Source organism: Grus americana, chromosome 1 (genome assembly GCF_028858705.1).
Source record: "Grus americana isolate bGruAme1 chromosome 1, bGruAme1.mat, whole genome shotgun sequence".
NCBI lineage: Eukaryota > Metazoa > Chordata > Aves > Gruiformes > Gruidae > Grus > Grus americana.
This window is the reverse complement of record NC_072852.1, coordinates 102,743,418-103,019,459: the sequence shown is the minus strand read 5'-3', so window position 1 is coordinate 103,019,459 and position 276,042 is coordinate 102,743,418. Positions and strand designations below refer to the sequence as shown.

At 48.7% G+C, this 276,042-nt stretch overlaps 5 protein-coding genes across 7 annotated transcripts; 3 read left to right on the top strand and 2 right to left on the bottom strand.

Moving 5' to 3' along the window:
* The first annotated feature begins 31,441 nt into the window (after positions 1-31,441).
* Positions 31,442-46,715, top strand: POGLUT1 (protein O-glucosyltransferase 1). Its single transcript, XM_054807111.1, has 11 exons — positions 31,442-31,556; positions 32,094-32,184; positions 34,910-35,053; positions 35,498-35,633; positions 37,722-37,843; positions 39,397-39,456; positions 40,471-40,570; positions 41,361-41,419; positions 43,461-43,628; positions 44,132-44,188; positions 44,820-46,715. The coding sequence occupies exons 1-11, from the start codon at positions 31,472-31,474 to the stop codon at positions 44,974-44,976; spliced, it is 1,179 nt and encodes a 392-aa protein (XP_054663086.1). The 5' UTR covers positions 31,442-31,471; the 3' UTR covers positions 44,977-46,715.
* Positions 46,716-47,089: 374 nt separating this feature from the next.
* TIMMDC1 (translocase of inner mitochondrial membrane domain containing 1) lies at positions 47,090-54,944 on the top strand. Its single transcript, XM_054842076.1, has 7 exons — positions 47,090-47,226; positions 47,378-47,543; positions 48,986-49,074; positions 50,986-51,053; positions 52,023-52,101; positions 53,301-53,411; positions 53,984-54,944. The coding sequence occupies exons 1-7, from the start codon at positions 47,132-47,134 to the stop codon at positions 54,081-54,083; spliced, it is 708 nt and encodes a 235-aa protein (XP_054698051.1). The 5' UTR covers positions 47,090-47,131; the 3' UTR covers positions 54,084-54,944.
* Positions 54,945-55,095: 151 nt separating this feature from the next.
* LOC129212883 (T-lymphocyte activation antigen CD80-like) lies at positions 55,096-82,803 on the bottom strand. The gene is made up of 7 exons (XM_054842063.1): positions 82,582-82,803; positions 82,340-82,440; positions 69,169-69,504; positions 66,184-66,465; positions 64,039-64,164; positions 60,947-61,070; positions 55,096-59,375 (listed from the first exon to the last, which is right to left on the bottom strand). The coding sequence occupies exons 2-6, from the start codon at positions 82,425-82,427 to the stop codon at positions 60,964-60,966; spliced, it is 939 nt and encodes a 312-aa protein (XP_054698038.1). The 5' UTR covers positions 82,428-82,440; positions 82,582-82,803; the 3' UTR covers positions 55,096-59,375; positions 60,947-60,963.
* Positions 82,804-100,187: 17,384 nt separating this feature from the next.
* Positions 100,188-110,562, top strand: ADPRH (ADP-ribosylarginine hydrolase). 2 transcript variants are annotated; one of them, XM_054819721.1, is made up of 4 exons: positions 100,188-100,479; positions 101,145-101,491; positions 107,913-108,273; positions 109,041-110,562. In XM_054819721.1, exons 1-4 carry the CDS (start codon positions 100,406-100,408, stop codon positions 109,426-109,428), a joined length of 1,170 nt encoding a protein of 389 aa, XP_054675696.1. In that variant the 5' UTR covers positions 100,188-100,405; the 3' UTR covers positions 109,429-110,562. The 2 variants fall into 2 exon arrangements, with proteins under 2 accessions (XP_054675696.1, XP_054675705.1); XM_054819730.1 differs by lacking the exon at positions 100,188-100,479 and adding an exon at positions 100,876-101,055.
* Positions 110,563-110,836: 274 nt separating this feature from the next.
* IGSF3 (immunoglobulin superfamily member 3) lies at positions 110,837-211,728 on the bottom strand. 2 transcript variants are annotated; one of them, XM_054819675.1, is made up of 10 exons: positions 211,233-211,728; positions 182,542-182,919; positions 146,862-147,272; positions 145,629-146,018; positions 143,549-143,950; positions 139,670-140,074; positions 121,169-121,579; positions 119,184-119,591; positions 114,636-115,067; positions 110,837-113,854 (listed from the first exon to the last, which is right to left on the bottom strand). In XM_054819675.1, the coding sequence occupies exons 1-10, from the start codon at positions 211,273-211,275 to the stop codon at positions 113,604-113,606; spliced, it is 3,531 nt and encodes a 1,176-aa protein (XP_054675650.1). In that variant the 5' UTR covers positions 211,276-211,728; the 3' UTR covers positions 110,837-113,603. The 2 variants fall into 2 exon arrangements, with proteins under 2 accessions (XP_054675650.1, XP_054675659.1); XM_054819684.1 differs by lacking the exon at positions 143,549-143,950.
* Positions 211,729-276,042: the final 64,314 nt, after the last annotated feature.

Here is a 276,042-nt window from a genome sequence, read left to right as displayed (position 1 = left end):
GTTTCAGAAGGGAGAATGCACATTTTTCAACTCAAGAGCTCAACAGAAAAACCACTTCCCAAAAATAGAGCTCCTACAATCCCCTCAAACTCAAAAGTTTCATAGGAGTCAGGGTGTCACTGTGGGAAATGTTAACCAGGTCTAATTTGTAGCTTGGATACTAGGACAGATGCAAATGAGGTGCTTCCCAGGAAAGAGAAATAGAGGTCAAGTGAGGAAGGAAGACTGCAACCAAGAATCACTGGGGAGAGAGGAGAAGAGCAAGGTCAGGAGAGAAGGCTGGAAAATCAGAGACAATCTTACAAATTTCCTAGCTTGAAGAACAGGGTAGCGCCAAGAGATATGGATGAAAGGACTGAAGGCAACGTGGAGAATATAAAAAGGTGGAAGAACGTACAGTCTAGAGTTGGACAGGCAGGAAAACCAAATCATACCATTTGCAGTCAGGTGCTTGGGAGCTGGTAGAGCACGCTTTCACCAAAGCTTTGGGCAAAGCTGTCGGTGAACCCCCCTGAGCAGGCTGTGGGGAGCAGTGGGGGCAGGCACAGAGTCCTCAAGAGGACTCTCAGCTTGGCAAGCACTGGGAGCACGGCACTGTGAGTCCCCAGAAGACGATGGCTGCCACAGTCATCCGGTTGAAAGCAAAGGCAGATTGTACGCAGAGTGGTCATCACGTCCAGCTTCATCTCCCGCAGTCTCCGCAATGGGATGCAGGGCAGCAGGGTCTGCAGCAGTACATGCTCTCAGCAGCAGGGCTCTGACAACTCTGCTGAGCCTAACATCCAGCTCAAGATTTCCGAGTCTTTTAAGGGAGAACAAAAGCCTCTCTGTATTGTCACAGGTTGAAGCCTGATTATTTCAAGTACCCACATTGTGCTAATGGTGAAAAACAACCCAGGGCTAAACTTACCTTCTTTGGAAACGGCTGTACCCAATAGATAGCCTTTCTCTGCTGCTCCAAGTTTCACTCTTTCAGGTCGTTTTTGAACCTTGATGAAGATGACTTGGTTGTCCTGTACTTCCTAATGCCTAATCAGCTCTGGGTGAGGCCATATCTTCTTGCAACTGATGAGAGCTGCTGCTCTTGGCAGGGTGGATTTTCCCTCTTCCGTCATTTCCATAACGTTTCTCTTCTGTTTACTTTCCCATTGCTCTCCTCATGGCCCCAATTCAGGACAGCATGTAAGCACATGTTTAATCTCATTGATCTCATGGCACTCCATGTACGAAGGAAAATATGGGTCCCTTTGCCCAGTGCCTGCTTATGAATTTTACATTAAAGAGACATGAGGTAGAAGTCAGAAGTGGTCACTCGAGTGGACTGGAGCATGGGCTTCCCCCTCCTCTCCGCTGAAACCCTGAACAGCCAGGCTGGTGATTCCTGCAGATGCTTCCTCTCTGGGGTGTGTGTGTGTGCACCCAGGGAAGCCACAACTCTTTTAAGAAAATCATAACGCCTTTGGCAGAAGAGGTGAGCATGCCCTCTCTCTCCAAAAGAGCCAGCAGCTTGGGAGCTGGATCCCGTCCATGGGAGATGCAGACAGGAAAGCCCTGGGGCAGAGGAGGCAGCGCAGGCTGGGTCTTCCATATCCTCCATGGGTGCTTTAACCCCTTTGGACACTGCACCTTAAAAAGAAGCATCAGCCTCTCTGGGGGCTTGCACAGAGTCCATCCAGCGTTTTGTGGCCGGCTCCTCCTGCTGCTGTGCTTAGCCTCGTCAAGTGGGAGGCTTTCCCACATAGGTGCAAAGCAGAGCTGCTGAAGCCATGGGGCTTCACTGTCAAATCTGGTGGGCCTGAGGAGTCTGGGCGTCCCCAGCACCAGGCATCAGCTGAACAAGGGTTTGCAGGATCATAATTTGCACTCAGATGTCTAAAATTCACCCGTGTCCTGCTTTAGGAGACCAAGAGCTTCCTTTTATTTGGCTCATCGTTTGTCAGGTAGGAATTACAATGCCCCTTTCTTGCACTTCTATTAATTTAGATTATATGGTGCAGTATTTTTGAGGGGAGTGAGGAAATAACACCTTTTCACTATGTGCATGTACAATGTCTTGTATAATAGGGCCCCGACCCCAGTTGTATTGTTTAGGTGGCTGCTGTAGAACAAGTAGCATGTAATAGGATAGTCTAGCCTCCATACATAGGAATATACCTAAGTTTTCTTGTCTACTGCACTGAAGAATTCAGCTGTTCCCTCCTCTACAAATACATCAAGAGTGCATAAAAAAAGACTCCTATGTTTGTCCTATTTCCCAAGCAGGAATACATACACCTGCACCATATAGACGTTCTGCGCATGCAGGGTAGGCCAGATACCTTTAGAGCGCGCTGGGCATACTGTACATATGCAGATCATCTGCACAGCATATGCACAGCATGTCTGACAATTCTGGGATTCGTTAGACATGCTATACAGTTCACCTCCCCAGTGTGCAGTCGACCTATCCTGAATTTCCGGATGCTCAGCAGCCCAGCTATCTGAAAGGCTTGATGGGCATGTGGAAACTCTGGATAAACGTATGTAGCATTGAGATTTTATCCCAAGAAAATTCCCAGGTGGAGAAAGACAAGATGTCCAGTGAAATATGCACATGTGGAAGCTCACAATGCTGAAAAAGGAGGGGTGGTTCATCTGTAACTGTGCAGCAACCATCCATACCTCTTCTGATCTATGCTGCTCTGCCTTGCCGAGTAGTCATTCTTCTTAGTCGAGTGCCCAGGCTGTTCTGAAGGATGGGAGTTTTGTGTCTAACTCTGCTACTCTGAACTTGCATGGATCTTTGTGGTTGCCTGTACATATGCATCCCATCTCATAATGTGTAGGGTGGTTGTAATTGCTGCCTGTCCCTCTGTCCCTTGGAGCAGATGTTTTGAAATGCTGTGCTTGGTCACATTTTGCAGCACTTTGGAGAGTCTTTTGCTCAGCCCCATTAGTTTTTCCCATTGTCAATACAGCCCATCTAATGAATTTGCCATAGATGCTTCATTCCCAGTCAGACCTCGGACAAAATATTCTTAAGAAAATCTTGGGAATCCCATTATTGCCAATTTTCAAGCCATCTGTTACTTTTCTTAAAGTCCCTGATCTTGGATTCATGGGCTTATGCAAGAATCTCAGCCTTCACTAAAAAAGGAAAAGTAACTTTTCCAGCTCATGAAAGGCTCCAACACTGGAATAGCAGAAAAGGACTCTGAAGTGATTGTGTGTTTATTTTCAAGACAGATTTCTGAGCTCATGCCCTGATTTGCAGGTCCTGCCTCTCAGCGTTGCTTTCTGGGGGTGACAGTGCACTGTTCGGCTGGTTTTAGTCCTTTCCGCTGGAGGCAAAGGATGCATGGTGGATTGGGCAAGAGAAGGAGAGCTCTGGAGAGGTATCCTGAAGTCTTCTCAGCCGGAGGGGGGACTGTTCCTCTTGCAGTTGCATTGTTTTATGGTGGTGTCATGCAATGAGATGGTGCCGGTTGTGGTTGTAACCAGCAGGCGGAGCTGAGCTGAATAAACAAGAGTGAGCTATTCATAGCTGTGAAGAGGGCAGAGCACTCCTCTCCTAGCAACACAACCAGAAGAAGAGCAGAAGAGCTTTGCCCAACTGGGGAAGAAATGTGTGCGCAAAATGTTGATGTTCCTCCCTTCCCAAGCAGTTCCCGCTCCATTGCCCTGCGATGCCTGGAGACCTCTCACCTGCCCTGCTCCCTCGCTCCAAAACCACAGTTTGATCTCAGTGCTGTGCTCGTGCAGGTGGTGGCAAGGTCTGTTTTCTAGGGTTTGACAACTGAAAACATCTTTTTCTGTTTTAAAAAGACAAACAGATGAGAGGTGAAAGGCAGGGGGCAAACCTGCGCTGTGGGCTGCGGCAGCCGGGAGCTCCTTGCAAGGGCAGGAGGAGCAGGGACGCACACTGCCCTGCTGCCTGTCTCATCCTCGGTTCGGAGTGCCCACAACCAGCTGGAGGGCTGCTCCGTCATGCCATTTCTCTGCTCACTTCTCCTTATCGGAAGGCCAGTTACATCAACACCTGCACGTAGGGCCTGGGGTGGTTTTTGGGGGGATAGGAAATCCTAGGGCATAGCTCTGGAAGCTTTGGATTGTGGGTATGTGATGAAGCACACAGCAGGGGAATAATACTGGGTAAATGTGCAGGGACGTTTTGCAAAGGAAGCTAGCACACCCAGCCGTTTGAAAAATTAGGCATGTAGTAGCAAGGTACTGACAAGTGTTCCACACACCTGTAACACCGCCAGTAAATCAAGCGAAAGCATTTGTCAGCTCATCGTTAGGAGAGTAATGAGGTAAGTACAACAGAATTTAGGGCAAGCAAAGAAGCCAGCATCCATCGCAGGAGATATCGCCAGAGAAAAAGAGGAGTCAAACTTTAAGAGAAAACTTATAGACCCAGTCCCTAATGAAGAGCATCCCTTGCTCTGACCTCTGCATGGCAAAGACATACAGCCTCTGGGAAGAACCAAGTCTGCCTTCGTCCTGCTACTGCCATATAATGATAGACGCAGAGTCCTCAGCCCTTAGGACCACACGCTTCTGATTTTACCAGTCCACACGCATAACAAATGCCCCCAAATCAGCATCCAGGTATTTTGATCTCTGGCACACCACGACAAGCAGATTGTTGACAGACATCTTAATTTTCCAGCAAGTTTTCAATCTGCGAACTTAATAAATCATTGGGAACAAAAAAGGAGGGGGGGAGTCATAGGCACAATTACAACGTCTATCCGAAAGCTGCATACTAGGCTTCCAGATCTCTCGCAAAACATGCCACCACTTGAACTCCAGGAGTAATTATCTTTTATGGAGTTTGGCGAGGAGAGAGGGCCTCGACTCATAGTTTGCCATTTGGTTACAAACTATTTGCTAAATAGTAGGAGAATGATCAAACCCAGGAATCCTGAGTTCTGCTCCTAGCTATAGGACCTAGAGGTTAAAAGAGCGGAGGGGCCACCTGAGTCACATAGATATAGCCCATCCAGAATAAAGGCAGAGTAGCTGAAGGGGTAAGAGAACTGTATTCTAGTCTTTGTTTAATTTGGCATTGTGGGAGGGTTAGGCATGCAGGGGGTCATGGATCGAAGCCTTGGTCAGCAAATAAGGTTAGGAAGTGCCCTGAAATATAAGTGAAATAGCAGTAGGGTAAGCAAGCAATGTAACGTTTGCTTGCTCCCTCAGTGCAGCCTCCCCCAGTCTGCAGGAAATTCAGCCTGGGACTCTCACTCAGTGTACCTGATTCAGCTGAAAAAGCAAAAGCCTGGTACAGCTAAGAGTATGTGATAGAAACAATGATAAGACAAGAGAGAGCAAAGAAAAAGGAACAATTGATTTAATGCCTTCTTCATTTGTATTTAAATAAATAAAGATGCCAATAGAAGGCTCTAGGCACCTTACCACACAATTAACACAGCCAAAGAGAAACCAAACTACACACCACTCCCAAGCAGCTTGAAACGATTATCCAGAATGTGCTCTGTCACCTCCCAGAGGAAAAAAAGACTTGCTCCAGCCCTCCCAGCCTTTCTCCTCAAAGGGCACCATTTGCAGTAGGCTTGCCCTGTGGACTTTGGCTGGGAAAGAGGGACAGCACACCCCTGAGAGCCGCTGCTGGCCTGCCAGGGACCCCCCTCACGCTCTGCCTGCCCGCGGGCCGAGGAGCCAGGCGACGCTCCTAGTGACTAGTGCCTGGGAAGGGGATGTAATGTGCTGCTCTTCTTTCTCTGGTAGCGCTTAGCAGGAAAAATGTTGGCTCACCCAAGATCCTGTTGACACTGAAGAATATTGTTGGCCCCGGCATAACAAGCTGAAAAACTTCTGTGTCCTAATGAAAAAAAGAAAAAAAAAAAGTTATTTCACCGGCAGTTTATTCACTCACAGGACTGTTACACGCTCCAGGCTCATAACGTTGTTAGTGTGTCCCCCACCACCATGCAGTTTGAATTGTTTCTGTTTTCCATTAGCATCTCTTGCCCAACACCGCAGCTGCACACACACCCCTCTCTCTGCCGGCAGGGACGGGGCTGGAGCTGACAGTCCTCCTGCTCCCAGCCCTCTGCTCAGCGGGAACCGTCAGCCGCCTTCCCCTGCCTGCACCCAGCACTTGCAGCAGGCAACCAGCACCGACACCGCTGCCTGTGCCGGGCTCCATGAGGCAGGGACATGCCAGGCGCCAGGGATTCGGGCAGGGCCGCGCATTTTGGGTGCAGTGCCTGGGCGCTCGCAGTGTGCCGGGCGCTTATCCCACCAGCAGCAGTTACGCGACGGGCAGAGGTCAGCGCTTGGGTCCAGGTGGATGAGCCTAGACTACAGCTCTTAACCACAGACGGGTTTTCCAGTAATCAAATTCCAGCGCTAAAACAGTTGCTGAGTTGCTCTCAGAGATGGGGCAGAGTGCTCCAAAGTCACCTGCGAGTGAACGGTTTGTGCTGTCGGAGGGTCCCTCGTGTCCCCTCTCGCGAGCCCCAGTGATCCCCAGCCCAACCTTTCACCCAGGAGCCCCTGAGATGGTACAGTGCTGCAGGGCAAGCTCAGGGGCACGCATCAGGCCAGTACAACAGATCAGGGACTGGGATGAGGCAGAGGAATGGCATGTATCTGTGTGTGTGATGGGTCAAAGAAACCTAGCAAAGCTGGGGCATACAGCTAGGACCCAGAGTAAGAGGGCACAGAGGCTGGTGCCATGAGTGGGGACAGTAGGGGAATTAAAACTCCAAGCTGCTAACTTGCTGATTTTTTCCCGCCCAAATATCTGTTGCTATTATCAGGCAAATTAACAAACGCAGTTGCTGGAAAAAACTCTGCTGCAGTAATGGCTCTCTGCTGTCATTAGCCTGAGCTACCTGCTCCAGATTCAGCATGAGCTGATATCTAGACCATCTAGGTGACTGCAGAGGTGCTGAGGTGCAAGCCCAGACTGGCATAACCCACGGTGCTGAGCACCACCAGGTCAAAAGAAAGAGCCTACCTGTGTAGGCATGGTAAGGACCAGCGCAGTAGCTGGTTCTCCAGACCTCTGGCAGATCTGGTGTGAAAAGGAGCGCAGCCTCTAAGTCATGTGCAAGCCAGGTACAGGAGACTGACACAACCTTCCGCCTTGGTAGCCTGGCAGAACTTGAAAGCCCAAGTGGTCTTGAACTGCAGATAGTGGTTTTGCTAGGTTAAACTTTACATCTCAGCTCTGGCTCTGCCCTCGTAGTTGACCTCTGACCATCTGCTCTGACAAACACCTAAAGTCCTGCAGGATGAAATGACAAAGAGGAGGCTTTCAATGCTCCAGTTACTTCCATTTGTCTTTGGGTTCTCTACAGGTTCACAGTCACCAACCATAACAATAACCAGAGTGATCCTTATGAAGCAAGGCAGGGTTGTCAAACCAGGGGCAGGTCCGAAAGTACTTGGGAATCACAGATGGATACATCTCTATAGTGATGGGGATGACACGTGGTGACAAGGCAATCCTTAATCAAAGCTACCCTTCACACACCTGGTAGGTCAGCCAATGCCCTGAAGAGCCAATCCGCATGGTCCTGCAGCGTTTGCCACATTGGTGACACTGACACCTATGCAGTACAGAGAGTTAGCTCTGCTGCTGCTAACTCTGTACCAAAGCATACAGGCATAGCAGAGCTGGTGGGACATGAGTCGGCTTGGGTCCAGAACTAGTCCTGCTTCCTCAGTTCAGCCGTGTGCCTTCTGTAACAAGCCTTACCCTTATTACTTTGTGTGCGGCTTCAAAGAGCTACCACGGCTCCATGGGATCAAAGCCAGAGCTTTGAAGTCTACAGAGCTTCATGGTACTGCACAGGCATAGTGACTTGGGTCTTCACTGGCACGGACATCCTTGCACCACCTTTTGCATCACAGTCTCAAGATGTTTGCAATATCTGGGAGGAGCAAAAGGAGGAATGAGTGATGTCAGGAGATTTGTTTCTGATGGGGGAATCCAGAGGGCTCATCCCAAAGTGATCTCAGGTAGGTTTTGTCACCTGCCCCAGTGCCAGGTATGCCTCAGCACACACACTCACATACTCCCAGCCTGGCAGTCATCATCATGTGCTCCCTCAGTGAGCACTGCCGGGCTCTGAGCCTTCTCCTTGAGTTTCCATCAACCGCCAGGAAAGCTCCTGCTCTGTTGTCTCTGGTGGCCAGAGCTCACTTTCGGCAAGCACAGCCTGGTGATCCTGTGGGAAGGCAAGCTTAAGTAGAGGAGCTGAATATATCTCCTCCCTTATCCAGCAATTATTTTCCTTCCTCTCCTCATTCTAGGTCCCCAGCCTGAGTGCCTCTGCCTCCTCGCACACTGGATGCGGTCCCAGCAGTGCTCAGCCCTGCATGTCAGCTGGGAGCACACACAGCCGCAACATCAGGCATGATCCCTGATCCCAAACAGCACCAGCTGTCACCGCCTCGACCCACTGGGACTCAGTGGAACGAGGTTTTTCTAGTTCATGCATTCTGGCCACCCTGAGCCTCAGAAACCCATCCGAGCTGTGCATTACTCAGCAAGCCCCAGTCCTAACCACCATCCCAGCAAGGACAAGCCTCAGTTACTGTGCTGCCTGCTCGGGGGGGCAGGCGGTGGGCGGAAGGAAGGGGTGACCCTCCCGTGGGTCAGGGAAGATCCTGGCAGTCTCTCAGCAGGCTCCTGGGCAGCAGGCTCACCCTGTGCATGTACTGCCAAGTGCCCAGCGGAGCTTCCTGGGGAGCTCCAGAGGCATGCCTGGAGGGGAGAGTGAGCCAGGGCAGGTAGTGTGGACATACCAAACCTCCGCCGGACTGTGCATGGAGGCAAACCTTTCCTATCAAACATCTAGCCTTGAAATAGTATGGGCAACCTTGTCTGGCTCCCAGTGTACTCTGAACACTGGCAGGTTTGATGTCAAAACTATGCTGCTTAGAGTGGAAGAGCCTCGTCCACTTCCAGTGTATTTCTGCAGGAATCTCTTCACTGGCTCCAGGGAATTTGGGCTGGATTGGGGGCTGGGCGAAGAAGACGGGGGATGCGGTGCCACCATGGAGGAATCAACCTGCCCTTGTCAAAGCTGTACGGCTGTTCTCCTGGAGGCAGAGATAGCAAAGGAGGAAAATCCAGGAAAGGACAAACTGACATCTGGAGCTATCTGGCTCCATAATTCTTTGTCTCTCCGGTATTTATTGTTTGCACAACAGCAGCGATTAGTGCCCCTGCCAATGTCAAGGCCTCCCTGCACAAGGCACTGAATAGGCGTAATGAGAAACAGCTCCTGCCCTGAGCAGCTCAACTGAAGAAGAGACCGAGGGCACAGGGAAGGGGGACAAGGATGGAAACCGACTTGCTTACAGTGGCAGGGGCCAGGGGAAGAGCTGGGATCACAGACATGGGTCTCCCTGCCTCCCTTCTTCCCTTCTCCCCTTCTCCCCCAGCCCAGCGCCCTCGGCAATGAAACCACACTGACACTCCTCCACAGCTCCGTGCGGTTGCAGAGTTAATTAGTTAAGTCTGTGAATTAGTTAATTTCCAGGAGCGGTTCTTTCATTACAAACACCACGCAGCAGGCATTTTACATCTACAGCTACAAGAGCAGCCTCTAAGCCCACAACCCTTTGTCAAGAGTAAAAATAGAAAACAGTCGCAGTAGATGGGAAGAGAGTCAGGAATAAGGCGAGGGCAAGGAAAGATGGGAGCACTGCAAGTTCTGCAGAAGAACGGAGGCTTCGAAAATCTCTGATTATTTCCAGATCCTGAGTGTGCCACACGCTTGTTTCGGCACAGCAAGATGGTAAAGAAGATGGCTCAGGGCTACACAAAGCCATCTCTAACAGTTATTTGGATTCAAGCACCTTAGAGTCACTCCTAAGTAATTCAGGAGCACATCCTAGCCCAGAAGTCACATCTTTCCCCATTGACTTATGCTGAACAAGGCCCTTGCCATTTCCATCCCACCAGGGTCCAGAGGTCCAGCAGCGTCGGGGCTCAAGCAAGGCTCAGGGCCCCAGCAGCAAGGGCAGGCAAGGCAGAGAAAGGCAGCTGCAGGCAGGGGTGGTGGAGAGGGGCAACAACTGCAGCCCCCAAGAGTCCCTACAGAGGAGCGATGGGGAACGCCGAGGCAAATACATCCTTGGGGAAGGACTCCTCTGGGAGATGAGAGGCTGCAGGACAGCCATTCAAAGCGGCAGCTCCACCCGTAAGCAGACCTGTGCTGTGGCCAGGTTACAGCTGAGAGCAGCCCAGTAGCCTGCCTCCGACTGCTGTGAGCAGGAGATGCCGGAGGACAAGCAAGTTGGGCGAGCAGCCTTCCTGCTGCCCATCCTCCCAGCCTGAGCCATGGCCGTTTGCCTGCAACAGGGGTGGCAGCGGGTGCGCAGCCTGTTCAGGCAGGGCACCGAGTGAATGTGGGCGGGGATGAAGTGCCGTGAAAGGGAGCATTGCCACACGGTCATGGCATATGACAGGCATGGAGAGACTGTGAGGTTGGGGGTCTGTGGTGGGGAGCTGAGCAGGGATGGCTGAGGCATGGGCAAGTGTTGGGTGGCTGGAAAGAGGGAGACAAAGGTATTTTAGAAAATAATGGAAAGGAGAGATTAGGAATGGAGAAAAGGGAGATAGTTAGGTCTCTCGAAGATAACACAGTAGAGAAGGAAGAGGCTATGGTGAAAGGTGGTGGTGGAAGAACAAAGCAGAATAAAAGAGAGGCGGCGTGAGAAAGAGAGCGTGAACGGAGTCAGGCTGAAATAATGGTGGGGAGAGCACCCCTCAGACAGCCTTCAGAAAGTAAGTAACAAAGAGAAAAAAAGGAAAAAAACCCATAAAATGTAAGGGAAAGAAGTGGATATAATTTTATCATCGACTGTAAGGTGACACTGGTGTGCAGGAACCCAGTGACTGAAAACCACAGGCAGAACAGTGAAATTCCCCAACACGTGCTTGCACACCACAGACACAAATAACCAGGAGATGCAACGGCTGTGTGGGTGATCCCCAGAAACATGGCCCACCATCTTTTCTACATGTTTTTGTGCTGGGCCTGGAGCTCAGGCATGGATCCACCCCAGGCAAGAAACTGTGTGTTGGTGCCCCCCTGGCTCTGCAGCCTGCTGGGGATGGATGCTGCTGCCCTGCGACTGTGGATTCCAGCCTTGGAAGTATCCTGCCTGTGGGGAGCCAGGATGCTGAAAACATTGGACTGCTTTGAACAGCAAAGAGCTTCGTCTTCTCGCCTTGGGTGCTCTGCCGTTTGCCTATGCTGAAGGCTTAAAACAGCCACAGGGAGATGACATGAACACCACTCAAGGTCTGCCTGGGCTCCTCAGGATAAGCACCAGGCTGGCCTCAACACATAAAGAGAGGAATCCAACCATCACATGTCCATGGGCCCTGCTCCAATGCTCCTGAGAGGGTACTAAAATCAATTTCCCCCCATAACTTCCTTTTTAATATTACTAGCAGTTTGGGCTGGAAAACATGACTCAGGAAGAGTCTGTGGACATCTGGCTGAGCAAAGAGAAGAGCAGTGAACATCAGAGAACAGAAATCACATCCCTTGTCATACAGACACCACCCAGGAAGACCAGCCTGCTGCTGCTCTGGAGGAGGGCTTGGACAGAGGAGGGTTTGTATGCTCAGCCACATGCAGCGGGTTTCTTCACTGAGGGGATCAAATGCATCATTTACAGCTGTGATTATCAAAGCCAATCTTTTGGTTTCATTGGTCAAACTGAGGAAATCTCCCAAGTGCTTGTACTGCTAAAATAAGATCTTGTTCACTGGAGATTATGCAGAGCCATCTCTTTCCAGGCATATTTTGTTAGCAAGGGATTAACTAGGAATGTTGACATTTAGGTTGTTGTCACTGCGTATTTGAGGCTGAGTGCACATTAATTACAGGGCAGTACAGCTCCCAGTCTCAAAGCTCCTTTTTACCAGGAGGAGGGGGACAGGGCTGTGCATTCCCCTTGCGTGAGAGGGGTCGGACCTGCAGAGCGCTCCAGCAGGGATTTCAAGGGGGCAGATCAGGGACAAGAGGATAGAGTCCTGTGCTTCAGAGGCAGCCTCAGCTAACATCATATTCAGGTGAATGGGGCAGTGTGCTCTAAGCATGGCTACTGTTGGTTTAGGAACCCTGCAGACATAGGTAGGCATCATTTTTTCATATACAAGGAACTGGCAATTACTAGAGGTTCTTTGATCACAGAACCATAACTATCACCAAAAGAAAAGGGGAAAGAAAAAAAAAAAAGACAATGCCACTTCAGTGACTTGGAATATCCTCTTGGTGCTTGGATGGCAGGTAATGTTCGGGGGTGCTCTCCTTTCCTCCTGAAAGGTCCTCCCACCAGTATCCGGCCTGGGCATCTCGGATAACTCTGAACTAAACCAGCTCAAAATAGCAGTACAACCATCCATCAAACCTCATTCACGCTGGATTTCAAATCTCATTACGATCCAAAAAGGCACCAGCAGAAATTCACAGTTTTGTTATTGTCCTAGTATTTCCAGCACAAATGCATTCAAAATACCGCAAGAGAAATGGTGCCTCGGCACACGGACATATGGCAGTAACAGAAAAAGCTGCTCCGGTGCAATTGTTCAGCTCCATTTCATGGAGAGAGCTGCACAGAGGGAGGGCTGCGTGGCAGGGAGAGAAACAGAGAAACACGCCAGGCTACACAGAGCTGACAGAGGGAGCGGGGGGGGGGAATGGAGAGGCAGGCGGAGAGGACAGCGAAAGACAAATGCAACTCAAGGGGAGAGAGAGGCAGAAACGACGACACCCCCTTCCCCGCCAAAGAAAAAAAGAAATAAAGAAAAAGGGGGAAAAATTGGAAGGAAAAAAAAAAAGGAAAAAGGAAAAGAAAAAAAGGGGGGGGAGGAAAGACGAGGGGGAAAAGGAAAGGCCAGGTGCGTGCACGCAGCCTCGGCGGGCTGCCCGGGGGAGCCCCCAGCCCGTACGAGCACGGCCTCCCCGGCCCCCGCCGCGGCGCTGGAGGCGGGACCGCGCCTGCCCCCTGCCGGCCCCGGCCCCCTGCCGGCCCCCTGCCGGCCCCGGCGCGGCGGGACGGGGCGCCCCCTGCAGGGCTGCGAGGCGCGGCCAGGCGGCACCGCCGAGCCCCCCCTCCCCATCCCGGGGAGCCCCTCCGGGCCGGGCCCGCCCCGCCGCCGGCACCCACCGACCTCGGCCGAGCGTGGGTGGGGGGCCCCGCTGCTTTCTGCCTTCTCGCCCCATAGCTCGTTCTGCCCATCTGCCTCAGCTGCGTCTCATGGCTTCTCCAGGCCAAGGGCTTCTCTTCTCCTGCAGCACCCGCCACAGGGGGACCTCCCGCCGCTTTTTCGGAACACCGTACCTGCAAATTGCTGCCCAAATCTGGGAAGTATCAGGAGCCCTGGCTTCCCAGTAAGGGGAACTGGATGGATACAGGAGCCCAGGTTACCCAGTAAGGGGAACTTCTGGATAGGTAAGACCCTCCTCAAGGGCAGTGACACGGAAAAACAGCTTTTTCTGGAGAGATCTGGAGAGAGCTAATGTATCCCTTTCACTAAGCAGGCAATGTAGCACCACCGCCAGAGAGAGAGGAAGAGCTTGCCTGAGAAAGGTGGACACAAGCCTGCAGCCCACATCAGTGGCAGACCTCAGCCTGCCCTGTACCTGTGCTCTCAGCACGAGTGGCACAAGGACCATCCATGGGATCATCCTGTGGGATAAGGGCCATGAAGCCCCAGCAAGGGACTTGGGCACTGTGTTGAGAAAGGCCATCAGAACTGAACAGGTCTTACTCCTACCACAGTGGAGAGGGGCATCCTCACTTACAGGGATAACAAGAGGTGGCCAAGGTGTCTTCAATCATTAACCAAGTAGTACAAGCTTTGTGCCTTTTATTGTATTTATTTTTTTCCCCTCTCTGTGCAAGGGACTTCCTCACTACTCCAGCTCCTCCAAGCAACGTGAGTGATTTGAGAAGCCGGTTCATCCCCACAGGACGAGAATCGCCCTCCGCCCGGTGCTGGGTGCCCTTGTGCTGAGCGTCGGGCACCACAGCAGCAGCAGCAGCAGCGTGGTTAACTGCCCCCCCGAAGGCCCTCCCGCCTGGGTGCAAAGTGAAGAAGGCAACCGCCTGTTTACAGTGGGAGGGTGCAAATTAGCCTTCTGGGAGAGCCATGCTGCTAATTTCCCTGCAGCTCCGGGTTGGGCAGGGAGAGGGGGGAGACCTCCGGCTGAGGAAAACAACCAGGAAGGCGACTATCTGCCGTTTCCTGGGGGGAAAGGATTCAGAGGAGAACTGTCTCAGTCTATTAACTGATGCTGGTTCCTGTGGAGAGATGGTGGCACACCGGTTTACTTCAAATAGTCTGTTTCCATCTCTGATACCACCTTCAAGCATTCAAACCCAGCCACATAAAACTCCCTTCCTGCTACCTTCTACAGCATGTGTCTTGCCGACAATTTTATTTTCATAACTGGAGACCCGAAGCAGGGTTTGCAGTAAAATGAAAAGAACCGTGTCCATTTGCATGGTTGCATAATCACGTTATACAGGGATCTTTCAGACGCTGGAGAGCAGAGCGAGAGAGAGAGAAAAGTGGGACGTCACGAGCGGGAGCTAAAAGCCAGATCTCTTGATGAGATCAAGGAATAGATGTGAAGTCAGTCAGATGGAGAAATGTCTGGATAGCTCTTCCAAACAGCGAGAGTCGCAGGCTTAGCTCGGAACATAAACAAAGCAAGATGTTTCTGGGGGTTGGGCTAGGTTTTGTATAAACTCTGTTTCCTCTTCCATCATTGAAACCGGATGAGAAGAGCAGCCTGTAGCCAGGATCCTTTGCTTCTCTGCTGAGGGTTTACACAGGGCTCAATTCCCAGGGCGGTCAGGCCAGGACCTTTCACCAACATCATATTCACTGCAGAGTGAAAGAAAAATCCCTCACGTCCGTGCTGCTGAATGAGAAGCTGAAGCCGAGCATTGCTGCGGAGCACTATTATGTATTCCAGAATACGCGTTTTCCTCTTACTAAATGGTAATTTACCAGCACTGGCAATTTTCCCTTTCAGATTCCCTGGTGACCATCGGTTAGCTCAAGCCTCAGCCTGGGGTCACCAGAACCACAGTCCTCTGAGACAGAAAGCATCACTCGAAACATCAACACTATTAAACCAAAATGGCAAATTTTCACAGAAATTAAATATTCTCTGAAACAAGGGAAACCAAAAGCAGGCAAGTGTAGCGTGTCCTTTCTAAGGATGAGAAATTAGTTTTGAAACCTAGCATCACCCATTTCCTTTCCCATTGCCCCAAAATTCCCACCTCCCCTCCCTGACCCTGTTATTTGCTCTGATGTCAGTAGCAGGAGGGTAAGAACATCCCCACAAACATCTTTTGGTCCACTTTGTAACTCAAGTACTGCTGTGAAATTTTAAAAATCTAGGACATTTACTCATCCAAACGGTTTGAAATGTTTAACCATCTGAAGGATTTCTCAGCTGCTTCCTGGAGTGTGAAGTCAAACATCGCCTATCCTGCGGAAAAGGGAGAGTGGGAGGACATGTTTTTTACATGTTGTACCTCCTCGCCTCCTTTGCATAGTCTGATTTCTTGCTCATAGAGTAGGTAACAAATACAGTATTTAAAGGAGATCTATCCTCAGCCAGAGAGGACAAGGGAGCAACAGGTGCCCGATCTAAAGTAACTGTCTTACCCCTAGGTGCAAAGCTGTCATCACCAGCCCTAAACCTGTTACACAGAATAAAAGGCTAACATGAGAGGCACAAGAGAGCCTTCCCTCTCCAAGCAACCTGCAGCATATGGCAGTGGGAGCCTGCAGGATTTCCAGTGGCACGAAGCACGACTGCCAGGGACTGCCTCCCCTTTGACGCTTGGGCCTTTTTGCAGCGTTCAGGAAGTGTGAAGAGGCAACAGGCAAAATGCGAACCTGGCCCGCTGTGCTCGCATTAAATTCCTCGACATGTGGTGTTTCATGCGAGTGGGATAGCTGTCAGACATTGCCTCCTGAGGACACGTTCCTCAGTGGGCTCAGGCTGCTCAGAAAATCCTGGATTCCTCCCCCAAGCCAGGCAGCTCCTGGTTACCCATCTCTGCACCGCTGTGCCAGGTTCTGCCTGCTGCAACTGCACTGTGGAAACTTGGGCATTTATCTGTATCTCTGCTCAGTGCAGAGACAGCTTAGCTAGCTTTCACACCCTGACCACAGCTGCAGACTCCCAAGAGAAGCACCTAAACCTTCCAGAGACTGTGAACACCCCCAAGAGTGGGACTGAAAAGTAAGCTGAGAGGGGGATGTCCACAGTGCACACTGCTGTGGAGGGGAGCGATACCTGAGTATCAAGACAAACTTGTTCAGGCTCTGGAGGCAGTTTAGGAGTTCTGGAAGCAGACTAGGAGGTACATACAGATGCTGCTTGCAGCTGCAAGCCACTTGACATAAGACATGGTGCATTTGGCACTAGAAAGGATGGGTAACTGTCTTACAGATTTTGCGGGAAGGAATATATTGCAAACCCATTGCTTGAGATGTGAGGGGCCAAGTTATCTGCAACACAAAGATGAACAGGGCCTTTGCATTGAATTTCCTACTAGTTTTCTGGCTGGGATGTCAAGAGCAGGAATGAGAAAGTATTTTGTTCATTATGAGGATCTTCCTTTTTGGCGTGGACTCTGCCGCATACACCTTATACACTGAAACAGAGATCAGGTACTAAGGAGGGGAGAGCTCTGAGCAGGACTCAGTGAGAGACCTTTTGAAGCTGCTACAAAAAGCTGACATCCCAGCAAGCTCATACCATGCCCCAGGCAAAGCGGGTAGCCTGAAGTTGCAAAGGGGCAGAAATGGGGAGTGAAGGTGACTTACTTTGCCTCTGCATTGCTCAGAGGATTCTGCTCTACTTGTGGCTGAGCATGTCTTCTGGATGGCACCCGTGAAACCGCTTCAGAAGAGCACAAGGAACAGGCTCACTCCAATCGAAGCAGGATCCATGTGGAGAGCGGCTTTTGCTGCAGTAGCAGGAGAGCTTCGGTAGCAGCGGGGCACCCCAGAAGTTAGGTGGGCTGTTAGGAATGGCTGGTGGCTAAGGCTGACATTAGGAGAGCACGTACAAAGGAGCTCACCAAGCCACACAGGCATAGAAATACTTCCCACTGCACACTAGGCATGCTCTTCATGATATACAAGTAGTGTCAACATCAGCAGACAGCTACAAAATCGCCGTAAGCCACGACAGCCAGCAGGACAGACTCCATGCCAGGATAAGCCACAGTGAATCAGAGCTGCGTGATGCGGCCAGCATAGGAAATGGTTTTCCTGTTTTGAAAATGTTCACCAGTGTAGCTGGAACAGAGGTAGGCAAATAGCAAATGACTATGAGACAAACTGCCAAGGGAATAACACTTGGGTGTACTGGATCAGCTCTAAAATGGAGCACTTTCCTCATTAGTATCACTGCAAAGATGACCAAAACCACCAGGAAGAGTAACACCTGAAGGGACAGGTGATGTGGAAAGCCTAGGAGAATGGATACCGTTGTCAAGGTTTGATTTCCCATTTATGCAAAGGTTTGGGGGTTTTTTCAATCTACTGGCAAAAAGGATGCAAAAAATAATCAGTGTGTAGACAGTGGGAATATCCTGTGGAAAAAACCTTAGCTTTTCTAAAGAAATTTCCAAACAATGGGCCAGATCTCCTTCAAAGTGACGTTTAATCAGAAGAAAGAAATGGAGCTACTCAGAGTTAGTAAGGAAGTGTTCCTATTGTTCTAATGTTATTTTGTTTTACTGATGTTATGAGAAATAGGCTCCCTCTGGTTTGGATTTTTCCAGACTGGCACAGGACAGATACAACAACAAATGAATAATGCCAGTAGGACTATAAATGTAATAGAACTGTAGTTTCTACACTTAGGTATGCCTCTATTTTACATACCAGAACCAAAAAAAAAAAAAAGGGGGCAAGCGGGGGAGCTATGTTGACATGGAGTTAGGACTGAGAGTATGTGTTAGTAAATTTAGGGTAAGATACATCCCAGATCACTGTAAACCCTCAGAGCTTAGCACTAACTTGGAAAAAAACAAAACACAAACAAACCAGGAAATACCATAGCTCTGGAAATGCAGAGCTAAGGGCACCCAGAAGAATGTGATTTTGTTGTACAGTGCCACCGTTGACCAAGAGCATGATTATAGTTACGTCATTTTGACGTTTGAGGACAAAGACCCTACCCTCTCTTCCCAGCCACCACAGTAATTGCCCATGGCTGTGGAAATCTGTCTCTGCATTTTCAGATATCTCCATCTTTGCTTTAACCTTGAGCTTGAATTGCAAAATTTCTATTCATAGCACATTAATTAGTTACTTCTATCTACCCACAACAGTTTTCTATGAAGTTTACATTTCCATCTTCATCAATATATTTTCCAAATCTCTTCTATAATTTAAATGTTTGAATATTCCCAAAGATGTGCGTTTCATATGAGATGAGCTCTGCCACGTCAAAGATCTCATGCTCACTGATTCCAACCTGTCTCAATAAATACTGACATGGGTATGTATTTTACTTTAAAGCAAAGCAGCTCAGCTTTGCTGTGTAGATGGTCCTTATATTTTCTTGTTTTTGTGAATTTGTATACAGATAAACAACATTCAGGATCTGACATTTTACTTTGATTGCAAGTTGCTGTAATTAAGAACCAAAGCTTTATGAATTTTAATCATCAGCTGTAAGTGGTACATTATCTCTAGTTCACAATGAAAGCAATCAAGTGGACAAGATATTTTTAGAGACATTACTGTGGTAATATTACATTAAGTAGCGGTTAGTACACTATTTTCACACCCAGTGATTTCACACATTAATGCGGCTATAGATCAGTGTTAATGACAAGAGAAAGTTGTTTTTCAAGTAGTACGAGAAGGGTGGTTAAAAGAGCTACTGGGGATTTACACTTTAGCAGCAGGAGGGGCACCTCAGTGGGGCTGCAGCTGAAGATGCTCCAGCAGTAGGGGCTGCTTCCACTTCTCCTGCAGGCAGAGGCAGAAGCCCCCGTTGTCCCAAGTGGATGTGGATTAATGACAGGGGCAGCATTTTCTCCCTGCTTCTTGGGAGGGAAGGAAGGACAGGAGGGGAGGGCAAGGCAAAGTACCCCAATGCTGGCACTTAACCCCAGAGCTGGTGAGAGAATTCACATACCACATCTTGCCCAAGGCTGCCACTTCAGCAACACAACACTCCCCCCCTTGCGAGGAGAGCACAGTACAGAACAAATCAGAAACAACCTACGTCTTAGAGGGAAAAAAAAGGCAGGGAGTCTGGCACATTTTAAAGTTTCAGTGTATGCTACTCCACACAGATACGACAATGTGTCTAGATAAACCTGTAAAAACAGACATCTCTTCTTTCAAGGCAAGAGGGACTAATGCACAAAGCACACAGAGCGCATTTAAGGTGCTGCTGTCCCACCGAGGGATACCAGTTTGTCCAAAAATTGTTTGCCTGAAACTAGGGCTAATGAGAAACACTGTTCTGGGAAGGAGAAATTCTTCCTTCTTCCTGGAGCCTCAGATCTGGGATAATAGAAGCTCCAGCAGCCTCACCCTAGACCTGCAGGCCATTTTATTTTACTGCAGAAGTCCTACAAGGAGGGTAGGGCTTGGATTCAGAGAGCTTAGCAGCTAGTTGTACCAGAGAGAGAGTATGCTACGTTGTCTGGGCGTCACAGTAGCAGACAGCTGTTGTCAGAGCATCTTGAATTCTGTTGAAAAAGCCCTCACAGAAAGCCAGTTCAGCTGCACAGAAGGTGGCACTCAAGAGGCTGACTTGCTGATACCAGCATCATGGCAGCACTTTGCAATTCCAGTTCTAACCACCTGGTTATGCAGGCCAGCTGCTGATGGCAGGTCATTCAGAATATGTATCCAGATGCAGTGATACAATGGCCTCTTCTGATACTCCCCCTCACACAGCACCAGTTACATCCCAGTAATGGGCAAGACCTCAAATTGAGTCCAGAATTAGTGGATGTTAGTATAGAAAGATTGGACCACTACTGCTTGAAGCAGTATGGAAATACCAATCAGACTTTATGTACCCATCAAAATGTCTCTTACAATGTTTGCCTTACTTTTGTTATAGGGTAACCCAAGCAGCTCTGTCACAGAACAACCTGAAGTCGGAGCACAAGCAGAGCTCCAGGTTCTGCACTCCAAAGAAAGAGGGGAGTGCTACATTTCAGCAATAGGTAATGCTCTCTGACATACTCATAAACTAAAGAATTATTTTTTTCTCAGGATTCTATAGATGCCTTCAGAAAGCAGCATTTAAGTACATATCAGGGGCCTATTGGACAGACTGTATTCACAGAAGCGTCTCTGCAGTGCACACACAGACTTTAAAACTTGGACAAAAAGGATGTTGAAATAAGAGATAGAAAAGGAAAATATCTACCTGAAAAGCTGAGAAAAATACACACTGTTAATATACCTACACAGAAAAATCCAGTATGCTGTTTGCTCATTGCCTAGCTTTTGAAACTCTGCTGGGTTGTTTCCGCGTGGAGAAGAAATCAGAAGCATCAGCAAAGCGTTTCTTGATACACAGCCTCTGTCTTTCGTTTAAGTCCCATTTCCCTACATGCTGTGGAAACACACACAGACAGGCGGTTTCCATGAACAGAAGTTGGAGTCTGCCTGTGGAGCCAGCACTGCCTCTTGTCCCTCGCCAAGCCATGCTCCCAGGTCTTCCCATGGACCTTCCTGGCGGCTGCTCCCCAGCTCCCTGACCTCTGTTTTTCAAACAGGTCATTTGAAACTAATGGCTTACCTTGTGCTCAGGGCTCTGGCTTGGGGCACTGGCTTCATCTGTGTCCTCTCCCACTACAGGAAAGAAAATGCAATTGCTTCATCATTAGGTCAGAGTAGGGATGATTTACATAGCCATCTTTGCCTGTAATTAAAACCAGATAATGATAGGAAAACATTAACGATAATAACAATGGATAAAGTGTATAACTGAGTGAAAGCATTCTTAATTATGTACATGTAGAAAGGTCTGCACTTACATCACACAGGGCTTTCTCCACCACTTCCTTTTGCCTTTCCAGAGTTAGTTAACTGTGTAAAATGCTAATTTGGCATCAGTTGGCACACGTAGAGGTGTCTCTGCTAAGTGTGAGAGACACAGGGAACAGACACCTTTCACTCATTCCCTTACATCAAAATGCAAATTCCTCCTTTGGACTGCTGTACAAACTGGGACTCAATTCAGTGCCCTGTTTATGGTGGTACCACACATGGATGCCCCAGAGGAACATGTAAGAGTGTCCCCCAAAATCACAAAATCATTTATGTGGGAAGGGACCTCTGAAAACTGTCTAGTCCTACCCTGATCAAAGCAGGTTCAACTAAGGCAGGTTGCTTAGGGCTGTGTCCAGTCAGATTTTTAATATCTTCATGGATGGAGACTCTACAACATCTCTGGACAACCTGTTCTAGTGTAAAAAATAAAAAATAAAAAAAAATAAATAGTTTTCTTATGTTCAGACAGAACTTCTTGTGTTTCAGCTTGTGCCTTTTGCCTCTTGTCCTTTCACTATATACCACGGAAAAGAGTCTGGCTCTGTCTCCTTTACTGCCCCCCCTCCCCCATATTGGTCATTTATACATATTGATAAGATTCCCCTGAGCTTTCTCTTCTCCAGGCTGGACAGTCCCAGCCCTCTCAGCCTTTCCTTATATAAGAAATGCTTCAAGCCCTTAATCATCTTCCTGGCCCTTCGCTGGACTTGTTCCAGTAGCCCATGTCTGTCTTGTACTGGGTAGCCCAGGACTGGACACCACTCCAGATGTGCCTCACCTGTGCTGAGCAGAGGGGAAGCATCACCTCCCTCAACCTGCTGGTGATGCTCTTCCTAATGCAGCTCAGGAGCTGTTGGCCTTTGCCACAAGGGCACATTGCTACCTCACGTTCAACTTGGTGTCCACCAGGACCTGCAGATTCTTCTCTGCAAATCTGCTTTCTAGCCTCCCAGATGCTGGCCTATACTGGTGGCAGGGGGTTATTCCTGCCCAGGAACAGAGCTTGGCATTTCCCTTTGTTGAACTGTATGAGATTTCCATTGGTCCACTTTTTCCAGCCTGTTGAGGTCCCTTTGAATGGCAGCACAACCATTTGGAATAATCTGCCTTCTGCAGAGAGCTCTTCCTGATGACAAAAAGTTGTTGGCTTAAATCTTGAAGGTACAAGGCATCATTACTTTGAAAAATTCAAGTACTCCTCTTGGTCATTTGAATGTCTAAGCACCTTAAGAAGTACATCTGAGAAGTACTTAGCTACAGGCAGATCAATGTACCATCAGTATGAGATCACTGTATGACTCAAGAGTCAAAGCAGCGTATCATGAGAGCTTTTTTCAAAGAAATAAACCTTTAAAGAATTGCCAAGCTTTCTACAGAGGTCATACCTGTTCCAAAAGACTTAAATCCACAGGATTTTTTTCAACAATCTGCTGAGACTATTTCTGTAACACTCCAGCTTTAAGGCCAGGAGGTGTCTTGGCCTGGTAGCTGTCTGGCAGGGTGCCATAAATACTTAAAGAATTTCCTTAAGCAGATCATCTCTCTTTAAATGTTTATGGATTTTACAGCTAGAGCATGGGTCTTCTACAATCTATGAGTAAATTCTGCTGTTAGGTGTATTCCACGCTTCCCCAGCCTTTGGAGACTTCTTCATAACAGATTTTCAACTTGGAAGATTTCACAGTCTGTGAAAGCAAATTGTTCTTGATTGTCACTTGGAGGAGGGTGAAATTACATACCCAGTGAAGTTACTGCTACTTCTCCATCAAACTGGAGAGATGCATCAAGCTAGATTTTTGTAGACAACTCTCGCAGAACTCGTATTATTCAATATTTTCATTAATGACAAGAATGAAGGAACAGAGGCTGAGCTTATTAAACTTTTAGACAGCAACTTGCTGGGAGGGGCAGTAAATGTGCTGGAAAACAGACTTAGTATTCAAAACAGCTTTGATTATCTGAGAAAATCTGGAAAAAAAAAAGATGTTATTCAAAAAAGACATGCAAAATTCTACAGTTACTTAGGAAAAATCAGCTATTCAAATGTAGTAGACAGGGGTAGGACTAGCTACACAGGAGCTACAATGCCAGCATTGGACGGCAGGATTTGGACTTACCATGGAAGCAAGCCTAAAATGAGCCAAAAATTCCTACTAGTCTGAGCAGGCTCCATCACTGCATGTCTTTAAGGGAAGGGCAAATGTTGGTCAAAAATGACAGATACAGCTAGCCACGCTGTTGTATAGAGGATAGGACTAGAAGGCATCCCAATGCATCTTTCGGTCTTATTTTCTGAGTTTTCAGTGATACTGTATTTGACAAGATGCAAAGTTTCACTGCTTGTTTCAGGCTGGTGGGCGTTTCTGAGCCATGCCCTGTCATCACTGACAGACCATCTCAGTATCCCTTTTAGGACAGATCTAGCCCTATGGCAATAGGAGGTAACAAGGTAACCAATAATAACTACTTCTTTTGGAAGTCTCTTCCAGAAGCTCTGCTTTCTGACCATTAAAAAAATCAGTGTCTACCTTTTCTCTTTTATGTCTTTACTTTAATTAGCACTTTCCCCCACACTCCTGACTTCTCTTCTAGTCTTCTCAATATATTTCAGTAACCAACAACATGATCAGGCCCAGGATTTATCTTGCTTTGAGGACTGAGTAAGCTGAGTGTTTTTAGACTTGTGGGCACTCTACACAACACAGCTGCTTGCAGTACATGGTCCAAGGGCCCGTCTTCCTAGCCCAAGGATATTCTTTCCAGTCCTGTTACAAGAACATGTCCCAGGTTGCTGTAGAGGAGGACAAGCTGTCTGTTGAACTCTGTGCCAACTGTTTCAAATCTCTTCTGGATGCACACATCTCTTCTCCTCAGATCTTTAATAGCTGGCAATTATTCACCCTTTATAAACTGTAGGGTTTATCTGACAGGTAAAATACAACTATTATTTTTGTAGCACAGGCAGTGCAGGGGGTACCCTGAGGTCATGTGTTCAAGTTGCTACCTTAGTGCCCGCTACAGATTGGTGATTAGTCTACAGCAAAACACAGAAAATAAGGAATGTAGCTTATGATCTGCAATGGCCTTGAAAGCTTTTGAAATTTCTGGTATCTCTGATGACCCTTCTATAATTTCCTTATCCTTTCCCAATCTCCCTCCACATGTCTCACCTTTTATTTTTCCAAATGTGGATAGAAACTGATCAATCTTTTCTACAACCATCCCCTTTGCTGTTGATGATAGTTCATTCAAGGTGGACAAGTCCCTGGACTGCTCTCTAACCATCTGCTCTATAAGAACATCAGAGTAAGATGTGATGCTCTGATGTTACAGACAATGTGCTAGTCATTTAAATAATGTAGTGGGATGCAAAGTTGCAGTGGAAGACTCAATCTCTAAAAGAGAAGTCCAGTTCTGATACCTGTTCAAGTCAATGGAACTGTAATAGGCATTAAGATAGCCTAAAGACTTTCCTCATTGGAAATTGTTCTCAGAAAGCAGGTTGCTCTCTCCCCTCAACTCACAGAGACACGAATACTGAAGAATTCAGCTGGTTCATAGACCAAAAGGTGTGCCAGACCTGAAAGAAACCTACCACAAGCAAGAGGCTTAGTGAGAAGAAGGAAGGATTTTTTAAATCCCAGAGAAGTTCTGATTTGAATTTGTTTCTCCTTGATTTTAATACAAGCTTTAGCTGAACCAGAAAGAACATTCTAGATATTCAACTAAGAGGGGTATCACTGTGAAGGGAAGATCCTACTCCTGGGAAGACACAAACTACTAATGCTTTGGAGACCTTCCTATCCTTATTCCTAGGTATGGAATAAGAAGTTGTCCATCTTACTGCCACTTGAGACCCAGCTTTTAGAAAGTTTGAGGAAACTAAACTAATCATCATTAGAAAACAAGGATCAGTAAGTGATAATTAAGTAGCTTGGGGATCTATTAAAAAAACTTCAGAAATCAATGTTTAGACTATGTAGTTACAAATTAGCTGCAATGGGCATTGTTAAGAAACCATTTTTATGACACAAACACTGAACGTGTGCACATTAGAAGAGTTCTCCCATGATTAGAAATCACAGCACAACTCATTTTATCCCATCCCTAAATTAGAAACTTAATGCCTCAGTTTATTAGCAGAAGGAAATTCTATTACATTCAAGCAACGTTAAGATACAGAAAAGCACAATTTTTGTGCAGCTCCGCAAAAAAAAGTAGTTGGAATAAAGCTGTTCACAATTACAGTTCAATGCTTCAATGATTTAACAACTTGAATGACTTAAGGTCTATGGAGTCACAAACCTCTGGGAAATCTCCAGTGAAGATGGTCTTCAGGAAACAAAGTAGTTGAAGCAATGACACTGGTGGTGGCAAGTGCTGGGACCTTAGGAGGAACTAGAGTCCTCTGAACACTCAGCACTTTGTACACGAACACGCCATTTCTTGGCAGTTGAATTAGCACGTAAGAGCTCCTATATTCCACATTGCTTAGGAATTAGTCCTAACCAGGAACCCCAAAGAGCTTTGCATTAATCCCTGAGCTCTTGCTGATCGGTGCTGTTCAGTGTGAGCCTCTGTACAACAGCACCTCCTCTGAGAGCTTCTGAAAGGTTACAGGTCCCCAAAGCTTCCCTGGGGAGCCAGCTACACCCAGCTGATGGACAACAGCAGGTACATACAAGCTGTCTGCTCCCCCTAATAAACGTCCTGTTGTCCCACATGTCCTGTGTTGTCACCTTTGTCCGCTGGAAAACCTGTACTGTGGTTAATTAGCAAAAAGCCCACTACTTCTAGCTGCTTGCCTTTCTGAACTACAGCCACTCTAACTTGACACCACCACTGTGAAAGGCAGCAATTTACACTCTCCTACTGCCCTCTGGAATTTGGGAAATCTGAATCTATTTCTCCACAGCACACACTGCCTACAACAACCACTTCACATGATCATGAAGTCTCCACAGAGCGCGCCCCATCTGTAATTGTTGTTTCTTGATGTTACTATGCATCTATATCACTTGTGAAACACTGCCAATTCCAGACTACAAAATCATACCACGTTTTTGTTCCACTTTTTCTATTTACTTATCTCAACCAACCCACCCGTACTATGATATCAGTCTCTGCTAGCACAGATGTGACAATCCACTGCAACTGAGTAGTGCCAGAAGTGCAGCAGATTGACACCGCCCCCTTTCTAGCAGTATTTCGGCATCTCTTTCCTCCGGTGTGGTAGGTTTAGGCACTGGGGATTAGCTGTGATGCACATAAGCTTGTACTAAACTGTAGTCCATTGGCAGACATTATTGTTATATATATGAAATCCACTGATAGCAGATACAAGCAACCTACTCCCTTATAATGCTGTAGTGCCTTCCAGTACAGACTACTCGGCGATACGAAAATGGCTGGTCAGGACTCCCACATCAAGCTGATGCAAGCCTACTTCGCTAAATTCCTTCTAGAGGGTGAGTGTTTTCCACCACCAAGTGCTCCTCCATTTAACATCGCTTGTATTTCTGACTATTGAGGGAAGCAGAGATGTCTCGCGCTGCCTTCAGGCTCTCAATGGCTTTCTGTATCTCTATTTTCCTGCAACACTTCAAGGATCAGTTTTCTTCATGCCTCAGAGAAGTGGTATCTAAATCGTTTTAAACTGAAACAGGGACAGAATAAACTGTGCAAATCATTTTCTAGTAGAACCTTAATTACATCCTGCAGTGTCTCGTCCTCAGCAAACCACTAGCAATAAAAGCCTGCATTTCATTTGAGAAGCGACAGGGCTGGGTTTTTCTGTTTTGTTTTCCCCAATTGACATATACATAATCTAGCCTGGGACTTTGTTCCACAGCATTTTTGTCAAAGGCACTAGAGAGTGCCTGTAACTACTAAATCTTTCTCAGGTTCACATTCAATTTGCAAGTTATACAACTGTAGCTAGAGACGTTCTGTTTGCAGGAAGGTGTTTGCCAGATCCCCACTGGCAATGGCAAAAAGTGATTTATGATCAGTTTTAGTTAACATGGCCTCTCAAACAGATTTTAAAAAGTCTTTACAGCCATGGCCTAATGCCAAAGCCTTTTCTATAGGAATATACTCAATTTTAGCTTGTGTTGGTGCCCTGTGACGCAACTGCAAAGGTAAATGGGTACAAATATTAAATACATCCTCTTGATGAGGCAAAGGGCTTGATACCTTCCGAATCTACCAGATCTCCCCATGCTCCACCATTACAAATCTGTGTCTTTTCCAGTTTGTTGTTTGTGCAGGGGTGTTGATGACTTTTAATCCCTCGGTTCATTCTTCTCTACAAAACAAGAATCCTACATTTTCTGAACTCCTCTGAGAAAGCTGGATTCACCTGTTCCCTTTTTTAGGGTTACAAATAAAAAAACTTAAATATAGTCCTGGCGCCACGTTTATCTGTGCACTTACACATACAGGTCACACTAAACAGGTATCCTTCTTCCCTTTTGGAGCTGCTACACTCTGTTGCCATTATGAAAAATTCTTTATAATACTGTCATCACTGCCATGAACACAGGCATCGCCTGGTACATACAAATTCCTCAAGGGGTGAAACCACTGCAGTTCTTGCATCTTCTCTTAGGCACCAGATGTAGTTGGTTTGTGTTGCTCCCACAGCATGCATAAGTACTTAAACTTTGACCTCAGGCTTGAGCTACAGGTGCCCACTTTTTCTTGGATTCTCCATTGTTTCCATTGCCTTCACAAACCCTCAGGCTGGGCTGAGGGCTGAGTTACTGACTTTCTTCACTGGCAGACTCGGATGGGATTTCATCAGAACAAAACTCTGGGATCTCCTGCACATCTTTTGCCCGGTCTGACTCAGCTGTTCTGCAGGCCCTGCAGAGTCTTAGTCTGAGCCTTAGTTCATGACCCAGCCCTTACTGGGTGTCATATTCTGGTGCTACACTTCTCATGCAGTGCTCCAGTCACTGTAACAGTTTCATAATTAGCCTCCTTTGCATAAAATAATTGAATATTCAATACCAAACATCCCCAAGCCACGTACTGCAGATGCAGCCAGCGTTCCTGAATGCTGCCAGCCGCAGTCCAACACATCCACAGGGCTGAGTGTTACTGGACACAGCTCGGAGCCAAAGGGAAAAATAAGCTCCATGAGGAGCTCGCCAACAGGAAACGGTCTTGACTCTCTAGAAGCCATGTGGCTTCTTATGGGAAAGACTGGGCTCAGCCCCAGAAGCCCTGGTAATGTCAATCATGGGTTGTGAACCTCAGCAGCCTGTATAGCTTTCTTCCTTCCTCTGCTGAGCTTTGAGACTACCTAAGCCTTTCACAGCAGCCTAGCCCCACTGATGTTCAAGCGTGAAAGCTATATGAAGAGCCATACATTGGCTACCTCACAACTACTGGAAGCTTCATTTATAATGTCTGGATATTTCCCCTTTTTACTAGCACCACCTTTCCTAGCTGCACATAAACCTTCTCTGGTTGTCCATACTTCTGGAGAATGTCAGTGCACGTAGGATGGCCATTCTTCATATGAAAACTTCACCATTATTATTTGAGGAGTTTAGAAAACCTAGGATTTCCATTTAGCACAAAAGGATGAATTAAAGGAGAAAAGCCCTCATTGGCACCACTGCACAAGCAGACAATAGCCATAAGAAAAGCCAGACCACAGCTCTGAGAGAAACGCAAGATAGAGAAAGCTTGTTTTCTTTAGCTCAGTCTTATAACCAGCTTAGAGAACCAAACTCTTTCCCAAGCACCCTTCTTCTAACCTACGTTGAATATGTAAAGCAAGGACAGCAGACTTACAGCCAAGTGATTTTCCACTCCAGGCACATGGAACATGATGAAAGTAAATTTGTGGGTGTTTGTGCTTGATTTGGCAGAGAAAAAAAATGAGGGAGGGACTGTGTTTGAGGGAGGGTATCAAAGATCAGAGCCAGATGCTCCTGCACAGAGCTCTGGATCTGCAGGAAATTAAGAAGGTAGAGAAGGTGAGGCAAAGGCTGTGTTTGAAGTGAGAGTCAAGGGCTTACAACCATCCAAGGTGCTCAGGGGGAACTACAGTGCATGCCAAAACCACACCACAGTGGCCCGGGGTGCTTTCATTATACAAAGCCTGGGATAGCAGAGGCTGTAAATGTAGCTTCAAAAGGAGCTTCATCTTAAAGTCTTAGCTCTCAGGGCCTATTAAACATTTATGCTGACTACCACTCCTACTCTTTGCCTCAGAGAAAGCACCCGAAATAACCTTTGCTACAGGGTGAACTACTACAGCTCTACTGGCTGTGTAGGAGACTAGTGGGGAGCTGTGAGAAACAACCAGAAACAGTGTTGGAACAGCACACTGATGTCTCTATTCAGTCAGCCAGGAAAGAAGCAGGAAAATCTGGTCTGGAAGTTGAGAGGGAAGACAGAAAACTGTGCTAGAAATAATGGCTGGATTAGCCATGTAGAGGCAAATATAGATATACAAGAGTATGGGCAATTTTTGCTTTTACATTACTTAAGTTTCACACTTTTGGGGGAGTCTTCGGACCAGCATCCAGTTTTGGATCTATGACTCCTGCAGCTGTGAAAGAGACTGTACAGGAAAAGCAAGAAAGCAGGCCCTATGCAGAAATCAAAAGGAAGACAGAGGGACTGTAGGAGAAGATGGAAAGAAAGGATTAATTCCCCTGATTTGCTTAAAAATTCTTTGGCTGTGCAACAGGAGTTTAGAATGAGACAGCCAGAAGTACTCAAGATTTTCACTCTAGGAAACTGTTACTACTAATAGCAGATAATACACACGAGATTCACTTAGTCCCTCATAGTTCACTCATACAGTCACCCAGTTACCCAGTTGGAAGACAACCCCAGCTGTATATATACTCAGTAGAGGGTTGTGCTGACACACTGGCAGCTTCCAAGTGGGTGTTCAGAAAGTCCCTCAAAGTCATTTATATCAACATAATCCTGCAGTCTTTGTCTGCATATAGGAGCCGCTGCCCTACAGTCACACGATCCATGGTTGATACCAGCATTGACTTGTGGCCTTGCACAGATTGAGCGGACACTTGGTGCCCGGAGTTTATCAGCTCTTGCAGGACTACCAGTCTCTAGAATTTATCAGTCCTCAGGAAACCTTCATGCTTCTTCTCAGCACATGCTTTTCCTCTTTGGTCTGTTTTCTAGTAACTATTTCTCCATCCAAACCTACGGGGATGCCTACAGGACCAATTCAGTTTCACACAAAAGAAACTTTTAAGACAAGTTGAGTTGGTGACTTTTGGGGCTAATTACTCAACCTTCACACTGTAGGTACAAACTTGACGTAAATGTGGCTCCTTCTTATTAACAAGCAGCCACAACACCTCCTCCTGGAATCCAAAACCACCAAGCTGGATCTGGGCTAGGAAAGATGAAGTTTTAGTGTTCGCATTTGAATACATAGACCTCACAAAGAGGGGACAGGCCTTCCTACACTCAACCTAGGGACAAAACATCAATTGACTGGTCTGGATTCACGTCAGGACAGTGTCTGCTTAGCCCCATTCTTTCTTACTTACGTTAATTCGGCTGCTTATCAGCATAGTTATTACATCCAGCACTGGGTTAATGAACCTGTCTCCTGAAGGCTGACTCAAACACCAAATGGAGGGTAGTTTTGAAGACTGTATTCTTAGAAACTGTTTTGCAAAGAGAAGGTCCTACGCGTTATGTTGATGGCACTCAACCTCCAATTCTCAATCCTGCTGTTTGCCTTCTTTCTTGCAGTCCACATCCCTGAAGCTGCAGAGAAGTTTATACAAATCAGTCAAAACCTTTATACCGTAATGATTTGATTCATGACTTAATCCTAAATGATCAGTGTGAATCAGGCCTTGGCAACAGCAAGAGGTTGAGCCAGGAGAAGGAGCCTCTTACAGGTTGGACAAACTGATGAATTCAGGTGTCCAGGGAAGTTCCCCCTCAAAAAAACCCCCAATCTCAAAGGGAGTGAGGGCCACACCTGCATAAGGTTCGTGGGACTCCTGAGCTGCAAACGAGTGTGGCTAGGAGATTATTTGAAGGCACTATCACAGATGGACACTCAGACCTTCTCTGGGCAGTGGATATTTTTGCAGCACAGTCCCCACCTACGGTAGCCCCCCCCCCAATGCCTTTATTCCATAAGCTACAAAAGCCGTCTGTGGTCACGACGTGGCTCCCGCGGGGGTCCCCCCACACGCACCCCTTGAGTGGGGAGGAACACTGCCACCACAGAGCAGGAACTACAGTTCCCATCAAGCACCGCGGCATAACGCCCGCTGCTAGCGCCACCATCTTTTTGCAGGGCTGGCAGCAACGGCCGCCATCTTTGGTTAGGGCATCACCCGCGCCCGCCACCGGCGGAGAGTCGCGCATGCGCAGGGCGGTGTTGGCAGCGGCGGTATGGGGCGGCCGGCGCTGGCCTTGTGGGTTCTGGCGGTGACCGTCGTGTGGCGGCTGGAGCCAGCCGTGGCGGGCGGACCGGCAGGTGAGCGGCGCTCTGGGCCTTCCGTGTCGTCGGGGTGTGCTGGTGTTGCCGGGGGAGGGGGAACGGGATGCGCTTTCGCGGTCGGCGGCGAGGGTTGGTGGCCCGGGCGGGAGCCTGCATGTCCTGTGAGGGCGCCGAGGGGGTCCCGCTTCCTCCTCCTCCTCCGCCCGGCCGGGTAGCATCCTGGGCACCCCGCCACGGTCCCCGGGCTGAAAGGGAAGCCGGGAGGAGCCTATCAGCTCCTCCCGGCTTCCCTTTCAGCCCGGGGACCGTGGCGGGGTGCCCGATCCACTGCCTCTCCCCCGGCCCCCCTCAGCTGGGTGGCCCCTCTCCTTGCCCGTGACGGCTTTTCTTTCCCCCGCTTGCTTTAGACACGCTCTCGTTGAACTGCATGGGCTGGAGCAGCACTGGAGGGTGTTGCGGGACCTTGGTGTATTGCTGTTGCCAGCTGGGCCAGAAATCATGTTCGGCTCCCGCTAGTTGCTCTGGTAGTTTAATGGGTTAATTCCTTTGAGTTTTCTTTCCTGTGTATTTTAGATGCCAAATGGAAAACTATAACTGACCAAATTAAGAAAGCTGTGGAAGTCTATAAGCCGTGTGTAAAGGAGAATTGCAGCTGCCACCAAAGGTGAGAGACCAGTTTCCTTTTGACTGCACAGGCCTCTAGCCATGGCAGGGAATACTTTTGCCAGCACTGATGGATGGGAATTAGTTATGGAATATTTGGGCTCATGGAATATTTGGGCTCTGAAGTGTCACGTCTGCAGCCATCAGAATTCACGGTGCTTGCAAATGGGAGGTAATCAATGGCACTGTGTGAAACAGATTGCCCTCCATAGTTCCAATAGAAGGTGTGTCCACCTGCAAACTGGTCATTCTTGTTGTCCTCTATGATAGAGCAGCATATGCTATGTCAGCATTTCATATATGATCACACAATAAACTCATACACAGTTGACGATATTTCTGTGTTAACAATCCACTTCCGCCTTCTCTCTCAGTGGAATGTTGCTAACAAGTCTTTCTCCGGGGCTTTTAAAAGTTGAAGAAATCAAGTATGTGCAAAATATTTAAAACCAGCTAGATTAAGAAAGGCTATTAAAGAACACAGATTCATTTGGCGTGATAGCGTGTTGTACTTTACTCACTCCCCGTGCTTGGAAAGGGCTTCCAGTGGAAGAGGGGAGGGGAGAATTGAAGAAGTGCTCTTTCTAGGGAATTTAGCTCGCTGCTTGTGAGAATTGGAGTGGCAGTGGATGTTTAAATACCTGATCTTCACATGACCAAAGTATGATCCAAGGGGAGCTCTTTGAGGAAGACACAAGTCCTGTTTATTTTTTTATATAACTATGGAGCATTATGCAAAATGCCAGCACTTTGCCTAATCTTCCTATGGTGATTTAGTGCAGAGAGCTAGAGACTTACACATGGATGCAAAACCACTGTAGGCGGTACAAGTGTTAGACATAGCCAGACCAGATTTCCCTTCTGTTCCCACTGGTAGAGCATGACTTCAGCATGGAGAATATTACAGGTGCGTAGGTCATCACTGTAATGTGGGTAGGGACTGTAGAACTGGGTTTTTCTGATATCTTTAAGTAATGTTTCTATTTAAAGGGGAAGAGGGAATACAGGGAAGAGTCAAAATACCCTTTTGTCCTTAGGATTTGGATTCCAAAGGCAGGAACACAGATGCCCAATTTTAAGCCTCCTATTTAATAAATACTAGATGTGCTCATTCATTTTGGGGGCGAGATGAGTGCTGTATTGGATTTTAATGAGTCATATAATGCAACTGTACACTCTGTTTGGAGTTTTGGATCTTCATTGCTCTTGAAATACTGATGAAGAAAGATCTCTCCTAGTTTAGCCTTCCAGTCTTTTTCCTCAGTTCCAATTCAGATACAGCCTGGAGATATCTCCTGATCTTTAAACATGCACTCCGCCATGTCCTCCTCACCTTTGGGAAGGACACCTTCCCAAGTGGTTACAACCTCCAAACCTGCTTCAGAACATGATAGGCAATAGTAACACAAGGTTACAGTTGCTATGGTTCTCCAAACCTAATTTTTGCTACAGTGGTAGTTCATTTAAGGGTTGTTAAGGAGCACTGCTATAGTGATGGACATTACAAAACTTTTCCCCATATAACATATTCTACTTATGTCTAGTCTTCTGTGACTCAATGGCCAAGGACTTAAGGTCCTAACTTGTTTGTTATTACCTTTCAGTTGTTGCTTAGATTACAATGACATGGATGTGCCATAAAACTGCAACTGTCTTCCTGTTCTCAAGCTCATTACATTTGTGTCCCTACCAGACTGCTTGTCCTGTGGTCAGCCCATCATTTTGGTGGCAATTCTTTATGTTTAACAGTTTTTCACCTGATTTCAAAATGGTAGAATCCTGGAGGTTGGAGGGGACCTCTTTGAGATCATGAAGTCCAACACCTCTGCTCGAGCAGGGTTGCCAGGACTGTGTCCAGTCAGGCTTTGAGTATCTCAAAGAATAGAGACTCCACAGCCACTCTGGGCAACCTGTGCCAGTGTTTGAGCACCCTCACAGTGGGATCACTCCAACAGCCTTGTATTAAACTAAGGCATTGATGCAGTGTCTACCAAAAAGTGGGGAGCATGTAACCATGGCTATTACAATCTGACAGTGTTGTTAAATGCTCCAAGGAGTTAGATCTGAGGGCCTTTAGACTAAATTTATATAAACTGCATCCTCCTTCTGTATGTTCTTATATTCATTAAGTTTATATTTTCATACTGCATTCCTGGAGCTCACTGGTGCCATGCAGCTGTCACAGAACATGTACTACATAGGCCTGTCCTCCTGGGCTGGCTTTCACCACACACAGCATTATTGGGTGATGCTGTTCCTTGTGACTAGGCTCTTACTTTCTTTTTTAATATCTAAATAGCATGATGTTGTGTGAGTAATTTGGTCTTGGTGTGGCCCATCATTTGTGGAAGGCCAGAGCACAAGCTTTGCAACTCAAAGGTTGAGTTGAGGGCTTTTACCCATAACTTTCCCAGGGTATGTAAGGTGCTTTCTGGGAGAGTAACTAGAGTTGTCCATGTTGATTTAGCCACAGAGTCCTGTGCTGGGCTTTCTGTTTGGGCATGCAGCACGTAGATATTCAAAGAATGAAGCTTGGACCTTTGAGTCTCTGAGTAACAGCTCTTCCAAGCGACTTAAATCAAATTCTCCATTATGCCACATGCTGCAGAACTCCTGGAAGCTACGTGGAGCTTGTTTTAGCTAGAAGTCTGTTCTGTATCCTGCAGTAATTTAATGCACAGTATCCTCCCTATTGTACATAATAATGACTGATTGTTTCATTTCAGTGTCTGGAAGCAGGACCTTGCTCCTTTTCGAGGTGGCATTTCCAAGGAGACAATATCAGATGTGGTGAGCAGGAAGCTTGGGACGCACTACCAAATCATTAAGAACAAATTGTACCGTGAGCAGGACTGCTTGTTCCCTGCAAGGTAAGAGCTGTGCAGAAGATCTTGTCTTCCTAGCTGGGACTCAGAAGTACTTCCAGCTCTGCCAAGTTGAAAGTCATTGAGCACAATGGTATTTCAAAGGTCTGAATTCCTTACTAGGGCAGGAGCCTAGAAAATTAGGTATGAGGCTTAAATGTAGCAAGAGGTAAGCATCATTGTTGCACTGCAGTGCAACTACCAAGGGTTGGTTGGTTGTGGGATCCCAGAGAAAGCTGCAGGTCAGGCCAGATGTAACAGGAGGGGTTGCTTCACTGGTGTCTGTACTGCCTGGGGGGCTTAGAGGCTGCTATAGGCAGTTCCCAGCCTGCATCATGGTATGGCTCAGGCTCACTGTTTCTTCTGCTCCTGCGCAGAGAAAGGCCTGCAGGAGACTGCAGGGTTCTGCCTTCTCCTTATAGTTCTTTGCCATATGTTGTTTGTCCACAGATGCAGTGGAGTTGAGCACTTCCTTCTGGGGATCATCAACCGCCTCCCTGACATGGAAATGGTGATCAATGTGCGAGACTATCCCCAGGTCCCCAAGTGGATGAAACCCATTATTCCAGTCTTTTCCTTCAGTAAGGTGCGCACACCTCTTAAGAGCTGAGACATGCATGTCCTCCTTTCTCTTGGGAATGTGTTTTTGAGGATGATTCCCCACAGATTTCCTGTGTGTCAAAATTGCTTGCTCTTTTTTGCTCTTCGTTTACTTTCGCTTCCAGTTTTCTGGCAGACAGATTTGCAGATTTATTCAATAGAACACTTTCTCCCCATTAGCTCCTCTTCTAGGTCAAAAAATGTACCTCTGCCACAATGGATGCACAGCTGGATGGGACACGTGCCATCATCACTGTCATTTGCTACAATGCCTCTGTTAAAATCGTATTTGTAATTTATCAGTGTTGTTAAGGATTTTTGATCGTCAGTCAGCTGTCATACAGTTAATCTCATTTAATATGGCTATTTCAGTCCTCTTTTTTGGTAGCACACATAAGTGTTTCTTATCTTTTCTGTAATATTAGTCTCCTGTGAACCTTTTTCCCCTGGATTCCCTTTTCCATCTCCAAACATGCACACACACGCAGAGGCATGCACACAGACAGAGACATTCATTCTCTGCGTCTCTGTTCCCATGCTGGAGAGCCCTCCCATTGTGAAACCTGACTGTAGCATAGTGTCTTATCCTTTCCAACAAAATATCATTACACCTCAAGCTTCAGGTAATCTTGCTTTGCCTTAGTGTATGCCCAACATGCAGAAATCCTGCACCGTCATTACCTAACCCTGATCATGATTCTGTCCTTGGAGGAAGCCCAGCAGACAGTAAGTTGCAAAAAGAAGTAATAAACCATTTGCTCTTGCTAGTTCAGGCCCTATTCTGTTTTGGCTAACTTGTAGTATCTCACCCAGGTCTTCAGCTCATGCAGTCTGAACCCTAATACAATCTGTAACTATTGGCTACTCCCCAGCCATTCTAAAACTCTCTTTAGAATTTCAGTACAGCATTGCAAGCACTGTCATTCAAGAACCATATTCACTGCCAGATGTTGTAGTAGAGCTAGCTGTCTTGCCCCTTGACCATCGCACAGCCTTAACTCTAGCCAGCAGAACCCAAACTGATGCAGAGCAGGTTGCAGGATTTTAATCTTTGCAGCCATATTCATCATCCTGCCACTGGGTGCCTTGCAGGACCCTGCAAGAAATTGAATTCTATGGTCCTATCTGAACTGTAACCTCAGCCCTAACCTTAACTGACACCCGGTGACCCAAGCACAGCTCACATTTAACCAGCCAGTGTTAATCCCTACCAGAATTGAGCGAGGCTCCAGGACGCTGGTCCAGGGTGCTTTCTAAGGCTGGAAGCGTAAGGGATTGCAGGATTGTCCAGTTCTGCATCTTGCAGGGCTGACCCTGCGATGGTGGTGGAGCTGTCGTGGTTTGTTATCAATGCCTGTTTATAGCAAGATGGAGAAGGAGCAGATCATAGAAGCACACACTCTATAGATCATGGGCCCCAGCCTTGTAATCACATTGGTGGCCTTGGACTCTCTCCTGTATCTTCAGGTGACAGATAGATGGATAATTTGGATGAAAGTTTATTACTCGTACAAGGAAGTGACCTGTAGTCTTGTTTCATGAAAGGGTTTAGTCTTAAGTGCTGGTATTCCCTCTGATTAAATGGGAATTTAAGGATCCAAATAGGACTGAGGAACTGAAACTCTTGCATGACGTCAATATTTGTTGAATTTTTAAGTGAACTTTAGGAAGGCTGGAATGAACTGAAGTGTTGAAAGTCTAAAAGTCAAAGTGTCTAGAAGTGCCTCTATTTCTGAGGAGATAATAATGCCTTGACTTATGATCAGTAGAAAACATTGGTAGCTACGCGTAGACACAAGTCTTTAGAAAGGTGAATGGAGCTCAGGTCTTCTGCTATTTACTGATCAGCTATACCCTGGAACTTTTTTGTTATTTTCTAACATGAAAGTCCCGTGTTGTCACGCAGCAAGACACAGCCTTTTTTAAATTATTGAAAGCTCTCGTGGCTGCTCACGGGACAGTAACGGAGAAAGCTGACAGAACTCCCAGAAGGGGCATTCATTACTGGTGAGCTCAGTCAGTAAACTGAAGTAGATATTACTCTTATTCTTACATTACTCTCCTTTTTCTTTAGACACCTGAATACAATGATATCATGTATCCTGCCTGGACGTTTTGGGAAGGAGGACCAGCTGTTTGGCCAATTTACCCAACAGGTTTAGGACGCTGGGACCTCATGAGAGAGGACCTCAGGAGGTATGTTTTGGAAATGGTTACATGGAAGGGAAGATTTAATGGAAGACAAACTCACAGTAAAAGCCATCTAGCACTGGGCAGCATTAGGGCAACATTAAAGTCTCAGACCACAGGTCTGTTGGCCTGTGATCTGTCCTGCTGCCTCTCATTAACTACAAACAGCCTAACTGCTGTATGAAAATTCTCCATGGAAACCTTGGATGATGTAACTAGAAGTTATAATTAGCTTCTCTGTTTCCAACACTTTAGTAAGGAATGCAGAGGACAAAGTATGCACATTCTTCATGCTGTCAGGGCCAGATTACTATCATTTTTTGCTGGGATAGGGTTTGTCAATAAAGCAGCAGTTATCTTTTGCCTGCAGAAATCTCCCCTGACACATGGAAATATTTTCCTTTGTTTCCAACTACTTCTCTAAGAGCTGTGGTTTTTTCACTGCAGGGATGATCCAGGATATTTGTGTAAGCTTCTGGAAGGGTAAAGGAAAGCCTTCTTTAGATCTGCTTTTACTTGAGTATTGTTGTGCAATAGAGAAACCTGGAATCGTTCCCAAGAATCAAGAGTCATTACTGGGCTTGAGAGTAAGACAGAAGATGTTTCTGACTGGGAATCTTTCTTTTGGCAGGATCTTTGACTATTAGCAGAATAGGGGCTGTTTCCTATGGAGAGTGACAAAGTGTGTGACAGTGAGTGAACGTAGAAAAGTAACAAGAAAAAAAATCACCTTGATGTCAATCACTTGCCATCAGAATGCAAGGCTGAATGTTTCCCTCTTTAAAATCTGAAGATCTGTGGGACTAATCATAGCTGAAGCCGAATGTGATAAAATATAATCAAGGTCCAAAGCATTTACTTATCCTTCCTTTCCCAGTGAGCCCCACTTGTGTCACTGGTTACAAGCAGGTGCAGAGCTTTACCTGTGCAGATCAATTTGGGGATCAGGACCGACATATCAAGCCAAGTGAAACAAAAAAGTGCAACAAAAAGTTCCCTGAAGGGAGGCAGGTGACTGCACCGACAGAAATAAAACGTGAACAGCTGTTTTGAAGGACTTGTTTAGATTTAAAATCAAAGTTATTTGGGAAAAGAATGAACCCTTGTGTTTTAAATGCACAACACTAGGCAGGTTTTTTTGTTTGCTATAGTTTAGGGGTTTTTTTTAATGGGAAATGACAGTGGTTAGAAACTAGTCATTTTGCACTATCCATATTCAATAAAGTACTGAAAAATAAAGCAACAATGCAAAAAGTGGATTCAAATTTTAGGTAAACTTTAATACCCTTAAAGATTTGCTGAGGGACTTGTGTGTAATTCATTGTTTTGACTGAAAAATATTCTGAAAAGTAGCCTATGTCATGTTGCATTAAACACAATATTCACAGGAAAACCTGTTTCATTGGACCTGGCTGAGAGTTTTTTCTGCTATAATGAAGAAAGTGATTTCCATCAAAAATGAAGAATGATAAAAAGAGATCATGCTGTGAAAACTGATGAGAGCACTGTTTCATGGTTATATTAAATCATTTATTGCCATATATAAACAATATTTTCAGATCTGCAGAAAAATGGCCGTGGATGAAAAAAATCTCTAAAGGATATTTCCGAGGATCCAGGTGAGCATATTTTTCTATAGCAGGAGATTCTAGCAAAAAATGATGCAACAGCTGTCTGTATATAGAAGTTTCTATATCTCCAAGACCTAAACAAATGTAACCTCAAATGAGTTTTTTAAAAGTAAGGAAAGCGAGATATTTTGTATAGCAGCATTTCACCATTAGTGATTCTCCATAAGAATTGCCATTTGCAACTAGTTTATTATAAATCTAATATTGGAAACAGAAGTTGTGATGGATTTGCTACGTTATTTCTCAATGAGTAAAACTGTCACACTGGGAACCAGCTTGTTTTCTTCTGTGACGGGAACTGCAGGTGCGTGATACAAATTTAAAGATTTGATATTGATGTGCATGCTTCTTGCCAGTGTGAATACTTTATTCGTCATGCAAGTGAATCAACAAGTATTCTTGCATTAAATTACCTGAGTGGTGGGGGACAAGAGAGTAGATTATTTTTGCCCTCTCTCCAGTGACAGTTTGAAAACAGTATTAAACTCTACTTCTTTTTGTTCCTCCTCCACCCCCAGTAGGGATGGGTTTGATATCTTAGGCTCAGGAGATGATGATGAGTGAGTCTCAGGGATGTCATAACCTTGTTTATCAGTAGTGTTTTAAGTTAGTGTCAGAGGGATTGAGTGCTGAAGATGCTTAGCATCTCTTCGCTCACTTTCTGACTTAGAAGGGAGTTAAAGTATTTGGCACCCATGAAGATAAGGCCTGAAGGAAACAACATCTCTGCCGATCTCTCCTGGGTATTGCTTAAATAATACTATTAAATATTTCGTAAGTGAAATAGAGAAACATGGCCTTAAATAATTTCAAGACACATAATTCACTCTCTTCTGCTAGTATACCCTTGGCCAGAAATACACTGTATAGTAGGCACTTCAAAATGCTTTCGGGGCGCATAAGGAGGTTAGCCTCATGAAGAGCCAGGGTCTTGAGTCCTGTCGTTTGTTAGCTGTGTTGGGTCGTGTGGCTTGCCAATTACTGATAGCATTTCTTTTGCAGAACGAGCCCTGAGAGAGATCCCCTAATTCTGCTGTCCCGAGAAAACCCAGAACTTGTTGATGCTGAGTACACTAAAAACCAGGCTTGGAAATCTGAGAAGGTGTGTGGGTGTTGTCTGCCTCCTGAATGTGAAGGCCAGAAAGGGTAGCGTTGCAAGATGGCTTTGATGATTGAGATGCATCTTGTTGGAGAGTTGTGGGTGGTCCTCTAGAGTAGGGCAGGCTTGAAGTTCCCTTGATGGCCACATCTCTCTGGTGGATGAAAGGAAGGAGTCTTTAGAGCTTGGCAGGCCAAACATTTTTCTTCTGTCTACTCTTTTTGTTCAAGGAAACCGGCACACATAAGAAAAAGAACCTGTGCCAATCTCCTCCTCTTCGATTACAACAAAATTAGCCAACTCTTCCCCTTCTAGCCCCAAGATGCCTGTGTGGTGTTGTCAGTCTTTTTAAGCCTTTTTCTGTCATCTCTATTTCTTGGTCTTGTTGTTGATAACTTTCTGATAACTGTTGCTGATAACTATTTAGTTCCATACTTAGTCTACAGTCCAGCTCTCTCCAGACAGTCTTGGCTAATCTGGTTACACTTGGCTTCACGTAGCCCATTGTCCCAAGCTGGTTTCAATTCTGTAGCTGCCAGCTAAACATTATCATTTAATGTGTTTGTGCTGGTGTTTGCTTACAGGCAGTGTGTAATTTACTGAACTTTTTTTCTTGTTTGAAGGGCTGGGAATTCTTCATAATGCTTACAAAAGCCCACCAGAGAATGTTTTCGCAGAATTGCGAATGGAGGGATTGGAGACTTCAACTTTGTTTCTAACTGAGAAGGGAAAAAAATACGAAATCACCATATAAAGTTTACTGATTTTTTTTTTTAATTCTCTTTAATTTAAGGACACCTTGGGAAAACCTCCTGCAAAGGAAATTCCGCTGGTTGATCACTGCAAATACAAGTAAGAGTTTTGATTAGTAAAGCTGTTCAAGGGCTATGGGTTATTTCTTGCCTTGCATGGTCTAAGGTCTAATTCCAGTAACCAGCTCGATGCAGGCAAGAAAGCTTGTGCACAGACTTAAGGCAGTTGAAAAGTCAGGAGCTTAGCATGACCTCTTTCAGTGTCAGCTTTTCCCTGTCAGATCAGGAGAAATAAAAGTGCTTTGGGGAAAGTAAAGGTCTTGGATCACTAATAAATGTACAGATCGAAAATTTTATTTTATTTTAATCAAAAAGGCTTTCTAACAATTTTTCTTTATATTCCTGTACCAAGCTGCGTGTTCAAAATTGGTTTTTTCCATACTACAGTGATAGCATTACTGTCTTCAAAGACAGAAGGAACTGAAGAATCATGTCTTAATATGCATTCTGGGGCAAGTGTTGCCACTGGATGTATGTAGTAAGAGAGAGAACCTGAAATATGATTGAGCAGATGCAGTATTGATTCATACATTATATCTTGTTTGGGAGAATGTGGTTTTGATTTACAAAGGTTTTTATCTTTTAACTGCTTTAGGGAGGGGGTTTTGGTGTAGTATTCTTGTGGGTTTCTGTGTAAAAAAACTCTTAGTGTGTATGTGCTTGTATGTCTGATGTTTTGCTTTTGCTTTAAAATTACCTAGGTACAATTCTATCAGCTAGAATCCACTGATGGAAGAACTCGGTCATTTGGCTGGATCTGTGTTTTTGTGCAAATGTGATTGACTTGTCTCATTTTATATTTCACTAGACTGTTGCCCAGATTTCTCCCTTCTGTTACACATAGTCTTCCCAACTCCTGATGCCTCCTAAGCCCCTCATACAGTACAGGCTGAGACATTCTCACACACTTTTGTCGTAGCCCAGGGTCTGGTAGGGTCAACATGAACTATTCGGTGCTTCCTTTGGTGCAGGTGCTGTAGCAGGCTGTCTGAGAGCAGTCGTCAGTGACTTGGCCGAGGTCATGGATGGTGGGAGCTCTGTCTGGAATTGGACAGAGGCGTTTCCTCGCTTCCAGACCACTGTTCTCGTTACATCTCTACATGTATTTGTGGAGTTCCTAATACAACGAGCTCCTCGTCCCTGCCTTGAGCTCCTAGGTAATACAAAATAATTTCAGATTTAATCCCTGTCGCTTACTGCTGAACTAAGTTTAGCTGTAATTCCTCATCTCACCCAAAATAGCTTAATTAAAGAACTCCCTTTCCCCAGCCCAAAATGTTTGACTTCAAAGATTATTTATATGTACTGAGGGGTTTTACCCACAGGAAAAACAGCTTTCCATATAATTGGAGAAATGTGGGTTTGAAAAAGCAAGCAAGCAAGCAAACATCCCTCTGAGATACAGTTTGCTAAGAGAAATCCCCCCCCAGTCAAGCCCACTTTACTAACTTGGCAGAAAATACTGAAAACAAAATTGTGGATTCTTTGTTATCTGCAAAGTCCATCTGTTGTGTGCTAGCCTATTTAACCTCCGAGGGTTGCATTCCCAAGTTAATATGAAACAATTAGATTCAGATTAAAGCAGGATCCTAGAGGAAAAAAGAGCAGCAAAAACCCAACTGAGATAGATGTGGCAAAGCAGAACAATGAACAAAAAAGCTCACTGCAAGACAACAGAGAATTGGGAAAAAGCTCCTCATGGTAACAGAGTCTCTGACATGTAGAGTCACAGGATCAGCAGCCATGTTGTGACCTTCCGTGCCTTGTCGGCAGTTGTCCATGAGGCCTCTTTTGGTTTGTCTTTATCAGAGGTAAAGCAACATGCCTTGACTTTTCTCCCTCAGTTTTGACAGGCAGCAGAAACTCACCTAGCACATCCTTAACTTCATCTCAGCTTTCCCGTGAGGAGCTTCAAATAGAGGTCTTCCCTTTGGTTTAGCAACAGGTGCTTGGCTCAGGGTGAGGGAGACCCCTCAGCTGCTACCTGTGAGGGAAGGCTACTCGAAGCCCGGTGTCTTAGTGCATTTCCTCACAAAATGCCAGGTGTAATCAGGTCCCTCTCTTTGCTTCTCCTCTTAAAGGTATCTGTTTAATTTCCGTGGAGTGGCTGCCAGTTTCCGGTTGAAACACCTTTTCTTGTGTGGTTCACTTGTCTTTCATGTTGGAGAAGAGTGGTTGGAATTCTTCTACCCCCAGCTGAAGCCTTGGGTCCACTACATCCCAGTCCGATCAGACCTCTCTGACATCAGGTGTGAGACCCCAAGCGTGCTCAGCAGAGCACTGCATGCCACAGGAAAGCACTGCTGGTGGTGGGAAGGCGGTTTGGTTTGTATTACACTAAGAAGTGCCTGCACTCCTAGGCATCAGGCAAAGGCTCTTGGAGGTCATGTTCTTTTCTCTTTATTACTGACCCCAGAGAATCCTTTGCTTGTATTACTTAGTACAGTTTCACTGGGCTATGGAGGTCTGTCACCCTTGCTGAAAGCAGCAGGGACTAGGCACTTAAATCTGCAAGTGCAGCAGCACAGATAAGGGAAAGAGGAACGTATCACTGGGCCAAAAATGTGTTAGCTCCCAGATTTCAGCATGCTGTCCAGAACTGATACACAACTGAAATGGCAGGCTGCTTCTGTGTTCTGAAATGAGGAGCACCAGTCCCTTGCTCGGCTGTAGATCCTGCAATAGTTTAGCTGAGGGTCAATGTTTTCCTTTGAGCTAGTTGTTTCATAGCATTTTTTGGTCTTCATTTTAGGGACCTGTTGCAATTTGTAAAGGAAAATGATGCCATAGCACAAGAAATTTCAGAAAGGTAAGTTGTGTGTCCTTTCTGGCTACTAGACAGTCTTCTTTCCAAAGCATTTTCTTATGCAGCTTTTGAAGGGGTTACCTATCAAAGACAGCCTAGTATTAATAGGGTGCAGTATAACTGATCCTCTACAATAACAGCAGGAGGGTTGGAGAGCTCGTAACAAGCAGGGGGAACCAGAGAATGAGATTATATGCTTAGGTCTTTGGTTCAGGTGCGACCCATGTCAGGAACCCCACTGCAAGCTATCAGAAGTTGAGAGCTTTAGTCTCGGTATGAGGCAAGCTGGCCCCCGGGAACTGTGTCTGCGTTATAAGCATTATGTATCCGGGCTGGCAGCGACTGCCTTCTGAAGCAGCACGCATCAGTGCTGCTCAGGCTGTATCTGAGCTGTGAAATCTGATTTTTATTATCCCAGATAACAAATACCATCTTGAGGATAACAAAAGCACTGCAACTGTCAGAGCTGTGAGTGTGAATGAGAAGTGTGAAATTAAAATAGACGATACAGAGCAGTGTATGTTGTTTTTCATTTGAAACACAGAAGAGTGAAAGTTGATATACATATAAAACAAAACTAAAGACTCTTGTAGGAACTGGAAATTCGCTCTGACTGTGCCTCGTGTGTCTCTAGGGGACGCCAATTCATCACCGAGCACTTGCAGATGGAGGATGTCTCTTGCTACTGGGAGCATCTGCTGTCTGAGTATTCCCAAGCCTTGACTTACAAAGTGAAAAGGAGGAAGAGCTACAGTGAGATCACTTCTGAACGGCTGAAAACAGAACTGTAGAGACTTCTCTGTTTTTCTCTTCAGCTCAAACTGATCTCTGTGGAAATCTGAAGATCAGTGTAACTTCTTTCTTGTTCTCTCAGACTTCTTATCCTTTACACTAGAAAGACAGAGAACAGCAATAGGCTAACTTTGAAATTGCTCCCGTACAGTGAGACCCAGTTATGCTGTCACTGTAAGAACGTGAAGTAGCATGTTGGATTATGGCTATAATGGGGTGGTTGTGCTTGTTGCTGGAAGAGGGTTCTTAGCATTTGGGACTTAGTTACTACCTGTCTCAGAATGATCCTAAATCCCATTCAGTCAATGAGAAGCCTTTCTGTTAATTTTACTGGACTTTTTACCAAGTCCTTGTGGGCAAGGTACACAGACTGTCAGCTGCACTCAGCTGGAGATACATGACAACCAGCCCCCTTTTTTTTTTTTTTGATGGTCATTGTTTTCTCACTTGGGATATTAGGTGTTCTCTGACAGAAGCAGGTACTGGGATTTGGGGTAACCTTTCTAGATAGCTTAGAGCTTAGTTTTCTGATGTTTGTGTCAGGTTTTTAAAGAGGTTGATGGTAAGGCTTTGATGTGCCATTGAAAGGACAAATGGTCCTTGCACAGTTAAACTACCTACCTCATAGGGGAGCGGCTGATCGTAATGATGTTGCCACTCTGGTCAGGCTGAGTAGCAGACAGTCAAGCAGTTGGCAACTGAGATAAAGATGGTTCATCCTCTGACAGATGAGCTGGGTGCCCGCACAGCCATGCAGAACTGAACCCCTGGTACCAAGCTCTCACTGGCTGGCTGGCCAGACATCCTTAAGAACCCAGAGAAAGTATACACAGAGGTAGAGCTCTTCTTTTTTCCAGATGTTCACAGATTCTCTGCTCTGATCCCCTTCTGTATTCTCTCTAGGGTTGTTTTTGTTGGTGGGGTTTTTGTTTTTTGGGTTTTTTTCAGGCTGGTAGCACATCTGCTCACTTCAGTATTCACTTTTCTTTCCCACTGCTGTTGCATTCCTTTTCTGATCTCTTTCAGTCTGGTTGAAGGAATGTCTTCAGTCACACACAGCAGCAGCTACACTCCACGTTACCTGGTTTGAGCCCAGTCACAGGTTGCTTGTGCTTGCTCTATTTATGCCCATTACGGGCTGCTCAGCTCAGAGGGAGTGCAATTTCTGAAATGCTCTGTGGTCCCTGAGTTGAGAGGCCTGGTAGGACGTAGCGTCTTCTCTGGCATCCAAACAGACACTCAGAAGAGTGTGGGCAGCAGTGTCTGCCTCCCAGGTGAGCACCCTTGATGATAAAGCGGCCTCGAGGCGTAGGAAGCAGCGTGCTAATGGAAGAGAACAATACAACAGCTCACGGTCTCCTCTGCAGTCAGTTTGGATCAGAGAAGAAGAAAACACTACAAGGAACAGTAACGCTAAGTGCATGCACACACATATGCGCTCACGGAGGCCTGGCAGCGCTGCCCAGCCCTGGGACTGGGACGTAACTGCCAGACCTATTCGTCAAGTGCTGGTTACATGACCAGTGCCTGGGTTATCCAGCAGGCAAAGGAAACAAATCGGGGTATTAAAATAGCCTGGTTTCTGAGGAAAAGACCTGTGCAAGCGTGGAAGGGATTTTCTGGTTTGGGATTTTTAGTCAACGGAGAAACGCCACTTTCAGAAACTGAAACAGCTATGTATAATGTTTTAAAACCATTTATAATGAAGTGCTTTTGCAATAAAACAAATGAAAATGAAGTTTTCTTGGATGCATCATTGCTTAGTCAGAATTGTAATAAAAGATGTGGATAGCCCCCAGCTGTTTTCCCAAAGACTGTGAGGTGTGCCTTTCTGGTTTTTCTCTGTCATGGTAACATTTAGGGTGTCACTACTTCCAGCTCCAGGTCACGGTGCCCTGTCACAGGTCACTCGCCTGTGTGAGCTGGGGGCTTTTCAGTCTCATTCCTTCTTGTTTCGCGTTGCCGAACCGGCCCTGGCCCATTGCTCTTTGTGGAGAGAGCCTCTACCTGCGGGGAAGCCGGGCTTCCCACGGGGACAGCGCGGCCAGGCCCCGTCCCGCCGTGCCGTGCCGTGCCGTGCCCCGCCGGGGGGGCAGGGGGCGCTGCCGCGCCCGCCCAGCGCTGCCGCCGCCTCCGCCGCCGCCGGGGAGGGCCATGGCGGAGGGGGTCGGCGCTCAGCCGCAGTTCGGCCGCCCCGCGCCGCCGCCGCAGACGGGCTGGGAGCGGCTCAGCGAGCTCTGGCAGCGCGAGTGAGGAGCGGACCGGGGCGGGCTGGGCTGGGCTGGGCCGGGGCGGGGCGGGGCGGGCCTCTGCGGGTGTCCGCAGGCAGTGGGCCCGGCGCTGCTCGCGGGCCCCCCCATGCCTCCCCCGCCCGAGTCCAGCCGTGCCCTTCTCTTACAGCGAGCGGCAGCGGTACCCGGAGGAAACGGTGAACATCATCAAGTCGGCCTTCACCGGGGGACTCGTCGGCTGGTTGTATGGCGGGCTGCCGGCTTTCTACCAGGCCCGGAAGGCCTTCATCGAGAGGAGCCACGGGGAGCTCTTCCAGAACCGCGCCGATGCGGTGGTAGGAGCCCCGCGAAGCCGGGAGCCCCGCTGGGCGGCAGGGGGGTGTTAAACGGGGGGAGAGTCCGGGGTTCTCGTCTGGGGAGCGGGACCGAAGCGCCCCCGGGGCTGCCGGGGAAGCCTCCGCAGCCGTGCGGGGAGAGGCACCCTGTGAAGGCTCTGCTTGCGGAAGACGTTGCGGTTGGGGCCGGCAGTTTGCCGTGACTTGTACAGGAGTCCTTGGGAGACCGAATGACCTTGTTCTAGTAAGATGCGTGACCCGCAGCTCTGAGCGTGCGCCTACCTTTGGTACTGTTTGGGGCCAAAATACCCAGGTGTTTGGTGTAGGTGCGTAAATGCGTACGGTCTGCCTAATCGTCTGCGGCGTAAGTTAGCTGTCCCGTGTTACCCGTGTGTTTCTGCACCGTCAACTTGAAACAAAGCGTCCTTAGTTACAGAAAAAGTTGATGACAAGGTTTACCATTCTGTTACATGGCTGATTAAACAATATGTCTTGAAAAGTCTTGGCTTTTAGATTTTAGTATGTTGGCAAGAGACTTCATAGTGTCAAGTCATAGTTGTCCTCTTATCTTATGCGTGTGAGTTCTTTTAAGACCATTTAAAATTCTTTTAGCTTATCACTACGCCTCACAACAAAGAACATTTGTGACATTTTGTAGATGTGTTTGAACTTTTAGAGGTTTGTTATTCAATTCAAATGTTGGTTATCTGAATTATTAGGGGAGAAAAACCCTTTACAAATCTGCCTAATTTTACAACATTCACTATTTAGATTTGGCGCCGATGTAGCGGCCTGCAGAGTATCGGTGCCTGGCTTCACTCTGTCCTTCTGCTGACTCTTTTGTATGAGCACCTGGGCTAAGCACTTATACCACAGGCACTGAAAGAGAGAATTTATTTTCTTTCATGGTATTAACTGGAATACTTTTAATTTTTATGAAGCTTCTGTTTATCACATCTTTTAAAAAGCCACTTATTGCCAGACTTTTAAGCACCAGTGCTAAACTGCAGAGCATGATGGTCTCTTAACATTTAAACTAGATGGTTATTATTTATTTACAGTTATTATTTATTAATGCTTATAAACTTGTAATAATTGAGAACCAGTTTCTAGTTCATCCCCCCTTTCTTCTCTGCTACTCTCCTGTACTGTCCTCAGAAAGCTCTCCCTGTCCCCCCAGATGGGTTTCAGCACTGGGATTAGAAAGACCAGTTGACATTACAAACTGGAATTAATTCTTGGTTTTCCTGTTGATGGCTGGGGTAAACGTGAGCAGCTTCTCCTCTGAAGATGGCCGACTTGATCCCTCAGGATCAGGATCTTGTTCCCAAGTGACATCAGTCCTGCGACCCGTTGCGCGTACCCCAGATTGCGGCGGGCTGGTGGTGCTGGCGAGGAAGAGTGGGGCTGTGATCTGTAACCTGTCTTCTCTCTCCCCCCAGCAATCTGCGCACCGGGCCGGTCTCAGGAGTTTCATCCGCTATGGCTGGCGCTGGAGCTGGAGAGTCGCCGCTTTCGTCACAGTATTCAAGTAAGTGTTTCCCGATGGTAGCACAGAAGAGGTGGCTTATGCTTAAGCACTAGTGGTGAGGAGCCTTTCGTGCCGGCACTGCTTGTAGCTGCAGCTCCTTGAAAGATTCCTGGTGATTGATTGAGGCTCAAAGTGGTTTGTTATCAGTGAGTCTGGTGGATAAGGCATGAACATGAAGAGGATTTAACCTTCTATAATTATCCCAGAATTCAAGTCTTCTAACGAACCTATACAAAAACCGAAAGTGGAAAAGCCCTGTTCCTTACCTCTAATCCATGCTTTTATTGACATGAATACAGTTCTTCCCTGTACTTCATAGGTTCTTTCTGCTTTTGCTTCATCTCTTCAGTTTGCTGTATTTTGCGTTTTTCTCTGGGAGTGTTACAGTGTGTTGGCTGTTTCTGGAACAGTTTTCTATCCCGTGCTAATTTTTCTCCTTTTTATTATGTCTCATTACCCCTAGTTTGTATACACTAGCATTACTCACCATTCTTTGTTCTTGTCCTCAAATGCTCGCACATGATCATCTTGTTATTAAGCAGTTGCTGAACTACTGGTTGTATGTACCTCTTTAGGCCTTCAAATTTTTTGTACACGCACAACCAACGCAAGAGGTAGTGTTCTGCTTCCCTCACTTTCTCCCGCAGATGTGTCAGTGCTTTTCTGACAATATAACATCAAACTAAACACACTCTTCCTGAGTAAAGCCCTTTAAACTAGGAATATCTCCTTTCCTGACGTTCAAAATGGTAAATTTATGTGTAAATTTAAATATGCGTTGACTAGACCTGCAGGCATGTTCTGTTTAAATTCCCCTTCTGCTTTTAAGATACTAAAAGTATTGACTAGCATTGTTTTGTATTTCTGTCTCCCTAATTTTTTTGTTCCTTTCTGAATTTCTTCCTCCATCTCTCTTGGTTTTTTTTTGTTTTTTTTTTTTTTAGCTCCTTTCTGTTTAGTGTCTTTTCTTCAGTTTAGTTAGCATACCATTTGCTTTCTCTCCTGGAGCTTTTGATTTTGGTAGATTTTCCTGGGCTTGACGTGTAACCTCGTCGTCTTCCACCAGATGTCTCCCCTGCAGCCAAATCATCCCCCTTTCTCACCACCCCTCTGCAAAAGCCTGTGAAAGAAGATACCTGCTGCGCCCTCTTAATTGGTTCTGTAAAATCCAAGTTGAAGATTTTGTCCTGCAGTTCTGCAAATTTTGAGTTTTGTAGTTCAAAACCAAACTGGTTTAGTTTTACCTTATATGAAGGCTAGGCTGCCATTACAGCGTTGGGAAGGAGAGGAAGATCACTGTTGACTTGTGGACGTCATGCAGAAGGCTTACTAAAGTGCTGGGGAGGATGTGGCTGCCAAACTGAGAACAAAGAGTAATTTGGGGCTAAACTGATGTTTTTGGAGGAGATGGTGTACCTACCTTGGCAGGAAATCTCATGCTGCAAGAGTAGGTGATGCTGCTGACATCACGAGTGTGACTTAGCTCCAGGGGTAGGGACTGTCTGCATCAGGCAAGGTCTTACTGATACTTGGATTCAGCTTCTGGGGGTAAAGGTGCTACGTCAGGACTGACTGACCGACGGGACCTTTTCATTGCTCAGTTGCTTTTATCCTTGAATATACGATGGAAAAAAAAATCTTTGATTAAAAAGAAAAAGAAATACTATCCCAGATCCAGGCTGGGAATCCTGGTATTCCCCAGCCTCTGGCTCTGCAGCTGCCTGCAGTAAAGTCACAGCAATCAGGGTGCTTGTGGCTGGCATGTGTGCGCTCTGGACAGATGGGCAACAAGGTGGTTAGAGGCAACCTGAGGGTTGGCTTAATGAAATCCAGCTTTATTTCAGGCTGTGTTTTGCTACCTGTCTTTTTCCATGTGCAACTGCTGACTCCCTCTGTGCCTTACCTTTGCAGCACGGTGAGCACTGGTTTGTCTGTGTACCGCAATAAAACTACCATCAGTAATTTTGCTTCGGCAGGAGGTAAGACTGCTCTGTCTTTGTGTATTTTTCTCTTTATGAGCGAGGGTCTTAAACGGGAAAGCAGAAGCAGAAATCTGTATTGCTTGGATTTGAGTGGTTCTCTAGCTTCTGTGTCTCTGGATTTGGTTTCAGGTTCTACCGAGTGCCGTTGTGACTTTGCTCCTTTATTTAACTGCTATGTGCCTTCACTTGTCACAGCGAGATATCGGTGCACTTCTGAAACCGTTGGGGAATATTGTGGTTATCAGTTCATCTTCAAAATACTTGTTGGAGTTTTTTTGGGTAAAAAATGCTTGCATAGGGTAAAGGCCACACTTGGTGCATAACCTGCTCTCATAACCACCTCTTTAGGAGGGAAAGCATTTCTTATTTCCGTGCTTTATAACAGTTCAGTGCGCTGCTTATAGACTACCCTTTTCACGCTGAGTTTTGCATGTCCGCTTTTGGCAATAGGGCTCTGGGTAAGTGATCTGCTTGTTCGGTTTTACCGGCTTTATTGCCCTTGCAGTTGGATACATGTTTTACTGATCTTTTCTGCCTTACATGGCAGGTACTATTATTAGCTGCTGTGGAATAGAAAAAAAGAGAGGAAGGAGGGATTGTGCTCAGCCTGGAGAGAGCTCAGTTTTACTTTCATAGATACTTTTACTTCTTAGCATTTCTTGGGGAGTTGCCCTGAAGCAGAAGGAGTTTTGTGCGATGTTTTAGTGCGGAGACCGTGTGGATAAAGACCTGGGGAAGTACTGCAACAGCCGCTCAGCTCCGGCTGTGGAAGCGTCTGCCTCTCAGGCTGGGGTGGCTGTATGGTGAGGGTCCCTCCCACTGGCCACGGTGCTTGGTTTCTGCTCTGATAAAAGTGGGTCTCGGCTCACAGGAGAGGAGAAACACAGCAAAGCAGCTCCCTCCGTCTGTACGTGATGGCTGGTGGGGGGCTGTTTGTGGTTTCAGTGAGTCTGTGGGTGTTTTTAGCCCTTACAGGAGCCCTTTTCAGAATGCACCTGGGCCTGCAGGGACTGGCAGGTGGCTTCGTGTTCGGAACAGCATTTGGGTGAGTTGTAACTGCTGCTGATCAAGGCGCAGCTACTCTTTAAGGGTGTTAGACAGTGGCCGCACACACCAAGCCTTGAATCATAGGTGGGGCTACAGAAGCTTCCCTTCCTCTCTTGCCTTGAGGGATTTTCTGTATCTCTCTTGGGACCTCATGATGATGACTTTTCTTCCAACCTTTAAACTGTTTTTGGTTGTTTTTTTTTTTCCTTCTCTTTTTCTTGATTTGTATTTTGCTGCTTCCTCAGTGATAACAACTGTGTGCTCTCAACAGAGCATCTTGCTGCTCTTTGCTTATTAGAGGAGACCCTAACTACTGTTAAGTAGGAAATTACGAGGATGGGTTAGACATAGACATGTCTCCTGTCCCCCCCTTCCTTGGCGTGGTCACTGATGACCCCAGTGGTAGTGCACAGAACCGTAGGACATCTGTTTTAAGAAACTGTGTTGTCTGTGGGCAAGGGCAGGAGTGTAAGACATGGCTTCTGGGCTTCCTTCTCCACTCCATCAGCAACTGCTCTTGTAGCAGCTCAGAATCCAGAGGGCGCACAAAGGGTGTTGGATGTCACGGTGACACCTTTTGAAGAAGGGTCCACCCTGGGAACTGCCATCCCCAGGCTGATTTTTTTTTACAAAATAAGCTCATCAAAGCCAAAATGTGGAGCAGCAGCCATTCAGAAATGGTGAGGAAGTAGCTGTGTGGTTGGGCTGCACAAACCAAGGCTGTAAGGTGACGCATCTTTTTGTGTGTGTCTTGCAGTCGTGTACCTCCTAAAGCTCCCCGGGGCATGGAGGAACTCATGGTTCTCTCTCAGGGGCTCTGCCCATCAGGACAGTGACCTCTTAACTCAGGAGAGCTCTGACTTTTCAAGCAGAACTGGGATTTCTTCTCAAAGTACTGAGTTGTGAATATCCACCTTAAATCCTTCCACCCCTTTGCCCTGTGGGTGCCTGTCAATAAGTAAATTCAAAATATGTTATCGAAGGGGCTACAGTGAGTCACAGCTGAAGACAGGCTGTGTTTGGTAGCTGACAGTAGAACGCGAGTACCTTAGGCTGTGGTGCGATGTGAGTATTGGGGAACATTACGCTCCACTGGTCTGGTGGCTGGCCCCCGCATGCTCCTTTTGGTGATGCCAGTAAGTTATTACTGTTGTGTGTCCCCTGGGTGACTTGTGACTTTTCTGCTTCCTCCTCTAGGATCCCTGCAGGGGGCCTCTTAATGCTAATGCAGAACCTAGTTGGTGAGACGTTGCAGGAGAAGAGAAACCGTGAGCGCAGGGAGCTGTATGAACAGAAGTTAGCAGAGTGGTAAGGAACACCTCTGCCTGTTCGAGCCTTTGACTAGAAGCATGTCTAGGTCTGTGTGGTTCAAACATTTAAAGAAGCCACGACACACTACGTTTTCTAAACCTTGGTTCTTCTGCTCTTCAGTTTTTGGTGTGTTTCACACACCAGTCTGAGAACTGCTGATGTAGTCTTCCCAGCATTAGGTGTTGCTGCTTGTTTTGTAACAAGTTATTTTGTTTAAAATTCATGTCCCCCCTGCCCAGTAACTCTGTGGCCATTTTTCACTTTCACGGTGGCCAAGAAGACAAGCAGGACAAGCACATCAGTATTTCTTTACCAAAATTGAGAGAGACCAGAACTCTGGCTTTGCCTTCATTGCTGCTTTCTTTCCACCCCTGTTAAAGAGAGGAAAGAAGGAGGACACCTGGAGGCCTTGGGAAGAAAGGGCTGTGGCACTGGTTGCATGACTTACTAAAACTCACAAATAGTGCCAGTTCTAGAAGAAACTTTTCAAGAGTTGGTATTCTGCAGTGATGCCTTTGTCAGGGGGGTACAGGCATAAAATTACTTTGCGCTCTCTCTTCTCTCATTAGGCAATCCAGGCTCAGTGTGACAGAAGATTTAGTCCAAACGGAAAGCAACACCCAGGGAGGACCGGAGACGGAGATAGCCAGAGAATCTAGGAGCTACTGACTCTTTCCCAGATCTCCGTTGTAAGCGGCTACAGTGTATGTTGAGTCTGCTTGTAATAGGCTTCAGTCAAGGGGTCATGGAAGTCTTCTGTGAGTGCAGTTATACCCTGTGCACTTGTGAAAAAGCATTTTGCTGAAAACATAGTTCACGGATGCCTATCACTACACAAGACCTTGGAAGGGCCAAACCTGTTCCACCTGAGAAGGTGGAAATGTGGACTAGAAAGCGTCATCTAGGTTTGGCAGGGGGTGAGGGCAGCCCCAAAGCCTCTTCTAGAACCCATTTCACTCCTGAAAACAGCCAAACCACCAGCAATGCAGAAATATTCAAGGTACAGGAGCCTATGAATAGTTTGGATGCTAAAGGTACCCTGATTGCAAAAGCTAATTATGCTCTGGTGAAAGCTGCTCTTCAGGCAGCACCTGAAGGACTTGCTGTGGCAGCCCCGGAGGGAGTGGTTCTCCTCCCCTCGCCATCCCCCTCCCACAGCTTGACTTGGCCTGGCTGGGACCCATTCTGTTTTGCTGACGGTGGTTTCTTCAGGCTTTTTGCAGAAAAAACACAGTTGGTTCCTACAGTACTTGGGGTATTTCGCAATCAATGTTGAGGAAGGGTGGAGGAGCTGGGAATGATACGGAAATACCCTGAAAAAAGACGTGGTTTGGGTTCCTCAATAGAAGTATGGCTGAGGGGGCCACAGAAAGGATGACTTGTTTCTGGTGGTGACGGTGGAAGAATTGGCACTATGGGCAATTTTAACAACAATAAAAAGGCCTCTAATTTAATGTGAAAGCTGGAAATTAGAGGATTACCTTTGGGGGAAATGTGGTTCAAGAGACTCAATAAAGCCAACTAGCAGTGGTGCTTGTGTCCATAAGTCTTTATGTTAGTACAGTATGTACTTTATGTTCATACAGTGTTTGCATTAGAGAAATGTACTTGAGTGATATCCCATGAGAAGAGCTCTAAGATCCCACCAGCGAGCAGTGAAGTCTGGTGGCGGTGTCAGACATTCCACTATCCAGGCAGTAACAAAGACAAGAGGCAGGAGAGTGCCAGCTCTGTTTATTATTTTGTACCAGAGATCAACTGTTAGGTCACAGCTGTTACCTGTGGGTAGGGCTGAAGTAATGTAATAAACAGGCGGTACCCAGAAGGGCCAGGTGCCCCATCGCCATTTCCCTCAAAGCAGAAGGTCGGGATTCTGGTCCCCTTTTTTTGTTGGAGTTTTTTTTCCTCCTGTCAAAAAGAATTGCATCCAGGCGGGGTGGGGGGGGGTTGGCTCTCCTTCCCACAAGAAAAGAGTAGTCAGTCTGTTCTGGGTGAATGCGTTCCTCTGTTACAGCTGATTACTGGTGATTGAAATATGAACAGTCGATTCCACAGAGCGTATTCCACCCACCCAAAGCAGATTTTTTTTTGGCTCAGCTTGCTTCCAAGAAGGTGTTGTGTCTTCTGACTTCTGAAACAAGCATTTTATTTTTAAAACACCTCAGCGTAGTTCATTTTTCCATTGAAGAAATACGTGTGTTTCAGGGTTGTCATCAGCCAGCTTTGATTTTCCTTTTCTATGTGTAAGTGAAGGATCTGAATAAGCAGAGCTATAGCTATGTCTCTCCCCCTTCCTGTTTCAAGCTCTGCATATATTGGTGACAGTAGTGGTGGTGTCCTTTGCCCCCCCCAGGAAACAAAATTGCAGGCCTTTCTCAGTCACATTTTTGCCATTGTGGTTATACAGCAATGCTTTATCTTTTTCTTCCCTCTTTTTCTTTTGCTGTTGCATCCCCACCCAATAGCCCACACAACAGTTCTGATGCTATTTAGCTGTGGTGTTGCTCACTCTTTCTCTACTCCTATTTTAGTGGTTGGTTGATGTGATGTCTAAAGGATACGCATTTTCTTGTGTCTCTGACCATTGATGCAGGGATGTTCTTCCATGGGAGAGTAGGCAGAACCAAGGTGTAGCAGTTGTGTGGATTTTCTCTTCAGGGAAGGAAGGAAGGGCTGCTAGATGTCCCTATACTGCACATTAGCAAGGGGAAGCAGAGATTTCCATCTCTGCTGAAGATTAGCAGCCATTTCTTGCTCCGTTTCCTGCTGAATTTAGTTTCCTGCACTTCCTCATTTCTTGTATTCAAAGTCACTCTCCTAACAGGGAGCGAAGAGTCAGTTCAGAGCTTATTTTTTAAATGCAACTGTAAGGGATTCTTCTCACCCCCACTCTGCCCCCCCTCCCAGGAAAAGCACAGCACTGAAGATATCGGTCCTCTGCTTTCAGAGTAGGTAATGCAAGTAGCAGGGATACAGTGAGGATGTCTTACACTGGATTTTTGCTTTTGCAGAGAACCTCCCTTTTTGGGAGGGAGAAGGAAGACCTGTTGCAAACTCAGTGTTGAACACCGTAGCTGTACTGCTCAGTTAATCCCTGGCAAATTGACAGACATGAGCTATGTGGAAGTTACAAACTGGGTACTCAAGTGCTATGTTGTCATTGCCATTGAGCACGCCAACCAGAGCTGTGTCTTGATGCTGGCTTTGTCAACCAGCTGCATCACCTACCGTGATGCTACACAGCCTGTGTTTTTAGCAGCCGCGAAATGGTGGCTGGGGCTCACATGAATAATTGAAAGTCTCTACTGCTTGCCAGCACATACAACAGGCATCTTTTATTACTGAAGAAAGGAAATGGATTTTATTATTTATTTTTTAATACCATTAAAGGAGGAACCCTGGGAAAAAATGTTATATACAAAATACCTGTGATAAACAGAGCAGTTCACTTGGTACAACGACCCAGGTATTAAGCTGAAAAGGTCTCACAGAAACCATTTGTGTGCAATTCACTGAATACAGCATAAGGCAATAGAAAACACGATTCATGGTATAAGTGCTTAAGGAAAAAAAAATAAACCAAATAACCCGCCCATCAAGAATATAAAACCAAACTGATGCTAGATATATTTGTCAGTGAAAATATTTGTTTCCTTTAGAAGGAGTTACTTAAAGTGTCACAGGAGTCAGTGGTGGTGTGGAAAGATTTGGCATATTGAAAAAGACAACCCCTTTTCCAGAATGCTGTGCAGTCATCAGTCAGGAGCAGACGTAGAGCATGGGATAGTCAGGGGGAAAACGTGCCGGTACAACTGTCAGAGCTGTGGTGTGGTTGGTAAGGTGGTAATGCATCATGGTTATAGCAGGGAAGGAAACACAATGTTGAAAATGAGCAAAATAAATACAAAAAAGAGGGTGTCGAGTCTGCAAGAAGTCAGTAGATTGTGCTGGAAAGAACAAACACAGACTGAAGGAAAAGGAAACGTCGTAAATATGAGACACCATTGCCCATACACCAAGTCCTGCAATAAGGTCAGGCTGCTTTTTGATAAAACTGCTTTCTGCGCCAGCTGTGTTCTGCTTGCAACTAATATGCACAAGTGCAAAGAGTATTGTTTCTTTATCACCCACCTTACCTCCTTTTCTCTGTCAAAAAAAACCCTCCATAAGAATGTGCTGAAGTTCCCATTTCACTTTATGCAATGGGAAAGCAGTAAAAAAAGCTGATGGGGTAGCATGACTGTGCAGGAGCAGGAGGGGAGCAGTGTCTAATTTTTCATTAGTGACTTGATCCCTTAGCATCTCATAGGTCACTCCTCTATAAACCACTTTTAGTGCTACTATTTCCTCCAGCAGTTTCTCTCCCAATATGTGCCTGCTAGAAAAAAGTGAAATGGATGGAATTTTTCTTTGCTGTGTCCCAGCAAGATAACTCAAGCAACGAAACATCCCACAAAGAGGACGGCATGGTGCTTTCAGACTTTGGCCTGCCCTGCTAACTACACACGTGGACAAAGCAGTAGGGAAATGGGTACGGACTGCAGTGGGACACAGCAAAAGCAAAAAAACCTGTCAAACTCAGGGCAGGGTTGAGTTAGGTTACTATGCAGACTTGCTTAGGAAGCTTGTTGGGGCTCGGGACTTTTTCCTCTTTTCCCCTTAAAATGAGAAACCACTTTTTCCTACACAGTAGGCAAGAATATCACTCAGATCATGAGTCCTATCCAATGTTAGCATGCTGTGGGGAACTTCCTTCAAGTCCTGGCTGGGTAGAGAGAATGCTGGCAGAAAGCAGCAGTCTTCAACGCAAAGTAAATCCCTATGTTGCTGTGAGAGACTCCCAAGAATTTGCAGAGCCTACCCTAACAAGTATTCCTAGGCAAATGTACAAACAAGCAGACCTATATTTATGAAGCAAGGCCCTGAGTTATATTTCATCACAGTAGATACATGTGAGATAACCACTGAGTGTTACAGAAATTTAAACAGGGCTTTATGACAAGCGCGGGTAGGAAGGAATGCGTGTAAAAGCCGGTACGTGTGTACGCACAGAGATGTGCGCATGTGTGTGCTCACACGCACCACCACCAGTGGGCTGTGCTGTGTCAGATGTGCCCTGGATCGCTGAGTAATTTAATAATTAATGGAGGAGCTGTACTGTGGTACCTAGGTTGGTGAGGCCATCCTTTCAGGAGAGAAAGGTTACGAGAACTTCTGCCACTGCTGTAGATAAGCAATATTAGTTACCTGTTAGGTGTGCCATCAGTATGTATCATTTCCTAAAAAGTCTCATCGCACTGAAAATAAGCACGAGGCATATAGTCCCACCTCGAGGTGCTTTTTCATGAAAAGTATGTGCATTGTTTCCTCTTTAGGGGAGAAGGGACACGTTTCTGTCACGGTCAAGTCCAAATCCAAAGTCCTCCAGCACAAAGAATAGTACTGGCAGATACCTGTGCGAGGCTGACGATAAAAGAAGTTTTAGCTGCTTCCAGTCGCAACATGGAGGCACAGCCTGAGTTCAGATTCTGTGTCAGGGTCTGGGGTCTCCCAAAGGCCAGCTCTGCATTACCAAAGGGGTAGGTGGGCATAGGCTACCTGCTAGGCCTTTGCAGGCCCCCTCATTTTCATAGTGGCGGCATCAAAGCCAGAGGATCCCAAACTCTGGAACTGTGTGCTGGAGCAGCAGCATGCTGACGACTTTCTTCTGCCCCGTTGCAGGAACGTGGAGGGTCGCCCCAATCGGAAGCCCAGCGACCCCATTGTAACGAGACCACCCCACAGCTTCTGTGGCATAGGTGGGGGTTTGTATTCATTCACACAAGATTATGTTGTCAGTCTTCTTGAGCGGAGTTTTCTACTGCTGTCACCCCCTTTCAGAGCGCCAAAGGGTCACCGCAATAAGCATTGCTGTACAACGAAGAGTGGGGACTGCAGTGCAGAATACACAGGGTAAGAAACCTGAGGGACACAGAGAAAAGATTTTACTGACTTCCCCCCTGCCCTTCTTCTTAATCCTGAATGTAAGCCAGAACGTTGCAGAGCTGAAACAAACAGGGATCACCTGCGATAGCCCTCCACAAGAGGGCTCCTGCTACAGTATAGACAGGGCTGTTCAGAGATACACAGCTCAAAGCAGGCGCTACAGCGAGCTACAGACTGGCTCAACACATACTGTGAAAACCTTTGGACCGTACAGAGGTGCCACCCCTCTGCAATGCGAGGATGACTGATGAATGCGCTACCCTATTTAAGGAGCAATAGGACATGGCTCAGTGCATCACACAGTTACGAGATGACGGTCAGCCACTAAGGAAGCAATGCATTCGCACAGCTTCCATCCCTGTCCGCAGACAGCAGCCAGTCCAGGCGCTGGAGTTGTGAAACACCAGCCACTTACAGAAAAAGCCTGGCAAACTTCTACAACAAAAGAGGAATGTGGCAGAATGGATTTATTCAGTAGGTGAACTCCCGCTCCTCCCATCACAAAACCCCCCAGAATTCATGCTAACCAAGGCTCTAGTATCTGTTCCAGATAGGGCCTTCCCCAGAGGAAAACATGAGTGGGTGGTCAAGTTTGGAAATGAGACCAGTGGCCTGAATGATAGTTTCCCCTCCTTTCCATATCAAAAATGTTAAGCTTTTAGATTACTGCAATGCACAGCGTGACAAATTCATGACTTCTAGGACTCTACAGCTGTTACTCTACAGCATTACCCTGGCAATTCAGCATGCTGCGGTGAGAGCAGGAAATGCAGTCACCTGGATAATGATGTGAATAAGAACAGTTAGCTGCTAATCTTTCCTTAAGTCTCTTGACTTGAAAAATGTATTTTTGGAGGACACAGCCCTGAACACAGCTGAGCTTTCAAGCCAAAAAGAATATAATGCTTTGTAGTCATAAAAACTTCGTAAGCTAGACTTCCCCAGCCCATCCTTTACAACACTTGATTTTCAAAAGTAACTCCTTTTAAAATATGAGTGTTTCCTGGGCCACTCTTAGAGGGGAACCTTTTCCTCCTCCATTCCTCCAGCTGCTGAAGGGAATGGAGATATCTCAGCAGTGGACTGGTGTTGCTAATCTTACTGGGAAAGCTGGAGTCATTCTCTCGTCGTTCACCTCTCCCTCACCACCCATCATTTCTATCATCAGTGACGTTCCCATGTTTATGCATCAGATCAGGCACGTGGCTCATGCCACCCATGCAGGGCCCATTCTATGGAGAAAGCAGCTTAGCAGCCCAGGAAATTCAGTCCTCTCACTTTTTTCACTAGATAAATTTCTAGAAATTTGAAATAACCCAAACAAAGAAATGCCCCATAAAGCAACAAGAGCATCATTCCTCTAGTTACCTGACCAGGAAACACCATGTGTCTGATTGGCAATAGGGCCCTACCACTTTTATTTACCCTAAAGGACAGCACACACTCATATTAAAAGCCATACATGGTTTTGCGAGCTAACATTGCACAAGAATCTAATAGTATTTGAGAATCTATTTTGCCAAGAGAAGAATGGTGAAGACAACTACCTGCAAATACGATCTGGTCATAGAGATGATGTTTTAGATGTCCCTTTAGAGCTCAGGGGTAGCTTCGTACATTCTTTCACGCCCTCTTCCACTGAATCCTGAGGCTTACAACAGTGAGAACAGACTGAAAAAGAAGATGTCTCATTAGTATTTGGAATTCCAGAAGACATGAAAGTGCTGAATACAAATGTCTTCTTCAACAAAGTAAAGTATAACTGAGAGTGGGGAGAGAGGAGAGAAGAAATTAAAGAAAAAGAACTCTCTTAGGTCTAGTTACTTCTGTTTTTCCTTGGCTGGACTCATCCCTGCAGTACATCTGAATATGGCTGGCCCATAGCCATAGTCTGGTCTGATAGAAAGCTCTTATATATAAATGTTACCTATATAGTGTCATATGGATAAAACAGTTCTCACTAGCACAGGGCTAGGACCTCAGCCTGGCACAAAGACAGATCGCTACATGCTAAGGTCAGAAGAGAGATAATGGTAAAAGTTACGTGTCACTAAATGCAGTTTACCAAGCGAGGGAAAGAATGCCGGTGTTAGAACCAGCCAACCAACTCTGTCAGTGCTTTAAAAGGAGTTCAGATTAAGCAGGTCCCCTTAGTATCCGAGCATCTATGAATGACTTTTGCTTTAATAATTCAAGCTGAATCTCTCTGTATTATGACAGCAACTTGTACTTGCACAAACTTTAGACCAAGATAAGAGGTCACTTAAATAGCTTAGGATCCATGTTGTAATCTTGGTTCTTTGTGTTAAATTAATTGAAGAGCCAGAAAAAAAATAAATCTAGAGTTTCCATTCTTAAATTACCGTGAAGATAAGCAAGTTAGGCTGCGAGCTCCTCAGAGCAGGCGGTTGTGAACCTCAACAAAGTATCTACATGTTTTGGTCACCACCACAATCATGCATCTGAGAACTCTTATTTCCGTTTTGCTCTATCTTTCTATTCTTTCCTCCCACACTTCAGCTCTTTGAAGCATGGCTTTTTGAGCTCAGAAACCACTTTTAGCATCAAGGCAGCTCCCGACTCAGTTTTCCGTATACCAGAACAACGGAGGTACTCTCAGACTTATTCTGAACTCCCACAATAGCTCTTGAAAGGTGTCCTGGAGCAACACCAGCAGGAAGCACTCTTAGGACAGATATTTTCCCTTCCCAGACAGGTGGCAATGCACAGCAGCACCGAAATGCATCAACTGTACAAACTGGGAAGTTAGATTGAAACTCTAGCTTCAGTTTCTTACAGTATAGGCCTGGTCTGGAAAGCGGCTGTACAAAATAGCACCACCTGACTCAGCAAATCTACTCCCTGTGCATATTAGGAAAACGGGACTGAAAGGGAAATTCCAGCTTATGCAGCCATGTCCCAATCTGCTGCAGGTGATCACATTCTACCATATTGGTATGCTTTTTACATCTACTTTAAAAGCAATTTGGTTTCTATATAAAAGGCTATCTCAGAATGCTCCAGAATATTACTAATGTAATGGTAAGGAACCTTTTAATTTCCAGTCTATAATATGTTCAGAGCCAAATCTTCCCATTCCAGTTCATTTTCTTCTATAATTAGAAGGTCATTGTCCATGCAGCTAACAGCACAGGCTGTGATCAGCTGTGATTTTACTGGTTTCAACCTGCTTGCTGCTTTCCCATTGACATAGCCCCAGGGAACCGCAGGGGAGAACCAGCACTGGTGTCATAGGGGCACATGGGTGGAAAATGAGGAGGGGCACAGGTGTAGCCAAGAGTCACTGCCTTCCAGAACTTCCTTTCTTTGTGATAAAGCACCAAAAAGAAAATTAGCCCAGCCTGACTCAGTGGTCACATAGGTTTTTAAAAGAATGTGATTGGTGAGGAGGGGAAAAGAAAAATAGTAATGCTACCTCCACACCTCTGACTTGGGTGTGGACTTGTCCAAAGTTGAAATAGAGGTAGCAGAAGACACAAGCATAGCAAAATTACAAGTGTCCCTAAATGAACTGAGTCCCTGCTGCCTAGCAAGTAACCTCTTTCTGACAGGGGATATCACAGCAATCGTGATGAACTAAGATGATCAGACTGGTGGCTTTCGGTTTAAGTGGGCTGAACATAGAGCTCTCTCAGTGTGGGATTGTTGTCTCCAGACTTGACTTCTCCGGTGATCTCACAGAACTTGATTGGGTGATATTTATAACACGTTGCAAGGCCTGCTGTCTTTCTCCAGGACTGCTTTTCAATGCTGCTAACAGGGTGTGGATAGGACATCTACTGCTGTTGACTTTCAATACTGGCTGGATGCCTAGCTGCCATTAGATGTCTACCACATCTTCAGGACCTTTCTGGCTAGCTCAACTTACCCATGATTAGGAGCAACAGCTAAAAGATGAGATTTCTTTGAGCCACAACAACAAAAAAATCAACTCAGCTGCCAGCTAACCCTGAGATGCTTGACGTCCCCTTTGCCATTGAAAAACTCCTGGAGACATGTCTGGAGCTACTGAAGACTTCATAGGGTGGGACAAGGCACCTCACCTGTGCCATTTTGGGCCACACAAAGAAGACAAATCCATCTCTCATGACTGGGGTTCTCCTAAAAGTGGGACATTGCTATGCTGAAGTCTTTTCTGTGGCCCTAGCACTATGTATTTTTGTAACTTTGGCTCTGTGACTTTTCTGAGGGATTGTCTAAAGTAGGGTGTGTAGAGAGATCCCATTTTGAAACTGTCAGTGCTCAGCTGTATCTATCATGATAACCAAGATTCTTGGCATCTTCAAGCATCTTAATACATAAAAATGGCCCCTTGTGAATCTCTTCAATTCTGTATATGCCTGATTTTGGAAACATTCTGGTCCACTGTGAGAACTCCCCATCACCCCTTCACTCTCAAACCTAAACCCTACTGTTGCCTGCACACAAAATATAGGAAAGTCCTGAGCTGGACTTAGATTTTGACAGTAGAGGCTGCATGGAAAAAAAGAAAAAAAAGGAAATGAGAAGAAGGTACAAAAATACCTAGTGTGTCAGTACAGTTTCTATAAATGTGTATTTTACATAGAAACTCCATAAGCAGTAAGAGACTGTTTCTTGAAAAAGGAACTACACTTACCATGCCTTGGGAGGTATCTTGCTAGTAGGGTGATAGCCAAAAAGAAGATGATGATGATGATACTTGAAGCAGTAATGACATTATAAGATGGAGGCACAGTAGGGACAACACAGTAATTTGTTTTTCCTGAGACAGAAGAAATAAAACATAAATAAAGGGCCCAACAACATATTAGAGTTTTCATGTAAGAGCAAGTGCATGAATTTTGGTGGTTCTGAGCAAATTCTCACTCAGATACTCAGCCTGAAAATTTACCTATTCAAAAAACAAACAAAGCTGACACCTAAATTTCTTCCATTCCCCCACATTTGCTATGTGCTGAAATTTTTAACACATCTACAGGATCTGAAATGCTGGATGTTTGTCCAGAACAGGACTGAAACAATCAATATTTAAAAACACATAATCTGTTTTTAAAGAAACTGGTTAGGCTTGGTGGAAAAGTCTGAGTCTGTATCTAGAAAACTTCCATTCTCAAAGGTACTCTGCAGTTTTTCTTACTGTTTTCACCAGATTTATGCCTAATTTTTTTCCTTCTGAATTCACAGGTGATGGAGAATGATGCATTAAATAGACCAGAATAGACTTGTTTCTGCATGACAGTAAAAGAGCATTGTGGCAGCGTTCAGTTTCAGTGGATCTGGAGCCTTTGGCTTTTCACCACTGGAGATGACCTTTCTGCCACTTGGACATTAGAGTCAGGCTGTTCTTGTACAGTATGGGACAACCCTAATTCAACAGGAGGGACAGACTTGGTGCATGTTCACAGATCTTACGATTTTCACCATCTGGCCCAATTAAGCAACATTCAGCTTCTAAGAGACTAGCCTGATCTGCTGTACAATCTTTCCCTCCACCATAGGGTTTGCCTCCTACGTTTACCAGAGGCTGTATTCTGTCTGGAACTCCGTGTTTGTGAAAGACTTGATTGGAGGACCATTTCCATCATACGAAAATGGGAGTGGTTCCACATCTTAAAAATCAAAAAGCAGGGGCTTTGTGACTGCTGTTGTCACTGGTGATTGCACCCTCCTCTGAGAATCTGTGTGACAACAGTGTATTACTATTATTACTTTTTTTGTTGCTCTCCTTTTCTATGTAATATGATATTCATAACCTTCTTCTATTACCATCTCTAGGGACATTATACACTACATGCAGCAATAACCAATATTCATAAAGCACTAGTTTCTGGCATTCGTCCTGAAGCTGACTGGCACCTCTCCTCACGAGCCCCTTTGATTTTAGGAAGACTGATGAATAAGGTACCTTGATGAATAAGGTATCATTCCCTAGGAAAAATAGTGCTTTTCTAGCTTCCCTTGAAGGTGCCCTTATCTCTGCAGTGAAAACATCAGACCCAGAGACATTTCAGAATAATTTTGGTAACAACATTAAAAAAAAATTAAAAAAATCCTTTTGGCATTAAGAATTTTCTTGCAAATCCCCTTCTACTGCAAAACATCTGGACTGTAGTGTGCTGCTTTCCCTCATGCTGTTTCCACTTGTGCCTCAAGCTTTTCAAAGCACAGACTTATCTATTATGTTATCACTTTTAAGCCACGCACAGTGATGGAATTTTTTTCCATATGAGTTAACCCTATCTTAAATATGTGTATGAAAGCAGAATTTTATCTAGACCCCAGCTGACAGTTTCTGTCACTGAAGCAGGAACAAACATACTTGTTAAATGAGGAAATTCTTTTTAAGTGCAACCTGTGACTTTTAAGGCACACACATTTTTCAAGTCCCTCCATTCGAATACCAGGTCTGTGTCACGCAACTGGCAGTGAGACCGTGCAGGTACAGAGGGGCACTGAATGGTGGCAACGCCGACCTGCGGGAGCCACCGAGGCTGACATCACCAGATCACAACAGGATCCAGCTGCCCTGTCAGCCCCGCTGTGACTCACGGTAGAGCAGCAGGAAGCCAGAACCATCTCTGCTTGTCAGTCACTCTCATAACTCTCCTCTCCCACCCCTGCTGTCTTACATCCTTTGAAATATTTTGGTGTGCAGCTCACAGGCAGGATCACTGGGTGATCCTGGCATGAACAGATACACAAAATCTACCACTGTCTCAGAGAGGCAACTCAGGAGCTTCAACAAAATGGTTTTGTAACACAAACTATTAATAAAACCTACTCAGAAGCAAAGTGGTGGACTTGGCAAAGTCATTGTATTCAATGGAGCAAGTGATGCTGACGTCTTTGGTCATGTTGAGCAACAGTTTGCCAGTGATGTTGTACGGGCTGAGGCTGGACTCGGACACACAGCTGGCATTCCACACCACGGACTTGTTGTTGAGGGCTCCAGACATTTTGGGTTTGGGGAAACCTCCATGAGAAGAACATGTTACCACCATCTCAGTTGATTCACAAGTATTAGTGGATACTTCTGCTGTTATGTTCGGCTTACTGAAGTCAGCTGAAGCAAGAAAGATTGAGTTACCATTCTGTCAGATTACAGCGAGAGCCGCAGTCCTGATCACCCACGGTCAAAGCAAAGACTCCCCCACAGCGTATTCTTCCTCTGTCATAATCTGTTTGGTCTTTCTTGTGCCTTAGCATTCTCCCCACAGCCTTGACTGGATATGGCCTTGGCCTTTGCTGCTTCTTCTCCCCGGTCAGTACACAGACTTCATGACCCCACCTCTCCAATGCCGCCATTTCTCTCTACATACACCAGTTTGTGGAACAACTGAAGGAATCATAAAACAGGTAGGAAAAATACAGGACTGAATAAAAAAAAAATCTGTATTACAGGCAATGGCAGACAATTTCCTTTCCCCTCCCTGATTAGTCACTTCCCAGCCAGACGCTCACAGAGGGCCCATCTCTGGTGGGAAGAGAGGTGAGTCACATATTGGCATCTCAGCCAGGATGGCCAGCAAGAGACTGAATTATGTTATCTGCATGAGAGCCCCTCCAGAAGGCCCCGCTGGAAGCAAGACTCAGTCATACTAGTTTTTGCAAAACTGCATAGCAATACACAGGTCCTCCCAGACCGCTGGACTTCCAGTTCTCACTGGACTTTTTCTCATCGCCAAAGCTGGTTTTCAGAGTTTTCCCACCCACACAGCTTGTTCCATGCCTTCCCGCTCAATCAAATGTATTACTGTAAATGTTTGTGAGGCTGCATGTTGAAATGGATGAGAGGACTAATATCAGTGAAGAAGAAGAAGAGAGGTGGTGCCATTTTTAGCTTGCTTCCCTTTGCCAATCTGTTTCACCGTGTTACTGTAAACAGTTGCCTTGGTACAACTGAGGATGCCTATGGGTTGCAATAAACAGCCCAGGGTGAGAAGGAGAAGGCAAGGGGTAGCAAAGGAACTATTTAAGGCAACTGTCCAACTGGAAAAATCTCCGTGGGACCACATCTTTAGCAAGAGAAGCATCAGTCAGAAAAAGAAACTCGGCACGTGGCTTCCTGGTGGGTGTAAGTCACACAAACACCACTGCTGCCAAAGGGACCAAATTCTCCCTCCCACCCCTGCCAGCTGTAGGTCCGTAGCCTGCCCACCCCCTCAGGCACTAGCCCCAGCCATGGCAACACCAAGCAGAGAGCTATAGCAGCTTGCTCAACTCAGTGCCAAATGACCCTTTTTAGAGCAGCTAAGGTTTTGTCTGCGATTGCTCCCTGCCTGACTCACCGTTTGACCACATGACTGCTGGGATCTACACAAGGCAGGTAGCCTTGCGGTTGTAGCATGTCTTCCGTGGCTTCTGCTGACCACGAACCCATGGTCTAGGCTAGCAAGTAACTGGTAACTAGTGGAAGAAACACTCAACATCATTGCATAACTGACCAGTGGCAGATAAGGAGAGACACGGATTTCCTTCCAGGTCCACTCTCTGTTGAGCAATATGGCACTGACATCTATTCTGGAAAGTCCTTTCAAACCTCCCAGACGGCTTCGCTGAGGCTCCCTGATCAGTCACCAGTGAGTGACACCTTTCCACCTCTCAGGGCAGCCGAATTCCAGCAGGAGCAAGGGGAGATTTCCCTTTCCTGATCCCCACAATAACTGATCCCACTTTTCCAAAGGGAGCAGAAGTCTACCACAATTATTATATCTGGCCTGTTAAGAGAGCAAGGAGATTTCTGGAAGGAAAGAAACTGGAGTATTTGCGGGGAAATAAAGAGATCTGTTGTTTCACATTTTTCAAGCAGTTGACTCCTCAGCCCTCATGGCGAGAGAGGGTGCTGGCAGTGCACTTCCCTTTTTTCATATCAGTTCCCAGAAAGATCACTAAATTTGTCTCCTTGTACATATGCCCACCATGCTCTCAGACAGGCCGGCAATGGCCAAACCTCAAGAGCTTGGGTTTTTTTTGCTGATGAATGTCATTCCAGATGGGAAATGCTCGCTCACTGGCTTGTCTGGAAGATTCCTGGAACTCTCTGCTGCTAAAGGTATTCAAATGTATGTATATATTTATATATGTTACCAGTATCTCTGCCTTTGGCTGAAACCAACCGCCACAAAAACAGTGGTGGAAATGGAAAATAATGTCAACGGAACTTTTTGTTGCCTCCAAGAAAAGATTCAGATTCGTTTTGAGCAAAGGAACTTGGGTTGTTTCTTTAAGGTAAAAAGCCTCAAACCTCCAGCTGACTTCAGCCTTAGGTTGTGGAGCTGCAGCCGGTGAGCTGGCCAGTCCCCCCTTGGAGAGGCTGGATGCAATGCTAGGATGCTGCTGTGGCCGCAGAGAAGCAATGCCACCCCATTCCTTTTTCGACTTGGGTGCTTCCCGTGCACCAAGGGCTTGGTCTCTGCTTTGCCCAAAAGACAGCAGGGGGCAGAGGTGGCCTAGGGCACCCACCAGCAGTGGCACCTGGGGAGGTGTCCTGGGAGGGGTCCTTGCCCAAGTGGGAGGGGGCATCAAGGTGAGGATAGTGGGCTGGTGGTGGGAAAGGAGAATTTTCTGTACCTGGTGTAGCTTTGGAAAAGTAAGGAGGGAGGCTTCTGGAATGGAAATACAGGGGCCTTAACATACCTTCCAGCACTCTTTAGGCTTCTTAATTGAAGTCTATCTGCTACACTATGACTAAAGCTTGGAGGAGTGTCTCTTACTCCCAGAGGCTGGCACCGAAAAAGCCTCAGGTGTCAGGAGGCAATCCACCTACCTATAACAGTGAAGGTGACACGCTCATCACACACAACAACTGGGTTCTGTGAAGATTTGAGGTGCTGAACTACACACTGGTAAGAGCCATTGTCCAGGATTTCCACGGCTGAGATCCACAGAGTGAGGTTCCTGGAGTCCATCTGTGTCCGGTTTTCATACCGCTCGTGCTTGGAGATCATCTTCCCCTCTGCATAGGCAAGCACTACCTCCGTGGTGTTCTTCTGCCAGTAGACCCGGTAATTATGTAGGCTTTCCGAACTGGGAATTTCATGACAGCAAGGCAGGCCAACTTTTTCCCCCACTTTGCTTTTGACTTCCTTCTCCAGCGCATAGCCTGTAGGTGGGGGGCAAACAAAAGTCAGTGAGACAGTGATACAGCCTTGTGCCAGGACCTGCTGCATAGAGCTCACCTCATTCGGCTCTGTCTGCACCCGCTAATGTACTTCATCACCCGCCAAGCTGTTTACAACTTCAGCTCTGCACTGAGGGGAGGCCTACCTTGGCAATGCCTTTTACAGGATGTTCCAGTCCTACTTAGGATCCTGCACTAGTGGGCACACAAGGATTTCTACATCGATAACTGAAGCCAAAGGCAGGAGAGTTACCTGCCTGAACAGAAATTTTGCTGGCCCCTTAAAAAAACCCCACCTCGGAGTAAAGAATTGCCATTATTCATGTAAATGGATAAAAACATACATGCCCAAACTGCTATCTCCTCTGCTCTCCCTTTTCAGAGCTCAGTCTTTGGAAAGTTTGTGTCACTGGTGGGTTCCTTGCATGCCAAACAGGGCCACAATGGACTATTAGTTTGGGGGTTTGTTTGGGGTTTTTTGGTTGGTTTTTTTTTAAGTTTTTTTTGTGAAAGAAAAAAAAAACACAACAAACTGTTCAAGATCCCAGAAACTAGAAGCAACCCTACAATGATAAACAAAGGTTACAGCCACACTGTCATCAGCCTCCTAGTGTTAGCAAATGAACGATTTTGTGTAGTCTAGCTAAAACAAATTTCTATTTACAAAGACCCATGGCTGTCTCTTGGGATTGCGTGCAAACCAGCACAGGCATTCCCCAACTCCTGTCCAGTAACCGTGTTGGTGCCATACCTAGTATACAGGCATGTGCCTGCAATAACAAGCTGAGGTACTCGCAAAGGGGAAATTAGGTACAGCTCTGACCGGGTTAGCAGTAATCCCCCTGCTTTGCACTGTGACTTCTATGCACGTCGTTTCTGTGACCTGCTTTCCCACTCCCCTTCCTCTTTCCAGTGGGTAGCTGCTTGCAAGGGCCAGGACCTGACATGTGAGGGAGCAGCCTAGCAAGGAGCTCCTGCTGTTGGTGGAAGAGTGACACGGTACTGACGCACGGTCCTGTGGTGCAGCAAGGTCAGGGCAGATGGTTGGGCTTTCGCCTGGGTTTGTGCAACCTTCAGGACGATGCTTATCCCTGCGCACCCTGCTTTGTTAGTCCAGAAGGTCGGGTTGCTTTATGTTTGCCCTGCTTGCCTCAGCCTCACTACTTTAGCACCCGTCTCCAGTAGTCTGAGGGGGATACCAATCTTGCACTCAGTTGACTCAGAGCACAAAAACAAGGAAATAGCTGGCCTCAGGACAGAGAAGATTCAAATTCCCTCTTCCTTCCCTGCAGAACAGATATCAGTAAACATGTCTGAGAGAGAAAGCAGGAAAGTCCTGATCAGGCGGTGTGTCATTGATGTGGAGAGTGCAGCATCACCCATCGGTGGAGGTGAGACTCCACGTGCAAAGTCTCTGCCTGAAGCATGAACTGAACGCTTGACAAAGCTGAGCCTAAGAACTGCCACCCACCCCCAGCAAAGTCTGGCTGATGCTGGCTCACACATTATCGTCACAGCCAATGCCTAACTGCAGCCATGCTGTACACAGGCACCAAGCGCAGTGTTCAGGGGCATGACTGGGATGCTGTGACATTTGGATTCAGCTGAAGTGTCCAAAACAGCGACAACCTTGCTGCCTGCCAGGGCTCATTTGCTTAGTGGTGACTCACAGACCCTCGAGATGCTGTCACATAACTGGCGGCACAACCCCTGCGGTGTACTGACCTCTGTCCAGCGGCACACCCCGATGAAGTGCTGCCAGTGCTGGAGGGAGACAAGCGGATGCTCAGCCAGTGCCCCAGCACAGCTGGGTCTTGGAGCACCACTGGGAGCTGCTTGCAGAAATCAAGCCCAGACAGGGAGCCTGGGACAGAACATGAAACAAGGTTTCACCCCCTGTCCCCTGTGGCATACCTACCCCTATCCCACTTGCACACATTACATTAAATCTGTAGGAAACAGTGAAAAATACCAGGGAGGGAGGTCCTGGCAACACTATGGAATGTTTTAACATTAATTAAATAAAATAGAATACATAATTAAATGAGCAACTTCTCATTTAACTGGTGTCCCTCCACTCAGCCACCTCATTGGTTTTCCAAAGGGAAATATTCAAACCCAATTTCCCCCCTCCCCCCCCCAGTACCTGTACTTCTCTTTATAATGCATCGCAGACTCTGACAACCAGACTGGGGCAGACCAGGAGCCCACTCAGCCCGCTGACCTGTGTCAGCCAGCAACTGGTAGCAAAATGGTAGAAATACCAGTTCTTCCACACCCCACAAGGTAAGAACTGCCATGCCCTGCCAACCTCTGGCAGTCATGAATTTAGGGATTTCTTGTCACTGGCAGTTTAATCACTACTGTTAGACCTACCCTTCAGGAAGAGTTGTTGCCCTTTCAGGAATGCATATATATTTTTGGCTTCCACAGCATCCTGTGACGATGACTTACATGGTTTGATTACATGCTATGTGAAAAAACATTTCCTTCTGTTCACCTTAAAAGCAGCCCACTTGAGGCTGTGATTTTTGACATTCCTCCTCCTGCGTGTCCGCATGCTTGTGTGTGTGTACGCCACTCTGTGCGCGTGTGTGTTTTTTCCCCTTGACCACATCTTTGTTTGTTCTCACAGTTCAGCTCTTGCTATTGCTGGAGAGACTGACAAGAGCAGCAAGTCAAACTTTGGGATTCTGGAGCCTGATAAACGTAATTTTCTATTTTCTTTTGCAGCAATAGGGGAAGAGTAGGCGTAGATAAATGTCAGGGTGACATCGCATCATGAGTTGCATGAGGTTCTCTGTGCCTTGCCCCTAAGAGTCTCCTTTGCAACCAAAAGGAGAACAAAAACCTCCTTGGCAGTACATGTGCAGGGGCTGGAAACTCCTGCTGATGTCACATCTACCCTTAAAAGGCTCTGCACCCTTGAAACTGCAACCTGAATGCTGCAAGCCTGAAGGAACCAAAGTCCACGAAGAGTCATTCAGCCCCCCAAAAGTCCCCTTTCACTTTAAAGGTGAACTGCAAAGCAAAAATGAAAATTCAGTTCTGTCCCATTTCTGTGCTGAATGCTCTCCGTAACCAGGCTGTGGGGGAGGTATCCACCATGGAAATAATTTTTAATGACTTTTCTAGAAAAAGAAAATCCCTCCTCTTCCTACCTACCTGAAGCTCACTCACTCCCTTGCTCTGCACGCATGTCGCTCTGTCACTGAGTGCCCCTGGCGTGTGGCAACACAGACCAAATGAAAGGGATGACTTTCTGTTCCCCCGGCGGAAAAACATGTTTCATTCAAACTATGCCTGTGTCACAGATGCCCCACATGACAGGGCTAATTAGAACAGAAAAATGAGTGTAGAGGAAAACCGCCCTTTCTTGTTCGGTCCACGAGTCAGCAAGCAGGAGAGCTGCTGAGCCCACATCCCTATTTCCTTCACTCCTGGCCCAAGCCGTGTTTCATAAATTCCCCAGCCACAGAAAGCTTGGTTATCCTGACCATGCCTACAGTCAGGTAGTACGGGAGAGTAGATTGCCTCTGGGACAGAAGTTCTGCAGAGATATTTGTCTGTAAAAGGCAGTAAAAGGCCATGCAACACTCTAGAGAAGTGGCATTGAACTGTTGGAAACCTGCAGATAATTCCTGGTGAAGCAAAGCCATTCCCAAAGCCATTTTCTTTTCCCTCCATTCTCTATTTCTCTGCCATTGCGAACTGCTTTGCCTTTTTTTGGTCTTACCTTGTGTTACTTTGCTTTGTACGCAACCCACAAAGCAACGCACGTGAACAGAAAGGTCCTTCTTGGTGGGCCTGGAGACCTTTGCCCCTGCATAAGCAGCAAGTAAGACAGTGCATCTGCACACTTTTTTGACCAACAATCATGCAAAAAGCTCTGAGGCAAATTGTCAGTGGCCCTCCAAAACCAGGAGGGTCAAAACAGCCTTGCATTGCCTTCCCCTCCCTGCCCCCCATAAGGTTCCTTATTTACCTTTGCAACAACAGCTGGTCTTTCTATTCTTAAATTACTGGCATCACTGACTTTGCCTAGGACCATGCACCTGGGACTCCGGCTCTGCCGGGGCACCAACACCTTCTTGCTCTCAGCCTGTGTGTGGGCTGGAAAAAGGAGCTTGGGGCAGCTCTGGGAAGAGGTGCACATCATCTCCTGGTGAGGCAGGGGCACTTCTGGTAACTGGGGCTGGGCCAGCTGACGAAAATACATCTTGCAGAGCTGGAGCTTTCTCCTGGTGGCCATCCCCTGGGGTCAGTGTGGGAATCACACCCAACAGTCCCCGGGTAATTCTGCAGCTCGGGGCCCTCATTTTCTGTGAATAGCACATTCGCCCCAAACTTGCAGGATTTATCCTTTGAGGACAACGCAGTATTTTATGGGGGTTTCCGAGCAAGACAGATAATCCTTTGAAAAAACTGAGAAATTTTGAAAAGCTGAGTCTTTAAAGGACTAGACACTTCCCCTTTGTCTTTTCTTTATCTCAGGTGATTTTACCAGTGAGGAATCAGATTCTACCAAAGCTTTCCATGGAGTTAAAATTCAGCAAATGTCCTGTGCTGCACTGGATTATATGAAGAAATGCTTTGTATTTAAATCAGTGTTGCGACAGACTCCTGTGAATGGACTGATCACAGAAAAGACCCCATTAGATGCCCAGATGACTTCTGTGTGGAGACATTGTGGTGTTTTAGCAGCGCATTAAAACACTGCATTCCTCTGCGTTTTGCTGTAGGCACCCCGTGCAATAAGAAAGATGGGATGAAACAGAGGAAAGTGGGTGCTGGCAGGCCCTGCTGGCCATCCTCTTTAAGGAGTCTGTGACTGCATACAAAGCCGGGCACGAGTGCCTGGCAAGCTTCCTGGGCTCCTTCTACCCAGGCTCCACTTCAGCAAGTGGAGGCATGCAAAGGGAGGTCTCGGCACGCAGAGACAGGAGGAGCGGCCCTTTTCCTTCGCACAACCCCAAGCCCAACTTTCCGGTCACAAACCACAGGCCTGCTGCTACCCTTCAGCTGCTCTAGGCTGCTGTGGCAAAGCAAAGCAGTTGCAAACCCAGTTTGCTTCATTCATGTCACAGTGACCTCTTGCGAAGTCATGTTCCCTTACTCATCCCAAATGTGGTGAGAGAGAGGTGCAGAAGAGAAGGCGTCCCAAAGAAAAACAGCAACGCACTTCATTTGGCAGCGGTTCCACCCAGTCTCGCTTCCCTGTACCCACTCACACTAGTCAAGTGTGCCCACGGCCGTTAAGTGATGGGATTAATCCTAGTTTACAATGATGTCATGGCTTGCCTGAGGTAGGGAAACAGTTTAAAGAGGTTTTTCTAAAAGTTCAGCTCTGCTTGCTTCTCCGCTGCAACCTTGGGGCACCCTGCTCAGAGCAGTATAGCAAGGACACGGCACCCCTTACGTGGCTTCATGCACTTCCCATCTTCACACTGCCACATTGCTCCTAAACAAAACAGTAACCTTGCCTCACCCAGCTCTATACTATGTGATTTGGCAATGATTATAATATCCCCATGGGGTTTTGGTGCTTGACTTGCTCCTTCAGCAGCCTTCATTCCGTTTTAATGTTATTTCGTTTCACATGAAAAGCCTTCAGTGGATTTTAAGAAATCCTTGAAATCATGAAGCAGCTGTGAAAACCATAAGACACCTTCCTGTGTCTATAGAGAGAAAGACAGCCCATCTTTGCAGGTGTGCACTAATCCCCCTTTATTTTTCTCAGCAGCATGTTATCTTGAAGCCCTATTGATGACAAATGAAATTATCGATCTTATTTGTCTCCCTGAGCATACTTTGATAAGCAGTGATGTACCGTAGGTACCGCTCATTTTAGAGCGGTTCACAGAGCGCTCTCAACACATGCTGGTGTCCGATGTGGTCCCAGTTACTTAGACACGCAGTACTCCTGCTGAAGCCCTCCCTCTGACTACGGTTTCCTTTGCAGGTTGCAGACTGAAGACTCTGCTTTCACCAGCCTTAATCACTGCTCACCAGAAAGCAGATTCGTGCCCCCCTGATTGCCTTTTTGCCACGAAAGCCAGCAAGGCAACCCAGCCAGACGGGGAATGAAAGGAAGCGCTGTTACTGAGTCACTACCCTGTCAAAAACCTCTCTTCAAAGGGAAGGAAACTCCATTAATCATGAAAAAGTTCCACGATTGGCAATGAGCAACTGAGAAGACGAAAGGGAATCTGAAATACTTTGGTAAAGGTGCTTGCTGCAGCACTGGGGGAGCTCCAGCCACCCTCCCTCTTGCTCCAGCCATGTCCAGCTTGTGTTTCAATACTTCTTGAGATAAAGATCTACTGCTTTCTGAGTCACCATTTCCCCATGCTGGGACGAGCCCACCGCCTGGGTATGTCCAGTCTGCTTTGTTTATAACATGAGTAAGATTGCAACTCTTTGCAATTCAGTTGGCAAATGTCTAATCTTGGCACTAGCCAGAAGGTCAGATCCAAGCAAGGAGCTGGAGATGAGATGCCAAAGTCCTTGGGGGTGGGATGGGGAAAATATCACGTCTTAAGATCTTCCCCTTTGCTGCGGAGCCCTTCGCATGGGTGTTGCTTGGGGAGGAGAGGAAGGAAGGCTTGCTTATCTCCCGTGCTGCATAGCGGCAGGGACACCGGTGATGGGGACAGAAGGACGTCTTTGGTTTTGGAAAAGGAGCAAAGGGAAGGGTCTTTCTGAACCTTCTCCCTTTCTCCCTTCCCAGCATGGGGAGTGGGTGACCCCACTGGAATAAAAAAAGAGCAGGGGAAACACTAAAAGTGGATGTCCTTGGGGGATTTGCATATTTTGGTTCCTTTCAAGATCAAATTCCTGAAACTGGCTCAGCACTCTTACAATTTCCCAGTTTGGGGCAGAAACTAGATGTGGCAGTTGTGTAAGACAGGCCTTTGGGGGAGATTTGTCGCACACAAAGACGAAAATAAGTTTGTTAATTTTTTCCCCTGCAGACTCTGTCCCTTGCTGACTGGATCACTTTGTACTTCCTCTATATTTATCTCCCAGCTGAAGATGCTCTCAGATAATTTTCCTAATTCCTCCAGTACCACTGCCATGCATACTGCTGTCCTTGCAGCACAGCTTTTGAAGTTGAGGTCCTCCTCACTGCTTAAGGCCATGGTTTTCTTCAGTGCTTGCTAAATGTCATGTGCTCGCCAAGTAGCCAGCCCACTCTTGAACCTAATAGAAGGTGAAAGTGCCCAGTAACCAGGAAAATCAAGTGTGATCTCTCTCACATAAGCCCACTCAAAATTAGAAAAATTACAAATTTTTTTCCTTTTTTTTTTCCTTCTGAAGTACTTGCCCACAGCCATAGCAATATTCACCAGTGCAGCTAACAACGCTACAGGCCTGCCAGCCATTATCTTGTTATAAAAACCTGGCCCCTGCTCAGGCACTAGCTCACGAACACTCTGCAGATGACAACCTTGACAATAACCCCACAGCTGGAGGACTGGCTGGAGGAGAAATTAAACAGCCCTACATAAGAGTGCAGCATGGCAAATGGTAATTAACTGAAGGATGACTAACGAAACGAGACCAAAGTGGTCCAGAGGTGACTGAAAGCTGCAGAAGCCACAGAGAGAGCGAAATAAGAGTTGGGCAGGGGCTGCTGGAGGCACCGGCGGGGAGCAGGGCAGGGCGGCACGGGGAAGGAGCTCTCTCGGCTGGTAGGAAGCAGTGTCTGTCTGACAGTGAGGTCTGTTCAGACTGAAGCGCTTCCCCCGGCGCAGGGATGAAATCCTTGTCTGCTGGGCTTTTAAAACTACACCTGAGGGTACCTGCTATGGCGAGAGCAGTAGTGCACAAAGAGACTTGCCTCGATGGTCTTTTCTAACAACTTTTTATATGATACGGTAGCATTCTGGGCTCGCCAAAAGGCGAATGTCTTCTGAGCGCAGTATAGCTAGAGTTGCCACTATTACCCAGCAGTCAGCACTTTTATTTTCAGCCAGGGAGTCCCCTGGGACCAATGATATTTTAAAAGCATAACAGTGAAAAAGCAGAAGCAAAGCCTGTGGCATTTCCGTGTTGGGAAAGATTTACATATTCTGAAATGACCTCCTGAGACTCCTGATGGTGATGTCCCTCCAAGGGGACAGAAGAGCTACAATTAAACATAAAGTTCATCTATTTAAAACCCAAACTGGCCTCCTTTTGCCAAGCAAACAGACTTCATTGCGTTCAGCACATTTGCTTTGCCAGCTCATGAAAAATACCACATCTACATGTGCACAGCGCTTATAGTAGGAAGCACATGTTTAAGAGGAAGAAGAGTTTCTCTGAACATGGAAATTATCCTCCAGGCTGGCACAACTTCAGGGAGCAGCCAGATGACAAACTGGCATTGATCTCACCCCTTCCCCACACGAGCAGAGGGGATCTGACTCCCCTTTCCCTTCCAACCCCAGGTGCTCCCACTGCTTTCCTTGCAGGGCTCTCCAGAGGCTGGTTCACTACGCCACCACACAACCAGTGCAAAGGAGAGGAGGATAGCGTAGCCAGAAGCACAGGAGAGAGGAGCAAGATTGCACCTTTCGGTGGCAATGACCCGTTTGGCCCCCTCAGCTGTGCTGCCTATCTGCATCCCCCTCCGGGGTACACAGCGTTGGGTGTAAAAGCAAACTGGCACTGAACAGAGCGGGCTGACCCCCACAAAAAACTAACTCATTGCAAGCGAGGCAGGGGGATAACTCTGTCAGTAGCAGCCTTCATTTATGTCAGATTAATTACACCCATTAAACCACGCTTATAACTCAGAATTGAGACAGCAACGAGCAAGAAAGGTGTGAGGGCGTACAGGGTGACAACTTCTGCTGGTAACCTACCGCAGTGTGTAAAACCTTGAGCCCCAAACTTTGCATGTTTAAATGTAGGAATGTCTGACATTCACATTGCAAAAAGGTTACAAATGCCTCAGTGATCCAAGAAATGCAAAAAAGCTGTTGCCCTCAGAGTAATGTGAGCTCACGGGAGTTATCTGGGTTCATTCTGATCTAACTGGAAAAAGGAGATAATGTTGGGGAAAGGAATGTTCAACCAGTAGCTTTACAAACTCAGTAGGCAGGCATATAACTGTATTTTGACTGTAAGAATGTTGCTTATCTATGCTCAATTTTCTGTGTTTCTTCTAAAGAACTCTTTCATTTAAAACAAACCAAAACCACAACAGAATAGGTAAAACAGGGTCTATAAGCAAAAGCAGGAGCCTTTAGTTGGGTTTCTGTTTCTCCAAGCAAGCTGTTACATCAGGTTTCACTCTGGACAGAGACACAGACAGAAAAAGAGTTCCTTAGTTCCGCTGATCATGTTTTGAACCAAAGACATTTCTTTTCTGCATGTCTGGAACAGGAGGAGACAGAAACTCATCCAAAAAAAGAAATGAAAAAAAAACAGCTGAAGGCAGCAAGAGCAATAAGACAGAAACTCAATTTGCATCCAATGATCAAGTGGGCAAATCTGGTACGTGAAGAAAAATTTCTGCCATCTCCATCATGAAATCCACCCTCGGCACAACTCATACTGGAGCTGGGACAGAAATTAGACGCAAAGCACCTTAAACCTCATTGCTAGACACTTCAATATTTGGGTGTGGCCATGAAATGGAATCTTTCTTGTTCTCAACCCTCTTTGTCCCATTCTAAAACCCAGCTCCACTCCGAGCTCTTTATTGGCAGTAACGTGCAAGAGGGGATTCCCAGAGTGAGTTACTTGTGAGCCAGCGCTCTCTCACAATGCGGAGGGAAGTGGCTGTTCCCGCCCTCCCAAGTCTCCCAATAACTCAGAAATTCTGTAGGGATTTTCCTGAAAACTTCCCAAAAAATTTCACCACTGGGAAGAAACCAAGAACTAGATTGTCCCCAGTCAGTTGAAAAGACTCCAGGGAAGCCTAAAAGGAATAGTCCACGGACAAAAACTGGGCTCGCAAGGGCCCTGCAACCAGTGCCTACGCTACGTTTGCACACAGGGCAGGGAAAGGTCATACTGGGTGACTTCATAGAATCACAGAATGGTTTGGGTTGGAAGGGATCTCAAAGATCATCTAGTTCCAACCCCCCTGCTATGGGCAGGGACACCCTCCACCTAGACCAGGTTGCCCAAAGCCTCATCCAATTTGGCCTTGAACACTGCCAGCAACATTTTCCTAATACAACAAACTGGGACTGAGAACGTCCTGATACTCGTAGGTAGGTATGAAGGTGCAATGGCAGGAGAAAAACAAGCCCATGGAGATACCGGCAATGCGTTCAGACTGTAAATAAATAAGTTTGTGCTGTAATCAAGGCTGTAATCAAGGCTGTTCTGCCACTTTTCCACTGTGCTGAGACAGCAGGGTGTTCATGCACATCAGTGTCTCCAGCAGCAGATGACATCTCAAAAGCAGCTGTAAATTATACTGACATTTCAGTGGGTCACCTTAGGTGAACCCCAGAGTAGCGAAGTTCAATTCAAGGGCAAACAAATGTATTTACACAACTTGGGCATACCCACTTTCCTACCAAACACAACCTTCAAATGATCCTTTTTAATTAAGACTTTCTTAAAACCTTCTTCTGCTACGACGTAAAAATTCAGCCTGGCATTCCCTATATTACTATTTCACTCATGTAGGGCATACAGAGAGCACCAGCTGTGCCTTGATGTGGTCATAACCAGTCCCACATGAGGTTAGTTCTGTAAATGCTAGCCTTGGTGACTCAGCCATGTGTGGGAAGTCACTGGCAGGGCCGTGGCAGACTCCCTTTCTGGGCTTCACCATTTTGCCATGACAAGGTCAGAAGTTGGTCCTGGTGACCCCTGTGGGTGTCCTAGGGAAGGCATCACCGACAAGTCCCAGTAAAGCTTTTAAAAACACTTGTTTGTGGGCACTGTAGCATGTATTTTCAAGGGGCACTAACGTAGGAATACCTCTTTTTGGAGAGAAGGGTAGCTGGGTGTGTACACGTGCATACAGAAGGAGAAAGAAAGCGCATCAGATGTGCTGTCCTTGTCAGCCTGCCAGGCAACCCACTACCAAGGCACCAGGACTTCCACAGACTTGTTGTGTGGGAAGCATCTAACAATTATGCCCTAACAGATGATATAATGCTTTTTAAAAAGCGCTTTTTTCCCCACTCCACCTCTTGCAGAATTAAACTCCAGAATTTTGTAATCGCTCAGATTTGGAAAAGTAAGTCTTCTCAGCAACAGGATGACCAAACCCTGCTGGCATATGGATTTGTGCCTTGTGTCTCCCAGCCCGGGCACCTTGTCCCTCGCCTCCCAGCCCATTCCCAAGCCCTCTGTGCCACCACACTCCTTACAGCCCCTTCGCAGCTGCCTCCTGCCCTTTCTGTCGGCTGGGCACCAGGAGGGGCAGCGCAGGCTCTGGCTGTTTGGGTGCTGCCTGTGACTACCCAGGGGCTTCCATGCAGTGGGCAAGGATGCCACATTTCTGCCAGCTCTGCCTCCCTTTCAAACTCAGTTGAAACCGGGCAGGGGATTCAAACTTTACAAGCAGGGGCCTAAAGAAACAGATGGAAAGATGGAAAGCAGGATAAACTATCATTCCCTTAGTAAGCCATATAGAAACCAAGAAAACTATAGGAACACCTAGTTTTCTATTATCAAACTCCTGTTTCTAGTACTGGATATTAGCATGCATCAGACTGTATATCCAAGTATTGCCTGTCTTCGGTCTTGGAACCAGTATCCTTTTCCGAGAAACTACATGACTGGCTAATTACCAAATGCTCATAATTACATTAATAACATACCACAAGCTCTTACAGTATGGAGAGAGAAACAGTTCTGCACATGACTGATTGTTTGCCCATTGCAGTACGGACAAAATACATCTGTGCTTGACACGTGCTTCACAAGCGCAGAGTTAGGGGAAGAAGACCAGAGGAAGGTAGGGGAGCAGAGATGTCACAAACGGCCTTTGAGGTGGTGACTTTCTTTACAAGTGAGCTCTGCAATTCAGTCCCTGTTAAATTCTCTGAGTTTTGTTTTAAGATTCTGAGACTGAAATTCAAAATGAAACTCAGCATCAAATATCTCCCAGTTTTATAACATCAGTGTGAAAACCTAATTTTGTATCACTTGGTTTTTAATCAAAGCCTCAGTTCAGCACAGGTCTGTTCCAGAGTATCATTAGCTGCAATGAAACACTAAAATTGCCAAAAAGCACAACCTGTTTTGCATTCACAACGAATCCCAGCTGAGAAGTGAGTTTTGTGTGGTTTCAAGGTTAACATTTCACACATTTGAGAAGACTCATCCTAAGCCTCTTGAGGTCAGGGGGGACCTGTGGACTTCAGCAAGCTTTGCAGCAGGTCCTCAGAGAAGAACAGGGGACAGCCCTTGCAGTTCTCTGACAGGAATTTGTGTTGTTGGAGAAAGCACTCGCTGTGTGCTGCGCTGCCCAGGCGGCGGAGAGCCCTCCAACCCGCCGCCCTGCCCTGTCTTTCCCACCACGCACTCACTTTTAGCGATCCAAAAAACTGCAGAAACCGCCCTGCCACCACAGCTGAAGCCCGAGGGGCCACGCCATGTGCTTTCCACAGATGTCAGCCACCCCAAAACCACCCTCCCTCCTCTCACCTCAGCTGGGACGGGTGATGACCTGGCCCTTCTGGGAGCCCACAGCCCAGCGTGACCAGCTTGGGGAGCTGAGAGCTCTCGAGTCCTCAGCACTCACCGCCATGGTCATCAAGCCAGCACCACAAACCCCGGCCCAGCCTCAGCCCTGGACAGCAGACCGGGTGCCACACGCCCCTCCCGCACTCCCACGCTGGCTGCTCCTGCTTACCTAAACTAAGGCAGAGCATCACGTAGAGCCCAAACCCCAGCCACCTCCTCAACGCCAGCGCCGGCGGGACGACGGGCAGGCACGTCATCTTTCTGTAGCTCCTGGGCCGGGAGGAGAGGGGGACACGGTCAGGGGAACAGCGCCCGCCGCCGCGCCCCTGTCCTTCCTGCCCGCTGCCTCCCCAAAAAAACACGAGCACAAGCCCGGGCCGCTTCACTTCCTTCTCCGGTGCCCCGGGATACCTGTGGCTTCTGTGGGTAAGCGGCCCTGAGGCAGGGAGGAGGCAGGGAGGAGGCAGGGAGGAGGCAGGCGGCTCAGCGCCGAGCCATGGGTGCCTGGTTCCTGCCGCAGGGCTGCCGAGACGCTCACTCCCCGCCGGGGCGCGGGAGGAAGGCCGAGCGGCGGGTGGGGGCTCGGCTTCATAAATCACCTCACGCCCGCCCACGGCTTCCTGGTGCGGCGTGTGCAAGGCTGCAGCGCCCGCCGCCCTCGCCGCCCAGGGATGGGGCACGGGTGTCGCCTTCGCCCCTCGGTGCCGGTTTGGATGCGCCTCCAGCAAGGGGGCAGGAGGGTTTGGGGCTGAGGGGGTAGAAAAGGGCCCTGCTTGCCACCGGCAGGCACGGAGAGTAAGTGTCGGGCAGCGCCGGCACCGGTGGGGCTTCTCAAGTTGGAGTTTAAAATGCAACAAAGTTAAACACCTGACGCTACTGTGGGAATAATCCTATAGAATTTTATTTGAAATTTAAAAACCTCACACCATCACTTCAGGCCCTGCTGGATGTAATCCATCGAGTTCACTTACATAACACAAATTTAGGAAAGACTGCTTAAGCTGCATGTGTCGGCCGTCATGGCCAAGCACCTGCACAGGGATCAGCCTCCGGATGTGCCCCCGAGACCAAAGGGGCTCTGGAGAGCGTCCGTCCGTCCATCCATCCATCCACCCTGGCAGGAGAGGCAGAGGGAGAGCTTGCCTTCCCGGCCCCGGGTCCTCCTCCTCCGGAGGCACCCACCGCTCGCCCATGGCACCCACCGCCAGCCCTTTCCTCCTGCTCCCCAGCCCACCCCAGCTCTGGATGGGTCAGGGGAGAGGTGTGGGCAGTCCTTGCTCTAAAGCCTGGAAGGGCAGAGCCCTCATGAACGCGAGCAGCAAAACAAAACCAGTCTGAAGTAAATCCTAAGCAGAAAAACAAACGGCTTAGTAAATAAGAGCCCACAGGAGTAAACATGTGCTAAGTGATGTAGATTTGTACAGATATTGCACACCCTCCTGCAAAATAAGAGCCCTGGTATAGTGTAAGGGGTTATATTTAGCTGTAATAAACACAGTGAAAGGATTACACAACAATGAAAACCTGATTTTCTTCAAGGAAAAAAAATAAAGTGGAAATGCAAAGATTAAAATCATTTATTTAAATGCAGATTTCTGGCTCGCTGATTTAAATTACTTTGATGTGAAACAAATGCATCCTTTTTATCAGAAATGATTCGCCACTATGTTGCTCCAGTTCTTCTTCAGTATAACTGCCTTGGATTATATGGAGTAGATGTACTGATGTAGAAGTGAATTGGGCTTATCAGATTGTAATACAAATCACAGTTTTATTTTGACATAACTAACCAGGTGGTATTCTGTAGAGAAATCAAATGGCAGAACAAGAACAGGTTACAACTTTTCTGTAGAGAAAAAAGTTATGCCGCATGAAACGGCAGAGAGGAGTTTGCCATTGAGTCAGACTGGGACTCTGCGCCTCTCCATTGCAGGGTTTCTAGCGCACGTGTTTGCTGATTAAGGTCTGATTTAAATCCTGTACATTTATACTCTACCCACACATGTTCTAACAGGACCACCGGCACGGTTTGCAAATGCAGATGACACTACAACTATGTGTTTACATACAAGTGTTTTCACGGTACTCAGAGAAGAAAAAAAATCATGACTATGGTCATTCATCCACTGTTTCTCCACGTCACAGTCCCAGCTCTCAGGCCACCGATCCATCCTCCCCTCACTGCATGTCCCATACGGCTGTGCAGCATTTTAGGCAAACGGACCGTACCTCTCTACAAGTCAGATGGGCCTATGCACTTTCTACTTCTAGTCTAATCATGTATCCTGCATCATTATAATTACTGGCAACCCTATTAGAGCTGTACAGCTTACCACCTCACTTTCATTTTAAATTCAAGCTTTTTTTTTTTTTTTTTTCCATATTTCTGCCATCAGCATATTACAACTAGACAGAAACTCCAGCCTGTTACATCCACATCTGCATTTCTTGCTTGGGGTTTAACCCTGCTCTTCAATGAGCAGTCCCAGGGAAAGCGATTGAGCTCATCAGCTGCCAGTCTAATAGCTTCATTAAGGCTGCCTAGGTTTTAGATAGACAGCCGATCTCACAGCTGCTATTCTCGGTCAGAGCTCCTTCTCTTTTTCTAGGTATCATGGCTCTTGGTATCTTCCCCTTCGGAGAGCTCCCTGAATGCAAGCAGACTGCCATAACGGAGAAAGCGTAGCAGCCAAGTGCTTTGTTCTGCTTTGTTCAGAGGCAGAAGTCATAATTTTTTCCATCACTTAAAGCTTCCCTGTCCTTGATTCTTGGAAGCCGCTTCTTCAAGGGAAAAGATATTATGCATCCTTAGGATGCTAACAAAGTTGAAGGACTCATACATATTGAAGTCACAGTTCAGAAGAGACTCCTTTATATGAGCACTGTAGTGAGTATTATAAGCCCACTAATTCACAGAGAAATCCCCACAGGAATAAGCTTTCTTGTACACTTTAATAAGCTTTCAGCATTTCACCTATATGCGCTCCAGAAACAGGTTTAAATGGGTAGAAGCAGCATTGCAGCCTGAAAAGGGAAGCTTGGATTTAATAAGAAGGGGCCTTTAAATTCTGCTAAAAACAATTACTGTGGAAAAGAGGAAGATGTGAGAGCATCACACACACCACATTTTTCCTTTGCTTTCAAACAAAACCATTAGGAAAAAAGCAGAAAAGACAAGCGAAATTTTGCAGAGTATGTGCTATGTAGAGGAAATTAATTTCACTAATCAGCACTTGTGGTAGAAATCCTTTGTACTCAAAGGGAAGGCTGTTCAAATATGTTGCTGCAACATTTCTCCTGTAGAGCCACTGACATTATCAACTTTATCCGAATGGCAGAGCCACCACTGCAGAAACACACTTCCAGTGCAGTCAAACATCATTATTTTGAACATTTAGGGATTGGTAAAAACAAACAAACAAACCAACCTCTCTCTGTTTCTCAGTCAACAACTCAGAGAAATATCAGAAAGGGCAGAACTGTGATAAATACTGAAAACCAGAACACAGCACCTACTCTCTGGTGAAGATTCACAACCACATTCCCTCCTACAGAACTGGGATCCCTTTTATTGGTTTTAATGTGAACGGACATTCCCATCTGCATTAATCTGAACTAAAAGCACATCCATATGCTTTTAATATGAGAATGTCCAGGTTGAATGGGAAGTATCCAAGATGTGTTTCAGAGATGTACATCACCAAAAAATGGTTGTGCAAGTGCCCTAAAAACATCTTTGTCAGAGAAATGATCTGATTGCAAAGCAGAGTAACATTTTTAGGAAGTTTTTTCATAGAATCATATAATCATTTAGGTTGGAAAAGACCTTTAAGATCAAGCCCAACCGTTAACCTAGCACTGCCAAGTCCACCAGTAAACCACGTCCCTAAGAACCACATCTACACGTCTTTTAAATACCTCCAGGGATGGTGACTCAACCATTTCCCTGGGCAGCCTGTTCCAGTGCTTGACAACCCTTTCAGTGAAGATTTTTTTCCTAATATCCAATCTAAACCTCCCCTGGCACAACTTGAGACCATTTCCTCTTGTTCTGTCAGCATTCGATGGCTCCAATACCAGCATGTGTAATATAAGGTATATGGAGTAATGAACTGAATGCATGTTATCAATTCATGATAACACTCATCTGTTCATCAGTGGAAGTAACTGACACCTTTTTTTTTTTTTTCCCTGTAAAAGAAGGTGTGTTGGGTTTGCGTGGCAAGGTTTTGGTAGTGGGGGGGCTACAGGGGTGGCTTCTGTGAGAAGCTGCTAGAAGCTCCCCCTGTGTCTGATAGAGCCAATGCCAGCCGGCTCCAAGACGGGCCCGCCGCTGGCCAAGGCCAAGCCAATCAGCGCCTCTGTGATAACATATTTAAGAAGGAAAAAAACACTTAGAAAGAGCTTTTGCAGCCGGAGACAGGAGTGAGAAGATGTAAGAAACTCTGCAGACACCAAGGTCAGTGCAGAAGGAGGGGGAGGAGGAGCTCCAGGCGCCGGAGCAGAGATCCCCCTGCAGCCCGTGGTGAAGGCCATGGTGAAGCAGGCTGTCCCCCTGCAGCCCATGGAGGAAGGATGAGGGGGTGTAGAGATTCCACCTGCAGCCCATGGAGGACCCCACGCCAGAGCAGGTGGAGGCACCTGAAGGAGGCCGTGGCCCGTGGGAAGCCCACGCTGGAGCAAGTTCCTGGCCGGACCAGTGGACCCGTGGAGAGAGGAGCCCATGCCAGGGCAGGTTTGCTGGCAGGACTTGTGACCCCGTGGGGGACCCCACGCTGGAGCAGTTTGCTCCTGAAGGACTGCACCCCGTGGGAGAGGCCCACACCGGAGCAGTTCATGAAGGACTGTAGCCCGTGGGAGAGACTCACGTTGGAGCAGTTTGTGAAGGACTGTCTCCCGTGAGAGGGACTCCATGCTGGAGCAGGGGAACGATGAGAGGAGTCCTCCCCCTGAGGATGAAGAAGCGGCAGACACAACGTGTGATGAACTGACCGTAACCCCCATTCCCTGTCCCCCTGTGCCGCTGAGGGGGGGCGGAGGTTGAAGCTGGGAGTGAATTTGAGCCTGGGAAGATGGGAGGGGTGGTGGGAGGTGTTTTAAGATTTGATTTTATTTCTCATTCCTCTACTCTGTTTTGCCTAGTAATAAATTAGATTAATTTTCCTCTCCAAGTTCAGTCTGTTTTGCTCGTGACAACAATTAGTGAGTGATCTCTCCCTGTCCTTATCTCGACCCATAAGCTTTTTGTTATACTTTTTCTTCCCTGTCTAGTGAAGGAGGGGAGTGATAGAGCGGCTCTGGTGGGCACCTGGCCTCCAGCCAGGGTCAGCCCACCACAGAAGGGCAGAAGGCAGCCTTACTAAAGAGGTCCTAGCATCCTCCAGCATCCTGAGAAGTTAAGTCGATCACACAAAGATAGACTGTCTCTTGCATAATGTCAATAACAAAAGAAAAAACTTTGCGGGAAAAGAGGAAAATCCAACAGTTTCAGGTTACAGAAAATCACTTTCATCTTACAAAGGAAAATAACAGTAACAAAAAACCCATATCTCAAGACATTTCTTGTTCTCATTTCTCCCTCAGCCATCCCCAACCTTCAGACTGTAAAGCTTGCAAGATTTGAAGAAGTTAGATGCTTCATCTCAGCACAGATTAGAGCTCAAGCATCGTCTTGTCTGCAGAAAAATAAAAACAGGACTTCCAGGAAACAAGGGCAGGTTTCATTTGTGCAACCTACTTTCAGCATGGCAGGACAGACAGCACCAACCTCTCAGAGCATGGGAGGGAGCCTGAACCTCTTGTGCCCTAAGACCATTCACTGTGAGGTCTCAAAACTGCTCTAATCCAAAGATGCTGTTGGGTGATGGCCCACTTCAAGGAATCTGGGGTTCCATGTGCACTGGTGCTCAGGCCAATTGAAGGAGGAAGCCTGGGGCAGTGTCCCCGTGCTGGGCTCAGTCCTCTCCCTGTGTTCAGCAAAGGTTGCATGTGTTTGCTGGGGATCCCTCCCCTGGCATCATCCCCTAGGTACTGTGCTCCTCCATCACCCTAGGCCCAAGGAAGTCCTCACGGGGCCCGTAAAAGCCATTTTAAACCTGGGAGATGGGCTCAGAGCCAGTGTTTGCACCCTTCCTCTATACAGTGTTCTGGGCTTGGTGCCCCGTTGTTCTGCAGCCCATCCAGCGTGATGCATGCTCCAGAGATCAGTGGTCCTCTGGCCTTCAGGAGTGGTTTGTATGCTGTGGCAGCCCTTTCGGAGGGCTAAGAGCTTTGCAATCAGTTAACAGCCAAGCTAGCAGACAGCTTCTGTTTCCCATTATCACTCAGCTAGTCAAATCCACAGATTCCTTCGCTTAGTAATCTGAAGGACCAAACTCTGCCCTCATAAGACCAAGGCAGAGAGTCACTGCTATCAAAGTGTGCTGGGGACAGGACAAATATCACAAGAACAGTGCCCGGCTGGGACCGGAGTCCAGCAATGCCCAGGGCATGCAGCACTGCTTGGCACTGGACTGGCCGTGCACTGACAGATAACGTGCTTTGGTGACGTGGTGCATTAGAAAGCACAGGTAGTATGTCTGCTGTGCCATGGTAAGTCAGGAGTGACAAATAAAAAAAATCTTCTGAACTCAGAAACAGAGAGGGGGAAATGTGGGAAATTAATACAAGTAAGGTAAATGCAAAATGCATCCACGCTGTTTGGCAAGTGTAACTTCATCCCGATTACTGACTGGACATATGATTTCTACTGCTCAAAGCATCAGAGTTTCTTGCGAAAAACAAAGTTGCCTTAATAATCTGGGATTAGCCTTCTTCAGTTACACTCACAGCAAACTGGTATATTGGACCCGCTTGATCGCTGTACACTGTTATTGTGAGGCATGACTGTTTGTGTCCCCACCATGCAGAAGCCCAGCTTGTTCACGTGGTCCATGCAGGAAAGAGCAAGTGGGCTGCTGCCCCGCAGCATGCAAGCTGGCACTCACATTGCCCTTACCCACACACCACCCCCCAGGCTAGTTCCTGCAAGCTCTTCCCTTGCAGCAGAGGTGATTCATCTGCTCCTAAAGGACAACCCAATCCCCCACGGTTTCCACCCCAGTGTGTGAAGATAGAGCAGCAGATACGCTGGTTCTCAAGAAAGCAGGCTGCGCTGTCTGCAATGGCTGTGCCAGCCCTCCCTGCCAGGGAGTCACAGCCCTCCGTAGTAGCAGGCTGCAAAAAAGACACAGGCTGATTTTTTGTTTAACATTTGCATCAGCTATTTCAGCACGTGGGTGGCTCACACTCTGTTGCTGGCTGTACTGTGCTGTAAGTTACTATTTGTGCTGGTTGCTTTGTAGGCTTTTGTTGGCTCCTAAGGGGCTGAGAACCTCAGTCCTGTTTTCACAAGCAGCTGAGGCTGTCAGCGCATGGCAGCTCTGGGCGGGAGATGTGTGCCTGAGATGGCCTGAGATGGCGTCGCCCTGACTACCCTCCCTGTGGTCCCAGGACAGAGAGCAGGGACAACACCGCACCATGCTCAGCAGCACTGGCTGCTGCACCGGGCGAGCAATCAGGTAGACACCGCTGAAACGCAGCACCTGGTAATACATGCTGGGCTGTATTTTCCTTTTTTTGTGTGCTGTTACATGGAAGAGATTTAACTGCAGCAATGAGCAAGCATTGAAAAAGGACCCGCCTGACCTCAGAGGGCTGCTGCTGCGTGGTACGCGCGTTTACAGCATGCTCCCTGCCCTGTCCTCCCGGCAGGCAGGGCACCTGCTCTCCCTGCTCCGGTGTTAGTGGTGCCGGAGTGCAGCTGAGGACAGCGAGGTAGGTCCCTGGAAAGCCTGCCTAATCAGGCATTTTGCTGTTTGGCACAAGTGACTGCATCATGGGGAAGATGATTTGCAATCTGATTCCTGTCCAGAGAGGACAGTATTGTTCTGTGTTACGTGGGGAACAGAGCCTGCCCTTGCGTTCACTGGGGAAAAAAGTGTAAGGCTCTGAGTGAGCTTTGGAGCGGATCACATGGAGACGAGGTCTGAGGACTTCGGTCCTAGAGGTTTTGCAGAGGTCCACAGAAGTTCAAGCTGTCCTAATCAGAAAACCACAGGGACAGTGAAAAACTGGCACAGTGCAAATGTAAGCAACTAAATGTTTAAGCATGTGTGTTCACATGGTGATGTGCAGATATGAAAACACATGTGTAAAATGAATGAATCAAGGTATGAAGTAACATGTTTGAGAAGCAGCTCTTTAGCTCTGCCTTTTACGTGAGGTCTGCCGGGCATTTGTCCTGCCAACTTGAGGAATTTGTCAATACAACTAAGGGCTGACAACCTGTAAATGGGTTTTGCTCATCAGAATGTTGTTTTGATTTTAGTAATCCACAGTTGATTCACATGGTGCTTGGTTTCTAAGATGCAGGCCTGTAGAAATCCCAAGAATTACTTCCATACGGTCAGAGAGAGGGACAAATCTCACGCTGGAACATTTATCCCTCAATGGCCCCTTGGAATTCAACACACTAACCCAGCAAAGAAAATACGTAAAAACAACTTGCTTTTCTTGGCCATCTTTGTGAGTTGCATCAATTTACTGGAATCAGACGAGCCCAAGAACCAGTGTCAGCAGCAGGATGTGGTGGGCTGAGGGCAGAGAGAAAGAACAGGTCTCTGTTGGCAAAAGCTTGGCATTAAATCAGTTCTGACTGTCGTATATAATTTCACCCAAACCATTGTGTTCTGACCTCTCCTGTCTTTGAGAGTGGAGTAAGGCAAATCACACCCTGTGCCCACTAAGAGCATGTAAATGAGGAGTTAATGAGAATTCATGAGCATGCTGCTACCTCGCAGCGCAGCTTCCTACCTGCAATTTCACCGTATGGACAAGCACAGTGTTTGTAAGTGTGAATACCATTCTAACACAGATTTGTATATATAATGCAACACTGATTTCAATAGGAGTCACACCTGAAGAGCAGAATTATACTCTCTGTTAAAAGCAAAGCTGAAAGCACTACCTGTAATCAGCGCTGCTAGGCATTGTTATCCTCTGCTTTGGTTGTGGTTAGGCTTCATTTCAAAGGCATTAGCTCTGCTGGGATGAAATTTTATACACTAGATATGGTTTAGACTGATCTAGTAAAAAAATCCGAAAAAAAAAAAAGAAAAAGAAAAAGAAAAGAAACATCTATTTCTAAGACTAACAGTAAGAAATTAAGAAGCTTTTTTTCCTTGTGCTGAGATTGTGCCTGTGTATCCTTACTGGCCTCTGGCTTGTTTCTGCACTGGAATAAGAAATTAAATGATGAGAAGAGCATTGTCAGGGACCCTGCTTTTTCCAACCCTATGAAAAAATATGCCCATATGTGTGCTAAAAAGCATTAGGTGGTTTCAGTTTACGTGTGCTCAGTAGAGGGATCAGTACAGAAAGCCTCCAAAACTCCATCTGCAGCAAGGTTGTGCTGGCAGCCTGCGGACTGGCCACTCCTCACATTGGAGTAGTTTTCCTGCCAAACACAACATATTTTTTTTTGGCAGATTTGGTTATTTAGGGACAGCTATGTGTCTGTCCTTGCTGATACATCTGCAGATGTAGCTCACTGTAGTGTATGCACAAATCGGATGGCAACATGGGAAGTGCAAATTCAGGGCTTTCAGGAAGCAAAGCTCAAAAGGACTCAATTCCAGAAACCTGCCAGGTTGACATTTGAAGGTGGGAGGGGGAGTTCAGGAGAAAACAAACAAAAGCAAAAGCCCCCAAAGACTAAAACAAGAACCAAACCTGAAAACATTTGAACCTCAAACCTAAATGTGATGTCCAGCTTTGGTTTGTTTCTTTTCCCTTCGAACCTAAAAAAGAGTGATTTTCTGTAAGTGCGAGCCGTGGGACTTCCCCCTTTACATGGGTTTCACACTTTTTTGATGGAAACCCTCGGACCTCTGGGGCACAGGTACTTTTTACTTGGTTGTGCCTTCCTTCAGAGGCACCGTCCACTCGCTGTGGGGCTCAGGTGAGCCTGTCTGTTGAATTCAGCTCCTCCGCCAATATATCTCGTCTTCCACTTAGGGCACTGGAAGAGGGCGAAGAACGAGGGGATGCCCAAGATCTAAACGTGCTCATGAAAAGCCACGAGAGGAGACAAAGCAATCCCATGGCACAGGTGCTGTGTTCGGCCTGTTCAGCAGGTGCGCTGCCTGTGCCCATATACTCACAGGTTCCCTCTCTGGCATCCCACAGCCGAGCCCTGGTTTTCAGAAGTTTCCAACCTTCAGAAGAAGCCTACACAGCGGGCTCTCCCCCCAGCCTGGCCCTCTCTGCCCTGTCCTCTGCAGCCTGGCAGAGCTGCCCAGAGCCACCCTGCATGCCCACTGCAGGGGCCCTGCACCTCCAGAGCCACCCAAAGGTGCCTTTAAATCAGCTGGGGAGATCTCATCTGTGGTCACCACCTTCTTTTTCTCAGCTACACTGTGGTGAGAACTCATCATCAATCAATCAAAACTCCCCTTCTCTGTAATTTTCAAATGGCAGGGGACGAGCTGGGAGCAAAACATCTTACAGCTACTCTTTGCACATGCAAGTTTGCATTTTGTGCTGCTGACTGTCATCCTGTTTCCCCTATTGCAGTCCTTGGTGCCATCAGCTCTTCTTGTGCTGTAGCCTGAGCAATCTCTGCAATGACTAGCCCTTTGAATCTGACCGAATCTGATTAGAGCTTGTTTTCCTGCTGGGTAAACAAGATCACCCTTTTGAAGAGCATCATTAATAACCCCTTTCCACCCTGCTTGCTTCCCTTGAGGCACAACCTCCTGACATCCTTTCTTTAGGTAAATCCTTACAACGCTCACATTAATCCCCTGTTTCTCTAGCTTAATGGCTTTGCCTGTGGCACTGTAAGGACTGCCTTTCTGAAGTCCTCTGTCTACATAGTCAATTATCTTATCAAAATAAACCTACTACTATAGCCTGGTGTGAGACAGCCTTGGTAAACTCATTTTGCACTTTATCTCATTTCCCATTTACTGAGGTCAGGCTAGTTGGCTGCTTGGAGATCCCAGCTCACATACCTCTCCAGCCTTGGTTTCTTAATGATAGCAATGACCTTTGCTACGGTCCTCTCTGCTGGTAGAAATTCTTACCACTGGACCATTTTTTCACATGCCAGTTCCTGAACTTGGGGATTATGTTGCCCCTCATTCCCCCCTACCATCACCCACACATACAACCGCCCCCTTTTCAGCAAGGAGCGCAATCAGCTCTTCTGGTTTGCTTCCTCCTGGCCATGGCACAAGGCGCCTATGGGTTCCTCTTACCAGCTTCGTTTAGGGCTGGCGACATTTGTGTCAGTCCAAGCGTTGCCTCACAGGTTTCACTATCGCAGCCAAGACAACTTAAGCCACGCATGGCTAGGTTACATCAAAGCGGCTGGCATGTCAGGGATATTCAGTGGAAAAAATGGGAAGGCTCTGGAGACCAAGGATGCAATAAGCAACATTTCACTTCCCAAGCACCGGTCCCAGTGCAAGCAGATGACTGAACAGCATGCAAAAAGATCTCATACTCCTCTGTCTCTTACAGCCCCCCAGCTACTCCAGCATGACGGCTGCTTTGACAGACTGGAGACCAACACGTTTCCCACACCCAGCAAACGCCTGCTGTGACACAAATCCTGACCCCTGAGCTCATGCTCTTGTCACATCCATGTCAAACAAGAAGCTGTCCTGTGCTCTCGCTGCTGAGGGTTTGGGCTGAAACACGGAGAAGGGGTCTGCGATACAGAACAAAAGTGCAAGTGTTATTTTCTTCTCTGCTCCAAGCAGAAGTGACTGCTCAGGGGCGGTACAGAGCCACTGGGGGTATGGACTGCAGCAATACTGGACCTACAAGAGGGGCAGCATCCTTATTCCCATGCCTCCCTGTCTCTTCTGGAGCTGTGATTTTCTTAACTTTCAATGGACTTTTGACAACACATGGTCTGACATATATCACCAATCAAATATGTTTGGTTTTTTCCCCCAAACCAGATTGTCTTACACTGTCTTGCAGCTTTGTGCAGCCACATACCTGGCAGATCAGTGACAGACCATGTCCTCTCAGATCTCAAACGCTATCTCAGTTTTAAGAGCAAGAGGTTTCACAAGTTAGCAGCTTCCTTTGCCTACTGATTGCTGTCAAGAGCTTGCCTGTCCTTTCTGCCAGACCAGGGCCATTGTGGGAACACACCAGAAGGCTAACCACAGCACAGCAGTGTCTTTGGTGGCCTCCTCCAAAGGCTTCGTTCCCCTGCGAGTTTGGGTACGTGCACGGAGTGAGGGTGAAGCCAGAAGAGGGGAGGTCAACAGTTGATGTCCTTGCAACACCTCCCTGCTCCTCCTTCCAGGAGGACTTCTCCACACATCACAGCACTGTCACCATTGAATTGCATCACACAAAGTGCGTAAGTACAGAAAGGAAGCAGGCAGATATTTTTAATCCTTGTTAGATAAAACAGAGCATTCAGTGGCCTTGTTCATATGTTCCTCTTCTGTCACACACCAGCACTTCCCAATTCTCTGAAATCCAATTCATGAAGAATGAAATGCAGAAGTAACCTTTCGTGTTTTGCTGTCTCTAAGCCCTTTCCCACTCATTCTCATGCCCCTTGGTTCTTTTAGTATAGGGCCAAAAGTAGGAGTCATTCCCAGGAACAGCAGGGTTTTAGAGGGAGCTGGTGAAGAAACAGCCAGAAGAGAAAGGCAGGAGAGAAGGCTCAGGTCACAACCCAGCATCAGAGAAATCCCTGTGGTGGAAAATAACCACCCAATCAAATAACTCAAAGCCACTACAGGGCTTTTCCTAACCTATCATACCTAGGATTTTGCCTAGTCTCAGTTTAAGTCATTCAAGCTGAGGAAAGTCATCCTTCAGCCTGGCAGGTTCTGGTGCTATAAGTGCTCCCTGATAAGCTAACGGGAATTTCTGAGCACCATTCCCATCTGCCTGCTTCCCCAGACCTCAGCTAGTGCCTCCACCTCTTCCTCACTCAAGTTTAGCTCTCATGCCTGTACAAAACCTATGGTTTCCTTAGACAGCTTGAACACACTCGCAACTTGCTGGCAGAAGAAAGAGAAGACCCTACTCCCCAGCCTTGTTCCTTTCCCACCCTTATTTTTACACTCTTTCTCACCTTCACCTAACTTTATTTTGGCAGGATAGAGGGCCAAACGGGCTTTGCGCTGCAGGAGAATGACCCTCATAGCAGGAGTTGGATGCATGCAGCTGGGAGGAGGGAAAGCTGGAGGAAAAGAGGAGGAGCAGTAGTTTTTGGAGGGGCCCAGTACTTAATTTGCCTCTGCTGTAGTGTGGAAGCACACGTTGCTTGGCCACATCTGCTGCTGTTGCAACACCAGGAGCCTCGGCAGACTTACGGCTGGGATTGCAAGACGCACTGCCCTCCCTATGCCAGAAGGCCGAACTCCCTCTCCTGTGGCTGTTCTTCACATTCCTCACACCCAACACATCTTCTCCACAGCGCAGCCTGCAATTATGTTCCCCAGACTGTATCTTTTCACACAGAAAGAAGAAATCTGCTTTCAAAGCGGAAAGCACATTTAACACTTTAAACATCACTGCTTCTGCAATGCAGGAAGAACACCACATTTCAAAGCTTATAGCATGATGAAACCTCCTCCTCTCCCATCACCAAGCAGCTGGCCACGTTTAACCCATCACATCCCGCTAGGACTTATCTTCACTGACAAGTGCCAAGAACCTCCAAATTTAGCCTGTCTGTGGCTGTAAGGTGAGTGGAGAGTGGCTGAAAGGCTTGATGGGCCCCTCTACTCCTAGGCACAACACCCCTCCGATGGGCTCCCCTGGTCCCTCTGACACACTCAGAAAGGACACAGATGCAACTGCCAGGAGCTCATGGAAAGAAAGGGGCAGAAGGTACAGCAACACAGGCCCACAGACGCCGTCACCCTGCAGGTGGGGACCACAGTGCCAGCATTGGCATGCAACCAAAAATGAAAATGTCACTTGACTTTCATCAAGGAACAACCGGCCTGCCAGCCCTGGAGCCTCAGCTCCACTGCTTGAGCCAAACCCCAGGTCCATAGGACCCGGCTGGAATTGTTTCACTGATGTCCCCAAGCTTGAAAGCAGGACTTGCAGCCTGCTGGTGAGGTCCTTGTCCCCACACACTTCCATTTACCAACATGCCAGCTATAAACCTAATGGAGGGCCAGTAAAGATGAGTCTGCAGCTCCTTTTGCTAGATGCGAACGTGGGAGTGGTGATCACAGCCCTCAGCTCACCCAGGAGCTGTCCCCTGTGTCACTGGCCATGCTGGTTGTCCCAAATCAGCATTGCGGTGCCTCTCTCTGTGGTAAAGCAATTATCCTGCTTACCTTCCATCCTGCAGAATTATGGTTATTTGAAAAAGTTAGACTTGGTGGGTTTTGGTTTTTTGTTGTTTTTTTATTTATTTATTTTTAAATCTGTGTTAAAGAGGGCTTTTGGAAGCATCCTGAGGAGACTAGCAGGTGCCACAATGCACAGATCACAATCATTTTCCACCGTTTCCTTTTCACCCTGGGCAGTGAGCCAGACCCACTCCTGGATGGTCTGTGGAAGGAAGCAAGCCTGGAAAGAAAGAGGTGGATACTTCTGCAATAAAGTCTGGTTTCTTGAATAAGAGGCCAAAGTCCAGTATTCCCTGAAACCAAGTCAGTTGCCCAGAGTCATCTCCTCTGCTGCCATCTCCAAAACTTGCTTCAGCCAAGCCCTTCAAAACCCCTCTCGCTATTCTGCGCATGATCCCATGCCCAGGCAAAAACATCTCTGCGACTGGCTTTGCCCCAGGCACGGGCTGTGTTTGCAGCCAAGGTTCTCACCACCTTTTTCAGCTGTGTTTCCCTGGACAGGATGAAGGGATGCGAGGGCCCCCACCTCATTACCATGGGAAGTCAGGCAACAAGCGCGGATCACCACCCCACCAGGGTTAGCCGGTGAAACCAAGGCAGAAAGCACCCTGCCGTGCCTAGGGCGAAGGAAGCACAGAGCCAGAAGCACCCGCTGCTGCTGGGTGCCCATCCCCTGCTGCAAAAATCTAGCCAGAGCGAGCGCAGCAGCCCCGAGCATCCTGCAACAGCAAGAGTTTCCCTCGCACGTGCGCGCGGGGTCATGCACCGCTGCATCACCAGCAATCGCTGCCCGGGCTCCCTGCAGCGAGTCGGTCAGGTCCCCAGCAGACCTCACGTGATGTTTGCTGCCCCTGTTTTGAATCCCCTCGTTATAGCGTATTATTATTTATCGGCCAGTGACAAAGACAGACACGCACCTGGGGACTGAGAATTAGGGTAAGCCCAGAAATATTCCCCACTCAAAAAAATGCCTGCTGTCATTACAGAGAAAAAAGTGCTATTAAAATAATGACAGACTGTTAAGAGGTTGGCACTAGTCCAAAATGAATTTGGTTGAGGGCCCCAGAAGATCCTGTGAAAAGTCACCTTTGAACCTGGGGGGGCAAAGAGAAGATGGATAGGACAGCTGAAAAATGAGAATACCAGATGTTCCCTTGCAGTCCTGTTTTGGGGACAGCTGTAGGGTCTAGAACAGGGGCACTGCCGTGTTTAAGAAGGGTGCACCGTGTATTTTTAATGCTCACCTTCTTCCAGCTCTCTGAAGGCCTCTTATAGTTCTGAGGAAATGTCCCACAGGATCTAAATGAGTACGTAGCTCCAGTGCTGCGATGCTACCCTTCACAGCCCCTCCAAATAGGAGCCCTCAAACCTGGGCTCATCTAGAAAAGCACATTTTTTTAGTCAGAAAGAAATTACCCTTTTTTTCCAGATGAATAGGAAGGAAAATTCTGAGTCTAAGTGAGTGCTAACCACAGTGTCCAACACATGGCAGGGGCATGTCAGTGAGCTGCTCCAAGGTGGTACTTTCCAGGAGGCATATCCTGGCCATTGGTCCACCACAACTTAAATTTTAATTCAGAAAAAATACAACAAAAAACCCAGAAAGGTGCAACATGGTGAGTCTTTAACTCTTTGCACAGCTCAGCACCAGAAAGTCATCCTTGCCACGGGGAAGCAGTCGTGCCCACCCTCCCCGTGCCATGGGGCGAGTCAGGGCAATGCTGCCCTGCACCATCTTGGAGCTGGAGGTGCTCTCTGATGGAGAACACTCTTCTTGCCCACCTCGTGGGCATCCCGTGGGACTCGCACAAGGAGATCCCTTTGAAATTAATGCACGCGTTGGAGCCTGAAAACCACTGCCCTCCCCACCCCACGTTTGCAGGCTCCTGCTGATGGCTCCTACTGCTGGCTCATCATCTGCCATCTATCAGCGAGGAGCCCTCGATGTTTTTCTGTGACACATCTCAGAAGCCACTTAACTCCAATGCGTGTCTTGGTTTTGGTTTTTAGGAAGCTGAAAGAGCTCAGGAAACAATGACGAGATCCAAAGATCTCAGTGCTGCAGACATTTTGTGCTGACGCGGAGCCGTTCTCCCGTTTTCCTGCCTGTTTGGGGAACCCTGCAACTTTCCTCTCTGCTCCTCTGCCCTTTGGGCTGCACCAGTGGCCCTTCTTCACAGATAGCCAGCCAAAAGCAGGAGGGGCTTTCCCTCTCACAGGCCCAAACCTTAGGAGAGAAAAACCCCGCTTTGCTTTTAAGTGCTGCGCCAACCTGAGTAAATTCAGGGCCGATCTATATAAAACAGAACGAAGCACAAAAGCAGAAAAGGTCAGCAGGCACTGCTGGCGGTGCCGAGACACCGGCAGCTTCTTTTCCCACTTCCTTCTCTGTTACTATTTTCTCTACCAGATGCTTCTCAGACTCCACATTTGCAGTGAGGTGCAGAGGAGCAGCAGATACCTGAATGGGCACTGTGTACCAAACTGTTGCAGCTGCTGGGGTGGACGCTCCCACACGGCCCTGTGCTCTCAGCTACCTGAAATCCCCCAGGGCCCGGCTCCAGCCCCCCCCACTCTCACTTGCCCCCAAATTCCCCAGGGACTCTGCTCTGACCCAGCGCTACATTCATGATTGCCCTGAAATCCCCCAGGGCTGCAGCTCAAAAACTACCACCGCTCTTTCTCATAGGCATGGGGGGGATTTTTTTTTTTCCCTTTGTGTAAGAGGCATTGGTACCTTCTGGGGTGAACCGGGGCTCTGGAGACCTGGTGTCAAGTGACCACCGGTCGGTAAAGAGGTTTGACCTCCACAAAATGCAGCCTGAGCCATGCTCAATCCTGTTTTTTGCTCCTGCTTCCTGCTGCTGTCCCCTCCCCTGCCCATTCACTAGATGCCCTCAACCACCTAACCACCATTAAAAATAAAGGATAAAGCCAGGCAATGGCATCATCAAGCGCCTCAAGACGCCCTGTAAAGCAGCACCACTGGACGTAGCAAAGACTAGTCCTGGTTTGGAGGAGGCTGGGGTCACCCCGGGGCTGTGGGGAGAGCACTGCCCCAAAATACGGAGGGACAAGGTGGGCACATAGGCAAAGACTCCAGGTAAAGGCTGGAGGCTCCACCTCAGGCTGCAGTGAATGAATGCAGAAAAAGGCTGGGAAAGAGAAACCAAAGCTGAAAAAGGCTGGGGAAAGCCCCCCAAGGTCTCCCCTGGGGCAAAGACCCTGAGCCGGGCCCACAGACCCGCGAGGCTCCCACCCAGGAGGTGGCTGCCCCCGGCTGGGGCCCAGCCAGGAGGAGGGAGGCTGCTCCTGAAACTAGTGAACAGTTTCAATAGAAAAAGCAGGGGAAATGCTGAAAGTGCCTTTCATTTTCACTTTTTTTTTTCGTAATAAAGTATTTCACTGCCACGTGGTGACTTCATTTCCATGTGCCTGCTTCATTTCCGAGTTGACTGTTGCGCCTCTGAGAGCGCCAAGAAAGAGACAACCCCGAAAATGAAGGAAAACACCGACCTCCTTCCCGCACTCCCAGCCCTGCGGCCCGGGGACCAAACCCTCCGCCTGCACAGGGTTCAGCGTTGCCGTGACAAAAAAACAGTGGGCCGGGACAACAGGGAGAGCTGGGACCCGCCGAGGGACGTGCAGGGCTCCCGTGGGAGCGACATCCCCTCAGCCCGGCGGCTAGACAGGCTCAGGCCGGCGCCGCCTTGCAAGGAGGGGCCTAGTCCGCCATCGGGCCGGTCGCACCGCCGCGGGAGGCCGCGGAGGGGCAGGGCCTGGCGCAGGCGTCTCACGCAACCACCGGTGTCGGTCGGAGGCCTGTGGACCCCCCGCCGCGCCGGATGTCCCCGGGAAGCCGCCTGCTGCTCTCGCGGCGGGGCAGACCCCGGCGGCCTCTGCTGGCAGGGCTGGCCGCGTAAGTACCCGCTGCGGCCGAATCCTGGGCTCGGCCTCGGCCGGCCCCGCCGTCCTTCCCCGCCTCTGCTTCTCCCAAGCCAAAGGGCCTCGCCGTGAGGCGCAGTAAACCCTGAGCAGGAGGGTGGCGGGGGGCACCGCTGAAAATCCCCGCTGGGATAGGTGGCTCTGCCTGTACGAGCATCCGCTGTTGTAGCAAGTCCGTGGGGCAAGGCCAGGCAGCGCCCGGGGCCCCTGTGCTTACTGCCTCTGCCAGGCCCTGCTAAAACTGACAAGCTCAGCCTTGCATCATCCCCAGTGAACGAAAGCCACCAGGAACTGATCTAACTTCCTTGATCGTGCTGCAGCCTGCACTCCAAAAAGTGGTGAACATGGGTATGGTCACGTAACCTGTGGGTATTTCATCAGGCCTGCCTTAGCTTTTTGGTCTTTAACCCAGCTACGACGTGCATCGTCAGGGCTGGGCCGCGCAGGAACTGATGCACGCTTACTGGTGGATATCTGCAGCCAGAGGCCTGTGGGAAGCGTGTGCTTTGAAGGAATATATCTCCTGACCGAGACACAGGTGCTAGGCCAGGTATCCAGCCTGCTGGAGCTTAGCAGTAGAGGCTTGCACTGAACTGGGAAGTATTTTATTTTCAATCTCACTCTCTTTTTTTTCCATAGCATTTTCTGCATTGAAGCAGTCCTCGGGCAAAAATTGTGTCCTAAGGCGATGGAAAACTACGTGGCATCGATGGTGCTGAGCGCAGTTGGTGACACGCTGGGCTATTACAATGGGAAATGGGAATTCCTGCAGAGTGGCCTGGCCATCCACAAGGAGCTGGCGGAGATGGGGGGACTCGGCAACCTCAGCATCCGAGGTTGGAAAGTCAGTGATGATACAGTGATGCACTTGGCCACAGCCGAAGCCCTGGTAGCTGCCGGGAAAACCCCAAATTTAGAGCACCTCTATTCCCTGATTGCAAAGAACTACAAGGAGTGCATGAATTACATGAAAGGCAGAGCTCCAGGTAACCTTTCTATAATGCTGTTTGGGCAGGGCTGTCCTCTGGCTAACACCCTTCCCTTTCCTGCTGCTTGGAGGCAGGCCCTCGCTTTCCTTGTGGCTGTTTATAGTGTTAATCGTATTTCATTTAAAGGCAAAAATTTTCCACACTCAGTACCTGTTTCAGGATGAACTAAGGAGAATAGAGTAAGGCAAGCTGAAATGGTTTGGGCTTCTCTGAACTAGATGAAAAAGAGATTGTTTTGCCCACATTTACAAAACATTCTTACAGGCGTGTTTGAGGCCTGGCCTTGAACTCAGGGGAAGGATGATGGATTTTGCACCGGGGATGTGTCTTTTCCTACACTCAATGGGTGAAAAACGCAAATTAAACCATGTATAATGCACGCCCTGAGATGCTGTGTTAAAGCAACACATCGAAACAGAGAATTAATGTAGAACTTCTCATAATTGCAATCCATTAGACATAAAATATATTTAAAGGCACGAAGATCCTTGCTTGGAATAATTAAGTTTATTAAACACAAAATCTGCTTTCAGCTAGCTCCACATGTCTACTTCTCTGTGCCAGGTTCTGAACCCTGTACTTCCATTATCTCTCTTTTCTCTGCATAGACACAATGGTGCCAACTTTGGGTCACCGGCAGCAGGGTCCAGCAGTGCGTGGCAGTATTTGGAAAGCATGCCTTGATGGGCTGCACTAGCCAAGCCGTATGCAACACATTCCTGTAGTTCCTAATAAACCCAGGCCTGCTGACCCAGCTCTTCCTGAAAGACCCCTTCTGTCTCTGCGCTCATGGCCCAGCCTCTTCTGGATGCTAGAATTAAACTTAAATCAGAGCTGCTGAGGCTGGGCCTCTAATTTGACTGGTGCAGGCAGTGTGAAGTACCCAGGAAACAGTCAAATTCAGCAATCCTATGCAAAGTTTATACATCGAAAAGAAATTACTTAGACATGCTTATTTGGAGAGGCCAGAATATATCAAGAATGTTCTGGCTTGACTTTGAACATGGGAAAGGCCAAATTCTGCATTGCTTTCTTAGGGCCACTGAGCACAGTGTGACAGCTGTGCATTTCCAAGGTAAACCAGGTTGGAAACTCGAGCAGGAATTTATTCTGCTCACCTTTCCACAGTGACCTCCTACCCTCGTGTAAAGAACTAAACTGTCAGTATTCTTTAACACAGATAGTGTCAGTTGTTGGAGTAGCCTAATTAGTGAAATATTTAGGAAGGGGTAACAATGCTTGCCAGGATAGCAGGAGTTGGCAGGTTAAACTTCTGAGAGACTCACTGCTGTTTTGGCAAAGGAGCATCTTGTAGTTTTCCCAGCTGATGGAGTCTGCCAAGGTGGACTAACCACAGCTGGCAGTGAGACAGCACCTGGAACCTATTTTTGCTTCAGATATCTAAGCTTGGTGACTAAAACTCAGATGAAAAGGAGCAGAACCTAAAATTTAAATGTTAGTAATTAATAGCTAAGGATAATAGCACACCTGCCATAGTCCTTCTGTGAGTAACTGAGCTGCAATATGCCCAAAAGCAGTTCCCATTTGGAAGTGAAGGATTTTAAAGTAAATTTGCTAAGGACACTAATCAGAATGACAAGGAAAGGTCAGGTTGTCTAGCTAAACAAAGAAATGCAACTTCCTTAGTGGATCCATAGACACTTAACCTTCTAAAATTTCGGGGGAAGCGGGGAAACTAACGTGGAGAAAAATGGAAGTCTGTTGGGAAAGTTCTTGCAACAGCGTTCTGTAGTGCTCCTGCTGCAGCCACAGGAAAGGTCTCTTTGAGAGCTTAAATCCTGACACTTAACAGTTAAATGCCCACTGATGTACTACCGAAGGGAATACCTAATCCATATCCTGAAAAGCTGTCTGCAGTCTGGAGTCTCCATGCCATATTGATAAATCCTAATGATAGAAGTTGCATGTCAATAACTTCTTTTAGCAGTTCAGAGTAAATGGATTTTAACTCAGGACATAACCCAAGGTGGTGCTGTTCTGGCCAAAGCAAGCACTCACCAGGGAATTGCAGCCCTTAAGGTTGAGAATGGAAAGTTGCTGCTGCAACTTTCATGCAGCAAAGAGATTCCCCCAGAACAGTGGGGGAAAGTCACATTGCTCACCCACGCAAGGGAGTCCAGACCTGAAAACCAAAACCCGCAGTAACAAAGGGATTCCCACGTTTTGAGTCACCAGACAGCGACGGCAGGGTCCCTGAAGTATTCAGCCCCAGGAGAGAACTCACTGTCTTAATTCAATGGCAAATTAGTCCCTACATCCATTATTGCTATTCGTGATGTGCTGCAGCCCCAAATTCATTGTTCATTGCAGATAATGAAGCCAATGAATTAAGTGACACAAGCATGGCCATATTTCTTTTTTCATGGTACAACTACATCTGCCTCCACAGCTCTCCAGGAAGCCTTCTGCTTCAAAACTGTCTTTCAGTCCGAGTTCTCTCCCTGTGGAATTATTTACCACTGTGGTGGTGTTTTAGCTGACCTTTTATATGTGTATTGACAGATCCCAAACAACTGTTACTGTCTGTGTTCATGAAGACTCTAAGTAAGTGGAATGGAAGGCTATTCCAGAAGTAGCACCCAGTTGTCCTTGAAACTTTCTCAGGTTGTCTTTCTTCCCACACTGCTTTTTGCTTGTATTTCTTCTTTCCTTAGACCATTACCCTCCTTGGGTTACTTTTAGTTTCTTATTGTAAGTACAAAGAATCCCTAACCAGGATTTGGTGGATTTCCAGAACAGAATTTCCTGATTCAAAAACTCCTACAGCAGTTATTTTTTTTTAAACCCATTTTTAAAAAAAGACCTGACAATGTGATTTCAGCTTAGTCTTCCTAAATCGGCTTTCAAATGTTTTAATATTTTAACTGTTTAAAAGCATGAGGATAACACTTGTAATACTTCATAAATCACAAGAGTTTTAGCTTTTGTGTACTAGTTTGTTTTACACGATTTTTTTTCATTTCCAGGTTATCAGTAGTCATCTCCTATGGTAATATGCACAGGTTTAAAGCTGCAATTAAATTGTTATTGCAAAATAACCACTCTTTCCTTACAGTTTAAGACTTGTTCTTTTGACTACAGTTAATACAAGAACAATCTCACTTTTTATCAAGGACTGAGTTGCCTTCTGTCAACCTGCTCAAACATGTCCTGAAGAAATGTCTTTCTCACAGTTCCAGCAAGATTACGGAGGTCGTTTTGCTTTTGTTATGCAGATTTTCATTTTAAGCTACCCTAGTCCCTTTGCTCTCTCCCTTTCCCCTTGTCTTCCTGGCAGAAGGTCTCTTTTACCAGGAACATACGAGTAGTGTAGTCAGCACAGCTTTTTAAAAACAGGTTCTTTTTAATGTCCTATTATAGGTCAAAAGTGCAATGCTTAGTGTAGTTAGATTTTTGAAAAAATGCCTCAGTTTTCTGTTAGTCATCATAAAGCTGGAAATTATACTGATGTACTCTTAATGATTTTGATTCTATGATTCTATGATACACAGCAGCCAGCACTGAATTAATAAACTACATGAAAAGCAGATTTAGAGGCCTGCACACATTCCCACTTTGAGACATCACAAAAACAGTCTCCCTGGCAGCTCAGTTGGAGGTTGGTGGCAATCACTCCTGGCAGAGCCCCGTGCTACCCACACCAAACGCTCTGCCTGCTGCTGCTTCCTGCAGAGAAACACGGCCCCACAGTTTTCACTCTGTAAATCACTGGGAAGAAGGATGTGTAAGGAACATCTGGACTGATCCAGGGGTTGCCTGACTGTGTGGCACTGCAAAACCACTAGGTCTCATCTACTGGGAAGGGTGTGATGGTGGGGTCATGCGAGAGGCTGGTGTGTCGGTACAGCAGGCATGGATGAGACCAGTGAAATAGTAGGTCTGCTTTGTGCCTGGGTCATGCTGTGGGGAATTCACAAAAGCTAAACTGGCTTGATGTTGTGGGCTGTGCTGATCAGCAACCCATTTTTTTTCCTGTGGGGGAGACTTGCATAGGCTGTTTCCATTCTCAAAGTTGATTTCAGCTGACAGGCTTGCGGGGCAAATAGCCTGACAGCCACAGGACCGAGCTGCTTTTTTAGTTTGAGACAACCATTCACGGGGAGCTGGTCCCCCCTTTCACACTATACAGAGGGCTGTATCCTGCGCTGATCTAATAAGCCTATAATGTAACAACACTGTCAGAAAAGAAATACGCTGAAGACACCTAGACCAGAACTATGAAAGGATCCATGTGACCTTATTCCTGACAGCAGCCAGCCGTTATTTATTTTTAGCACGTGTCCAGAAGCCAATCTTAAAGCTGTGCTTGGATGTGGAGGTATTTTGGTTGCAAGGGTGCTGTCAATGCTGTGTGTGAGTAAAACAGCCTGCTGTGTACAAAATCCTACTGCCAGTCGTATACGTGAAAGTGCAGAAGTGAGCAGCTCTGCAGAGTACTTGGTGCAGTACCTAGCTGTGATTAGCAAGCTCCCAGATCACAGTGATCAAATTGCACCAAAGGTAATTGAACTGTAGAGTTAAGTGAAGTTTCTAGACCAGGCTTCTTCCTTGCTACTCTGTTCTACTTAGTTTGACTTTCAAAGAAACAAAGCACCTGCAAGTTCATCAGCTACCTGTCCCGGTTAGGCAGCTACGTATAGGAGCAACGGTCTAATTCTGGGTGCATTAGCATGTCAGCTACTGCTGTTACCCTGTGTGTCTGAGAGAGGACTAGGCATGCTGTGGTTGGAAGACTAGTCTTTTGAGTCCACTTTTGCTGTTGTCCAACACATTAAAACTTAAATGAAGCTGCTTGAATCTTGCCCTTGATTTACTTTTCTGCTGGAAAGGAAGTATTTAAGATTTGGCCAGAAAGGAAGACTAGGAGAAAAAGGCATGTTAGAAGAGAATCAAAGATTCTCATCATCATTCTCATAGATGTTTCAAACCTACTTCTTCCTTGCATGCAAGTATTTGGGCTTAGCTCTCAAAACTTTGTTTCACGGTCTTGGCTGGGGAAGCTGGCTGGGCTCTGAAATTTGGGTGTGTTTGTGCAGATGGCTTTATCCTATGAATGTGCTCGTCTAACTAATGAGTTTCTGAAGAAGCAGCACTGGAAGGAGCAGAGTAATTTCTTTAAAAAGTAAATAGCAGAACTATGAAAGAGATGGAAGTGGGCAATGAGGAGTTACGGGGTGGCTTCCCACCAGAAGAGAGGCTAAATTGGACTAGGGTGTCAGCTCGGGGCAGGAGAAAACTGAGGAAGAGAGACAAAGTATATACAGTCTTGAATAGTGCGGAGCATGAAAAATCGTTATTTCTTGTAATGTAAGAATTAGAGGGCAATTTAAGGAAATTGGCAAATAGCAGTTTAAAACAAGAGGAAATGCTTTGCATAACAAAATCATGGCTGTGGTTGCCATGGGGTGTTAAAGGAGTCTGAAGGCACGCATGGGTTCCAGCTAAGGAGACCAGTTCCTGGTGGCTAGGTCCACTGAGGGTTATTAGACACAGCATTATGGATCCATCTTCTGACTCAAGCAGGCTGTGCCCCTCTGTCTGCTGGACACCAGGCGGATCTTCTTGGGGAAACATTGTACTTGCCTCATTTTTTATAGTCTTTCCATAGTTATGTTAGTGGCTGTGTTTGGTGACAAGCTAGTGGGTTGGACAAACCTTTGGTCTGACCTCATACAGTTGTTCTTCAGCTTATTGAAGAGGAGTACAGTAAAGCCAGTTACGCAGACCATGTTGTGGTGAGGGAGATACAACATTTATCGCTTTCCGACAAACTTAAACTGCAGCAAGGGAGGTCTGGAAAATATTTTGTATCAGCGAAGCAATGGGAAAGAGCGTGTGGGGTCACTGTCTTTAAAGGGTCCTGTAGACAGGCTAAACAACTGTCAGGAAAAAATGCAGAGATACTTTGGCATGCCTTGGATCAGGGATTGACATGATATAATGGCCCTCCAAACCTCCTTTATATTTATATAGGTCTATCTAGATACACGTGTACATCTTATACCTAATATATATAGTATATACGTTTAATAGATAAGTTATTAAATAAATAACATGAAATGTAAATATAAACAATGTAAATTACATAAATCAGCAGTGGAATGTTTTTCACTCCCCTAGACTTTTTAATTATTTTCACAAACAGGAATTGTCAGGTCTGCTTGGGAATACGAAGGGTGCACGGGCAATTTAAGGCAAGAAATGTATGTGAGCAGACAACTGATGTTCTTACAGAGAGGCCTTAATCCCTTATAGAGAGTAATGCTTCCTTCCCTGCTGCCTTGCCTGTCTTCCCTCAGTTCTCAAGCTATGTGACCCTGTTGCCCATTGATGCGCATTTCTGTTTCTTTGTTTTCTCACCTTTCTTTCTCTGTTGGGCTGCGCTGCTCCTGTCCAGGTGCCATGTGTATGGAAAACGCGCTGAAGCTGGATCCGGGGCGGCCGGATGGCTGGAGGGCCCCGTTCAGCCCCAGGGGGGGAGGCTGCGGGGCTGCCATGCGCTCTATGTGCATCGGTCTGCGTTTCCACCACCCCACTGAGCTGGACACCCTGGTGCAAGTCAGCATCGAGAGCGGCCGAATGACCCACCACCATCCCACTGGCTACCTGGGGTCCCTGGCTTCAGCCCTCTTCACAGCTTTTGCAGTGAACGGTGTGTCCCCCCCAGCCTGGGGGAAGAAGCTGCTGGATGTGCTGCCACAGGCAAAAGCCTACGTGCGGGACACTGGCTTCTTCGTGGAGGAGAACATGGAGCAATGGTGAGCTGCGCTCCTGGCACTGGGTTTTGTTAAAATTAAAATAAACCTCACGTATGAGAGGGCGAGCTCTGTTTATACTTAAGCTTCAGTAATCACATTATGGTAAACTCCTAGGGCAGCACATGCCTGCCGTGGGATTGAATCGATTCAGAAAGTCTCTGAAGTCCCCCAGGGGAAAAATACCTCTAACTTATTTAAAAAAAAGAAAAAAAAAGGTCATATTGTGTTTGGGTCATGTAATTGTGACATTTTTTGGATCCAGTATGAGATAGCTAGACTTGTCATCTCAAGCATCCGTGATCTGATGAAAGATGGGAAGCAAGGGTGGGGAACAGCACCAGGCTGAGGGCTGAGCTCAGTTTGAAAGTTATAACCAAATCTGGCTGCAGATTCAGTGCGGGTCTGTGTGCAGGGGCACTCACACACAGGGGCAGAGGTACTCTGAATTTGGGAGGATGACTCAGTTCTTGCTCTGAGCCTTTGAATCCTGTGCAGCACGACAGCAGCAGGTGCTGGGCTGCCTTCTCCCATGTGGCTGGAGGGAGGGGAAATCTAACTCACTGAAACATGTCCTTGTGCCTCTTCCTGTAAGTCATGTCCCTGGTTTGACAAACGGAGGATGCCCTCCATTTTGCTGAGCCATCGCTCCGGGCTCTTGACAAGGCACACTTTCAGCTGGTGCCTGGAGCGCCTGCGGGGAGCTTGGGTGTATGCTTCTGCTGCGGGACGTCTCTTACAGCCCCTCCATCTTGTCTTGTGTTTTGCAGGCATTACTTTGAAGAGCAATGGGAAAAATACCTGGCAGAGAGAGGCATATCAGACGGGGTCTCGCAGCCCACCTTCCCCCCCAAGTACGGCGTGAAAGAGAGAGACTCGTTCTACACCTCCCTGAGCTATGATGGCTGGGGAGGCAGCAGTGGGCACGATGCCCCCATGATCGCTTACGATGCGCTGCTGGGCGCAGGCGACTCCTGGGCAGAGCTGGCTCACCGGGCTTTCTTCCATGGGGGCGACAGTGACTCCACTGCCGCCATTGCAGCCTGCTGGTGGGGGGCCATGCATGGCTTCCGGGGGGTCAACACCTCCCTCTACGCCCACCTGGAGTACAGGGACCGCCTGGAGCAGGTGGCCAAGGACTTGTACAGCATTGCCTAGGAGAGGGGCGGCACTGCCTCCCAGGGGCGCGCTTACCCCGCCTGCCGCCCCTCGCTTGCTTGAGGTTTTGCAGACTCAGTTTGCAAGGCTGCTGGATTGAAGCAGGCGAACGTATGCCAGAGCCAGGCCTTCTTTTTCTGTTTGTGTGTGTTGGCTTCAGCAGGGAGGCCATTTTGGAGCTAGCAGCTTGGGGCTTGTGGGCAGTGGGTGGGGAAAAGCAGATAGAAGCACCTAATGTGCGTCTGTCCCTTGAGCAGCCGAGCCCCGAGACGTCCCTCATCAGCACGGCTGCACATTGTCTCGTGCTCAAGGGGAGCAGGAGCACCCACAGCAGCATTGCTAGCGATGCTCCAGCAGCAGGACAAGCAGCAAAACCCCCACAGGCCACCCCAAACCAGGGTCCTGCCCATGAAGCATGCCAGAGGGGGGTCACGGACGCACGCCTGGCTGCAGGGAGCACACGTGGGCTGGCAGAGATGCCTCCCGGCAAACCTGTGGTGGGTAGCCCGTGCTCGCCGCCCCATACTGCTCATGGGGAGGGCCAGGGACACCACTTGCCATCTAGCACTGAGCATGTGTAAAGCTAAAACCTCTGCTCCTTGGCACAGGGGTTATAGCATGGCAACCTGCTGGGGGTGGGGGGAGCATACTGTGTCCAGGGACAACAGAGTTTTCTCATACAATTATTTTAGCAACGAATTATTATTTTTTGTTGTTTAAATGAATGGGGGAAAACCCAAACCCAACCCAACAGCTGCGTCGGCAGTGCATTTTGCACAATTTCATAGCACTTTTGCTGCAGAGTTAAGACCGTATAACGCTACTTCTGTAATTCAGTTAATGGGGGTTCAAGACTACTGAGCAAATCCTTATTCAAGATACAAGTTGGTAAGGAGAAATAAAAGATTACTTTTTTTTATATCAACTTAAGCAACTTCTGTAATGAACTATATTCTTCTGCTGGCATCAAGGTTACTAAGAATATTTGCTTAACATTTGCTATGGATAATTCTATAAAAAATGTTTTTTTCTCTAAGTCCAGACTATGACACAGCAAAATACTTAGTATTTTCAAAGTGATTTCAAAAATGGTGTATCCCATTCAATAAATAGAACTGACACGCCTCTCTTAAATGTTGTATTCTATTATGGGTTGAATTAAGGGATGGGAGGGAGAAGTATGAAGAGCCTGAGGGTGCAAGGTGTCTGCAAGCTCCGACCTGCAAGAGAGAGGAGACATGCTACTGGGGCGGGAGGAGAGCTGCTGTATCAAGGACCGGGGTGGTGGGAGATGGAGAGGCTGCCTAAAAGGGGGAGCGGGCCCAGGAGCTCACCACCGCTTTGCACAGGGAGGGTGCATAAAGGCATAATGAAAGCTCAGATCTGACAAAAACCAGCAGCAACAGGATTCACAATTTCAACACAGTTTACTACAGCTCTCAGGTGTGTTGTATAAAACATGTTTTAGTGCAACATAGTACAAAGTTTTTGTTTTTTTTGCTTTGTTTTGTTTTTTTTTTTTTTAAAAATTCCCAAACATCTTTCCACATCATGCATGGATAGGGTATCTCTCTTTCTTCTTGGGTTCGTTACAGAAAGTTACAGCAGAGAGAGTGGTTTGAAAAGCTTCGTGTTAAAACTTGTTACAGGAAGAGTCTGCCTTATAAAAACAGAAGATTGAGACCGGGCAACACACTGCCAGAGCAATGGAGAAATGTCACCATCAAGGTACATTCAGGGATCACTGTGGGAGCTACTTCCCAGGAAAGCCTGGGCTCGGCACGGGAGCTGCCAGGCTGGGAAGGGACCCGTTTCGGCCAGGGGGACGGGGCCACAAGACAGCCCTCCAGGAGAGCCCCGTTCTGGGGCAGACAGGCTGGAGAGAAGGAATGTGGCTCGGACGCAGCACAGTGCTCTCCCAGGAAAGAACAGCTCCTGCCGACTGCATTTTCTCTTTTTTCCTTTAAAGCTGAAATGAGTTGCAGCTCCTGGCCGGGCACAGTATGTACAGGAGATAATACATTTACGAAACAATACCCACTGGCTGCAGCTGCTGCTGTTTGCGCCTTGGTTCTTCATTTCCATTCACTTCTCATCCCACTCCTCTCTTTGCAGATGCCTTATCCAGAAAGGGAAGACAAGTGTGTGGGTGTGCGATACATATATATATATATATAGGAGTGTCATACTACGCATATGCTGGGGTCAGTAAGCAGTTACGTCTCAAGGAGGCAGACTTTGTGGAGGGACGAGTGAAATTTGGGCTTCCCAGCAGAAGAGGAAACCAATGCCGTTCTGGTGGAGGAGCAGAGGTGGCTGACTTCGAATGCCCAAGCGTGGGACAGTCCGCGGCCACGTGGGTCCTCTCCCACGGCTGGGAGAGAGGATACACAGTGCAGATCTCCCACGCGAGGCTTCATCACCTCTGAAACATCAAGGCATCAGGGTCTAACCGACTAGTGCTACAGAGCATCTGCTGAGGTCCCCTTCTCTTCACAAAGAGCAGTCTGACCCTCCTGAAGAGGACTGTGGGTATGGCACCTCTCGCACAAGAGGCAGGGAGGTTTGTTGCGGCTGTGCCTGTCCGCCCCGGTTGGCTTCAGCCACACTGCAAAAAAATAAATGGCTGGATTTGCCGGGAAGACATCAAGGAAGACAACAAAAGGCCATTTTTGGCAAACATTTTCTTCCGCCAGACGTAACGCTTCGGGCGTATAGGGGAGGAGGCGGTTTCCTCCACAGGACAGGGCAGGGGTACTTGGCTTTAGAGGGTATGGGCGCTCAGGTGCCCCACGTGGCGAGAGCCCTAGTTTGGTTCGCAAGAGCCATATCTTTCACAGAAAGAACAGCATTTCTTGCCACAGCGACTGCCTACGACAAGAGCAGGTGACTTTGCCAGGAGGGGGAGCTTATGGAGAAACAGTTTCTCCTCCTAAAGCCCCAGAAACAAAAAATGGCAGACGCACGCACACGCGCAGGGGAAGATATGTCTCGGCCCAAAGGGACAGGGAAGGCCCCGAGGTGCCGACATGGTGCAGGCTCTTTGCCGTGTCCAAGCTCATGCCGGTAAGTAGTACAAGCCGCAGGGAAACTTGTGCCTCGTGGTGATTAATTATGTGTCCCCACTGCATGGCATGGCTGCAACTGGACTCCTCAGCTGAACCATCCAGGGGCTGTGAACCCAACCCACGGAGCTCCCCCTTTCCCCCTTGCTAGAGTCATTACTTTGGTCATGTTGAAGTCTTCAGAGACTGGATCCAGCCACCCGTCCCCAAGCGACTGGGGCACAGAGGGGACCCACCTCATCAGAGGTGGCAGCATGGACACCAGGGAGGAGCACGACTCTGGTAAGCTGGACCGTACAAGGACCCTCTTTGCTACCAACAAAGTCAGGGCTTTCGGGTGTCTTCCTTCTATCCCCCCCTTCAGTTCCTGGAGACAAACTAAATTGCTTTTGTCCTGACCGCAAGCGCACTGAATATTCAGTCTCTCCGAGACCTGGGAACACTCCCCAAAGGTGAATTGCTCCCTCCTGAGAGAACAGTTAGATGGAGGCAAGAAGATGCTGAGGCTACAGTGAGTCTTTGAGATGGACCTCCCGACAGCCCAGCTAACACCTCCAGAGGTGGACCTGGCTTTGTCTGTTTTGGAAGAGGGAGGAGCTAGCTCAGCACACCTTGGGAAAAGACCTTCTTCACCATGGCACCGAGTCTGAAGCGGAGAACCGGTCTGTTTTGGAAAACATATACGTTTACTTCCAAAGAGATCGCCCCAGGATCCCAAACGACCCCTGGGAACTCCTCTCTGTGTGGAGGGCGGGGGAAGCCTACAGTTCTTTGAGAGACCGAAAAAGAAATGACAACAAAGAAGTAACGGCCCAAAAGACAGCAACTGATGGGAGCAAAATTAATCCGAGAGGAACATCCGCTATGTACACAAAGCGCAGGGACCCTCCGTCTGTCGGGATGAAGGGGTGCGCTCCTACAGGTGCTGGAGGAAGCCTCAGACCTTCCTGTCCCCGCTGGCTGGGTGCTCCGCAGAACTCGGCCGCCACGTCGGAGCACAGACGCTGAAACTAATGAAACAAGAACAACAAAACCCACTCTGTTCCTTAGGGTTCCCGGTGTGTCTCTGTTTCTCTCTCTCTGCGCGTCCCCTGGGGCGCCTCTGCCTCTTTAGTCTATGGTTCCTGGGTGGATGCTGAGGACTGGCGGCTCTAGGCAAGTGGGAGAGTAGTTGAGGTGAGGCTCTTTGATCCACAGCAAGGGGACCCCGTTCTTGCCCTCCGAGTTCTTGCTGGAGTTTCGGCTCTTGAACCGCACCAGGAGGATGGTGATGATCAAGATGCCAAAGATAGGGAAGGGGTAGAAGAACACAAAGTAGAAGAGGGCATCGTTGGAGCAGATGACAGACTGCAGGGTGGAGCCTGGAAAGAGACACAGGATGGTCACATTTCATGGCTTCTCTGCAATGCTGGGCCTACAAACTTCTTCAGAAACATAAAAAACCAGATGCTCATTAATCTGTGTCAATGCAGGAGGTGGGGCTCTGAGAAAAATACCAATACTGGAAAACAGAGCAGCAGCAGAAAGTTATCGCAGGGCATGTTTTGGCTTTATCCCCTGAAGAATTTCATGAGTGCTAGAGAGAGTCCTCCCTGGTGTAGATTTTACGGTATCTTATATAGCGGAGAGCCTTGCAAGCTGTTCATTCCCTCAGTGGTAGTGCACAGAGGCAGCACCCCAGCATATCTCCCCTAAGGGCTCACAAAACTCTCATGACCTCAACTATCTCTGGGGCCTCTAAACTATCCGATGGCTTCAAGAGTTCCTGGGAGAAGACCCTTGTGCCATAGCCTGCACCCTTGTGCAGAGCTAAGCCAACTTCTAGGGTGTTTCCCAATGGGAAGGGTTAGACCCCAGTGGGGGGCAATGTCCTTCCCCACTGACTTGGGACACACCAGGTGGTAAGTGTTGGGTGGGTGGGGCAGCCCCAGCACAGAACTAAGTGGAGCGTGGATGCTCAAGCCCAAGCAAGAGCTGGGCTATGAGCCATCGAGCTAATTGGAAAAGCAGCGGCACCACAGACTTGCCCCAGTGCAGGCGAGCCCCAGTCCCACCAGCTCCTTGGCCTTTTTATCTTGGTTGAACCAAAGACGCAGGGGATGCCAGGGCCAGGCCCCCATGAGGGTCGTCGCCTCTTCTCACCTGCATCCTGCACGTGAACGGCGACCGTCCCCGACTCCTCCTCCGCCAGCCGGTACCACACGCCGTTGGGGTCCGCCAGCCACTCCTCCACACGGCACGAGTAGTTGCCTGTGTCGGCGCCACCGGCCTGCAGCACCGTCAGACGGAAGAGCACCGCCGAGAGCCTCTGGAAGCGCAGGCGGCCCTCCCAACGACTGGCCTCGGGACTGAAGATGGCATCAAGGCCCACACTCAGCACCGCTTCCCTCTCCTCCTCCTCCTCGTTGTCCTCTTCCGCGTGGCCGCCTGCCTCTTTGGCCCGCAGGTTGTACCACGTCACTGCAAAGTGGGACTCTGGGCTGGAGCGGGACAGGATGCTGCAGTCCAGAGGGAAGGACTCCTTCTCCTGCACTGTGAGGTTGGCAGTGGCCGTGTCCACCTGCAAGGTGGGATCTAGGATGACAAAAGGGGAGAGGTGAGTGCTGAGCAAAACGCTATCATCAAAGCCATCATGCCCCAGCACAAACTGACTGTCACGACTCCGGTGCTGAGTGCAATCCAAGCAAATCCCAAAGGCTTGACGCAGCCTGCCAAGCCCCCTGGGTACCTCTGTGGTCAACCCCACAGGCGCAGCATCCTCACCTCACCGCACACCGCCGGGCACAGCGTGAAACAGGAGCTGGCTGCAAGTGCCGTGCTATCTCCCTGCCCATGCAGACCCTCGCACCAACTAAGAGGCATGTGTGCAAGAGGAGAAAGCTGCTGCAGCTCATCCAGACACGCTACGAGAACACGTCAGGAAATACCGAGGTTTGGTGCATGTGCTGAGGAGCAATGTACTACTGCTCCTCAGCTACTGGTGCAAAGAGCATTGCACAGCACGCTTATTTTTTATAGCTTTGAGAGCATTCAAAGGACTTAAAAATCAGTACGACAGAAGATGAGAGAATATTTTCCAGCAATTTGGGAAGTTATTTAGGTAAGAGGTTCCTCCATGGAGATGTCCTCAGCACAGACACAGCAACGACACTTCCAAAAGATTCCCTCTCTCATTTTTTTTCTCTAGCACTTGCTGCAAGGCTAAAGAGATGTTTTTACCTAACTGAGATACAGCAGCCAGAACCCAAGATGAATTGATTAAAGGCTGACTTCAAGAGCAATTAACATTTGGTTTAGTCATCTTGCCAGGGAACGCATACTCCAGGGATCGCAATCAGTCTGGATCTAAGCTATCATTTAAAGATTAAAAAGCCCTTTCTGACGTGCGAGCTGAGCAGGAAGGGCAAGCCGATAGCTCACGGAAGAGAGAGGCACTTTCTCCTCCAGCAAATTTAGCAGGGCAAGCCCTCCCTCGCGCAGAGCCCAGGTGTCCCTGCAGGAGGGGGCTGCTGTCCCCCAGCTCTCATCAGCTGCTGGGCTGCTGTGCCCAGCGGGGCTTCTCATTACAGCACCTGCCCTACACTTCTTTAATGGTCCCATAAGGAAAAATCTTCATTAAGGCCAGAGCTCTTCGGGCCGTCAGCAGCACGAGTGTTTTCAGTTCACATCTTCCTCAGGAAGACTCCTGAGCAGAAACAGGAATGAAGTAAGTCCTGAGGTTTCAGGGACTACTGAGGTAAAAAGGAGGAAGGGAAGGAAATGGTTTGTCAAAACCAACACAAAGCTCCCCCCCACCTCAGTAGGTTAAGTAGAAAGAGAACTGCTGTCTGAAGGTGCTGTGAGGTTTCTTCCCTCTTTTGCTCATGATTATAGTCCTGAAAGATGAGCATGGAGATCCTCACTAATGAGACATGAGTCACAAGCAAGTTTAGTCATTTTGTTAAGTAGTGGCTGCTATGAAAGAAAAACAAACAACAACAAAGCACTTTTAGAAAAAAATTATCTTGAATTAGTGCATCCCCAACTCCCTCTCTTCTTCCCACTCCACATCCTTCCGCAATTTGAAATGAGCCTCGAGGATTTCCCCTGCTGTTCCTTCCCCACTCCGTCAGGGCTGGCAATTCTCGGCCAGCTCCGTTGCAGAGTTATGAGGCTAACATCTGGTTGGAATGGGCGGCACAAAGCACCACAGCGGCACTTGCAGAGCGCTTGCTTTACGTGCTGGAAAGTACCCAGCAAATGAGGACCATAACTGTTCCCGCTGTGTTCCTAAGTGTGGGAACGGCAACTTTCCATTTGTGGATACTGAAGTTGTAAGGGACCTGCTGTACCAGCTGAATGTTCACAAGTCCATGGGGCCTGATGGGATTCATCCCAGCGTTCTGAAGGAGCTAGCCAATGTTATGGCAGGACCCCTCTCGATCATCTACCAAAGGTCTGGGGAGCCTGGGGAGGTCCCCGCTGACTGGCAGCTGGTCAATGTTACTCCAATCTACAAAAAGGGTGTGAGGGAAGACCCAGGGAACGACAGACCTGTTAGTCTAACCTCAGTTCCTGGAAAAATTATGGAGAAGATTATACTGGGTGCTATTGAAAGGCATTTAAAGAATAATGCAATCATCAGGCAGAGTCAACATGGGTTTGCAAAGGGAAAGTCTTGTTTAACTGATTTGATATCCTTCTATGATAGCGTCACCTGCCCAGCGGGTGAAGGGAAGGCGGTGGATATAGTTTTTCTGGATTGTAGTAAGGCTTTTGATACTGTCCCTCACAGCCTCCTTCTGGGTAAGTTGTCCAACTGTGAGACAAGCAGGTTCATGGTGTGCTGTGTAAGAACTGGTTGAAGGGCAGAGCTCAAAGGGTTGTAGTGAATGGGGCTACATCTGGCTGGTGATTGGTCACCAGCGATGTTCCTCAGGGCTCAATTCTAGTGCTAGTCCTGTTCAATACATTTATCAATGATCAGGATGCAGGAGTTGAATGCACCATCAACAAACTTGCTGATGATACCTAACTGGGAGGTGCTGTTGCTTCTCTTGAGGGACAAGAGGCTTTGCAGAGGGATCTACATAGATTGGAGCATTAGGATGAAATTTAACAAGTCCAAATGCTGGATTCTGCACCTGGGATGGAGTAACACTGGACACAAGTACAAACTGGGAGAGGAGTAGCCGGAGACCAGCCCTGCAGAAAGAGGTCTGTGGGTGCTGGTCGACAGCGGGCTCAGTAGGAGTCAGCAGTGTGCCCTGGCAGCCAAGAGGGCAAACCACACTCTGGGGGGCATCAAACACAGTGTAACCAGCTGGTCAGAAGATGGGATTATCCTGCTGTATTCAGCATTGGTGCAGCCTCACCTTGAATACTGTGTGCAGTTCTGGGCCCCACAATTTAAGAAGGATGTGAAGGTCCTTGAATGTGTCCAGAGGAGAGCAACAAAACTGGTGAAAGGGCTAGAAGGCATGTCCTGTGAGGAGCAGCTGAGGACTTTGGGCTTGTCTAGTTTGGAGAGAAGGAGACTGAGGGGCGACCTCACTGCACTCTGCAGCTTCCTGAGGAGGGGAAGTGGAGGGGGAGGTGCTGAGCACTTCTCCCCGGGATTCAGCGACAGGGATTGTGGGAATGATTCAAAGCTGCACGAGGGGAGGTTCAGACTGGACATCAGGAAGCATTTCTTCACTGAGAGGGTGGTCAAACCCTGGAACAGACCTCCTACAGAGGTGGTCAATGCCCCAAGCCTGTCAGTGTTTGAGGCATTTGGACAATGCCCTTAATAATGTGCTTTAACATTTGGTCAGCCCCGAATTGGTCAGGCATTTGGACTAGATGATCACTGTAGGCCCCTTCCAACTGAAATGATTCTATTCTATTCTATTCCCATCCCATCCCATCCCGTCCCATCCCCAATCCTTTCAAACTGGAGTTTCCTCGCTGGTTTGAACTTCTGTAGGACTTTTTTCCCCACTACCTCTTGGAAAGAACGAGAAACACCTGCAGCGATTCCTGATGCCTGCCTCCCTGTGTCTGGGCACGGCCAGAATGGTGGTGTTCGGCAGCCAGATCCACCTGAACTACTGTCACTGGCAAGAGGGGGGCCAGGAAGCCTCTATGAACCTCCTTGTCCATACAGAGGCAGGCTCCTCATAGCCAACTCCTGCCCCATCAAGAAGCCCTCATCCCAACCGACAGATGAACCCTTGGAGCTGCACACCCTGCATCTGCTTCTTCACCTGCAGAACAGGGAGCAGCAGCATAAGAAACTGCCTGGACACCAGCAAGGGTCTCGATCTCCTCTGCTGCTCTCTTTTCATGCAAGGACCCTGCCGCTGGGGCACACGCCTGAGAAGCACAGATAGCCTCTCCCATCTCATTCTCAGTCAAAATGTGAATAAAATCAGAAGCCTATCCTATTGAATCTGTAAAAAAGTGCTGTAAAAAAATAAATTTGCAGATGCAGTGGTGACAAAATCCCAAGCCCATCTAGCTGTGTTTGCAGGGCTTGCTCCATGCTCTTTCCAGAAAAGCAAGGGTGCACCCAAGAAGACAGGCACAAAAGCATCAGCATGGTCTCTAGCACAGCAGTCCTGCTCTCTGCCCGGACCCGCTGTCAATGACAGACAGATGGTGACTCATGTGGTTGGTCCAAGAGGGCGGAGTGTTGCTCAAAGCTGTTGGCACAAGATCCTCTCTCACCTGGCTGCTTGACGGTGAGGGTGATGAGTCCAGAGAGGTCCTCTGCCCGCTTGTACCAGCGGTCGCTGGGGTCGAGGAGCCACTCTTCCACACGGCAGTCATAGGCCCCGCTGTCCCGCACAGTGGCATTTTGGATGGAGAGAAGGTAGAGACCCGGGGACGGGCTCTCTAGGTGCAGCCGGCTTCGCAGGTCGCCCAGTGCCACCAGGTCACCATAGCGCAGGGTGTTCTGCCGGCTCAGCTGGGCCACCGCCTGCTTCTCCGGGTGGCCCGGCCGCCAGACGTACCACTCCACTGAGAGCTGGGATGAGGGGCTGGTCCGGCTGTTGACCAGGCACTCCAGGGTCACCCACTGGTTCTCCAGCACCGTGATGTTCTTCTGAGTCTGGTTCACCTGCAGGCGGTTATCTATGGGGAAAGGCCATTAGAAATGCAAGGTGACCGAGGGCTGCAAGCTTCCTTTGTCTCCCCACAAGCCCTTCCTGCATGGCCACAGTCCTGGGGTGTGATGAAAGAAATGAGGAAGGGGAGGAAAAAAAAGATGGGGGGAAAAAAGAACAGGAGGAAAAGAACATAGGACTTGTGCTTTTTAGGGTCTTCTGACCAGTAAACCCTCCAGCAGTGGGAAAAGGGAAAAAAAATCAAGGTGGAGAATGGACAGCTGATTATAGGGAACCACCACTGCAAAACAAGAAGTGGCATGAGGGCAGAGTCACACAGTGTTTTGCTGCCTTGGGAATGTCCCTGGTTTGTGCTCCACAATTTCATTAATACATGGGGGGGAGACTGCAGTCAGCTCTTTTATGTGAAATGACGTGTCGTACACTCCTAATTCCTTCACAACTTCTTTCCAGTGGCACAGTTTGGACTTCCCTGGTACAGTTGCTGCAGCAAGCGATGGGCACTGTACTTCCCAGAGAGATGTGGGCAATGCAACGGAGCGGGCAGATCACAGCTCCCCGCTCCCTGACCGCCCCACAGCCACGTTGGGACTTTGCAGACAGAAACAAGGAGCTGGGACCGGCAGTGAGTGGCACGCTCTGGCCTGCCGCGCTCCCTGTGTGACCAGGCAAAGCTGTGCTGGTGACCATACACAATATCCCTGTTGCACCCCTGTCTGCAAAGCCTGCGTCTGGCCAGCCAAATCCAGACAGAGAAAATGCATTAAGCATCCTAGTACAGTCCTGCTATCCAGGTCTGTCCCTCCTGCCTGAGGGACTTTATCCTCCAGAAACGGGCAGGTGGAGCAAGCAAGGCAGGCTTTCTTGTGAAGTACTGATGCTCTGCCTCAGCAGCACATATGGGCTCCAGGCTGCTCTCAAAAACAGCGCTTGCATCCCTGCATCCTCCCTTCGCATGAAATGCGGGTTCTGTCCCCAGATCAGGGGACCATCTTTAGCTCCTCCATCAGCTCATCTTTACCAGTGATGTCTGCTGCCACGGAAACAACCAGCAGAGCAGATTTCTCCTTTCCCGGCAGCCACCTCCCCACCTCATTAAACTTGTTACTCGTATCTCATGTGCACAGTGCAGAGGGAAAAGTGACAAGGCTCACTGCGCCTGCCAGGATACAGGCACAGAGTAAAATTAAACTGTGTGCAAAACATAAAAATGCTTTCCCAGGCAGGCACACACCGTTTCTCTCTCAGTAGGTCACTAGTCGACACTCTTGCTACATGATGCTCCTGAGGATAAAGAAACCTGGCAGGATACAGTGGCCTTCTAGACAGCTGGGGAAGGACAACCTTCATGTGGGGATATTGAAATGCACATCAACCCAGCCTAAATGGAGGAGGGTCACACTGAAAGGGGAAAAAGTCCCTCTGTGTAGGGATATGCAGACATGAGGATGCAAGGTGAGGGTGACAAGGCTGCAGTAAAGAGAAGAGCAGGGTATCCCTGTTGTCCCAGGAAAACTCAGTGAGCTCACGAGCCATGCACAAGAGCCAATGCCAAGAGGACCCCACTGGCATGTTGCATGGTACCTGGCTGCTTGACGGTGACCTCTGTCCGCCCCGACACCTCCTCCGCCAGCTTGTACCAGGCGTGGTTTGGGCTGAGCAGCCACTCCTCCACGTGGCAGTAGTAGCTGCCGCTGTCTCGGACCTCTGCCCGCTGGACCGTCAGGCTGAAGAGCCCCCCTGACGCAGAGCGCTCAAATTGCAGCCGGCCCCGCAGCCCCTCCTCCTCCGCGTAGGTGCCGTACTCGAAGGCCGAGCTGTGGGTGGTCTTCAGGATGAGCTTGCCGTCAGCGTCGGAGGGCTTGTGGACATACCACAGCACAGCGAAGTGTGAGTCTGGGCTTGTCTGGGATTTCACCGAGCAGTTGAGGGGGATAGGGCGGTTCTCCACCAGAGTGATGCTCCGCTTTGACTTGCTCACCTGCAGCTTGGTCACTGCAAGGGAGGAACAGAGAAGGATGAGGAGAGGTGGGTCATTAACACAGAAAAGAAACTCACCTGGTTTGGGGAGGACCAGAGAGTCCTCCCAGCTGCACACATAGCTGATCTTGCCTGGGTCCCACTTAAACTGGACCTTTAAGACAAAGGTATTTCGATGTTCTCCTACCAAATCTTCTCTTTTCTTTCACCTCCTGCTCCACTCCTGGATCCTCCCACCATGTCCCTCAGCAAGAGGCTGCTTTTTCACAGTTTGTCTTTTAAAAGATTCCCTAATTCACCATGGTCTAGGGTACCAAACCTAGCAAGAAGACTACACCCAAATTCAGTGGGTTTTTTCATGGTGAAATCATACCACTTGCACCTCGGGGCAATGAGCTCTTGACCAGTTCCAGAGAAAACCATTTCCAGGAAGAGTGAATTAAATGAGGCTCTACTGCTGTCACATGCCAGCCATGTCAGTGACACGTAACCCACAGACATGCAATAGCTAGGAGAGCAAACAGGGGCACAACTGGAAAAGAAAAAGAGCATCAGAGTGGAAAGGATCAGTAGGGAGGCAAGCTCTGCTCCAGCAGCCAGGAGCTCTGGCTCCAGGTTCACCATGGACTGCACAGCCTGGACAAGGCACAGGCAGGTCACCTCCCTCAGCTTCCCAAGCATGACTGCAGTTCCTACACGGGTGGCTAAGTGGTCACACAGCGTTGAGGATGACACGACAGTGTCATTAGCTCTTGCCCCTGCAGGGAGAGAGACACAATGGTTTCTGATTCCTCTCTCCCTGCAGGAGCAGGAGATAAATCTTGCCCGAGCCTTGACCCAGGGCATTGCCATCTGCAGGGGAGGACACGAAGCGCCCTCCTGTGACACTTGTGCTTGAGGTGCCCTGGAACCCTGCCAGCTACAGACCTGAGGAGAGGACTAGCGCCCAGCCAGAAACACCGCTCCTCCTAGCAGCTCTGCCACCACCTCCCCTCCTTTGCCTCTCCTGCACGACCAGCACCTCCTCTCCAACGCGAGGACGCAGGATGCCCAGATCTGACAGCCCAAAGGGATGAGACCTAAGCTGAGCATGAAGCACAATACATTATCCAGGACATCGAAGCACAGTCAGGAAAACAGGGGGGAAGGTTCCCAGGAACGGAGGCAGTGTGCAAGGGGGTCTGGCAGGCAGCAGGTTCCCCCCCCAGCACCCCTCCATGCAGAGCCCCTTCCCAGTGCACCCTGTGATGACGAGCACCGCTGCTCTGGCATGGCTTATAAAGGGTGTCCTGACAAACGATGGGTCTTCAACGGCTGAGAGGCAGAAGGTGGGTACCCCAGTCCTGCTCCAGCCCAGCCACTCCCAACCTCTCCGGCTGCCTCATGTGGCAGCTCCCCTCTGAAAGGGGGGCATGCTGCCTTGCTGCCGGGTGAAGGGATTCTGCTGACAACTGGTACATCTCTTAACAAAACCTAGCGAGAACCCTGGGCACGAGTGGCATGACAGAAGCGTGGCACCACAGGCACGAACAACTGAAGGCTGCCAGGGGAGCTGTGCCCATCCACACCCTGGAAACCCGTCCCACGCATCCTGTGTTTGCGAGGAAGCAACGTTGTCTCCTCTCTCTCATCAAGGCATGGGCTCCTCACTTTGCATCACGCTTTGCTTCCAGCTTCCCTTGGGCCCCAGGGTCTCGGATGCCTGTCGGCACAACCGATGAGCGACAGGGCTGAGGGAGAGGACGGGCACAGGCAAACAACATCAAATGGGAGGGAGGAACCGCCACCACAGCAAGGCTTTCTGCTCTAACACAGCATCAGAGATAGGCATCCCCTGGAGCCTGGTTTGCCCCTCGCTTTAATCAGTATGCTAATAAGGACTCGATGGCTGTGTTAAGGGTATGGCATGCCGACAGTGGAGGGAGGAAAGGAGGGAAATAGTCCCTTGTTTTTCCTCCCTCGGGACTTCAACCTAATGGAGAGATTTAGCATCACCCTGCTGTATTTCTGCTGTACCCCAGACACACTCTTTGTTTCACTTCAGGACAGCAGCCTTAGCCACCCCACCCACACTCGTCCCACCTTTTTGGCTCAGTGTTGGTTAAGAAAGGTTATTTCAAGCATTAATCAATCTTCCAAGTCCCTGGGAGATGAAGCAATAAAGGGGAAGGTGATTCTCAGCAGTTTCCTTTCTCCCCCAGCCCCCTTTCCAAACAGTTTATTTTTAATTGGTACTGGATTATTTTCTGCAACCGTTACTAAGGAAACCTCTGTTACTATAGCAACCGTGTATGTTAAGTCAGTAGCCCTATATCTATTAAAATGCAGTATATAGACATGCTGCGTGTGGCAGGGTTGCTCAATATCAACACACACACAGAGGGAGCCAAGGTATGCACAGACCGGAGCTCCTGAGATCCAAACGTCTCTCCCAGTCCTTTTCCCACAGCGTGGCACCTCCAGGAGCTGGAAATGAGGAGGACGGACATGGAGTAATTTTAAGCCTGGCGTTCGGGGCAACAGACCCACACCTCGTACATGACAGATGTATTTCACTGAATCAGTGAGGGCTTGCTCCCAGACCACAATCACGGCAATTCTCATTGTGTACAAACAGCAGGGACTCTTGAGGTCATCCAAGAGCCCTCGGATGACCTCCATGCAGCTCCCCCTGCTTCCATTCGACACTTAGGAAGACATCTTGTTTTGTGGCGGTGGGGGTGATGGGGAAGAAATCTTACTATCTCTGGCAGAAATGAGATCTTAAATTCCACGCACGCGACCCAGCCCTCCAAGCCCTGCCTGGCAGCCACTGCAGCCAGTGTTCGAGCGTTTGCCCATGCATACACAGAATCCCCCAAATCTTGATGAGGTGTTTGCTTCTACTGCTGCTACCAGTTGGAGCAGCCGGCCCTGACAGGGAATTGCAGGTCTTCCCTTTGCTAGACTGCATGCACTTGCACAGGTTTGTAACATGGTGCGCAAAGTTTCATCTAGATTAGAGGTATCAGTGATATATAATGACACCCCTGCCAATGCACTTCTCATCTAACATGACTTACTTCCTAACTGAGGCACACCACGGAAGATGCAAATGCAGGTTTTGCTTCCCTCCCACAGAATTAAAGAGGACATACTTAGTCTTTTCCAATCTGTGAACACCAAATGCTTCCCCGTCCAGGCACTGGCTCTTGCATAGTAAATACGCACCTTCCTCTTCGTTACCTTTTGGAGAACCTATGGAAATAATTCACAGCTTTTACAGACCACAGGCTGAAAACCGCTGAGGTGTAAACACTGTGGCACACAGGTTACCTTGGGGCAGCTTCACCTTTGGGCTGCAGGCTGGTTTGCTTGCTCATGCAGGGCAGAGATCCTCTGCCCGCACTCTGGTGAAGACACGGGAAGCTTTGGGGGCTGCTCCCACTTCTGCTCTCCCACTGGAGTGGAGGAGGGGGGACCATCAGCCACCACTCACAGATAGGCAAACTAATCCAAAAGGCTCATTTTGCATTTGGGAAAAACGATTTAAAAGGGGGAAAAAAACCCCAAAACAACAAATGCTGAAGTCAGTGGTCCAGGGTGATGGTGATGGCAATGGTACAATACACCGCCAGGGAGCCCATCTCTTTCCATCCTGGTGGTAAGTCTACTCCAGTGCAAAGCAGGTCTCGCTATGCCCCGTGCAGCTCGCCAGGTCATGTTTAAAGATGCCTGCGTGAAGTGATCATAGCTGCTGGTGCATGAGTGAGACTGCAAGAAGACTGACACCCCAGGCACTGAGCCAGCCAAACCTCACCCTCCTGACATGGGTGAAACTCCCTTTCCTGGCTTGCGGATTTGCCTGGGCAGAGAGCCAGGACAGGGCTCGGCCTTCAAATTGCTGGGTTGATCCAGTCTGCCCCAGGGGCTGGGTTTCGGTGTGCCAGGGCAGGGTTGCTCCAGCGCTCCATCAAGCAGCAGAGGTGGTGGGCACAGCGATGAAAATGGGCACGGTTACACGGCATTTTCTGCTGCGCTGTGAAGAGGCTGATGTTCTCTTAACAGCCTCCCGAACATCTGCTTAGTGAGGGAAACAGGTGCATGTGTCTAGGTGAAGTTATCGTGCATATCATCTGCAAACCATAATCGTGTTGCCACAATGTCTCCTGGCTCCCTGGAGGGTGCCAATAAAGAGGATATCATACCTTGATGTACTGTAATTGGTCCTGCATACGCTATTAAGGCTTTCAATTTACGCTGGCAACAAGTCATGGTTACAACCCTCATTTTATTTTTAAGCCAGCCTGGTCTCCTAGCCCCTGTGAAGAACACGTGCAGGCATAGCGGTGCTCAGGCAGGGGCCCTGCAGGCAGTGGTGGGACAGAAGACATCAGCTCTCCGATGGCACAGAGAGAGGCTCTCCCGCACCACTGAGGGCATCCCGACACATTTGCTCGAGGAGCTCCGGGAGGTTCAATAAGTGATGACTTACGCTGGAGCGTGGCCAGGACACGGGGGATGTTACGTGCCTCTTAGGGTGGAGAAGCTGGTAAAGACACCAGGCGTCCACAGCAAGCCCCTATGCTTGCTACATACCTCACTTTACAGACCGTCCTCCAGCATCACAGTCCCTTTGCACTGCTTCCCAGGCTGAGGAAAACGTCCTCACTCATTTGCAAGGACACACATTGTTTCAGGATAGCTGCGGCAGCCCCTAGTCCTCAAAGCTTGCACCTCTGGGCTGGGGGGCGACAGGTCTGACACACCTTACAACCACAGCAGGCTATGACATGGCTAGGTGCTCTACATGCAGATATATATGGTAGGGCTTTTCCACACACAGTCAAGCAGGTAATCAGTCTCCCCAAGCTGGGCATTTGATAAGCACAGTTATACAAATATTTGGGGGAAAGGAAAGCAATCATCATCATCAGAGCAGGACAGAGGCAGTGATGTGATTCACAGCTTTTCTGCTGACTCGCTGGTGTGGTGAAGCCACTTGGTTCCCTCCCCTCTGTTTCCTAATCATCAAGCAGGGGTTACAACACTTACCTTTACCAAAGCACTTTGCAATCTGTACATAAAAATGCTGTGATAAAAAGATGCCCTGTCTCAGACTCTTTACATCATCTTTCCTTGTAGGCAGCAAGAAAACACAACAGCAGGAGTTCCCTTCCCACCTGGGAGCCACTGTTACCAAGTTCTGGGAACAGCAACGTTTAATTGCAGCTGAAGATACCCTCCCTGCAAAAAAGCCCCATACGAAACCCCTGCGTGCTGCCCTGCAGCGAAGGAGGAGGGGGCCGCTGGCTGGGGAATGAGCCAGCTCCGCATGAGCCAGCGGCCGTGGCGCAGCAGGGGTGGGCAGGAGGACAGCCACCACCAGCCCACAGAGTCCCCGGGGAGCCCCGTCACTGTAGCAGGAAGGCAGTGTCCCACTTTGGAGGCTGTCGCCCTCTGGGGAGAGCTCCTCCAGAAGATGCTCTCGCTTGGAGAGAACTGATGAAGTGTTGCAAACAGTTTTCCTGGGGAATGTCCTACTTTTAAAAGATTCCGTCGGGATTTCACTCTGCTGAGGTGAGGAGTGGGGGGAGCAGAAATGGGGCCAACCCGACCCGAACCCCGTCACAGTTTAACACCATGCATGGGGTTTAGCACGCTGATCAGAAGAGACTCATTTCCAGGAGCATGGCCCCAAGGAGCTCTTCCTGCAAGGAACCCATCTCTCCCCAGCACCCTCCATGTACAACCCTGAAGGGCACTGGCCGGGCTTTTGGCACGAACTCAGCTGACCCCTCAGCCTGGGTCACAACCCAGAGGTGCCACATCATTTCCCTCACTAGGGCCTGAAAAGCACTCAGGGCCCAAATTCCTCCCAGGGGATGTTCACCTGGGATTCAGAGACCCATGTGCAGGTTCACTGCACTGCCACAGGCTTAGACACGCACTAACGCTCAGCACCTCTGCCAGCCCTTCTCCCTTCCACAAAGCAAGGCTGAAGAACGTCCTCCACCTCCGCACGCACTGCAAGGACACCCGCGTTAATGACCATGGGGAACTGGGGCGACGGGAGTCAAGCAAGTACACGCCAGCCTTCTGACTCAGCGTGGCGAGGGGTGGGTGACTCATGTTTCCTAGGTTAGCTGAAAGCAAACCAATGTTCAAAAGGGAAAGATGTGCGAGTCCGTTCAGAGAAGAGGCAGAGGCATCAGAGAAAAGGCATTAGCAGAAGGGAGGAAGATGAGATGTTCCTATGAGGACCTTGCTCATTAGGCTTAACTGTGGCATACAAATCACAGCAAAATAAAGACAAAGACTTCCAGTGCTGGGGCAGCCTCCCTGGAGACAACAGGAACATGGCAGCACAGCTCCCGACTCCTGTTATTCTCTTTTAACAGAACACAATTCCTCCTGAAACTGGATTAGCAAGGTTGCAAATTGCGTTAGCCAACATGGGAGGCTGCTGGTGCAACAGGAGCAGAAGAAAGGGAAATAGCATTAGACTTTGCCTGCCATTATTACTGCCATTATTAACTTGTCACTTTACTGTAGTGTTCCTATAACAATGAATTATTGCCTGCAAACAGGCTGACATGATTGAATTACTGGGAGAGCAGCTCCATGGGAAGGAGAGACAATGTTAACCCTTTCCTGAGGAAGGCTCAGCTGCTGCCCCCTTCCAAGCGGGCAGACAAAAGAGCCGAGGCTTCAACTTTGAACACCAACCTGCCATTTTGACCTTCAGCAGTGCTGGTTTCAGAGCAATGCCAAAAGTGTCTACAGTCCCCAAACCCCTCAGGTCCTGGTTGCAAGTGGGTTGCTCTGGGTTGGACATGCAAACCAAAGCAGAACATAGGTCTGTCTGCAAAAGCGATAGACACAGCTGGAGCTCTCCTATCTGCAGGCCTTCCTGCAACCTCACTAGCCTACTAATTCCATAAGGCTAAATCTTCACTTTTGCATGCTGCTCTTTTCTCCTATAGAAAAGATCGGTCTCTGGGACAAGCCACCAAACCGACTGACTGCTAGTCTAGATGGATGTGGGTCGCCTTTTTTTCCCCCTCCCCTCTCGCAGCGACAGTACTGTCTCCTTGCAATCAGACAGGCTGTTAATCCGACTCTGCTCTGCCCTGCCTGACTCCCCTGGAGAGACGGTGCGATGGCCCTTCCGCAGAGGGCTGTGCCAGGGCAGAGCCCCTGCGCAGAGCGGGAAGGAGCGGGCATGCCTTCATGCACCCAGGCCATGCCCTTTGGTATCACCCTGGGTACCACCCAAACGCTACCCCCACTCCCCTGGGGTTCGAGAGGCTTGAGCCTGCCTGCCTTTGGTCTCTTCCTCCCTACAGGTACTGCTCATGTTTTCATAAAAATCAGCTACATGACGCTTCTCTCCCAAATTTACAGTTCCCTATATGAATGCTGCAAATAATGTCTCCTGCATCACGGACTGGTGGGTGCTCCCAGCCCCAGGAGCAAGCCTACGAGCTGGCTGTGACCCACCTCCTCTCAGGGACAGAAAGAGGCTGGGAATAAACCACCAAGTGACCCTCATTCCAGTATGTTCAGCAAGCTGCTGCACCATAGCCCAGCAGGCGCAGACGTTCCCCAGTCTCACAGCCTGCTGCTGCAGCAAGACGAGCTGGGTACTGAAGTAGCTGTGCACATCCACGCTGACCATCCATCCCCCATTCCAACAGCCCCAGCCCAAAACTGAGCCCCAAGCACAGGCACGAGCCCTGAAGCACACTGTACTACCGTAACTCCATATTGGGGAAGTGCAGCTCGATGGGACTCAAAATGCTGCCCGTGGGTGCTGTGGCAAAGCAGAACAGGCATCTCCCCTCGTACCCTGCGTGGACCTGCCTGCATCAGATGCTCTGCTGTATCCACACCAGCTTCAGCCCCACCAAAGATGAGCACTGCATCAGCCAAACCTACTGACAAGTGGCCTGATGCCCCTCCTCTCCCCAAAAGCAGCACAGTCGGACTGCTGACCTACTGAACACATAGGTTGTGGGTCAAGTCCATCGCTACACGCCACACGCTGTGGCGCGAAGACTGCAGGCGGTGACAAGGACATCTGTTCAGCTAGGGGACAGCCCGGGATTACCAGCCGTGTCACACTGGAGCCGGCGGAGCAGCTAACGAACTAGCGGGTTACCAAGCGAGGCCTCAGGGAAGCATGCATATGTGACCCAGAAAGTCTCCTTAAAACCCAGAAGCCGTACATCTGTGAGCATATATGGAGAAGGCTGCGTGTGTAGCTGCAGGGAAGGAGAAAGCTGGGTAGCCCCCAGCCCCCAGATCTGGTCATGGCTAGCCTGGAAGACCACTGGCTGGGACATGCTGCTGGCCTGGGAAAAGCAAGAGCTTCCCTGAGAAGCAGAAACTAAGTCTCTCTGAAGGACAGCAAGGACTCAAGGCCAATTTAAGAAATAAACAACTATTCTCCAAAGCAAAACACCCCACAAACCTAAACCCAGAAACCTTCCTGCCAAACCCCAAAATGAATTTAAAAGTTCTGCAGGAGAGAGAGGAGGGGAGGGAGGAATAAAAGATTCCCAGCATGAGTTGTGCCTGCTGTCAGAAAACAATATACGGCTCACTGATCACTTGTAAATTAAAATATGGAGATAGGATCACTGAAGATAGATTCAGTACCAAGCTACAGCCACAGAGGATGAAGAAAGAAAAAAATAACATACTGAGATATTTAATCAAACGCTCATCAGAAACATTTCAAACAAAGGAGTGCTCTGTCAATTAGGAAAAAAAGTAATTAAATGTACCCGAAGAGCAAGTTGTAACACATACAGCAGCACCACACACTAACTCCCGTGCCATTCTGGAGGCTGCCCATTAATAGCCAAATTTCCTAGCAGGGTGTCAGAAAAACACTTAACGAGTTTGTGTAGGTGCACGCTAAGAGTACAACTGCACCCTGTCGTGCATGGCTGACTTTTGCACACACTGGATTTGACTTGAGCATTTTCAGCAGCTACTGTTGAAAAGCTGTCTGCTACGCAGAGAGAGATGAGATGCTGAGGGTGGTATGAAATGCCATGTTCTTGCCATCCAGAGAGCAAGCTCTCCAGAGAGACTTCAGGCAGGATCAGGAGATCTTTTGGCTGCTGCTAACACCAGCCCTGCCAGCGCCAGGCTGCCAGTGTTGCCCTCCGTGCAAAGATAAAAGCCCCCTGAGAAAGACCCAACTGAATCCATCCAAGAGCTTGCTCACTCCACCCACCTTTAACTGTTCCTTTCCACTGGATTAATTTTCTGCAGGTTTAGTAAACTGAGCTGGCACACAGCGAGATCGATGCTGGCACAAGGAATGGAACAGGACCATGCAGCCAGCAGCATGCACACATCAGCGATGAGGATCATCTCCTGCTGTGCAACCAAGTGCTAGATCAGCTCCACCTGCACCCTAAACGCTCATGAGGCTGCTGCCTTCATGCATTAACTGGCGAATCCATTTACTGTGTGGAAGAACAACCAAACAAAATGAGCCATCTGTCGTTTCTCAAGAACTCATCATCTTGAACTTTTTAAGGATAGAGGAAGTATTACAGCAGGATGGCCTACAGATCCATCATTATCTGGACTCCCTGCTTCTGTTATAGAGGATGGGGAAAACTGTAGGAATTTTCTTTAACAGCGTCCCAAATTCCTATTTAAGCAAGTCAGTGGGCCCTGGGAGCCAACTTTTATGTATGCACGTTAAGATAAAAGACTCTGAGCCATAGGCTCAGCATGTCTGGAGCCAGCCATTTCACCGTAAGGAAGCAGATTGCAGGTTCAGTGAACCCAGGAATTTAGTCTTCAACCAATGTCAGAACAGGTAGAAACCCCAAAATCATCAGCCCCTTATGAACCAAAGTTCTGGAAAAGCATTCAGATAAAATTTGCCCTTGTTATTCTGCTGACACAGAGGAATTAATTTCAAAAGGTAATACTGCCACAGGAAGATATGGCTAGGTTTCTTTTACTGAAGTTGATTCCTTTATGTGGGCATTGCTGTACCACCTGGCTTTGCAGGTCACTGTCATGTTGAAGAGCAAAGCCACTGTGTCCAGCCAGCTGTGTCCCACCAGCAGAAGACACCCCCAGACCATCAATCCAACCAATGCTCATGAAGGCTAGAGGCAGGGGATTTACAGTACTTAGGGCTGGACCATCTCACTGCCTGGCTGTTTAGCACTCTTCTCCAAACAGGACACAGCCTGCCTGTACAGAAGACTGATGGGGAAAATGTAGTTTTTCATCCAACGAGAAGCGTCCCACACAATACAGAAGCTAGAAAAATGGTACAGGTCCCATGCACAAGGATGGACAGCCAAAGCTGCTGCTCGGGCATGCTGGGAGGGACACCTGGGCTGGGTACCAGACTGGAGGGCTGAGAATACAGCAAGAGAAAAATCGTGCTGCTGCAGCACTGAGCCTACTGGCCCCAAGGCCACCCACCTTGTGGAGACCAGCAGGGCAGCTGAGGTGCTGGGGACTGGGGAAGGAGAACGGTGGTCAATGCCCGGCTGGAAACCCGCTCATCACCAGCGCTCCCTCTCCCCCAGGGGCTGCCCCTGCTGACTCTGCTTTTGAGGACTTCAAGGACGTGAGGGATGCACGAAGCTTTAGAGCTGGACAACGTCTAAGTACTGTTCACTGCAGAGTATTTTAGTCCAAGGAGAGCACACAGGGAATCGATGAGAAGCTAAAGTGTGTGGAGAGAAGACGTTCAAGACAACATCAAAGAAGCTGCATGTGCACAGACTGCAAACAGGCTGACACCGTGGTTCTGTATAGGCATGCTGCAAATGGGAGTGGAAAACCGCTCAGGAGATATCAAAGAGAGAAGCAGAGTGTGCTTTGAAATCGAAGTGAAAAAATTGCTTCTAAAAAAGTAACCGTGAAGAGAGTTAATTTGAACAGAGCAGCATATTCTGAATACAGCCCAGGTCTCCTGGCATTGTCAGTCTTGTTCAGGGGCTGAAAAGCAAGACTGCCTGCAGTAAGATCAATGGGCACACACAGAGCAGGCTGAGCCGCGTTAGGGTCCCAGTAGGTGCAAGGATGCATTCTCACCCCCTTCACCCTTGTGAAACGCATCCAAGATGCTTCATACATTTAAAATCCAACTTCTCAGGTTATGCCCTTAGGTGCATCTTCCAGGCTGAAGCCCCAAGGGAAGCCCTGAACATAACTGACTGCAATCAGCTCAACATGCTTGAGTGTGACAGAAACATTTCACGGGCAACCTGCGGAGGAGCCAAGTATCACTGCTCCCAAATGGGAAACCAAAGGCAGGAGGAGGTGAATCACAGCTCTGACCCTGCAAGGCCAGTGCCAGCATCCCCAGCACGGGGTTGGGAACACTGCAGTGTATCCAGCACGAGGTCCCTCCCCTGCTGCTCACACTGATGGGCTTGTTTCGACGTAGCAGTCTTTTTGTGGGATCAAGATGGCATTTGCTCTGGGTGCTTCAGCTCTGCTGACACCAATGTAACCTCACGCTGATGTGTGACCTGCATTGGGCCAGGTTTGCCTGGCTGAGTGATGTGGCGGAGGACCTCTCTGATACCCATGAGCGCAAAACCACAGCTGGCTTGACAAGGCCAGCCAGGAAGCACCCCGCTCGGAGCAGGGCAGGGAGGGCATCCTCAAGAGGCGAAACCCCACCTCAAATCTGTATTTACAAACCAGTGCCTGAACACTAGAGGGTATGTCATGCACCACAGCAGCAGCAAGAAGAGGAGGCTCTCAGACGTATCTGACACTGACGGTATATGGAGAAGATGGGGGATGGGGATGTTGGGAGCAGGGTGTGATAGCCGAGCGTGGAGAAAAAGCACCACAGGTGCCAGCCTGGGATAAATAACTGTGCTAAGGAGGCAGCAGCAAATCTAAGTGGGGAAGCTGTCCCAGAGGACCTGGCAAGTGTGGGGAAAGAGTTGCCTCCCCAAGGCAAACATGCAGGGGCAGGACACTACCAGGGGTACGAGGTGGAAGAAGCAAACCCACCTGTGCTACCTGGAAAAGAAAAAGGGCTCCAGCTGGGTCACTAATGGAGGTCTATGCAAGGGGACAGCCCTGGGTCACACAAAACTGATCTCCTTCATTTTGTCTGTTCAGTGTGCTGGAAGCCAATAGGAAAGAGCAGCAGCTCTGAGGTAGAACAGCAGGTCTTACCCTGCTGGTAGTGAAGGGAAAGGAGCAAGTCCCAGAGCACCCAGGGGAGAGGAGGCTGCTCTACACCGCAGTCACAGCTGCTGCTGAACAGCCTCCTGTCTCTCCTGAGCACTCCTTGAACTCCTTCATCACTCAAGCAAGAGTACAACTATTTGCCAGATGGAGCAGGAGGCTGTAAAGCAGGGAAGCAGTGCTAATCTATAGAGCAAAAACCACTCTGGGATCAAGCAAGCAGCAAACTTAAGTTTCCAGACTTCACTTCTGTAAGGAAGTTTCCAGCTCATTAGCTTTCCTTGTTTAACTTTATGGCTGTATGCTGCCAGCAGCAAGTGTCGGGTTTTTAAGTAGGCACTTTGTGGCCCTTGAAAACACTTGTTTGAGCCTCCATTCAAGAGTCTGGTCAGTACCGTGCTGGCTGCCCACTGTAGAAAAGGCATCTTTCACATCCATCCACGAGAGGATTCCTTGCATGCAGACATTACTAAGAAATGAGACGGAAGAAAGGCATTAACAGTAATATCTGATTTCCATTTGTTAGGGAAAGCCTCTCCTTATACTCCACAAGTGTCTTGGCAATTGTTTGAAAATCAGTCCTCCTCTCCCAGCATTAAGCGTGCCATAAAGCAGCCTGTTTTTCCAATTCTCCTCTGCCTCATCCCCTCCTCATCCTCCCAGCATCTCCAGCCCGCAGGGTCACAACCATCCCCTGCTTGTCCACTCTCTGAGTCTTTAGAGGGAAGGATGAGCGGGATGCTGAGCAGTCTCTCTGTGGCTGCCAGGGACGGGTTTGGACAAAGAGGTAAGGGTCCTCTGCTCTCTGCTCCTTAGGTTTCTCTGGCCACTGCTAGCCCAACGCAGCCAGGCTGCTGTGAGTGGTGGTTTTTTGTGGACAGCAGGAGAGCGGCAGAGCGCTCTGCACCCACCCGGGTACAGGGTTTCAGGGGAAGCACAGCTCTGGCTCACCCCACTCTCAAAGTAAGGTTCAAGCACAAGCCTCCCCCAGCTTCTCCAAGGCCAGCTTGAGGAGCCCCCACCCTCCCCCTACAAGATGGTTTCAACTTGACAGCTCCTAATAAACCAAACTTTACGAAGCAGCCCCTGGAGAACCTCTGGAAGCTAATTAATGCTCTAATGAAGAGTCTGACTGCCTTGTTTGCTCGACGACTCCCAGGTCAATCAATCTGCCATAGCCCCGCTTGCAAAAAAGCAGCGAGGAGCCCAGCACCCCCAGCGTCTGCTCAGTTATCATCCCCCACCACCCCTCCCCATCCCTCCTCCCACGTTCATTACTGTCAAAAACCGGGCAGCGAGAGGGCAGATTTATAGAGGTGATTGCAGCTTCTCCCCGTGTGCCTGCTCCAGGATTAGTCACGAAGGAACTGGCCGAGGGATGACGTGAGGACGGAGCGTGGGGTGGTGGGTGCCCTGCAGGTCTGTGCCCCAGTACAAAAGGGATGAGGGAGTGCTCTGGGCAGGGGGTGGGGGGCGCTTTGCCACAACCTCCCGATTGTGCGAAAGCTCTGCTTTTTTATTCTGCTGTTGCCAACAAGACTCCCCAGTGCTCAGACCCCAGGCCCTCTCAAAGCTCTGCCAAACCACCCTCCGCTTGTGCTGCAGGGGAAAGATAAGTGCAGTAATACACACGAGGACAATGGCAATTTAATACACCAGCACAAATCTGCTCAAGCCTCCTTGCCAAAAGAGTCCTATCCAGATGTCCTAGCCTGCTCAGATCACAGCACAGTCCCCATCATGCCGCCAGAGACTGTCTGCTGCCCTTGTCTGAGTCCTGCAGACCACACAGACGTACGCTGCTCTCAGACAGCACCTCCTGTCTCAGCCACTCCATCCCTGAAAACCTGGCAGGGAGAAGCAAGATCCAAGGAAGAGCCAGGAATAGAGCCCACCTGGCAGCCCTCAGGTCTCCCCTTGACCCCCATCCATCTATCTACCACCTTCCTCCCTCAGCTCGGCCTGCAGCCTGGGCACCGTTCCCCCACCACGCTGTGTGAGGAAGGGGGCAGAGGGCAGAGAGCAGCGACGGGGTACTGCTCAGACGGCATCCTCACACCGACAGCTCAGCCCAAATCCAAACACTCTCAGGGTGACCTGGGTTCAAAAGGAACCACCTGCACCTCTGCCTCCCCTAAAACCCAAGGTCAGCAAGTGCCAGGGAGTCACCACACCCATCCCCTCCAAGGACAGGACATGTCTGTCCTGACTGATCTCTTGCAGATCAACTGGTAAAGCTTGCATGGAGGATGCTCTTCTCCACCTGGAAAGGGGCAAGTGTGCAAAGGGCAAGGCAATGGCTCTAGAAGGGAAAGGGCTGGTAAACCGTCAGGAGAAAGGGGTGGTGAGCCCCCGGGGCAATCCCCACCTTGTGGGGATGAAAGAACCAGGGTTTCAGAGGCAGGGCAGATACCACAGTGGAAGAGGAACCCCAAACACAAGGATGTGGGGGGGAAGAAATCTCCACCCCAGCACTTGCGGCTTGCTCCAAGCTCAGCCCACGCTCCTGTGCATGGTCTCCTGACAGCTTTGGCTTCGGGGAAGCAGCTGGCATGAACCGAGCAGTACTTTCATTGTTCCTTCTCCTCTGCTGCAACATGAGCTCACAGAGGAAGAAACAACAGGCAGCTCGAGAGATGGAAGTAAAAAGGAGAGCACTGTGTTGTAAGGACATGAAACGGCCACAGGCGATCTAGCTGCATGCCAGTCTGGTCCACAATCCTGCCCAACAGACCCCAACACCAGCCTGGATTTCTGCTCCAGCCTGCAGAAGTTAAAACCCAGCACTCATCCTACAGCAGTGCAGGTCTCTCTCCCTGCAAAGCACACAGGAGTTACCTTGAGGCAGCGTGCCCATACCTGTGCGCAGCCCTCCCTTTACTTTGCAACTCAGCGCGTGCCAGCTTGTGTGACAGTGAGGAGCAGGCCACGAAACAGAGAAATACTGGAGCTTCAGATTCTACCGCTGCTGAGTTTTCACGCACCACCAAGTCATGAACACTGTGCCCTTGTGATACCTAAATTCTCCGTAAGCTCTCACACATACAGCCAGCATCCTTCATAGGGCTCTTCCTTGTGCTGCCAGTCCTTATAATGGCTTCATGCCCCCCACGGGGCCAGGAACGTTACACTCAAAGGCCAAATCTGGCTGTGGATGCCATGTGGGGCAGTTCTGCCATCCCACCTACAGACCTTCACTTCAGAGCTGGGTCAATGCTGCCATTCCCTGCCTTATTCATTCCCTCCTTCAGGAGCTATGTGTTTCGTTTCTCAAATAGTGCTCGTTTCTTCCCAGGAGTAGGAAAGGACTGGAGTGTTTCAAGCTGCTGGCATTTCCTCAACATTACCTGTTGGCCATAAGTGAAATTATTTTGCAGTCACATTAATACATGCAATTCGAAACCAGTGCTGCCACCTCTGTGGTTCCCACTCAGCATGGATGACAACTACAAACACTACCCACAGCAAGAGTGCCAAGGAGAGACAGCCTGAGCACTGAAACGGCAAATGGATGCACCAGGAGAAGCTCCAGCACTCTGTCCCTTGAAGATGTGGGATTTCACAAAGCAAAGAGATTAATGAAGCAATCAGGCAGCCACTATTTTACCTTTCTCACCTGAACACACTTTAAAGGCTGACATATATCGATTGCCACAGTTGCACCTGGAACCTGTCAAATAGAAAGGTCACTCTGACAAACAGGGAGCAGGGGTTTAAGAGGAAACTAGAATCCCAGCATTAACTTATGATCTGGAAACACACGCTGGCTCAATTTGCCAAAAGACCTCCAGACAAGCCTTCTTTACCATGTCTCTTTGTGGTTCGGTAGTGGAGGCAGTTCACCCCAAATGCACTGGCATATGGGTCAAGGCAGGAGCTAGCGGTAAAGGAAAGGAGAAAGCTAGGACTGAGGCATCCAATAGCAGCCAGAAGTTATGTCAGATTAAGGTGACTATGGAGTCACAGACAGATTGACAGCACTCTCCGTTGTTCAATCATTCAGGGGTCCTGAATATTAATCTGAAAACCAGTATCTGCTTCACCAGGACAGGTCTGACTGCGGGGCACTAGGATGTTCATTCAGAGGCGACCAAGGAAGACGCCTTGCACATCATCCTGGATCCTCTCTGGAAATTATCCAGCCAAAGACCCAGCAACAACATGACCCTCTGCAGCTTGCAAAAACCAGAGAGAATCACAGCAGTCACTGATACAACTGCCAGCATTACATTTATAGAGAACATCAAGCACCTGCTCTCAGAGGCTGCCTAGGACATGGAAACAAAACACAGAGAGAGCGCGACCATGGTGCTGGCGACGCTCTGAGGAGCCCCCTTCTTCCCCATTCCCTTGTGGGCCATAAAACCACAAACATTATGCAAGGCTCATTGGACTGACAGCTAAGATTTGTGTATCGGTAGCTTGTTGAGCAGCAGGGAGATAGGGAGAGGTAAAAACCACGAAGACCTACATGACTTGTTCTGTTAAGGCATCACTTGATGGTTACTGCTCCAGAAGAGAAGAACCTGCTGCCAGAGCACGGTTTAAATGTCCTTTATATGTCCTCCTGGCCACCCCGAGCTGTGACACAGAGGGTCTCTTCTGGAAGCTGTTACCAAGGATTTCTCTCTGTCTTTGTCTCACACACATATGCATGCACAGAGATGTGCCATGAAGAAGCATATTACTCCAGGGACCATATCCAGTCAACACTCTTTCCTAGAGAAATAATCTAAAATGATGAACATCACCAACCTGACCTTGCGAGCAGTAAAAAATGTAGTACAAGGCAGGATAATCAAGATAAATGGAGAAGATTAACCTGGAGATGAGGGCAAGGAAGGAGGGAGGGAAGAAAGAGGATGGAGAGCTCATGAGGCGCCTAGTGCTCACAGCATTCCCTGACTTTTCCAAAGACATGCTAAGGATTGGGGAACGTGGAGGAAAGTATGAAAAGGGCCACTGAGGGGAAAAACACAGAGCCCAAGCCAGAAGACAGACCCTAGGAAAGAGTCCTTCTGCACAGGAACACGAAAGGAGGACTGACTGTGCTGCAAGGACCTGAGCCAAGAGGTGCTAAAAGCCTCACTCCAAACATCAACTCCAGCCCTAAGGCTGAGACAGCAATAAACTGTTCAGCTCAGTGATGGCCCAGAGCTGCCCTGACCACGTATCTCTGCAGCCTTCACAGACAATAGAAGGCAACACCAAAATATAAGTGACAAGGCCTACAGAAGGCACGTAACTTTCTCCACTGGCTGTACATAGAGCATAAGCACCTTGTAGGCTTTCTGACTCTCCTTGCCAAGCCAGGTGTCTGTTGCCTAGATGTTGCACGCTCTGCATGGGCACCCATGGCCTTGGTGACTTCTAGCTGGAAAGGGCTCAGTTTCTGATGGGGATGAAAGTCAGGCTCTTTGGTCACTAGCTGCTTTTGAAGATGCTTCCAGCAGAGTGACAGATGCATCCAGTTACTAGACAAGAGTTCCAGCACCTCAACTACGTGCGTGTGCACGTGCAGGCTTTGGTAGGAGCATCCCTCTCTTCTTTGCCCCATCCCTCTCCTCTCTTCCCCAGCTTAATCTGCTCTGATGAAGGGAGGTGGCAACCTGAAAGCCACCTCCATCTCACAAGAACAGCCCAGAGACTGGATCGGGCTGCAGTCACCTTGCCTCCCAGAAAACCCCATGAACAGCATACGAGGAACAAAGAGAGGACCTGATTCCCTAGAGGCGGATAAAGGGGCTCCAGCATATCCACAGCCAAAAAGCCGAGTGGTCCCACCTGAGCCATGCCCAAGTGTGACACGTCAGTCGCAGGCATGAGAGCAGTCCTCGCTCTGGAAAGACCACTGCAGCACTGGTATGTACTCCATCCCCACAATGCACGCCCCAGCCCCTCTCACACGCTCTCGGCACTCACCTGGCCGCAGGACCCTGATTTCCAGCAGGTTGGAGGTCCTGTCTGCCAGCCGTGTCCAGCTGCTGTTGTAGTTCTTCCTCCAGAGCTCAGCCACGCACTGGTACTTGCCAGCCTCCGTGTCGCTCGCCCTGCTGATGCTCAGGCGCACATTGTTGCTGGACTCGGCCTTCTCGATGGCAGTGCGGGTCCGGAAACCTGCGTACCTGTCACCCCACTGGACCCCGCCGTCACGCGTGAAGGTGACCAGGTCGTGAAACTCAGTGCTGCCTGCTGGCTGGAAACGCCACGTCACCGACACCGGTACCCATGATGGGTAGTGGGGCTTGATGATGCATTGGAGGTCGAAGGACTCGTTGTAGGTCACCCCGGGGGTGCGGGAGATAGCTGTGACAGCAAAGCCGGCCTCTGTGGAAAGAGAGGAAAGGGCTTTGAGAGACACCTGCCTAACGAGGCCCTGCTGTCAACATGCAAAAGCTAGAGCATGGTCATCCAGCCTGGAATAATCAGCAGCTTGCATTGTGTCACCTCCTCGTTTACAATTGCAAAGGGGCATTACAGCAGTGGCAAAAGCACACTGAAGTGCCTGTGTAGTGGCAACTGCCCCTGTGAGCACCAGCTGCAGCGGCAGCAGGATCGCGCTCGATTTCTGCCCAGAGGAGCAAGGTCCCCTGAGACCCGGAGGGCGAGCAGCCAGCCTCTGCACTTCTGCACACTGCCAAAGTCCTGTACGGAAACGCAGCAGAGTGGCAGCAAGGGAGCAGCACCGGGCAGAGCAGTTGCCCAGCGCCAGCCTGATCACTTGCAGACCCTGTGATTCACATCCACCTCTCGGGCAGGGGGTCCCCACCCCGTCCCCCACCCCAGGTCTGCGGCTGGTTGCTGCAGGTGAAGGAAAGGTGTCAAAAGCGAGAAGCAGCAGCCTTCCTTCATGCATCGGAGAGGTGGCAGCAGATACAGAATCCCAGGATGGAGGCAATTGAAACGAGACACGCTGGCTGCTCCTGTTCTTCACACAGCCCGGTTTTTGTTGTCTTCCAGATCACTGCTCCAGGACGGCTTTACGCAGCTATCCTCACACGTCCTTCACTCCACAAACAGGTCAACACATTTTGACTTGTTTACCCCCAGCACTTTGTTGGTTTAAGGTAGTTTAAAACCAGCAGTCTATTAGTAATTTGAAGATAACATATTCCCAGTCAACTGGCTTACATTTTGGGTCAGGGCATTTTCATTGCTCATTTGTTCCTAGCTGCAGAGAAAAATATTTTCTTCTTTTCCAATCACTTCAGTGCAGCCAGCAGATTGAGCAGGGACCTTGTTTTCTACCGGCAACATCCCCAAGAAGCGCTCCCTTCCCGGGTGGCTCTGCGGGGAGTCCCACCCTGGCTGGCAGCTCTCCTCCCTCCCCCTGCAGTGCCGACCATCCTGGCACCCAGCACAGCCACCGCTGCAAGGGGGAGCCTGGCCAGCGCCCAGCAGAAACAGGAACATCTTCTGAATCAGTACAGAGCCTCAGCCCACCACTGGCTTGAAATTATAGTTGAAGAGAGAAGCTGGGAGATCACCATAACCCACAGAGCTGCTGCCGCAGGGCAGACCAGCTGTGGCACAGACACCATCCTGTCTGGACACTGCCAGCAAGTCCCTCTGCAGCCCCATGGCATTACTGTACCAGAGCTCTGGGACATGTAATTACTGAGAAAACAGGTCGATCTTTGGGATTAAAGCCTCTTGCAACGTGTTCATTGACTACCCAGGAGAGCAGAGCAAGACCCAGACTGTCTCCCCTGCATCTCATCCCCACGTAAGCCCTCACCTTCAGACCCTGCAGCAGCCATCCTGCCCTGGCAGTGGGCCTTACCTCCCTGCTAACCGGTAACCCTGGTGTTACCAGGCCCGGCTCAGACCACTGCTGAGCCAGCAATGGCCCTAGAAAGCCAACTTAATTTCACCAAGACCAGCTGACTTCGTAAAATTTAATCTCCAGTTGGCCTGGGCAAGGAAGCTTGCTGAAGCAGTGCCCCCTTACCCTGCCTGCCCCCTCCTTCCCCAGCCAGCTAGGGACTGAAGTCCCTGCTAGGTGCTTGAGATCCTCAGAAGTTCAGGGACATCTGGTCTCATCTGACAGCACATTTCTCTTCTGGCTATTGCTTTTGAACCACCCTGTAGATAGATTTATGGGGTTGAACATCACCTATGTTGGTTCAGCTAAGGAGTTTCTTACCTTGGCAGACTGGCAAACGATTAGACCTTAAGTTGAAATGTGAGTGTCACTAAATTTATGGCATTTTTTTTACTAGCAATTTCTGTAGCCATAAACTTCTCTTGCTCTTAGCACCTTCCATTTGAGTTTCCCAGGACACTTCAAAAACATTATGCTGAACAAAAAATATCAGATTCAGCAGCAACAAAACAATACTCAATATTTTTACCACTAAATTTTCATGAGCTACTTCATCTTTGCTAGCTATAGGAAGAGGGCCTAGGAATTTCTTAGGACTTGACAGAAAACACTCAAGAGCCAGCAATTTCTCTGGGACAAGGAGCAGGGGAGGAGGGAGAATACCTTTCCATCACATCTTCTGGAACTGCTGGGCAATTCTGAGCATCTTAAATTTTAAGAAAAGTAAAAATGATACATTTAAAAATCTCAACACTTAATCTCAACACTTCTACAAGTTGCAGAGTAAAGAGAAGGGTTGATACATGGACTTCCAGCAGGCCAAATGCTGCTGACCTGAAGAGAAAGACGCCATTGAAACCAGATGAGAATATGCCTTTAGTTCCTTACAAACTAACGTCCCTACCTGCTTTTGGAAGCTATGTGGCAAAGGTTTCTAGCTCCAGACAGAACAGCCTCTGAAAGGTCAAAAGTGAAGGGAAGGAAAGGAGGAAAAAAGCAAGATTTTAATCAGAATATGATACAACTTTGAAGTCTGGTCTCATACATCTTGCCAAAGCTTAAGATGAATACTGTGGAGAGCAAAAAAAAAATAAAAAAATTCCTATTTCGACCTTTCAATAGCGCTCCCCAATTGTTTATAGCCTGGCATTCTGCAAATCAGCAGCCTCACAGAAGCAGTCATCCCTTCTTCAGTCTCCTGCAGAGCACTGCAGGAATCAGTCCAGGACTTAATATAGTAAGGCCTGAGTGGGACCCAAGTAATTCACAGTCTATGCAAAATCCCTAATGCCCTACCTGCCCTCTTTTAAACGGATGAGGTTTCAGTGTGTTTGAAATGGAGGAGCTCTTTGGCAGAGCACAGTACCAGCTGCAACAATCCTGGCTTCTAGTTCGGCTTGGTCACGGACAACGGTGCAGTTCCTTGCCAGCAGTGCAGTGCCTCCTTGCAGAGGCAGTGAGGAGCATTCTTGACCCGCATCTTCTGCGGGCTTCTGATGCTGTCGGAGACACTTGTGATTTCTGGTGGTTGGGCAAACAGATGCCCAGTGTTTTGCTTTCCTGGTCTGGCGAGTGGAGGTAAGGTTTACCCAGGGCACGCAAGGAGGCTTCGATGTCCATGGATTGCCAAAGCAGCACCACCACACCACTGCCCACACCCCAGCTCCAACGCAGTGGGACATATCGTGGGACTGGCAGCCTCTCTCCTCAGAAGGACGCTGGAAGCACTGCCCCTCTCCTCAGCCACCCCCTGCTTTGCTCCTGCCCAGCCACCACTCAGACTTTGCCCCCACACACAACAGGGCACGTTTTGCACCAACCTACCGGCAGCTGTGGGTGGGCTGCCAGGTGCTTCCATTTTGCCAGCAAGCAAGGGTGGGAGTGCTGAGAGCAGCCCTGGTTATTTGCAGGTGACCTCCTGGGGACCGGGTGTGTGGGGAGCACGGTCCCACAGCCCCCGCGCCTTGAGTACTCACCCAGAGCAGTGATGGACACTGGGGTGCCCGCATGCCGCTCCCCAACCATCTGCCACTCCCCATCCAGCGTCCGCGTCCACTCGGCCACCCGGCACTCGTAGTGGCCCTCGTCCGCCTTGATGCTGTTGAAGATCTCCAGGGTGAAGGAGCCGGGCCGGACCTGCTCCACCTGGATGCCCCCGTAGCTGCTGCGCTCGGCGTACGAGGGGCCCGGCTGCAGGGTGCCCTCCCGATCCAGACGCACAATTTCACTGCGCCGGTTCAGCTTGTCCACCAGCTGCCAGGCAACAGAGAGGCGGCTTTGGGGCCCGAAGCCCGAGCGCACATTGCAGCCAAAACGCAGGCTCTCCCCCTCCAAGACATTGCTGGCGTTGTTGATAATCTCCAAGGAGATGCTGGTCTCTAAGGAGAAAAACGCATACACACAGGGGAGATGATACACACTTGCCACTTGTCGGTCTGCAAGAAGGACGCTGCCGGCCAGAGAGGCTTTCTACCAGGTGCAGGAAACTGCCCACGCATTTGGGTCCGGGCACGTCTTAACCTCATGCGTGACCACATCCAAAACCAGCCTGTGGGCAGCGAGCTGCTCCTGGTGACTTGCACACTCAAAGAAGGTGTAGGCCAAAGCTGGGAGAAATCTCTCTGCCTACGGCTCACAAGACATTGCTGCATCTTCTGGTCGCAGGTCCAGGATGGGATCTCAGCAAAACTTGAGGGAATTTGTGTTGCTACAACATGCACCGCATGCAACCGGCTCTGCCAAAAAAAGCTTCCAGCTCCCTGAGCTTTTCAATTCATGTCACCATCTTGCCACGTCCATTCCTACAACACCTTTTGGGAGAAGCTCTCCAAAACTCCCATCGCTAGTGATGCTAGAGGTAGCTATCAATGTTTGGTAACATCAAAAAAACCTGGTATCCTGAGCTTCCCAGAGTTGTAAGGCTTTATGCTGTTTTTTCAGAGATACTGAGTGCTGGTTACTCCTGCTGTCTTTCATCGGGAGTTATGGGCACTTAGCACCCTTGAAAAATCATCACATTTGCTCCTAGAGCTGGTGATTTATCAAATGGCAAGAATGAAATCTGCCTGAAAGGTGGCTGTGCCTTAGAAGTACTACATTTTATACACTTGTCCAGTGCAAGATTACTAGCTAGAGTAATTTTCAAAGCCAAGCAAATGAGAACAAATATTGGCAGGAGAGAAAAGAAATAGAATTTCTCTTGGAGAAATAAGGAGGGGAAAAAAAGCTAGAGGAAAGGGCTGCATTTCCGTAAAAACCTAAGAGATAGGAAACAAATGTCGCATAAAATCCTCTTGTAGCTACCCTCTGCTTGGTGAAAGCCCACCGCCAAGGTAGCCTGGGCAGCATGTGCATGGTTCATCATGCCACAGCTACCTGAGTTTCAGAGAGCAAAACAAGGAATGAGTCAGTGGATCCTCTCCTCTCACCCTGTTATTTCTGTATTTATCACATTTGTCTGACAAAGATAACAGGCATTCAGGCAAGCCTCCGGCAGGGTTGTTTTCACCAGGGTTGGTGGACACACACTGACCACAACAGAGCTCCATGCTGAAGAGCAAACCGGGGCTCGAGGAGCACATGAACCCTGTTTTTTCCCAGCACAGCTGTTTTGCAAGACAGCTGAACAACAGCCACTGAACGGCCTGCAGGAACCTAGCAGCTCTTAGGATAAATCAGGGTCAAGCCAGTCTCCCCGTTACATCTGCTGAGTACTTTAGAGCACCCAGCTCTTAAGGAGAGAGGTGTGAAGAGCAAGTCAGAGGCTGTCACACGCATCTTCAGCTCAAGGCCAAAACTGTGAGCTTGGGTCCATTACCAAGGTGGGGGCATGTTTCCCCAGCTACTAACCTGACACATATCCCTCCTTCTCTATCATTTCCTTCCCATCCAAAAAAAAAAAAAAAACCTTTCCACTTAGGATTTCAAGCCTCCACAGCATGCAAACTCTTATCGTCCCTCTTCCCCACCGCCAAAGTCTAGGCACATCACAGCCTCACCCGCTAGCTGCCCAGCAGAGCAATGGCTGCAGGAGGGGATGGGCAAGTCTCTACTTACTGAGTGGCAGGACAGTGATGGGGATGTTCTTTGGCCGCTTGCTTTCTTTGTCGATGAAGTCCCCCGTCACAGTCTTCTCCCGCTCAGTCACCCGGCAGTTGTACTTGCCACTGTCCTCAAGGCGGAGGCGGTAGATCTTCAGCACAAAAACGTTGTCACTTTCTTTGGCTACCTTGAGCTGGCCCAGAGCCTCGCGCTGGGCAAACTCATTGTTGAGCACCGGCACAGCATTGGGTCCTAGGCTTGCGATAAGGGAGCTGTTGAAGGCCCAGGAGATGGAGAAGTAGCGGTCAGGGACGTTCTGTGCCTCCAGGATGCACCGAAACTCCACTGGCTCACCCACAATGTATGTCCGCTTCTCAGTCTCCAGCCGAACACTGAACTCCTTATCTGGGGAGAGACAGACCAACTCACGTCAGCATGGCAAAGCCCATCAGGAGAGCTAGCACACCTCATGCGAGGTATTTACTTGCTACTCCCTGGACAGCCAACATCCCTCGGACACGTACATCCAAATGTGGAGGGGTTAGGGGCTTGCTTTTGCTGTGAGAGCCCAGATTAGCCATGCTGCAGGAGAGGCAGCTTGCTGCCCAGCATGCAAGAGCCGTAAGGTTTCCCCAGTCGTAACTGGGGACACCAGCATCCAGTGGCACTGTGGGATGTGACATGGAGCCTAGTCCTACTCACACCCTGCTCAGCAAGGGTCAAGAGGCGGGGCCTTTGGGGATATCAGAGAAGAAGAAAGAGCTTAGCTGGGTCTTCAGATCCTTAGCAGGAACCTGTGCTATGGGCTGGGTGAAGGATTTTGACTTGCAAATGGACCTTGTGCAATACAGAAGTGCTTGCTGAAAGTTTTAGTTTGATTTTCTGCTGTGTCACTCCTACCTCCTCACTTACCAAAATTCTCATTGCCTGTGCTAGCACCAAGTGCTGAAGATGTATGTTTTAGCTCCTGCATCAGTCCCAAATTGCTGACCACATGAGGAGACAGGGCCTGCCACCCAAGCCCTCTTGCTGCCCCGGTGTCCCCTGCTTGCTCTTCGCTGACATTTGCCCTGCCCGCAGGCAGCGCTTGGATCCTCCTTTGCCCTGCTTCACTCTGCCCAGCAGCCTCCCAAGTGGGGCACACGGCAAAGGAGGGAGCTAAGCCCCAGCCACCTAACAAGGTGCATCCCCACTGTCCGCCTCCTCCCACCGCCCAGCCGAGCAAGAAAAGGCAAAGGAGACACTGACCGGTGGCTTGCACGTTGACGATGGCACCCTGGGAACGCTTGCGGGTCATGGCATACCAGGACTTGTCCGGGTCCTGAATCCACTCTGCTGCCTCGCAGTAAAACTCTCCCTGATCTGATGGATGGAGGTTGTAAATGGTGAGCTTTGCGGTGGTCTCCCCAACTTTGTCCAAACGAACGTCCCCTGTGGCTTGCCGCTGGGCATAGGCGCTGCCGGCCCGCAGGACAAAGTCACGGCTGAGGGAGATGACCTCCACGGGCACCTCGCTGCCTCGCTGCCGGTACCAGGCAATGGAGACGTGGCTGTGCTGGACTGTGCTCTTGGACACCTCACACTTCAGCTCCAGGGAGTCGCGCTCCACTTTGTTCAGTGTCTGCGCGACCGCTGTCACTCGCAGCGAGTCGGGGATCACTGCAGGAAAAGCGATAGGGAAACAGCCTGAGAGTTAGCAATGCTGAAACGCTGAGTCTAAAGCCCAGATGCGTTAACGGAGAGCTGGGGAAGATGTTTCTTTTTATGGTTGCAATTAATCGTTAAGTATTAGCAAAGCCCTGCTACCTCAGATCTAGCCCCCAAAAAGAGGAGAATCGTCCCCAAAGCCCTTGGCTGGGAAAGACCACGACCTGCAGCATACATTTCAGTGCTGGCCCCAGCGACTGCACAGGGTTTTCCATCACACTGCAGAGCAGCACAGCTTAATACTTCCGCTTCGCATCGAGGCATTTTCACCCCACCGTGTGCCCCCCAGCATGCTTCTTGACCCCCCTCCTGCCCACACCCTTCAGCCACTCCTTCGCCCTGCACCATGGTCTTAGCCCCTCAGTCCCCCTTGAGGCCAAGCTAAACATACTTAGTTCTTTTAATCTTCCCTCATAAAAAGTCAGGAGATGCAATTCCCCTCTTCTTTGTTTATATCCTTTCACATTTTAATGACCCCCTCAGGCCCAAGGAAGGGGTTTCTGAATTCAGAGGGAAGTGGCTCCTCTGAGGGCAGCAATGCCATTGCAGCATGCCCAGCGCCTGCTCCCAGGACACAGCCACATCAAGGCACTTGGTAAGAAAATTGCTGGCTACTTTACCAGTTGATTAACCAGAGGAAAGAAAGTACAGCTGCTAAAATCAAAATAAAAAAAAATGCAGCCCCTCCCCAACCTTGCTTGATTTTAGCAAGCATCTTAATTTTAGCAAGAGGTGCTACCACCAGAAGACAGACTTTCTTAAAAATAAGTCTTTCTAGACTTTGTTGTCTCAGGAAACATCATGTGGAAAGAAGAATGCAAACCTCCCCAGCCCTGCAGACAAGGCAGTGCCACCAATCCTGCTAATGCCCATGGTTTTGCCATGTACCGGTGGAATATAATTAACATATCTCGGTTCAGTTTCATTGACAGCACTGGAAGGCTTGATGAAATTAGCTGAGCTGCTGAAAGCTGCATCTGTTTTGTTCAGGCACGGCTACAGAAAGCAATGAGCTGCAGTGAAGACAACCACTGGAATTGGCAGAAAAGTCAAAAGCAGAAGAGGGGAAAGAAAAAAACATGAGATAGAGTAAACAAGAAGGAAATCTTCCTGCGTCCAGCCTAGATGGGAGCATTCACTTTTACCACGTGTTCACTAACCAGGAAATTTACTGCCCCTGACAAGGAAAGTACCTGGTAAGGCCATTTACATGGCAGGCCATTGCCCCTGTCCCTGAAGCCACATCTCCTGCTCCCTCCCTTCCTCTCATCTTCCTTGCTTGGGCTCCCGTCCCCTGCCCGCCAGCCATAGCCTCTGGCAGGCTGCCGCCGGGAGCCCACCTCGCTTCGCCCTTCCCCTTCCCTCTGATTCCCAGCAAAGCAGCAGTGACAGAGGCAACTAACCTTGCCGGTTCACGCTGCCTGCACAATGAGATTTAAATTTCTCATTTCAAACCTTTCTGAATAATTTCCAGAGCTGTGCAGCTCCGTTCTCTTTGCCCTCCAGCCACAGGCGCTTATAACTTTTCTTACGTTATTTAAATAAATTAAACCTGATCATCAGCTTGCTGGAGTTACTTTCCTGCTGAGCTGCTTCGAAGGCAGAGCTCCCTGCTACACCAGCCTCTGCACAACAGCTTACAAAAGCGGGTATCTTTGAAGAAAGTGTGCCCGTCCTCCTTCCCCCAATTTGAGAGCCCTGTGCACCCCACCGGTTGCCTGCGTGCCCCCCCAGCCCTGCTCAGCAGCACAGACACTCTCTGGCTAAGCACAAGGCAGAGAGCAGAGAGCTGCTTACCCCAGGAGCCTGCCAGGCTCTGTGGGACAAGCCAGGTCACGCTAGAGTAGGGGACAGGCATTTGGCTTGCCGAACACGGAGCCTGCCCGCTCCCCAGGAGTAATGCCGGGAAGCCTGTCTGAAGGCTGGACCTCCAGCAAGTGCTTTGCCACGCCGTTCCCCAGGTGGGTTAGAGGCTGGCACAGGCACCATTTCGCCAGCTGGAACAGTGACTTTGTATTTCCAGGTCAGAACCTGGCTGGAGGGTTAGCATCTTTTACACCACGTGGGCAAGCTATTGCAAAATGCATTCCTGGAGAAAAATCAGGAGGCGGCGGTGTGCTGTTAAAGGCTGTAATTTAACTGCCTGACATGCTGTGCTGCATTCCTCCTGCTCTTTTGGTTAAAAAAGCCCACCAAGATCCTCCTGGTTAGAGGAATCAGTAAGACCTTTTGTGTTGTGTGCAGCCTTGAGGCCGTTGTCTTAAATCAGCCTGGCATGGACATACATTCGGTCGATGTCACCTTCCCAACCAGGAGGACCTGAGACCTGCTTGCTACATGAAAGCCCAGTTTCTCAAGGATCAGATGTCAGTAGGGACAGACAAGAGGCCTGAGCTGGCCGGGCCAGTGGGAAGCCTCTGTACTTCGCACCACCGCTCTCGTGCTTGGCCAGTGATGCACAAACAACTGTTTTAGTTACACTGCAAAACGCCTTTCGGTTACCAGGTTTGGGGAGGGGGGAAGCGAGTAGGAGAAAGGGAAAATGCTGTTCTCAAGAGGCAGCCGAACGTGGCAGCAGGTCACAGCTCATTTCAGAAGCCCAACGAGCATTTCATTCTGAGTGTTGCAGAGCTCCAAGGACTCCTGCGGCGGGGCCGCAGGTCTGCTGGTCTCACGCACCACCCCAAGGCACAGACCCCGCTGGCCTGCGCCAACAAGAGGGCTACAGGCACGGCTTAGCCCATCCAGCCAGAGCAGATCAGGTCTGGAAGTCATGGAGAGGAAAGCAAGCAGGGAACGCCACAAAGGCGTTCTCCAGGGCATGACAGCGCACGTGGGGAGGTGTGTTATCAGAAGAGAAGTTCCTCCCAAGCCAGTCACCCTGCTCATGCTTCAAGGACATCTGTTTGCATATCAGGACACAAGTAACTCTTGGCATGGTGTTCATCTGGGAGCCCTGGCTCTGCTGGCAGCCATCACACTGCTGAGCTGCCTGCACTCATCCCGCAGCCACCCACCACAGGAAGCACCAGGGTTTCTGGGAACATGCCTTAAGCTGAGCTCCGCTTGAAAGCAAGGGTAAGCTTAGATGAGAGTTGTCACTGTGTGAAGGGGAGCAGGGTCGCAGCTGAATCAGAGCTGAGATGCATGCTGCAGGACACGTCCCCTTGCCTGCGCGTTCTTACCCAGCTCCTGCCCGTTTCTCCCCTCTTTTCAATGTGCTGTGCAGACAGCCTGCCTTGCACTTCCCCCAGCGTCCAGCCTTGCCTCTTCCTTGTCCCGCAACACAAGTCCACCCCTGCAGCTGCAACACCTACCCCCAGGTGTGTCAGCAGAGCTCCCTTCTCTCCACCATCAAGGTTAGGTTTGGCAGTGGGTGGCTAGGCAGGGAGAGGAGCGACAGAAAAGCACTTGCTGGGAGCAAACCTATAGCACTACCTATAGCCATCCATCCCACAGCCAGTTTGCTAAGCCTGGCCACAGCCAACAGCATTGAGCTTCCACTTACAGCACTGAAAAAAAAGAGCAAGAAATACAGCATTTCCTATTAGTCCCCAAGCTGCAGGTTACTGCAGAGGGCACTGGAATAGGTACTCAGCAGCGGGGGCTGCTAAGCAGAGGCCGCTTGCTCAAAAGCACCCCCAAGTTTTGAGAGCTCCTGAAATATTAAATGTAAATATTACCACTAGAGGGTGTAAGGGACCCAGCTAGGGAGAGTCCCAGGGCCCTGCTGCCAGGAGGAGGAGGAGGAGGTGGAGGAGGTGAGCCCGGAGATGCTCCCCTCTCGCCAGGGCAGTGCCCACGGGCATCCCTCCTCAGGAAGCCTGCACATACAACTCCAGCCAAACCCACCTCAGATGCACACACCTCAATAACGTGCAATCAATGAGCACTCGGTGAGCTAATTAAGGCTAACTTTAGGACAAGGAACTGGCTTACAGTGTCCCAGAAAACAAGCAGGGAGCAGAGACTGGAGTTCCCAGGTCTGGACTCAGTGCACACTTCAACACACTCTCCTCCAAGCCCCAGGACCAGCTCCATTTCCAGCAGCTGCCAGCGCCATGATGAACTCTGCCTCAGGCGGATAAAGACAACCCATGAGTCTCCCTTTTCCCCAGGCTGGCTCTGGTTTGTTCTTGGGTCTCCAAAACCCCAACCACCCCCAAGGGGTAGGCTATCAAAGCTTTTATGTGCCAGACACAAACCAGAGAGCTACCAACATTTCATTTACTCCCAGGCAAGGCAGCAAACCTGCCTGAGATGCTGCTTCCTGGCTAAGTGATGCAGGAGGAGCGTCAGGCTGGGAGCGAGAAGTTCCCTAGCTTGAGCAGGTAAAACGATGCTGTGAAAATCACTTAGCACCATGGTAGCCCTACACTGTAGGCTCTTCAGGAGTAAAACAACTTACACAGGCTACCCAGCACAGTGGGACCACCTCCAGGCTACTGAAGGACAAGGAAAACCCACCAGCCTCTTCTTCCCTTGGATTTTGTTACAGCGCTTACCCTCCGATACACTTTAGAGGCACCCTATGGTGCTACCCTGTGTCCCCAGCTACCCACTTCATACTACCTGGACAGAGCTAAGCTTGCCAAGTGTCGTGTGAATATTTAGGAAGAACAAATATACGTACTCCCTACTCCTAGGGAGCTGCTTCTGGCTGAGAAATACCGCTCTAGATTTTGCAGGCAATTAGTGCAAGAGTTATGTTTCCATCTGCCCCGCGACATCTTGTTGCCCCGCAGGGATCCCAGCTCAGCACCACAAACCTCCTTCCCCAACCCCTCTGGTTGTGCGTGCAAGACAGAAACAAGCTGCTCAAGAGGAACTGCAATACCAGTGCCACCAGTCCAGAGGCGAGAGCGCTGGCAGGCACCGAACAGCACCAGGAATGGCAACGTGGGCAGAAGAGCGAGGCGCAGGGATGCAGCATTTTGTTACTACCCTCTGCAATCTGCTAACCCTCCAGCACTCACCCATGCCACCCCAGGGAAGGAGGGTCTGCCACCAGAGCCACCTTGATGCCACAGAAACAGCTGGAAGGGACCTGTCCTCTCCCAGCCACTGCAGGCTCTCAGGGAGCCACACTCCTTGTAGTCCTCCCCCACAGCGCTATTGATTTCCCTTCCTTACAGGATCCAAATACGTGTGCATGCATGTGGCAGGAGGAAAGGGGTGGTGATAAGGCAGGAAAGATATCTAGATTAGCAATGTAATCCTCTCAAGGCCTCATGCCTGGCAATTAGGTGTACATGCCGATCCATACCCGCTGCAGCACACCAGACACTGCTCTTCCTCATCAATCAAAAGTTCATGTAATGCCTTCAGCACGGAGGAAAACACGCTGCGTTATGCTGCAAAACCGATGGGCCCTCAAATGTCACCTCTGCAAGGGGACAAAACCGAGCAGATCATGCCCCTGGTAGTGTCCTTTGCTTGCCTTATTTTTAAGTCCCAACCAAAAACTCGCAGGTGGCCTGGGGCAGGCAGAGCTCTGTTCCTGTTGATGCTGCTTATAAGTTTCTCCCACTGCCCAAGGTCCTACCTGGGACCAGAATCTGAGGAGACAAACCTACCACCCCAAGATGTACTTTCACTGTGACTGAGCGTGTGAGGTCTCCGTGCAAAACCTTCCCTCTTCTCTTCCTCGCCCACCCACATATAGCAACAGGCTCCTGGTACCCACGGGGAAAACGTAAAGCAAGCATTAATCATCCAGTTGATCTGGGGATTACTTTCCTTCCATAAAACCCAACCTGCCCTGAGAAATAAGGATCATTAAAGACACATTTAAATGAAAGGCAGCTAAAAGACTGCTCATTAACTATATTAAAAAAGAAGTCATGCACTTTTCTAAGTTAGAGAATTCACTTTGAGCTCCTGAAGGGGTGAGCAGAACTTGTGCTGTGGACTAAAGAAAAGCAGTCGGAACATACTTTTAATCCTCATATAAACATTTCAGCCTTGTTTTAAATGAGAAGTTGAACTATGAAGTCACTTTCAGTTGTTACACAATCAAGAAATACAGGGTGAAGCACTGCAGTCACTTGCAATTGTATCATTGCAACATTCTGTGGTAAGAGCAGGAAAATAAAATAAAATAAAATAAAATAAAATATCCCTAGTTTGCATATGTGCAGTTTTTTAAATAGACAGTTTGTTACCGTTTCAGTTGCTGGCAGAAGGCAAGAGGGTAGCCAAAGAGTTAAGTAAGATGGCATGGCAGTTGTTTCACAGCAGTAGTAATAAATCCTCCGATTACAATAGTATCCTTGTTTGTACATTAACGACTAGCTGGAACGATTATGCTGATAGAAACGCATCTCTCAAAGCAACTGAGTTCAAGCTGCCAGTGGGAAAGGGCACAGGAAAAAAAAGTAGAAGGGGAACAGAGAATCAGACAGAAGACACAAAAATTGGAAATTAGGTCAGCTTTCTGACTCAGGGCCTGAACTTCTCCTTGCTCGCTGTGGGCTCCGTTGTTGCACAGCCAGCCTGCCCCGCACGCCCGTTTGAGGCTGCACTATGCTCCGTCCCAAGCAGTGGCAGAGGATCCTGCCCCTGCTCTACACACGCCTTGGGAGAGGAGCTTCTTAGCCAAAGCCGCACGCCCAAGCCGCACGGGACCCCGTAGCCCAAAGGTGGACCCGCAAGCCGATGCACCCACCCTGGGCACACAGGGCAGCGATGCTCTCCCACAGCTTCCCAAGCCCCACACAAACCCACAGGGGTTGGCAGTGGGTGCCCCATGGCCCCACCAGCAACCCCTTCCCTGTGTGCCGAGGGCAGGTGTGCAAGGGGAACAGACGTACACAGCCCCAGCTCCGGCTTGTCCTTGATGGAACCCAGGGGAACTACAGCTTTCCCAGCTGGTCGTGAGTGCGTCAGCTCCAGGACAAAGGACACCTGCCCTCCCTTTTCCCCCTGGGCTTTATTCTGGGGCTCCAGCCCTGCCAGCATAGTGCTGTTCAGAGTAGTTCTCAGCCTTCTCCTGCCGTGGAGTGGTGGATGCTGCTCCAAAATTGCTGGGCTCTGTCCCCTGACTGCTTCTCATGCAGTGTGGTGGGTGCCAGGAGCACGTTCACACCTGCTGCCCCTGTTTCACTACCCCCCATCGCCCCTCTGCCTCTTCAGGGACCAGGAGAAGGCAGGCTCCCACTAACAAGCTCCCTTCTCTCTCCACCCACTCCATCCAAAAACACCCCAAGGAGCATCTGGTTATTAGGACAGCTAATTTAGGTGGAGAAGTTCAAGTGACCTCATTAAAAGAAAAAAAGAGAAACCAGAAAGGGGTGGTAAAAGGACAAGGCAGCACCCAGCAGGGAGAGTCATCATTTGTTCATTAAGCAAAAATTAGCCAGAGCATCAGTGGAGCAAACCCTGATGACAGGCGGCCTGAGGGGCAGAGATGCTAGGGACGCAGAGGCGCCCAAAGAGCACGGCGAGCCGGGGGTAGAGAGCACAGGCCTCAGATCTGCCTTCATCTCCCAGCCATGGCAGGGAGAAAAACCTTTTTTGCAATTCTGATCTGCGAGGTAGATGCTCTCTGTAAGGAGGAGCGTGCAAACCAGCCTGCAAGGAAAAAAAGGCATGAGGTGATGGCAGAGATGACATCCAAAGGGATAGGGGTTTTCCCTTTCCTGCAATGGAGGCTCACTCACGCTTCGTGACAGCCTGGATGTCCCTGCTCTGTTACTCAGCATTTGACAAGATGCGGTTCCTCGGTGGGCTCTGTATTTGGGCTCTGAGGTTGCAGTGCACCCCATGGCAGCCAGCAGTCCAGGCAGACCCAGATTCAGGCACGCTGCGGCACTGCCCTGCTCCTGCAGCACTGCCCTGCTCCTGCAGCTCTGCCGAGGGTGACGCCCGCATGCTGGCCTTTGCTTGGCATGTCCCTGGCCATGGGATCTCCCCCTGCCCCAGCCGCACCGCCCAGCGACACCCAGCCGGGCAGCACAGCACCGCCGGGCACCCTCAGAGCAGCACAGCAACACCGAGCACCCTCATCTACTCCCTCTGAAACACAGCCTGCAGACCACCACGCACCACATAGACCGCTCACCTGCAGAGGCAATAACGTCCGGCAGCAAGCCAAGGTGAGTCAGCTCACAAATCCTTCCTTCTCCATCTCCCTCCCTCTTCTACAATCTCACCTTTGTGATGGTTTAGCTCTCCCGCTGATCCCGAACGCCAGCAGGGAGCTAGTACAGCTTAAGACAAGCCTAAGCCACTGCAAACAGCAGGGCAGAGCACATCAGCACACACCTCTTCCACCGAGGGTTAAGCTGATGAGTTTTACTTAACAGCACTTGTGAGCTAAGAGCAGGGATGTGGGAATTTGCTGTGGCGTAAGCCAGCACAGGGCAACCTGTGCCGCCACAGCCTTCTGGACCTGCAGGACAGCCGGAAAAAGCAAAAAAAAAACCAAACCAAAAACCCAGCAAACATGGAGCTGAGGAGCTGCTGCAACCTGGGCTCCTCTGAAGCTGTACATGCAATACCAACTTAATGTTTGAGACCTCTGAAGCTGAAGTTAAGAAATTATAGAAATGGGAAGCTTAGAAAATCCTCTTTTCTGCATTTCTTTTAAAAGCCTGATTTCATTCAACCTAGCGCACTTAGGCAGGCAATACAAACAGCTCAACAGGGAGAGAGTTGTGTAGTATCATTTCAAAGCGATCAAAACACATCTCAGGCCATATTCCCCGTGGACTATAATAATGTTTGTGGTGCTTTATAGTCAGGTGAGTCGCCCTTCCCAAAAATCAATTTTCAAGGAGGATGCTCCTCTACTTTAACTATACAAGTAAGACCAGGAACAAGACTGGAGATAAGAGTGCAAGAGCTGCTTTCAGAGATTAGTGCCCCTGCTTCAAGAGCTCGGCAGAGATCACACATGAGGTCAAGGCATGCACATGAGAGCTGTTTATCCTTCATTTATGCAATAACGAAGATTTTGAGACCTTGCAAGCGCCTTTCTCCCATCTGCCTTCTGGGACCTGACCTGTCCTGAGAGCTGCAAAGCCCGGGACCAGAGCTTCCAACGATCCCTTCTGGCCAGTCACTCCTTAAGCTCAGCAGCAATGATTTATTTTTGCTTCAGGGCAAGATGACACAGATCAAGACACACTTGGGAGACAGTTTTTGCAAGCAGCATTTTTTTTTAAACTAAAAACTCTAGAGGTTCCCAAATGGAGAACCTGGGTCCATTCCCTCCAAAACCCACCTTCCTGCTGAACACACAAGAACAGAGCATTTCAGCCCTCACAAGCAAAGCACCAAAGGAAGGACAGAATTAGGCTTGATTCTCTATTACAGCCCAAATTTCTTTCTGTTCCGCCCAGGTCTGAGTCTTAAGTTCCCATGGGAAGACAAAGTGAAAATGCTGGCGTTCTGATGCACGGACAGGGAAGGAGAAACCAGAATCGCATCCTCTTCACATGTGGATTACTGGGGACATAAGGTGGCTAATAAGTAGATGAGGAAAACTTTTGAAATCTAAGAACAAAAAAATCCCCCATACAAACTAAGACAGTGAAAATCTTTTCTTTCTTTAACAGTCTTGTTTAAAGCATGGAAATTGTTCATAACATATTGTACAAACATACGTCTTCACCAGGCAACAATCATCTACTGAGCCACAAAGTCAGCGTGAGCTGGAGTGATTTCTAGGAGCTGGAATGAAGGATATTGGCTCTTTTGGATATTTCCAAGCTACCTTCCTCCAACAAGGTTTTGGCAGCTCAGAACCGTTATTCTGAAGCTGGCACTCCTGTGATGAATGAAAGGCACGGTCTGGCTCTTGCAGGATGGAGTCCAAGTTCTCCAACCACAAGGACCACCTGCTCTCCTCCTGCACTAGAGACTGTGCAAAGCAGAATTAAGACAAGTAATGCAAAGTCAGCCAGTTGTCAGATTTCTGCCATCTGATCAAGGTATCATAGATAAAACTAGGTAACATCCACTTCTGCAAATCTATTTTCCCAATAAGTTTTTTTTCTGCTGTACTGCAATTTTGCCTCTTATGCACATGGCTATGGCCATCTCTCCTCTTTAAGGTCTTCATGCTCCAAGCTTCTTCTAGTTCAGGTGGCAGTGATTTGGGGGACAGAAGATAAGAAGAGGTCAAGTGAAATGCTGTGCTTGGAAGGGCTTTTGAGACTGCACAAAAAGGTGTTCTCTTGCTTCAGTGTAGCAATCAGCTAGTCAGGAAAAGCTAGTCTGGCACGCACAACCAGTTGACTTTCTGCATGAGAGTGCTTGGCATCTTTATATTGAAATCTTTTAATAAATGTATTTATTTTTATATTCATCAATTTGGGCATTCTCTCAGATTTCTGTGAGCCTCCCTGGTTATCACCCCAATGACAGATGGCCACCACTGAGTTGCCCTCTCTGCAAAAGGGCACTGTTTGCAGGGCTTGAGCAGCATCCCCACACACAGCTACAGAAGGGGACATCATTTTCCCCTACAAATTGTGCTATATTTGAAGGAGAGGAGGGAGATGACAGGGCATGTTGAAGCAGTGGGAAGAGCTGTGAACAAGGATCAGTTGATGGAAATAATGATGGCTCTCTGTCATGAAGCTCTGCACTGCCTTGGCAAAGTGCGTGAAGAAACCCTTTTGTTCACCACCTCTAAGGCAGCAGCTCCTAAACCAGACACAGGTGTGAAGGATTCACTCAATAGTTAGTTCCTGCCACACAAATTGTATTCCAAATGTTTTTGGAATGGCCCTTGAACCCATCTTATGTGGAGGGGGTGCAATGACTATGCAGGGGAAGCTTTGCTCTTCCCCAGCAGTGAGTGCTTCAAGCAACGCCAATGAACTGACAGCAGAGTTAGCCACAGAGAAACCACCAGGTGGTCTTCCACAACTTAACGCTAAATGCTGAATGGCACATTGTTTCAGAAAGAGACGGGCATTTTCTCCAGCTTTACAGCCACCGGTTGCTTGTCCTGCTCACCAAGTGACCCGCCACAAGGTGAGCAGCCCCGTAGGAAGCCAGCAACACAGATGCACACCACTGATGGTGACAATCAGAAGGGAAAGGTCTGAGTCTTGCAAAATACAGGTAGGTCTTCTAGGGCACAGTGCTCCAAGTTTTCTAGGATATCTCAAATCCTTCGCAAAAGCCAGTGGGCATTTTAAAATAAGTGTTCAGGAAATAGATCTCCCATTGAAATAAGGAGAAGATGTTTTTGGTGCACCTATCATTAACCCAAAGGCACACATTGTACCAAAGTAGTGCATTAAAAAACCCACTCAAAACAGTAAAGAAAAGTCAAAATAAACTACTAAATAGGAAGTTTCCATGATGTCTCCAGTGCAGGATCAATATCACCAACTCCAGCAGAATCCAGGATTTTATTCATAGCACTTCTAGCCTTCTACTGGTGAAGCCTCTGAGTGAGAGCCAAGCACAGCTGACCCACTGCTGTCCCCAGGTCTCCAGACAGCTCCAGTTTTCTCAGTCAGTGCTTGTTTCACCATTGTATTTGAGTGCAGAAAGCTCTGCAAGCTGCCAGCTTCCCAGCTGCTATTTGTTGCCCTGTATGTAAATGCCAAAATGACCAGCATGAAGCATTTCAGTAGTGCTGCTGCTTCTCGGGAATGCCCTTGGCGGAGGTAGGCTCTGGAGTTTAACTGGATGAGACACCAAGAGACTTATGCCCAGGAACAGACAGCTGGTTGTTGTCTGCTCAGCAGATTGAGGAAAGCACAGCGTAATGGAAATATTGCCAACTCACATCAGCCTGAAGAGACTCTTGAGCAGAAGGAGGGAGAGGGAAGCTCTTCTTAGCAGTTAACAAGAACAGGGGAATCTCTAAATGTCCTGGACTCCTATGAAGAAAAAATAAGGAGGCAAGACCCAAAGATAATGATGTTTTTAGACTGCTGAAAGACAGGAGTCTTCAGGATGGGCTTCTCATCACAGCAGTATCTTTGGACAGTATCTTCTTGCATCTCCACCCTTTGTATCAGCCTCTGGCTGGTAGACATCCTCAGGGTAACCTCTCCCTACAAATACTTAGGCTTCAAGAGGAGACAACAACAGGAAAGGTTTTCCTGTAATGCTTCAGACATCTATGTTTCACATCTGGAAGTGCCACCAGCTCTGCCTGATCTGCGCCTCAGGTGGAATCTGCACAGTGCTTCTTTCACCTTCTCCTGCACAGAGATAAGGGCTTGTCTCACAAGCACCTGTAAAGTTTGAAAGCCCAAGATCTCTCATACAGATGAGCTATGGTATGCAAAATCAGAACATATTGGGATCCTGATAAGATACTTATTCTTGCATCACCCTTGCTCTGTATCATCTATGGGGGGGAATAAATTCCTCACAACTATCTGGTCCAAGTGGCTTTGTTTACAAGCAAGTAGAACCGGAAATCAAGATGAGTCAATCTGCAGAATTATGACCAATTAGTCAATGCAAGCGATCATGGCATTATGAAAAGCAGAGCACACCAATGGCAAATGGTCAGAGTACATGTGACCAAAGCTCTCAAACAAATACTGAGAGATGGACAGCAGTCTCAGAATAAGTTTCATGGGTTTCATGAATTGCTGAAGAAGAAGAGGAGATACCCACGACATGCTAATATTTCTCTGTGGGGAACAATGCTATGTTTGGTCAACCCTTAGACACCAAAGAAGGCCCCTGAAAACAACCATGGGGATACCTCATTCAAGGAAAAGCAATGATTGCACTTTATTAGACACCTAGGAATTCAACCATGAAGCAAAACCCACAGGAAACCAAGCTTCACTGGTTCTTTTGCTCACATTTATTCCTCTTTCTTTTATAAAAGAACACTTCTCCAAACTCAGCATTGCTATCAGCATGCTATCCTATCTGAAACGGGGGACCCACTCATCCACTCAAACAAAAAAATCCACCAAAGGTAGACTCAGGAGCCTTGTTTTGTGGTATAGCTAGGGCATGTCCTCCCTCCTTGCCCATCAGTGTTTTGTTCCCTGCAATCTAGACGTACAAAGTAGGATAGACAATTTTAAAGGCTATCGTATTTCAGATCACAGCTAAATTCCTGTAAACATGACCTTCAAAAAGGAAGAGAAGAGCTTTAGTCGTTCCTTGGTCTGTTACATTAAAATGGCAAGAAAGATTTTTTTTCCCCTTAATTATTCTGGGTTTTTTCCAAAACCCTGTCTCGAGCACATTAGGTATTCAGGTCTCCTGTGCCGTGCAGACTCAAGGGTGACTGAAGAACTAGTGGAATCATGACAGCACAGAAGGGAGCTTCAGTCGGACTCTTACAGCTCCCAAGTCCTGGCTTGTATCTATTAACAGGCATGCTTGGGAGAAAACTTCCTTGGGAAAGACCCGCTACCTGCAGCCCATTGGTAGAGATGGGAGAAGACTCTCTGCTCACACCTGAGGCTCCAAACAGCTCTTCTAGGCAGGTTCTTCCAAATGCCACCACTCTATAGCAAAATGAATTATATAGCAACGCTGCACACTACTCCCCCCAAAATAAATAAGCAGGGAAGTGATTTAAAAAAAGAAAAAAAACACTCTTGTTTGAGAAAAATGTTCATTCTTCTAGCCATCACTGAAAGAAAACCCAACATAAAAGAGACAGAAAGCTATTTCACCTTAAAATTCATTGCAAGTTTATTTGAGTACTCAATCACCCTCAGACGTTCTGGATCTATTAAGGACTGGTTTATGCCAGAAAAATCCATGCAAAATAATTTCAGTTAAACTAATGCAGCTTCTTATACTTGCGTGTTAAAATAGTTTTGCAGCAGACTAATCCATGCAGTTTACTTTGATAATCCAAGGGTGTCCACATAGCGGTGGTGGTGGGGTAAGAAGATCGTGGAAAAAACACACAGGCCAAATGCAAAACTCACTACCTCACACATTGCAACTGAAAAGCCAATTCCTTTCATACCACCAACACAAATTCAACTCCCAAGAGTGCCCCAAAACAATATGAGAAAAATGTGAAGATTAAATTCCTAGAAGGCTGACAAATGCTCCTCCTTTACCCATACAGCTGCTTGAGGTGTGCACCACCACGTTGAGAACATTGAGAGCATGGCCTTCCATTGGCTTCAGTTAGGTCTGACACAGGAGCCCTTTCCCACAGCCCATGAGATGTTTGCAGGCTGACAACGGGGAAGAGGCAGCCATGTCCCTGACCAATGTACCACGTTCATCCTGAGCACAGCAGTGGAGCTGGAGGGGGTGGATGTGCAGCCTAACAGGGGCTAACAGCAATGGCTGGCTTGCTGAGTTTCACCTCCACCAGTCTCCTATTTCCTTTTTTTATTTTAAGCTATGGTCAATTAGGTCCCTGCGACTCAACCTTTTCCCTTTAAGCAAAAGAGTCATACATCTGCTTTCCACCTCTGGGCTTCACGGCAACTGCTGCGGTCTTACCCTGGGTATTGACTAATACACTGTTCAGATGGGTTTTGACACAGGACTTTCCACTAAGCTACGCAGCACCGGCTCCCTCCTGAAAGCATTATCTCTGTAGAGGGACTGAAACACGCAGCCCCATCCACGCATGCACAGCGTGGATGGCAGCAAGACTGTCCCTGGTGGGAGTCAGGCACACCATAAAGAAACTCCTCCACTGGGAGAGGAGGAATGGCAAGGTCAGTGAACTCAGTCTTTCCGCATTTTGCTGCGCACAGCTACTCAAGGAGTCGGTCAGCACTGAAGATGCCAGGCAGGCTTGGAGCAACCACGCTCTTCTACCTGCCTGCCTATGGGTTAGACTTGACCACCCACAAATACAAGCAATATCACACCTCCCCAGAGCAGAATCTGACATCTACATCTATCAGAGCTGCGTCCCACCAAGCCAAGAAACTTCCCACAGTGTCAAAGACCTAACTAGTGACAAAAGAGGTGACCATTTTACAAATCCTCCCAGTAGCCCAACAAGAGGTTGGCTCCTCCTTAGCAAGCAGGGCACCACATCCCCTCTTTTCCAAAAACCCCTACTACCTCCATTGGAACACAGCGAGCAGCCCAACACTTTTGGGTGGAGAATGGCAGCATTTTCCCAAGGTAAGATCAAAGTCCCTTTCCTTCGCTGCTTGGTGGGGAGTGCCTTGCTGGCTGTGCAACCCCAGGCAAGCACTGAGCCGCTGCCTCTCCAGTCTCCCTGCATCAGGAACAAAAGCCAGCGGTGCCCTGGGAGAGGATGTGCTTACTGTCGGCAGCAGCAGCTCCTGGCATATTGTCCTCCAGGAAGGAAAAGCTGGATCGTAATCCGCAGCTGGGGAGACCCGCAAAAGGAGGATGCCATCAGCTTTATATGCTCAGGAAACCTCACCTCACTGAAAAAATAATTGCAAGGTTTGGGCTTCATTTGTTTTTACAAAACCCCCAGTATCCGTCACAGTATCGGAGGAGATTATGGAGCATCTCTGCTGACATGCTCAACAGCATACACCTGTGAAAACCTCTCATTTTAATATTTCCCTCCTTCCTGTCTTCCACTTTTTTTATTTATTTATTATTATTGTCATTGTTACTTTGTAGGCTCCTCATTTATCTTCAGACTCAGCCATTTAAATTTTAATAAGAGGCTTGACTGTCTATCCTCTTTTTCTTCAAAGGCTCTGCTTTATTTTTCTGCCTCTTCTCAGTCCCCCCAGCCTAATTGTTATTATTTTTAACCTTCAGTAGTTTCCTTTGCTTTCTTGTCTGTTCTAATCTCTCCTTGCTCCCGTTTTCCCACTCTGTACTAAGTCCCTTTCATCCCTCACCTCCCTCTCGCCCCTGGCCAAGCATCCAAATACATGTGGAGCAAGCGTAACCAAGCATAAATATGAAAGGGATCATCCAATTTCAGCAAAACGCTTGCCCCTACCTATTCAAATATTTGACTTGTAATGATTAAGTCCAAGAAGATCATAAAATTTTTTTTTATGGAGCTCTGTAGGTCTTTAATAAACCTCAGCCTCCGCCTCGCTGGCAGCCAGGACTGCAGTTGCTGAGCTGTTTCCTATGCATTACAGCAGATTTGCTCCAAGGTAAGCGAGAGGGATGCCTGAGCAGAGAGCTTGAATGATAAAGCGAGGCGATTTCATTCCCCAGTTGCTGGTTTATTGAAATTCAATGCCTCCCTCTCACCTGCCACTTTGTTATGCTAACCTCTTCTGGCTGGCCTAAAATTTCCAGTCCAAGGTGCAGGCAAGCAACCGCACTCCCACCAAACCTGGAAAACCGTACCCTGCAGCAAGACCTGCCAGAGGAGGCACCGGCACAGCCCCTTGCAGGGCACGTCTCCATCCCATCGCCGAGCAGAGGGGCCACTCCTCCTAAAGGGGGGGAGATATGGGGGTGTCACTAAAGGCTGGCCCCAGTGCCAGGGGACACCAGGTGATGGTCACACCACACATCAGCTGATGAAAAGGGCCATGGGGGGCTCCTCTCGCCTGAGGAGGGGACCCATGAGCGTTTTGAATCCCTTGCAAAGAGCACTTGCCAGGGTCTTATGCTTTCATTGCACGCAACCTCACTTCGCTCCAAACAAGACGAACAACTGTTTCACCCCTGAGGGAAGGGAGGAGGAGAGGAAGCTGTCTCCTGCTGGCAAGGCACAGCTCCCACCAGATTTCCACCTTCTGAAAAGCACAGGGGCTTGCAAGCCGTACCTGACAGCCCGCAGAGCAGCTGAGCCGGAGGAGCTCAGGGCAGAGCAGCCAGCTGGCTCCTGGGATGCCAGCTCCCCCCAGCCCAACTCCCCAGAGCCCCATGTCGCACGCTGACATCTGAGAAGAAAGATTAAACCTGCATGCAGCTCACAGTGCCCCGGGATAAGCACGTGCAGGAGCCATCAGCCCTTTTCACTGCTTCTCCCAGCCAAAACCGCAGAGGCACAAGGAGGGCAAAGCATGGCCCATACCAGCGAGGCGCATGGCGCAAGGAGGGCACGGTGAGGATGCAGAGAAGGAAACCACGTTTGGAGTATAACAGAACCCTTGCTGGGGAGTCTTACTGCACTTTGCAAAGTAAGCCCTCCTGAAGGGAAGAAAGTAGCATTTTCCTTTTCCAAAACAGGGGTAAACATGCAAACATCAAATCATACATGCCCGTGGGTGAGGCAGCAAGATAGAGCCCATCCCATAAACGCCCATCAAGGAGCATAACGGTTTTGACATAGCACTGCCACAGTATTGGCAAAAACACTGTGTTTGCAAAGAGTAGAATGGGACTGGAGTACAAAGTCATCTCCTAACTCTCCGTGCCGTCTGCCCGTTTCTAGAGGAGATAGAAGGCTGCTACAAATGGTAATGAAGACTTCATTTGCCAACCTGGCTGCACAAACCTGGCTGAAAGTGGAAACAGAATACATCTACTTGTGTTTTATTGATATTTTGACTTAATTCCCATTCACCTAGGTTTTAAACTGGCTGTTTACACCCACCCTCAGCCACAGAGATGCCTTCAGTAACCTGGAAAGCCTTGGGTGAAGATTTGCTAGAGCAAGTGTATCACACCCTTCCGGATGCTGCTGCCCCACACCAGCGCTGGAAGGGGCCCCCACCTGCTCTGCGCACATCCATGCACATAGGTGCTCACGTTTAAGCATCCCGCAGGAAAAGCAGGTCTCGCCAGTACAACCAGCCCCACAGCAGCTGGCTGTAAGCTCCGCAGAGGAAAAGTTTTTGAAAACACCCTGAATTCCCCAGCATCCCCCCAGCTGCTTTCCCACAGGGCAGACCTCAAACCAGTCTCTCGCCGGGAGGAAATAAATAAATAAAATAAAATACACCCGTGTGTGGGCTCATGCAATTTTAATCAAACTAATGTCTGCAAAAAGGGGGGTAGAGGGGCGGGGGCAGGGAGGGATTACGGTGCCACTTGTTCAAAGCGCTCCCGTTTATTCCACATCTGCGATCCCTTTTGAGCTCCCAACAGCAGCGAAGAGTATGAGATGTACAAAGCGAGCGTGTGGCGCGTGCTGAGCTGTCTCTTTGTTTTAGTCACTGTCTGCTGCTAATGTCAGGGAGAGAGCACTCTGGGGATCAACGCCTCAGTGCCGCACCAGCTAATTACACACCGACAAAAGCACCCGGAGGGGGAAAAATGAAAAAGACAGGAAACCAAGCATCCTAAAAAACAATGGGTAACTTACTGAGGGGGAGCCAGGAGCTAGGGAGACCAGATCTGCTTCCCATGGGGCTGCAGGAGAAGGGGTAACACATGGGGCGGGGGGACAGAGAGGACCCTGAGCTCCACTGGGAATGGTCTTACCCCACAGCAGCACAAGGGCGCTGAAAGAGGGGAGAGGGACAGCGTGACAGTCCTGCCCAGGCAGCAATACCCCATGGGTGGCAGAAGAATGCTGAAAAGGCAATTGGGGGCATCTCCAGGGGTCCTGGCAGAAGGAGACAGTACCAACATGGAGAACCAGCCTGAAACTTGGAGACTGTTTCCTGCAGAAGTGCTGGGCAAAGAGCTGGAGCTGCAGGATGGGGAGAGGAGCTGGGGGCTCACAGGGCTATAGCGACGTTTGTGCCAGCTCTGTCAGTGCCTGGTGTGTTCCAGAGGTGGAGGAGAGGAGCTCATGGCAGGAGCAGGGGAGCTCTGTCCCTTGCCTGACCGTGCAAGCCCTGCAAGACCCTATCCCTGTCTCTCAGCCGCCCTGCTGCCAAGCTGGCAATACCGATGCTCACCAGCCATCCAAGGAACATGAAACGCCTAATAACCATTTGGGAAAGCAGTCCATTCACTACAATACCTCCCTCAGAGATACGCAAGAGCCACCCGCTGTGGGGAGAGGCAGACGCAACCGAGCTGCTCAGGAGTGGGTTCCTGTGGGGGCTCAGGTATTAACCTGCTTTGGTCCCCCAGGACCTGGCCACAGCTCCCAGATGGGGATTAAAGCCAGCAAAATGAGAATTTCAAACACACATCCGGCAAACCCATGTGCATTCCCCTGCAGCGGCAAATAATCAGGTGCCAAGAAGGAGATTAACCCTGCGGGACTGAAGGAAAAAAAAAAGGCATAAGAACTGGTCTGTTTAAGAAGCTGCTGCTTCTCCCAGACAAACACAAATCTGACCAGCAGGAACAAGGGCAGCGCCTGCGTGAGAAATACTGATTGCTAGGAAATATAAGCTTCTGATTTTATGCAGATCCACAACAAGCAGCATGAAGATCCCTGCAATAGCTATTACGGCAGAGGTGGTGAGCCAGGTAGGCTCCTACCCAGATTGTACCATGGGATGCACTGCTTTAGAGTTTATTTTAGCTGATGGTAAGCAGGCCACAGGGCCCCGTGTGCCGGCCCCTGCTCCGCCAGCTGCCAGACCTACAGCAGGCAGCACGCTGTGCCCTCAGGCACCAACTGCCATGTCCTGACCAACAGCTCCTCACCTGGGGTCAAAGCAAGGCAGGCTACTGATGGAGCAGCAGGGCTATGGGGATGTCCTTTGCAGGTCACAGAGCCTGATTAATTTGGCGGGGGGGTGGGGAGACACACCAGCCAAGCTGGATAGGTCGCTGTACCTGCAGAGGTAGAGGAGCTGTGTCCTGGCCAGTGTTTGCTTGTTCAGGAGACCAAAGCTGAGATGGGGCATCACCCAGTGCAGAATGAGCGGCTGCTCCTCATTTGCAGGTAGATGCAGCCAGTGCCATTTTTGGGAGGAGGCTCTTCCTGCACGCTGCTGGCAGGCTAACAATTGCAAGAGACTTTCACATGCTCCCTATTCAACGGCTAGATGTGTGTCATGACAGGCTTCAAGTGACACATCCCTAACGCTTGTGCTGCTGCAGCAGGAACATGGTTCCCAGTCAAGCAGCCTCCAGCAATAACACCTTGGGCTGTGATCTTGTCAGCTTTCATAAGCTTAATCAGGCTCTGCTCTGACTGGCGTACAGGGGTTTCACTGGCAGGCTGGCTGTCCTGCTGCTCCAGACAGCAGCCCTGAACGCTGAACAGCAAGTGCTGTGTCCTGGCAGTCAACAGCAGCATCTGCATTTTGGTCTTGACAACTTCAGCCAGTAGATAACAAGGGACAGGACGGGTGGTCCTTTGGGCATCAGCTCAGTGGACCAGTAATAGGCCAGGGACTGTGGTGGCTGGCTTAAACCCATTACACTTTAGCAGCAATGGAAAGCACCTTCTAGCCTTTCGGGGAAGGATCCAAGGAGCAGAGGGTTCTGGGGTGGCTCCTGAGTCACGCAGTCATGTAAAACATCTTATTAGTGCAAAACGTCCACAGTTATCCAGCTTGACTTGGCCCTATCAGAGCAGGCTGTGACCTGAACACACTGCGAGACGACAAGTCCATCTTCCTGTACTGATGGTCTGTGATAGAGCTGCCTGCAGAAACTCATCCCACTGCTGCCATGGGGCAGCTCAGCACCCATGTAGCACCCTGAGCCGGCGCTGCACTCATCTACAGCAACAGGCCCTGGCTAAGCCTGACCCCACAGACATGACCCAAAGCCACTGCACTGCCGCCCAGCCCATCCCACCTCTGATGTCCTGGTTCCTCCTCTCCACCAACATCAGGCTCTCAGCAGAAGCCTCTGAAAATAGATGAGATCTGAGGAGCCCCATGTCTCTGGGGGCGGCACGCAGCACACACTGCTCTGGCCGCAGACACGAGGGAGCTGAAGTGATCTGAGAGCGCTGAGCGCTGCTATCTTGTTCCCCACTGCTCGCCAGGCCCTGTGACTCACAAAATCACTTCAAAAGGAGCTCCTCAAAGCGCGTCGTCGCTGCCTCTGACTTCCCAGTCACAAGGGGAGAGGAAGAAAGGGTAGGAGGCGGCAGCACAAAGGTAATTACTGCATCCCGACGGCCATGATGGAAGGCAGCACTGAAATCCCCATTGCGGGCTCTGGGGTCAAGAGCCTGAAACAGCATCTAGGGCACTCAAAGGACACATGGAAAGGTGGGGGAAGAGCCCCCACAAGGCCCCTGCAGAAGGAGGCCAGCTAGAGAGGCTGGGACCCAGGTGTCCAGCAGGTTTGGGGTCTCCTCTCATTGCAGGAGGGAGCGGGCATGCTCCTTCCACCCCAACCACAGTCCCTCACTGGTCATCCCCATGTGCAGCTCTGCCTGCTCCAGCACCTCCAGAATGCTACCCTCCTAAATGTTGCTCTTCACAACACAAAAACTCCTGTCCAGGGTCTTCCCACCTGCCACCTCCACACTCCCTCCTCTTCCCTTCCCAGTGCTGCTGTTCCTGCTTTCCTTCCTGGTCCCTTTTCAGCTCTCTTTTTCCCCACCTTTCGCTTGTTTTTAACGTCTTCACTTCCAGTCTCCCTCAGCCCGCTCACTCTCTGCCTCGCGCACCTCCCTTCACTCCCCTTCACATTGCCCAGTCCAGCACTAGGATGACCACAACCTTCCCTTTCCCCAGCAAGGGCAGGAGTCTCTCAATTCCCCCTGACCACACCACAGCCAAAGGGCTCCATCTTTGGCTCAGCTTACCCTGCACCCCAGGACCTGGCTTGGAGGCAGAAGCCCCCTCATGCAAAGCAATGTTTATCCTCCAGGGCCACTGGCAGTAGCCATTGCGTCTTCTGGATATGCTCAAACACTCATGTGGCTTCAGCTGGTGCACAGCTTGAGTGCGGCTTTTTGGATGATGGGCAGTGCTCCTAACTTTACTCATGGTTTCAGCTGGGATAGAGTTAATTTTCTTCCTAGCAGCTGGTATAGTGCTGTGTTTTGGATTTAGGATGAGAATAACGTTGATAACACACAGATGTTTTGGTTGTTGCTAGGCAAGGTTTACAGCGAGTCAAGGACTTTTCAGCTTCTCACACTGCCTTGCCAGCTAGGAGGCTGGGGGTGCACAAGAAGCTGGGAGGGGGCACAGCCAGGACAGCTGATCCCAACTGGCCAAAGGGATATTCCATACCATATGACGTCATGCTCAGCATGTAACTTGGGGGAAGCTGGCCGGGGGCACAACTGCGGCTTGGGAACTAGCTGGGTATCGGTGGTCAGCGGGTGGTGAGCAATTGTGCTATGCATCACTTGTTTGGTATATTCTTTTATCATTATTATTCTCTTCCTTTTCTGTCCTAGTAAACTGTCTTTATTTCAGCCCACGAGCTTTACCTTTTTTTTCCCCCCAGTTCTCTCCCCCATCCCACTGAGGGGAGGAGTGAGGGAACGGCTGTGTGGTTGTTTTAGCTGCCTGCTGCGGTAAACCAAAACAACTCATTAGATAAGCTCTGCAGTGCCACTGCACAGCTGTGGCCTAAGCAGCATCCCTCGATAGTGACACACTGGCCCAGGACATCACTGCAGAAGGGAAGAGGCTGAAAGCACCCGTGTGGTCATAATGGGTTTCTGTGCTGTCCCAGAGCCACTGCCCCTTTCAGGGTGGCCTTTCTGGCCAGCATCCCCAGACAGGGAGCTCCTCCGCAGCAGAGAGTCTCTCCAAATGAACGGCTCATGTCTCTGGCAACCCCACCTTTCCACCAGCTTCCCCTTCCCCATAGGCTAGCATCACTGTGCCAGCACTCCCACCTTCCAGCCACAGCGCCAGGTGGGCCATCCATCATGCATGACCATCACCCGCAGTTTTGCAAAGAGTCCTATCTGCAGACAGGTGGCATCAGTACACCTGAGAGAGCTCAAAAGGTGACAACAGACTGCCAGAGCGCCTGTGGTCATCTGTGGCATGCTGATGCAATTCTTCAGCGGACAAGGCTCAAGAGCCTCACGTTAACTCTCTGATAAGTAACCTCCTGCTTTGGGATCTTCTCTTGGTTTCCACACAGCAGCACAAAGCCATAAAAAGTTGGTCTCTAAATCTTCTCACCCTCAGTAAGTTTGGCATTACAAGTTACAATTGTGAAATCCATTTGGTAAGGAATGGCTTTATAAAAATCTTGCTCTCTTAAATAGACAGCTAAAAATGAAGAATGACAGGATCTGAGAAAGTCAAGCGCTCAGAGCACACCATGCCTAGGACAGAGGCATCCCTGTCCAGGAAACCCTGCCTGCCGTGACACACTTCCCCAAAGCAGGCATCCCTGGCTTACAACATTTCTTTGTAGAGCCCTAAGTTATCATTTTAACTAGTACGGAGTAAGGAATAAAGCCCTAAAGGGCGCAATATATTGAAACACAGTGTCAGCGAACCGGAGCAGGACAGAGCAGGGACACTGAAGGGCATCCACCCCATTAGTACCAACTCAGCAAATGATGATCTCTTAAGGCAGAGGCTCATTCAGATTTTAAATGGGGAGCAGAGCAGCCCCACCTCTTACCTCCATAAGCCCAGAGGGTAAAATCATGCTTCTCTCCACATTCAAAAGCGCCTTTGTTCAGGTTCTGCCCGTTAGCTCTGGCTTTGCTCCTTTGTAGGCTTTCTAGAAACGTCTCTTGTTGATGGCAAGGGCAAGCGGGGCGGCTAATCCCATCCCATTAGCATCCTCTGAAATACTCCAAGGACTGCGGATGCTGTCCGGGTGCAGGCGGCCAGAAGGCAGCTCTCACTAAGCCAGCACGACTTCTGGATGTGTGAACACACATCCAACCCCAGAGCCGTCCGCTGTCAATAAAGCCTGCTGAAGGGAGGGAGAGGATAAAGAAACAGCCCACACGTGGCTTGAAAGGAGACTTTTCTCCTACAGGCAGAGCTTTCCCAGTGCCAAGGGTCTCCACTGCTCTTCTTTTCTGAAGGTGGCATGAAAACCTTAAATCGGGGGGAACATGTTAGTGCAAACCTGACAGAGTGCCATCCCACAGGGGAAGGTGCGTGGGGCACCATGTGTGCAGCAGCACAGCCTCTGGTACCCCTGTGGGGCAGATACATGGTTGATAGAAGCCACCCCCTCCTCAAATGATGAGCCAGCACTGCCTGCAGCACTCTCGCATTCCTCGCAGCTCTCCTTCCCATTACATCTCCTATTTATAAACAGCTGTTTGGCAGTATTACTAATCAGTGCCGCGTGGAATAATGTTACATTTCCCTCAACATTACTATTTTATCTTCTTTCCTCCCCACCTCCAGCTGCTGCTTTCCTTCCACCACCCCCAGTCTGGAAAGCAATAATACATTCCTTCATTTTATCCAGGCTCTACTTCTCTATAATGTAAACAATTTACTTATAACCCATGCAAAAAAATATAAAAAATTAAAAAATTAAATACTGTTAAACCCACTTAAAATAAACACTTGCCAAAGGAATATCAGCTGGGGACTGCTCTCTGACTTATAATAATCCCACTGCGCCCAGGGAAATCCTCTTAAACCTATATCAGATAAAGATTGTAAAACTGTTATAGGGCTAAACTGACAGGGCAGCCACAAAATCAAGATGGAAAATTTCTCCTCCCAGCTTCTCCCTACCAAGGGGTAGCTCTGTCCCAGTGCAGGTCAAGCTTCTTTCTCAGCACAAAAAGCAAATGCCTGCAGCACCTGGCAGGAGCTGGAGGGAGGGGGAAAGGCCAGTCCTGCCAGGGCTTCGGGCTGGAGGAGGGGGGATAGGCTGCCTTGGGACCCAAAGCCTACCTCTGGAGCACCAAAGCGTCGCTCTCCCTTTCCCACCCCCCCTAGCAGGCAGAAGCAGCATGGCAGAGATCCTCTGATGCTTTAAACTAAAAGAAATCTCCCCCCACCCCCAGGAAGTTCAACAGCAGTATTTCTAAATCAGCAGATAAAGAGCTCAAACTAGAGGGGACCCACTTATGCTTCTGAGCCCTCTCAAGGGTGGAACACAAGCAGCAGACTTTCAACTTTTGCGTTATCCCATCTGACAGGACAAAAAGGATCTGATGTACAAGTGGTAATGCTGCTAGGGGCTTTTGGGATTGTTGGTGCTCTGCAGTTTGCCTGAGCACTGGCCCTCAGTTTGACTTGATTTTGCTTGTTTTGTAATTCTTCAACAAAAAGACATGCATCCACACCACAATGAGCATGCAGCTCTGTGGCACAGAAGCAGACTGGCTCAGCAATGGGCACCGTGCTGCTCCTCTGCTACACGGGGACTTGATCTTTCGCCACCAGACCTACTTGTTCTTCAAGACCACCCAAGAAAAGCATTGGCATCAATGGCAGAAACAGCTGCCCCTGCCTCTCAGGGCAGCAAACCAACAGAAATGCACAGCAATCAAGTCTAAGGGCTGGAACAAAAGAACAAATAAAGCAATCCTCCAGGGGAAACAAATTAAAAAAATAAAATTTAAAAAAGAGTGGGAGGAAGGAGTAAGCATAGCAAAAACCTCCCTGGGGAGGCAGCATAAAAAAAGGCAACGTGGAACGTGAAATTTTCACTGGTAATCGAATAACAGGCTGCTCCATTGCGGGATTTCTCAGTGCTGCAGCTGGCTGGAGCCACGGGGACCGTATTCCACTTTCAGAGTTCACTGAGCAATTGCTAAGGCAGGGGACGGGTGCCATATGTTACCAGCTGTGCTCACAGTTATCGCTTTCCCCGTTTAACGCTGAGAGACTGTTTGAAGGCACAGAAGCAGAGAAACCTGCACACTTCATGCCTCTCCCCCACCACCGGGTGTTCCGGCAAAGCTGCCAGAAATGCCAACAGACTCTGCCGGCGAGTCCGGGAGCAGGTCCCCGTGCCGGGGAGTCGCCAGGCTGTGCTGGCCGCTCAGCCCCGCAGGTACCCATCACAAGCAGGGAGGCACAGGTGGAAAAGATGGGTGTCCCCCAGTTGCCCTCCAGCAAGGCGGTCCATACGACTGGAGGCAGCCCCTGGAAAGCTGCCGAGCGCGCAGGAGGTAGGAGGCAGGTACCAGGCTCTGCCCATTCCACATGACAGCCCGCTGGCTCCACCACCTGCTCTCCTGACCCAGCTCAGCTCCTTCTGGCTCTCCTTTTGTGCCCCTCTTTTTTTTTTTTTTTTTAAATCCGCCTAAGCTTCTCTCAATTGTGCATGTAGTGAAAAAGTAATCATTTGGGAGAAAAAAAGAGGTTGGGGGCTGCCCAGACCACATTGGGAGGAAATGTTAAATTCAGAATGGGAGGTGGCACAAGACAGTTTCTAACACCAGATGGCCTTTTGCTTTCCGTGGTTAGCTAGCAGAGCCCAACCTGAAAGAGCTCCCTCACATGCTGAATTCACTTTCTTGGAAAGAATGGAGAGCCCAAGACTTGAACCTGGGGTCCTGAGTAACCCACTTGTGGTAGAACTGGCCTTCAAATGCACCAGGATCTCTGGCTAAAGATTTTTCTGAGTTAAAAAACATTTGCATCCTTTACTTCCTATTGGCACGTAACAGCCAGACATTATGGCAATCTACACAAACAGCCTATACCACCAATCACTCTTCTCAGAGGGACCGACTGAGAGGCATCCTGTAAGTCAGTAAGACACTCAGGATTACCAAATACCTCATTGTACCAGGAAGCAGCAAAGCATATGAGAAGAGTCGGCAGGACACGCAAAAGGGGCATGTGGGTTGAGCAGAGTGTTGCTTTTGCAGCAACTCCTTTCAGGGCAGCAGAGGACCCCAAGCCTTGCAGCCTCCAGCCTCACTGACGCCGAAGAGGCAAAGGGCTCGGGGGAAGAGCAAGCACCATGGTCCCATCGACCTGAGAGACGCCCGAGAGGAGCCAAGCATAGCAGACTAGAGGTCAAGACTCCGAACCTTCAGAAAAGAGGCTTTTGCAGGAAAGACTGCTTTAGTTTTCAAAGATCATTTTAACTGACTGGTCTGATTTTAATATTCAGGCTCAGCGCTGCACAGAAACCCACCCAAGCAAAACACTGCAACTCTACAGTCTGAAGGCAAGTCAGCGTTTGGGCTTCTGTGCCTCCCTTCCTGACAAGTAAGAGACATAGAAAGTCTGGAAGTGAGAGGGCTTGTTTTAAAGACCAGTCTAGATTTGCAAGCAGAGAGCTGCACAATTGCCTGAGGCTATAATCATTTACATTTTTAGAAATGCATTTTAGAATACATTTTTTCTTACAATGCATAGGTACAAGTCCACAGACATGCATAAAAAAAGGACACATATTCTTATTGTAAACCTTCTCCACATGCTAGTTAAATTTAAAAAAGCACCTCTACCTCAAAAGGGACAATGTAGGAAAAACATATGGAATATAGTGATGTGCCCCAAATGTGTCTAATGCCAGTTTTTTTGAGAAATGGGTAGGTGGACAGGAAAAAAAAAAAAGAAAGAATTAGTTCCACAACTGAGAACCCCCCTGAAAAGCATGCCACGCCACCAAGCCACTTGCAGTTTTGAGGGGCAGGGCAGGAAGGAGAGGGAGGAAAAACATCAACAGCTAAGAAGGAAGAGAGTGAATACAATGAATTATCCATTTTTTTCAGGTATGGTCTGCCTAAAACTGGTTCCATTTCTCCTGTGCAGATAGAGGTGGAGAAGGGATGCCATATAATACAACAATAAAAAATACAAAAATCAGGCAAGCAGTTCCAATGGGAAAGAATAGGAGATGGCATACTGCAACAAAACAGGAGTAATTGGAAGTGTTTAGCAGAACAATATAATAACAGAGTATGAGACAAAGATACACAAAATAATGAATGAACCTCATCTAGCAATGTGAGGACACATACAGATATTTCTGTTATAAGCTTTCAGTTATAACCTGAATGGTATCTACAAAAAAATCTTTCAAAAAGCACAAGGAAGAACTAGTCCATGCAACTCACTGCCAGGCTGTATATGACTAAAGCCAAGATTGGAAAAAAAAAAAAAAAAAAAAAAAAAAAAAGGACTGGAAACAGCTCTTAGTGCCTTCCTCTTACCAGCAGTTTTAATTCTGGAAGGGGCATGGAGCCTCTGGACTGTCAGGCCGTAAGGAAGCTGCCCCTCCTGCCAGCTCCAGCGCTGGCGGCTGCAGGGTTGCCTGCACCGGGCTCCCACACACCTGCCTGCAGCACTGCAGACCACCAGCCCCCTCAGTCTGGAAGCATCTATTAGCCTCACAGCTTCTGCAAGGGCAAAATTGGGTGAGCTTAAGCAGCTACACCTTCAAAACATTAGAAATGACTAAGCAGGACTAGAGATGAATCCTATTCAGCATCATTACAAGGCAGAGCTGAAATATAAGCCTTTGTTTCTAACTCCTGCTATCTGAGGAGCCCAAAGCACTTCACAATTATTTAGCTTAGACTTTGTGAAAAGGCTTGTATGCTATTATCCCTAATTTTACCAGCTGGAAAACAGTCAGGGAGACGGAGAGAGCCGTACCCAGTGACATGCAGCAAGTCAGCAGCACGATAGGACCCGATGCCTGCAGCCCTCCACTGTTCCGCAGCATCAGAAACCAGGTACTCTGGTTTGCTGGTGCAATTCCCCAGGCAGTGCCCATAGGAACTGCCAGAGGTAAATATGTTTACCCCTCCTCATCCCTCTCCCATTAACAGACAAACACTCCCTTTCCATCCATAGCAGGAACAGAAAGGAAAAGCAGAGCAGCATAGGTCAAGGTTTTTTTCAAGGCTACTAGAGTGATTTAGACATGTAAAGGAGGACACTCAGAACAAAATACCCTGTGTCTAGCTGCAAAGGACCACCTACAAAAAGGTTCTGGGTTTTTTTCTTTTTCGTTTTTGGGGGTTTTTTTTAACATCAGCTAAAGGGGAATTTGAAAGTGAAGGACATTTTACTCCTCTGGGGAGCTAATTACTGCAACAAGCACAGCCGTAACAGGCAAAGATGAATGTAACTCACAAAGTAGGAATTTCAACACAACCAATCCTAGAACTCACTTTGGTTAACTGACAGCTTGGCCAAATAAAACATGCATATGCTTCACAGAGGTAGCAAAGCTGCCAAGATGGCCTGAGAGAGATTAGGACATCTGAGCTCAGGATCTCCAAATTCCACCTTCATGCAGCAGAGCAGAGCAATAGAGACAAACTCCTGCAACCTCTCTAAAGAAATAAGAAACATATGAAATACAAAAAACATGCCAGAAAAAAGAATTTGGGGATGTACAATAGGTCCTTGCTGTTCTCACTTGGTTGAGATCCCCAGCGTTATGCCATTATTACTGACATCACCACTGTATGCCATTTTACACCTTTCCTCAAACACCCTCCCTCCAAACTGCTGCTTAACAGTGGTTTCTACTGCACAGCAGCCAAGAGGTTCATCATGGGATCCTAGGACAATTCAGGATGGAAGGGACCTCGAGGGGTCCGTAGCTCAACTATAGGGTCAAGCAGGGTCAGCTATAAGGTCAGATCAGGCTGCTCAGAGCTTGATCCTGTTGGGTCTTGAAATCCTCCAGAGATGAGGCCTGTGCAACCTCTCGGGGCAGTATGAACCACTTGTTTTGATTGTTGCCTGTTGTTGCTCATCTGCGAAAAGCCTGGCCTCCCCAGGACACAAGCTGCTTGCTCATGTACGGTGATAAACACTTTCCCCTGTCTCTCAGGAGAAAAAGACGACGAAAAAGACAGCACAGAAAGAAGAGCCCCCAAAGACTTCTATCATAACCAGTAGATCCTTGTCTGCAAGATTGCCATCTCTCTCTGACACCTCCCTCAAGCAAAGCCACCTTCAGCCCAGTTGACGACTGGAATACACTAGTGTCCACCGAGGTCCACACGCCCTACATGAGCAGAAGTGACTGCTCTCGCTCTGAGTCCCCCCAGGTTCCAAGGAGCAGACGGTGCTCTCCCAAACATGTCAAACCTGCAACATGACTTTCTCCCTCTGCTCTGCGTGCAGACAGATCGCGTATGGCAGCACTTGACGAAGAAGGAGGGAAGCTGCTGGCAACAAGCAGCAGCAGCTGGTGTGGGCTAATAAAAGTTCATTTTTTTTCTTTTTTGCCTACTATATACCCTATAGCTCTCCACAGAGAGATTCTGGAGATTTTTCATTGCAAGTTCAACAAAAAGACCTGCTTTCTTCTCTTGAACGCTCGTCTGAGACACATTCAGCTCCTTCCCTTCCTGAGCTAAGTGTCTGGCCTGCATAAATCTTTCTTCCACCTCCCGTGCCACCAAAGCCTCTTAGCTATCCTTCCCGTCCCAGCCATGGACTTGCAGCCGGCCACACAGTTACATGCCACAGCTCAAGGGCACAGAAGACCCCCATAAGACACGATCCTAAAGGCATGGTCACAGTACCCGTGCACTGAGGTCTGGTCTGCAGAGAGCTGCAAGTGACTCGGGCAGCTCAGCATTTGGAGATGAGATCCCACCGAGCACAGCCGCAGCCAGCACTGACCTCAGACAGAGAGGCAGCTGGCTCTTCATCCCACCAGTGCCATTGCCCACCATCGCTCCCAACCCTGGCATGATGCTAAAACTTCGCCACAATGGGGCTGCCAGCCAAAAAAACCCACACCCAGCACCCAGGAGCTGCTGCAGCCAGGCAGAACCCAGGGGAACAGGGCAGAGATCAAGGCACCAGCCCACCTGGGCAGGGTGAGACCAGTGAGAAATAGCAGAGAGCAGAAGTGTGGCTGGGCTGAGAGGGTGGACAGGGGAGCCACTGAATAGCACCTAGCTAGTGCGAATCCTCTCTGCTCCTATTTTACCTACGCCTGGCAGGAAGGAGACGTCAGTGACTATCCCTGCAGGCACTTCCAGCTCCACAGCAGCTCCTGCCCGCCACCGAGACAGCTGTGCCTGAATGCTGCTTGTTTCTCAAGTCTGCACTGCAATTACTCCTTCCCCCTCTGTGGTACTGTGGAGGTTGTGGTCTCTCCCCCATCCCAACCCCTTTCATTTTTTTTGCTTTGACTTGTTTAGGATTGATGCTGTTCAGCTGCTTCCCCCAAAATAAAGAGTACAAGAGCCGCCACCTCCTCAAGGGCTTTGAAACCCTTTCTCCCACTCTGTTACTACCTGTTTAAGAAAAACCTCAAAGCTTGATTTCTTCCCTCAAATCACTTACTCTGAGAAAGAGCTCAATGTTTTTGGGAGCACAGATAAAAAACCACCAAGATAAAAGTCTGAAGCTTCTGAAGAGGTTAGACCTGGGCCTCTTCGCTGTTATCTAAGTAAGTGTACAGGCACACAAACAACTCATTGCAGAGATATAGTGGAATACAAATTTGCAGTGACTCACACACTCTGAAATAACTGCCATATACTCACCTCAACCCCACAGCAAAACACAAGTTTATTTACCCATCAACGTAAGATGAGAAGCACAAATCAGCATCTCAGTTTGCACAGCACCCCGGCAGTTTCACCACCTAAATTATTGCATATAAACCTCCTCTTCTGCCCATATTTCAAGAGTTATTAAGACAAGGGATAATTCTAATGACAATCTGGAAAATACTGCTGTCCTACCAGTGGTGATGCCATGTTACTGGGATGCTTCTTTCCTTCACCTGCAAATTCCTTGCCATCCTTAACTTCTGCAAAAAGCAAAGGAGCAGCCCACGTACTTCTCACAGCCAGCAACAAGCAGGCCAGGACCCTGACACAATCACCAGTCAGGTGTGCACGGTTCCCAGATTCTGCTTTTAATTGATCCAGTTTTGTAACTCCCCTCTTCAATATGCCCGAGTGTCTTCCCAATTTAACCACGAAGCCAAAATTTCCATCAGTCACTTAGGAGCCCCGTGGGGGAAGCTTCCAAAAGCAGCCAAGTCTTTGGCCACTACTGGAAGAATTCATTTCACTCAACACTAGCTGCATAACCCAAGTCTAACATCCAGGCTCCCTTTAGTCAATTTAGAAAAGGATATGCTTAATTTAAACAAAGAGGGGTTGCTATCCAGATTTGTCCCTTTCTGTTCTCTGACTGCAGATACTGCCTCAAAATCTACCCTAGGCAACACGCCTGGTGTTGGATGAGTGGGAGGCCAGTTGTGTGATCATCTAAAAATCTTTCCCCCCCACCCTGGGTAAAAGAGCGTGAACTTGCCTCAGCAATTTTGTGTCAGCCTCAGGGAACTGAACTCTGAAGGCAAACAATGGAGTTGCAGACTTTGTATGTGGGCTAATGCTTTCTCATAAATCAATCACAAGGCCATGGTTCCACCACATCAACAGCTGCACCCATATTTTTTTGCTGCCTCCCTCAGCACCTGCAACTCAGTCTGAGATGTCCTAAAATCTTCCTGCTATCACATCTCGCATCCCAGGTCTAACTCCTCCTTCTCACTGATGTAGTTCAGGAGGAGATGAGAAGAGAGGTAGCAAGATACAAAAAGACAGACTTATTTTTGAAGCAACTGAAGACTGGTGAAAAACATTAAGCCTTGACACACATTTCCCCATGGCAGAAGGCCCTTGAACCACATTACTGGCCTCATTCCTAGCTTCAGTGAGATTACTGCTTGCACTGCATGCCTAAATTCAGATCAGTGAATACAAGAGTCCCCACAAAGTGCCTGGGGAGCACTTCTTACTCCAGGCCAGACATCAGGTCCACAGAGTGGTACTAGATCCTGGCCAAGATCCCAGTGAATGAAAAGGAACCATAAGTGGAGATACCAAAATGGGAAAGGGACAACCATCCATGCTTGCTGTTCCTGAGGTGGGTAGAAGTGTACTTTCAAGCCTGATCAGCATGTCTTTGAGGCTGACAAGACTATTTTTTAGGAGTTACAGAGCCTTGGATACATAGCCCTCAATGCTGCTCAGATGGCAGGAGCAAAGACACATCCCAGCTGCTCTGCTGCAAGCTGAGATGTCTCGGTACAGACAGCAGCCCCATGTGCTGCTGCACCATTGTCCAGCTCCTCCAAAACTCCCAGCTCCCCCATCACAGGGCTGTATCACCCGGGTGAAAAGGGGAGAAACTCTTCCTTTAGCTCTCACCTCAAACCACAAAGCACAACAACTCCAAGCTCCCAGAGCAGCAAGTCTAAAATCAACAGTGCTCCAAACCCATCCATTTCACACATAAATGGAGAGAATAGAGATGCTAACAAACCTGTCTCCCTCCAGGCTTTGCTGCTGCCAAAAAGAGCCACGCAATCTAATGAGTCAATTAAAAATTCATAACTGGATGAAAGAAAAAAAAAAGTTTGGTTCTGTTTCTGAGAAAATGAGAACAATAACTCTCATTTAGCTCTCATGTACCTCTTCTTGCATACTGTCTGCAGCAACAAAGCTGGCCTGCAAACCCACAACCTGTAGCTGAGAGCTAAAATGACAGGGTCAAAAAAGGGCACATGGTCTGCCCAGCCCTGCAGAGAGGAGCCTGCTTCCCGAGCAGGACTTCAGGGTCCAACAGTGCTGAAGTCAGCACCGCTTCACATGAATGGAAGCCAAAGGGGAAGCTCTCTGTAGGTCATCACAGAGGGCACTCTGGAAAATTCAGTTTCAGAGTTTGGTTAAATGACAGAGGACATCCATGCAGACACACATATTCAAAACACAAGTGACCCTAACTCACTTTTGAACTGAATTTTCGGAAATGAATTAAGCTTAACCAAAGCAGGGCCACATATTCTGAGCATGAGCATCCATGAAGGGGCATAATGCGATTTAACTAATCCACTAAAAGTTACTTTAGGTCAATTTTCTTGAGCATCCCCGACACACGTAAGCCCTGAAGCCAATGTCCTCAAAGTACTATGCAGACACCCATGAAGAGTCCCAAATCTGACATGCCTTGTACCTGTGGCAAGGGTAGGACAGAGCAAAAGCATACCAACCCAGCAAGCCCTGGGCTGTCCACTGAAGCGGCTGCAGAGCTACAGTTAAAACCAGGAGGGCACTGGCTCCCCAGCCCCCAGGCAGAGCGGCGGGGGAGCTTCCCGCTGCCCAGCCATCAGACACTCTGGCTGCACTCGCCCACACCCCTTCCCGCACCGCGCACCATGCCAGCAGCTAATGCAGGTACTCTCACTTGCTCTAACAGCGCTCCTGTAAGGAACACCACCAGCTCAGGGGCTGGTTTCCACGAGGCGCAGCTCCCTGGCAGAAGAATCCAGTTGCAAACCCTGACTGCCACAATCCCACCCTGCCCCAAGCACTTTTTTTTTTTTTAACCAGGTGTTGGTTTTCAATGGGTTTCACTCCCTGAGGTGACTTTACAGTGGCAGCGCTGACTCAGACTTGTGTAAACTAAAGGGGAAACCACAAACCTGGACACCTGAAGCAAATCATGGAACTACAGAGAAAAAAAAAAAAAAAAAACGAACAGTATTCAGGAGTTTACCTTCTGACTGCTCGTAAACATCAGATTGGAAAGCAGGCACATAAACTAAGTAAGTGCCTCTACCCAAGCTGTGGGTCTTCACCTGGGAGAGCAGCTGGGCTGGCACCTCCAAAGGGAAGGAGCCAAGGTGCACACAGGCAGAAGGCAAGGAGCACAACCCAAAGGAGGGCTATTGTGATTCAAATTCACACCTCGGCTCCTTTCACAACATGTTTCCTGTGTCAACACAGCCTGAACCAGCAATACCCTGACCAGCTAGCATGTCTGGAAAATGCCAAAGTGGTTTCCAAACCTGAGACCTGCAGGCTCACAAATGTCTCCTAAGGAAAGCAAGCCTGCTGACCATGGGCTTAAATTTGCTGGAGGGGTGTCTGCTGCAGAGGAGCTCTTTTAGGAGTCTTTCAGCCAAAGAGTTTGATGGAAGCAATTTGAACACCTTTAGCCGAGTTAGAGACTTCAAATCCAATCCCATTTTGAGATACAGAAAACAAGCTGAAGCTTGAAAGGCTCAAATCAACTAGTCAGAGAGGTGCTGTGGAAATACTCCAGATTTTAAAGAACCTGGTTTCGATTTTTCTAACACAGACAAAAAAAAAAGACCCAAACCAACCCCCTCACATTCATCTAAAGACAGCTCAATTTGATTGGTGTGCTGGTTTCAGGATGCATTCAGCACTGCCCTCTGTTAAAAGCCTGAAGATGACCGTCCCTCGTCCCTCCAATTCCCTCTACGTGCCGCTCGTTATCACTCCTCCCTTCCCCACTCCACCATTTCACCACCTTTGGCACACAGCTCTCTCCTTTGTAGCTTGTGCCATCTGGAGCAGCCTCCCTACCCATCTCTCTCTGTGTAAATCAGTTCCACGTCCCTCTTGCTTTCAGCCACAGCTTCACACATTCCTCTCCTTAGTGATGCTGCCTGGTGTCTCTTCTTTACAAGGGCCTTATTACTAAAGAAATCTTAGTATCTCCTACATCTCTATACCATGGTTTCCTGCAATTCATACCACTGTGCCGCCTGCTCTCTGCTCCTATTCTTCCTCACTGGTGTTTTTTCTGACAGCTTATGTGGATTACATCGCACACGGGCGGCTCATAGGTTTCTGCCGCACACCACCTGGAAGATGCCCCGTTGCCCCAGCCACAACGTCAGCAGAACAGCTTACCCACAAGGTTCATCTTGGCGCTATAACTCCCAAAGTACCTCTCGTCGGTGTTGGGCGTGTGGCACTCGTATTCCCCGGCGTCCCGGTCCTGCAGCTCAGTGATGTGCAGTAGGACAGCATCCCCCTGCACCCGCTCCACGTAGATCCCCCGGCTGTGCACGCGCTGGGTGTAGATGGCGTAGGGGAAGGAGGGGTCGACGGTGCTGACGATCTGCACCTCCCGCTCAGGGGCCGAAGGCAGGTAGATGGACCACTGGAAGTTCTGCTCTGCTGGGCCCTGGTAGCCGCTCACCTTGCACCACAGCGTGACGTGGGACCCCTCCGTGCGGTAGAGGGGCCCTTCCTGCACCGCCACTTGCCGCTGGGCCAAGGCCATGCCTGCAGGAGGAGAGGAGTCCAGCGTTACTTCTCGGCAGGCAGCCCCCACGCCTCCCCCCAGATGTACCCGTCCTACCCCTTCCGTGGCCGTGCTAGGCAAGGCAAGCCCTCACATCCCATTTTAAAGCTGGCACATTGGGCTCTGGCACAGCACCCCCGCCCCCGCCACATTGCGGCTTTCTTGCTGACTCAAAGGAAGGGTTTTTTTTTAAATGTCCCATGAAAAAAGCAGTGTTGAGATAACATAAAACCCTTCTTTGGTAGCGATAAGAATCCAGGCACAAAAAGGTACTGCCCTGCATGGCAACAAACCAGAAACTCAAGCTGACAGGGCTTTGTTTTCAGCACTACTCTTATTTTCCAACCCCATCACCCTGTGATCCCAGGGCTGGAGGGCGCTAGGTGGCATGTGGCCACTCTGCAGCACACCGGTGCCACTGGTGGGGCTCCCCGGTTCAGCAGTGACTCCCCGTTTTCCTGGCACAGCCCAACCGAGACCGCCTTCCACCAGGAGAGAGGCCCATGTGCAAGCCAGCAGGCTACACTCTGTCTCCTTGGGTTTCCGGGCCACCCAACAGCAACGGCACAAACACCTGTCCTCCATCAGCAAACTCGCCGCAGGCTTTGGCAGGTACCAAATCCCATTGTTTTTCCCCCCAAACCCAGCACGCCTTCTCCAGTGTCTCTGTTGTGCCTGTAAAAGCATACAGGGAAGTACCACGTTTCCAGCACTGCCTTTCCAAGTCTATTTGAAAGGAGTATATTTAGTACATAACAAAAACAATTAAAGTTAATGGAGGGAGCGGGCATATTACACTAAGACTTACCGCCCCTGGCTGCTGGAAATCGAGACCCAGCACTGTGCATTGTACACACGCAAACTCTTGCGGCACGGAACAAAGACAATCCTGCAGCACGGCGACTGCGATCTGCTGTATTTTTACACAGATTATGGATGGCTGGCCCTTGGGCTCATGGCACATTACCAGCACAGCCCTCCAGGGGCCAGATAAATTACAGCAATCTATCTTGTTTGTTGCTACATCAAAGACTCGAGGTCTGGAGACCACGGTGGGTGTTCATCGGTTATTGAGTTACCAGCAGCATGCGCACATGGCGAGGCCAATCACCCTGACTTCTGCGACTGCTTGCTTGCCATCATAAAACAGCAATAAGCTGATTTAAAGGGGGTCCTGCGTAATCATGTTTGCAAATTTCATCCTCTGTGTGTGCATGCACGTTGGGGTGTCTCCCCCCCAATTTTCAACAACAACATTCAAGTCCATAGAAGAATTTAACCTTTCAAAAACTGGCAGCTTGCAGGTGGAAGAGGTAGCCTGGCATCTGGGGATTACTGACTCAATCCCGCCCTCTGGACATGGATGTCCAGATACGAAGTTTTTCTCCACAGCCAGCCTGGACCAGAGCCAGAAGAGATGGTTCTTACCAGCTTAAAACAAAATGTGAAAAATAGGTTCAGCACATCCATCAGGCCACACAGCTGAACAGATGGAGTGCAATTCAAACTATTAACTTGGGCTCAGCTCGCTGCTGCTCCAAATTACGTTTCTTTCTACTCTTTATGAAATAATGTGATTTAAGGGGAGGACGGGGAAAGCTAGCACATTCGAAATGAACAGGTAGAGGAACAACAGAGGCAAACGCTCCCCCACTGTTTGCTGTACCAATCTCTTCAAGCTGGGGAAAGACACCGCTAGAGACAGCTAACACATCTAAGGTGCAGACAGCCTCTTCTCTCACCCCGTAAAGGCCAAAGGACAAAGCTAATACTACAGCCTTTGAAGTGAACTGTTTTTAAAGCAGCAGGAAGGGTAAGATCTTTATTGCACACCTGAAGACAGCTCATAATAGAATTTTTGCATGCACATGTAGCCTTGCTACAGCATACAGATACCCTGCACGCAACGACAATTAAAATTGCGCCACGAGGCAAACACAAAGCAGTAAGAATTAAAAGTTGCACCCACAACACTCTTTCAGATATTTCTCAGCTGAGCGTACAACCTTGTTTTGCAGGCTTTTAATGCAGTGCTGGTTGTTTGTTTTTTACACAGGAATTCTTTGAGAAGCTTTCCAACTATCCAGTTGAAAAACATTATTTTATCAGACACACATATAGGCCCTTCCAAAGCTCACTGGCAAGATCACAACCTTGGGGACTCACAGCACACATCTGTGCACCCTGATGCATGAAGTCTTTTGGTAGATGTCAAAAATCTACCACCCTCACGGCCAGCACTAACGTGGGCTTCCTTCTTCCCTTGCCAGTGGTTTCTGGGACCTTGCCTGTAACCCTACAACCTGGAGTCATGCTCCAGATTTGGGAGAGATCCACTTTCTACATTCCTCCTCTCCTATCTCCTCTTGCGCTGGACTGCTGCACCTTCCTGATCCAGCCAAAAGCGAGAGAGGTATGAGCTGAAGAGCTCCTTGCTTCCCCTTCTGGCTCGGGGAGCCCAAGCAGCTGAGGGACAGAAGAAGCCGGTGCAGAAAAAGCCCTGGCCAGCTCCAGCATGGAAGGAAGACGATACAGCAGGGGTTTTGCTATAACTTGCAGCACGTTGCAGTTCAGCCTGTGAGAGGTGAGACACAAAGGCTCAGCAGTTGGTAGAATGGGGTGGATCTCCAGCAGGGCAGGGAGCGGCACGTCCACAGTGCTCTTCCCCCTGCCTGGCCGCAAACTCCTGCTCCAACACAGATGGGCACAAATGCTTTTCAACACTTAAAAAAAAAAAAACCAACCCCACACAGCAGAAGCAAAAATACTTCTCCAGTGAATCATTTTAAACTGGGGAAGGGAAGGAGAAAAACAATCAGCCTGAGACAGACATCTACCACTACACATTTTCTCCTCAAACAGTTAACTTTGTGCACAGCGAAGGGTGTTTGGCAGTTTTCAAGCTCTGGGAATTGCTGTATCCACGAACATGCAGTATCAAGAAAAGAACTGCACTTCTTAGCGAGCAAGCGTTCTGATTAACAAAAATAATGCGCCCGAGATCCCATTTTAAACTCTTATCTTTCCCTCTTGAAGTGAGAGAAGAGCTCACTGGAGGAGGAGTTGTGTGCTCCACACCTCCCCTAGGACGCCCAGGAGACAGTTACGGTGGCATTTGGCTGGTACTTCACTGGCACAGCTGGCTTTTAATTGCAAATCCAATATAATTTACTGACAATGCAAGGGCTGATATGGAGGAGGTAGCAAGCCAAGAGCTACTTTAAAATTAATAAGAAATTATAGGTTTGTGCATCTGTTTTTTTCCAAAAGGCAGCAAATCCTCTGTGATAAGGAGGAAGCATTCCCTGATCCTTATCCCCTACAGATGAGGGCTATTGTTGCCGGCCTTTTGAGCTAAGACCAAGCCAAACAACAGCCAGGCAGCTCTCAACACTTCTGCTGGCTTACCCATCTCCCAGGCCCCGTTTGGGAGACAGGAGGTGTGTGGGGGAAAGAGGAAGAGGCAACAGCAAGAGGGGATGGTGCAGCCAGGCAATTAGACTCAAGGTCACGCAGCAAGGAGACTCCATGGGACCCAGGCACCAGCAGATGCCCGGTGCCTGCACCTCCCCTACGCCAGCCTGCTCAGCGGGCTCCAGGGCCACAGCCAGCGTCATGAGAAGCAGCTCTGAAAGGCAAGGGAGAAATGCAACCTCAGAGTGGCCCGGCCATTCACATCTTCCTTGTCGTATCACAGCCAGGACTTCAATCCCTCTCTGTTCAATCTACAGGTAAGAAAGGAGCATCGAGCATCCCTGCCAGCCAGGCATCTCACCCAGAAGTGCTGTAGCTCAGCTTCTGAATAAGTTTTGTCTTTGCAAAATCTGCACCCTCAGAGCAACGTCAGCTGACTAGGGCAAGATCTGACTGTTCCACAGGGAGACACGCAGAGCTCCGGTTTTCCAGGCACAACCAGCCATTTCAGGTGCCTGCTTTGAAATACTTTGAAGATGCCTTATTTCAGAAAGTGCCAAACACTTATTCTTTGGGAAGGAGGTGGACCTTCAGGTCCCTTTCAGAAGAACATGCGTGCAAAATTGTATCCGAGAACAATGATTCAAGGCGTATCATAAGCGACAGATGAGTGTAATGAAAGAAAGGATGGCTGTGCACACAGAAACTCTGCCACAGCATTGACAGAACCAACAGAATAAATAAAATAAAATAAATAAAAATTAGGGACAGAATGACGAGGAACCTCTTGCACAAAGACTCTCCTTATCTCTGGGAATGTGGGTTATGCTTGCACCACACCCAAAGCTACCACAGCAAGTTACATCAAGGTATCTTAGATATCAATAATCACTGCCAGTAGACCTTTAATTGAAAAGAGAAACTTGAGCTCTTAGAAGGAGTATTATCATGGGCCTCTAATCATTAGAGAGCAAGTAAAAAAAAAAAAGTCCCTATATTTTCTATATCTTCTAGAAGTGGACAGTACTGAACACCAAATGGATTATGTAGCTTGAGGGGATGTTTCTAGCCCTGCAGCTTTACAGCAGTTGTTGTTTTAGAGCTTCTAAGGGAAGGACATTTGTCAATAACTGATAATGCTAATCCTAAATTTCCTTTAAAAATTACTTTGTGCCTTTGACTACAATTATTAGACAGAAAACATTTCCAAAGAGATCCCTATCTCTCTTCCTCCTCTCCCCATCCCTTGCACAAATTCACAGTGCACGTTTGGGTATTTTTGTTGTTGCTATTCAATTTATAAGTGCTCCTCAAAAGGTGTCAGAGAAGAGCAACAACAATAAATACTAGGGAATGGCTTCTGCGTAAGAAATAATGGAGCAGGTGAGGACTCTGGCCTGGAAAAAAGGCGGCTTTAAGAGCATCTAGTAAAAGTCTATACAAGCATGCATGCCATGAAGAAGATGGTCAAGAATTGACCATTTACTATCTCTTCCAGTTTAAAAACCAAGGGCCATCAGCCAAAATTGGTCAGATCCAGTTTTATAACAGGGAAGGCAGATCTTGCAGCTGCACATAGCAGACCTATGGACATCCTTGCCGAGGGCTGCTGTGGATATGGAAAGTTTAGATGGGCTGAAATGTGGGTAGGACAAGGACTTGAGAGAGTACTACTAAATAGGTAGATCACATCAGGTTTGGGAGGCTCCCAAACCAAACTACAATTGCATAGCTGACTACCTACAGGTTTTTGAGATGTGATACTCAGCGAGGTGGAGGACCCTTAGTCTGAACTGGTACAGCTGTCTTCATGCCCCTTCACAACCTGTGTCATTGCGGGCTATACTCTTCAGCCATATGGGTCACATCTGGTCTGCAGACTATGCATTGGCTATACTAGAACAGAAGCTAAAAAAGGCATCATTTCAGCTTCTTCTCTAGAAGTGTGGCTATCTCGGCTCTGAACGTGGCCAGCTGAACTGGTTCCCCCAAACCACCCTTGGAGCTGAAGCAGGAGCCTGTGCCCATGTGCAGCGAGGGGAAGGGGAGCGTGCATAAATTCTATTTGGCTATGACAAATTAGCATCTGCAGCAGACCACAGGACCTGGCAGAAAGTCCCCAGTAATGAAGACAATTCAGACACAAGTGCTAAAGACCAGTTATGCTAAAGCGTCTACTTCCTAGCTTGAGAGATGCTCTGGGCACGCACGACCCAAGAGCAGGTGCAAGCACCAAGTGCATCAGAGGCTGTGGCAACTGCTGCCCTCCCGCAGGTCTGGGGCTCGCTCAGGCGAGAGCGGCACAGGAGCCCAGGCTTGCCACCCGGCTGGTCCTTGCTCTTCAATGCATGGCATGGGGCAGTTTGAGGTGAGGCGAGTGCCAGCAGACTCTTTCCTCCGGCTGCGCTTGGCATCTTCAGCCCCAGCTCAACGCCACAGGAGGTGGCAGGCATGCCTGCACCCTGCTCCGACTGCGGGGCGAGGAAAGGAACAGTGCCCAAAACAAGGAAAGAGTGTTTTCATCCAGTCCAAGGGCACTGTTACTTTATTAGAAGCATTGTTAATTTGTTGCTTGCCCCTACCTCCCATACACTCATAGCCCGCCACAAACAGGGAATGCAGCACCCTGAACCGATGCCACAGCCTGCAGCTCCGGGCAGCAGGCCACAGGGAACAGCAGGGCAGGCAGCAGCAGCAGCCTTTGAGCTGCAGCAGTTTGTGCATTACCCACCTTGACAAAGTAACAGGGCACACATGGTTAATTGTAGCTCAGCAAGCGGGGCTCCTCTGCAACTTGCTTCTCCTCAGTGCTTCCATTCCTCTATCCCAAAACAGGAGCACCATGCCCTGCACAGGCCTTTGCTTCCAGCGAGTTGCTCATGGACAGTTAACACCCTCCAAGCTCATATTCTGTCTTAATTCAGATTAATTTCTCAGTCTCCCATAGGCATGATGCTTCCCAGGGGATGGCCCATTCTCTATCCCTTCTGTCCTCCGGGGAGGACGCAGATGGCTCTTGCCAAGACCAGCCCCTTACTTAGCCCTGCTGTGGAGTCCAGAGAAAAAGCAGGGACTGATATCCACAAAACAGTGTTTCGTTTCAAGAAGGCTCTTCCAAGCTCACCATTGTCCAGCCACTAAGAACACTTCCCTAAGCGGCTGTCTTATTTTTCATCAGCTGAAGGCTAACATAATGTCTGTGGGAGACCCTGCCCCAACAGGCAACACCAAAACAGAGACAATCTTCTAGCAACATGCACCTGCTATTCTGTGAAGTCTCCTGTTAATGTGCACAAATAAAAATTAGGTTTGAGCTTAATTTTTACATAAATGAGTCACAGCAGGGACAATCTCTGTACACTACAACCTGCTGCCAGATGAAAAAAACCCACAATGCTATCAGAAGAAAACATGTGGTATCTCCCCTTATTACTGTAAAGCCTCATTCTGGGAAAATACAGTATTTTGCTTGATGTATTTTTTTGTCATGCCAAGAGAGTTCACTGTACTGAAAGGCTGGTTGGAGCCACCTGCAGAACAGCTCGGTCCCCATCCTCCACCCTTTTGCTTTGATGTTTAAATCGTGGTACCAAGGGTGCCTGGTCCCCTATCCTCTTCCTTCACTCCTGCCACCATCCCACCACTCCCAGCACACAGACTGTCCTTCCTGAACTGACTAAAAAAGCTATTCATTTCTCATTCAAATTCCTCCCACTGCTGAGCCAACTAAGGATGGCTAAGTAGAGAGGTCAGCCAGGAACAATTTATACAATAATTGGTATGGAAATACCACAATCAGTGGGGAAATATCAAAGCACGGGCAAACGAGACAGGAGCCGCCAATGAAGCTCTTTGTTCTTCCAACACAACTGCTTTCACTCATCTCTGCTAGCTGCTCTCACAGCCGCTCACTTCCACAGCAGATGTTTACTGTCTTTTAAGAAAAAGGTTTTCAATAAATATGAAAGAGGTGACATTTCTTTTAATCACCATAGATTGTTCTGGCCTGTGACTAGCTTCCCAAGTTCTGACTGCAAAAGAGGTCTTGTACCTCCGCTATAATTATGCACCCAGTCAGACATCCAACCCCCTCGCCAAGATCAGAGCCATTTTTCATCCTTCGGTTTTTCTCAGATCTGGTCCTTATATTGACAGATGACTTCCTTACTTTCCCCAGTACGGCATTGGTATTCTACAGCTGCACAGTGTTAAGTGTGATCTGCCCTTGTGATTTTTTTTTTCTTTTTTATAAGCAAACCTCATACTATATGGATACCACATTCCTCTAACTGCTTCTTCTCTGTGTCTACAGTTAGGCATATTAAAATATGCTACTTTTAACAGCGCCTTAGAATGGCACATTCTTGAGCCACAGATCACCTCTGTTACTACAACCTTTAAACTTCTAAAAATGCTGGAAGGAGGAACGAATAATTCATTATCTACGTTGGACACTGAGAAGACAAGAAACAATAGGCTAGGACTTGAACAGCAGAGATTCACATTGGAATCTCTGGGGCTAGGTATACTTTTAACTTCCCAGAAGCAAGAAAAATGAGGCAGCAGAGAGACTGCTTTGTGAGACTGTGGTATCCCACACTACAGCTCCCTCTGACAGACATTTACGTTCTTCAGGAATACATACCATAGGTGGAGATGAACCTGCCCTGGGGGATGCGTGACACAAGATCTCCCAGCTCTTACAGTTCTATCGTTCTCAATCATCCCATCAGAAAGTAGATTTAAAGTTACTCGGCTGCACTAAAGTTTCAAACTACTCTTTAATTTAGTATAGCTTTACTTTGAAAAGTCACAGAGCCAAGCGTCCAGAAGCTAGCCAGCCAGCTGCGCCTGTAGTCAGAGAAAACAGCAATATCCCATATGAACAAAAGGATGGAGGGTGGCAAGGCAGTCGGTCTGCACAGAGGTCCCTGAGCTTGGCAGCTTGTGATGCTCACCCTCCTTACCTCACTTTGAAGTGTTTCACTTTGGGCTTTGAAGCTGGTGGATCAAGGTGTACCTGATGTAAAAGGTGAATAACAACATGTGCTGATGTATGAGAGAAAGACTGAGCTGACTGTCCTGTTCGTTCAGATTTGTAATGGTAAATGACTGTTGGGGACTCAAATATCTTTGTGCTACACGCCTATTGCTTATTACAGTTTGACTGAGACACTGAAAGAAAAAAAAAAAAAGACCCCCCCCTTATAATCTGCAATCCTTCTATTCCCCAAAGGGGATACAAGTTTTGACTAACCCTACAGAAAGGCAGAGAGCTCCAGTAGCACTATAAGCTCTTTTCTATTCTTAAGGTAGAGCCTGTCCCATGAATCTATATAATCAACCATATCTCTCCCTCTAAGATCAGGACAGAATCTTCCCAGCCCTTCTCCATCTCTCAGATTAGCATGTTCTTCATATACCATACCATCATTATCCTTATCATTATGGGAAAAATACGCAAGCAGAAGCTCCCTGGCAGATTATACTTATATTGGGAATACGCAGGCAAGAAGTGTTGGTTTGCCCACGCACTATTTCTAACTTGCACTGCTCCTTGTGCCTTATCCTCAGGAGTTTCTTCTTTCCTACAGCCCACTGAATACGTGTCCTAGTGACTTATATCACTACTGCTGGTTCCAGGTCTGGTTAAGCACTACGATACACAGCAGCATTTACAGTGGCCTGCTGGAATGCCCAAGGCAATGCCTACTTTTATATTTTCCAATGAAAAGCAGTGATGGCTTCATTACTGCCTTCCCAGCCTGAACTTTGAAGCTGTAACCACAGGTACTCCACTAAAAGATTTAGTGTAGACCTGCACAAAAAGTGAAGTCTCCTAAGATTCCTATGTGTGTTTTTTCTTCTGTTCTTTTAGCTCTTAAAATACATGTAAGGACACACCATTTACCCTGACGCCTCTAGTACTGCTCCCAGACCTCTAAAAGATTCAGCATTGTCGTGCTAGTACTAAAGCTATGAAGCATCAACACACATTTCAGATTGCTGAACCCTTGGCTGGTATGTGTTCCCAACCTATCAAGAGGAGGGGGGGGGAAATGAAATTGTTCAAGCGACAAAGCTAGGCAGGAAATTTCTGTCATAGTTCATTATGCCCTGCAGCCTCTGTATTTCTTTTTATTATCGTTCTTTAGTCTTCAGGTCCTGTATGTTCAACAACCAGGGTCACTCTTAGAATTGTCAAACGTTATTCCCTGCACAATCACTCACTCTCAGACAATAAGAAACTTCATTTTGTTTCACAGTCAATAATGTTTTAATGTCACTTCTTTTTTCATTTTCCTGCATGCTCTGCAATCCCTCCCAATACTGAGCAACTGAATGTTCCTATTGTTGCTGTAATTCACCTCATAACATCCCAGATGCTTAAAATACTCTTCTCCTAGGAGAGAAGAGTGTGGAGTCCCAAGCCTCACCTTCACATTATCCTTGCCAAAAGGAGATAGCATTTACCAGCCAGTCTTTCATTAAAGGAATTCCCTCTCTTTCATTAAAGAAGTCTCTCAGAATACTTCTGATCCACGGAGGGCTTGGTTCCTTATCTTCCCTCAAATTTGCTTTTCCTGAAGAAAAGCAAAGCTTCTTGCTGTCTTCATTTGAAACAAATTGAGGGAGGGAGCACACGCACAAGTGCCTCCTTTTACCTCCAAACAGAAACTCCAGTGTTTTGGCCCATCTTTCCACACTCCTGGAAGTTGCTTATTTGGCTTCCTTCCTCTCCCCTTGCTCTTAGTGATTCTAAAGTTTCCCTTACTTTGCTAAGGATGACATTGAGGAGTTCAGCACCCTGACTTTCTCTACAACCTTTTCTAGCATGCTTGTTCTTCTGGGCTAGGGCCAGAGCATCTCCTTTCCAAACTCCAAATCGGCTCCCTCAATTAGCCATTTATGAAGTGCTCAATCCCAAATTGTTTGCTTTCTGATAGATACGGACAGGTTTGAAGACCTGATGACAAACTGTGCTGCTGCACACCCTGCCTTCCTTCTCCCAAAGCACGCTGTTCCTCCAGCACTCCAGCTGTATCCTCAGGCATGGGCTCTGCACCTGCTCCCCATCTCCTTTTGAGCACACAGCTCTGTAGAAGTGGCACTGCAAAGAGTTATGAATCGTAATATCTAGAAATGAATGCAGCCACGAGCAATCTCTCCCGCTTCCTTCTGGCACACTGCAGAAACATTTGTGCCCCTCAGCCATGGCCATTAGCATGTGAGAATATCCAATTTGCAAGGCAAAGCTGCCATCTTGTACATCATCTTCAGCAGAAAGAGCTTTCAGGTAAACAGCAAATTAAGTTATCGCCAAAGTCAAGTGTATTGGCTAAAAGCATGCATTTCTCTAAAACAATTTTCCCACCCCACCATAAAGGATCACAAGAATACAAAGCATGGCTGTACAACTGCAGACAGTTTCCATTTTCCCTCAAAATTCTTCTGGTTTCTCCTCTGTTCACTAAGGACCAGCACGATGCTGCCTCTCAAAACCTCTGCGATTCAGTTAGACACCATCCCTGAAAGACAGACACAGATCTGGGGAGATTCTTCAGCTGCCTCTTATTGCTAATTAAGATGTCAGAATTCTTTGTCTCCTTACACTGTAATTTATTAGTTTGACATGCTATAGAGACGATCAGCAGTTGTCACCAAATTACCAAGGCTACCATTTCAAATGCGAGGACAGGTGCTTTCTTGTATTTGGAAAGGAAACTATTGCTTCCAGCCTGGGAGGGAGAAACGTACAATCATTCCCTCTATGCACATTCATAACACAATACTACTACCAATGAGTAAGAAGGACAATCAGATGCGATTCTCCTCCCTGGGGAGGAATGACCCCATGCACAAAGGGGGACTGACCAGCTGAAAAGCACAAGAAAAGACTTTAAAAAAAACCCACTACCAAACAAACAAAAAACCAAAAACTGTGAGGGGTGATTGAGCACTGGCACAGACTGCCTGGAGAAGTTGTAGAGCCTCCATCCCTGGAGATATTCAAAAGCCATCTGGACATGATCCTGGGCAACCTACTCTAGGTAGCCCTGCTTAAGCAAGGGGGCTTGGATCAGACGGCCTCCAGAGGTCCTTTCCAACCTCAGCCATGGAAGGACACTCCAACAGGACTCCATTTGCCACTGCCATCTTCTTTACCTCAGGTCTCCACCAACCACCTACTCAGAGCAGCCTCACTGTGCCAGCTCCCCTACAGAGAAAACAGTGGCAGAAACATCCCAGGAAATTCAGTTTAGAAACGTGGTTTCACAATGCAGTTAAGCTGATGTAGGTACCAGCTACATAGGAGAAAAAAGCAGTCTTGCTTTCTCACTCACTTTATTCCTAGCAACATACACCCTCCTCTCCTCATGCCTGATCCCCGTAGTGAGCTGAAAGAATTATCCAAGGAATGAGTTGTTTCCACTAAGACATTAAGAACACTTTCTTCTTTGGGGTTCAGGGACAAGGGCAAACAACCCTCTCCATCAGCAGCTGCGATATTCTACCAGCTCAGCCATGCTGTGAAACAGCACCGTCACATCGGGGCGGCAGATGGGTTGAGAGAGGCCGGGGAGCAGGAGAGAGCAAGGCAGCATGCGAGGAAGCGCCACAGTCTCTCTCCACTGGGAGACACTGATGGCGGGTCTCTAACAGGCCTTGTGGCACAGCATCAGGTGAAGCAGTGCTGCAGGCACTCGCTGCAGGCTACTCCCAAGCACACGGAAGAAAATAAAAGGACTCCAAGCCACCATTTCTAGCACACAGCACTAAGAGCAAGGGACTTAATGAAGCCTAGCTTCCTCTGCCATCAGGAGGGAGGCTGTCTCCAAGACTAATGATTTGACTGCAAGCTTCAGCTGGAGCTTTTCCTACGGCTGGCACAGTCATTTGGAGGCACTGCTAGAGCCCTTGAAGAAAAAGGTCTCCTTCAGTCCCCTGCCACCCCCCCCCCCCCGACTTGGCTACGTGCTCTTCACAAGACTTGCAGGAACTCGTTTATCTGCAAGCTCTCTACTCCCATCAAATTTGCGTGAAATTGGCCAAAGGGCTGCCCGGTTACCTGGGAAGGGGCGTCAGACAAGGCAGCACAATCAGATAAGCCATCTTTCTCTGAGACTTTCTCTGAGAACCCAGCCTGAGGAAATCCAACGAGAGGCAGGGACTGGGAATCAAAAACCACACAGAGGGAAGAAGTTATAGAAAAGCTAAGGTAGAACAAGGCTAAGAAGGGCTTTTAAAAGGGAAGACAAGCATCTTGCTTTTGGCAGGGCAGAGGAGGAGGAACTAATTTGAGAGTTCAGGGGAATAAGCAGACAACAAAAAAAGCTGAACAAATTTCAGAGGCAAGAGATGGATAGGAAGTGCTGCAGCTTACACTTCTTAAGCAGAAAGACTCAGGTGCATGCACATACATATAAGTACATGCCAGAGACAGAGATCAAGATTTTAATAAGTATGAACTTGTAACATTGGCAGAGAGAGGCCAGTCCAATTTTTTTATTAGTGAATAAAATTACCAAGAGGCAGGGACTGTAGGAGGAGGTAGACAGTGTCACAGAATAGGTCCCTCATAGTCACGAAAAACCACACGCTGAAGCTGGGCAGGGTATACTGATGAGGACATAAGAAAAGCTCTGATGGAGAGGCAGGAAAAGGCAAAGACAACAGGACTCAGAGGAAACTGTTCCAGAAAGAAACCAAAACTGGCTATTGCAAGGGCAATTGCTAAGTCAAGGAAGGGAATGCTGGATCACGACTGAGATTAGAGCAGAGGGGGCTATTAAGAAAACCCTTGCAAAGTAAATCATGGAGACAGACTAAACTGGCAGGGAGCTGGTAGGCAAAAGCTCCAGACAGAGCATCCCATGGGGCTTGTGGAGGACAGAGCAGCTGCTGAAGGAGGAGGGGATAAAGCAGCTTTGCATTGAGGGAGAGAGGCTACGAGTAGCAAAGCAAATGACAGACAAGGGAAAATGGGACCCTTAAGGCAAGCAAAAGGGTTAAAGAATCTACCTTTGTGAAAAGCACGGAGAAGGAGAGGAGTACAGGGCAAACCACCAGGTAAAGGCAGGCTCTTATTTGTATGTCATTCCTTTTTGTAAAGTCACTAAGGTTTGAGGAGCAAATCTGAAGGTGCTATACAGGGGCTATACAGGTTAAGGGGAAAGTATCATTAGCAACATTCAGTAAAGCAGAAGTTAAAGCCTTTATGAGAACAAGGCAAAAGGGAAGGAACTGCATGCTCTCCGAGATGGGGAGGTCAGCGCAGTCAGGTGACTCAAGCCAGCAGCGTGCCACTGCACGACAGCAGGAGCAGAGGCAGCAGATGGTGGGGCCGGGAGATGGGAGAAAGGGCGGAAAAAGTGTCCTGGGGGGTGGGGGCAGATGCCACTGCGTCGGCAGTGTAAACAGCTATGGGACACAAATACTGACAAGAGAAGAGAGGTGGGAGGAAATCTAAGTCCAGGGTGCAAGTAGAAAGGTAGCCACAGGGGTGGCAGGGGAGGGGGGAAAGCAGAAAGACCCAGAAGGTCTTGGCTGAAAACCAAGACAAGCAAAAGCCTGATTGGCAAGCCAGGTAACTCATTATGGTATGGATGATCTAGGCACAGGGAGGAAGGACCCTGGCTTAACCAACAGCACTTGCTGAACAAGAGGGGCCCCATCCTCCAGCACCACAACAAGAACTACACGAGAGATGCGACGGAGAAAGGGACATGCCCTTAATGACTGCAAGTCTCACTTGATGTATGGAGTCTGGAAAAATCTGCAAGTTGGATTTTTTTCAGGGTTACAGCATCAGCTCAGCAACACCACCCCTCGGGCACAAGTCCAAATGCCCTCCTGCCTCCCAGAGCAACGCGTCTCGGCACCCACGTGATGAGATTGGACAGCGTGGCTGAGAGATACTCCAAAGCCAATACACCCCGACTTCAGCAAGAGCAGACTTGCCCCTTCATAGGGCTGCAAGTTTATCTGAAGGTCTGGAAGAAAGCAGAGTCCCAGTTTCTAGACACAGAATACATGTCTGAGGGTGACTAACCAGTACTTGTCACTAAACAAAAAGTCTTTCCCCATCAACTGAGAATAAGAGGGGTGGGGAAGAGGCAAACCCTTCCTCTGCCGATACACCACAGTGAGTGTGCTCCTGCCTACGCTCCCCAATCAGCAGATGTACGTAGAAGTTTTGATCTTCAACTACTTACTTAGCAGAGCCTAGTCCCCTCTGATTGAGGAGTTAAGGAAAGGCTTACATAGCTACCAGGGAGGGAGGCTTTTTATTTATCTGATTTCAACATGCCCAAGTTATCAGACTCTAGAGGAATTCAATTAATGAGAATAAAACTCTTGTTTGATGCAAGTCTGGAAGGGTGTTGGTTTTTTTCTGTAAATAGCTGCACCCCAGAGATTTTACACTGATTATAAGCCTTAACAGCGACTGACTGATGCAAGTTGAACAGATACGGCAACCGCACCAAACGCCACGCATGCTCCAGACCTGTCGGGGACTGACAGAGCTGGAGGAGACCAGCACAAAGATGGGGAGAAGGAAGGGAGGGAGGGCCAGGAAGCTGGGAAGAGCAAGCCCAAAGGAGCTGCTGATGCCACCCTCCCTCCTTAGTTTACTGCAGCAGACTGCAAGTGATGAGGGTTGACACCGGTTGCATTTAAGCACCCACTAGCACAGCTTTGTGAGTGCCTGCCTGCAGCAGCTATGAAATACTACCTCCAGACACTGAAGCAAAATTAAATGCCTGTACAAGCAGGTGTGGCCTGTGCAAGGCCGGGGCACCACTGGTGCATGGCTGCTCTTGGTAAGCATCCCAAAGCACGCAAAAGCCACGCCTGGTGCCCAAAGCTGCAGCCACCCTAGGCTGTGGAGGTGCCCCCAGGCCCACCGCAGCCACCTCCTCCCTGCCAGGCCCCGTTCCTGCCACCATGGCATCCCTTGGGTCTCCCTGTGAGGAGGGAGGATGATCCAAGGGGGCAGCAGGAGCAAACAGACCATGGCGCACTTGCCCCAGATTTCTGTCTCAAACCAGGCCACGAGGAGGAAGGCACTGAGTTTTCTCCACTTGGGAGAAAGTACCACCATGAGGGCGAGGGGCGCTGGTGGCCCTTACGCAGCTCCCACCCTCTCTGAGGTGAGGGGCTGGGCCCAGGAGGGAACATGGCACAGCATGCCACCACCACCCACATCTAAGTGGGAAGGGGGCCACAGCCATGGCAGGGTGGCCGTGCACATATCCCATGCCAGCAACAACCCCCTCCTCAGACCCTGCCCTGTGTTGGGGGATGCCTTCCCCATATGTCTCTGGGGCCCGTGGGGGGTGAATTACAGCCAGAGGCAGCAGCACTGAAGTAAGTTTTGCAGCCTGCATTTTGCAGCCATGATGGCATAATGAAGTCAGACGTCTGCTCTGCTGTGCCCAAGCTAAAAGGGTGATCTGGGTGCCCAATGTCTGCAGCAGGCGGCCGGCCAGGGTCCTGTGCTGCAGCAAGTGCCACCCTGCGGGGTGGGAGCCCCTTCGAGGCCCATCTTTGTGCGTGCGAGATGGCAGCCTCGCTGCGAGGGTCTGTCCAAAACAGGCATGGCTGCAGGGACACAGGGGTCAAGCATGTCACAGAACACTGCTGCTGCAGAGACAGGGGCTGCATGCTTGGGGTTTCTGTTTAAAAATGAACTTTTCCCATATCACTAAAACACACACAAAGCACGGCCCCGCATCCCTCCCTGAGCACTTTGCAGGAGCCAAATGGGAGAAAGTTACAACAGCGACCGCCCAAAGCAGCGGCTGCACAGAGAAGGCCAGACCATCACACTGCGACTGCTCCGGCCTCGCTGAGCTGCTGCTGGGGCCATGCCCGGTCCCCCAATGCCGCCCGGCAAAACCAGTGTGAATCAGGCACAACCCACCTCCCGAGGCGGGACCGAGGGGCTCCAGCAAGCCCTGGGGACGACCCCAGCAACAGGTCACACCTGGGCCCGGGTTAGCCACCGGCACTGCAGAAGTGGGGGAAAGAAGGAAGTCTGATGGCAATATAGGCTTTGGAGAATTTTACTCTGATAATCCTCTCCCAAGGTCAGCTGGCAGGCTGGCTTTAAAGGGAACATAAGGAGGAACATTACAAATCACTGAAATGATGGGAACCAAACACAGGGTGCAAAACATTTCTCATAAAAATGTTTTTTTAAAATCCTGCTGTGAAAATAAGCACTGGTCCTGACACCAGCTTCCAGGCAGTGCTCATCCCAGGAGATTTACCCAATGTTTATTCAATGCACATTTCACTAAAACTTGCATCCTTACACCCAGCCAAGAGACCAAACAAACATCCATAATTTCCTCTGACACCTCCTAGCTACACTGCTCTGACAAAACAAACCAGAGGCATCCAGTACCATAACATGCCAAAGAGAAAAGAAACTCCAGCTCCTTTACTCAACCCCTTCAACACAGCAAGCGAGCGAGCAGGAGGAATCGTAAGCTGAACCAGCCAGAATTCATCAGCTGGTTAGGACAGCACCAAGAATACCTCCTGGCTGTATACTTGGGAAAGACACGTAGGTATTTCTATAGTCTACTTACGCAGAAATCTCAGGAACTCTTCCTCCTCTTCCCTAAGGGAGATTCAAGACTTTTGAGGTTTAACAGCTGCAACAAACAGTCTCCTTTTACAAGAGAAAATATTCAGGAACAAGATAACAAGAGACACAGTTACTGAAACAGGATGAAAACACAGAAAAAGCCTCTGGGGTCTAAGCACTGCCCTAATGACTGTAGACTGCTACTCAGAAAATCTGACTTCGAGTATACAGCTCTCATCACCACTTGCAGATCAAATAGGAATGGCAAGATGCAAATCTGGCTGCCTGCAAGAGAGGCAATCTAAGCTACCATTTGTGAGCGACCTGCTAGCAATGCCACAGTCCCTGCAAGCACACAGAAATAAAAATCTGCAAATGCCCTTGATCTTGCATTCATTCCCCAGTAGATTACTGTGCTTAACCCAAACATTACTACTTTTCTGTTTTGGGGAGATGAGGGCACAGTCTTTGTTACACTTAAAACAGCAAGAGAATATATTCTGTATTCAAATTTGATTGCAGGCCTGGGAGATGGGTTAAAAAAAAAGGGTTAGAAGGGAAATAATGCCAGCTATACTCCTCTATTAAGAACAGTATTGCACTTATTTCACAGCCAAGAGGTATAGCAAGTCTACAAAGCCAACTCAAAATTAGCAAATACATTTTGCCTGTACATTAGAACAGAATGCAGATGCTAAACCCATTATATAGACAGCGAAGTGTCATCAGAGCAAAGAAGGTAAAAATAGCAAAGTTATCTGTAAGATGACTAAGCAAATGGATTTTCAAAAATATGCTTTCAAATACGACACCCTTTTCTTAGAGCTGCATACATCTGTTTAGCTTTGTTAATTTCTCAATTCTTTCTTTTGATAATTTATTTTTGGCCTCCCGCTAGCACACTTCCCCAGAAGCCTCACTCCACCCTACTCACACTCAAGACTTGCATCCACATACACAGAATGATTTAGAAACTGATGCTGATCACCCCAGTAACTACAGAGAACCTCTACCACAGCGCTTCTAGGACTGCGTATTGGAAAACTGGCTTCCTGCTGTCTCCCACCTTCATTTCTATCCCTTCCCTATCACCCCCACCCATCTCAGGGGTCTTCATGGCTCCACTGGCAACTTCCAGGACTGATGAACCCTCTCCCTTCTTACATGACCCTTGCTTCTGGCACTTTTGCAGGCGAGAAATGGCCCATCTCTTTTCCAGACCACTGCCAGTGCCTGGAGGAGGAGGCTAGATGTTGCCACCTCAGGAACAGCAGTGGTTGGAAGCAGCAGGAGCAGCAGAGCCGTGCACGGCTCCTGCAGCTGGGGTGGGAGTTGCATCCCCCCATACCTCTCCCTCCCACACGTGCTGCCAGCAGCCATGTTTAGAGGCAGCTGGCCTCAGCTACAGCCATACTGCCCTGCACATCTCCCTCTCTTCCACCAACACCCAGATGTCTCCATAAAGAAAATTACCCTTTCCTCAGACTAAATCTCTTTAGGGACTTAGTTGGCCTTCACACAGCTGCAATCGCTGGTAATCTACATTTCTGAGATAACAGCAGTAGTTGGTGCTTGGCCAAGCCACCCAAGTCATTCCTCTGCCATGCCAAAGCCCTGCGTACGGCTCCTCTCCGGCTCCCTCTCACAGAGAAACAGGTACCTGCCGGCATCCCAAAAAGCCAACTCCTGCTGCTTGCCCCAACCCCTGCCAGGAGCCCAGCCCTCCTCCTCCAGGACCTGAGCACAAAGTCCTGGGCTGCCCTTCCCAGCAAGTGGGTTTCCAAGGCTCAAAACCATTACGTTGAGATCATTAGGATGCTTTTAGTAATGTATCCCAGTGGATCTGCTAGAGCAGCTATTAGGTATTTGACGCACAGTAAATCTTCCCTCACGCTCATCCCTCTCATCCCTACATCCTCCCCCAAAATAAGCCAGCCAAAAGACAGGGACAGACTGGACTACACAGCTTTGTGATCCAGATGACACCCAGGAGAAGCAGGATGGCGCCAGCCCAGCATGGGCAGACCTCTGAGAAGAGGTGACAGACCTCTCCAGGGCATGGCTCCCCTTGCCTGCCCTACACCACCCCATGCAGCTCAAGGCAGTCTCAGATGGCATGGCCACACGATAACTCCCCACTGCAGGAGGAAACCAACCTCCTTCCCACCACACGTTCACTGCCACCTTCTCCCTTGCAAAGGCTGAAAAAAAACCCCAAAAAAGTCAACCCGAGCACCAGGGCCAGGCACAAATCCAAATAACTGCTGCAGTAAGTGCTGCCCTTCCTTTGCATGGTGGTCACAGGGCAGCAAGGGTCCCCTGTCCAGCAGCTCCCTGGGAGCACCCAAGCCAAAGCAGATCGACAGCAGACCGGTGCGTATAGCAACTGTCAGTCTTCATCCTTTACTCTTGCAAACTTACTCCATTTAAAAGATAAATGGGATGATCTCCTATGACTTGCCCCACAAAGGCAGAGGAAGCTGCTGGGGAAGCAGGTTTTTAGCCTCACCTCTCCCACATTCAGCAGCAGCAGGAGGTGTACTTCCAAGCACATCACAGGAGAGCTCTCGCTGTGGAGGGGGAAGGGGCTAACCTGAGGCTGCAGAGGGACCCTGCAGGCACAAGAGGAAATATCAAGAGGAGTGGATGGGGTGTAAGAGCAGCGGAAATGAGGAAAGAAGAAAACAAAACTAGGCATCTTAAGCAAGACTTAAGCACATCCAAGAACACAGACAGGGTCCCTCTACGACAACCATGGCAGTACATGAGAGGTCACTTCTGAGCACATCTCTCCTTACACCTAGGCAATGGGAAGGGGGTGGGAGAAAGAGCAATTTGAGATGAGAAAAAGGAAGATGTTTTGATATCTGCCTATGAAGATGAGCAGGCAGATTTACATCACCTTGCAGCTCTTTGGACTCTGGACAACCTTTGCCTTTCTGCAGCACAGGCATCCCAGGCTGAACTCTGATCCCTGCTCGCAGGCAGGGCACCTGAAGCTGATTTTGTTCAACTCTGCCTTATTTACAGCAGAAAGGAGCAAGTGCTTGGCGACTTAAAGCATTTGGCAGCTATACACTCTGGATTAGATTTAACTGCTGACTAGCTCATGGCATGGGACTGATTAGACGTAACAGCTCCTTACATGCCAGTAACCCATAGATTAACTGTGCTGCTGTAACGAATCACAGCAGCTCCAAGTTGCAGTCACGTGGGCCATGCCCCACGAGCATAACGGAGTGGCAAGGAGAGGCTGGTCCCGTTCATGTAGGATAAGCCAGAGAGCTTGTGCAAGTAAGTAACACCATAGAGTTCAAAGTAAAAATCAATTTTCTTCTTTTCCTAACACCAAGAGTGAAATCAATCAGGGCAGAAGAATCTCTTCCAAGCTATGCTCCCAACATGTATAAGAAAAAAGCAGCCTGCTTGCTTAACAACAGCAAGCAAAACCTCAGCCCTAACACTGCGCTTTCCCTCCAAAAAAAAAAATCCCATGATACCTTTTAAGCCACTATCTCTACTTTAAGGAGCCAAGAGCAGAAATAGAGTGACTTGCCTACAACTATATCACAAGTCAGAAGAAAGCACTGGAATTTGCATGCTGTGACTCCTGCTGTAGGTGCCGGACAACACTGCAGGCATAAAGGTCAAACCCTTCAGCAGGAGCTCTTAAGATATTGTCTGCAGGCCACAGGCAGCCAGCAGAAAGCTGGGAGATGGCACGGCGCCAGCTCAGCTTCCATTGGTATCCATGCCCTTCGGTGCAAAGCGTCTTAGCACCTGGTGGGGTAGTTAAACCATCATCCCCTGCAAGACGGAGCAAACATCTCTCCTCTGTAATGGGATTAGACAAGCAGAGTAGGAAGACAGTGTACGGGAACCTCTAGGAGAGGAAAGCAAAGCTTGATAGCATATTCCGGAGGTGGAGGAAGCTGAGGACCAAGGACTGTATGAGAAGGGAGGGAGCAGAAAGCACTGAGCTGGAGAGATGAAATGATATGGTGAGAAGGGGCAGAGTACTTTGAAAGCACGTTGGAGATAAACGCATTCAGATAATTGCTTAGAAGAGAATAAATATTAGTAAGTACTATAATTACCTTGAACACTTTACAAAGCTGTAAGAAGAAAAATGACTAGAAGAAGGGCTGGCACACATGCTCGTGGGAGCCCCTATTTCAAGCTAGCAAGAAGGAACCAACAAGGCCTGACACCCAGGTTGGTAATTTCAGCCTGGCAGCCAGCCACAGCCCTTTGGCTAGATCCTAGGTACTGGGTAACTTGAGTTAATAAGTGCCAGATTCCAGCAGTATGGTTTTCCAGAGTAAAGAGCTTCTGGATGACTTCTGGCAACAAGCACCTGCCTTCTCCTGTGGCTCTTACTCAAGGTCCAGCTCTACTTTCAGAGAGATTTGGAGGAACCCAGGCAGATTCCTGTGTCCCTGGTGATGGTGCTGAATGCAGACAGAAAGATTTATCCAAGAAGTCAAAGTTTCAATTTATATAAGCAGCCAAATCTTGATACCCACGCTGTAACAGGAGATCAGAGCCCTTCTTTCCCTGAGACGCAAACAAAAGCTTTTTTGCTTTTTGGAGGCTCAGTATCTCATCTTCAAGCTTCCATCTCTCTAAAGGCTTCAGAAACCATCCATTTCACACAGCAACCTGGGTCAGTGCCGAGCTCCTCTCAAACACAAACCAGACATTTAGCACTACAGAGTCTGTGGAAAAACACATCTACCTCACCCCATGCTCCCAGCTCCCTCTAACAAGCTTACCAGCCAACTTCCACACAAAGCCCAAAAGCCATAAAAGTGACAGTGTGCCTCAGGCAGAGATCAGGGATGCAGCAGGGGTGGGGAACAACTACCAAGAAAGCAAACAAAAAAATCCCCCAAAAACCCAGATGCATCACCCATTCCCTGCTCTTCCCCTGTAATCATAACAACTCCAGAGGGGAACTCATTTGCTGGGAAACAAAGCTATCTGCTCTTGTGCGCGGAGCAGGGAACACTGGGCAAACAACGCTGATTCCAAACTCGTGCTGCTAGTCAAAACAAAACAAAACTTAGCAGTGCCACAACAGCTGTACATCAAACCCACCTCTAACCATGTCAGACCCTGATGAGCTGTTTTGCAAGGACCAGAAAAACAATGCCCAGAAAGAACCGACATTAGTGTAACGCTTCACAGTGCTAATGGCTGTGCAGCTGCCCCGCGTGCTGCTCTGCGGCACACACTCTGGATCCCCATGGTTTCTGCTGTCCCAGTAGGGCCAACTTTGTTGAAACTGCACGGGAATCTCCTTATTCCTGCACTTCAGCAGCAGCGTCAGCCCTTTCTGACTGGCAAAGTCTTACGGCTGCCAAGATCAGAAGAGACAGGAGAAGCGCTAGATGATTTTTCAAGTCCCGAATGGAATCAATAGCTTCATAGGAAAGAAGTCAGCCAAGAGAGGCGGTAAGTACGCTGCTCAGGAACAAGAGAACAAATACGGATGGATCCTCGCTATCTCCGTTTCTTTTGTACTCAGGAGTCTTTGACACTTTAAAAGCTGCGGGTGTGGTGGAAGGCCCAGCATTTGGCAAGATCCATCCTCCAGAGCCTGTTCTCATCTATCTTTCTTACCAGTTGGCTTCTTCACCTTCCTTCTCCTTCTAGTGCTTTCCCTTGGCTCATTTTTTCTCCACCTCTCCACTCAACAGTGAGCCACGTCTTCCTTCCCTGTGGACTATCATCCAACGAGAGCAGGAGATGGACCTGGAAACATCAAGGAACCACCAGCAGTGGAGAAAAATCAGAAAGAAGGAGCCACAGGAGCATACAGGCAATGGCTTCAGCCAGAAACTCCATATTAAACACCATGCAGGGCAGAGCAGGCAGCCTCTGTCAGGAGCTGGTAACAGTTAAGAGAGTGGCTGTGGTCAAACTCTGGACTCACCTCACCTGTTTGGCAGGGCTCAGCAACTGGTTGCACACCCCAGACCCATAGTACCGAGGCCCTGGTGCACGGACAGCAAACCAGGGTGACCCAGCCAAATGAATTCACCATGCCCTCCAGCCACCAGCCTCTCCACAACCCCCCCTTCCCTTGGGCCCCCACAAACATCTGCAGGACCATGTGAGAAATGGGTCTACTTTCAAGTCAGACAAGTTGCCAATCCCTCTATGTATTTACTGGTTTTGCCAAGTTAGTTTTCAGACCAAGAAAGTCCCTCCAAGCGGTTCCTCACACGAGCACCCTGGCCTGCACTCTCCCCTCCCCATGCCGGGCAGGAAGCAGCCTGGAACAACTCCTTTCAGGAGCAGCCCCGCTTTTTAGGGTTTGTGCAAGTCCTGTGCAGCAACAGTACAAGTCCTGAGCGTCAAAGCCTCTCCCTTTTTGAAAAAAGCTTCCCATCACTTAGCTAGGATGGTCTGATTTTGTGCTTATGTTCAATTACTTATAGAAATGTGACTTTAGCAGCAGCTAGAAAGGCAAGATTTCCTCTTGTCTCATTGCCATTTGCTAATTAAAGCTCCTAACGACAAAAAGCTTACTAACATACATCATTGGAAACATGTTCCTAGTACACTGATGGAGACAGGGTAAGCAACAGGTTAGAGCTGGAAATGACATATATGCACGCAGACATCCTAGACCCACTGAAGGCAGTTGCAGACCCAATTTCTTCGCGTTGCAATTTGATCAAACCCCGCTTTGTCAGGAAAGGCTCCATTTTAGCCTCTCCATAGCTGATAAGAAACAGATGCTAAACGTCTCCTAACATTTACCCAGAGAGCTATTCTTTAAGAGGAATAGACTAGGAAAGAGATGCCAATATAAAAATGGAGTCAAAACCAATTTAGCAGGTTATCATTAAGGAGTATTTAGCAACTTAAAAGCCAGAGGCAAATCACAATACTGCAGTTTTCCAGACACTGGCTGGAGGGCCTAAACGTCCTTGATACCAGTAGAAAACTCAAATCACAAGCAGAGGAACCCTAGCAACAAGAAGAAAACCCAATCGTACTTGAAAAGCTTCCCCCTTCCTTTTGGGCAGTTTTCCTGTTCTGGGCAGGGTCTGCAGATTGCTAACTTTTAGACAGCGAAGAGCACTCTTTCAAGTTATAGCACTCTGACTCATCTGAGTTAAACTAAGTAAAATACCTCTGGCTTCATACTAGACTGTATAACTTGTAGGGCAATGGCTGAATCCATGACTGATTTTGTAGGGGTAAGAAAGAAGCCAAGAGAGACCAAAAGGAGGAAATTTAAAAGGAAATTATATAGAAATATACACATATATACATAAAAAAGCAGTTTCCTGGTCCAAAAAATTCAATAAGCCTCCCAACACAGAAGCAATGCTCTCCCTATGACCCCCTCTCTCCCACCCCCCTCCCTGTGGTCTGCAGCGCTGTTTATTCTGGCTTTTGCTTTATATAATGGGTCTGGTAAAAGTGTTCCAAGTACACGTTCGATTTACAATAAAAACTGCTTTAATAAAGACATCTAACTTGACGGAAGGTCAACTAAAAGACGACAATTCGCATAAACCTAAACCTCCTGTGTAAATAAACAGGATTTGCAGGAGCCTCAGGATGTCAGGCAGTCTGGCCAAGACTGCAGGGAGGGAGTCTCCCCGCGAAGAATTACATTTGGGGATGCGCAAGAGCGGAGCCTGCCAGCCCGGCACCGGCGGCCGCGGCAGCCTCCCACCGCACTCGGGAAACCCAGAGAACCGGCTGACCCGCATGCAGAAATGAGGCAACAGCCAGGGCCATCTGCAGAGCCCCTGTCCGACACATTCCCCATCCTGACACGTTCCTCGTCCAAGAAGTAAAGCCACAGCCCACCCTGGCACATTTGGGATCGGTTCAGGTCCAGCACCGCACACCACGGTGACCCAGAGGCAGCAAATGCAGGGGTGAGGGCGGCACAATCGGCTTGCAAAATGAAGCTCGTGGCAGAGGACTTCGGGCAGACGCAGGTGGAGAAAGCACGATCTTGGCCACTGTTGCTAACAATGCATCGAGGAGCAGATGAGGCACTAGCAACATTCCTGGGCCGCTAGCTTTGGTAAAGAAAAACAACCCCAAACCCCCTGTGTGTGCAAACACCCACTCTGCCGTTTTCTCTGTCTGCTCCCCTCCAGCTCTATCGCATCCGGGCTTGTGTCAGCCACTGACCCCCTCAACCCCTGCGCCTGGGAAGGCAGCAGCAGAGCAGGAGGGTGCGATGGCAGAACACTTGAGCGGCAGTCAACTGCACACTGCTGCTCCCCAGCCAGCACCCCTTCCCCTCCGGGAGACAGGCCTTTAAGATCATCCCTTCTGTCTCCAAGAGTCGTCTCTGCAGCATTATTTCACTCCAACATGCCATTTACAAGTGAGTTGCAGTTTCAAGACCTTACACAGGCTCTACTCCCCTCTAGGAATCACAAATAAATCACCAATTACTATGCATGAATAGAGAGAGGAAGAGGGTAATGAGTCTATGTACATATATACATATGCAATGTTTGAACACAAAGAGCTGTAAATTGCATTCACAGGTGGTATTCTGGAGACTGCAGGAGACTCAAAAGCAGAACTATTCATAAACCAGTCACCGACATGAATGAATTCAGCATTCCCCAGAAGCCTATTGTGTTTCCTATATATTACACTATAAATATGAGGAGTATCAGACTTTGCATCCCTGCAAAAAAGAAGGTAAATCTTGCAACTACACATAGGATTAGCACTGGCTGGCACAAGTATTAATGGTCTCATCGCTGCATGAGGATTATTTACGGCACTTGCTCTATTTTCCCATTTTGTACTTGCTGTGATGAAGTGCCACTTGTTTAAAGAACCCTGTAACAAACACTGCAGCAAGAGGGGAAAAAACAGCAGAGATCTACAAATGTTACACCCACATGCCAGATGTGGGTTTTCAAACCCTAGTTTTGCAGTTACTTGGATTCTGGTAGGTAGTTAATGCTTGATATGTTATATTAAATCATCCACTGGCTCTTTCCATAACCACAATTCCTCTGTCAGCGATTCTAATGAGTTTGCAAAAGGATAAGGAAAAATTGACTTGTATTTCTTTTTCTGCATACTCAACCCATAGTACCCTATCCATATATTCTAGCATTACCATTACTTGTTTGGAAAGCAACAGTCCCCTTCTAGCCAGTCAGAGATTTATGTTATGAAATAAGGCTTTTTACCCCAGCTTCTTCCCCACTAAGTCAAATGATGCCTCAGTTTTGCAAACAGCAACCTAAAGCACTTCTGTGCAACTCAAGGCTTTGAGGCACGGTCACACATCCCCAGTTTTGTTAAAACCGGCAGCTGGGCAAATGCAGACTGTCTAAAGAAATCCAGGTGAAAAACACCAAAAGAAAACTAACTCCAAGCATGCACGTGGTAGGCTTCCTACTGTTAAAAACAGCCTTGCGTTTAACACAAGGAGGCTAGCACAACATTTTTACAAACTAAATACATCCGTGGGATTTGGGATCACTGAAAAGCAACCGATTCTCCAAGTGACAGAAGACACATCGCAGCTCATCCCCTGAGGAGGGTGAAGGCACGTTAGAGCTGGTTTTAGCTTAAACCCAGAAAGCCAGTTCCTGCAAGCAGAGCGTTGGGGCGGTCTTGGCAGCCGGCCAGGTGCTGGGTTAGCACCGACACGGGGTGTACAGGGCAGGCCTAGAGGGTCCCACTTCTGTACCGCCGTGGGAAGCCTTCGGCAAGACGATGCCCTCTGCTGCTACGCCACCGCATCAGCGGGGCGCGCTTCGGAGCAGCACGCAGGCAACCGACCGCTCGCTCACTCCATATTAGGAAGACTTAATCCAGAATGGTGTTATTGTTCTTCAACTGGAGAGACTGAGCGTGCGAAGACAAGGCAGCAAGCGACTGCCGTTTGTCTACACCCATCTCGCAGGCTATGACAGTCTGCCTGTACTTGCCAAACAAAGTCACCCTGGATAAACTTAGCTTTAAGATGGCTTTTTTCAGGGAACCCAAGGAAGAAAGCTACCGGTTAAGGGAAGTTTGAACCCTCTCCAAAACCATTTCAAAGAGTCACCTCTCTTTCTCTTTCCTAAAGACAGACAGAAGCATGAAAAAACCACAAACACACACAAATTAGAGACATGGAAGCACGACTGAAACTCAAGTAAAGGTGGTGTTTCCAAATTGGCAGAGCAGGTATGTGACAATTCTCAAGACAGTAAAACTGCCGGCCTTGCTGCTTCTTCCCTTGATAGCATTAATGCCAGCAGAAAATCTTACCAGTGAAAAGGCAAATCAAAACAACTCCGAGGTTGCTCTGTATATACACAGGCAGAAAAGCAGCATGAGGGTGCCGTACTGTATTTTCCACAAACGTTCCTGTCGACTCATCAGTACTAATCCAGGCACATGGGCTGCCACAAAAAACGTAAGAGGCATTTTAATTGTCTTGTATTCTGCTTTTCCCAAATTTGTAGGAAGGGATCTTGCATTGCTACAGCATCTCTCACCCAGCAGCAGGATCCCAAAGGACTTTACAGAGCTGTGTACAGTCATCCCCCGGGGAAGGCACTTGTGGGATGGGACAAAAACACACGTTTAACGGTTCACAGGGTACAAAACGCAGGCAGGCAGAGAAGAAGGGACTACAGGAGGAGTTTGGAGAGACAGCACAAAGCAATCAAATTGCATTTTACGAGAGCAGAAACTGCCTTCCCTCTACGTTTAAACGTACTCTTCAAGAGCCAAGACGAGGACTTTGTTTCTGCAGCCTACCTTACCCCAGGCATTTTCTCTGCCTTCATTGTGCCAGCTCAACACCGAGCCGCAACTCCCTACCCTTACGATTCCCCTCCGACACGTCCCCGAGCACGGAGCAGCCCCTGGCCAGCCGCTCGCCTTCCCAAGTTGATGCCGGGGCCCGGCGGGGAGGAGCTGCCCGTCCCCTCCGCTCTCACCGCTCCCACGCCCCGGCAGCCCGCTCCGGCCGGACCCCGCTTAGCGCCACGGGGCTCGGCGAGCATGGTCACCGGGGCATTGCAGGTGGAGATGAAACCCCGATTTATTTTATAGATATCTAATTTTTTATATATATATTTATTTATATTTTTTCCCTCCTCCCTCCGACCGCAGGAACAGCGCGGGCAGTGACAACTCCTGGGGGAAGGCGCTAGGTATTTTCGGCAGGGGTGACCCTCCCGGGAGCCCTACGAGAGAGGACACCCACTGGGGGTCCCGCCCCGCCCGGGAGACCCCCGTCCCGTCCCGCCCCCGCCGGCGACCGGCACTTACCGAGGAAGAGCAGGGAGGCCAGCTGCGGCCGCAGGGTCCGCATGGCTGCCGGGGCGCGGGGCGGCGGCCGCCCTTACCTCCCGCCGCGGGGCGCCGCGGGGCGCCGGCTCCCGGGGCAGGCGTCGCGCCGGGCCCGGCGGCACAAAGGGAAGGCGGCGGGGCCGGCACGGGGAGGCGCCAAGGCAGGCGGGGGCATCGCCCCCGCAGCGGGGCGGCCGCCGCGCCTCCCCTCCCCGCCCCGCTGCTCCGCGCCCCGCCGCTGCTCCGCACCGACGGCTCCTGGGGGAGAGGCAGGAGGCAAGGGAGAAATCGTCTCGTCCGCGGCGCGGAAAAAAAAAATACGGAGAAGGGGGGGGCACGAAGCAACAACAAAAAGACCCCACCCCGAAAAGTTATAAAAATAAACGGGGCGCCGCGCCCCCCAGCTTGCTCCGGCCCGCCGCCCTCACCTGCCCGCCCGCCCGCTCGGCGCTGCCGCCGCCGCGGGGTGCCCGGCGCTTCCTCCGCGGCGCCAAACTCCTCCCCCGGCCCGCCCCGCCGCCGCCACCGCCCGCTCCCCCCGGCGGCGGGCGAGGGAGGCGGGCAGCCCCCGACCGGCGGGCAGGGCGCGCTGCGAGGCCACAGGGCCGGGCAGCGGCCGGGGGTGTCCCCGGAGCGTGGCCGCTGCTGGGACGGGGGTCGGGGAGGGCGCCGCGGAGCGTGGCTTTTGAAAGGTGGTGGCGTGGGGCTGCGAGGCCAGGGGTGAAGCCGGGATCGTAAAAGAGCGCAGGGATAAACCGGGTTCCTTTGTTTTAAGGGAGAGAGTCCTCGGGCGCTCCTCGGAAACCCGGCTTCTTGGGAAATGGCATAAATGCTCCCTTTTGTTCCCATGCAAACCAAAAATAACAGCCGGACTTTCCAAGTTTCGACCAACTCGTGACCGTCCCGCTGCGATGCGCCGTTACCGAGACCCGAATTCAGGGCTGGCGTTAATGCCAGGCTGCCAGATGTGAGCCCTCCCCATGTGCAGGCACTGCTGCACTTGGGATGCTGCCCAGGCAATCAACACTACAATGTGTCAACGCCAGAAACGCATCAAAAGTACATTCAGGAAACACTGAAATGCATAAATATGGCAACAGTGGGGACTGGGTTTTATATTGTTTGTAAATAAAATATGAATCAGAAAGCCCTTCTCAAGGGCGCAGATGTTCAAATGTCCTTGGAAACAAAACCCCCAGTTGCTTGTTTGCTCACAAAAATAAGAAAAGAAGCCAGGAGTGAGAGCAGTAGCAGAGTGAGGTACCATTCTAGTGCTCCAATCCTGCAAGGACCCTTTTGCAGGAGATCCTTCTGCCTACACGCAGAGTGCCCACTGAAGTCTTGGTAGTGCAAATGCAGGAACCCAAACCCTTCTGCACCACAGAAAGGCAGAAACCAGCACAATCCCAAGCTGTCTAATAAAAGATGCCAAGTCCTGAGAAGCTGCACCCAGCAGAAGTCAGAAGCTGTCTGTGTTACCATATGGACTCGCTTCCCAGTGTGGCTGTTGTGGCAGATGCATTGGTAGCCAGCTCCTAGTGACCCAGCAAATTCTGTTTCTGCAGGCTAATAATGTTAAGCTGTGCCATTTTCAGAGTGGGAGCTTTAGTTTGCAGCTTCGTCATGCTCTCTAAACAGAGGAGTCAAAGAACAGAATAACCACAGAGATGTGGGAGAGAAAGGGTTAGCGTTGTATTTGCACTGAAAATTAAACTCACGCTTTGGCCCTTAAGCTTTAATTACATCAAGACTGCCTTCAAGTGAGACTTGGAAAAGGAAGAGGGGTAATGATAAGAGTTGATAGAAAATACCAGACTATTTGCCTTTTCTCTTAGGTAATTTGAGGGCTGAAACGTCATCCAGTGTAACACCGCTCAGCTTGCTCAATATTTTTCACGTGCAGTCTCCTATTGTAAGTCCTCACAGACAAGCCCATCAGCATGTAGAGAAGCACTGTGGGGCTACTTTGAAGCAAACTTCCAGCATCTTTAAATGGATGCAGGATAACGCTCATTTGCTCTAATGCTTCAAAAGATGTATATCTAGAGAAAGAAATAATAGCAAAAGAAAAAAAAAGGTAAATTAAGAAATACAGGGCACAGGCAGGAGAAAGCATTTTATTCAGGATAAACTCAATAAAAAGGAAGCATTAAAGTTTGGTGATACAAAAAAGCTTTTCTAGATGGCAAGGGATGTAGACCACGGAGACACTACATTCCTGTATGGAGAAATTATTTCCATCTCCAGCTGAAGAGACAGGGAGGAAAACACTGGGGTGATTCAGGTGAGTTCCCGGCACAGGTCAGGGACAAGCCCTGGTTTCTTGGCTCTGAATACATTGCTTTCACCAGTGGAGCCTGTTGTAAGATAATTCAAGTTGAATTTGGGTGCATTCTTGCTATTTCCGGACACTGTGTGACTTTACAGCATACCAGCCTAACAGGAGCATAAAAATGCCCTGCAAAAATGTTATCAGAGATTCACTAAACATTCACATCCTCTTCTCAGAGCTCTTGCAGGGTATTGCATTAATGCATAGTAACAATAAAAATATAAAAAGACCATGGAAATGACATTATAGCATTATAAGATTAATCCAATTCCAGTCAAATTAGATTATAATAAGAATTCTGTGTGTTAAAGACTATTAAGGGGAACCTGTGTTTCAAAAGCTTCATCACCTTTGCGCGTGTTCTCCTCCCTGACCCCAATAATAAAAATAGCTTGGCATTCACGAAAGCACCCTTCTTCAGAGGACTTCACAAACACTCTCTGGTCTTTTGAGGAAAACATTTGCCTCGCTTCTGCATCAGTGGGGAAACTGAGGCTCAGGCAGGGCGGCTTCCTCAAACCTAGGGAAGCAGCCAGCCCTCCCTCAGGCTTGTCTCCAGCGTTTCGAGCTCCCACGGTGGGGCTCCAACTCCCTGTGGACGTCTGTCCATCCACGTGGTTTATTCACATGGATGAATGGGAACGAATGCCACAGTCACCTCAAAGACAAAACCGTTTCAAGCATGAGGTTACTGCAAAGCAGCTTTCCAGGAAGACAGATCTGGGCTGCTTTGTACTCCCAGCACAACTGAGTCATTCAGCAGCGCCGTCCTCAGCAGCAGCCGGATCATTTTGGTCGGGCCATGCGGTTGCTCTTTGGCAGCAGGATCGCTGTAATAGCTGGAGGCAGACGGGCGTGACTCAAGTGATGCTGATGATATACACATTAGGTCGCAACCCACACCACCGTCTCTTTCTTGTTGCTCGGTCACTGCCAGCAGCCTGCTCGGGCTTGCTTCCCCGTTGCTCGCCTGGACAGGCACAGGTAGAGGCCAGGCAGCGGGACCTCGCTCTCGGAGCGAAGGGGAAACAAACCTGTGCGCTGCCATTTGCTGAGCTGTTCCATGCTCACCCCAAGTCACAGGTGCTTCCTGTCAGCCCTGCCTTTTCTAGCAGGAGAAGCACAAACAACGGGTGCCTGCAACCTGGGCGAGAGGCGAGACCGGGCGGCTGCTGTGTGGCCCAGGACCATCAAGGTAGATGTCTCCCAAACCTCTAGGCTGCTGTAATACAACGGCTGTGACTGAGAGCGGCATTCTTTGCCCTAGGGAAGCAAAGTGACGTCAACATCCAGACTCCAAATACGCTGCTCGCCCAATGTACGCAGGCTTCCCGTGACCCACAGATGAAGGGTGAAATTAGACTATTGTCTGGCCCTCAGAGAAAAGAGGTTTGGCAGAAATGCAATACATGTACGTTATGAAATAAGAATGCCGGTCATTCTTCAGGACAAAACACTGCACACCATCAAGTTCTGGACCCAGTGGGTATTTACCCCACTCCTCTGACCAGCGGGCAGGGGAGGGAACAAGGCACGAGACCAATTTGCAACCTTTAGATTTTGGAGCCAGCAGTACCCTGCATGGCTAACGGTAACAGAGTACAGCAAAAATGGGACTGGGCTCGATGAAGCAAGGCAGGAGACTCTGACTCCTCTGCAAGTCAGGAGGAGTGATTTCCTTCCTGTATGGGAGGAAAAGAGGTACAGGGAGAAAGAGGAGGGGGAGATATAACTGCAGTTGCAGGAGTGACTCCCTCCCTGAGGGCAGTGACTCTGGTGAGAGCTGGAGAACAGTTTAAAAGACTATTGCACAGAATGGGGGGGGTGGGTGGGTGTGCATCCACATCCCCCTCCTCTCAGAGGCCACCTGGGCATTTCAAATTGAGCAATCAGAATCAAACCATCCAGAAACAGAATGCACAAAAAAAAAAGCCCTATGTGATTTGTCCAAGATCATGCAACATAATCCACAGAACTCAGGGTCTTCTGGCTATCCCAAGCCTGAAGATGTGCTAGGGGGAAGGTCACAATCCAGTCAAAACTCCTCTGCCACATTGTGAAAGGGAGCGGAGACGCACTTACAGATCCAGACTAAAGTGGGGAGGAATGGCAGAGCCATTTAGTTAGATTGAAACATTGCCTAAAACATTTTCTCCAGACCTTATTTACACTGTGAAGTTTTGAACATCAATTTCACCCAGAGGAAAAAGAAGATATTTATATTTAATGGCCAACATTTAAGTTCCTTTAAAATGAGCTGAGAAGTTGCAGGTAGAACAGAGAGAAAATCCCAACTGCCCTGGCACAAAGCAGCAGTTCTGCCATTGCAGGGAAGCTGGCATCTGTAACTAGACTGAGGTTTTGGGTCTAGCTCAGCCCAGATTGCACCCTAGGACCAGTATGCCAGTCCATGGATGGCATCAAGGCAGTCCCCAGGCAGCCCTGTGGCTGTGAAGGAATTCCCACTTGTGTGCCCTGGGAAGAGAGATGAGAAGAGGGAGAAGGAGGAAGGACAAAAAAAACTCCACAACCCTGTGTAAAGATAGATCGACACATTTCCAGATTTTCAGGACATCTGTCAGCAAGCCCCAGAGTGTATGGCAGCTAATCCTTTTGCAGATTTTCTTTTAACTGTTGCTTGACAAAACAGTATGCCAATTTTTTCATAAACGTCCCCATGTCTGAAGTTGCACTCCGCCTGAGGTTACGATCTATCTGTGAGGAAAAACATTACACTACCAGCTTGGAAAATGGCATTTGGGAAACATCTCGCTGAGAAACAGGCAGCAGCTTCAAGCTTTGGAATATGTGCAGAGCAAAAGATGTTTCCTGAAGATGAAGAAGACCAGAGGCAAGACGGCTACCTGACTAGATAGCCGCAGTGCTTCCAACTTTCTCTGACACCCCTGCCTGCTGCTGGGTCGCTCCTGGGCTGGGCAAAGCCAGTGCAGGGAAGAAGGCTGCTGCTGCTGCAGGGCTGGGCTGATGGTCAGCTCTGGCTTCAAACCCTTGCCAGAGAGCTGCAGAAGTCCTCCCGCATGTCCCCTCCAGACACAGCTGGAGCGGTAGTGCAACTTGGTGTCCGCTTCAGGATCTGTGAGAGCGAAAAACCAGAAAAATGCAAAGCTTCATTTGTTCCTGATTCAATTCTCAAACCCTGTGTTTTCTGGAGTTCAGCTGTTGCATCATTCATCTGCTAAGGGCAAGAAGAAAGCAGTCCATAAGACAATTCTTCTATACTGTAGCGGTAAAATGTCTTGGTCCTGACACGGGCACGCACAAATTATAGGGGCAGACAGCCCTTGGGTGCCAAGACGACTGGGCTCATTAAGCATGGATGACACAGGCAAGGCCGCAGGTACTCCTTGGCAAGCTGCCGTAGGCTCAGCTCTGCGGCCAGCCAGACCTGCAGCTGCTGCGGGGACCTTCCAAGCTTCTGTAGGCTCCGTCTGAAGTACACACGGGAATGAACGCATTGTTTTTCAGCTTTCTAATCCTACCTCCCAAAAATCAAGCTCAAGTCCCAGTTTTGTGATGTTTTGCTGGTTGATTCGCACCTCCCCACGCTTTGAGAGTGTGCCAGAATAAGGCAGGTGAGTAAAAGGTTGACTTCAAGCCTCATGATTACTGATGGAGCAGCAGTTTGTTTTCTTTCCCCTCTGGGAAGAAAAGTGATGTAGAAAAATAGGCAAATGGACATTTCCATTATCAACTTTTTTCAATGGCAACTAGCAAAAAAAATGGACGTTTCGGCAGTAAAAAGAAAAAAAAATCACCTTTGCCAAATACACTTTTAGCCTCCCATGCCACAAGACCTTCAGCTCCTGGTTACACTTCACGTTTTTCCACAGAATCATTTTGAGGAAAGAAAGTCTATTTCCTGACCCAGTCTAACAATGTGAGACTCTTTGGGTGTGTCTGAATTATTTCTAAACAGTCCTGGGCAACTGTACAAAAAAAAAAAAGCAGTCTCTCAGCTGCTGTCACTTATCTTAAAACATTTCTTTCATCCAGTTAGCTACGATAAGCACTTTGATTGTTACTCTGGAAGAAATACGTAATCATTAGGTTTCAGAGTCCACACCTTCATTTCTGTGATTGAAGCCAATTCATACCTCTCTCAATATTGGCCTGACAGCAAGATAGCAGCTGATATTGGAAGATAGCAGCAACTCTGCTTGCATTTTGCTGCAGGCGTTGGTCATCTTTACGTAATAGCCAAATGATTTGGGACTCATCTAGGAGGGAGAAGTCCAGGACATCATGCCCTTACTCCCAGGATTGTTTTGCAATTTACACTTAAGAATCATTATATAAACCCTAAAACATTCATGAGAGCAGGAATGAAAGCCCAGGAGTCTCACCTTCTACTGAGGTTCCTGAATGTTAAATTATGCAACTTGCTCCCCCATTCATCCCCTCCACCAGCTTGTTCTCTTTCTCCCTTAGCATTTCATCTCCAACTCCAAGGAGCACACACCCACAAGGGTCACCATTCCCAGGTGAGCCAGCAGGCTCAAAACAAAAGCACCCAGCAGACAGGCAGCTAGATACCTGCCTACAACACAAGCAGGCAATGAATGACTCCTCTACTACACTGCACATGACTCATTACCTCTTTCAGCTCCCAGAGTCTCCCAAGGGAGGCAACAGGTTTTGTGCATTAGCACTGCAGCCAGGTATTTTAAATTAGTGCACTGGCAGAGCAAACACTGCCCCTTTTCCTATAGGTAGGAGCTTGCCCAAGCATCTCTGTGCCACCCTTAAAACAACAGAGCAGGCAGGCCTGCAGATGGAAAAGCAAACCTACACCCCCCAGAATAAAATGGAATCAAAAGCCCTTTCCAGAGAACCAGCAACACCTCTCTCCCCCTCTCCTCTACCATCACCCTCTTAAATTCTGTGCAAATGAGAAACTGTGTTGGGGACAAATCCACTGGTTTCAGTATGGAGCAAGGGTGACCTTGGTTCACCACGTTCCATATTGCCCACCTGACAACATCTTGCACCCCCAGAGGCATCATGCCTGGGGGAGGCTAAGAGGCCATCCTGCTCCAGGGTTTCCTCAGCCCTCTCTGCCGAGCCTGCTGACAACGAGCCCATGAAACATCAACAGCCGGCACGGTTTTGTGCCGATTCTTCACTTCCCAGTGCTGTTCGCTTGCATGCTGAGAAGAGATCCTCTGCCAAACGGGTGATGTGATATTTGCTGCTCAAGAATGAGGAAAAAATAACTTCCCATGGCTGAAAGCTTGTTTGGCATCATCCCCCCCTGCACCCTATCGCTTCTTCACAGAGGCCCTGGCCGTGGGGAGGAGGGAGCCCAGGCAGCCTTCTGCTGCTGCTCTCACCACGCTCTGCCTCCTGCCCCGGCAGCGGCCGCGTCGCTGGAGACAAGGCGGGCACAGGGCAAAGCTGGGAGAAGAGGCAACAGGTTTGCAGGACGCTTATTGCCAGGCTGATTTGCTGTCCTCAGCGATTTGCTGCCTGAAAGCAACTGCTGTGACTAAAGCTGGCCCTGATACAGATGGTTACCAAATCCTAGCGATATTATCTTACTCCCACTTCACCCCGATGGAAAAGACGATCTCAAGGGACAGAGCAGGAGAGAACTGAGGTCGTGGGTTCCCCTGAGGCAGGACCCAGTCATGACCCCCTCACAAACACCCAAGTTTTGACTTGCTATGGGCCAAATCACCCTGGCCAGCCAACGCAGACAGGTTTTCTTCTGCAACACTGGAGCCGTCCAGATCATCCTGCCCACGTGGAAATGTGATTTAAAGTAGGGCTGCGAACTGAAAATCTGAACCGTTGCTCCAGTGAAACATATGCCAGATTCCCTTGCTAACGTCCCTTGACAGATAAGCTGTAGCAGAGCCTTCTTCCCCAGGGGAGAGGGGAAACCGTCACTTGCCCTAAAAGGCTTATGCCTCCAGCCAGCCGACTTCACCAGCTGCTGTTTGAGAAGAGCCGTTGTCTCTGATTTGTTTTCTTTCAAGTGCTGTTTGAATTCCTCTGAAGACACGAGACCGAGACCGGAGCTAATGCTGCGATGGGGCGGCTGGAGCTGAGGAAGGAGTGTCATCTGCTGCCTGTTCACCAGCCCCCATCCCAGGGGGGGCAACAGCAACGGCAGCAGCCAGCCCCAGCAGCAGGGAAGAGGTCGGCATAACCCCTAGGCTCTAACCTCAGCTTTCCTTCTGGCTTGCTTTAGGATAATCAGATAGCTACTGCACCCCTCTTTACCGTGGTTTCCACCCCAGTAGGTAAAAGTAATGCTCACTGCATGAATTTTCTGGCAAACACCCCTGCCAGAAGAAGAGCTGCCAGTACCTGCTCTAGCACTTGGACCAGGCTGCATGGACGCGGAGACAGACCTCACCTCAGAGGTCTCGACAAAGCCAAGCAAGACCATAGTTCTGAGCCAAAAAAAAATCAGAAAAAATACTCAAAGCACTCTGGTAGAAATAGAGCAGAATGGGATTTTTTCAAGTGTGTCACAGACCAGTGACAGCGCCTGAGAAGGAGCAAGGCAGGAGTTTTGCAACCTGGTTATAAGCTAGCTCCACTTTCACCTCGGCAGTCAGATACAACGGCGTTATAATGCAAGCATGGTGTCATCATGTTATTTCACAACTCATACAGATGGGATGGTCCTTAACACTCATAAGAGGAAGTTTCCTTGTCCTGTCTCTGGGGAATGGGGTGATTTTCAGAGCTGTCATAGCCCCTAGGAGCAACAGGCGGGGACTGGGCCCCCGTGCAGGCGGGGCAGAGAAGGGAAGAGGAAATGCCCTGATTCACAGTTATCGATTGGTAAGCAAAGCAACAGCAGATGGATGTGGATAAAGGAGCATAAAGAAGCCATGAGGCAACGTTAGTCATCGTGATTAAGCCACAAGAGTGTCTACATTTGCAGTTATTTAGTTTACTTGTTTGTAGACACACACAACAGGAATTTAGAGATGTGAAAGGGAAGACAACAGAGTGTTGTGGATGTCCACAGCAGGCTCCTCCCTGGCAAGAATTGTCATACAGGTACACCCCAACAATGTTTGTCTGATGAACTGTGAAGGGAAGGCTGGCACAGGCCTCCATGTCTCCCAAGTCATTTGGAAAAGGGCAGCCCAGGAACAGCTGAAGAGCTGTGAAAGGTGTGGGAAGTCAAGGCAAATGAGAGGGAGCCAAAAAGCCAAGCACGAGGGGGATGACCCAGTCCAGCATCATTCTGAGAGGTATCTTCAGAGCTCCCCTGTCGAGGATGGAGGAAAGGGTGCTGGCTGTTACGAGATGTCGAGAGTCTGGATGAGCGGTTCAGCGTGCAGATGGCTAGGGAAGGCTGCACATCAGCAATGTAATACAAGTCAAGGTTGTGTGGTTGGGAAGACAGCAAGGCAGGCAGGGTGGGAGGATGAGGTGCATGGTGGCCCTGAGTGCAGGCCATGTGGTGTGGTGTGGAGACATCATGAAAGGCAGCAGTGGGGAGGACTGTGGGCAAGAATGGGTTGGTGTTAGCATTGCTGAGCTTGAGCTTTTGACAGCCATCCATAAAGAAACAACAAAGAAATATGATTAAATTTTAATTTGGACTAAAGAAGATGGATGTAAAGATGAGACACAGGTTGACTTGTGTTCAGCATAAAGGTAGCGCTTGGACTTTTGTTGGTAGATGAGGATGGGGAGCTGAGAGGTCCTGTTGTACAGTCTCAAAGAGGCAAGAGAATTGATGAGGAGGGAAGGTGGCAACCCGAAGGATAGCAGGTTTACTTAATCTTCACAACAGCATTTCTACCTGAGGTGCTCTGCAGAGCCTGAAATGAAAGTGTCTATGTTGTGTGAAAGAAGGAAAAACTAAAAGAGAGGGAGCCTCTGCTTCATATTTTGTGTATCTTTCCCTCCCTCACAGGTCAGTCAGCAGCAGCCCCGCAGCAGGTACATCCTGAAAAGAACAACAGCTGTCCTTCACCTTCAGCACACAGCAGTCCTACATCTGCTCGGTGAAACCACCAGTCCTCTTGCAGGGCAGCACATGCATAAAGTTTTGCAGGATGGGGCTTGGAACAGGAGATAGTGGGATACGTGTTAGGAAGGACTCATTCCACTGAGCTATCCCATTTGCAGCACGGACCTCAGAGTCCTGCCAGACAGAAAGCAGCATAACTAGGCAGAGCTTCCCAGAAAGGGCATTACAGTCCAAATACATTTTCTGTATAGGAAATCCAAAAGAAGAAGGAGGAAAAAAAAGTCCTTATCTATATTTATAAGATGAAGCTTTTCCTACACGAATAAACCTCTTAACACATTTTTCTGGGCGCTGAGGTTATATATTTAATAGGTTTTTCTGGTATCACTTAAAAGTAGATCACCACCATGCAATGACGCCTGCTGCACTCTTTTTCTGGCATCCTCACTAGCTCCCTTCACCCATGCCCCCAGTAACTAGAGCACCGTGTGTTATTCTCACCAGACTGTGAGCGAGGATTTTTCCTTTACTTAGGAACGTTTGCTACAGAGCTGCTTGCTCACCTCCTTTTTTTGGCCCTCCATGCTTTCTTCTTTCCGACTTAACAAAGAACAGAGGAGACACTCTCTAGAAGAGAAGGGAAAGCACATACCGCACTGAAACCCTCCTCCTAGCTCTTCATTAGCATCCTGGGGCTGCACATCAGCTATTCTGCCCTCGAGCACACCACACGGATGGCAGAAACATGCACAGGCCTCTAGTCAGCCTCAGTGCAAATGAAAACCTGGCCCCTTGTGCCGTGGGCAGTGTGGCTAACATCTTTATTGCACCTTTACAAAAGTTTCTAGAGCAATGGAAAAGCAAGTAGCCGCCTTATCAGCATTCCCAGGTTTTTCCACTCCTTACCCTTTAGCTACCTCCTTATCCAGAGGATAGCTCTCGAGGCTCAAGGAGTCCTTCCTGTGCATCGCTTCCCTGCCCTGGTCAGTGCTCCAGCACAAGCATCCTTTCAAGCAAGGCCCTGCAAATTGCTGATGGACATATTAAAGTATACAAACCAAAGGTCCCGAAGAACTAAACCCTGCAGGGCTCTCTCACCCCTGAGCCAAGATTACTTTATTCCCCTCTCTCCTAGTCCCAGCAGTTCTGCATTGCAATGTGAAGACCAGAGCTCTTTTGCCATGGCAGAAAACTTGAACAGGAGAGATGTTAGCTGTAGGTAACCAGGGAGAGAGTGCATCCGTTGTGTTCAGGGCCAGCTCTGTGGAGTAAGTGCTTTGTAATCCGTACACTCCTGCTTTCCACTTTTCAGACTTGGCATTTGGACTTTTGTCTAACCTCTTTCCCCTTTCTGCTATGTTATGGGCAGAAGTTTCATTTTGTTGCTTTATTGTCTCTCACCTCCTTATTAAATACAATAAGTTAAAACCATTGCCTTTACAGCCATCTCTCAAGAGGGAAGAAGTGAGTTACTGTGGTGTCAGTCCTGTGTTCCTGACCTAGGAGAAGAAAAATTGTGGGACTGCTCTCTTTTGCCTCTGCAAGGAATAAATATCTTGCACTGATTCTTAAGCTGTAGTTGACTGTAGATTCCTCTCTGTTTCCTCCATCCACTTCCCACTCTTTAGGACAAAATAACTGCCTCTACATCTCAAGAGATTTATCTATTCACTTCTGTGCATGGACAGAAAAAAACCATTTCTTCCCCCGCAACAATGCAGCTAACTCTGAGGTAGAGCATGACAGCTATTTCACAGCACAGAAGGAGTGGCAGGGAAAATGCAGTTGTTTTTGCCTGCAGAGATGGAACAGCAGATTGGAATGGCAAAAACTGCAATTTAACTGGAACCTTGAGAAATCCTTCACGTTTTTCATAATTTAGCCCAAAGAAAAAAACCTGCTTGTAAAGGCTGGATCACCAAAGCACCGGCTGACTCAAAGGGAAGGGCTCTGTTTAGTGAAGTACAACACTATCTACTATAGCACCCACATATTTCTTAGAAGTCTTTTTATTTACCTAGTGAGTAAGCCCATTTCTGCTTACTTGTGAAACCAGGCAAGCTCAAAGGCAGGAGCACAAGGGTTGCAGGTGAAATAGAAAAGGTGTGGGTCACGGCTCCTTCGCATGACCCAGATGCAGCTCACAAGGCAGCCGTCTCATCCTACCTGATTAGAGGGTGTGATACTCTTGTGAGAGCTGATCACCAGCACTTTTCCTCCGGTATTATTTCTAACAGATAGGCACTAGCCAACACTACCCCTTCCCCACCACCATTTTCCTGCCCAAACCTGCTCCAGAAAATGCAAGCTTCAGCAGAACTGTATCCCCACCGAACCTTGTTCAGGACTGCGCCTGACTGAGCGCACAGTAAGGTGAAAGTGCCTAGGTATCGCAGTGATTAGCTCAATATAATTACATGCTCAAGACATTACAGATAATTTGGGGGTTCTGAGCTTCTGAGCAAGCAAAACCAGACCCTCTCTACACTGGTAGGAGTGGGAGGTCAGGACATGGGAGAGGTAGGTTAGTTCAGCAAAAAGCAGCCTTCAGCAGGACCTCATATATCAGTGTTATTCATGTATACAGTAGTAGAGTAGATGTTCTGTGCATATCCTCAAGGAGAAATCCAGCTAACAGCCCTGCACCGTCCCTGCCTGCCACCTTCATGCTCTGCTCCTTTGGTGGGAAGCACACTGGGACTTACATACACAAACGCATCTCCGACACTGGGACTCAGAAGGGGGAATATGTTCCTCGATTTTGCACAGCACCGGGAGTCCCAGCTCCCATACAACTCGGAGGAGCACTGGATGTCCTTGCTCTTCCTGATAAGCTCTCTGTGGTCCCAGCCTCCTTCAGCGGCCAGCAAGAGCAGCATGGTGGATGTGTCTGCTGGAGCTAATTTTCAGTGCTGCGTGCTTCTCTGCCCAGCAGCTTCATGCAGTACAGTACCAAACATCTACCGCACGGGAGCAGCTTGGCAGAAACACACCACGCTACAGCTCAGAGTTATCATCTCATCCCCAAGCATGGCTGTTACGCTTTTCATAGCATAGTCCAGGCTCATAGTCCTGGCTCTTGCATGTTACAGCACAGGGCGGTGTGAGCGGGCTCCCAGGAGACAAAGCAAAAGATCTTGGGATCTGGGGATGTTATAAACAAAATCTGGAGACTTAGAAAGGCAGACACCTCTCTCAGTGCCAGAAATCATCTCTAGGGAAGATGCAGGATGTGACTTCCAGTCACTTCCAAGCCATGTGTGCCCTTTCTCCAGCCCTGGCTGGTTTTTTTATTCATTTGCCTGGAAGTATTTTGCAGCAGCAGTCTCTGACTGAGCAAAAGAGGCTGGATCAGAAGCGAAAGAGTGACTGTTGCATTATGCAGCATCCAGTCACAACAAGGGAATTAGATTTTGATCTGCTTGCTGAAGTTTCCTATTTTTACTCGGGTACCTGGTGGTCAATTCATTGCCAACATCTGTATAACATCAAACATTTGCATCCATATGGAGAATGTATAATTAAAGCTTGCTGCATACAACTGTGAAAACTTTCTCATATCCTTCCTAAATTGCACTGCAACCCCCAGATGAGGGCTGGGAGCCAAAATGGAAAAAGTCTGGCATAAATATTTAACTAACTTGAGATACGTATTCCTCAACTATTAGCTAATTATTTTGTGCCAGCCATAAATGGCATCTGGTTCGTTAGCACAGGACACACAAGGATGCTGCAGGTTGGACATATAAGTGGGAAATGAATCGTGACTCCATGCTAATTAATATTAATGAATGGATTGAGAACCAACATCTCTTTGAAAATATGAGCTCAACAGGAGCCCAAGTGTGATTCATTATGATTATTGCTGGGGTGACAACCATTACCAATCTCAGAAAAGTCTCTGTTTCACATAGCATCTCTTTGGGAAGGACTTAATTGGCTTCTGGAAGAAGTGAGGATGAACAGGGGAGGTGGTTTCAGACCAACCTGCAGGTATGTGTTTGATTATCACCCTGGAATAGGAGCAATGATAACAATTCCTTGTGTGTATGTGTGTGTGTGCGTGCTGAGGTTCCCCTGCTTCGGTTGTCTTGCCGAGGCAATAGCTGTAGCCTGCTGTCAAAACCCTGCATGCTTATTCCCATCCCTCCAAACTCAGTCCTTTCTTTCAGCCCTCAGTCCCTCTTCCTCCAAACTTGGTCCTTTCTTCCCTAGACACCACCCGCTTTGCTGCTGTTTCAGACTTCTTGTTTCAGACAGCTAGCTCAGCTCCGAGTACCTGGATTGAGTGTGTTTTGCCTGGGGAGGAGAAACTTTGTCCTGCCTTTCACACGGCATCTCTCCGGGATGTGCTCACCATGGCACTGAGGGAAAGTCTGGACAGTTACCAGGGCAGTTTTCTTCCTTAGCTAATATACAGCCTTGTGATAGGAATTGCCAGACATTGCTGTTCTCTTCTGTCAAGGCCATGTGGGTTGCTCTCCGTTCCTGAAGCACACTAAGCCATTAACAGAAATGTTTGTCCTCATATGGAGATCTTGAACAATCATCATTTGGTAGCAAGTTGCTTTGCTTAGCTGTCTTGTCTGTACATCACTTGGCCCTAGCATTGAGCACCTGTGCTGAGAGATCTGCAGCTTTAGCAGGGCACAAAAGGAAATGCTAGACCCTCTTTCTTTGGTTAAGCCTGTTCAGTCAAGGAAAAGGTCTGCAAGTTGGTTTCTGCCCTTGAAGCAGCTCCTGAACTTGCATTATTATATACATTTAGGAAGTATATTGGGGTTTTGGATTGGATCAATCTTTTTGGTACCTAGGAATTACCACTCATCCCGTCATTCACCAACTGTTTCTCTGCTGTGTTCTCTGTTTCTCAGTCAATTTTCTACTAACAGCTGACTAGTCCACCAGCTGATTTCCCTCTGGTCTTGAACAAACATCAGCAAAAATCAGCTGAAGCTGAAAGCCTGGTGCTGCTTTACACTATAATTTTCCTGAATCAGGCAAGTCCCAAAGACCCACTAGGACCAATCACATAGCTCCAGAAAGGGAAGACGACCACTGTCTCTGAACCATCATTGCAGTTCCCATTAGTACAGCTTTAACATTGCCAATCCTGCATGATCTTCACTACCGTCTCAAATCTTTGTAAAATCAGTCATGTCACTGAAGAGTAACAGAGAGAGAGAGAGTAATCGAAGTGCAACTTGTGTTGTGGGCTTATAATGGGAATTGGAAACTGGATCTAGGAATCCTTCCTCAAGGTAGTCCATCATGTCTTGTGACTTTATGTAAAACCCTTATATTTCCTCCCATCTTGCTCAAGACTGGATGGAAAACTGGGTTAACAAAAATGTAAAGAATCTCTCAATGCAGCAGAGACTGCTTCAGAGCCAAGCTTCCCCGGGGAAATAAATGATGAACAAAAACAAACAACAGCACAGCTCAAATGATTCCTCCCCTCACCACAGTCCTGAGATTTCATAATTGCTCCCTTCATGGCCATTTTGGTTTGTAATATGCAGAGTAAAGATTTCCATTATAGCTGTGTTTACTTAATCACTATAATTTTTTTTTAAGTGAAGTTCAGGCTGTTGAAAACACCAGGCTGCCAGCCCCAAGCAAATTAGCCATCAGCTAGTTGCACTAGAAGCTGCTCTGCTGTGATCCTTAGCAAAAGGTTTGCTCCCCAGGAGTCTCTTGGTTCTCAGATGGATCACCCACCTCTGGCAGGGAGAAGGCTATTTACCATGTTACGCCCTTGGCCTTATCACGCAAGATAAGGAGTTTTTGGGGGGTGGTTTTTTGGGGAGTGGGGAGGAGGTTGCAGGGTGTGTGTGTAAAAATCAGTCTCTGGGAATGGGATGATCATATGGACATCTGGGATTAGTCTGAAGTCCAGCAGAGGGAAGCTGGACAACTGACAAATGCAGAATTCATTTCAGAAAGCAGCAGGACATTGACTACCTCTGCAACATAGGCTTTCCACTGAAGTTACGTTGAATATTCTTATCATGCATGGCAGAATATCCTGGCATGAATAATTAATCACGCAGGGCAAATACAAGTAGATTGAAATTCTAGGTGACGACAACTTTCAGATGACCTGGGCCCAGACTAGAATTTGTGATTTCAGATGGGAAGGCTCCACCTCCCATTCCCGTCCTCCCAAGCCATTGAACCCTTGGCACGGGAATTGGGAAACACCTTAGCCTTTATAAAAGCAGCAACAGCTACTACACAGGGGACTTAAGCCAAATGGGACAAACACATGGAAATAGAGTCAATACCTACAGCTTCTGGAATGAAGGCACTTCCTTGGTCAGGGCATATGAGATTTGCTGTCGCTTGAGGCAGTCGGCAACATCAATATTTTCTTGGCACTCTCATGGTTTCCAGCACCCCAAATCACTATGTTCAAAACCAAACCAGATTTCCATTGCCATTTTCAAGCTGGATTGACCTGAGCTACTGGGGAAAGCCACCCCATCCTGTGTGCTTGTAACCTTTTGGGAATAAAAGATCCAGCCTCTGAAACAAAACCCAGGTGTGCAGTAGATGGGATTCCTTGGCCCTAGCGGATCTTGGATCCCCAGCAGAGATCTCAGATTAGTCTAGCAGGCCTCCTTCACATAGGCCTTTCTACAGGTGCTCCACCACACTTCCCAAAGTCTTTACAGATATGAGAGAGATGGGAGAAAAAAAGAAGTGCATGTGCATTGGTTTTGGGAGAGACTATAGACCAGCTCTATCATGACATTAGGTGCCCAAATCCCGTAGAAACACCAGAAAGCAGACACCTCAGTTCTTCTGGCCTGAAGCTACTACAGCACTGGGACTCAGTGCATGATCAGACAAAAAGAGGAACATTGTCAAGAAGACAGGGCATTAACAAGCTTATTCCTTTCTGGAGTTAGAAGTGCAAATTCATCTATTCCCTTGTTTAAATAACTGTAAGTCATTTCATACTTTATTCTGATAGGAATATAATTCAGTCATTTCCGCAAGGTTGTCCGGTACTATGAATGGTCCCTGCACTGACAGCTCCAAGTATTATCCTCATTTCCTAGTGGGAGAGATTCAGAAAGTTCAATATCATCTCTGCTTGCAGAAACAATCCACATGAAGTGAAGCTATCATAGCATATTTTAGTGAACATGTTTGCATCACGGCGAAGTGGAGGGGGGATGCAGGAGAAATCTCACTGTACAGGCAACAGGCAGAGATTAGAAGAGCACCAAGAGGCCAGGTGGTGAGGGAACCCACTTCTGATTTACAATTGCAATGATTGCAATGAATAGGGAGATTCTATGATTAAAGACATGTCTGAAAATAACAGTAATGATTTCCACTTGTATGCCTTTGATCAGACAATCTCACAGTATTGTATAAATGAAATCTCCCAATATCTGCGAGGTTGGAAAGCCTTCTACTGACATGAACGTGTGAGAAATAAATAGCAGCTGAATGGTGTTAGACAGGTGACGGCTTAGAAAATTCATCCTCTCTTGGAAGAAGAGCTTCTAGAGATGAAATTTGCCCCAATTATGAGAGGAATAGATCCTCAATATGAGCTATATTGGACTACATGCATAAATTACTGTGCAAAATGATCATCCAGCCCATTCACTTCTCATTTCCGTAGGTGAAAGTGCCAATAAGGGAACTAATTACCTGTCTGTAAGGATGATTTTAAAAGATGGAGACGCTGCCCATCAAGAACACCACTGGGACTCATCAACACTGCTCAAACAAGCTGCTGGTAATCACCAGGAGGTAAGAACTGTACTTTCAGTCACTGTCTCCATAGGATTAATTTGAATTAGCCATCTGGAGTGGAAAAATGTATATCCGTTACCATGCCCTTGTGCACTACATTCCCCAGAACAAAACTGTACAGGACCATCTCATCCAGCCATACGCCTGATCTGGAGAGTTCTGGACACATCACCCCACCTGCCTCTTTCGAAACCAGGAGCCATCTAGGCAGCTTTTGCACAGGTTTCACTGGGCTTTGCAGCTAAATCCCATCCAAAGGCGGGACATATCGCTGAATATTTCTCTTGCAATAGGGCAGGTGGACCCAAAACAGAACAGTGTATATTGTTTTCTGTGGTAAGGTAATTTTTTTTTATGTTTGGAAAGCCTGAAACAGTTATTGTGGAGCGCTGAGAGGGTTAAATATGGCTTGGCACTTATTTTGCTTATGATTATGTTTGTCCTCCTCTCACCAAGAAAGAGCCCAAAATACATTTTGATATTCAGATCTGGCTATTTTAGTTTGTGCTTTTCTCTATTATTCAGTGAATATGAAATGACTTTTCACTGGTTCAGAAGCTATTTGTATAGTATTTTTCAAGGATAAGTTGTAGGGGTCAGACACCTCAACTTCACTGTTATGGTTGATAACCATAATTCCTGGTCCTCCTCAAGAGCCAGTAATAAGCTGCCTGCATTAATCCTATTTAGATGTTTGATTTGGGTATATCTGTAGGCAGACAGATTATATAAATACAAGGTTTGATGAAAAAAATCCTTATACTGAAATATAACTAAGTGCAGTTTTACCCCGGTGAAGAAAAGGAAAATATTACCTGGCTAGTCAAATGCCAGAGATGCTCTCCAGGTGGCCAGAGGGACCTCACTCCAAAAGATAAAGCAGTCCTTAATCTATTTAGGGCAACATCAAAACAACACCTTTAATAACTTAGAATTTAAATATATTTTGTGAGGAAAGATTAAATCTGCCTCAACTCCCCGAAAGCCTTCACAAAGGAGACTAGATCTAAAACCAGTGTGGTGTTCCTCCCTTGCTGCCACCGTCCCCTGCCCTGGGGACACTCTCCTCCAAGTGGGCACAACGAAATGGGTAACACTGAAATCTGTTCTCATCCGTGTGCCACCAGCAGCAGCTGCAGTTTCTGGCGTACACACGTGCAACAGCCCAAGCCCCTCTACGTGTTGCCTGTTCAGGTCCCCCAAGCCTGCCAGGCAGTGGCACCTCTTTGGCTCCTTCCTTGACATGTTTCACTATGAGAAACCCCCAGGAGAATGTCCACTTGCTTTTTGAGGGGTCTTTATCTGCAGGTCAGACAAAAGCCAGGCATGTTTCAGCAGCAGCGTTAGGCTGGTTTAGCCAACAGGCGAGCCTCCGCTCTTGGTGGGAGGAGGGCTGGTGGGTACGTAGCCCTGGCTGCAGCGAGGGACAGGGTGGTGGTGGCCCTGGGCATGGCGCACAGGTGGGGCTGCTTGAAGAAGTGGGTTGGTTTGGCCATAGCAGTGGAAACACCGAGGCCCTGCAGAGCCCAGATTGTGGTTGGAGCTGTGAGGACGAGGTGGTGCATCCAGCCAGAAGGAGGGTAAGGGATGGATGGGCCACGTGGCCCAACACCCACTGCCACCCTGTATCTGCGGAAGCGGAGCATGCAGACAGGGATCCTCCACACCAATGCTTTAGGGGCTGAGCAAGCTGGCTAGGCTTAGCACCTCTCTGCATGCAGAAGGGATGGGATCAGGAGCAAGCTGCTCCATGCTCTCCTGGAGCACAGCAAAGGCTTTCGAACAGCAGCAGAAAACTTACTAGCTGCATGAGCCCTCCAGCCAGCCAGCCAGCCCAGAGCAATGGCTGTAGGAGCATATTTGAGCTCTCTGATTTATTTATTTGGTAAAGCAGTCATTCACAGCAGTAGCCTCAGTGAGCATCAAAACACCCTCAGCTCCTTCCCTCCCAGCCTCCCTCACCGCCCAGCTTTGCGTGCTCCTCTGAACCTGGCCAGGGTTTGTTACAAAGAGTAAAGCCACGCAGTTGCTGGTCTCTCCACCGGATTCATCCTCTTACCACTTTCTGTTCTGCTAACAGGTGCTCTGTTAAGTGGGTCCTGCTGTGTTTAATGGTCTCCCCCACCCCCATGCAACCTACTTACATGCTTTCTGTGAGCCTGGTGATATTCCAGTTGTATGGTCTCTGACAGCTGCTTCAGGAAGGGTCATGTGTCTCCTGTAATTAAAACAGGGTGAAAAGGCAATTCCTCTGCTTACCCGGAGGAAAAAAAATTGGGGATGAGGGGAAGGAAACCCTTAGCTGCTAACATGAGGGATAATGAGGCAAGGCTGGAAGGTCTTTAATTTAATTGTTAACACAGAGTTGCACCAGAAGTCATCAGGCCCCTGTGCTATCAACATCACTCAAGTCATATTAATGATCACACTCATATATATGGAAAAAGTATGGTTATGTCTGATTTCTTCTGGCCTTCTTCCCTCTCCCTCGCTTCCCTGGAATAACTCACCAAGGTCTGGCACACCAAGCGAAGACACCAGTTCAGTTACCCCCCTTGTTGCCAGCCCTAGTTCTGCAAGAGCAGAAACGGTACTCCTTACAAACATCATTGAGCACAAATCTCATTTGAGTTTGTCCTGCCAGTTAATTACCTGGGCTGTGTATATGCTGCTACCATCCTCTGCCTTTCTCCTAGTGTATATCTTTGTCTGATCTTTGTGTATTTCAAGTGGAGACTTCTTGAGGCAGAGAGATATCCTCCAGGGCAGCACATGCACACCGCGTCTCTTCTACTGGGAGAGTCAGGGAGGAATTTCCCAAATGCACAGGTGTTCAGTTGGTGAAAGATCCAGATTGGTGTTGTGACAACATTATCTCCATCCTCTGGACCAACACAGATTGGTCTCCTGTTGAAGGTGAACATGGTCCTGTTTGACATCATGGTGGCATTGCACCTTTGTATGTGACTGCCTGCAGGATGCAACACGGGGTGTGTGGGAGCTGTGGTGCAGAGCAGCGGTGTTTGTAACCTGCACCATAGAAAGGGCGTGCGTTCCTGCTGGGGTGGGAGCACGGAGAAGGGTACGACAGCTGGGTTTCAGAAAACTGAACACTGGGATGCTCTGCTAGAGAGGACTCAGGGCATGGCTGTGAGTTGTGAAAAGGCTGGGAGAAAGATGGGATTGGAGGGGAGAGGGAAAGGTGGGACAACACTAGAGAGAGCTTTCATGAAAGGGAGGCAGCCACAGAAGGAGATCCTGAGTTTAAAGCTCACTCCAGGCTGATGCTGAGGGCTCCTCCATCAACACAGTGTGAGGGAATCCTCTGTTCCTTATAACCTGACAACAGGGGGAGATGGTCCTATGCCAGGGGCTGCATCAGTCAGAGGCATCATTAATGTATATCTGGTGCGGTCTCTGTGGGAGTGCCATAGGGTAACTCAGGTTGTGGGTGTCAGAAACAGTGCATTAATTATGGGGGGAGGGGGTTGTAATGAGAAAAAAAGTACAGGATTTTTCTGCAGGTTATTATGAAATCATTTAAGAGAGCACGTTGCAAGTCATTCTGCTGAGGAACAGAGGATCCAAAAGACAAACTGGTGTAGGATGCTGAAGAACTCAATATACTGAGTAGTTTGGAGAATGGTGCAGTGGAAGTTTATGAGTGCTCTTCAACTGACTGACTTGGAGAGGAGATGGAAGCAGAGGCTGAAGAATCAGGGGTGCAGAGTCCTTCTCAGCAGAGCTGTCTGTTTTCAATTAAGCTTGCAAGTACTCCATTAGTAGTCTCACAAACGCCAGATGGCTGAAGCAATGCCACTCTATAAAGAGAGACCTTAAATTAGCATAAAATAAGGGGATTCTGGAGACCTGCACTGAAACATCATGAGTCCCTGTAAAATCCCCAGCGATACCCTTCAACACTCTGTTTTTACTCTACAACTCTCCTGAAAAGCTAGGAACATAAGTAATGGACTGTAAGGAAAGGAGGGGTGGCTTCATGAAACTTTCCTCTGCCAGGGAGAGCATTGCTTGAATAAACCCTTGTTTTGGGCAGTGAATGAAAGACATCTGGATCTGGTGGGCAGGATGGAGTTAAAGTTGCAGGCAGATGTTGGTGGAGCCTTCTGCTGTTTTCTCTCTCCCTAACCTTGTTTCCAGAGATAGTAATCAGATGTTTAACTTTTATTTTGGTATAGTAAACTAACCTTGCTATTAACTCTGTCTGGTAATAAAATGTAGTCTCTCTATAAAGCAGATTTGCAAGTCCCTTTGTTTTTTTTTTTACAGGGCTTAGAGATCTTTTCTCAGGAAGAGTAAAGTGTTTTCCAAGTCTTTCCCAGCCAGAGCTAATTGTGGCGTTCCCAAGAGCTGGGACACAAGTTTTACATCTTCCCGCAAGGGTTGGGGCCCAGCAACATTTGTTGGTACACCAGGAGAAGGGAATTTCCTTCGGTGTGTAGCAGGAGAGGCAGGAGCATGGTTTCTGATGCTGAGAATAACCTGCTCATAAAAAGTGACTGTCAAGGATCCTCCAGGCTGGGGGAGCTGAAGGTACTGTATGTGCTGGACAGGCTGGCCACTATATATTAGTCCAATGGGCCATGAGGCTCAGAAGGAAATTTGGCCATTATTTCTTTTGACAGGGATGGAGGTAGCATGAGGCCCTAGACATTGAGTTACCCATTCTGCCACAATAATTCTTCCCAAAATGCCATAATTCCTGAGGCCATTTAGCATTTCAGCGGTTGTTCTGATCTACTCTGGGCTAACACTTGCTCAATAAACTATAATAAACCTATTAGATAGGTTTGCTGAAGTGTACTGCCAGATTGGGCCGGGGAATCTTAGAGTCATTTTTCATTGCGTTCAGTTACATCCAAAGTAACGGACCAACATGAATTAATGTTGATGTGATGGAGTGGTGCGGTCTGAAAATGACCTTTTCCTTTTATCCTTGTGCTATTTTCTGAAAGCTCTTCTTCTGCAGGGCAGAGCTGGTCTGCGTGCCACTGCAGAGGGGTTTTCTCCCCAGATGTGACATCCACCTGCTATTATCCAGGTCTAGGGAACCAGTTTCTAAATTATAACAGAAAGAGATTTTTTTTTTCTTCTCGGTGTCTGAGGCCTTTTAGTATCTACAGTGTACCTTTTTCTTTATTAATTAATGTTATGTTTAAAACATAAGTAGGTTCTTATTTCTGCTCGCTACTTATTATAATGCCTCGTCAGCACTTCAGTGCCTTTCCTTTCCCGTCAGGCTTGGAGTTGGGTTCAACCCTTGATGTGATAGCCCTGGTCAAAATCGTGACTTGCAACAGCGGCACCCGTAACGCAAGGGTCGGGGTAACTCATAACCCGGCAAGGCGAGCCCTGGATTTACGCAGATAAGGAGTACCCGGCCCCATGGCTGTGGCAGGGTGCCCCATCCCAGTGCTGGGAGGTGCCCATCTGGCTGTCCCCACCGGTGCTCCACACCCTGTGCCCGGGCCACGCTGCGCTCCCTGCGGAGGCTGGCATCTGCGGCAGGGGGATAAATGACACCATATTTTATTTTTTTTAGCATGTTAACTAGCAGAAGTGCTGTCCACAGGCAATCTTTTACACCAGTCTCGGTGTTACGCCTCTGTTAGGGCTAATGCAATTAGTGTACTTCTTGCTAAAAATTAAAAAAAAAAAAGGCGGGGGGGAGGGAAATCCTCCCACCAGAGCTGATCCTCTGGGAAGGGGTTGGGCTCAGCACACCCAGGCAAGCTGCCAGCCTCAGCTGGGCAGGACACCGTCACTAGGCTGGGCTGGGGTTTAACCCCCAGCCAAAGAGGCTTGGGCCTCACCACCGCCCTTCTCCAGCGAGGCAGGGTGCGCGGGGGACACAGGACAGAGAAAGTGCCACGTGGGCACCGCCGCGCCAACGCAGTCTGCGTGGCCCCTTCTGTCCCCGGCGAGGAGAGACCCCTCATTAGCAAGCAGGAGACGTGGGCAGACGGGAGGCTCGCCTTCATCCTTTAAAGCGCAGCTATATTTAGAGGCAAATTGCAAACAAAGTGACGGTGAGCTGCTGCTGCCCATAAATTATCCAGCTGCATGGGATGCCGAGGGGCTCACAGACACCGCCTGCCGCTCCTGCGCCCGCACGGGCAGGAGAGGGACCCGCAGGAAGGAGATGTTGCCTTCCCGATACTTGCGAGGATCCCCCCGCGTTGCCCCCAGGCCCCCACCTCACTCGCACTCCCCCTCCCGACCAGCCCCGGCAGCGGGGGAACGGTGGTTCAGCAGATGGTTGCCATGGGTTACCTCCGCTCCGCAGATATTCCCTTCTGAAATAGCAACGCTAATTGAAAACAGGGGCTCCGCACTGTCACTTCAAGGTTCGCTTCAGCAGGCTAGCAATCCTTGTTGGCAAGGCGCAACTGGAGCTTGCTCGTTGGCAAGCTGCAACGGCACCGGCAGGGCTCGCGGGCCCCAAAACCTCCTCACAGCCCGGGTGGCCTCACAGGATCCCTCGCGGATGATGTGCTGGGGAATCAGGGTTGCTTGCCCATGACATGACCTGGCCCAATGGGGAGGACTATCGTAGCGCAAAGGCTGAGGAACAGGGCCAAAAGAAGGGGAGGACGACAGAGGGACAGTGACCCTTGGCAGGCACAAGATGCAGAAGGGTAGCAATATCTGGGTGACAGATGTGAAGGCCATGCCCTGGGTCACCCAGGTGGTCAGCAGCCGAGCTGGGTGTAGATGCCAGCTCTCCCGAGCATGGCCCCGTGGTCACGCTCCCTCTGGTGAAACGGTGCTTTTAAGAGGAATTTAGTGGGGCTTTTCAAGATGCTTTGCCACACTGACAAAGAGCTGACAGGATGACCGCAGCATAAGTGGGACGGTAATTAGAGAGCTGGGATACTGGAGGAGGTGCCTGGTGGGGCATTACAGGGATCAGTGGTAGGCCTCATCTTATTTTAACCTATTCCTTTTTTAGGATGATTAATGTGCAATCAGTAAGCTAGCAAAATTTAGATAGCATAACCTGCTGCCACCAATTAGCAAGATATTTCCATCCTGCAGAGGACTCTCAACCCGTAGCATGGATTATCATTACAGGTACAATGTCTGCAAGCAAGGAGGAAAGCTGGTCTCCTGCTCAAGAGATCTCCGTTTCGCCCCGTCTCCCCATCCCACACTCGGGGACTTCCCAGCTCCTTTCCAGGCTCTGTTCCCCGCATGCTGTGAGGAGACCATCCCTGCCTGGCCGAGGGCTGCTCGGAGGATGCGCTCTCCACTGCTTGCGAGACGCACGGTACGGTGGGGGCGAGCACAGGAGGGTCGGTGCAGGGCTGTTCTTGCAGCCTGAGCATTAGCAGCACTGTTTCTGCGTTATTACACTTCTGATCTATTCAACTCCTACACTATTAACGTTTTACCTGAGGCTGCATGACTTCACATGCAGATAAGACTTTGCCTCTAAGGTGGCAGATAGCCTGTTCTGTGTATTTCTTCTTGTGTGATTCCTACCAAAAATTCAGCTCTGCCTTCCTTGATGCCAAACCAGACCCCCTCACCTCCCACTGTTTCAGTCCTAAACACCTCTGGGTTTGATCCCAGTGCTGCAGCCATCTCCAAGATCTGCTCCAATATCTCGTCAGGGTTTCTTGGTCTTCTATGTGAGCTCAGAAGGACATTTGCAAAACTCTGCTGGCAAAATCAGGGCCTAAAAGCTACCTTAGAATCCCTTCTCATCATATCCCTAAAAATTGAAAGTATAGGAGAGGTAACGTCAATATTTTCACTTTTCCAATCATTTTGGGGGAGCAAATGCCTTGCCAGGAGCTTTCGTCCTCCCAGCATTGCCCCTCTCATTCTGTTGCCCTGACTATGATTTTACTCCACAGACTACTCAGAAGATTTGCAAGAAGGTCTGCTTTGAAAACAAACAAACTAAAGAGCTACTCCAATTACTCTTATGCAATCTTAACCAGCCCTCTTAGGTCCTGCAGGGTTTGCTTTGCCCTCTGCTTGCACGGACAAGCATTGGAGGTTGACGCTGTCCACATTAGGGAAACTCACCAACAGATGGAAAGTTGTAGCATGAACGCATTAGGTTATCAGATTCATTCTGCATAAGGCAATGACATCAGAAGTTTAACATCATCTGTGACATCTGGAAAGCATCAGAGTGTCTGCAGTGCAAAGCAAAGTAGCTTGGCAGCACTGCTGGGGGAATTACGCTGCTTGCAATGCGTTAGCACAATGGGCAATGACGTGCCAGGCTGTGGAGGCATTATATGATGCACTGGAGGATAACCAGTCTTTCTGTATCCATATAGGTTGCTAAATATTATCCAATGTGCTATACTGTCAGAAAAGTATTATACTGCTAGGAAAGCTCAGAAGAGGTTTGACTTAGCAAAAACTGAAAGAGTTTAAGATATCTTTCCTGGCAATGTGTCAGCTAAGGGTGCATAAGATCCTATTCTACAAGTATCCTAGGAGGTATAATCACCACAGTGGGAAAGTAATTGCATCCAGAAACGAAAAGGAGAATTGATAAATGGAGCAAGATGAACTTGAGTTAAAAAAAAATTGGATAAAGATTGTCTTAACAGCAAAATCTGTTGAGCCATAGAAGGAGGAACTCCCCTGGTTGAGACATTTAAGAGTAGACTACAGGGCACAGCCCACCTTGCTCTCTGGAGCAAAGCACGCCAAGGAACAGTTCTTTTTCTTTAGTCACAAGCCTGTATCATTGGGAAGGCAGCCTTTTATTTCCCTTTTCACAGCCACCAGAGAACCAACGCTGGATTTCCACATCTACCTAGCTCAAGTCTGGCAGGACATGAGCAAATTTTAGGGAAAGTAGCCAAATCTTACAGCACTGCATTGCCAATTGCTCCCCAGAGCAGTCATCTCTTGCTCTCAAATGCACACGCTGCAGTGCGGGGCTGATAGCAGCAGGGCCATGACCGCTTTGCTGGCTGGCTGGCTGAGTGGGCACGTCTCATTAACAGGGATTCATCAGCACCGTTGTTAATAATGCAGGAGCTGCTTGTCTCTGGGGGAGTTCCTCAGCAAAAACTGTGCTGCTTCTGTATTTCAAACACAGCCTCTGCTGCCGTGATGGGCTTCCACACTGACAAAGCAATTTTGGTTATTTGTTATTTTCAAATATCGTCTCAGTGCTGAGCGGTGACTGAGCTGAGAGGTACATCCAGAGCAGAGGAGAGCAAAGCCAGCCCTGTGCTGGTCTTGGACCTACCCACGTCTCAGTGTCAGCAGGCACCAGTGTGATTGCTGATGAGAGCGCTCTGGTCCTGAGGTCATCTTTGGGCAAGGCAAGAGCAGGAGTTCAGTCTGTCCTGGCATTATCCTCTGCTCCAGTCACTCCACTGTAGGGAGAAGAGATGAGCACACAGTGGCCCTCCTATCTCTGACCTCCATCCTCTTTTAGGATGACCTCCATCCTCTTTTAGGATGACCTCCCTGGAGGCTTGGTGATGGCCTTTGTGTCTCTGCCAGCACAGGAGAAACTGCAGCTGGGGCCAGACTCTCACATGAAATTGCTTAGTCCTCCCAGTATTGCAGCCTGCGTGAAGGATGGAGTAGACATTGTAATTCCCTGCTAGAATCACTTGGAAGCCTTATTTTGTCATTACCCACTTGTGCATGGCAGCATGCAGGATAAGGGATAATTTCACGCTGTTTGATAGGGATGCTGTACCATGCCCTCTGTAAGGCTAGCCTGTCTGCTGCCAGCCTGCAAGTTCTGCTGCTGGTGGGGCTGGGCAGCCTCATGATGGAAAAGGTGCCCTTTAACATTCACCCAGAGAGGAAACCTAATAAGAAGAGACTTTAAAGTGAGCAACCTAGCAAAGCAGCCTATATAAAAAAAAAAAAAGCACCAAACCCCACACAAAACAACAACAACAACAAAACCCAGCCACCAAAACAAATCTGCCCTTTGGCCACTGTAGGCTGTTCTCCAGCCAGGCATCTTTGGGCATGTATAGAAGGAGCAATCTCATAAAAAAATAATTGCCAGGGCCTGTACGGTGGAGTTCCCCAGGAAGCATGAACCTCCAGCCAGGGCAGCGTGCCCATTAAAAGCAAATGTTTTGATTGAGGTGAGATACCACCATCCCCTGGGAGGACTGAGCATGCCCTCTCTCATCCAGGCCTTGAAGGTGGAAACAGCTACGCTTCCTGGCTCGGCTGTGGGGACATCATGTGCTGGGGTGGGTCCAGGGGAGGACACCTCTCTTGTCCAAGGCGGGGAGATGCTCTGCCCCAATTACTGTGGGCTCCCAGCCCAGCAGACAGCTCACATGCAGGAGGTGTACGTGGTCGATTCAAGCTATCCAGTGCATGCTCCGGTACCGGCACAGAGATTGCATCCCTCAGCCCTGAGCTGTCACATGGACCGATGACAGCAGATGGCTGCAGGGATCAGCCTGCCATCTGGGACTTTGTCATACCTTTGCCACAGACAGATCCCTGCTGATGGGACTGGTGTAAAAAAGGGGACACCACGGGCCAAAGCCAAGAAACATATCCAGATCCAGAGTCAGCTTGATCTCTTCATGCAGCACGAGGTCCTGGGGTCCCTTTCAAAACACATTTGGCGATTCATCCTTAGAGAGATGAGATCTTCCTTACAGACATGGAGTGTGCATGGTTGGGCAGCCCCAGTGGCAAGTGGTGTGATCCCCCACGTCAGAAACGAAGGCAACGCCATCCTAGCCTTGCTTAGATGAGCACCTCTCTCCCTTGTGCAGTTAGACCAGCAAAAGAAGGGGGAGCATTGATCACAGCACTCTCTGAAAGCTCTAGGGAAACTAACAATGTGTTTGTAAAGCCCTGCAAAAATTCAAAATATTGTGATGACTTTAGCTAAATAAAAGTCCTTACCTCTAAGTGTGGTTAACGCTTATCCTGCTGCTGAGAGGGGCAGCAGCTGTGATGCAGGTGGACATCTCGGTGGATGCAGGGAGGACATCAGAAGAATGGCTGTGGGGCCAAGCTGGCCCAGCTGCCTGCCAAGAGATTCATCAGCTGATTGTATATTTCTGTAAGGAGCCAAGAGTGGTGCAGATGGGAGCTATGCACACAGCTTGTTTGAGCAGCTGGGAAGTTCACCCTCTTCTAGCCCAAGACCCCAGGGCTGCTCCAGCCCTGGTTGGGGAAGGATCAGTCTCAGGCTGCTCCAGCATTGTTGGCCTAAGACCCCAAAATCTCAGCGCCTGGGAAGAAGCTTACCTTAGATCCATGTTTCCCTATATGGGATGGGTCTGTGCTAAGACACAGTCAGACAACGGGTGGCTGCAGACAACTCCCACTGGGAGATGATGCTTTCCAGAGAGTGGGCACCGCAGCCCTTCACACCTGCCCTGCACTTTGCTGCAGCCACCCCTGTGCTACAGTCCCTGTCCCACCACTGCTTGTTTGGGCAGGTCAGGTGAACAAAGGTGCATCTCTGCTCCATCATCCAGATCCCCATGACTCCTCTCCCTGGTGTCCGTATACCTGTCCTGGTATCTCAGGACTTCTGCAGCTTCTCCTGCCATTCCCAAGTCACACCTGGAATGCTGCTCTCCTTTATGGCATGAAAGAAAGGCTTCAGGAGCTTTTAACTGGGAGCTTTGAAAGAAAGGCCTGGGGGACTCCCAGTGTCCTCAGGGTATGCTGCTTCTCTTTAGGGAGGAAGGGCTGCATGCCCTGGGGTCCATTCAAAGCCCTTTCCATCACTGCTTTCACCTCTCAGCCAGCCCCTGTGGCCATTCAGGGAGGAGGCCCGGAGGTTCTTGCTATAGCACTGCTGATCTATCCCAGCCCATGATACTCTGGCTGTGCTCTGCCAGTGCCTGCAAACTCTCTGCCCTCTTCTCCGCTCTACCCGTGCTGCTAAGTAAACCATATCTAAACATAGAAAACTGGCTAGCTTGGGTTTGGGAAAGCACCCAAGAACTCAGATCGTTTCCATTCCCTCATCACACCCACAGAAAACTCACAAGCTCTCCTGCCCAGTACACCAGGCACTTCACATGCCAGGCTTTGAGAAATTACTGTGAATTCTCATTTTGGCTAGGTATTAGCACACCAGCACTAGCCTTTCATCATCGGGAAAAAAAGAGGAAATAAGGAAACTACAAAAAAGAGTGAAGTGAAAAAAACCCCCATCAGCATCTTCCTAAAAAGATCCAAATATAGGTACCAGTCTGGGAAGAAGATCTGATTTTTCTAACCTCTCCCCACCAATGTAGTAACTTGGACTCCTTGAACTCTGTATCTGTGCCTGGTAGCCCACAAGAGCAACGCCTTGTTCCCACAGGGACTTTCCAGTTCAATGCTTGGAAGAGCATCCATCAAGACCCTCAATTTCTGCAGAGCCTTTGAAGCTGCACGCTCCCAGACACTGCCCAAGGCTCCCTGGGAAGGCTTGTGGGTCAGTGGTGGCAGAAGGACTCGGCTGCTCCCGTGCAGGCTCCCAAACCTCTGCTTTCCCGGGCTGGAGCGGTGCAAGGAAACAATGAGCAATTGTTCTTTCTTCGTCGGGACTGAATAGCGAAGCTGCAAAAGCCAGAACTGAATAACATAACTGTGAAAGCTAGCTGCAAGAAGAGATCTTCCTAGGCACCTACAGGACCACTTGCCAGGTGCCCACTGTTGAGTCAAGCTGTGGGAAGACCCGTTTTCTTTACTGGTTTTTTGGAGCAGGCAGAGGAAGAGCAAGGTTGATCCTGATAGAGGTTAGAGTTGGGAGGTAGGAGGCAGAGGACGAGCCCTTGCTACCAGCCCTGCTGCCAGGACTGTACGTGCCTGCTTTCAGAGGCCAGATGCTGCCAGGCAAAGAAAGATCTCCTTACGTTTATTTTAAAGCTCGAAGAATCTCTTGAGATAAACATCGTAAATTAAAGATAAAAGCGCTGTCCCCCTCCCTGGGGATAAGCTCTTGCCTGAGTCACACACACATCTTCCTGCTGTGCGCCCTGACCAAGGGTTTCACCCAAGGGTCTTCCTCTCCAGGGAACCTGGGAGGTAACAAAATCCCTCTGCCCCACTGCCTCAGCTCCCTGTGGTGGCAGGTGCACCCAGAGCAGCACTCTGTCCCAGTTTCCACTTTCAGGATCTCTTGGGAGGATGTTAAATCCCAGCTAGCCCTGGCTGTATTTAAAGTGATTGTAATTCATATGGATTGGGCTATGGTTATAAGCTGAATTACATTCTGATTTAGCAGCAGGGATTAAGGCTCTGCATTTTAACTTATTAACCCAATCCAAGTTAGGAGAATTCCTCTTGCCGCCCCACTAAGCTCCTGCACAAGGAAAGGCAAGGTTGCATGGGGGGAGTGGTGGGGATGGGAGGGCTGTGCCCAGGCTGGGTCACAGCTGCACAGCTCCTGCCTGCATTGGTGGGAAAGCAGAGGAAAGGAAGCACAGAAAATGGGCTACAGCACTTTTTTTAGTATTTCATATGCACAGGAAATTTTCTCTATGTTAAGCCTGGCAGAAAGGGGTACATGAGCAGTTAATTCCCCAGCTAGCAGCCAGGGGGGTCTCTGCTGCTCGCAATTGCTGCTCCAGTCTGGGCCAGTGATGCTCTGGCCCCAGGACCTCAGTTGTCTCCCTCCCCTGGTCTCTCACTGGAGATGCCCACAAGAGTTAACTCTTTGGGCTGTAGCAGTGGTGGGACAGCTTGTGGAGACACTTACTGCTCTGAGTGAAACGAGAGAAGCTGCGTGGGCAGCCCAGCATACAATGATGCCTGTCGTCACAGCACCCAAGCAGGAAGCCCTGCACTTCCAGAGCCAGGGTTCACACACTCAGCTTCTCTCTCTTGCCATCAGACAGACAATTGAAAACAGCCCGGGCACACTCTGAAAAACTTCACTCCATTTAATATTTAATGAAAACCCAGTGTAACTGTCATGTCCTTTTCTGTTTTGTCTCGCTAAGGCTGCTGGCTGCACAGGTATCTGATTGTAAACAGAGCCTGTCTCCTTTCCACTTGGTTGCATCTCTCCAGCTCGGGGCACAGCTTGTGATACCCATACTCACCTTCAGAGGAAGTCCCGGGGCAGCCCTGCCAAAGACAGCATGAATCCCTGCACGGTGCCCTCACAGCTCTGGGTGTCTGGGGGCATCCCAGCCCAGCAAGACCGAGGGACATGAAATCTCACCCACTGTCATGGCAAAGAATTGCAAGATCGCAGTGGTGATGTGGCATCCCGCTTACCTCTGTGCCAAGAGCCCAACGCTACAAACCGCATCGCTTTCATCTCCAGGCCCTGCAGTTATTGGCAAGGAGGGAGGGAAGGCATTGCACTTTCATTCCCCTGCCTGTGCTGAACCGCTGGGTCGTAACACATCCTACTTGCTCCCACGGAGTGAGTTGCAACCAGAGCTGGGTAGACGATAAGGGAAGAAAAAGTAGGATGTGTTTTTATGAAACAGTTTTTCCTCACAAAACTAAGCAGCAAGTGATGGGGGGAGGAATGAAAAAAGTTTGATGTTTGTCACTAACATTTTCAATTTAGTTCAAAATAATTTATTTTCAAAAAAAACCCCAACAAACCCAAAAAACCCAGCATGAACAAAAAATGGAAGAGATGAAGTTTCTTTCCACATCCCTAAATGTGTTATCACAGTTACTGCATAGAGACATCTCTGAATGACTGTCAACTCAAGGGAGGACCTTTGGAGCAGGGCTTATACTGTGATTTGGAAGCTGGTACCAGCCAGAGGCCCAAGAGCACTACCACTCCTCTTCATATGAATGCAAAGCTGAGTGACCGGGCTCTGTGGAGAACGGAGGCCTCTGCACAGGAAGGCAGGAGAGGATCTGTCTTCCTCTGCACAGAGGTCTTCCCTGCCCAGGGCATGGCAGTGCACTGAGTCCGGGGCAGGAACTATATCACCCACATTGCTCATCAACAAGACCCCTGTTTCTCCATGCCCCATGCACAAGATCAGGACTGCAGAAACCCTAAGGCTTGGTCTAGAAATCCCAAATCTGTTTTCAGTCACCCCTCTAGTTTCTTGCTTCTTGAACTAACTGTTCAGGGGGGTAACTCCCAGCATTAGGGAAGAAAGAGAAGACCTGAAGGTCGTGCCACCCTCACCTTTTCCCCTGGCCCCAGAAGAAAGGGCTATGTGTGAATCCTGGTGGAGGATGCTCCTGCAAACATCCTCCCTTGCAGGACAGACAGGAGCTGTGTGAAGGAGTCTGACACACACTGTATGACCCCCTCAGAAGCAGCAGACCTGAAAAGCATGTCTGCTGTGGAAGAGCAGAAGGAAAAGCAACACCTGGGAAGTGCTTTAAGGATGGGGCTGCCCCCTGTGGCCTCCATCCCCTTGAACTTGGTGGCAGAACATCCCCATTACAAAGCATCCATGCCAGAAAATGATGGCAAACCAAACCCTAAGGGGTAGGGGTGACAGCAGACCAGGACAGAAACCATTCCCCACGGAGGCAGCTGCCACCAACAGGAAGCCGAAGCATGCTCTCAGATCTGCCAGCCGGTAAACTCTTCGTGCTGTGGTCACACAGAGAAATGCCATCTCCCAGGCATGTCTGGTGTGCCTCAACAACAGTCAATTTACTTAAAGAAGAAGAAAATGGCTTAACTAATCTTTGGTCACTCAGCTTAACTTCTGCTGCTGACACAGCAGGAGGTACTTGCAAGCCCAATCGCTTTATTTATTTAAGTGTATTGATTTTAGCCTAGATTGGAAGAAAACAGGCGGATAAAGGGCAGGAAATTCCTCAGCTGAGAGAACCACGCAGAGTACTAGAAATCAGATTTAAACTAGCAGATGAAAATACATTTGCCAGAATAAGGTAATGAATCATTCTGCCAGGAGCACAGAGATCTGGCCAAAAGCCAAACCCTGCCCATTTAAAAGCAGCAATTTGGAGTATTAGGCAGTGACTGTATTCCTAACACTGACCATCATTTAATATAGCAGCAATGCTCGATGGCTGCTATATTCAAAGCCTGCTGCGTAAAAACAGAGCAAAACCCATCAGACCTTCCCTCAAGACCTTATTTATAATCAATGGCCTCAGAGTCAATCAGATTCAATAAGGGAGGGCTAAGCAAGAAGAATAGAGGAGGACGAACCATACCAGAAGTGTACTCAGCTATACAGGCTGCGGCGCACAAGCAAACCGCAAAGAGCACCAAGATATGCAGGAAAATGGCAAGGGGAGGATTTTTGGAGAGTAATATTTTGTTCATGTGTCAGCTCTGATTATCTGATTATAATTGTGATGGCCCAGTGGCGGGGACTCCACAAAAGAGGCCACCAGCTCTGCTGCCTGCTGTAAGATCTTGATTTAGCTAGCGGTGCAGTGTGACATTGTCCTGTGGAGGTGGACAGGGAAAGCAAGGCACCTGAAGGGAATCCTAAAATTAAATCCCAGGGGCCAGTGGGAAATGTACATGTGCAGTCTGTGAAACCAGTTCCTACCTTCTCTGCCAGCAGGGAGACCTTGAGCAGCTCAGAACAAGAAATCGGGCTCCAAGTGCAAATCCCTCTCCTTCGATGGGAACCTCCTGAGAGCCTCTGAAGATGTGGAGATACACTGAAGGACCCATCCTTCAGTAGGCACTGTTCCATGCAGAAGATGAAAGAGGCAGAGAGGCAGCAGAGGCTGTGGGATGGCAGCCCTACTTTGAGAGATGAATAGGAAGCATACACCAGATTTCTCTTCTCGCAGCAAGTGCTATGCTCCTTCCAATGCTGGTGAAGCCTGAGCACCCTTGCCAGTCACCTATGGCTTTTTCCACTCCTCCTGCAGAAAAAGCCCTTGGCATGCCAGTGAATATGGAGACAGGAGCTGGGCTGTCCCCAGTCCCTCAGACCCATGGTGGAGAGCCTGTGCCCAGAAGCTGAGGGCCTCGAGTTCCCTGTTTGCAGGGATGAAAAGAGGCTGTTCGCTGCAGAAGGGTTAGCATCGCCAAAGCCAGGAGAGGGGCAGCAGGCTGAGCAGGGGAGCAGAAGGAGCAACAAGATAGGCACCAGCTGGGAGCATGTTTGAAGGCAGGTAGCTCAGATAGCAGTATAGGATAGAGCACAATTTTTTCCCCAGCTATACAGGAAAATTTACCTGGTTTAAGGTAAACTTTTGTATAGCTAACAGGCTGTTGACTGCCATGCCTGTACTCATAGTGATATGTGAGCAGCAAGCACACCCATCACAGCTTGTATCTCCATACCCTTGGAGCAGACAGGCAGGGAAGAGCCTCCCCTGCCTGCAACATCTACCCATGCCCTCTGCTTTGAAGGACCTTGAAGGCAGGTGACTCACAGCTACAAGATGGAGATTCACTTCTGTCTTGCAAGGGAAGAAGGGATTCTCCCCAGCAAGGTCAGGCAGTTTATTATCAGAGCTAACCAATATTCCCATAAACGTTCATTACTCACTGCCCTGTGGGCACTGCAAAGGGCAAAGTTTGTCCCTGTTGTTGAAAACAAAAGATAGGAGCATCCGATCTGATTTTTGCAATCCAAAGCCCTAGTGACCCATCTAAGCCCAAGGCAAATACACAGCAGGAAGAAGCTTTGGGAAAACCAGATTGTGTCTGTGGAGCCAGAATCCAAACCAAGATACGAAAACCCCAGATACTCACCAAGCAGTGGACCCAGCCTCTTTTAGTTACACATTTGATAACCAATGTGCCGAATTGTAAAGATATTTTCTTGAGCAAACCATTGATTTGCCTCCCCTCCCACTGGTAAACTGCAGGTGAAAGACACTCAGGGCAGAACTTTGCAAGAGCCTCCACTTAACCCAAGCAAGACTGAGTGTTTTCACAGAAGCACCATCTTCCCCTCACACCTGAGCATCGCTGGGGAGGAAAGTTCAGTTCTCAGAGCCAGGGAGAACTGCCTTATCGCTTGGCAGGGGTTTGCACAAATCTTATTCTCAGTCCGCACAGGTTTTCAGTCTCTTGAGCTTTGGTTTGAATTCTGTATTCAGGACAAGTCCAAAACTTCAGAGCAACTGTAATCTAAAGGGGCAGATTGATCTGCCTTTGCATCAGAGTTGCACTCAAGCAGTAGTTTCGTATAAGGAAAGGCACTCTGATGCTGTTCATCCAGCACGGTGGGAACTTGGTTAAAATGCTAATCTGCAGACAGGGTTAAGATTGAACTGTATTTTTATCTGCCATTTTTCAGATGTCACTAAATGTGATAAAAATCCCCCAAACTATGGATCTAACTTGTCAAACCCACAGCTTGCCCGCAAAGAGTCAGTGGGAATTGTACATGCTCAGCACTTCTAGAGAAAGACAGGCAGGCAGCGTAAGTCTCTAAGCAGGCGGTAAGTCAGCTTATGTTGAAACGGCCAGCTATTTTCCTTACACAGAGGGACCACCACATTGCAAATGGTGCCCCAGAAACGTATGCCTTCGTGGCATGGGGAAGATTTTCGTCCTGCCAGCACCGCTTGGATCTGGTTGCGCACCTTAACAAATCCTCAAAATAAACCATGGGCAAATTTGACTTTGTAACAAAACCTAATGCCAGCAGAGTTTTGCTTCATATTGAATGTTGCTGATTTCACTCTTCAAGCCCTTGACCAATTGGGAGAAATTAGCAAAAGGCTCCATTTAGCGCTGCACACAACTGTGCTCAGCAAGGACACGACAAATGACAATGAATGGAGAAAAGTGCTTTTTAATTATTTGAATACGTCCTTTTACACAGTGCTTTCGCCTAAGAGGAGGTAAGGGTCCAGGCTCTTATTTGCACAAAGGTACTGTGAAAAGGGTCACCAGAGAAGATGAGCATCGTGCCCAGGACTTGAAGCCTGGAAGAGAAGGTCCTTTCAGGCTGCTGCTAAACAGCATGTTCCTGGAGTCTTACACTAGTGTACCTGCTGCTCTGCGTCTTGTGGCCAGATTTTTTAGAGGTGTTGGATACCCAGAGCACACCAAAACCTCTCTGCGTCACAGGCAGAGCATCCCAAACCTGGGCTCTTCATTAAAAACCAAAAAGCTTTGCCTGCTAAGGCAGCATTTCTCGGTTTTAGCTGACAGCAAGACCCTGTGCTTGCTTGCCCTGCAAGGAGCTGCTGCCAGGAGTGGAAATGTGACCCCAGAGCTGCGTGCCATACTGTACAACTGCCTGCTCCTGGCCCGGCAAAACCGCCTTGGGGTAGCTCTGAGCACCGGGCTGGCCTCAGTGGAGGATGTGAAATACAAAGCTGCCGTTGAGGATGCATGGCTCCTCATGCCATCAGCAAGCTGGGCTCAGTTCTCAAGAGCTCTTTTGGCCCTGGGAAGAAAGGGGGGTCCCACTGGGTCTGCTCCCAGATCTGTCCCTGTTAGTGCTCTTAAGCTGGCACAGGCAGTCCTGGCTATCAGGAAAACCTTCAAATGGCATTGCCCTAGAGAAGGACTTTGGGCTGTCCCCTTGGATAAGCTATAACAGGAACATGCAGCCAAAAAGTGAAGCCACAGCTATGAGGTGAAGCACCCTTGCAGAGGCATTGCCAAAGGGCCACAAGAGGCAGCAGGTGACCCAGAGCTGAAGCAGCTCCTTGCCATCTGGGTTAGGAGCGTGCACACCTGACCTCCTCTTTTGCTGCAGCCTTCCCCAAGTGAGGTTTTGGCAGTCCCCTCCCTAGCATGGCAATTCAGCTCAGCATCCCCACCTTATCCTACAGTTGCCAGAGAGAAATCAGAGAGATTTCACATTTCAGGCTGAGTTTGTGCAAGTTTGTCCAGCCAGCCCAGTAACAAGAGCCTGACGTACCTGTTGGCACACAGCCCGGTGCTCCTGGCAGTTGCAGGTGATGAGGAGGCTCGAGCATCTCCAGAGGAGAGGGTGGGAGGATAGGGAACAACTACACCAGCCTGCAGGGAAAAAGCTTGTGGGACTGAATCCAAAACTTGAGGAGGGTGGTCTGAACGTGCCTCTGCTTTAAGCAATCCAGAAGTCAAAGAGGAAGGATGGGGTTTTGGTAATTACTGAGGTGGCTGGCAGCAGAGAAACAAATTCTGGCAGGGAGAATTTATCCTCTAAGCTTGTTATCCTGTCAAAAAAGGAAATGAGGTTAGTTGAGGCTCATTTGTTTGTGATGAACTCCTGTTTCTTACTATTTATCACTGTGTGCAATTACCAGCTGACTTAAGCTGACTTAATCATAGTTACAAGTTCAATGGCAATGCAGAGAGGAGGGGATGGGTCCTCAGAGCTTCACCTATCTCCTGGCTGCCTCTGCATCCCTGACTTCCCCAGAACATGGTCTCTCCAGGCTCCACCATGGGCCAGAGAAGCACATGGCATCACTGGTCTTTTCAGAGGGGTAATGTTTGGTTGGGTGCATCCGTCTGAGGTTTAGTCTGGAGATGAGTGAACATCTCCTGTAGGACTGAGTACTCTTCAGTGTCTTCTCTGCTCCCCTAGAGCCTGGGTTTCCCCCCTACACACACCAGAAGGAGCAGGGGCATTAGACAAATAATTACACATGCCTTTGGAAATAGAAGATATTGAAGACCATACACTGCACGTCCAATTTTCCCTGGGACTGCCCAGGCTTGAGTATCAGGTATGCTCCCTGACTGAAGACAGCCACACACTAATGCTGTGTAGAGGAAAGCTGCAGGAAGGAAAAAAACTTCATTCAGAGGGCAGCAAAGCTCCTTCTGTGCCACAGGATGTGGGGGCACGTACTGAGGCAGCAAGCCCAGCCAGACTGGAGTGGAGTTCCTGAGAGTTTCACGGTGGGTCTCAAACGATGGCAAATCATAGGATAGGAATATATTTAACAACTGGCTCTGCTAGTTTTGTGGGCCTTCTCTGATGAGATGACACATTCACTTGACACACATCACACCTACCACTTGACTCCAAGGCTGACTCCAAGTCAACTTTAGGGAGGACTGTTGTAAGGCATTTGACATTCGACTGTGCAACATTCTGATTAAATAATTAGCAGTATATAATATCAATAAACCACACATTAACTGGATTAAGTGCTGGCTGACAGATCTCAACAAGTAATTGTCAGTGGTGAATCATCTTCAGATGGGAGTGTTTCTAGCAGGGTTCTTCAAGGAGCTGCTTGAGACCTGACACTTTCCAGCATTTTCATCACTGAGAAGCAAATACAAATCCCAGTGCGGCTACAGTGCATAAGTGACAAAGAGATTCAGAGTGATGAATAATGAGGAGCACAGGGCAACCATGCAAAGCAATCTCTACAGCTCAGTGAGCAAAGCCCACTTAAACAAATGGCATTTTACTGCCAAAAGTTGTTCCTGGAATAAAGAATGCCAGGCAGGCTCCTAGGGTGCCATGTCTGGAAAGAAGAGGCTCTGCAAGGGATTTTGGAGATCGTGACAGAATATGAACTAGCAGAATAAAGCTGTGGCAAGAGGGTGTTAATAGGCATACGCTCTGGGAATAATGAGTAAGCGAGTCATATACACCTTTGATTCATGTTAGCCAGATGAATCCCAGCTCACTGCCTCTAGTGCAGTGACAACACTCTGAAAAGATTGCTGGAAGAACTGGGTATAGAAAGAGCCAAATAATCTCACTGTTCCAGGGGGAAAAAAACCCCAAACCTTTCCAGCAGGCACGTAAAGCATGCAATTTATTTTGTTTTATCAGAAAGAAAATTGAGAGTTGACCTCTCTTCTCCTCAAAGGAAGGATATACAAGGTTGAGGTTGAGTTGTCAGTGAGGAGGAGGATGGGGATCAAGAGAGGAAAGGTATGAAGGTCAATAGAGATGAAAACTTGGACATGGACACTTGCAGCAAAAGGCTGATGTGCTCAGCTGGGCAAAGAGGACAGCCAGACAAGCTCCAGACCAAAATTCAGAGGGAGCTGTCAGAATAATAGAAGGGGTTGGTAGCAGAGGTTTCTAAAGGATCTAGCAAGTAGGAGAGGAGGAAGAGGTGTGGTACTAGATGACTGAAGCACAGCATGTGATGGATACACAGACGTGCACACAGGCAATAGATAAGCGCTAAAGCTTTGCATACCTCATGTGAAGGGAAGGCCTAGATGGAAGACAAAGGTAAATAAAAATCAGATGCAAGGTGGGTTTTACAACAGGTAAGTCATGTTCTGCACAGATGGTAGTGCTTTAGCAAAATACTTTCCTAGAGAAAGGCATGGCAGTAGATCACATCTATCTGGACTTCACAGAAAACGTCTGCTAGTGGAAAATTAACAGTTAAGCCAGCAAAGCTGAGGATTAGTGCAAGCACTGGAAGATGAGTAGCAACCCATGTAGAAAGGAGCTGGTAGCGGGCAGCATTGAAAGGAGGACACTATGAAACTCCTTTCAGTCTACTGCTTTCTTGTTTCATGTCTTTTAAACAACCTTAGCGCAGAAAAAACAGGGGTATGCTAATGCAATATTTTGGTGACAAAGGGGAAAGCATTGCCCACAGGGTGGAATACTGAAGTACGCAGGAAGGAATAGATCACTGCGAGGACCCTGGCAACTGAAAACAAATAAGAGACAACAGCCCAGAAGCTAAGATCTGGCAGCCAGGAACAAATAGCTTGAATTCCTCTCACTCCCTAGAACAGCAGCAATTGAAACTGGAGAGGGAAAAAGAGACTTGGGTTCGTTAGCATGCTTTTTCCCCCATGAGTTTCCTACCTGACTTAATGCTGGACTGGATGGGACTGCCTGACAAGCACAGGTATAACATTGGTTTAACCTTGCTAGTCACAGAGTGACTCCTGCATGCTGCCCAGTAGTCTCCTCAAAGACTCAAGAATCTCTTCATGGGCTCTTCTCTCGAGATCGTGCTTGCAGCATCTGGGTTCTCATCATATATTAATGAGTTGATTTTCACTGCAGCCCTGTAAAATAAAACAGTGGGAGACAGGGGTGAGACTATAAGATGCATAGATATATATCTACTAGTTTGGGTAGTACAAAATGCCTAGGTTGTTACCTAACACTTGATATGCTCAGAGAGCTCTGTACTCCTCCAAAGGAGATCCCAGCATCTCACAGTATCCAAAACATGAAGACCATGCAGTGCACACAGCAGAGGACTGGGCATCGCTTCACAACTCCATGTGGGAAGTAGGTGCAGGGCTGACTAGATGTCCATTGAGGCTGGAGATGCTTGCATTTCTCAAGCATAGTAAGACTTTTTATGAACATATTTTCCCTCAGTCTCACTCTGAGAAACAACTGAACCAATTTTGCTGAAGCTTCTGTTTAAAGGAGAGAAAAAAAAACTAGCCTGGGGCAGACGTTTGGCATGGAAATACTCATCTGCAACACTCTGGGTCTGGCAATAACTACGAGAGGAAGACCTCAGTCAGCAGCATCCAGCTCTGGCGTTAATAGGGGCTCCCCCAGACAAGCCCAGAGGAGCAGCTCAATGCCACAGGGGCTGTGTGGCCGCCATGAGCCCGAAGGCTCGTTCAGCCTTTCATGCTCCTTGGCTGAGACTGAAGTTGTCAGAGCATTGGTGTTGCCTTCTGCCTGAATAATGGCATTTCCAGCAACATGGCTGCAAGGGGCAGAGGTCCGGCATCAATTGGGAGGTAAGAGCTGCTTATTGGATTAAAGCTGTTTCCTGGAGGAGCTCACTCTGGCGGTCCCTGTCCGAGAGCTAGCTCTCTATAATGGGCCCATTCTACAGCGAGAGGCCTCCCACCAGGAACCCCTGGGCTCCAGGCACAGATATTAGGATCTGAATTTCCAGAGCATTTAGCATTATTCTGGCCAATCTTCACTTTTTTAGCTCAGATTTTACAGCAGCACAAAGCAACATGGGAGAGCACGTTGCCCCAGCACATCAGGGGTGAGGATGCTATGTAACACCCCGGGCAGCCCTGGTTGCAGTGCTCCCATCCCCTGCATCCTGAGCACGCAGGAGGTGGAGCAGTGGAGGAGAGCCAGGAGGTAACTTGTGCATGCCAGGGGGCAGCCATTTGCTGAGAAGTCTGTGTTGCTGGGTGCAGGAATGGCAGAGCCCTTTTGGAGTGGTTTCCAAGGCAGGGTGCTGCCTTTTTTTTTTTTTTTTTTTGGATGATACCCCTGTGGCTGTAATTCACAGTGATGTCTGGTCTCCCTTTTGAGAGGAGCGTGGTCAAAGCTCAGATCAAGAGCTTCACTCAGCCACTGCTGTGTTTGCTCTTCCTCTACCCAGCAGAGATGTGAAAGCCAGGATGGCAGTACATGCCCAGAAACCCAGCTGGATTGCTACTGCCCGAGCCGAAGCCACCAATGCCATGGCTGCACTGTAACTGGTCTCTCTATGCATGCTGCATCCAGCCAGGGCAGCCCTGTCTGCCTGCATCGGTGGGGCTGTTCCCCTTGGGTCTCAGAAAGGGCAATAAGGACTTGGCAGTGCAGCACTAGGGTGCTGTGCTGGGCGGTGGAAGAGGTAATTTCCCATCTACAGCACCCTATAGGCAAATGGTAACAAAGCAACGGTGAGCCCAGTTCACATCCCCATGCTGGGCTCAGGCCAGGATCTTTACTCTGGTCACCAACACTGCCTTCAACATCCCTGTTTCTGCTCAAGGTTGCACTCCAAAAGCTATCTACCTTAAGCCAGGTCACTGCTATTGCATTTAATAGCAAAGGCAACTTTATCTGAGTGCCTCTCTGAAGGGCCATTTTGCTGGTTAATGCATCAAGGCTAGCATGCAAGGCAGTGGAGGTGACTGGAGAGGCTGAGGTCAAGTGCGAGAAGAGGAGCTGTCAGCCCTGATGCTTCTTTCCCCATGTACTGAGGCCAAAGACCTTTCCCTCTAAATCTAGCCTGCAGAAGCATGACAAACCTCCCTCTTTCATCCAAACTTAAAAAACCAAAACCAAACCCCCAAACAAACTACACTCCAAAATGAACAAACAACCCCAAACCAATTGTAAAACTTTGTTCTGGAAGGAATTAAAATTATTTAACAGCTAAAGATGCATTTTTCTGTAAATAAATACATTCCTCTTCCCTGAATCCCACAAAAGATCTGCTAAGATCTACTCAAGACTTCTGCTATGAGGTGATTTTTGAGGTCTGAGGAAACACACGTTTCCCTGCAGAAAAGGAAACAAAACTCATGGGCTCTAGCCACAGAACTTCTTACTCTTATGAACAGTGTATGCCTCAGGTCTCCAGGTTTTGAAAAGCTTAATGCAAAACCTCAAAAATCTTAAAAGAGCAAGACTATCTAGACTAGATGAGTAGAAGAGGGAGGCTGGAAACTTTAGGGAGAGAGAGGGAGAGCTTTCCAGCTTTCCTCCCAGATGGAGGCAAGCAGAGCAAAAAATAACAGCTGTGGGTAGGATGCTGGTCAAGGCATGACATCAGCTGCATGCTCATAGCCTATGTCCTCTCCCTTCAGTTGTACAACAAACAAGGCATGCCAGCAAAGCAAGGCTGCCCCGCTCCCTCCCCCACCAAAGCATCAGTGCCAGGCTTGCTGCCGACAGCAGGACTTGCCAGCTGTGCTCGGGTCCTCACCTCTCTCCTTGGAGGGACACAGGAGGGGATAAGGACAGCACCAGAGCTGAGCATGGGCAGGCATAGCTGTTTAATAGCGTGCTTCAGTATTGCGGCATGGAGGAGCTATCTGCCTCCGAGCCCTGGACTCACTGTCAGGGATGCCCTGGGGAAGATGGGAGCCAGCCCTCAGCCAGATGTCCTGAGGCGTAGGGCAGGTGGGAAGGTTGCCAAATCATGACAGGGTGTTAATTAAAAATAGTAATAAAGGTAGCAGCAGGAACACTCACTCCTCAGAGTGGATGGCATCGCTCAGCTTGTGGGGCAGCTGCCCCAATCCACCCAGGATGTGCCCACCTGAGCAGAGGGACAGGTAATGTTCCCTTCAACCCCTGCAAAGCGGTGCATGAAAGACCCGTGCAGGTCTCACGGCCAGCAGAGCTGCCAATCCTCCACATTTCCCAGGACCTTTCATACAAGCCAAAATTCCACCTCTGTAGCCTGACCCAGAAAACTGTTGCTCCTTCTCTTCCTTCACACAGCTGTGAACCTGCATGCTGCCTTCCCTCCTGGAGGCAGGCAGGTTTCTGTGCCAGACCTGCCTCCTGCTCCTTCTGGACCTTACATGATGGAGTGAGAGTTTGGGGCTGGAAAACCTGTGCTTGAATCAACCATTTGTGCTGTACCCCTGTTTCTCCATGCAGGGGTAATATTTACATCTCTTCATGAAACATCCAGTCCCTCTAGAAGAAGTAGTGCTGCTCAGTTGCTGTTAAAACAAAATAAATAGGTAAGGAGAACAGTAAAGTAGCCTGGAGAAATGTTGAGATTCCCAAGTGCTCATTCAGACAAAGAAACACCTCCTGCCAACTGTTAGCACAGACCTTCTCACAGGTGAGGGATGTGCCAGCCAGTCAGGTGGCTGCACAGACCCAAACCAAGACAGATGCTCCAGCTGCAGGCCTCGAGGGACTGCCTGCACATGCCCACCGCAAAGTCTGGCTGGCTGTTTTGGGGTGACCCCCACTGCAGGCAAGGCAGGCGCTGTGGCAGCAGTCTGTGTGCTCAGACATGCAGTGCCTGCTCCCCAGCTGTGGGGGATCGCCCTGGGCTCCCCCATGGGCTGGTTTCTCCCAGCATGGATGCTGTCACTATCTGTTTCCCTGCTGAGACCTACAGGAGCTGCAAGGCTCTGTCATGACAGATCTTTGACCTGCTCCCCCACAGAGCTGAGCTGGCAATGAGGTGTAGGGAGCCCCATAACGCCGGGGACCAAGGTTGGTGAGACAGCTTGCTGCTGTGGGAACAGCCACTTTATTAACGAGGAAGCTGAGCTGCCCCACTCAAGCCTGCCTGCATTGCAAGGATGCTCCTTGCGCCCTCCCTGCAGGGACAGCCGCCAAGTGCATCCCCCCACCACCGCCACCTCCTCCTGCTCTCTGGGCTGCTGGCAGCGCACGAAGCATCTGTCTGACAGCAGAGGCCAGCACCCTCCCCAATCTGTTACTTATTTTCCCGTCAAACCCAACAGGACTAGCATGGTGACTAGAGAGCTCAAGTTTTGCAGCTCACACTGGGTTTGTATCCATCCAGCCCTGCTCCTTCATGCAGGGATGGAGGTCACACATCCAGCCCTTTTTGAACGACTCATCTCTTGTCATCTTGATGACAGTGTGAGGATGCAGGCAATACTTTGCCTGAGCGAGACCCACGCAGGCAGACAGCAGACAGCCACCAGTTGCCCCCCCCCCCCCGGCAGGGGGGTAGCTCCCCGTGGCTTTCACCAGGCGAGCACTGCTGTGCGAGCTGGAAATGCACGGACTTGCTCTTCCTGGCACAGATCAGCCATGCCAGTGCTTCGGTGTGCAGGGCTGCACTTCCCTGCTCAGTGCCAGGCCATCCGTGTGCCCTCTGGATCAGGGAGCAGCAGGTTCCTGCTGCTCTTACCCCAGCATGACTCAAACGCCACCCTTCAGTGCTAGGGCCCTCTACGCTCCTCCCTGACAAAGGAAACGCAGCTCTTGGCAGGCCCTTGTTATTTCAGCTAAGGCTCATCAACCATCCTTCTGTCACTAAATGCCTTATTATGTGCAATTAATGGACTGACTAAGAGCAGCTACAAAGTCGTTCTCCCCGTGAACCGATGGAGGCAGCTGGGTTACTTCTAGTGACTTTCTAATGCTGCCAGCTTCATTACTAAATGCAGCTGTGCAAGGGGAGAGAGGGAGGGAAGGCAGGCAGGGAAGATGAAGCAAATGAGTTAGCTCAAATCCAGCAGTTGTGCCTTTCAAACGCCTCCAGGCAGTGTGGCAAAGAGCTTCCTGCCATCCCTGGGGCTGGCACATCCCTTTGAGGGACACTCAAATGCTGGTCACCATCCACAGTTACTTACAGGCGATCGGTGGCTCCAGCCCTGCCCCACACAGATAGGTCTTTACTGCCGTCTTTAACTTTTTTTATTTTGATTAATAATACAACAAGAGGAAAGAGAGATAAGAGCAAACTGACAGTGTAGGCTGAAACAGCCAATTTGACTGTAGCCAAACTGCACTCAGATGTGCAAAGCAAGAGAATAATTTCCTCTCTCTGATCTCTCAAAGATCATCCTCTTAGATGTCATGATTACATTTGAAAACAGTCTGACTCCACTTGCAGTTGGTGTCCCTTGACAATTAAGCTGTATGTGCACACCCTTCATGACTTCTTGCTGCAATACAGGTGTGTGTTTTGAACCACTGCTGGACTCCCCATGTACACGACTGAAAACAAAACCTAGGTAACAAAGGGTTCCTAAGCTAGTCCCACACAAAAGGACACTGGTCTTATTGGAGCGTAGCACTGAATTAATCTGCCTTTAGTAATGCCTGGTTACCAAAAATAAGAGTGTTACAGCTGGCATTTATGCAATCAATTCTTCCACTGTGCTAAGGCAGTTCCTAAGGACTGAGTGATAAGGAATTTGTTGTAGCTTATTTAAAGAAAAAGAAAAAAGCAGCGTTTTGCGTATTTTAAATCCCCCTGCCGTATTTCATCTATACAGAAAGTCTGATGCCCTTCTACCAAAGGACATCTAATTATTTTTTTGAGGATGGTAAGTACAAAAGAATATCAGACCTGTAGATACATAAATTTTCAGGCCAAATTCATCTCCGAGTGAAATGGACCTAAGCCCTTTGAAGTAAAGGGCGAAGCAATTGCTTAAATTAATCCTAATGACCTAAGCCAGAACTCATGGACAAACCCTTGCAGGCTTTCTAACTCTTGCACGAATGTAGCCTGAGCAGCTGTTATATTTTGGAAAGCAAAATGAAACCCCAATGATTTGCCTTAAAGCAATTTATATCCATCCTAACAGTAAAATGCTCTGTTTTGAATATTAACAAAGGGCTGGCCAGCCTGTCATGGCTACAGCTCTGAGGGATGCAAGTTGCTCTTCCTCTGCTGGGCTTAGACTAAAGACTGAGAAGTGGAGAAAGTTCCTTCTAAAAAAATCTTATTGGGACCCTCATTGAAGCCTGGCAGGAGTTAGGATGGCAAACATGGGCTCTTAAAGTAAAAGTTTCCAACAAAATCAAATAATGAAAACTTTCCTTAGAGAGGTAAGACAGCGCACGTACTGCGTGAGGGGAAGAGCCACGCAGCCACACGTCCGCTCCAGCACCAGGCGACGAGGAGAGGCACCGGCCGCACGGCACAGAACTGACGGGAAGCCGCAGCCTTCTTGCCCCTTCCCTCTCCCTGCGCACCCAGGAAATCCTCTCCTGTTGACGGAGATGAGGAGAGGAAGCATCAATGAACCTCAGTCAAACACCTAAGGAAAACGACTGGGGCAAGCAGCTTTCCAGGAGGTTTCGATGGTAATGTGTCCATCTAGGGCCAGACTTTGCTCTCACACCCAAGTGCACAGCAGCTCTCCGGTCTCACTCCAAGGTTTGCTCCCCATTATTTTGGCATGATTTAGGACACAAGCTGTCTGCCTGCAAGGTAGTTTTATAATCCCAGCCCTCTTCTCCCTCCTGCTTCCCCCCTTTCCACCTACAGTTTGCCTTTCCTCTGCAGACAGGACTTTTCACGGCACCACCTAAAGGAGTAGCAAAGGGGCTTTCTGCACACGTAACCCAAAGAAAAACATGAGATGCTATTTTCCACTTCAGCCAAGATGTCTTTTTAATACCATGCAAGCTGGGAACATCTTCAAGGCTTTGTTGTTTCTTAAGCAGAGGGGGAAGCACTAAAGGTTGAATTTGAATGCTAAAAACATTTCTTTGAACTGGAGAGATTTACCGGTGTGCACATGGCTCCAAATGCAGACACACACTTGAAAAAAAAAAATGTAATATGGAAAACACATCTATTCCCCCTCGGTTTCTGTCACTATTTGATTCCACTGCACTGCAGTTTTACCAGGGAAATTATTGGGGGAAAGGGAGTTAGACAGCATTTCCCTGACAGCAGCTTGTCAACCTGTTCTTTGAGTGTCAGGGAAAAAGAGCTGCATCTCACATCTTTAAAGTACTCTTCTGCCACACCAGAAGGGGAAGACACACACCCGGCTTCCCGGGGGCCACGTGCCTGTCCCCCCTTCTCCTTCACCAGAGCTGCTGCCAGCGCACATGGCAGACCCACAGCCTGCATCCCCCCAGCTGCTCGGCTGCCCAGCCCCAGGCTGTCTGGTTTCTCCTCACTCCAACCCCAACAAAAGCTCACCACTAGCTGCGTCCAGGAGCACTGCACCTCTCAAAAGGGTGGAGAAACAGGTAGGGATACTTGGTGCTATTATTGTTTACAATGCAGCATGAGCTTTCGGCTTCCCTACTGGCTTGGCCATGGCTAGCACAGAAAGAAAATTGGAGTGAAATTCTCCAACATCCCACCTCTGCCTGACAACACATCACATAACATATAAAGGGAGAACAAGAAATGTTCTCCTGTGCCCCATGCCACTGCCCGGAACACTATTCTGGGCCTTGAAAAGCAAGTCCTGTGGCGACATGACACCCCAGAGAGAATTGAGTCAGATAACGGGACTCATTTTCGGAACAACCTCATAGACACCTGGGCCAAAGAAAATGGTATTGAGTGGGTGTATCACATCCCCTATCATGCACCAGCCTGATGAGAACAATGGCACAAGGTTCCCTTGCTGCAAGAAGAGGCACGCGATCCCTGATAGCCCTCTGGGACAACTTAGCGCATCCCTTTTTATGGTAGGTCTTAGACAGGAGGCTCCATCTATCTTATCTGGAGTGTACAGCATTTACTCAGGCTTGCTATGCTCTCAGCTGATGGCTCCAGAGAGCTTGGGCATTTAAAACCTGGAGCTGACACTGTACAAAACCCCTGTTGACTCCATCCCACGTTATCTGGACAGGGTCATGATTGCTCCAGCAGCCACCAATATTATCAGAGCACAACAAAACCCTCTGCTGCTGAGCCCCTGCCTTGCACGTGCTTTGAGCCCAAAGAGCAAGAACTCCCAGATAGTTTCATTTCAGAAAGAAATATCTTCTGGGTTGTAAATAACCTTATTTTTCAAGCCCTTGCTTTTTAAAGATTAAATACCCCAAGCTAAGAGCGGGCACTTCTGGAAGCCCATGTTGAGCACCGGGAGAGGAAGGGATGCAGTTCACAGCTGTGATCAGGTTATCTTCTGCAATGTTTCCCTGGCAACCAAAAAGCTCAAGGTTTGGGTGACAGTTGCAAAGTGTAATAGTTTTTGAAAGCCAAAATATACATATTTTGTCAGTTAGTGCTGTGCTTCCCTTGAGGTAGGCCAAAGGATCAAAAAGAAACTCCACCAAGAGCTGATTAGTCTCTATGTAAATAGGGCAGACAAGTAACTTATCAACATACCCCAGCACACGGGGGTTACCACTGTTTCCATACTGCTTGTGCGCCCAGCCAGCCACCATTTATTGAGGACCTCAAGGTATAATTTAAAAAGTGTAATTAAGGGAAACAAAATACATCCAGGACACACTCAGGAACTACCATACAAACACCACGCTAAAAAGCCAGAAAGATTACAGGATGCAGTGGGGGAGACAGGAGGGAAGGGAGAAGACTTGCCTGCAGCAATAGAGCAGCAGTTCCTTGATTAAGGCTGAAGATCTCTTCATCTCTGCCCATCCTATAGCCAGTCTAACCAGCCACTGCCATATTTTCACCAGGAGAGTTTGAACCCCACCCCAAGTGCTCCTGTACAACTGTACCAGAAACAAACTCACTGTAGGCACAAAGGCATAGATATAGACACTTTGCATTGCCCTTCTCTGCCTTATCTTGTGACTAGCTACAGCTGTTGTGGGAGGGCACCCAAAGAGGGTACAAGACCCATCACCTCATGTTCCCACCCCTTTCCAGTTCTTGCTGCAAGGGGTGCACTAAGTTATTGGCAAGAAGTAGCATTCTTTTCTTCTTACTCCTAGCCTTTCTACTGTGAACATTGGTAAGGTAGGAGCACCTGGTGCTTCCTAGCTCCTTTATATGGGCACTCAGAGCAACCATGCATTTGGCCCTCAGTATCAAGGCTAGGTCAGCTTTTTTTCACAGGATCATTTGCTCTTTGGTTTTATGCCCCATATTCCACTGGAGCTGCTGTCCTTTGAAAATTATTCTGCAATATGAAGTTTCCCATCTATTTCTGAACAGTGGCAGGTGTGTGAAGAATCACCCTCCAGGTGATGCTGCCCACAGCTTAATAACAGGGTTAGGCATTTCTTCTCAGATGAGGTAGTGAGGTGTGAGTTGTAGCTTTTAAGACAAGAAGGGTTTGTGAAAACAAACTTCTGGTGGTGGTTACATCAAGGGCAAGAAACTCAAAGCTCTCCTGCTTTCAGCGTGGGCAGAAGTTGGCTGCTGCAAGCTAAACATCTGAGCGTGTGTTTCTTTCGCCTCCCTCCCATCCCTCTTGCTCGGTTCCTTTTTGTTCAGGAGGATCTGTGAACAGGAGCTCCCAAATGCCTAATGACCTGATCAGGTGCTATTCTGCTCCACAAACATTTGCCTCCAGGAAGATAAACAAGCATGCGTCTGGCTCCATATGAGACTTATCTTCAAGCTGCTGTCTGTGGTTGTGCTGCGTGAAGGCTCAGGTTGGGTGATGCTGAGGATGTGCAGCTAAAGGACACAGCATTCACCTGGCTCCTTGGCTTTGAGAGACTGCTGAACAGTAAAGGACCACCCTTGTCCCCAGCAATGTGTGGGGGTCGAACTGCAGAATTATGGGCATAATGCCAGGGCTGTACTGCTCCCGGTGCTTGCAACAGGCAAAAGAAAAGCAGATGGTGCTAGCTTCTTCCTTAGGTGTGTGGCTCAGGTGCCAGCCATCCAGTCTGGACAGGACACGAGGTGCCTCTGGAGGAATGCTTTATCCAGGTGCACATGAGCTGCTGTGTGGTCCCTTTAAGACAGTTTTGCTGCTGTGGAAATATTTATAGGAGGCTCATCTCCATGGTATCTGAGCACTACTGACTAATGGGGCGTATGAAACGCGCCTGGTTGTATTTGTTATTAATTTCTTTAAGGGTGGATTTTTTGACATTTTGTTTTTGTTCTCTGCTTCAATTTGGATGTACTGCTTGTGTGTATAGCACCTTTCATAGTGGTGTCCCTGGAAGGCACCGTGGAAGAGATGAGCGTTGGGAGCGAGGATAATTAAAGGAATCCTGTCAGCCAGTTCCGTCCCCAAGGTTTGGAGGTGGTTTTAAAAAGGAAAGAGGAGGGGAGGCAGGGATGGTATTAAAGCTATCAGGAATTAAAATGCTTTCATCGCTTAAAAATAAGAATTCAATGAAATGGGTAAGTCACCATTCCTTTCTGCTCCTGGGATGAAAAGAGGAAAGTGACACTGAGAAGACAGTGACTGCTTGGACCAAAAAGAGTGAAGGGAAGGGAATCAGCAGTGATACCAGCCAGGATGAGGGATGCTTTCAAAGTGTACAACTTGAACACGCTAGGACTTTTTTCATTTTAGAAAAAAAAAATATATTGGCAGTGGTCCTAGAATAATAAACCCTGATGAAAAAACAGAGTCAAAACTATGACTTTTCTTTGAATAGACAATTTCGCTGGTGCAACTGTGCAGAGCTGAATACTTCCGTTAGCCCCTTGGCCAGATCTGGCCAGCTGGCAGCTCCCTTTTGCCAAGAAAGCCTTTTGTGAAGACAAAAAAAGCACACTGCAAAAGGGAAGTGGTGTAGAGCAAATCCTTGCTGCAAGATCACGGTCACAGAGAAGTATTTTATAGTTTTAGCCTTTACACAAAGGAATGGCTGGAAAAGGCTCTCGATATGTATCCGTGCTCTCTGCTGTCTTGTGTGACGGCCCTCGAGAACTGTTCCACTAAACACCTGGATCAAAGCACCCCACCTATGTCCACAACTCTGGCCTTTCCAGCTCTTCCCAAACACACCCACATTGCCCCTTCCAGCATTTACCATGCCCCTGACTCACCTACACTACATGCATTTCTGGATGTAGCATGAATGTCACGAGAGAGAAAAAAAATGCTCCTACCAAGAAGTGATGGAGTCAAAAATCCAGGGGATTGCCCTGTGATTTTGACTTATTCTATCTGCACTAATACCTAGTAGGCAACAGAGGGGCAAATGCCTGCTACCCTAAGTTGCTCCGGACCTTGGAGGCTCCAGGGCTAGAGCACAAATCCCATGCTGATCCCGGTGTATGATGCAGGGATGAGGCACTCTCTTCCTCGGGTGCCTGCCTTCTTCCTGGCCCAGACTCAGCAGATCTCAGAATTCTCCACAGTCAGCAGGACAGGTCCACCAGCACCACCCACATTTTGCATCCAAGCAAGCCTCACTCCCTTTGGGCTTGTCTCTCCTGGTGAGAAAACAAGGGGGCCAAGCACCCTGCAGTTTGGAGAGGGAATAGCATGTGTGAGCATGTCAGCCTGCAGCAGAGGGCAGCTTGTTCCACTCATCCCTTCTTCTCCGTCCTTCAGCTGCCTAAAACTAATCTCTGGTTGTTTCTTCCTTTGCTTGTGAGCATAGGCCTGGCTCTGACTTTCCTTTACTTTCCAGATGCTATCAGAGTGACAAATCCGTCAGATCCTGGGGAAATGGGAAGCGATTCCACATTACTGCAGTCATGGGAGACAGCCAGACTGCCAGGTTAGACCTGTAGACTTGCCTCTGCTTAGAGCCATCAGCCAGGCTTTCCAAAATGGAGTCTTTAATGCTGTATCTGCAAGGTGCAGGAAAGGCAGTCCAGATCGTGAGAGAAGCCTGACAGGTTTCTCTCACTGGGCCGTGTGAATGTCCATGTAACCCCTTAGCTCTTAACAGCAGAAATCAGATCCTGAAATTGACTGGATGAACACAGTCAGGCATTTTGCAACCTTATTTAAGACACAGGACTCTTTGCACAAGGCCTTACAAGTGAGATCAGGCTGCCTACAGAGTCAAAAACTGCCTTGCAGAGGATGAAGATAGGGTACAGCTCAAGGACTGGAAATTGAGCTGGAAAGGCTGCAGTGACAGGCCTGTGGCACTGGCACGTTTGGAAGAAACCAGCATGAACACGAAGATCGCTTCGCCCTGGAACAACCATGTCTGGGGCTCCACTTTTTGTAATCACCTCCTGCTTACAAACACAGAGCTGACGTGTGACCTGCTAGCCAGCAGGACCCCTCAGTAGCCCCAGGGTAGCCAAGCGGCAGGGACGTGTCCTGAGCACTGCCCGAAGCCGTGATGGCTTTGTCGTGAGGAACAGTGAGAGCATTTGAGGCGGGAAGCCGGTAGGTGAACCTGGATTACCCCGTCGTTTCCTGGCCCTTCAGCATGCCTGACGTGCAGCGAAGCAGCTGAAATGAGAGGAGACAGCTCTGACCTGGAGCGGCCGAGGAGCACGTGCGGGCGCGAGAGGCTGCCAGGTCGCAGCTGCCTGTGCTGCGAGCAGCGACCAGGCTGTGAAGCGCCGGCGGCGAGCTGCTGCCTGATGCCAGGGGAGCCAGTGACTCCACCGCCGCCCCTGCACCGAGCCCCGCGAGGGCGGCCGCAAAGGGGCTTCTCCCAGCTCCGGCGGCATCCAACAGCTCACGCTCGTAGCTCCAGGGTGGAAAGGAGACTCACAATGCTCTCTGCCCGAGCAAAAGCACTGGGTGATTTCCATGCTCCTTGGCCCAGGGATTATCTCCTACTTTTTTTGCCCTGGGAGGAGCTGTCGTTATTACACTCTGGTCTGATCCTCCACCAGCTCCTTCTTGCGTGTTTCTCACTCTTATCTTTATAATCCTCAGTTGCTGGTCTACAGTTTGAGATTGGGAGTCTTGCAAGGCTTAAAATTGTTTTAACTCTTTCTTCCCACCAGAAGGCTCATTTTAAGTGATCTGTGTGACAGTGCTAATGGTACCCAGGCTCCCCTGGATGGCACACACCCTCTCCTGTCCTCTGTTAGCTTGGCTCCCCCAGCACCTTGGGATGAGTACAAGAAGGCATCTTTTCTACCTTCCCTATCCTTTTCATTTAGTTTCATCTGCAGACCTGTGGTCCCCCTTTCCCTCACCTTCCCTGCTCTCTCACCTTGTCCACACCCTAGCCCCCTGCCAGGGGCCAGCTCATGCCCCCTCCCAGCAGCCATTTCCCCCATGGGGAGCAGGACCGACAACAAGGCAGGTCCAGAGCGGCAGAGGGGTCCCACCAGCCCCGTGGGGATGATGGCAGGCAGACCCACCATCCCCAAAAAGAAAGGTTGCTGCGTTTCCTCCCAGCTCCCCACCGACACCCGGCGTCCCCTTGGGCTCAGGTGCCGGGGAGGCAGGCAGCGGTGGTGGCACAGGGGTCTGAGGTCCCACTCTTGATTTAATCACATCTGTGTTTTGTTTTCTGTAACACAATGCTTTAAGGTGTTCACAACCTGGGACGGGCTACATTCCTTAGGCAGATAGGTTATTCCACTACAAGTGGGAGGGGGGAAAAAAATAAAATGCCATTTTGCAGCAACTATTCTAATTCAGCAAGTCACTGGTAAAACATTTTCTGATTTGTTTAGTTGTTTCCCAAACATCTTGAAGTGGTGTTTTTTCAAGATGAAGTTCTGTTCTGAAAGAGAGACATCCAAAGAATGCAAACAAAATGTTATTTTAAACCTCAGATATCCACTTTTCTTCAGTCCAAATTTTCAATTTGGTCACCAAACAGAAAAAAAAAAAATCAGATTTTCACACAGCCCTATTCTGTGAAAGATAAGGTATTAACAGGGGCAAGACAATTCTGTGCAACTCACACCCTCACATTAGTGCATTTCTTTCTAAAAGCACCCAGGACAGATTAAACATGTGAATGCTCACAGCACCTCAAACTGGGAATGCGATTAGTAACTGATTTATGTCTTCTGGTAGCAGGGCAAAGGCAACTTAAGCAGCAAATAAAAGCAGATTCTCTTTGCTAGCTTTGTTATCTGCTCTTCTGCACACATGTTAGCAAGATCTAATAGCAGGGAATTTTAACAGTCTTGTGTTCATTAAAATATTAATTTTCTTACCATTTATTACATGTAATTTCACAGTCCTCTTAGTCCTGCCACATGGAGAGGGTATGCTACTGACCCCACTGCTCCTTTGTATTGGAGATGACATTTTGTTTAGGTCTGCTTCCCATCCTCCTTCCCATCCTTTGTCTGGAGAGAGAAAAGTCCTTCCATGGAGGTGTGTGCCTCATTTCGCTTTCAGTGCTGGGGTATGGACTTCCTCGTTTACTCTTCCCAAGGTCTGGGGTAACATCTAGCCTATAGTGCCCACAAGAAAAAGGAGAATGTGTCACAGTGAGTACACACTAACCTGACAACATTTTATATTGTTGAACATATGAAAATGTTTTCAGCATCCTTTTTTAGCCTCTTCCTAAAGCACCTAGTATACTGCATGGATTTTGCCCACACAAGCGTACACACTTGGATAGGAGAGACTTAGTTACAGCAGGACAATTGCTGTGTGGATGTGATTTGAATTCTTTTGCTGCCAATCATCACAGGCTAAACAACAGGAATAGCATTTGTGTATTGACATCAGGGATTTTGCAACATAATGCATAATTCAGTCGGTTAGGTGTATGATATTTCTCTCCTGACACTGCTAATTCTCACCAGCAAGACACCCGCTCACCCTACGATTTGCTTTTAGCCGCTGCTTCCATCAGACAATGCAAAGAAAATATTAAAGAGTTTACAGTTAAATCAGATCTCACAGAAACAGGCGTGCCATGCAATTCCCTCCAACCCCAAAAGTGTATTTCATAACAGGGAATGGTATTTGTTAGGATTTTTACATTTACCTCTCCCCATTAGGTTCCTCTGAAGCCGCTCACCTTTTTTTTTTTTGGCGGGGGTGGGGGGGTGTTAAAATCCCAACAGACTGGCAGGAGTACATGCTTGGCCAATTCTGTGGTCCCCCTTTCAAAAGCATTTGGTTGCTTCAAAGGGAAGCATGTTTGTTCAGATGCCCTGGGAGCCCACCCTGGTGTGAACTCACGTGGAGGGAGAGTTTATCTGTCTCCTCTGTTGTGTTTGCCTAGCTCCGGAGATAAGCTATGAAAAGTGGTTTCTTTGCTGGGGGAGGAGAGAGGGGAGGAAAGGTGGAGGAGGAGGGAAATCAATACAGGTATCGTTTGTCAAAACATTAGGCACTTGGGAATGCAGGCAGGCTATTGAAAGTTGTTGTTTTTCAGAACTTGATGATTTCAAATTGAACGAGACACAACTGTGAAATGTGACGAACAAGGAACTTCCACAAAAAAACCCAAAAGAAACCAAGCCCAAACCCACCAAAAAAACACCGACTTGTGGCTGGGTGAGTGCACAATCCTTCCCGACTGGGTGACGTTCCTTCTCAGCAACCTCACTGGCACCCAGAGCACCCAAGAAACCCCAGAGATTTTTGCCCCACAAGCCTCAGGGACTAAGCTCCACCAAAACGCCAAAATACGAAGATGACAGGCATTGGATACTTTTGTAATGAAGTGCCACCAGGAAAACCTGCCTTGCCCTCTGCTCCCCACCAGTCAAGGCTCAGGGGCATTAGGGTATATCACCCCTATACCATGCCAGCTACCTCTGCTTGCAGGTGACGTGGAGAGGTTAGGTGATGTGCCCAAGGCCACCTGCCCTCCGGCACCCTTGGCCACTGCTTGGTCCCTCAGTTATCACTTAGCTCCTGATACTTTGCCTTCACCCTGGGGGGACCAGGGTTGCTACAAGATGCTTCATGCAAGGCCAAGTGCCTGTCACCAGCCGCACTGGATTTGTCCCCAAGACCTGTGAAGGACAAGCTGTCCTCTTCCCCCTGCCTCAGCCCCGGTGCTGCCTTGGCCCTGCCTCCAGCACTGGTGCCTTGTCCACCCTGTGCAGCTTGGCTCTGCCGCTCTGATTTAGGGGGGCCGGCGCACGCTCTGCTACCTTCAGTCGCCACATAGCGTACTGTGGCTGACATGAGCAATAAGGGACCGGCCTGAAAGCTAGTGCATTATAAATGATTTATTGGTCTAATAAAGAGCCTCAAATTATCCACCGCCTCCTTCCTTTCCCCTCTCGCCCCAAGGACCAATACAGCTACTGTACAAACATTTTCTACCTCACATTATGTAATGTCACAGAGAAGAAAAACAAGTATACAGCCCCCCGGAGAGCCACCCGGCTGGCGGCCCCCCCCGTCCCCACCAGTGGGCTGGTAGGCAGCAGCCTCCGATGCCACAGCACAGGCATCATTGCCACACAGCTGGGGCAGAAACAGGTCGCTCCACGCTTGGTCACGGGGACCATTTTGCTGGTCTTCTCTTCCCATCCCTCTTGCCTCCAGCATCCCAGAGAAAACATGAGTGTTCCCCTCGGGCTGCCGGCAGCTGGGGGTATGGGCATCTTCCCCTGCCCGGCCGTGTGGCCCCTGTCTCTCGGCTGGGATGGGGCCTGATGGGCTTGACCCGTGCAGGGATGGAGCTCTCACGGTCATGGGTTTGTAGCCCCAGAGCCGACAAGAGCTGGGCTGTGCTGGAGGGGCGGCCAGGCCAGTGGCTGGAAGATCTCATTTATTTTTGGAATGGAGGATTTTGCCCTCTGATGTGGGAGCCCTGGTAGCTTATCCAGCTTCCTACTCACCATCCTCATCTCTAATCCATATACTACTCCATCACCATCCTTTTCACAGCAGTCGATACAAATCTTTGGTTGATAAAGTCTGGGAGCTTGTTATCTACTATTACACATGCAGCTTTTTTGTTCAGCTCCTTGGGGACCCTCCCTCTTCTCCGTTTAGCCTAACCTCCTGCATGCCCTCACGCCGATTACTCCAGGCAGAGCACTTTCTCGGGACACGTAGCTACATGAGCCATGCTACACACTGAGAGAGTGCAGGGTCTTTCCTGCCCCACGGTTGAAGCCCACAGGTCCTGCCTCTCTTTCCAGCTCACTTGAACAAGTCACAACTTCTCACCATACACAGAGAGGGAGTAATAAATTAACCTACTTAAGATGGCTTGCAGGCCTTAACAAGTAACTGTCGCTAAAGGGCTCACGGAGTCTCAGAAAGTGGCGATGTAAAACAGCAGAATATTATCATCCTCATCATCATCTGCTATTATCCTGAAGATTGTGAGGTCAGATGAGGCGAACTGAAGACAACAAAACAGTCTTAAATATTCAACATCAAATTATTTGAAGTGTGGCAAAGGGAAAAAAAAAAAAGGATAAAGAAAAGCTACAGCTAAGTTGTCCTTCCAGGCATTTTAGCTTCAGCATGTGACGGGAGACCCACGACTGCGAGGCTGCCCGCTTGTCTCTGCATTCAGGAGGGAGCACAGGAGCTCTCCCAAGCAAGGTGGGCATCCCAGGGCCCCCCACAACTCCCAGGACCTTCACCAGGGCTGACACTTCCCAGGCACTCCTGAGTCCACGAGGTCTCCTCAAGTCACACTGGGCCAGTGGGACCCAAAGATGCTGTTCACCAGACAGAAAAAAAAAGGACTGGGGGGTGATGCAGAGATCTGGGTACAGAGGGACACCTATCTGGGGCCTGAATTGCTTGGTCAGGGTAAATAAGAGAACAAAAATTCTGGGAATGATGTTATAAAACATGTATTTTGAGTACTTGCATTCCTTGCAAGGCTGACCTATTTATAAGCGGAGGGGCTTTAGCCCCTGGGAAAAATTAAATAATACTGTTAGGAAACAGGGACCGTAGGGACTGAAGTGACCCAAGGTCTCTGCTGTATGTACTTTGTGGGTGCCCAGGCAGCCCTGGGCTACCGCACCGAACCATCCTGATGGCTAATAGTCTTCTCTTACCTTTATCCTAAAGGCGCACAGCTACACCTCAGTCTGTGGTAGAGTCGAGCACGGTAAGTGGGGCTGCCCTTAGGGAGGAAACACAGTCAAAGTGGAGATGTAAAAGCCTTCACCCTGTTGCCTCTAATAGACCCAGCCCTCTCCATCTTGATTACCACGCTTGGTGCAAGGGTGTGCGTGGGGGGGGACCTTGTTTCCAGACGTCTTGGTAACAGCAGATCTCTATATATAGTTTGCGTCTTCATGTGTTTTCTCCATTTGAATGGGAAGATGGCCAAGATGCTTTTTACGAGTCACAGTACATTATGGCTCCTGACGGTACTGATGGGCAGGTCCCAGAACTGAATTGCCCACCCCGGGAGCAAGAGAGGACCACAAAAGAGGTCACGGCTGAGCAGCTGGGGGTGAATCAGAGCAGCCCCCGGGGCACTCTCTTCCCACCAGCAATGGGTGTCAGCCGAGTCTCAGCAGGGGCATCCCACTTCACGCCTCTCCCTGCCTTTCCAGCCACCCAGCCTTAACCTGCCGCCACGCCACCCCACGTGGGTGCCATGCGGTTGCTCGAGCCCACATGCACGATATCTCTTTTACCAGTTATTTAAATGAGTTTCACACCTCATCGTGATTTCAGACTTGAAGGGTCCCGTTTAATCGTGCACAATGAAATACAGCAGAAGCCCACTTCCCCTTGCTGGCAGGCCTCAATGTGATGTTTTTGGGTGGTGTGGAAGGAGATGCAGTTTGATTTGCTAGTTCTCTCCTACCCACTCCTCAAAGCGCTTGATTCTTTTCCAGAGTGGAAAGACGCTTACATCCACGCAGTTTCCAAAAACCTCTCCCCCGGGTATCTGAGATAAGAGGGAATCTACACCTCCCCTGCTCCTACGTATCATCTCTTTCACCAGAGAGATGCCAACTCCTACCTCCATCAGCTCATGTGTCATATTTTCAGACACGCTCATTGGTGCTTTCTGCCTTGTTGTCCCTCACACTGAAGAAGACTTCCCATAAACATCTGAAAAACTGCCCCCTCCTTCTCCTTTAAATCCCTGCTGTAGCACACCTGAGGGCTGCAAAATACTTCACAAGCCCCAGGCTGCTGCTGTGCTGAGGCTATCACATATCATACTGACCAGTACAGTCCCCTTGCTTTCTTGCGCTTCTTCCTCCTCTGCCTGGATGCCCCTCTTACCTCTCCCATTTACTATGTGGCAGGAAACATCTTCTCAGGTTTTGATTTTATAGTACCTTGCAGAAATAATCCAGTTTCATGTTCTGAAATACAAATGGGCTCAAAGGCACTAGAAAACACATGGAGGCTGGACCTGTGTGTAGCTATTCCAAAAGTGAGTCTAGGCACATCCGTTTGCTCAGGAAGCCTTTGAACTGGTTATTGCCCGAGAACAGGAAGATTTACCTGAGGACACATCAGTCTGCTTTTGCCCTCTCCATATGCTCCTTCCCAAGCATTTCCTATTAGTCCCTGACAGTACACCACAGCTAGCACAGGATGCTGGTTCAGCGGGTCCCAGTACACCCATTTGCATGTTCTTTTAAGTGGGGCTGTAACAAACTGCAAGCAAGGAGGAGAAGCCTGATTATTAATAATTGCCTACACCTGTCTGCTCCCTTCTGCGGTCTTCTGCTGCTCTACACTGAATGGATGGAAGAAAGCTGAACTTGCCTAAAGCTGTAACAGTAGATTTCAGTGGCCAAAGGGCAAAATTTTAGGATGATAATTTCTCTTAGTCTATCCGTGTCTCTCAAGGAGAGACACTCCTATGGGAGGCATTGAGACTCCAGAGCATAATTTCTTATTACTTTATACTTGACAGCCAAGCCAGAACAACTGCTAAAAGCAACAGAGATAAGTAGAATATAAAAATGCTACCAAATAAAAACACTTACCTTCGTATTCTCATCAGCTCAGTATAAAGGACTGGGTCTGAAGAACACAGGATCAGGGTCTGGGACTGCAGGGAAGAAAAGGCAGCACGGTGGGATGTTTCCACTGACAGTCATAAACTCCTGGAAAATACCTGGGAGGTGGCTCTCCACATCGTCTCCAACCTCAGCCAGATGCTGTGCTAAGCTTCCATGCACCCAGCCCAACGAGAGAGCCCATGGCATGGTAGGAGTGCTTGACCAAAGCCCAAGGAGAGCCCAGGTGGCCGGCGTGGGTCACAGCACACACAGCTCTTGTGTCAGGCTGCCTGCTGACTCCAGTCTTCACATTAGCACCAGGGAGGCCCCCTCTGCTCTCCCATGCCCCCCCAGCCACCACTGCCAGCCCTTGGTGTACATCAGCAGCCCACTTTGCATCCCTCATGGAAAGCTGGCTGTCAAAAAAACAGGAATAGAAGATTTTAATCCGAAGTCGATTTAAATGACATCAGTGTGCACTACTGCTCTTTGAACAGGTGCTTCATCACAGGCAGCTTAATTACGCCACGTGTCCCTGCCTATGTGCAGGTACCGCGAGGCACATTACCACCACGCTCTCCCCAGACTCCCCTCCACCGTGGTGGTGCAGGGGCGTCCATCCACGCACGGTCCGGAGCGCTGGGCTGAGTTATGACCCCACACACGCAGAGCAGCCCTGGGAGCCAGCATGGCGAGCCCTGTGTCAAAAGGCACGCCGGCAGATTTGCTGCCCGCAGGAGGCAGCTACACTGGCTAATTGGTTGCCTCCTTGGCAGCTCCAGTCTTAATGCTCACACTCCTTTACATAACCCGGGTGATAGGAAACTTGCTATGGCTGGTTTGGGATTGCTAGGGAGCTGGCGCAAGTGCTAGTCGCGTTTTATTATTACTGTTATTTATCATTATTTGCATTACAATAGTGCCCTGGGGCCTCTGTTAGGATTAGGACGCCGTTGTCCTGGGTGTGTAGAATATTTAGCCAGAGACTTGCAGCTGGGAACAAGGTGTGTGTTTAAACTCCCTTGGAAAAGCGCTGCTGTGAATACAAAAGAGTCTCTAGCCCAGTGGTTTTTAGTCTTTTCAACTGCCTTAACATTCCCACTTCTGAACATGGCACTGCCTGAGATCCACCAGCTTAGAGGCCAAGCAGGAGTGATTTTATTTCTGATTAATGGAGGATCCTGGCTGTTCCCTCACCACTCCCAGGATTAAAAGGCAGCCCAGAAACCAAGGAGATGCATCATAAAGTCTGCCAGGACCCCCAAATGCAAAGAAGAGCCGCACTCATGTTTGGGTTGGCAGCACCTCCCCGCCCCAGCACCGCAGAAGGAAGGTGGTGGGCACAGCTGGTGGGGAAGAGCTCTTCTCTTGCTCAGCTCTCAGCATGGCCATGGGGAAGGAGAACAGTGTAGAGAGAGCGTGATCTGCTTTGGCTGCTGCCCGTCTCCTGAGCCTCCGCGTGGGTTGTACGGACAAAGCTGAAGCCAGAAGAGCTCTGCAGTTGTTCTAATTTCCACAAAGCAAACACCCCAAAGACCCAGGAGCTCCTAAGGCATAATGTGGCAGATACCTAATGGCACATAGCAGTGCCAGGCAACAGCTTAAGAAATGCAGTAATGATTGCCCTGTTACATTATGACCACTTTTTGCTATTTATTCAGCCCCATTAGCATTTGTCAGAGCAAATGGAAACCAGTCACTGTCCCAAAGAATTCAGTCTCTTTCAATTGTCAGGCCATAAAAATTCAAAGTGTGGGATATGGGGATAAGAGCTGAAATCGCAGTTGAGGGAGTGAGGAGATCTGGTGTAACGTGAATGTCATTATACACATTAAATCTGACTAGGACATCAGGTTGAAAACCACTGTGCTTCAGACATTGACAAGAGCATCTCTGATGACCAAGTTTCATTTGGGTCATCATTTCTCCAGCTATACACCGTTACAGCCTTCGTTTAGTCAGCAGCACCACCACTCCTCACAGTGGACAGGACCTCAGCTGGGTACAGAGCAGAAGAAAGAAGCCTGTAGCCCCTGTGGGACAACCGCAGCAACAAGCAATTCAGCGTCTGCCCCCTGCCCAAATGCTGAGCCTGGCCAACCATTGTGAGCTATTAAAAAATCTGCTGAAATTATACCTATAGGAGATAAGGGGCTGAACCTGGCAATGACTTTCCAGACTGGTTCCAGGTCGCAGTCAGACCAACGCTTGCAACGTGAACGTCCTGCAGCTGCCCCCGAGCAGACTGAAGTGTTCAGGGTCTCGCTTCCCTCTGCACCAAAGCTGCCCCATGCACTGTGTCCCCTGGCTCTGAGAGCGGGTAACTTCTTACACGATCAGCCACCACAGGCAGTGCTTTCAGACTCTGCTTTTTCCTCTTCCACCTGTAGGTCTCCTCCCTACCTTTAGGACCATCAAGTGAACACAGCCCTCCCTGAAGAAGAGAAGCTCCACCCGGATACCCCGTGCTGCACTCCTGGGCACATGGTACCAAGTCTGATGTGACTGTATGCCCCTGGATAAAAGAACATTTAAAAAGCTCAATGCTGAAGAGTTGTCAAATGAAAAGCATCCCCACTAGGCTCACTCCGCAGTAAATTTATTAGCAATGGACTTCCCAGATAACATAGGTGGAAGAGGGCAACTTGCTGGTATATGGAGAGAGACAGGTTTCCTCTGCTCCATCAGCTGGCAAACCTCAGCAGGGATCGTGCCTCCAGCATTCAACAAGCCTGGCTCAGCATGGAGTAAGTGAATCTTGCTGTATTTAAAGAGACGGTCTCAAGGGTTCCCTTTTAATCTCATCTCTGTTTGCAATTCCCCCTTCTGAGCCTATGAGCAACATTTCTTTCCCCTTCAAGTGCTACTCTGCTCTGTTCAATTTTCTCTTCATCCCTCTCTGCCCTCTCCTTCCCTCTGCTATCCCCATCCCCATGTTTCTTTAATGGAGCTTGAAATTATAATATGGTGATTCAGCTTCCTTTCATGTCTGCCAAGAATCAGTGGCGCGAGCTTGGAAATAGGGCTTGCTGGTTTTCTCAGCCTTGTCTGCAGCAACCTCTTTGCTCGCACCGTGAGACTGGGGATCTTCCTATCACAGGTGGCAAGGAGTGTTATTCCTTGCTGGGCATATGCGTGTGGATTTGCTGGGGGGTGTTAGAGCTGAAGGGCCTGGGAGGTGCCAGGGGATGTGCCAGCTGGAGTCCCGGTGCTCCCTCCCCTTCCCAAAGCCTCACGCACTGGCTCTATTGGGACTGAGACTCACCCAAAGCTGATACCTAGACCTGTCTCCTGAAAAGCTGTGAGGGCCCCATCAGGGATTGACTTCTAGCTCAAAGATTTGCCTCCTGAAAACATAGCCTCTGTAGGTTACACACAGGTTACAGCCTACAATTTCTTCTTCGTAGTACAATGGCGGAGCTGCCATTTCCATGAGGAAACTTCCACCTTGTCCTGCTGATGTCCGTGTTTGCCCTCTGACACCTCTCGCTCTCTGCCCTGCCCTGGTCCTCATTGGCTTTCACACCAACAGACGTGCAGCCCCATGTTTACTCTTCTCGCTTCTACTCCCTGCTGCATGGACCTCACACTCTTATCCCCAGCTTGCCTGAATGCCTTGCCCCTTTCCCTCTCCCACCAGCACGGCATGCTCTACAGAAGAAACATCTGCTAAATACCCTCTCTGCCACCAGCCTAGCCTTGCTCTACTCTTTTCTTTCTTTCCTTCCAAGCAATGTTTCTCTTCCTGAATGGAAAATTTCTTGTGCCACCAACTCTTTGCTCCCTTTCATTCACCAGCCTCCAGGTGTTCCAGCTTTGGAGCCACAGTGTTGACACTCTCCTGGAAGAAAGAGTGTGCAGTCCAGCTCCTACCAGTAATTCCTGCTTATCGTCATCCTTTCTAGATGAACACATTGTTTTGGCTTCATTTTGTCACCTGCTTTCCCTGCTTGTCACCTGCTTCTCTGCTCAGCCTTTCTCTTGCCTTGCCACTCAGTGCCTGTACTTTCTTACCACACATTTGTTCATAACCCACGCTCTAGAAACCCACAACATCTCCTTCCTTTGTA

Excerpts from the sequence above, each read along its gene's own strand:
- POGLUT1 (XM_054807111.1), top strand. The coding sequence starts at position 31,472 with ATGGGGCGGCCGGCGCTGGCCTTGTGGGTTCTGGCGGTGACCGTCGTG. Across the intron at positions 32,185-34,909 it reads AATTGCAGCTGCCACCAAAG|TGTCTGGAAGCAGGACCTTG; the intron begins GTGAGAGACCAG and ends GTTTCATTTCAG. Across the intron at positions 44,189-44,819 it reads GCACAAGAAATTTCAGAAAG|GGGACGCCAATTCATCACCG; the intron begins GTAAGTTGTGTG and ends GTGTGTCTCTAG.
- IGSF3 (XM_054819675.1), bottom strand. The coding sequence starts at position 211,275 with ATGCGGACCCTGCGGCCGCAGCTGGCCTCCCTGCTCTTCCTCG. Across the intron at positions 147,273-182,541 it reads CGCCAAGATGAACCTTGTGG|TGATCCCCGACTCGCTGCGA; the intron begins GTAAGCTGTTCT and ends CTTTTCCTGCAG. Across the intron at positions 146,019-146,861 it reads CGTCAACGTGCAAGCCACCG|ATAAGGAGTTCAGTGTTCGG; the intron begins GTCAGTGTCTCC and ends GTCTCTCCCCAG.
- TIMMDC1 (XM_054842076.1), top strand. The coding sequence starts at position 47,132 with ATGGCGGAGGGGGTCGGCGCTCAGCCGCAGTTCGGCCGCCCCGCGCCG. Across the intron at positions 47,227-47,377 it reads AGCGAGCTCTGGCAGCGCGA|CGAGCGGCAGCGGTACCCGG; the intron begins GTGAGGAGCGGA and ends CTTCTCTTACAG. Across the intron at positions 51,054-52,022 it reads TAATTTTGCTTCGGCAGGAG|CCCTTACAGGAGCCCTTTTC; the intron begins GTAAGACTGCTC and ends GGGTGTTTTTAG.
- LOC129212883 (XM_054842063.1), bottom strand. The coding sequence starts at position 82,427 with ATGACGTGCCTGCCCGTCGTCCCGCCGGCGCTGGCGTTGAGGAGGTGG. Across the intron at positions 66,466-69,168 it reads TGTCACCTTCACTGTTATAG|CTGACTTCAGTAAGCCGAAC; the intron begins GTAGGTGGATTG and ends TTCTTGCTTCAG. Across the intron at positions 61,071-64,038 it reads AAGATACCTCCCAAGGCATG|TCTGTTCTCACTGTTGTAAG; the intron begins GTAAGTGTAGTT and ends CTTCTTTTTCAG.
- ADPRH (XM_054819721.1), top strand. The coding sequence starts at position 100,406 with ATGTCCCCGGGAAGCCGCCTGCTGCTCTCGCGGCGGGGCAGACCCCGG. Across the intron at positions 101,492-107,912 it reads CATGAAAGGCAGAGCTCCAG|GTGCCATGTGTATGGAAAAC; the intron begins GTAACCTTTCTA and ends GCTCCTGTCCAG. Across the intron at positions 108,274-109,040 it reads GAGGAGAACATGGAGCAATG|GCATTACTTTGAAGAGCAAT; the intron begins GTGAGCTGCGCT and ends TGTGTTTTGCAG.